The 228,206-nt window shown below is 45.9% G+C and overlaps 9 protein-coding genes and 4 non-coding genes across 26 annotated transcripts; 8 read left to right on the top strand and 5 right to left on the bottom strand.

The window, feature by feature from the left end:
- Positions 1-2,248: 2,248 nt before the first annotated feature.
- On the bottom strand, positions 2,249-22,089 carry PSPH (phosphoserine phosphatase). Of its 6 annotated transcripts, none has more exons than XM_059717411.1 (8): positions 21,995-22,089; positions 19,344-19,534; positions 15,447-15,500; positions 9,066-9,224; positions 8,244-8,378; positions 5,903-6,048; positions 4,398-4,546; positions 2,249-2,443 (listed from the first exon to the last, which is right to left on the bottom strand). In XM_059717411.1, the coding sequence occupies exons 2-8, from the start codon at positions 19,370-19,372 to the stop codon at positions 2,333-2,335; spliced, it is 783 nt and encodes a 260-aa protein (XP_059573394.1). In that variant the 5' UTR covers positions 19,373-19,534; positions 21,995-22,089; the 3' UTR covers positions 2,249-2,332. The 6 variants fall into 6 exon arrangements, with proteins under 6 accessions (XP_059573394.1, XP_019349030.1, XP_014463632.1 ...); XM_019493485.2 differs by lacking the exons at positions 19,344-19,534; positions 21,995-22,089 and adding exons at positions 13,353-13,446; positions 15,643-15,701; XM_014608146.3 differs by lacking the exon at positions 15,447-15,500.
- Positions 22,090-27,341: 5,252 nt separating this feature from the next.
- CCT6A (chaperonin containing TCP1 subunit 6A) lies at positions 27,342-36,317 on the top strand. The gene is made up of 14 exons (XM_006260190.3): positions 27,342-27,507; positions 27,637-27,700; positions 28,105-28,239; positions 28,790-28,963; positions 29,159-29,262; positions 30,308-30,418; positions 30,923-31,082; positions 31,324-31,406; positions 32,244-32,340; positions 32,903-33,050; positions 34,589-34,722; positions 34,859-34,961; positions 35,474-35,546; positions 35,956-36,317. Exons 1-14 carry the CDS (start codon positions 27,371-27,373, stop codon positions 36,026-36,028), a joined length of 1,596 nt encoding a protein of 531 aa, XP_006260252.1. The 5' UTR covers positions 27,342-27,370; the 3' UTR covers positions 36,029-36,317.
- On the top strand, positions 28,471-28,602 carry LOC132245280 (small nucleolar RNA SNORA22). Its single transcript, XR_009457104.1, has one exon. It is a non-coding gene; the product is annotated as a small nucleolar RNA SNORA22 (small nucleolar RNA).
- On the top strand, positions 30,037-30,168 carry LOC132245279 (small nucleolar RNA SNORA15). Its single transcript, XR_009457103.1, has one exon. It is a non-coding gene; the product is annotated as a small nucleolar RNA SNORA15 (small nucleolar RNA).
- Positions 33,153-33,285, top strand: LOC132245278 (small nucleolar RNA SNORA15). The gene has a single exon (XR_009457102.1). It is a non-coding gene; the product is annotated as a small nucleolar RNA SNORA15 (small nucleolar RNA).
- A 1,545-nt stretch (positions 36,318-37,862) lies between the features above and the next one.
- On the top strand, positions 37,863-46,472 carry SUMF2 (sulfatase modifying factor 2). The gene is made up of 9 exons (XM_019493458.2): positions 37,863-38,049; positions 39,699-39,855; positions 40,317-40,431; positions 41,581-41,625; positions 42,467-42,617; positions 43,082-43,137; positions 44,225-44,309; positions 44,901-45,066; positions 45,990-46,472. The coding sequence occupies exons 1-9, from the start codon at positions 37,965-37,967 to the stop codon at positions 46,093-46,095; spliced, it is 966 nt and encodes a 321-aa protein (XP_019349003.2). The 5' UTR covers positions 37,863-37,964; the 3' UTR covers positions 46,096-46,472.
- A 1,680-nt stretch (positions 46,473-48,152) lies between these two features.
- On the bottom strand, positions 48,153-66,753 carry PHKG1 (phosphorylase kinase catalytic subunit gamma 1). Of its 2 annotated transcripts, none has more exons than XM_014608128.3 (10): positions 63,984-66,753; positions 61,898-62,032; positions 59,816-59,991; positions 57,873-57,927; positions 55,475-55,540; positions 53,167-53,330; positions 52,580-52,670; positions 51,365-51,518; positions 50,812-50,937; positions 48,153-49,427 (listed from the first exon to the last, which is right to left on the bottom strand). In XM_014608128.3, the coding sequence occupies exons 2-10, from the start codon at positions 61,978-61,980 to the stop codon at positions 49,176-49,178; spliced, it is 1,167 nt and encodes a 388-aa protein (XP_014463614.1). In that variant the 5' UTR covers positions 61,981-62,032; positions 63,984-66,753; the 3' UTR covers positions 48,153-49,175. The 2 variants fall into 2 exon arrangements, with proteins under 2 accessions (XP_014463614.1, XP_006260255.1); XM_006260193.4 differs by lacking the exon at positions 63,984-66,753 and adding an exon at positions 63,845-63,974.
- A 102-nt stretch (positions 66,754-66,855) lies between these two features.
- On the bottom strand, positions 66,856-69,963 carry CHCHD2 (coiled-coil-helix-coiled-coil-helix domain containing 2). Its single transcript, XM_006260200.4, has 4 exons — positions 69,843-69,963; positions 69,504-69,756; positions 67,966-68,125; positions 66,856-67,216 (listed from the first exon to the last, which is right to left on the bottom strand). The coding sequence occupies exons 1-4, from the start codon at positions 69,890-69,892 to the stop codon at positions 67,206-67,208; spliced, it is 474 nt and encodes a 157-aa protein (XP_006260262.2). The 5' UTR covers positions 69,893-69,963; the 3' UTR covers positions 66,856-67,205.
- A 4,292-nt stretch (positions 69,964-74,255) lies between these two features.
- Positions 74,256-99,204, top strand: VKORC1L1 (vitamin K epoxide reductase complex subunit 1 like 1). Its single transcript, XM_006260195.4, has 3 exons — positions 74,256-74,479; positions 93,410-93,519; positions 94,220-99,204. Exons 1-3 carry the CDS (start codon positions 74,286-74,288, stop codon positions 94,444-94,446), a joined length of 531 nt encoding a protein of 176 aa, XP_006260257.1. The 5' UTR covers positions 74,256-74,285; the 3' UTR covers positions 94,447-99,204.
- Positions 99,205-100,113: 909 nt separating this feature from the next.
- On the bottom strand, positions 100,114-117,249 carry GUSB (glucuronidase beta). Its single transcript, XM_014608134.3, has 12 exons — positions 117,015-117,249; positions 114,484-114,672; positions 113,750-113,931; positions 113,053-113,195; positions 111,828-112,015; positions 110,592-110,744; positions 108,840-109,018; positions 107,895-108,041; positions 106,573-106,657; positions 104,839-105,015; positions 103,063-103,198; positions 100,114-100,311 (listed from the first exon to the last, which is right to left on the bottom strand). The coding sequence occupies exons 1-12, from the start codon at positions 117,219-117,221 to the stop codon at positions 100,163-100,165; spliced, it is 1,935 nt and encodes a 644-aa protein (XP_014463620.2). The 5' UTR covers positions 117,222-117,249; the 3' UTR covers positions 100,114-100,162.
- A 2,256-nt stretch (positions 117,250-119,505) lies between these two features.
- Positions 119,506-134,795, bottom strand: ASL (argininosuccinate lyase). Of its 2 annotated transcripts, none has more exons than XM_006260196.4 (17): positions 134,704-134,795; positions 134,240-134,299; positions 130,940-131,134; positions 130,441-130,524; positions 129,797-129,853; positions 128,948-129,045; positions 127,981-128,058; positions 127,246-127,323; positions 126,379-126,431; positions 125,836-125,898; positions 125,316-125,430; positions 123,678-123,762; positions 122,643-122,702; positions 121,666-121,749; positions 121,139-121,219; positions 120,531-120,637; positions 119,506-119,743 (listed from the first exon to the last, which is right to left on the bottom strand). In XM_006260196.4, the coding sequence occupies exons 1-17, from the start codon at positions 134,707-134,709 to the stop codon at positions 119,593-119,595; spliced, it is 1,455 nt and encodes a 484-aa protein (XP_006260258.2). In that variant the 5' UTR covers positions 134,710-134,795; the 3' UTR covers positions 119,506-119,592. The 2 variants fall into 2 exon arrangements, with proteins under 2 accessions (XP_006260258.2, XP_019349024.1); XM_019493479.2 differs by lacking the exon at positions 134,704-134,795 and adding an exon at positions 134,623-134,687.
- Positions 134,796-139,604: 4,809 nt separating this feature from the next.
- Positions 139,605-139,675, top strand: TRNAG-GCC (transfer RNA glycine (anticodon GCC)). The gene has a single exon. It is a non-coding gene; the product is annotated as a tRNA-Gly (tRNA).
- A 90-nt stretch (positions 139,676-139,765) lies between these two features.
- Positions 139,766-185,034, top strand: CRCP (CGRP receptor component). Of its 7 annotated transcripts, XM_059717392.1 has the most exons (7): positions 140,456-142,838; positions 144,041-144,077; positions 153,175-153,273; positions 157,760-157,854; positions 173,495-173,552; positions 174,117-174,184; positions 174,305-174,992. In XM_059717392.1, exons 1-6 carry the CDS (start codon positions 142,636-142,638, stop codon positions 174,180-174,182), a joined length of 558 nt encoding a protein of 185 aa, XP_059573375.1. In that variant the 5' UTR covers positions 140,456-142,635; the 3' UTR covers positions 174,183-174,184; positions 174,305-174,992. The 7 variants fall into 7 exon arrangements, 4 of the variants coding, with proteins under 4 accessions (XP_006260259.2, XP_059573375.1, XP_059573376.1 ...); XM_006260197.4 differs by lacking the exons at positions 140,456-142,838; positions 174,117-174,184; positions 174,305-174,992 and adding exons at positions 139,766-139,825; positions 184,678-185,034; XM_059717393.1 differs by lacking the exons at positions 174,117-174,184; positions 174,305-174,992 and adding an exon at positions 184,678-185,034 and having other exon boundaries at positions 140,470-141,342.
- The last annotated feature ends 43,172 nt before the right edge of the window (positions 185,035-228,206 follow it).

Here is a 228,206-nt window from a genome sequence, read left to right as displayed (position 1 = left end):
TAGGACCTGAAGGGTTCTAGTGTGAACAGCCTGCCCCATTGCCTGCTGCTAGAGCATACTTGCACATTTATTAAGCTGAGCTGACCTTGCCCTCCCTAATAAGGTCTGTTCAGAGGGAATTTTTTTTTACTAAATCAGCTGATGCATTTGGTTATTCTTTTTGGTGTGAAATAAATACTGAATTAAGCAGGCAAAAAATGGATATACCCTTTATTTCTACAATAAATAATATATGAAACTCCTGTCCAGACTGATTTTCATGTAGCCTTTTGGAATTATTTACAGAAAATAATACATTCCTGTTCTTTACACCATTCTGCTGAACTTCTAGTATGATTGCCAACAAATAGTGAGAGGCCTTGTTATCTAATCACTAGAACAGCAGACTGGGCCTTGGGAGACCCTGTGGCCTGCTGGATCTTACTGGGCCAGTTGCCTTTCCCCTGTGTGCCTCTTACCTATCTCTTAAACCAGAATAGTGATACTTACTTCATTTGTAAAGCACTTTGAGGTCTATGGATGAAAAGTACTTACAAGAACTAAGTAGAAGTATTTACCATAGTCCAGCAGTTGCACAGTGAGGTTCAATCACAGAATCTGTCTTGCAACAGCCCCCTTTAAACTACCTACACACTGCACAATAATTGTGTCAAGCCTCTTCTGGGATTTTGAGACTGGACTATGCCTTCCAGCAAATTGTCCCTGTTTATTTTTCATATTCCAAAACAGCTTTCCAGCTGACTGCAGCATCACTGTCTCCACAAAGTCCTCATTTTACAATCAAAGAGATGGAACAAGGTTCTCCATCCTGACCTGGCTCCTTTAAACCACTCAAGCCAGCAGAGAATTCCATCAGCAGCAAGAGTTCATTCTTAGCTGATGTAAAGCCAGCATAAGTGCAGAGGCATGCAACAGACAGTGCCCTGGAGGTGTGAGAGAACAAAGGGCACTTGTGCATGACTAATTTGCAACTGGCATTTGGTCCCTTAAGGGACCAGAGCCAACTGGCAGCATTCTAGCTAGTGCAGATCAAACCCAGAGGCCTTGGGACTGATGGCAGAGGCAGTGGTCCCAGCTTCCAATCATGCCTCCTCTCTGAGTTGGCACTCAGGGATGGTGCCCTGCTTACCCAACCCGTTATACTACTGATCAGACCATAATCAAGACATCATCTCTTTTCCTTCCCTGTCATACCCCAAGCAGATCTTTGACAGTAATGAATCTATGCCTGATGCTCCAAAATATATTCTCAATTTCTTTTGAACTAGCTTCATACAGGTTAGAGAAATGCCTTCTACTCAAGAAGTGCTTCCCTAACCTACTTGTTAGGCTTCTTGTTTTGTTTAATGACTATAGTTCAAGGTCCATCCTGTGAGCAAGTACAATCAATACATCATATGACAGCTGCAGTATATCTAGTATTCATCTGTGTGTTTCAGTGTCCAGTGTCTCAAAAGGTTTGTGCATTGGCTTTTTAACCTTTTCACTTCCTCAGCATTTTAACAGCTCTTATTTTGTTAGAACTAAAAGAAAAGAAAGTTCTGTCTACACCTACCAAAAATATTAAATGGAATTAAGTAATGGTAAACACTACTTATTGCCTTCTATAGCTTTGCTAAAAGCCTGCACTGAAAGTTAATAGGAGTTAGGCTTCTAAATGCCTATGTCTCTTCTGAAAACAAGACTTAAGCAAAGTCATTAAGGCATTTTGAAAATGTTACCTTTGATGGATTTTCATGGTCCCCAAAGGGTAAGGTTAATTACCCTGGCTCTAATCAAACACTGACATTCATATCAAACCCCTTCCTCATCCCGTTTTGAGACTCCTGAGTAAAATACATGTACTGTTTCTAGGCTATAGTCAGTATTTATCCCATATGAACACCTGTACAATAATGTGCTACTCCAGACAAGTAAAAAGGTACTAGACTCAAGCCTTTAATGATGTGAAGAAATGTGTTGTATAAGTTAATCGGAGACCAATAAGTTGATGTGTTACAAGCTTATCAATACACTCTTAACTAAGGTCTTCATGTGGGAAAGGCTTGTGAGTGGAACCAAATAACTTTTCCACCTTGAAAAAGTTTTATCAAATAAAAATATCCTTAAACTCTAATTATAAAATGTTTGGGTAGCATTTGGGAATGTTACCATGTGCAATAGCTACTTCAAGAGAGAGTGGGAACATCCAGGTACTGACTCATCAACTGAAAGCATCACATTCACAAATAAAAAATCCAGTACACACTTTTGCAAACAAAAATATGTTTAATTGTATAGTTTATATCAATCTACAATACTGTTAATAAAATATACTAGTTTACTGCATAACTTATCGCTCTTCCAGTTCTTTAAGCAGTTCATCAAAGTGAGTGATGTACCACTTGGCTTTCTCCTTTACTTGTTTCCTGATTACATTTCCTCCAAATCCAATGAAACAGTCCTAGCAAAACAGAAATTAATAGGTATATATTAGCATAGCTGCCCACATGAGAAAAGGGGCTTTTCATGTAAATAAGTTACATTTTTTTAATATAATTTTCTAAAATACAGCAAGAAAAAATTCTCTACTCCCCAAAATCAGATTTCTTTTCATGTTTATTACCAGGATGGAGTGCATTAAAGGTTGATTTTGCACCACTGAAGTTTAATGGGAGTTTTGCCACTGACCAGTGAGAGCAGGGCCATCCTCTAACACCTTCTGTTATCAAGGTTGTTACTGCAATATGCGATCCTCCTGAAAAATATTTCACAACCTTGTACTCTTAATAAGCAAGAAGGCATTCACATCCCAAAATTATATCTATGCTATTTATTTTAGCTCTGTTTATCTCATTTGATAGATACCAAAATCAAACTTTAACCAATGGCTCAAATGATTAACCAAGAACAATCATAATTTCTAGATCCCAGAAAATCTAGTACACTGAAGGTGCAATGTGTAAATTTCCATTGCTTGCTTTTATCCTTAGATATAAGCCCTAAACAAATATTAAACTGCTGGTACTGGCAATGCACTTGCTTGCTGTCCAGGCACCTGTGCTGTTAGTTTTAGAAAGTACAGGTTTCCCTTGATTTATGCTGTACATGTGTTCCCAGAGAATGGCGCATAAATCGAATTTGCATAAAGCGAGTCCACTTTACAATGTAAGAAATAGGAATAGGTTCCTAAGACCATGAGGAAGGGGGAAGTGAGGCTGAGACAAGGGAAGGGGTGCCGCTACTGGGGCTGCACAAGGCAGCAAAGCAGAGAGAACAGAGCAGCACTCACCTCAGCCCTGGCTGCAGCGGCCCTGGGAACAGTCAGCGCCAGCTGCCTGCAGCCACTGGGCTCCACCGTGCTCTGCCTGTCCCCACTCACCTCTGCTCCTGGGCTGCGCCGTGCCCTGGTACAGGCAGCTGGTGTCGGCTGCTCCCAGGGCCGCTGCAGCCATGGCTGGGGTGAGTGGGGCCACAGCCCTTTCCCCTCACCCCACAGACTTACCTGCTTGGGCGGGAGAGCATCTATGCTCATTGCATAAGAGCGAATTTACCTCACATATAACAAATTATAGGTCTAAATATGCTCATTGCATAAGAGTGAATTTGCATATAAAGAACCCACATAAATCAAGGGAAACCTGTAACAGAATCCCCGTGCACTCTCCTTGTACAGCCATGCTGATTTTATAGAACTTATCGATCACACACACATACACCCACACTCTGGTTCTCATTAAGGTATGTGTTCCACTATCCTAGCAGAACAAGCATTGGTATTATAGGAAGATACTAGATTATAAAGCTGGAATGGATTTAGACCCCTACCTCCCAGAGTATGCCATTTTATTTTTAAGAACCTTAATCTTCAGTTAGTTTTTAGATTATTTCTATTTTGTGAGAGCTACCATATTTGCAATTGTGTTACTATTGCTTCATCCCTTTGGAAAACTACCACTGATGCAAAAGAGATGATTGCCCGAGACAGGTCAGGCAATGTGTACACCAGAAAGGTGTTGGAGCATGCTTCCTAAACACCACAGATTAGTCATTAAGGTTGGTATCTTAGCACTTTAAGTTGTGTGGGCTGAACCACCTTGATGCTAACACTGAAAGGTGAAATCATAGTGCTGCTTTGACAATAAATATGGCTTTATTACTACTTTCTGACTATGTATACAATCTGGTATGCACGTGCTGTGCTTGATAAAATCTCAACTGTAAGAGGAAAACATTCTCAACCTAGAGATACTGGCAGTAGTAAAAGGCAAACAATTCTCATAGTGCTGTTTCAGGTTAAGAAACAACTAGGAATATTAAAAATCATCCTTAAGCAAAGTAAAATATTCAAATAGGTGGTTTCTTGTTGCTTTAAAAAAGAATTTTTTAAGGCAGAACACCAGTTCTTTAGTACTTACAGCAGGGGGACACGCTTCCATATCTGTCGCTCCGTCTCCAATCATAACTACATTCTTAAAGCTAAACTGTTCCTTCAGATGAGCAATAACCTTTCCTTTCCCACCTGATTCAGCTGTTAGTTGTGTCTCATCAAACCCTGCATATTCTCCTGAAAACATATTGGGAAAAGGTATTAGACACTAGGATTTGTAGTTGCTTCAGTGAGTTATGGAAAACCGTATCAAGGAATGACACTAGTGAACTTTTTAATAATCAAAAGAGATTCATACATTTTCTATTACCTTTTCATCAGGAAATAACTAATGTGGCCCCGAACATGATAGCTTCATGCACACAAAACTCCCACTGAATTAAATGGAAGTTAAGATTGTGTTCAGAACTACAGGATTTGGCTTATAAACCTTATAGCTAGGACCAATGCAAAAAATACCTCACAAATTTATAAATATAGTGGGCCAGATTCTAGTCTCAATTACGCTGATATCAGTCAGAAGTGATTCTGTTCAAGTATGTGATGTAAACATAGTATGAGTAAGAAGAAAATTAGCTAAACACAATTCCGCTTAGGTACACTGATATAAAAACTACAACAATTCCACTAAGGTCAAGTCCACTTCACTCACTACAGTTTCTCTGGATTTACCCCAAAACCACTGAAAAAATAATTTGTCCCTAAAGCTATGTCATTAATAGGACAAAATCTTGAAACTTTGAAATGGCATTTTATTAAGCCACAGAAAAAGAATAAGAGAACATGATTCTTTGAGCTCAAGCTGCTGAGTTATACACCTTTAATATTTCTTTTTCTTGACAGATCCCATGGTTTAAAAATTATTTTAAAACTGCTTGATTTGTTTTTCTAGACACATAATAAACTGAACCAAATACCATTATCAGAATATCTCCCAATGCTTTTTTCTTTAGCTTGTCATACTGTGCTGTCACATCGAAAGCTACGCCTTCTGATTCAGCTATATTTCATTTGTCTGGAAAGTGATTTGAACCCTTGTGTTTTTGCATTCACAGTCTCCCTGCCAGGTGCTGAGCATGAACTGGCACTGAGACTACACCATTAGGACACAGCCTGGACTCTAGCTGAGCAGCCTAATGTAACCCAAAATAATTGTATTTATAGTGTTTACTATTTCTTATATTATTATAACTTTTAAAATGTCTGTAAATGCACCAGTGGCCCCTAACTCTACCTGCTCCTATGGAAGTCTGGGCAGTTCACTTTCCACATTCCTTCTTAGGCTGCTCTGCTAAGTCTTTTGAGAGGTACTGTGCTATTTGAAGTGACAGTATTTGCAATGCGGAAACTCAGTAATTAGTATCTGGCCTGTGAACAATCAAAATCAGTCCACAGATAAGAAATAACCATGTTTCAATATGTTAATTTTTCTTTCAATTTTAATCTATGGTAGGTCGCTCACTATCCTACTTCAGGCTGAGCTGAAAAGATGACACTAATAAATTGAAAAAGAAGATACCAGTGGACTCTTACCATTAAAGTAAAACTTCAGCCTATTGGCAAACACGTTTGCTGTTGGAATGTTTAACTGCGAAGCAACATGCTCGACAATGCTCTGGAACCCTCCGGATATTAAGAAAACCTGGACACCTCGCTGATGAAGCCTGCTTACCAGCTCCCTTAAAAGAAAAGAGAAAAACCACCAATGTGAATTTCTATCAGGATCAAGGAACAGAAGAGAGGCAACTGTTCATGAACAAAGCTGCCTACATTTTACGTTATCCCTGCTTAGTCAGGATGTGTGCAGCATTTCAATTCCATGCCGTAGTGCTGTCTTATACTTTCCCATTCTCTTCTGCAAACTTGTGCATAGACTCTGCGTGAAAAGAGCTGTACAAAACTATATCATGGTGAGAGACAGACTAGCAAATAATTGCTCAGAGAAACAGTTGGATCAGAGAACTGTTTGTTTGCATTTTCCTGATTATGTCAATCTCCCTGAATAAATTAAAACTGATCCAGCCCAAAAATACTCCTTGATATAGGGGCAAGATCAGCAAGAAGAAATCAACAATGCAGCATGAGCTTGAATTTTAGGAGGCAGTGAGGCCCCAGGCTACACAGGAAATGTGCTGAAATTTGTGTAATGCACTAGTTTGTCTAGTGGGTTCACAGATTCTATTGCTGGACACCATCTATAGAAAAAGATGGTAACTATAGGAAAGGACTCAGCAGAAACAGAAGCAGAGGTGTAAGAATTTCAGATCCAGTTCTTGAGATCTAACATCTTGCAGATTCTGGCCTCTGGGTAAAAGACCACCAAATGGAAAAAAAGCAAAGGAGCAGAGCTAGTAGCAACAGCAGCAATGCTGAAATCCATATAGAAGTCACAGATTTTAAAGCAGAGAAGCTGTACAAAGAAAACCAAGAAAAGAGGGAGTGAAAAGAGAAGGATCATGTGATTCCAAACAAGAAACAATGTACTGTTTGTAATCACAGCCAGCAATATCCTCACAGAGATGAAAATGTGTTTCAGCTCAAGAAGGAAAATGCAGATGCAACATCTTCTAAAAACAATGTTTATGTATTAAGAGTATTAGAGCCTTACTAGATCTGTGGACTGGAGGACAGTTTTATAATAAAGTACCTATTTTCAGTCATTTACTGATTTTTGACAAAAATACAAATTTTCATTTAAAATAGGTTACTGCAATGGTAGGCAACCTTTTGCAGCTGCAGGCCAAGTAGCCACTGCTGCCCTCACTTGGTGCTTCTCCCCACAGCAGCACGGGGAGAATGCCTGCAGCCAGTCCTACCCCATCACCAAAGCCCCACATCCACATGCTGGATCCAATGGCTCCATAGGCCAGTTCTGGCTTGTGGGCCTATGGTTGCCAACTCCTGGATTACGGGACCACAGAATCATAGGGTTGAAAGAGACTTCAAGGGTCATTTAATTCAACTCCCTCACCCCCCTGCAAAGCGCAAAAATGCATTTTGCAGGGGGGGGGGGAGGGGAGTGATCCAAATATATAAGTATACACATCTATAAATGCATAAATATACATTCTTAAAATATTTATTGATGTTAGCATTGAAGAATGGCAGCCTCTACATGGGCCCAATCCTGAGATTTGAGTGCCAAGAGCCCTTCAAAGGACTGGACATGAACACTACCTCCAGAAAACACATGCCTAGGGCAACAACAATGCAAGTTTCCCCATTAACATGCCACACACCTTACCTAGAAGAATCACTTCTAGATGTTACAGCATAGATGTCTGTCAACATGGATGCCAATTAACACTAACCATGATGGCTTTTTTCTGAAATGGATAACTGTCCATCTGAAATTAACTCAGCCCATTGTAACATTCAAATACAAACTTCATATCAAGTCAAGTTAGTCCCAAGGCTGCTGTTACCATCGGGGCACCTTAGATGCTGTAATAACCCTCCTAGGTTAGTTGATCTGCTTTGCATCATTGCTGTTTCTTCGGGCAGAGTGACCTGGAGGCGCCCATCTTCTCTCTAGGTATGGATGGTCATTGGCTCACAAGGAGCTCATCTGTTCTTTGACAGGCCTTGTTTTTAGTCCTGCTGTGTGTCTACACACTCTCCTCACTCAGTGGGGGTACTGGTTTAGTCTCTGGCAACCCAACCATAGAACAGGCTGTACTGGTTTACATGGTACCAGATGGCAGACCAAGAGAGGCCTGGTCTGACAAGGGAACTTCATATATGATATATAAATCAATCAGGAAAATATTCTGTGCCAGATCCTCAGGTGGTCTTATTCAATTGACTTCTATGAGCTCAGACCTTCTTTGGTTTTGGAAGGCTTTTTAATTAGTTAATTTAAAGTTCATCTTACCTTATTCCTGGTGTTAGATGGGGTGGATGATCCGATATTAATTTTTGTACTTGTTCCCAAGAAGGGCGTATAAGTCCTAGTCGTGCCGTTAAAGCTGCTTTGAATGTCACAGAACCTCCCATTGCTCTGCGGGTCCTAATTAGTGATCCAAATCATGAAAGTCAGTTATAGTATCTAGGAGATAAGTAGCTAGGAGATATGAGTTTCACTTCAACTCATAAGGATTATTAGTTGAAGTGAAATACCTGGGAATTACTCCTGAATGTATTAGTTCTAGATTATGTTATCTGGACATTTCAATGCAGCATAGCCTGATGAGCTGAGAAGTTTGCACAATATTTAGAAATTGCTGCTAAATGCTTACAGAGACAAGTCTGAGCTGAAAATTTTAGATCCAGTTCTCAAATCTTCCTCAAAGTTTTATGTAGAGGTTTAGACTCCAATGTTATCCCTCTTAGACCCCCCAAAATTGCCAAAGACTTGTTTTTCCTCCAAAAAGATGAACCAAGGTGTACTACTGCTTCGCAGAGTTTAAACAGCCCTTGGGGCCTGATCCAAAAAACTGAATTAAGTTAATTGAAGGATTCTCACTGGCTTCAATAATCTTTGGATTGGACTGCGTATCTCCAAAATGTAAATTATTCTGATATTCATTAATACTATTTATTAGAATTATGATCTTCTTTGAACTATCGCAATCATAAACAAAACACCAGGGTAAATTCATCCTTGAAATACTTGCATAGTCCAGAAGTAAATCTGGTCCTTTTTTATTCCCGACTACAATAATTCTGAAATTAATAGCAAAAGAAGTATACTTACATTTCTGCCACAGCATCCCCAACTCCACAGAACTTTGCCAGTTCATCAATGCCTTCTTCTTTGATGACTGTACTATCCACATCAAAGCACACTGCATCTGCATTGCAGAAGATTTCCTTTATCTCCATGAGGGAGGCCATCCTTTTAGGAAACTTTCTACTGTAAGAGAGGATAAGTTCCCTCTGTGAGTCACTACACTGTACTCTGTTTTGAGCCATCTAGGCAACTGATCTGTCACCTGCTGCTGACAGGGAACAGAGCTATGCAGCCAGCCTTTATAAACAGAAGTGGGCAGTGGTGGGGATTTGGCTTAGTTGCTGATTTGCTGTCTTCTGTGGCCGCCTGCTGATGTCCAGTCTGCATTCAAGGTTGGAGGTGAGCAATTGAGGTTTGGCTTAGTTCCTGATTTGCTCTCTGCAACAGCTGCCCACTGACATTCAGCCAGAGATCAAGGTTGTAGCTCTGGCTTCTATAGAACCAGCCATTGGAATCCCAACTACAACGGAGGGCTGGGTTTGTGACTCTATATTTCATCTCAACCTCACAGGTCTGAAGGAATATGACTACATACAAAAGATTTGTAAAAGAGACTTAGGATAAGACCCATGATTCAGAGGACAGTACAAGAAACCCCGTCATAGTCAATCAAGAATTACCCTGCTCATGGTAGAACTTTCTGTCTAATCCGCTTAAGGTTTATATTGGTTGATTTATACTCTGCACCACAAGGGTTTAGATCCCTTATTATATCCTGGTCAATGGAACTGTTGATATCCTTACCATTTACATGAACACCTAAACCTTTTCTAAATCCTACTGATTCCTAATCGGCAAGTTTTGGTTAATCTGATTTAATGGATCAAGATGTAACAATATCATGACATAGCGATTTTTCCAAGAGTACTAAATTTAACAATAGGAAAGTGTAACTCAGCTAAATCAGAGGGAAGATGCAGAATTACTACTAAAACAATGTTTTCTTTCCTTTTGTATCTGTTCACTTGGCTGTGCAGAGTATATCTTGTTCTGCAAATCAGAAACACAATGTTTATAAATGGCTATTAAAAACATAAAAATATTTTCCTATCCTCACCCTAAGCATCCCATGCTTTTCTCTTCATAAGTAAATCCAATGTGTAATTTAGCAACCTGTCTTTATATAGGAAAGAGACTCAGTGCTACGGCTTTCTACCAAGTGCATTTCCAGATTGCTGCTGGAATTTATTTGGCTGGTTTGGTTTAATCACCTATGCTATTTTCTGCGTATCTCCACATATAATTAACCTAAGTAGCAGGTTCCCTCTTCTTTTTTGTTTCAGGAGAAATGTTTTGTCACTTTGCATGATGCTATCCAGCTTCATCTTTTATTTTCTTCCCACTAACCTGTATGTAGATTTGTCTGCTTCCCATGTATTCAACTGTACATAGATGGTAAAAGACCCTACAATGGCCTACTTCCCAGAGGGTATCTATTTCTTTCTCTTTTAAAACAGATCCTTAAACTATTTTGGGGCAAAGACCCTGTCTCATAAAGTTTTTTGTGATACACAACCTATGTTTATGGGTCTGTGTAAATAATATATAAAATAATCATATTATCTGAGAATGGAACATAAAAGAAACCTGGCACTATGAAATAGTCATAAGCATAAAACAAAAACTTCTTTGTACAAACTATAGCTTGGTACTAAGCTAAAACCTGCCAGTGGGTGGATGTGTGAAAGTTGCAAGTTTACTTGTTATCAGCCTCAACTATACTGACTCCAGAGCTGTCTGGTCATGCTTGCGCTGGAAAGTTTTGCTGTGCCAGATAAGGGGCCTTTGACTTCAGGGCATGGCTGGAACACCATATGCTCTAATGTGATTGCATAACAGAATTAAAAAAATAATAATGCACTGACATTTTTGGAGTAGCATGCTGTTAAAATTTTTCCAGTCTACTAGGAAACCATGAAGTCCGCAAAACATTCAGACCTGGGTATAGTTGCCAGTATTAAAGATTTGTCCTACTGGCCAGATGTCATTAGCATGACATTTGCGTCATGATGTTCCAGCATTGATCTATCATTATGCAAAAGTATCACATTGCATGTTAGCAATCTGAGGTTGCATTGCAACATCACCACATAATGATGCAATATTATCATACAGTGACACGACACTGCCATGTGATGACTGTGCGATAGTCTAAAATATATTTAAAGATATGCTTCCATAAATCTTACCTATTCTGAAAAAAGTGGGTTCAATGGAAACTCTAATTATGGGTGCCCATCTTATTCTGATTCATTCTAGGATTTCTTTTTCTGAATCTTTCTTGCAGCAGTGGGACCATTTCTGCTGATTCCATTTTGATGGGCAAACTTATAGGGTAAGGAAAAAAACCCCACAGATGCCAACTATGAAACCACGTTATTACACGCAATATTTTTTCCAATGTGTTTTCAAGCTATGCTTCACAGAAACATGAATAAGGTGTCCCAAAAGGACATGTTGGTATGGAAGAATCAGGAGAAACTAGAAGACGCAGGAGTTGGTGCATAAAATAAAGCTGTAGTTCCCGAACAACAAAATGAGTGAAAAATCATCTTTCAACTCATAACATCTGGGATTTGAGTCCTGAAGAATATTTTGGCCGTTTTTGGCTGATGATCAAAAAACGTAGTTGTGGAAGATTGGGAAGCTAATATTGCAGGAGTAAAGGAAGAAAGGAGGGGAAAGGAGATGAGTGCTATTTGGAGGCGTTCTTCAGTAAATAGGATACAGTTTTGTGGCATGGCTGGGGGCAGATGCACCTGCACTTGAGCTAAATGTGAGCTCTTTCCCCTTCAACCTCCTGCTTGCAAAACTCTAGGTGCTGCCCTCAGCTGTGTTAGGATATTTAATTTCAAGGGGCTGAAGAACTGCTTTCACAAACTCTTAAACCATTTCCCCAGCCCTCATTGTGGATTGGAGATTAAACTGTCCTGTGATTGGGAATGCACAGTAGCAGTAGAGTATCAACACCACCACCAAAAAAAAAAGAGTGAGTTGCTTCTTCCCTCCCACGCCCAAACACCACTGGACCCAACTCACCCAGTGATTTTGCAGTACCTGCTTGGAAACTTGCTTCTGGGCCATGCTTTATCAGTTAAATTATTGTTAAAATAGAGCATTAATATTTATGGGGGACATGCAGACAAAGAAGTAGATAGAGTTGAGCCCTCTTCTTATTTTTCTATAATCGCAATTTCCTAAGATTGATTTCCTATACTTGTGGGATTATGAGCCCAACCTGCACAAAGAAGGACTTGCTGGACTGGTTACCCACATGAGGTGTGGTCTGGGAACAGATGAGCATAAACACCTGGAAGTTTTATAAAAACTCTTCTGCATGGAAAACCTCAAAAGGATGTGGAAAAAGAGCAGAAAACTATCGAACTGTCCAGGAGAAGATGCTGAGGTGTCTGACTTGATGCCAAGGCTAGGGACAGAAGTTACACATTAACTGGTTTAAGTGATCAGAAACTGATTTAAACCTGTAACAGAACAGAAGTCCAGTGCACATAAACCAGCTTCAAAAGAGCTGAAAACAGTTTGAGATAAACCTGGTTGAATGCAGTATCAGACTTAACTGGTAGTTGGGATTCCTCCCTCCATCCCCTGGGGAAACCCAGCCGGGGTTTGCCTGGCCTGGGGCCCAATGGTGGAGGCACTGGCAGACCCCAGCTGTGGTCCCCCAGGGGGAGAGGGAAAGGAAGGGGGAACAAACCCCCTCCCTGTCCCCTTCACTTCAGGGGGCCATGCCAGCTGGCATCTGGCCACACCCCTGCCTCTGCCACTGCAGCAGTGAGGGGGAAGCAACCGTGACATGGGCTGCTCTGCCCTGGCCAGGCAAACTCCAGCTCAGGTCCCGTCAGTGGGACAGGGGATGGAAGGGAGAATTAAACCCCCATCTCTGCTAGCTTTATGCTGCTGCTGGGGCTGGCCACATCCCCTGCTGTTCTAGCGGAGAGGGGAGGGATGGGAAATTCCTGGCAAGGGCCGCTTCCCCCTCCAGGCACACCCCAGCTGGGGTCCCTGCAGATCAGGGTTGGGGTTTAAACACCTCCCCAATCATACTCAGCCTGCCCAGGCCTGGCCATGCCCCTTCTCAGCACAGCTTCCCTACAACCAAGAGCTCACTCCAGTGCCCCCCAGCTTCTAGCCTGAGCCACTGCAGGCACATGCCTGCATTTCTGAAATCAAAAGTGAATATGGTTATCTATTCACTTGCAAATTGGTTCAGCCCACATAGGTTAGACTGACCTGCAAAGATTGAATCAATTCAGGCTCAGACTTTTTTAATGTCTGTACTTAGCCCAAGGTCCCAGGACCCAGGTGGTTGTGCATTCTTCTTAATCTGAAAAAGATTAGTTGTTTTCAGCTAAAAAGAATATAGAAATGTAGATGCATTGAGGTTGTGTGCGCTGATCAGGAACAAAATCCCCACAACTAAGATTAATTAGTATTATCTTCATGTGGAATACATAGATAACCCTAACTGAAGAGTCTCATGCCACTTCCCTACCACTTGTCATCAGGAAAGAGGAAAGGTGTCCTATTATGTTATTTCAGCTCTGGAAAGACTCAGTGTAACATGTTTGATAAATAAATGGAAGGTTATTTATTGTAAGATGAAAAGTAGAAAATGTGAAAGAGGAAAAGTAAAGGGAAAAGGGAATCAAAGAAGACAAGAGAAGAGAATAAGGGAGAAGAGAATGAGAAATGTGAGCAAAAAGGAGCAGAGGTAGAGATAAGGAAAGCTAAAGATAGAGAAAAGAGAGGAGAAAAAGGAAATGTTAAGTATGAGAAAAACGTGGGGGAGGGAAACATATTTTCCCAAAACAAAACTTTTCTATATCTGGATTAGGGAGCGTGTTCATTGGGCCATCCAGAAAAAAGCCCTGGCAATTTATAAATGGGTTGTGTTTCATAACAGAGAGGGTTGGAGCCAGAGGATTAAGACTAGCAGTTATGCAAAGCCATGTGCTCGAAGAAAATAAGTGAATTACTTCAGCTTCGTTGGCTCTTCAAGGAAGAGCTCTTTTTACATGATTAAAACCAGTAACATCTGCAAAATACGAAAAATACAACTCCAAGTGAAAAATGACAATGATGTTTAGAAGCCATATAATTCTGTGGCTGTGTTTATTTCAACCAACATGTCATTGATTTGGCTAGTGAGATCTGCAACTCTCCACAGTCTCACTTTATGTCTTATCATGTGTCAGTTTTCAGAAGCACTCTTTCCACACTCACATTTTCACTTTGTTATTGTCAGTTATTGTCATAAAAAATGACATTTTTCATCAACCTTGATGAAACAGTGACTTAAAATACCTCTTTGTAAAAGATCATTTAAGGATGCATAACACATTATAAACTGTTTTCTACTCTAGCCCCGGTTTTAATGAAAAGAGACTGAAAGCACTTAATTGATAGTAATGGACTGCATAAAATGACTACTTTTAATCTCTTTCCACTGAATTTATCCTGGTGGAATTTTACTGGATTAGTGATTTACACCAGTGTACATTAGAGTGGAATCAGTCCTGAAATGTTACATAAGAGCCATATTCAGGTGGCAGAAACTGAACCCCAGTTTTGCTTCGATATGTGAAGTTAACTGGATTGAATATTGTGAGTCTGACCCTATTCCAACTGTAGTTAATGGGGGTCTTTCCAATGCCTTTTGCGGGAGTTGTATTTGTCCCCACAGTGAATTAAATTACATTTCACAAGGATGTTGTGAAACATATTTCATGATGCTAGTAGGTAGCAGGGGCTATAGTATATTATTATAGTTTTTACATGAAATGCCCAATTCTGCAGTGTTTGGTGGTTAATTAAATATTTCAGTCTATGAGAACCAGAAAATCCAGGGACAGTGTTGCTACTAGGTCTACTTCAACCTGTTAAAGTTTTAAAGGCAGCAGTGTAAACAAACTATTACATCGAGAATAAAGGGAGGGATCATTTGCAATTATTGGTTGACATTTCACAGTCATACATAGGTGCAAGCTTCTTTAACGACGTCTAAAAATGGGTGAGAAGGAAGAGAGGGAGCCAAGTGATATAATATAAGCACAAGAGCCCTCTAGCCCCCTGGGAAATGTTTGCCTCCTCTGATGATGCTTCCCCTCTCTAGGATTGCATCATTCATTCAGGTTCCTGTTCTAAAACAGGCACCGTGCTCTCACCGCACCTTGTAGGGGAATGCAGTGGTGCCACTGACAGAAATAAAAGCCAACTGATCTCTTACTTTCTGCACTAGAAAAACATACTGGTGAGCAAGATGAATCTGAGCTTTCTGAATGCCCACCCCTTCCAAAAAGACAAAAACCAGTCCTGGTGACTTACAGTATTGTACTCCCCGTGGTGGTTGTTTCTCCTGCTGCAAAACTCCTGGGTGTACTGGGAAAGAAAAAATCAGCTGAAACCTTCAGTCACATCAGTAGAAAAGCACTGAGTGGACTGAAAGATATCTGCATTTTGTAAATAGCTCTTTATAATCTGCTGAGTAAACTCGACTGATATTTTTTTAATAGTTACATACATGAAACTAGAGAAGTCCAGCTAACAGGCTTAGGAAAGAGAGATGTAGCCCTGCCTTCTTAAGGGGAGGAGTTCCCATCTAGAGGCTCCCTAGTTGGCTAGGGATAAACCGGCAGAGAGAAGGAGGTGGAGAGTTTGCTAATTTATAAGACACACTATGCCACAGACATAAGAACCAAGAGGGGGGTCTGGAGCCCCCGCAAAACGAATGAAAAGAACTTGGCACAGTCTCGCAGAGGGGAGGGCCCAGGGGGAGCCGAGAGCTAAGGACAGGTTGCTAAGTGCAATGCTCAAGAATTATTTTTCCGAACAACGCAAAGGCAAGAGATAGTGTTGTTAACAGTGTTTAGCTTAACTGAACTAAGGGAAACTTACACAACACTTTCCAGAGACGAGCCTATGAACTCTGTTTCATCAACCTCCTGGATACTAGAGATCATGGACTGAATATAGACATTGGATTTTGGACACATTATAATCTCCCTGGCAACTGACTCCCCAGCCCAGCCTCTGGCTTCCTTACTTTTTGTTCCATCCAGGAAGAGCACACACCAACTGCTGAAACTTCCTTAGCCTGACGAAGGGTTTTTGAACCTGAAAGCTTGCTTAATAACTATTCTCCAGCTATTTGGGTTGGTCTAATAAAAAATATCAAATTCACCCAAGGAACCTTGTTAGGTTAACTAAATGCTTTTGAAATTATTTGTAACAAAAGTTAACCAAGACATTTATGTTAGCCTGGCCAATTCAAGTGTTGAAACTAATTTTCTTTAAACAAGGGTTTGGTAAACCAGTATAATTTATCTAATACATTAAATTAAATCAAATCTAATAATCTATCTAATGCTTTAACATGGAGACATAAAAAATATTTTTGAGATATCAGTGAATTAAGGGCAAATTCCCAGCAGATGTAAATGGATGTAGTTACACTGAAATCTAGCTCATTGTGTCAGACCTTCTGCAAGAGAAAATTCCTCATGCTTTTTTTCTTGACTGGTAAATCTAGATCTGTAGGATCTAGACCTATGAAAAAGGGATACCTTTTAAGTAAAAGAAAGCAGAGTTGAGAGATGAAGAACTATAGTCAATGTACTTCTGGGTACTCGCATACCCAGAATCACAGGAAGCAGGCTGTTGTCTAAGAAAGCGCATGCCTCGCTGAACCAGTTACCATATTTCACAGTGTATAGGTCAACCCAGGTTTTCTGACATGAAAAGTTAGAATTTTCATAGATAGACTTAGACTGTATAAGTCAACCCACACTTTATTCAGAAACAAGACCAAACAGTCGCCAGCATGATTAGCACAATCAGCACTGATCTCATCACCATGAGTTACACACAGTTAGCAATCAGCACAAATCAGGAGCGATCAATCAAATTATCGCCATTATTAGCACCATCAGCAGCACTGGTTGCCACAGCTTGCACTCAATCAACATTTAAAAATCCCCCTTTAAATAATCCCTCTTAATAAAAACATTTAAAAATCCCTCGTTTCAATAATGTAAACATTTTAAGAATACTAAAAATTAACAATGTAAAAATCCCTCATTCGCTTTCATCATCATAGCTGTCAGCCCCAAACAATTCCTCCCAATCTAAATGGTTAGTAATCTGATCATTTTATGGATCTTCGGCATCGGATGCTTTGGTGTCTTTATCCTTTGTTTGATCTTCATCACGCCAGAATATCATCCTCCTCACCATCCATAGAATTACTGATCCTGCATTTTTTGATTGAATGTGAAATGGTTTGTGGTTTAATGTTCCTCAAAGCTGTAAGAATCCGTTGGCACGCAGTTGCTAAGGAGGCCGCTTGTATGTTTCCAGTTTTTGTAAACGAATATTGGCTGCTCATCAACCAGCCCACCACTCTTTTCTCATGGCCCATAGTCTTCATCAGTACAGTTTTAGTTCCAGTGACATCCATAGTTCGGCTTGTTGGCATATCAAAGCACATGGGTGTTTTGTCCATATTCTCGATTTGCCTGAGATCATAATTGTTTTTCTTTTGGAGGTTCAACACATAGCTCTGGAACTGGGTTATCTTGTCTTTGAGGTTGGTTGGTAATCTCTGCAATTTCTTCATTATGTGGCGCAAAGAGAAAGAGAATTCATTTTAATAAACTGGGAACACCAGGTTGGGTTGCCAGTAAAGTCTTTCAATCTTTTCTCCATAGCCCGCATCTTGTCTTGCAGTAGGATGATGTTTCTTATTATGATTCTGCCAGACTGTTGCTGATCGTTGACCCATTTGGCAAGGTCTCTTTCTAAATCTGGCTACCTGCATTGCTTTTCACGGCCGCAGGATCTTCTTTATGTTGTTGATGATTTTTTGCCAGCCACAAACCACTTGTTCATTTGCACCAAGCTGATGGGCTGCAGAACTGTTGTTAGTATCGAGAGCAAAGTTGACGACTTGCATCTTGAACTTTGCATTGTACTTCATTCGTTCTGGTGGCATCCTGAATACCATGTGGTATTTGCAGTACCCAGTGCCATAGCAACGAAGCTTGGTGCCCTGGGCAAAGCCTGCAGGAGCAGAGACTGCCCTTGCCCCAAGCACAGATCTGGGGGGCAACCCCCCCCCCCCCCATGCTTGCTCAGGAGTGCACGCAGCAGCGGGAGCCATCCTTCCCCAATCCCTGCACCCCGCCAAATAAACCGCTCACAGCTCCATCCTGCACCCCGCCCCAGCTGGGCAGTTCCTGTTAGCACCTCTTCACTTCAGCGCCCAAGGCAGATGCCCCACTCACCCCCCCCTCCCTCCCCTTGCTTGCTATAGCACTGGCAGTACCTGTAATTAAGTTAATTCAGTCTTTGCTAAAATAGTGCCAGTTTAATTAGTGCGACCATGCCTCCTGTAATTAGTGAGACCACTCCTCCTGCAATTAGTGCAGTTAATGCGATCATGCCTTGTGCATTCACTGAACTTGCAGTTTGTCGGCAATGATTTTATGTGACATGGTGTATAAGTCAAGGTTGCATTTTCAGAGGCCAAAACTGGGCTTCAAAACCCAACTTATACATTGTGAAATACGGTACTCTCTAAGGTGCCACCCTACATCATCTAATATCTCACACATCTCAAGTTAAGTATGTGCCTAAGTGTTTTTTGGACAAAAGCAGTTTCATGACCAATACACCAGTATTAATCTTGGGTGAACCTGTTTCAATCAGTGCAGTCATTCCAGATTTATTATAAATTAAAACAGAACCTACACATGGACTTTCATATTGATATCCCTGTAGGTTTTCTCCCAGGGTCTGAAAGAATAGTAATTTAAAGGTTAGAGAATGGGTTTCTTTATGTAAAAGACCTGGGCTGTTAATATATCTGTGTTGGAACTGAAATTTCCATTTCATAGGAAATTCCACAAATTCAACATATCTTTTATTCTGAATTAATTTATAATTTGACTGTGAAAAAAGATTATTAAAAATTCCCATCTTGGCTCAATCAAAACATAGCATTTAGGTACAACTGAAACATCTGATTGATTTTTATACATTATGCTTTCTTTTTAGATTATTTGGTAATGCATAACAACAACAATATATTTCAAAACAAAACATAATTTTAAAATTAATAATTGGGACAGTCCATTCTGATTATGCAGAATATGGTTTGTATTGTTTTCCAGAAATAAATGTCAAAACTAACTCAGTCCTCCAGAATATTTAGTTTCAACATACCAGTATTTTCCTGTAGAAAATCCTTCCATGAACAGATTTTCAATCAGCTCCAGCTATTACCATTAGTTGGGGAGTTTCAGGCCACCAACCAGAGGCTCTAGTCTCTCATATCAAGTTGGCTTCTTGGTTCAAAGCTAAGAATGCTGTTTTTGCTGAAGAAGCTGCTTGGTAGTCTTGTGACTGGTAACCCTCTGGAATGAATGTCACGAGCCAATCAGTGTGGCAGTCACATTTTATGCATGGTTTTGTTTGCAATTCAGGCAGCTTTAGGCCTCAATATGCGTGAATTAATTGAACTCCCCATATGACATCCTTTCCCATTATTTCACATGTTAATAACAAATGATTAATCACAGGTCAATATGCACATCTATTTGTGCCTCTTGTGTCACACTATTCCTACAGCAGGGTCCTTTGCTATAGTGATATTGATGCAGTCCAGTGTCTATTTTGTCCCTGTTTACTAATTTTATCAGTGTTAGGACACTTTTTTATAACAGGTTTTAGAAATACTTTGTGGACATGTGTTTCCACAGTTTGCTACTGGGGAAATTGAATTAAAGCAAGATAAAAGAAAACTATTTCCACTTAGAAACCCAGTGGGGATTTTGCTTGAATAAGGACTATGCGATTTCGATAAAAGGATTCAGACTTCATGAAGAAATATTCCCTTTGGTTTCAATAGATTTGTTTTGGTTTAACAATCTAGTTGTCATCTGATTAAACCCTATGGGGCAGATCCCCAACTGATGTAAATTGTCACTGGCTTATCCTAATGGATTATCTTCCCTTATTGTACAATAAATATAAATATGCAAAATAGTTCAGCACTTAAAATTAGAATGAACTATAAACTGAAGGGAGGTTTGCGTTGATCTCTAAAGAACTGATGCAAAACCGAAGTTATATTATTGTAAAACCACAAATTAGTAATAAGAATTCCTGTACTCTAAAACAGCAATCTTCAATGTGTGATTTAGGGAAGAGGCACCAAGTTATTCATCTGGGATTTTCAAAGGAGTCTTGGGGTTAGCTATCCATATCCCACTGATGTATGATTGTCAATGAGAATTTGACCAGCAATATCTTTAGAAAACCTCACTTCTGAAAACCCAACTATTTGTGTGAGAAATGTAGATAACAACCTAAGATGAACACTTATAATTCATTGCTGAACAACAAGAAAGATTTCTACACCTCCTTGCCTTTCTGCCATCTGATACCACCAGGGAAGGAATCCTGCCTTATCTGCACACCAAAGAGCAACTCGCAAAGACTCACATGAGCCCAGAGGAACAGACTTCCACCTTCAGCTTCCTCTGTAAAAAATGAAGTTTATTGCCTACCTTTGGGGACTTTTTACCATCTTTAATTTTCCCTGAGCCTGAGGAAAGGTGTGTGTGCCTGGAAGCTTGCAGAAAAAGATACTTTTTTTTTTTTTTTTTTTTGGTGCAATTTCTTAGTTGGTCTAATGAAAGGTATCATCTCTGAACCAAGAGTTCTAGAGTTCTGCATTTCTTTTTGTCTTAGACCAACGTGGCTATCAAATACGTCCCTAAGTTGAACACTGGTTATTTTCCCAAAGTTGTTTTTTTTTAAATAAAACATGTCAAAATCCATTACTTCTTCCTCTCAAAAAGAATATATTATATTCCTGTATAAATAAAAAGAGTCTCTGAAATACCTTAGGGTGTTTGAATGAACGAGCACCAGACTTGAGGAACAGTCAAACCAGAATGCCTTACAGCTTCCTCAGCTGTGACCTAGATGCACAGGCAGTAACCTTTCCTATTCCCTTTACTATATGCAGGCAATAAAACTGCCCCCTTGCCAATGACTATCATATAAACAAGGCACAGGCCTGCAACTGGTGTCATATATTCCTGGGATAGCATGTGTGATTATGTGTGCCTTCATGTGCATATTGCCCTCTACTGGCTAGTTGCAGGATGGAAAGCTTATTACTCACAACTAGTTAAGGATGCATGAGCTTGCAATATTGATGTTTATCAAGAAATCCATTTGAAAATATCTGAGACCACCCAAGAGCTGCAGAACACCCAGATGGTGGGACTGAGCCCCCTCTGCTTGATACCACCTGGGTTCAGGCCACGTGCAAGGATGCACATCAAAATGTTTGGTTGTGATCATTTGGTGGTGGAATCTCATGGAGAACTCAAATATGTGTGAAGGATTCAGGAGCTCTGAACCCTTCTCACAGGAGCTCTGTAGCTAGCCAAACAAAAGCATGAAGTAGATGAATAAAGTGAGAGTTCCAAATTAGAGTTCAGGAGCTACATTTTGAAATGCCAGGTACAATTTCCTGTATTTTACAATATTATTTAACAAATGCAATGACAAAAAGCCAACCATGTTGTTGTTTTTTTGGAGGTTGGGGTGGGGGACTCTGCAGTAGAATAACTTACAATAGGCATCTCTTGATCAGTAGAGCCACAGGACTCCCCACTTGCTGAAGTATTTCCCACAATAACTCTATCTAAAATATTTAACCTCAATAACACATGCAAAACAAGCTATCACTTGCCCTCTGTACATGGAGTCCCTTACCTATTTCCACCTTTTTCACAGCCAGTTTTCCCAAGAATCATTTGTCCTACAGAATCACGTCCATCTGAATACATAGTGCTTACCGTTAAAGTAGGTTCAGTAGGGGTCTAGTGTCACTAATCCCACCACACGACCCATCTTCCCACAGCGGAGATCAGTCATGGATGGCTTTAACACAGGCTTTGTGAATAAAACAGTCAAAATCTGTCCCCTGCTTCCCACCACATTCTCATGAGGGGTGGGGGTAGGGAGTGGGGGAGGAAAATATCCTAAAGCAGCCTGGCACCTGGCACGGTACGCATTCCTTTGCGGTGCTAGCATGCTGGGGTGGAGTGGATAGGATAATAGAACTAGGACTCTGTGTCTTCCCGTCAACATGTACTGGGGAATTCTGAAGTTTGCAGCTGCTGCTCCCACCAACACATATATTCACGGTTCATATAGACAGTAAAGAGGAGTATGGAACTGCTACAGAACTGCCTAAAATATGGTCTCTAAGTAAGCTCTTTGGGTGCATCTACACAAGATGCTTTACTGTGCAGTAGACTAATCTACTGTGCAGGAAAGCACTACTGTCTACACGTGTGCAGCATTTACTGCACAGTAAATTAGTCTCATGTGTGCTAGTAGATTTAATGCACAGTAGATACTGAGCAGTACTGCATGTGTAGAAAGCTGACCAGGAGCAAATTGCTTCCAGGCAGCCCAGGCAGCAGGAGGCAGGAGAACTGTCCCCTCCCTGAGGCAGGTGCCTGCTTCCCAGCCCCCAGTCTGATCTTGGAGCTGAGGCTGGGACATCATCCCCAAGCAGCTGCCCCGGGCAGGGGACAATGTCCCAGCCTCTGCTCTGGGGCCTTGCAGGAGGCAGCTGCTGGGCAGATGATGGCCCGGCCTCTGCTTTGAGATTAGAGTGGGGGCCCAGCAGCAGGCAGCTGCCGGGGGCAAAGGATGATGTCCCAGCCCCCACTCTGAGATCAGAGCAGGGGTCCAGCAGGAGGCAGCTGCCACGGGGCAGGGCTAGAAGGCAGCTGCTCTAGACACAGGACAGCTCCACCCCCCCCACTGCCCCCAGGCCTGAACCCTGTGTCCCCTGCCAGTCTGAGGCAGGCACCCAGGGGAGCCTAGAGCAACCCCTGGCTGCTGTAGGGGAGCAGAGCAGGGCAGGAGTAGCCCTACACTGAACTGCTGCCTTTGGGAGCAAATTAATTCCCTACAGGTGCACATGTAGATGCACTCCCAGGGAAAGGTAAGCTTTCAATGCATTAATAGCATATGTAGATGTGCCCACTGATGACACAGTACTTAAAGACGTCAGTAGATCCATGAGGCTGTTTGCTTACTTCTGCGAAAAGTTCCATTCCAAATAATGCACTTAGTCTAACTTGTCTCACAGATTCATATATTAAAAACTATGCAAGCACCTAGAAAAGTGCCTAGCACCTAACTCACAAAGTTGATTTCAATTAGTGTTAGGTTCTTAACTCCCTTAGGCTCAGGATGGTCTGTATGTGAGCACCCTAGGGAGCAGGGATAGCCAAACTGGGGCACATGTGCTACAAGTAGCAAGGGCAACCTCTGTGTGTGGCACATAGCAGATCAGAGAGCGGACAGCAGCAGAGTGGGAGGCAGGACAAGGAGCAGAAAGCAGAGCAGCAGATTGGGCAGGAGTCACAAGGCAGAGAGCAGAAAGCAGAGCAACACACTGGGCAGGGGAAAGGGATCAGAATGGCACTTGGGGAGGGCCTGGGGCTAATTTATGGCACACCTGCCAAAAATGGTTGGCCCCCATTGCCACAGAGCAGTGTTTTTCAACCTGTGGGTCCCGACCCGAAAGTGGGTTGCAAGAATATATGAAAGAGTCATGAACAAACTTTAAAAATGGACCAACAAACTTTAAAAATGTTAAAAATCTTTAAATGAGAAAAATGTGGGAAACTGTGGCTGAGTTCCAGCCTGGAAGGGGCTGCTTGGGGTCCTCTGTGAAGAGTTGAGAAAAGCCCTTTTCAATACTTCAGTGGTAGAGGGAAGAGACTTACCTGCCTCACCAGAGATGGCAGCAATGGCGGATGTGCAACTGCAACAGGAGCCCAGTTTTACTAGCTGCTGCTCCTTCCAGATTGGACCTCCGCATGGCCAGAAACGGCTGCCGCCAACACTGGAAGGAGTGGAGCATGGATGGCAAGAGGGAGCACAACCCCTGGATTGTGGGGGTGCCAGAGCTAAACTCTGGGAGATGGAGAGAGGACTGCTCCTCAGCCTGGGAGCTCGGAGGTGCTCTGATAATCCCAGATGCTGACACTGAGCTGGCAGTGGCGATAGCTGCGGGGAGAGCTGGTAGGAAGCCGCACCATAAGGACAAGATGGATGCGGAAGAGCTGTCAACATGTGGAACAAGGTCTTTGTTTTAGTTCCTACTTACTTTCATTTTGAATGGTGGGGAGCCTGTTAGGCTGAGTTCTAGTCACCTTGGAGAAGAGGAAAAGCCAGCAACACCGTGGGACAGAGGGGTGCTGGTGGAGGGATCGGACTCCCTCCACCAGAACAGAACCGAATCAACAAGGGCTGGTAAGACGGCTTGCCCCAATATGAAGAATTGACATGTCCAGTAGGAGCACTGGGGGTTGACGCGGAGACATCTAAGGTTGATACAAGTGCCCAAGTTTGTAGGCAAAATTGACTGACGACTCTCCTGTATTTCTCTTTAGTTACATTTGTCTGATAGGGCCGGGCCTTGGAAAAATAGCGCACAGCCCTCAGGCTGTTGGTGGAGGCTGCAGCCAGTGGCCATAACTGAGAGACTTACCTGGGTTCCAGTCTTCTTGCTTTGTGTTATTCTTCATTTCTCTTTCATTTACCAAGCCTCGACAGAACTCCTTCGAGGCTAGCTTAGCCGCTGTATCCTCAAGTCAGGCTCAAGACAACCGTGAGCCTAAAAAGATTGGGGAAAAAAAAGGAGAATGCCCAATTGATGCTTTAACAACTGGATGGCATTTGGACTGGGTGTAAGGGGAGGTAGGAGCCCCAAAGAAGAAGCGGACCCAGCCAGGCCCCATGGCCCTATCCTGTGCCGCGGTGAAACGCCCCCGCCATGCCCCACATACACCCTACCCTACCCCACCCCACACACTGGCCGGGACTGGCCAGTGATGTTTACAGATGAGTCCTGCTACAAAAAACATTGAGAACCACTGCCATAGAGGATAAGTTGTGCTACCATTTCTGGAGCATTTATCACAATTACTGCAATAAGTGGTGCTTTTCTTCAGCGGCATAACTATCTGGGGCAACTGGGACAGCTGCCCCAGGGACCAATTTGCAGAGAGATGGGAGTGAAGAACAGAAAAAATGGCTGCCGCCAGAGTCACATGATGTCTTGGGAAGCTGCCACTGCCCCTGTGTGTGGCAGCTGCCCCAGGTGCCCGGCTACGTTGTTACACCTCTGCTTTTCTTACATCTGCAGCTCCTGAGGGCCTGTCCTCATGTGTATCTGCGCTCACAGCCCTCCATTTCCAGCCCTCCTCCTTACACGGCAATAGCAGGAAACGTGAATCCTAAAGGTTCAAAATGCAAAAGGCAGCAAAAACTCCAGCAATGTATTAACTTTGAGGGATCTGTTGCCACCCGGCCTGCGACTTCATGGGCTGGGATGAGCTTGGCTCTGAGGTGGGCCCAGGTCCTGGGGGGAATTCACAGCCAGCAGCTGGTTGCGACCAGGAGCAAATCTTGCATTAACCTGGCCGCTTTACATTTTAATGGGGATGCATTCTTATCCCACCTGGGCCCACCTGGGTCAAATATGCATTATGTGGATCTCATATGAGCTATCCCAGTTTAAATGTGAATTTCCTTTTTAACCAGGTTCATTTCAGTCAAATGCATTTTTTGCTTGCAGGGATGTAGGTTGTAGCCATATTGGTCTATGGACATAAGTAGACAAGGTTCTTTGGGTAAATCTGATATCTTTTATTATTATTTTGTGTGTATTATATTATATTTTACTATTTTATTATTAAAATAATAAATACTTTTATTATTAATTATTATTTTATTTTTTTGCTCGCAGTGAGAGAGGGACTAGAGTCGCTGAGCCCTCAACCTATTTGCATCACAATTCTTCTTATTATCTTGCCTCATTATGCTAATATATTACTAATTTAATTTTCATGTAGCTATGCACAGGCGTATAGCGGGATACTTGGCACATATTAAGGATGTTGGATTTGCATACAGACACCCACAGGCCAATATTTGTAGATATTAATAAAGTTTAATTTGCATGAGGCCAACCATACGCTAATAGGGCAACCGTGCATATTAATGAAGTTCAATTTGCATATAAATGCCCACAGGAGCATGGCAATGAGGTTAATTTGCATATAGGTACCCGTACGCCTGGAGCAGGATTGTACATTTGTGTTTTTAATTAAGTTCATTTGCATATAGGTACTAATATGCAGGATTGTACATTTGTGTTTTAATTAGGTTCATTTGCATATAGGTACCACTATGCAGGATTGTACGTTTGTTTTTTTTAATTAAGTTCATTTGCATATAGGTACTAATATGCAGGATTGTACATTTGTGTTTTTAATTAGGTTAATTTGCATATAGGTACCAATATGCAGGATTGTACATTTGTGTTTTTAATTAGGTTAATTTGCATATGGGTACTAATATGCAGGATTGTATATTTGTGTTTTTAATTAGGTTCATTTACATAGGCACCAATATGCAGGATTGTACGTTTGTTTTTTTTTAATTAGGCTCATTTGCATATGGGTACCACTATGTAGGATTGTACATTTGTGTTTTTAATTAGGCTAATTTGCATATAGGTACCACTATGCAGGATTGTACATTTGTGTTTTTAATTGGGTTCATTTGCATACAGGTACTAATATGCAGGATTGTACATTTGTGTTTTTGATTAGGTTCATTTGCATATATGTTCATTTGCGTATATTTGTGTTGGTTTTTTTTAATGAGAAACAGATCAAATAGACGTAAAAGCAGAACCGCGCCTCGCACCCGCGTGACGCCCGCCACAAGGATCAGGAAACTCAGAAGACGCTGAATATTCACCTCAGAAGACCTCCCCTGTGGTTCCCCTTGGAGGAAAGCAACGGGACCGCTCGCCCGTCTCCATGACGACGTTTGCCAATCAAGCTAATGACCCTGTGTTCATAGGCCCGCGTTCATTTACATATTAATGAGGAGCGACGGCGTGCCGATTTGCATATGCATGAGGCGCTTTGCATATCAACCGCTCCCACCGGCCTTCTCCCGCGGGGCGGGTCCCTCGGAGGGGAGCGACAGGGCGGCTGGCCAATGGGACGGCAGGCAGCGCCGCGCAGCCAATGGCGGGGCGGCGGAGTGTTCTAGAAGGGGCGTGCCCCGCGCGCCTTATCCCGCCGTCCCTTGCGCGCGGGGCTGGGCTCGGGCAGTGCGGCGGCTGCATCATGGCGGCGGTGAAGTCGCTGAACCCCAAGGCCGAGGTGGCGCGGGCGCAGGCGGCGCTGGCCGTGAACATCAGCGCGGCGCGGGGGCTGCAGGACGTGCTCCGCACCAACCTGGGGCCCAAGGGCACCATGAAGATGTGAGCGCGGGGCCGGGCGGGGGGCGCACGTGGCGGGGAGGCCGTGGTGGGGGGAGGGGCTGGGCCCGGCCCTTGCGGTGACCGCCTCTCCTCCCCTCCCCTCCCCTCCCCTCTCCCTCCCCCTCGCAGGCTCGTGTCTGGCTCCGGAGACATCAAGCTCACCAAAGATGGCAACGTGCTGCTGCATGAGATGGTGAGTGCGCCTTGCCCCCCTTTGTCTCCTCGTCCGTTTTGGTGCGTGGCCAAAACTTGCCTCCTCCTCGCATCCGCTCGCTGGAGAACAGGCCCCCGATTCACCCCCCCCCAACTCCCTCGTGGCGTCCCTCGCATCTGTAGCTTTACCGCCGCTCCCTCGCCCGCAGAAATTAGCCAAAAACGAGAATCTTAGCAGACTCGTTCAGTGTTAATGTAATGTATCGTTTGAGACACTTCTAACATACCTCTAAGTGACAAGTGTTGCTTTTAAATCGACAAAAAATAACTACGAAGATGTATAGTGTGTCCCAGCAAGACAAAATACATCGATGTGAGTTTCCTGCTAGTTAAACCTTGCTGCGTTATTGTAGGAATATCGCTCAGCTGCTTCTTTTTGTTTAGCAAATCCAACACCCAACCGCCTCCTTAATAGCCAAAGTAGCAACGGCGCAAGATGACATCACTGGAGACGGGACCACTTCAAATGTCCTGATCATCGGAGAGCTGCTGAAGCAGGCAGATCTCTATATTTCCGAGGTACGGATGGGGTCTTGGTTTTTGTAAGGGAATGAGTAAACGTCATCCTTTAATGCTTTCGAGTTTTGACTTTGCTGTTAATATGTCTTGTACCTGTTGTGTTTTTTTTCTTTCGCTCTTTTGGTGGGCTTTAAAGCTTTTGTCATAATTGCGTGCCACTAAATAGCGTTTTACTCGAGTAAAGAATCATCTTCATGTTAGAAAACTTGACTTGATACCGATTAATTCCTGCTGCACAGTGAACACCCAAGTGTGCTTCATAAGTTCCCTTGGTCTTAATTCTGTGCTAGAATAAGCTGTGCTTTTCCTCTGCATTAGAAGGAGCATCTTCCTTTTACATGTATTCAAAAGGACAGTACATTTTGTCTTCATTGTATCATGTGAAGTCTAAATCGCTTTAGTGTTTATCATCAAGGTCATTGTTTGGGTAGCACAAATTTTAAAGGTCTGAGTAATATAGATTTGAAAATAAATAAGAATGCCAGTTGGAAACCTGTTGCCTTGTTTTGTTGATTAATAGCATTTTATATTTTTTTTTAATGAACAATAGGGCTTGCACCCAAGAATAGTTGCAGAAGGATTTGAAGCAGCAAAGGCAAAGGCACTTGAAGTTTTGGAGCAGGTCAAAGTATCCAAGGATATGGACAGAGAGACACTTATAGATGTTGCCAGAACATCTCTGCGTACTAAAGTTCATGCTGAGCTGGCTGATGTCTTAACAGAGGTAAGTGTACATGTTTTTTATTTTTTCTTTGAACTGTACTTTCATTCTCAGATGAGGAACTCCTAATTATCTGACACATTAGATAATTAATTAGGGGAAGAGAGGGAGCATAGAAAAATGGGGGGGAAATGCCTATCTATTTGCTTCTGTTTGATAGCTGAGCTTGTTGTATGATGGTGTTCTCTTCTATTTCAGGCTGTAGTAGATTCCATTTTGGCAATCAGAAAACCAGATGAACCTATTGATCTCTACATGGTTGAGATAATGGAGATGAAGCACAAATCAGAAACGGATACAGCGTACGTAGTTATACAAACAATAAAAAAACAAAAACAAACCCTGCTGGGGTGGGTAATGGTAAGGCGAACCTCAGTTGCTTTTATAAAGTGAAAAGCTTGAGGTCCTGTCACAAGGAGTTTGCTTAACTTTTTTTTTTTTCAACTTGCTGTTGCTTTTTTTCATGCATCTTAAAATGGCCTTTCTTACCTTTTTATGTTGGGGGGGAAAAAACTGACCACACGAGAAACTACAAAACAGGAACATTGCAAAGTACATTTGAAAAAAAGCTCTTCCTATAACTTCCTGCAGTTTTACTCATCTTCAGTGGGAGCTCTTAACTAGAGCTTCTTAACAAGAGGAGACAGAAGTAAGATGAAACTGTTCCTCTCAAGAGTTTAAACTCCCTCCATTTTTAAACTTGACAGTCTGACAAATATGCCTGCAGCTGGTTGGTCATGGCTGTATTAACTTCCAACATAGGACAGGTGCATTGGTGTAATATACACATGCCTTTTTCTCAGACAGTCTGAAAATACTAAGAAGTATAATGCTGTGTCTGAAAGACATTGGTCCTTTTACACTAATTGAGCTCTAAGCTCTAAATCCATTTCTAGTGGAGAGAAACCTGGAATACAAAGTGAACAGAGTTTTAACCCTTTTATCATTCTTAATGTCAGAGGGCTGAATCTCACTGACATGGAGAGAATTTATAATACTATTATAATTGCCTTTTAACTAGGTAAATTGGGACCACAATAGTTCAAAAGCCTTCATAAGGACAAGCTTAATCAGCAGCATGGAAGAATTCTGCGTTGGCTTTTTCAGTAGCTAATGCAGTCAGACACTATGCTAGAGTATATTTCCTTATTACAGCCCTAACAGCCTGCTTTACACAGAGTAGGCATGTCCATGGAAGTGGGATACATTATCCAAATTATTTTTATACCTATAGGCATGTAATTAATGTTTAATATGCTTTGCTATGAATTTTGTTCAACTGCCTATCATGAAAACCCAAATAAGGAAGAAGAATTTCTTACAGGTCATCTAACTGATTCTTTACAGGCTTATTAAAGGACTTGTTTTGGATCATGGCGCTCGTCATCCAGATATGAAAAAAAGAGTGGAAGATGCTTATATACTTACTTGCAACGTATCTCTAGAATATGAAAAAACGTAAGTGTAAGCCAGAGACTAAAAGAAAGCGGAGAATAAGTATTCCAGAATATCTACTTAAGATAAGCTCAGCTGTGTAAAAGAGGAAATAAAAGCAAACAGCACAGAATCTTATCCAGATTTATGAAGCTGGTAAGGGGCCAGTAAGCTTCTGGAGTAGGTTATTTGTTTTTCGAGGTGTTTGTCATATCACTGACTGACAACTTTTTAAAGTCAATAATGTCTGTGTGTTCGGTATACATTGATAGTGAGCATCTCCAAGTGTATGTTAGACATGGGTGTTTTGATATGTGACTACTAAAATACTATTTTACTCCTGTACTGAAAGATGTCATTTTTGTTTTGCATGTATTCAGAAGTACAACATATATTTTGTGCTGCTGTACTATGCAATGCGACTCTGTTAAACTGTACCTTTATTTAAGATACCTTCTGACTAAATTTACATGTTCTTTCCTGTGAGTAGATGATTGTCATGTCTTTTCCTTCAACCTCTAATTTTAGAGAGGTGAGCTCTGGATTCTTTTATAAGAGTGCAGAAGAAAGAGAGAAGCTAGTAAAAGCAGAAAGAAAATTCATTGAAGACAGAGTGAACAAAATTATTGACTTGAAAAAGAGAGTCTGTGGTGATTCAGATAAAGGATTTATCGTAATCAATCAGAAGGTAAGACGAACAAGTATGGGAAATAACTGGAAAAATTACTTCTAACACCTTGGCACTTTTGGCAGGCTCGATGCCTTGGTGTCCATTAACTGTGTGACTCTCACACAAGCCTTAATAAGGGGTAGAGATATTTTGCTTTCAGATATTCACATAGGTCTTTGCTAAGAGGAAGAATTGGCCCTTTGCACTGGTCTGTGAATTTGTTTTTACACTTCCTTAATAGGCGCTTTTCTCTTGTTAGGGAATTGACCCATTTTCGTTGGATAGCTTGGCAAAAGAAGGAATAGTAGCTTTGCGCAGAGCAAAAAGGAGGAACATGGAGAGGTAAGTTCTTGAAAAGAAGACTTACTTGCTTTTCCAGTGTTTGTTTGACTTGATGTATGTATGTAACCTTTTTCTTTTTAAGTAAAGCTTGAGTAAAATCTACCCATACATCTGACTTGTCTAGTTCTTAAGCAGCAATGACTGGCAGTTAATAGAAGCTTACGTATTTTGATGCATTTAAAAAATCCTTTTTCATGTAATAGTGATGTTGCCAATAAATTCCGAATTCAGAACAATTAGCCCTCTTCTGCACTATTCTGAAATGATTCACAAAGTACATCCACATACAGTAAAAGCTTTGTTGTCCGTCACCCATGGTGGGGGGGTGCTAGATAACAAAATATACCGGTTAATTGAGAGGCCTGAACAAGTGTCTCTGCCTGTTTGGGCCGTCACTTCTCACCGCGTCCGGGGCATTGCCGACTCTCCCGTAGGCTCTGAGGGACAGGGAGGCGGGCCCCATGCAGCCTGCTATGCCCCAGACCATGAGGGCTTGGCAGCACAGGCTGCTTTGCGTTGGACTGTGGGGGTTTGGAGAAACCGGAAGTGCCACGGTGGGCGCTTCCCATTTCACTTTACCTTACAACCCAGCATGCCGGTTAATAGAATGTGCTGGCTTGTAAGGTGCCAATTGACAGTGCTTTTACTGTACTTCACATAGCTTGAAAGAAATGAAACTAAGTGGCCCTGCTTATATTAAATAGCTCATGGTGGATGTGCTGTGATATTCTTAACTCTTCAGTTTGGTATGAACAAAGATTCCAACTTCACATTAAGTTATTAATTTTATATTTAGTTACGTATGTAACATGACCGACTTGTCTTATCTTCTTTCAGACTGACGCTTGCCTGTGGTGGTATGGCCATGAATTCTTTGGAGGACCTCACGCCTGAGTGTCTGGGACATGCTGGGCTTGTTTATGAGTATACATTAGTATGTATGACCTTGAGTTTGAACTTAACAGGTCAAGGTACACTGTTGGCTCCTTTTCGGTGTCTGTATCGTTTGCTTTATTTCAGGTTTTGCTGTTAATGCTTAGCACTCTTAAACACAGGGAGTTCTGTGAAGGCATTTAGACACCCATGATGATCCAGTTATGATTTTGAAAGTAATATGGGAAGTCTCATAAAAGTCACTGCCACACACTAATTGCCAGAAAAATACATGAAGTACACTGTGGGGTGATGATGGAAAAACAAAAACCTGAGGGGCGGGGGGAACAAAGAATAAATGTATTCTTCATTGAAAGTAGAGCTAGGATGACAACCTGCATAATTTATAAGGGTAAAGAGAAAAATTTCTACTATTCCCCTTTTCAGAAGTTAGTGTGAAAGTTAATTATCCCTCTGACTATACATGGATCTAAAAATGTACCCATGTTGCTCATTTATTTTGTTTTTTTACATAGATATGCTGTGATTGATTGATTGATTTTGCTGCTTTTTTGTTCTTGAGCAAAACTCTTACATGAACACATAGTAATATTGTTCTACAGGGTGAAGAGAAATACACCTTTATTGAGAAGTGTGACAATCCTCGTTCCGTTACCCTGTTGATTAGGGGACCCAATAAGCATACACTCACGCAAATCAAGGATGCAGTAAGAGATGGACTACGTGCTGTAAAAAATGCCATTGAAGATGGTAAGTGTAGTCCATAGTAATTTTTTGGTGTAGTAAGATTCAGAGGACCTGCTGACATCTGTGAACTGTTCATTTCCTACATATGTACTTTTCTGCCAAGAAGCATGGATGAATTCTGTGTTAGCTTTATCAATAGTTTATGCAGTCAGACACCATGCTAAAGTATTTCCACTTTAACTATTTCTAATGTCATGCTGTATGCCAAGCTGACATGTTTTAAAAAGTGGATACACATAGTGGATCAGATTTGATTTCAGTTGCACATGGTCTTTCTCCAGGGTCTTGTTAGTATTCTGTTAAATATTAATGAATGTGCTTTTAAAATGCTGGAAGACAACAATTTAAGACAAAAGGCTCTGAGGGCAACACAGCAAATTTGAATACTTTAGATCTGGTTAAATACTGGTTCAGTAAGAGCAGAGAGATGAGGAGGAAAAAAGCATGCTTTGCAACTGAAAAACTTGCTTTCAGCTCACTATCTTTCATCAGTTTAGCAGGCCTGCCAGAAAGGATTACTGAAATAGTTATTTGGGATGGTGGTAATAATGTTTTTTTTTAAATATCTTGAATCACTGCTTACAGCAAGCAGTGTTGCTCAACCTGTCCAGTTACATAGGCTAGATAAATGGCACCGAGTTGGTCTGTAGGCCAGATCCAGCATATAAGAGTCAGTCCATAGGCACAGTCCGGTGCACAGATGTGACTTCACGTGCAGGATCCTGTTGGGGTGCAACTCCACGTGCCAGATGTGGCTGTGGCTTGAACTGGCTTGCAGGGCTGCATCATCTGGATGACGGGGTTCCCCCATGGGTACTTATCAGGGGAGCAGCAGTAGTGTTAACTGCTGAAGCTCTTGGAGTGGTTAACCTCACTACTGCTTATACTGCCACCAAATTTCCAGACCTGTGGGGAGCTCCGCAGGCTAGATGAGACAGCTCTGTGGGCTGGAATCTGGGCTGTGGGCCAGAGGTTGAGCACTACTACAGTAAGATATTAAAGGTAGCAAAATTGCTGCTTCTCCTCCATGCAACATCTCTTTTCAGAAGGGAAGGTTTTTTTTAATCAAAGTCTCGCCTTTTGACATGCAAGAATTGCAGATTTGTTAACGTAAAAGCTAACAGGTGTACTTTGGATAATTGTTTTCCTGTAAATGTTCTCTATCACGCCTTCTGATTCTTCTGCTCTTTCTGCTGAAACTAGTTCAGCTGGACTACAGCAACTACTATCTAAGCTTTAAATAAGGGACGAGGAGACTCTGAGTAAAAGGCTATTCTTGCTGTGTCTGGCCATGAGTTACGGTGAGCATGATAGAAACCTAAATACATAAGTCGGTTTCATTTCTCACCTTTCTCAAAAAGAGTTTTGATTGTGTTTTGAAGAGCACCTGTCGTGGTGGATGCTATTTTAGAGGCAAAAGCCTCTTGAGTTTCATGAATGTTCTGTACTGATGTACATCCATTAACATGAACCATGTGGTCTCATTGCTTTGTTTGATATCGCTGTGTAATGGCTCTGCTTATTATCTTCCTTACATACAGGCTGTGTAGTTCCAGGGGCTGGTGCAGTAGAAGTGGCAATTGCTCAAGCTCTCGTTAAATATAAGCCCACCATAAAAGGAAGAGCCCAGCTTGGAGTCCAGGCTTTTGCTGATGCTCTGCTCGTTATTCCTAAGGTATAAAGGAGCTCTTGACTGGAGAAGTAGATTGCAAGCAGTTAGTTTAAGCTAATAGAAAATTATCATTAAGGTGGGTTACTGTTGCAACAACTACTTATTTTTACATAATCTATCTCATCCTCTTTTTTAAAAGGTGCTTGCTCAGAATTCTGGCTATGATCCCCAAGAAACTTTAGTGAAAGTTCAGACAGAACATGCAGAATCAGGGCAGCTTATTGGAGTTGATCTGAACACTGGTAAGAACCTCCTCTAAAAAACCCGTATTGAGACACTTGTGAATAGAATAAATTGACCTTTGTCTAGTCAGCAGTATAGTGGTTTTTTTGAGAGAAATTAAAACTTATTATTCTTTATGGCAAGTCTGTTGCACGTTAGCTTCCTGAAGATTTTGCAGGGTTGGGAGTGTTGTTTTAAGATTTCCTGGAAGTTTTATTTAACAACAGCTTTTCTTGATGGTAAATAGAGTACTTGTCGCCTGCTAAACAACTCAAGGCTATGTTAGAGTTAAGTAATATGAAGTTTGTAATGTGATATCCACACATGTAAATGTGACTACATGCAAAGACTAGATGTTGGTGGGTTTTTGTATGAAGATGTTTTGCCTTTGGGGGCAGTAGCAGCATGCTTCACAGATGACAAAAACCTGCTAATCCCTTATCACTTTTTTCGTAACTCAGAACTGTAACATTTCATTCAGGTGTTCTCAGCCTTATCTTTTGCCTTATTTTGTACTTATTTTTATTTCCAGGTGAACCAATGGTGGCTGCAGTAGCTGGAATTTGGGACAACTATAATGTCAAAAAGCAACTGCTCCATTCATGGTAATTTTTTTTTTAATGGGTTAACTTTTAAATTGTATAAACACTCATTTTGCTATCCAAAATCGATTAAGTAATTTGAGATTTGTTTATTAAGTGAAAGGCTTTGGTTTTTATCCTCCATTTTGCAATGTACAAGAAAAGGGAAGTAGTTGTTTTACACTGTCATACTCATCCTAAAGTATGTCTCCTCTCCAATTGGAAAGAAAGAAAGCTTGATCTTAATTGGCTATTAGTATTAGTGTTTTTTAAGTGGCTGAGTCTAGTATAAAACTTTATAATCTGTTGGGGCTTTGGCTGGGGTGCGGACTCCTGAGGAGAGAAGTGAAGATAATGCCCTTGTTTGAATGAATTGTAACATAATACAGCACTTTTAACAGGTTTGTTTGTTTTTTTCATTTGATCTTTCCAGCACGGTGATCGCCAGCAACATTCTTTTGGTTGATGAAATTATGCGAGCTGGAATGTCATCTCTCAAAGGTTGAACTGAATCTCTTCTCATCCTGTGATAGTCATCATGAGTAGGGAATTGCCTTTTTGAAATAACTTTAAAAAAAAAATCCAACTAAAGGCATTTTCGTCCCCAGCCTCCAGTGGATTTTCACAGTAACAGAAGTAGCTGTCCTTTTTGATGCAGTAAACATGGCCACTCGCAAAGATTAGTACCTGTTCAAATATTAGGTTCTAAAATCAATCAGTTATTTATTTTTAATTGCACTGAAATGTACAATTAAAGTTACAGCCTTTCTACCCAATAAACATTTCTGTTCTGTGCTTTGTTTGTAGCAGTGTCACTTATTTAACTTGCATTTTAGTTGAAATAATGTTACTGGATGAAGATGATGGTACAGCAATATAGTTTTCCATGACATGTCATTACTTCCAGAACGTGTCATCTGTGCATCACTTTTCTGAATACTGCTGAACTACCCGTGGTGTAACTTGCTTATGTTTCTACATATGAGATTACATGCAGCTCCCTGTAATCCCCAAAATTTCCCCTGGGATGGGGGAGCCTAATTTAAGAATTTTATAGAAGATCCTTTCCAAATGCGTGGAGTGCTGGACTGGGGCGGGGGAAAGAGGTCAAACCTGGATTCTGTTTCTAGGCATGGTATTGAACTAGGTAGTTGTTTCCTGTCCCTGCATCAGTTTCCTGTCTTTCAGAATGGGGATGGTAACATTTTACAATGGCTTAGACCTGTGTCGAAAGATGATTATTCATAGGCTATTGCCTATCCTAACAACAAATGCATATTTATATTTTGAAGTACACTCTAATAGTATGCATTTTAGCCTAAGGATTTTTCCAGGCTGCTTTTAACATGAATTCACTAATGCAGCATAGGCTGCTATGGCACTAGTTTAAAGACCTGGGAGATGGAAGTTGTTGAAAACATAGACCCTGCTACAATGCTATCAAAATAACAGCAAGTATTCAAACAGCTTGATTTTGTTTTAGTTTTCCGATACTACAACCTTCTAATAGGCCTGTATGTATGTTCTTTGCTTAGCCCAGCAAAGCTAGCTCTAGTTTTGTATAGCTTTTGTAGAGACTTAAAAGATGTTAGTTCTTTGCAATTTTAGTGGTATTTGCTAGTCATTTAAATCTTTGGACTGTTCCAATGTTGCTTTTCAACATGGATATGAGTCTGATTGCATCTTCTGCTGCTTTCCAAAATGTGAATGGGTGAGCAAAAAAGCAAAACTGTTTCCTTACATCAACCTACTAGAGAAATTGTCCATATGAAGCTTCTTCATTTAAGGAGGCAAAGGGGAAGGAGTCCAGCACCTGTAACCCCAGGATTATGTATTTTGAAGTTTTGTTTTAAAAGAAAGAAAATACTATCACCCCCCTGCCAAAGATTAAAAACAGCCATGAAAGCAAATGGGACAGCTACCTGCACACATACCGTACACCAGCAGAGGCAATAACCCTTTTGGCAGGGGTGCCGCAAATTGGCTTTGTGCCTTTCTGAGTTGCTGTCCTGATTCTCCTCCGTCTGCCCTGCTGTCTACTCCCTAACCTGTTTGCTACTGTACAGTTTGTTTTTGCAGTGGGACTCGACTAATGTTGATGTAAATAGTTCTCAGGAAAAACTTGACTTTTAGAAACATCTGCAAAACTAGACTTGTTTATGCACGAATGTGTGGACTGTACAAAGCCATCCTCGCTCCCCCACTGGCTGAGACGATTTTTTTTTTTTTTTTCACTTCTCTCCTTCCTGTACATGCTCTCTGCTGCCTCCTTCCCCTGCACAGCCCAGACAGGAGGAGGCGGGGACTTGTGCTGCAAGAGAGTCGGCTGCAGTCTCCTCCAGAGTGAGATCCGGAAACACTTCCCCCTGTGCTGAGCCCTTCTGGGTTGCAGTTCCTCAGTTCTTTCCCAATTCACCTCCCTTTGCCAAGTGCCTGGCTCCGATGCTGTCCTTCCCCCCTCCCAAGAGCGTGCAGCTGGCTCTCTTGCTTTGCTGCTATCTGCTAGGGAGCAGCCATGCTCTGCAAGGTAAGTTAAGGCACCCATACATACGTCTTTCTGCACCCCCCCCCCCCAGTCCACTGCTCTTTGCCTTCTACCTCCCTGTAAGGAAGCCTTATAAGCAGCTTTCCCCTACTCACTGCTTTCCTTTGCTGCCCAAAGCTGTTACACTGCGCTCTGCTCAAGGAAGCACCTGAATCGCACCAAGCCTCAAATCATTCCTTTAACCACAGGGAAGCTCGAGGGGCTAACTCGAGATGAAACCTCACCAGCAGGCAGCTCTGAAAATAATGGTGAACGTTACGTGTGTTAGAGCAAAGCTCAAAGGACTATGCTTATTCCAATGGAGCAGGTACAGAGAGACCTGCACCCCTGCCTTGCACTGTAAAAGTAGGGTGTGGGTTTCACCCTTTTTACTGTCTTAGAGTACGAGCTGGATCCAAAACCTGAGTCTGTTTAAGGGTCTTGTGCCTGGTCAGTCAGACCAGTGTTTCTCAACCTTTTAAGTAGGAAGTGCCCCCTAACTTCTGGAAATTTTAATAAGTACCCCAACAGTCAATTTTTCCAGAGGATTTTATATTTACAGACTAATGTGTGCCATATGTTGGAAGAAGGGTTGTGTATATAAGGCCAGATATGACAGATGTCTGATCTGCTGTGGGTAGGGTTGCCACCTTTTACACCAGGGGTGTACAACTCAAGTATGGACTTGGGCTAGAGGTGATGAAGGCCAAAGCTAGGAGGGCTGAACCCAGTGCTTTTTATACGGGGAATTTAAAGCACTGCGCAATGTGGTGCACCAGATTTTTTGCCATGGTTTTGAGAGGAAAAGAGGGCGAGAGAGAGAAAGAGGAAAAGGAGATGAGAGAGAGTGTTGGGGTACCCGTGTACACCCTGCCTGTGTCTCGTGTACCCCCAGGGGTACGTGTACCACAGGTTGAGAAACTGAGTCAGACTAAAACCCAATTTCCCTGTGATGATACAGAAGCTCAAGGAATTTCCCTTCTCTTCTCACTCTCTCTAGCTGGTAGTCTCAGCCCCCGTGTATTTATTTTTCTCTATGTTTCTGCACCAGGTTTTGTTTCTATTTCTATTACAACAGTATTTATGCTGGCTAGTCTATGTGGAGGTGGGGAGTGGTGTCAGAAGGTGGGGAGCCACTCCATTTCTCTGTTAAATCCTGGGTCACTTTATGCAACTAAAGGTGGCAGAGCTGGATCACTTGCAAAGGAGGTTCTCTTAGTGGCTAGATACCCTGTACCCTGCATGTAAAACCTGCAGAGAAAGACCCAAGTGAATTTCACTGACATCCCAAAACAATATCCTGCAATGCCCCCTGCTGTATAAACCGACATCAAACAGCAGTGACTGATCTAAACCGGCAGCATTGGCCCGGTGTACTATAAGTCATCTGAAGTATCAAGTCTACATTTATCTCTGGGATATATCCATGGGTTTCAGCAGAGTCACACCCGCGATGTTTGGTCTACTCTCTGTGAAGTGCTATCAAAGAACACAAGGTAGTATAAATGCCAGGGACAATGATTAGCCACTTGTCAACCTCCTTCCTTGGGGACGAATGGGTCACTAACAAGGTGCATACAATGCTGGTGCCTCAAAATGTCAAGATGCTGGTGTTTCCAATTAATCTTCTTATGTTGGCTTATGTCGCACAGCTTCTGAAAAGGATGGGAGCATGGTTCAGTTGCCTGGCGGGAAGTTCCAGATGGGGACAAATTCACCCGATGGTCGAAATGAAGAAGGGCCTGTCAGGGAGGTGATAGTGAAGGCATTTGCTATTGACAAATATCCCATCACAAATAGGAATTTCAGGTAAGGGCAATATTTTGCATTTGCTTTGTTCATTGGGACTGGATGGAGTTACTAATGGAATCTGGAGACTTTCACGTATCAGGGCAAACTGGTAGTGGCTAAAATTGGTACTTGAATTATTTCAGTTAATTTTCTAGTGGAAAGGTCAAAAATCATATTTTTGGCAGCCTCAGCAGAGAGACTAGTGCATGATCAGAGAAATTTAACTAATCCATCACCTTTACAGGGGATCCCTCCAGATCAGGGCTGAGCAGTAAGTGTTCTTGTTTTCTCTCAAGGCTGTACCTACTTTGGGGGATTCAAGAAAAACTTTAATTTGCAAGTCTGACAGCCTCACAGTATTGATTTTTGCTAGAAATTCACAGTTGTTTTTCTTCTGGAATATTAGGAAATTCAATTTTAGATCTACTGTATTGCTATGGGGCGATTGTATAATACAAAGTGTGTCATATTTCCTCCAGGGAATTTGTCAGAGAAAAGAAATACAAGACAGAAGCAGAAACATTTGGCTGGAGCTTTGTCTTTGAGGATTTTGTATCTGAAGAGCTGAAAAAGAAAGTGACCCAGAAACTGGAGGTAATATTCATGTGGATCTTGAGGGGTGTTATGAAGTGACATCGACAATACAAAGTGGGATCTATTTGAAACAGTCAAAAAAGCTGATTGTGGAGCTTGTCGTCTGAGTTCAGGGCAATGTGAGGATAGTGGAATAAATAGAAACAGATCTGCTCTTGAAAGCTCTGCAGTTAAACGTTGTGGCCCCACGTGGCAAAAGGCGTTAATGTCTCAGCTTGTCTAGTGCAGAGGAAAAGGCACAAGTCTTTGGAAAGTGTAGGGATTAGAAATGGACTGGAGACTCATTGGGGAGTTTTCCTGTCTTATTTCTTATCATATTATATCATTTCACTTTGTTGCTATACACTCAAAAACTTCAGGGGAAGACCTTGATAGACATTTTTACTTCTGGATAATACCACCAGCTTCTGTACCCATTGGAGTCAATGGGCGTTTTGCTGTCTGTGGGTGTCTACATGAGACACTTCACTGTGGAGCAGACTAATTTGCTGCATAGTAAAGCATCACTGTCTACACATGTGCGGCAATTAGGGCGCAGTAGACTAATTTATTGCACTGGTGAATAGTCCTATCAGATACAAGTGGTACCCAGCAGTGCAGTAAATTACTGCACTTAAATACACACGTAGATGGTGATGTTGGGATTGGTTTACTCCGGCTCAAATTGAACTGGAGTATATTCAGTCACATTAATTGCATGTGTAGATGCACCCAGTTTCAATGAGAGAAGGACTGGATTGGCTCTTACATAATTTAAGACCCCAGTCTGTTGAATTCCACTTTGAACAATTTGTCGGGAGGAGGTCAGGTATGACCTCTTGATGGGCAGGAAGAAAACACATTTGTTTTGCAGTATTTATTCATCAGAGTTTGAAGCGGAAAGCCTGAAAGTTATTATGGATTTACAGAAATCCCAAGTTTTATTTTTCAAGTCAGATGTCTCTATACTGTACTGATAACCACTATACACATGTTTGTGAAATGACCCAGTTGATCAGACTGAGCTGCAAAATCTGTTTCCAGACTCAGAAATACTGTTGTTACTTGCTCTACATGCTGCCAAACGTGAGCGGCATGTGTTGTGCCGTCCATTAGGGGGATCATTAGTTAGCGGGATTGTCTTTAATATGGTTCTGTTTCTTTTCTCAGTCTGCCCCCTGGTGGTTGCCAGTTGACAAGGCGTACTGGCGACAGGTGAGTGAGTGTTTCTTTTAATTGCAAAGGAGGCAGGCTGGGCATTTTCACAGGAAGCTGGGTGCTTAAATCATCTATTGAAGTTCAATAGGATGTGGGGGCCTCATTCCCAAAGGCTCCTCTGAAAATCTGAGCCACAGTAATTGCAAAAGCAGAAGATAACCCGAAGGGCTGATGACCTGGCAGACTAGGGCACATGGCACCCTTCCGAGCTGTTCTTCTTCATTTTGCCTAGCTGTAATACAGTTAGGGGCTCTGTGATGGGAGCAGCCCTGCCTGTTTGGGAGTGATCACAGGTGATCTGGAGACTATAGTCTTGGGTGTGAATCCCATTAATACCCATAGCCTTTCTAGTTGAAATGGTCCCTGCATAACAAAAGTGAAGGTTTTGTCCCTGTTCCTACCCCAGCTGGGTGCATGATGAACTTCTACCAAGTAATCAAAGACAAGGTGGCCTGCATCATGTACAAGAAGGGTGCATTACCAAGTCATTTAGCAGTCCAGAGTATGGACATGTAGCTTCATGTGATGGAAGATGGATCAGTGGTGATGGCACCGTTCAATCTGTTATTCTGTCACAGATGATTAGTGTAATATTTATCATCATTGCCATTTCTCCCCTTTGATAAAGTAGTGTTTAAAAGGGTGCACCCAAATTTGTCTTCCTATATGCATTTTAGCAGACTAGTTATTGAAACACACAAGTCTTCCATGCAGAAATAGTACAGGATTCTGATACATTTCAGTGCCTTCCTGACAGGCAGAAGCAAGTGGGTGGGGATGATCCTGGTGGCATAGTGCAGCTGATGGATCTCATTTTAAACTGACCATTTCTATTCAGCCATCAGGTCCAGGATCCAGTATAAAAGACAGGCTGGATTACCCTGCGTTACATGTCAGCTGGAACGATGCCCAGGCATTTTGCAAGTGGAAAGGCAAAAGACTTCCTACGGAGGAGGAGTGGGAATTTGCTGCAAGGGGAGGACTAGAGAGTATGTAAGAGAAACTCTTTGATCTCTTTCTAAAACCAAACTGATCCTTCAAGAAGTGTCATTCCTACTGCTTTCTCAATCAGGCACACATTTCTTCCTCACTTTGCTGCAGTCTGGCCTCACTCCAGGGAGAACTGCATTTTGGTGGAGGATGAAGTGATCTGTGTGATTGTTCATATTATAGTAAAGAATAAGGGGATGCCTTGGGATGAAAATAAGCTGTGATAAAGAACCATTGTGTCCTTTGTTTTGTACATTCTTCAACATTTTTTTTCAAAGTTAAAATATTAATTTTTTTAATTAATGGTTTCTTAATCAGGGATATGGGCAAAAGGGTAAAGCCAACAATTCTTGCCAGTGTCCCAAGCAGGAAAGGACAATCAAGGAAAATTGTTAAAAAGAGGTAAATGAAGAAAACGGACTAAGCTTTAGGAACTAATTGGTCTTTTTTCCCTTTTGGACAGGTAGAATATATCCTTGGGGAAACAAGTTTCAAGTAAATCGCACGAATCTGTGGCAGGTAGGGTCCAAAAACCACCCTGTCTGTTGTGAGTTGTGCTGACGGTTTGTTGATTTAGAAAAATGTCCTTAAGTGACCCTAGAAGGTATTTAGGCAGTAAGTGATACGGACTTTTCTTTAGGATATTGAAAATCAGCTAACGGCTGTTGTCGAACTTGTCATAATTTTATTAACTTCCTCCATGGCTAGAAAATAGGCAATCACCCCACCCACAAATGGGGGAATTCAGATACCTCAACATTTCAAACTGTTCAGATCAAGAATTTTGTTGAGAAGGGGAGGGAGGGAAATCACGGATGCTGACAAAAGGGACATTTGTCATGCAACTGGCCCCCTGAAACCATGCTACAGCCATGCCCTGACAGAAGTGCACGGCTGCAGATTATTTTAAAAGTGGCCGATTGCATGACAAATTAACCCTCGTGTAATGAGGGATCAGATAAAGGTGCTTCAAACCAGAGTGCCTTCATCTAGCTTCTGTCAGTCCCTTCGTGTGACCAGGACTGGGCTGATGTGTCTAGCCCTGCCCCTGGTGCTATCTGCAGGAAGGGAGAGGGAATGAGGGAGGGGGAGCACTCTGTGGGCTGGGGTTTACCCAGCCTTAGCTGGGGGGAGGGAGGGGGAGTAGACTGAAGCCCCCTGCACCTTGCAGCCCCTTCCAGCTCAGGCTGGGCAAACCCCAGCCTGCAATGCACTCCCCTCCCTCATCCCCACTCCCTTCCTGCAGACAGCACGGGCATTGGGGGGCTGGGGGAGAGGTCTAGGGGAGAGGGGCTGCAGGCAGGCAGCTCCTCCCCTGGATCAGCTTCAAAGTAGAGCTCGATTTCCACCCCCCAAACAGTGAACATCTAACTCATGGCACTTTCTGTGAAATGCCATGAGTTATTTGTCAGTATCCCATGTCTCCCTCTTGGATTGACTGATCTACTGGTTTATCCCATGAAAGTATCTTTGTCTGTGATTTACATCTGTAAAGCTATTTCCATTGTTTTAAGTTACATGAGGTTCTATTGGAGGTCATTTTCTTTTGCTTCTTTCTGTGTTGCTGGTTATTCATTCTTCAGAGTGAAACCTTCTCTTCACACAGGGAAATTTCCCAAAGGTTGATATGGCAGAAGATGGTTACCATGGTGTTTCCCCAGTGAAAGCATTCCCTCCTCAGAACAGTTACGGTACAGAACCTACACCTTTGTCTTCCTTGAAAGTTCATCCATTTGTTAATTTCCATTTAGAAATAATAAAATGAGATATTGTGATGGAAGCTGGACTAATCCATTTCTTGGCATCCTGATATGATGATGCTGAGCATGTCAAAAAACTGTCACGGTTTTTAATGTTGTTTAAATTGGCTGCTGTAGGCCTGATATTTTAATGCAAGAAGCCAGCATTCCCTGCAGTGATTAATTTATAAAAACAATCCATTACTTTGTTTTTTTTATAATGGGTCTCAAAGCACCTTGTTAATATTAACTAATTGAAGCTTTTGAGGATCCTTTTGAGGATAAGCAAGCAGTATTGCTGCATTACACAGATGGGAGACCTGACACACAGTCCAGATAAGAGACTTGCCCAAGAATGAATGAGAAAGCAGGAAATAAAATCAAGAGTTTCTGACTTCTAGTCTCCTACTATAGCTATTACACCATCCTTACAATGGTAGCTTGAACATCATAACTCTGAGTGCACCAAAGTGCTTTCAGGAGGTCCATATATTAAAAGCACAGCTGTTCTATGGATATTCATGACCAATGTTTTTATCTCAGGGCTCTATGACCTGTTAGGGAACACTTGGGAATGGACTGCCTCAGAGTATTTACCTCCTGCAGCTTCATCAAGACAACGTGCTCAGAAAATGCATGTCCTGCGGGGCGCATCTTGGATTGACACAATAGATGGATCAGCCAATCATAAAGCTCGTGTTACCACAAGGTAAATGAATTTACTGCAGTGCCCCAGTATTGTTTTGTGCTACTATTAGGGTTCCACGATAACTCACACTTATTTCCATTTAGTAAATTATTTCTGAGTTACTTTCTTTTTATTATCTAGCAGTAATAATTTAATTTCTTCTAGTACCAAGAACACTCTATTAATACCTTGTATTTATTGGAAAATGCTTTTCCAAGCCAAGCCATCTCTGGAGTGAAGTGCAGCCAGCTGGTGAAAAGCACCCTGCACAATAGGATGGGAGGGAATATAAATGAACTCCTGCTGAGAGTGATAATAATGGAAATTAGGACTAATATGCAGTATAATTAATGGCAGGGATTTCATCTGTTTTAACTGTACAGACAGTCTCTGACAAAAGAAGTGAGATTATGTAGAATTTCTACATTATTCATGAGTAAATGATTAATTGCAGATATTACTGACATCCTTTTGCTTTTCTTCTCAGTGCTAATTATTGTTGGCCTAAAGGAAATATTTTTTAAAGCTCTGAAGAGAAACTGCATCACTGCTGAGCTCCCTGGAGGCAGTTCTGAACATTACAGGGCAGATTTTCTAAATACTCCATTCCTGTTTAGACACCTAGTTTAAGCATAATTTAAAAAAATCGCAATATATTAGATATTTAGTTCTTTAGAAGATGTAACCACCTACTTGGGAACCTAACTGGAAACTGAGCTCTTTGAAAACATGCCTGTAGCTATCACTTTTAAAGTACCTGAACACCAGAAGTCCTTCCATCACAGATTGTGTTTCAGTTACACACAAGGTAACTGGGATTCATGCAGAAGTGACTAGGTGGCATTGCATGAGTTGTGCTCTATAGGATGTCAGGCAAGGTATTGTAATGGTCAGTTCTGGCATAGTAAATTGATTCACTTTGATTTTTGTTTTTTTTTGCCTAGAATGGGAAACACACCAGATTCAGCCTCTGATAACTTGGGTTTTCGCTGCGTTGCTGATATCAACAATCTCACAACTATGAAAACCGGGAGGAAAACAGAGCTGTGAATAAGTCCCTTAGTGAAAATAACCTCAGACATTTTCTCCTGTGGAGATGAACTGTAATTCCCTGTGGCTGGGTTTGATCCAAATTTAGCAAGTTTTAAAAATTTGCAACTAAATCTTCATTTTTGCAAAGGCAGGTTTCAGGCATTGTCTTTTTTTGGTCTAATTAATTCCTTAATTCCCTGTTGGCTTTTGTAAATGCTGCTGCTCTACTTTCAGCTAACCTCATCAGCAGCCCCAGTGGACACAGTTCTGCAAGCACTTCATGGAAACAGTTCCACGGAAATCCAGAGAAATACTCATGAGCAACCTCTTGCCATCTCAAGGGTATTTAAGTGCCAAACACGCAATGATTTAAATTAAAACATGATTGAAATCAATCTCTGCCTCAGTTTTCCCACCTGAAAATCAGGCATCGTAAAACTTACCTACCTCACAAGACTGTTGGGAGAATGGATTATTTCAAGGTTCCACGGGTAGAGCTAGGATTTTGAACAGGGGTTGTGCAGATGGTATGGCACATTGTCACATATGACACAATACATACTTTTCTCCAGTTAAAGAGAAACCAGATGCATTACTAATATGCTGTGGGCGAGGGTCACGCCACACAAAAACAATTATTGGAATGGGCACTAATTTGCTAGATTATGTGTAAAGTTTAAAAAACCACAACTGACTAGGCAAAAAATAGTTAAAATGGTCAAAAGACACTGCTTCATTAGTCCTGTAGTCATTATAGTTAAACATATGTCTCTTATTCAGATCCATAAAACAAAATCTAGCCTTCTTGACTGCCTTGACAGTGCCTCCAAAACTTCACTCTCAGTTGTTTCTGCATCTGATTTAATATGATCGCACTTAAGGCTTTTAGATAGAACTAAAAACAGTCTGCAAAGCTGTGAAATAGGAACTAACAGAAAGGAAAATTGCAGAAGAAAGGATAGTTTCAATAGTGGAACATCAAGACCATTCAAAAGGAGAGAGGGCATGTGGAGTGGAGAGAAATTAGTGGGAATCGGGGAGATGATAATGAGCCACGAAGTCAACTGAATCAGTATTGTCTGATAAATGTGGTTGCCCCTCCCAGGCAATTGGTTTTCAAATTTGTGTGGAGCAGGAATGAAAGCACCGCTGCACCGCCCTGGATCCATCCCTGCAAAGTTCTATAGCACTTCGAAGATAAATGCTTAAGTATTATGGCTGGGACTACAAAAGCATGGCTACGAGGGCTGGGCCGCTAACTCCCATTGAAAGTCAATGGGGTTTGGTCATGTTAACTCCTTAAATTTCTTTACTATCCATTCTTAATATTATTACATTGCTTTATATTAAGAATTAAAAGTGCTGTATCTTAACAATTGCCCAGCACACCAGCTAAGTAAAATGAAGCACATTTATTGACATTTAAACAGTTAAATTTAAAGTTACAAAACCATATATATTTATTTCTGAATGCACAGATAAAATAAATAGAAATAAATAGAGCAAACCCACTGGATGTTTTGAGCAATGTAAGTTCTATGTACTAGCCACGTACCTTTTAAAACTTCTCAATGAATATGCAATGCATGGGTCAATGTTAGCTGCAGTGTACATTTTCCTTCATTCAACAGGCGTTTAAAAGCCTAAATCACAGCTGTATAAAGTGAATTGTTGCTCTTTAACCTAAAGCATTAAAATCTTGGCGCAAAACTGTCTCCCATGCTTAAAGAGTGCTTAGATATTTACTGCTGTAGCTGAAGCGAGCAGTGCTAATGGCATAATAGCATTTACTGACTAAAAGCAGTGCCCACTTCACAATACTGCCCATCACTGAAAGAAAGGAAAGAGTGAGCTGAGTCCATTAATATTAAGGTTCTGAATGCTGTTTCTAGAAAAATGATTGAATTACGGAAAATGCAAAAAATGTTGTTTTGGTTGACTTGATATAAATGAACAGAAAAAAACAACAAAAAAAAACCCCACTGAGGGTCAAGCAAAAACTGCTTCATTTTGGGAGGTTTTTTTACCTTCTAAAATTTGTTGTAGGTGAACTGCTAAATGAAAAACTTGAGAAATGCAAAATCCAAAATTTTACTTTGAAAATGTTCCAAAACAATTAGTCAAATGTGATCCTAATGCATTAATCATTTCAGCTGGCCGAAATCTGCACTTTTCATGAGAAACTAATTGTAACTAGAAATCTCAAGTTAGCCTCAGCCAGACACGCAGGCCCCAATCCTATCAGCTTTTTTTCAAACTTCATTCCCTGCACCCACGCTGATTGCAACAGTGTGGGCAAACAGCTCCCAAATTCTGAGGATGTTTGTAGCAAATGATAACGACAGAAACAACATAGTGCACCTTACTTCGGAGGCTTCTGCATGGCTGAAAAGTAGTTAATTAAATTCTTTCCTTACCGGATCTGAAGGGAGCATGCCCCTGTGTTCTGCCTGTGAGTGGGCAAGGTGATGATCTGAGTAGCACTAATGTTCCCTATCATCCTTTCTTTTTTGGTTGCTTTTCTCTAAAATAGAGACCAGAGCTGCAGAATTCAGACTTTGAGCTGGATCCAAACTTCAGAGCTGGGATTTTGCTTTGGGCTTTTCTGTTTGGTGAGCTGCATTTTAAAGGCTGCTTCTTCCTTCCCTGCACTTTTGTGCTCAAAAGTCATGCCAAGCCAAAAAAGAATTGTGTACAAAAAATTGTGTCCAATTAATTTTGGGCATAGCTTGTGGTGCTTAGGATGTCCATCTGCCTCTGCTGAGAGTCTTTTGTACCTGAAGTTACTTACAGTTGCAAAATTAGAGGCCACTTCTTAAATATGTCCTGAATCAGTATAATATGCAGATACCTGATGTAGACAACTCATTGGAGTTCAATGGGTCCATGCAGGGGCTGTATACATGGGTAACTCGAAGGACTGAAGCAAAGAAAGGATATCATTATTTGACCCACACAGTGTTGACATTGTTATCAATTGAGATTTTCCTTAGGAAACCATGAAGGAGACTGCTGTTAGTTTCCAAAGGTTTTACTTGCTTAAACTCTTAGCAAACTCTTAAGCTTACTCGGTGTGGGTGCAGCTTTAGTCAGGTAAATCAATATAGCTCTTCCTCTGCTGCTATGCTCATCAAAACTGCCTTGGCGGTGTTCTCAAACAGGGCGGCTCTGTTCTGTGCTTCTCCCTTCTTCACCCAATGTCCATAGATTCTGAACGCACAGGCATCGATCAGTTTGCGAATGGGTTTCAATGCGTAGGGGTTCTGCGTTACCAACTCTTTGGTAACCGGCTTCACATTCCGATAGGTATAGTATATGCGGACGGATGCCAGAACCGTCAAGCAGATGACCTGAAATGCAATTGGAAATTTCACGGATGCTGAACCCTCCTTCCAGGCACCTTGGCAAAATGAATCTAATCAATAGCTCATCAGTGTAAACTGATTCAGTCTCTCAGACAGTGTGAAGGAGGGAAGAGGGGCGGGGGGGTGCACACCTAGGAAGCCTTCTGCTTAGAAAGAAGATGGCAATAACATTATTATTAATAAAGGCGGCCTAACTTTCAGGCCAGAATTTTTACTTCATGATCAGTGTATGGGATGGCATCAACTTACCTATTCTACTTCTTTCTTTAAATGCTTAACCTAATGTTATTATAATACCTAATATTTCTATAACTGTATATATTAGAGAAGGAGAAATTATGTCTCCATATTTTCCACTTAGCATGGAGGGAGATTCACTTCTGTCTCCCATGTACTAATTATTTCCTATGGTTTGTGGGAGCATTTTTTTTTTTTTTTGGAATCTCTTCCTGCTCAGCCAAAAGAAAAATAAGTTACCCTTTCCTTGGTCATAGAAACAGAGGGCTAGAAGGGACCTCCAGAAATCATCTAGTTCAGCCCCCTGCCTGAGGCAAGATCATCCCTATCCATCCCATACAAACTATAACCTAAACTCTACATAAGACTACCATCAAAACCCCTCCTTGTAACACACTTCATCCATTAATGCTTTCAGAAAAAAAAAAAACACTAGGGAAGGGGTGGCCAACCTGTGGCACATGTACTACAAATGACATATGACAGACCTGGGAGAGGACTGGCAGCACAGCAGTAGATATAGGGCAAGGAGCAGAAAGCAGAGCAGTAGATTGGGGGGAACACAGAGCAGGAAACAAAGCAGAGCAGCAGATCAGGTGGGGAGCACAGGGCAGGGAGCAGAAAGCACAGCAACAGATCAGTTAGAGCAAGGAGATTAAAGTGGCACTTGGGGAGGATACAGAGCAAATTTGTGGTACACCTGCCAAAAAGCAAATGTACCCCCTGCAGTAGGATAGGTCAGATAATGAAGATAATGAATAAAATGGTCTCTGCTATCATGCTGGCTTGCAGCCAGTCATTGCTGGCATATCCAGTATTTGCACTGTGGTTCTATCTCCAAATCATTAATATATAATGGGTAAGCCCGTTTTGACTAGCTCCTATTATTTTCTTCCATATTATTAGAGATGAGTTTGGATCCCTATCTAAGGACCTGATTCTACTCTACTTTAGCCTGGGGGAGCCAGTGTCAGAGCCTACATGTTGGGAAGGGACTATATCTGCTGACTCAAGTAAATATTTAATAAGCAGAGTGAAATGTTTATATGGTCTCATGTCCAATATACTTGAAGCATCTTCCATTTAAACAGTTGTCATCAGGATAGAAAGATCTCAAAAGAATCATACTTACCCTGAATTTCCTGAAAGGGCTGAAGCTCCGCACTTCTTCCACGATGTACTGCTGAAAGAATGGATGAGCCAAAGCTTCGCTGGCTGTGTAACGCTTCTGAGGATTCACCACCAGGAAGTGAGAAATCTGCAGGAAAAACACAGGCAGGTGGATCTTCACTCTCTGGCAGGCCCATCTCTTCTCATTGTTCCCCAGAAGCATTCTGTCAGTCAGTAATGCAGGATACTAATCTGTCTTTATTTCCCCAAGACTAGAGACAGCACAATGATAGCATTGCCTGGAAACGGCCCTCTGGTTATTTGCATTACGCTCAAGCCCTAATCTGGCAATATACCAGCGCACGGTTGGAGACAGTCCCAGCCCTAAACAATCTAAACACAAGACATTAAAAGGCCGAGAGAGATTACAGTAAGTAACTTGCTCAAGGTCACTCAGTGTCAGTGACAGAACCCAGGTCCTGACTCCTGCCACTGCCTGTCCATCAGATCACACTGTTTAACATAGGAGGTGCCCTCCCCTTCTCCTATTCCTTTGGCAGCAGGTGAGCACTTACCAGATCTTTGACTGTGTCCGACCGATCGTCCCACTCTGGAGACCCAAACTGGTAATTTCCGCTCATGATCATCCGCAACATCACCATCTGCTTCCGGTGCCAGAAGGGTGGGGAGCCAGCTAGCAGCGTGTACATGATCACGCCAGTACTCCACCTGCAAACAGCAATGCCAGGCAGTAGCAGTATGCACCAGTATCCACCATGCTGCATGGTGACAGTCCAGTAGAGACAGGAATAGGCTGCAAAATCCTCATCCAGCCCTGGGCTTCAACTGTCCTCAAGGTCTAGGAGTTTCACCTTGACAATGCCAGAAGGCCCAGTTACAAAGCTGGATTCAGGCCTGCATGGGCCATACTGTACCTCATGCTAAATCAAGCTGGAAGGGGCTAGCAAGGGGATCTTGTACAGCAAATGTGCTTTGCACCTATGAGACTAATCAGGGTCCAGTTTAATGTAGGCTAAAAAGAGAGGGGCAACTGTGACAAGGATCGAGTAGGTCAAGTTTTTTTTGCCTGCTCACAGCTGCTCATCTCCACAGCAGCTGCCTCTATTCAAGTCTGTGGCAAAACTACGGACTGCTCTCTTAGTGGGTGTAAAGCAAACTTCACACTTTACTATAGAGAAGTGAGAAGCCGTAAGACCATACTGGACACCCAGGCAGATGTAGATCATTTATTACTGTTAGTGGTACTTTAGTGGTATTCAGCGTTACTCTGGCAAAGCAGCACCACTGAAGCAGGTCATCAAGTGCTGTTATCTGAAGTGTAGCGACAACTGTTGATAACAATCATGGGTTCTCCACTTCAGACTGCTTTAGTGAAATGAATTCTCATCATACCTCTGCAAAACAGGTGAAGGATAGCAAAGAATCAGAGGCAAAAAGCATTGGTCAGAACTGGTATTAGAAGGTTGCCATTCTTGTCTCTGACCCCTGTGTGCAGACTAGTAGCCCATTTCATTAGGCCACCAGTACAATTACAAGATGGCATCTGCTTGATGCACTATTTAATATGAGACTGTTCATCGGTTCCAGGCAGTGGCTGTTGCTATTCAGATCTTGTGCTTGGTGATTCATTTGTACTAGCAAGCTCGTCTTGCACATCCCCTCAACCTAGGCCATGATAAGTTCTGCAGTAAACCTCAGACTAGTGCCATGAGAAGGTAGTTCCAAAGGTAGTAGGGAATTTTTTCGGTATGTAGAAATGTTCTACTTACATGTCAACTTCCTTTCCATACCCTAAATGTTCTTCATCCATGGAACATTCTAATATTTCAGGTGCCAGATAGCCAGGAGTGCCACAGATTTCTGCAAGAGAAGGATAGGATTTTTCATCTCAGAAAAATGGGTGCTCCTAGATGGAATGTTTCTAGCAACAACACAAGTGTGTTATATAACAGCAATGCATGGGGATCTTGATATTATATTCCTCTGATAAGCTATACCTTATTATGTGAACAGTGACAAAAGCAAAGGGAGTTAGGTGCCTCACAGCCACCTGTGCCTCTGAAAACTGGGAAACGAGTGTGAACACTCAGGAAGGGGAAAGCTAACAGATAACAGTTTGAAAGAGTGCAGCTACAGTCCACCAGAGAGCGAGCGAGAAAGCGGGGAAAAAGGAAATTGAAGATGAACTTCCTGACAAAAAGCCTGCTTAACTGTCTCCCAGACTTGACAACTGAGACTGCACAAGATTGGAGAACAGATTGAAGAAGAAATCCTGACCTGCCAAGAAGCTGGCCTGGAGAATCCAGTAGGTCATTTCCATCCATTTGATTCCTCTGGCATCAAGCTGTCATCTTACCTTTGAGCTTTGCATCCTTATTCAACTGACAGGAGAAGCCAAAGTCAGTTAGTTTGATGTTCATGTCATCATCCAGGAGAATGTTTTCAGGCTTCAGGTCTCTGTGGACAATGTTCAAGGAATGGAGATATCCAATCACTTCCAACAGAGGACGCATGACCTTCCTAAAAACGGGGTGACAATGGAAGAAATCCACCTTTCAGCCATATAGTTCCTCCAAAAGACAAATCCCATTTCCCTCCCATACCCTCCCACCAGTCAGGCCCAAAATGTGGCAGATGCACGTAGTATGTCCTGCTTCCAAGTGGTCAGATGAGTATGGTATAGCTTTTAACCTTAGCATCTGATACAGTTGGCAGTGGTGGAGATCCCTCACAGTCAAGGATGATCACTCCTTCAAGTAGTAGGGAAATTTCTGATCACTCTCTAAAGGGTTGTAGATGAATCCTAGTGCCACAGACTCTCTGGCAAATGCCACAGGTAGTGGTTAGAGGGAGGGTCAGATCACAGTTTTCTCAGTCTTGTTTTATTTCCTTCCATTTCTGTCATGTTTCTGCCTCCAGGGTGAGACAATTTTCTTCAAAGTAAGATGTGCCATCTCTCACAAAGCATTGGCATGTAGCCCCTGTCCCAGGCTAGTTTTTCCCAATTTGTGGTGTCAATGCCACACTTCTTAATGTTTGCCTTGAGGGTGTCCTTGAAGCATTTCCTCTGGCCCTCACATGTCCTCTGTCCTTGGCTGAGTAGAGCAGTTGTTTTGGTAAGCATACATCAGACATGCGCACACAATGCCTTGTCCACCGCAACTGATGCTGAATAGTCAATGGTGCCATACTAGCAGTGTTAGCATTGGTGAGGACACTGGCATTTGTACAACGATCCTCACACTTTATGCCAAGGATCTTCTAGAGGTAGAGCTGGTGATGGCATTCCAGGCTTTTCAGGTGGTCCCTTTAGGTCACCCAAGCTTCACAACCATAGAGAAGAGTTGGGCTTACCACAGCCTTATATAGTAGGAGCCGTGTTTGAGTCCTGATGTCATGATCATTGAACACGCAATGATTCAGTCTTCCAAAGGCAGAGCTGGCACATCAGATCTGGTACTGAATCTTCTCGTCGATATTGGCCTTCTTTGAGAGCTGGCTGCCAAGGTATGCAAAGTGTTCAACATTTTCTAGTTCCTGTCTGTCAATGAGGATTTTTGTTGGGGGGGTAGGAGTTGATTGTCCCAGAGCAGGCTGGTGAAGCACCTTTGTTTTTCTGATGTTAAGGGTCAGTCCCAGGTACTGGTATGCTTGAGAGAAGCAGTTAAGGCCCATTTGTAGGTCCTCCTCAGTATGTGCAGCAACAGCACAATTGTCAGTGAACTGAAGTTCCAAAATTAAAGGCAAAGTAACTCGGGTTTTGGCATGGAGGTGGGAGAGATTGGAAAGGTTCCATCCATCCTGTACTCAGTGCCGATGCCATGTGGCAGATGGTCACAGATGAGCATCTTGATGACTGCAAGAAAGATGACCAGGGGGTGGGGAGAGAGAGGGAGATTCCCTCATGGCCAATCAGGCAGACCTGAAAGTAGCAGTGGGTCAGTGCAATAGGCCACGGGGGGACCCCCACCCCCACTAGGGGGGCAAGTCCCCTTGCCCCCCTCTGACTCAGGAGGCACCAGTTGCCCATGCTTGGGAGAGAAAACACCTGTGTTCAGCAGCAAGGGGTCCAAGACAACTGGGGTTACTCCTCCACTGCAGCCTTCATCCACCTTTGAAACCACTGAGAAGTGTGCCTTCTGCATCCACCTGCTCCACTATTGAGGTCTTTATGTTGTGTTGGACTGCTCTTCATTTGATACCTCCTTTGACCTTACCTTTGACCTTACCACCTTTGACCTTACCACCATAGGTGACCCTACCAGGAGTACTAGACTCCCGATGGTGTTGCGCTTAGGGTTCTTGGTACATGCAAGCCTCTCCACCTCATCAAGGTGGCAGTCCATGGAGAGGCTGACAGAGTATCCAGATATCTAACTCTGCTCTATAACACCAGCTGAATAGATGCCAGCTATTCTTATGTTTCACTGAAGGTAAGCATAGAGCAAAAGGTGCCAGAAATTGTGTTAGTTGCCCTCCCTACTGAGCTGCCAATGGAGAGCAGCATTTTTAGGCAACTGGAAGCTGAAAGCTGATTTGTGAGAAACTGCTTCTGACTTAGCAATCTCTTTTCAGGGGGAGTTTGCTACCAAGGAGGTCAAAGCTGCCTCTTTGACCAGACAGAAGCAAGAACAATCACTAGGCTCGACTAGGTCTCGACTTACCTGGTTTCCTTCTCACTTAAGGTGACTTTCTCTGTGAGGTAATCAAAGAGCTCCCCTCTCTTCATTCTATGTTTAAGAAGAAAAGAGACGAAGATGCATGGCTGAGTCATAGCCTGGCTACAAATGGTATACAATGGCAACAAAACCTTTCAGAAACAATGCCTAAGACACAACACACATTTCAGCAACTGGGCTTAACTGAGAGCAATTCTAGAAGGGCACTTCAGTGGGAGTTTCCTACGTATAAAGTCCAGCTGGTTTAGCTCAAGTACTGCAATTCTTTGGGTGTCTACAGGGCACAAGGAAATGCCTGACAGAGGTATCTGGACTAGACCAGAATGAGCTGCCTTAAGAACCAAACACAGTATAGTGTGATAACATAATACTGTGGCACTTTGCCCAGCTTCTCAGGGCTAATTACCCAAGGGTGTCTCTACACAGCAGTGCCCTTTGTATGCAGACTAGGCCTAAGCACCAAAGCAAACCCTTTTCACAGTCCACTTGGTTAATTTCTAAAGGGCTGGGTAAAATAATCAGCTGACTGACTGATGAGAAATCAGTGTTACACAAGCTGTGGACACTTGTGTGGATGCAGGCAGAGCCGAGTGTATAAATAGACTCCTGGGAGCTATGACAGACTTCAGCAAAGGTTACAGGGAAACCTGAGCAAGCCCACTTGTTCCTGCAGAGAGGAGGGAGGGCTGCTTGACAAATGACGGCCACTGGGACAGGTGCAACCGTCCCTCTGAGAGCTGGAGAAGCTACTGCTGCAGTAGGGGAGATAACATGTAGGGTCAACACTGAGTACTGGCACAGTGGGATACGTTAAAATGCACTGCTGGGCGCTAGGTGTTTTTTTGGGCCTGTGTGCAATTCCATTCATAAATCCCCTTTTGCAGTGGTGAAGTGCACTCTAGCCTGGTCTGTTCTCTGCTGACAAAAGATTTATTCTTAGATCTCATTTAAGCAGCCAGCTCCTTGGGCGTTCATGAAAATCACTACTAATGCCAAAGCCTCTGGACGGAAGGGGAGCAGAACAGCATCTCGGAATACGGCACCTGAACCAGGGTGATAGCAAGGCAGGCTTTTTTTCCACTCTGCACCTTCAGTGAGGTTTGGCCATTCCCTTCCTGGCTACAGTTGTCCTCTCAGTTCCACCCAAGGCCAGGAAGGAGGGTACCTTTCTAAAAAGGTGCTGCCCATCTCACCCAGGCTGGCCTGAGTCTCCATTGTGGCAGTCAGACAAACTCAAAGGAAGTGTTATCCCTAATCTTTGCCAAGGGATTGCCCACCAATGTGGAGTTATCAGCTACAGCCCTGCCCAAGGGTTAGAGGGTAAAGGGTTAGAGCATGGGGCTAGGAACTAGGACTTCTGGGCTCTTTTTTTCATCTCCACTACTGACTTGCTTCATGAACTTGGATGGGCCATTTACCCCATTCCCTGAGCTATAAAAGGAGGGTGGCAGCATCTCCTTGCCCCACTGAACTATTGAGGCTCATTGAACACTCCTTTGTAAAGTGCTTTAAGAATCTCACAGGGAAGATGCTGTGGAAGTGCAAAGTGCTGCTGCTGTTTCTCCCCATCACTAACATCCCCTCCCTACTTTGCCACTCACCTCCTCCCACCTGTCACTCTGGTGATTGATTTACTGGTGGGTGGGAACATCCATCTGCACTGTGTCCATTCTTGACCTAACATTGCCTGGCACAGGTGATGTGGCTGAACAACATTCCCTCTGCTAGTCAAGCTGGTGCGTGTGCAAAGAGAATACAGCTCCTGAGAAGGCTGAAGGTGTCTAAGACAGTAACATCGCTCTTTTTTTGACTGCTTCCTTTGCTTTTGCTTATGTAGCTACATCCAAGCCAGAACCCCACTCTGAACACTGCCCAAGAGACAGATGCAGATCAGTGACTCAGGTCCCTCTCTCCCCTGAGATACAGACATAAAAGTACACAGTTGATTTTAAGAGATAAACTTCTCCTTTGCCCAACCAAAACCCTTCAAAACGTTTACAGAGGCAGATAATTGGCTGAGTCATGCTACATGCATCCATACTCCAGATATACTGTGTCTACATCTGAATTGTGCTCTGTACGTAATTTCACTGCCTGAGGAAAGTATGATGCCAGGAACTGCTTGGAATGACAGCCCATCATTTGACCTGCTTACATTTAATGCCAGCATTTGATCTAGCTCAGGAAGCTCTGTTGCCAGTGCAAACCACATTCCCTTACATTATCAGCTTTAATTTTGGACTGTGATAGCAATAAACCCAGATACTGTTCCCAGGCATATCAATATAAATGCCATCAACTTCAGTCAGATTTACCCAGACGTAAGAATCTGTCCCACTGATCATCCTGCAAGCCCTGAGATAATAATCAAAATGGTACTTACAGGTCAAACACTAAGAAGAAAAAGGTGCTGGATACATAACTGTCCTTCAGCTGAACTGCAAAAAATCATGATATTGAAAATCATTAGATGCAGTGCTGTGACCTTGCCCTGGGCTGTGTGCGTGTGTAGAAAAAAAGCTATACTCCCTTCTCCAATGAGATAACTGTTCCCTGACCTCCAGAAGCAGGTGAGGGACTTCACAGTGGGTGCCTCTTTTTAAGTGGGTTTAGCCTAAAATCACAATTTTTAAATCACATTAAGAACACGTCTAAAAATGGTGATTTAAGGCTAGGTGAGCCTAAATTTGATACCTGCAGAAAGCAGATTTCAAATTTAGGCGCAAATAACTAAGTCACATTAGTGAATGTATAGACATGCTAATGTGCATTAATGCGGTGTGTGTCAATGGACACACACCACATTAATGTGCATTAGCGCATCTGCACATGCAACGCGTGTTAAGCAAAGGTGCATTAAGTTTAGGTGCATATCAATACATGTGTAGACATGCCCAGTGAGACCATTTTGAGCTCCCATGTTAAAACACAGACTTGTAAGTTGCTTAGATACTTTTTCTGTCTTCACTGAGGTCAGTGGGAGCTCAGCACATGTGAGGAGGCACCTGGAGAAAATCCTGAATGGTGTTGATGTTGGTTAGGGCCTGGCTAGGAGACCCACAAGGACACTTCAAGTGCTGCAAGAAGTGTAGATAAGAGATGCAGCAAATTACCTGCTCCTTTCTGAATCAGAATCGGCTCTGTCATGGCATTAGGGACTACATGGCTGCAAGAGGCCTCTTCATTCAGAAGAGATGGAAGCCCAGAGTCCTGACTACCTGTGTTTGGTTAACTTATGTCATTGCAGTGGGCAAAACATATCTTGGGATACTGTCTCCTTATGGAAATCCAACACAGCTTGTTCTTCTTCCCCAAAAAGGGGGAGAATATGAGGCTGGTGGGGATTTTTGCTGTTAGCGTTGTTTCCCAGGACTCTGCAGTGGAGGAGGTTTCTGCCCTGCAGGCAGATTGATTTGAGTGACACCCTGTCCTTCCCCTGCCAGGGCGTTTTTCCTGTTCCATCTTCCAAGGGCACCTCCATGAAAGGGACTTCCTGGAATCATTTAAAGAGAAGCTAGCTGATCCCTGGAACTAGCAATGCAACCTTTCTCAGAAAGCCTGCACCAGGCAGCTGGAACTGGAAAGCTGTTCCTGAAGTGCTGCCCTCCTTGTATCACAGGCTGTGCCTTTTGCAAAAGCTGAGTCATGAACAAATGAAACGTAGGACTACTGGGGCATCGAGGGCCGAGTTTTAGGCTGTTGGAGCCAGGGTCCAGAGGAATTGAGTATGACAACAGCAGGCTCTGGAGAAGTCTTTTGCCTGCTGTTGATTTGCTGTTTCAGCAGCACACTGATCATATCAATTTCCTGCACACCCACACACAGAGTCCTTTATAGATACTAACCCCCAGTGCAGTGATTCTCTCTGAGTCCACTGAAGTCAATGGAAGCCATTTCCATTGATTTCAGTGACTTTTATGTCTGGCCATAATCCCTCTTCTCATCTATCCTCCCAAGCTGCAGATTTCAGTAGAATGTTTTGATCCTGATTTTAGCAGTTGCTGTCTGTGCCACTGTGCCATGTCCAGCAATGCTGACTGAATAGCAATGAATCTGAGGGGAAGCAGTGAGTAGCAGGAGGACTCTCTGTCACTCTGCCCATTTAGGACTTGATCCAACTCCTATTGGCTGCTTGCAAGCTGGTGCCATCGGACACCACCAGGTGGGCATCCACAAACGGCCAAGATACCTTCTCTGTAGGGGTTTCAGTTCAAGGAACCAAAGGTTTTAATCCAAATCTGAAATCTTTTGGGAATACCTGGCACAGAGACTGAGAATACCGATCAGGGAATATGCTGGGGTCCAACCAAAGAAGTTTGGACTTACTGACATGGGGATGTCCCGAGACCTTCTGAAGAATGTCAATCTCCTTGATAGTGGCTTCCCGCAGCTCCTGCACTTCCTCTGGGGACATACTACCACCTGTGATGTCTATAATCTTAACTGCGTACTCCCGCCTGGTTGTCTTGTGAATACACCGACGGACCACACTGCTCACTCCTCTGCCAGAACCAAAACAAAGACAAGGTCAAGAGAGTCAGACAGTTTCTGGTTAGTTTAATTCCTTGGTTCTCCTGCCCCAGCACAGTACTGTAACGGTTGGATGCAAAAGCTGCTTCTTTGGAAATTGTTTGTTGTGGGCCTGATCCTTGTTGGTAGGAAGTGATTCCTGGGGGATTCTGAGAGGCCTCACTTCCTGTTGACATCAGCAAGAGCCCAAATTTTTTAATAATTTCCCTTAATGATTTATATAATCTATATTTCTATTGGGCCAAATTGCAGGCCTCTTAAACCCTCATAATCCTGTTAGCTTCAGATGTAGCTAATGATGCTCTACAATGTGCTGGCATGACTCTACCTCCTGTAATTGTCATATCTTCTTCTTATTTTCCTGTGATCATTCCACAGGTTTTCCCAGTTCATAGGGCTGGAATCTGAATTACTGTTGATCTATAAAGGTGCCACACTGGCCTGCCATCTGCTTCAAGTGTCTTCTGAGTTCTTGGACTGCTCTTGGCTAATTGTTCACAGCTGCATTCCAGCAAGCACTTCACAGGGCTGTACAATGTCAGGCTGAGGTTTATAAGCAGAACAGTACTTACCAAATGACCTTTAGGAATGAATACTACGGACTCGACCCACTCTTCCTATTTGATAGTGGGAAGGTGGAGAGGAACCAGCATGGTCCAACCTGCAGCCAGCCCAAGGGAATTCTGAGCATCTCTAGTAGCACTGTCTGTGTAACAGTTAGCCACTTCTGAGACTTCAGTGCGTGATGGCTATGCAAAATAGATCTGAAGTAAAATAAAGCCCCAGATCCAAATGCCTCTGAATTGTGAGTTTCAAGATCTGAATCTTGAGCCTGTCCTTGCTATGGAGGAACAATATCTTTAATCCTGCAGTGATTACTCTCCTCTCATGCTGTTTCAACCCTCTGGCCTGATTCAAAAGCTGTCACTCAATAATAATTTATTATTCTTTTACTGGAGAAGTGTGTCTTCCCTTAGATGTTTTGCTTTCATGGAAATGTACTGCAGTTCTGTAGCAGTAACTTTACTCCAATAACTTCCAATAACTTTACTCACAGTTGCTGACTGACTTCAGCATTCCTGAAAGTTGAAATTCTCCCATCTGGGTGCCTAAATATAAATTTATCAGCCTACCAAGCCTGAAAAATCTGACCTAAGCAATAGAGATGTTCTCAGTCTTTTCCAACACTGTAGGTGACATGTCTACTAGCGCCCAGGTGTTTTAGCAACAAAAGTGCCATTTGGAAAAAAAGCACTCAGCAGCCTAAGCCATGTTTAATTTTCATAAGACCTAGGCTCTTAAGTTACTTGGATACTTTGGGAAAATGTTACTCCAGGTGTGAAAATCCCAGGTCACTACATGCCTATGGAATAGTTTAAATTCTTCAGAGTGGCACAGCCCAGCACTATGAATGAAGATCAGTCCTTTGCAAGTTGAAGTGTATATGTGAGGGAGAGGAGCTAGTTTTATTGTTGTTTTTTCAGCCAAACTCCTTTACTATCCAGAAATATCCACACTCATGCCTGTCTGCTGACTTATCACTAAATCCAAAAACAGTACCTGTTACAAACACATGAAAGAAATCATGCCTGAAGACAATTTGTCAGACAGGTCTTTTCTTCACTGTTAGGGAGCTATCATAGTGTGCCCCCACTTCCTCCCCCCAAAAGTAGTCACATCTTACTAGTCTTGGGCACCTTTGTCAAACCCTTTAGGATCAAAAATTGCATCAATATTATGCATGTAGCACAGAGAGGGCTAGAGTCTTTCTTAGAGATGATTAAATTCTAAGCTAGGGGGACCCTTGCAAGAACGGTATGGATAGGCTTGCCCCATACTCTACAGAACATTGGTCTAGAGGAGAAAGTCACACTTTACCTGCCCAGAATTTCCTTGGGCTCATAGTTCTCATAAAATTCCTTGGATGTGTGAAAGTCTGGTAACTCTTCGTCTTTAGTCATGTTTGGATCCTTACTGGTGCCACTCTAGGGGTCTGCTTCAGGGTACAAATTGCTAAAACAAGAAAACAGCAACTGAGTAGTGCAATGACTGGTTCCTCCCAACCAGTTAATCCTGAATTGCTAAATGTGAACCTCAACATCTGTATTCTTTGACTCCATTTGCTTTAATTGTAATCTGATGTCTCTTAGATCTGAGAACTAGAGACTAAACCCAACTAAACCCTGCAATCAGCACCTCATAGACCAGGCCCATAAATTCTGTGGTGCATAACATTACTAATGATGTAAATATTATCCTCATTTTACAGATGGAGAAAAGTGTCGAATGATGTGTTCAAGTTCATGCAATGTCTGGACTTCCGGATTTGGTCTCCGCTCTCAGAGCTGTGGCTCAGACCACTACTATTCTAACTACAAATTACACTGTTTCAAAACGACTAGTCACTGTACAAAATTTTGACCTACGTGTCATAAGCGTCCTGAAACAGGATTATAGCACATCAGTGACACTACCAGAGACTAGTTAATACTGTGGAATGGTCAGACTTTTAAGTAAATCAGTAAGCATGACGTTTTCTCAAGTGGTTTTGGAGTCAATTTTTAAAATGAAACAATATTTCAGAGGAAAACAAACCGAATCACAATCACAGATCTGGAAGACATCTGAGCTGCAGCTTGCACTAGGAAGATATTCTGCTGACTAGCATAAACTTCAGTTACAGTGAGACACTGAGACTTGTGCAGCTCCCATAAGTCTCCCGTAAGCAATGTTTATAGCAGATGGGTTATGTTAGATCAGGGTTCAGATAACGAGCTCTCAGTTTTTTATAACTTTCAAATACAAAGCAAATTTCCTAGTATTTTCAAAGCAAATTTTCAAGTAGTTTGAAGCTATATTCTAGGGTATAATCGAAGTAGATGCCCAGCACCAGATGTGGTGGCAGTGGGAGCTAAGGATGCTAGATTCCTCCTTGGAGACCCTCAGAACCTTGTAAGACCAGACTTGTTACGTGCCTGGTTTAGTGGAGAGAAGAGCTCCTCTTTTACCCATAAACTTCAATAGGTGCAGCAAACATGTACCCAACAAAGCTGGTTTAAAATGCCCTGGCCAATTTATGGGCATCTGTTATAGAAGAGCAGGACAATTCAGTAGTAGTGTTTGTGCTATTAAGAATCCCCTTTGTCTAAGCAACATTACTATTTAGCAGGAAAAGTTCCATTGGAACTGATAGAGAAACACTTCCCAAGGCTGTATCTTGCATTCTCCCACATCCCTATATTAAGAAACTTTATAAGCCTGAAACAGGAGCAGGATTTCTCTGAACTGTTAAGTCAGTCTCAGTTCTTGATTAAACACCTTTCAAATACTATAAATATACTTTTACCAGTAACATACTGGCAAAGGAATAACTCTCATTAGCTAAAACTAATAGGGCAAATTCTACTTTTAAACCTGTGCAGTAAATGGAGTCACTCTGTATGACAGCAGACTAGGTAAATCTATTCCAAAGGCAGAATCAATCCACACTAAACAAAATACTTCGGCATCAGAAATCTTGCTGGTTTTAGCATGCAAATGTAGGTTTAAAAAAGGTTTTCAATTCCAGCAAGATGACTATTTTTATAGCATCAAAAGGGTCTTCATGCTTCCTGGACAAGAATGAATATAAGGTAGGTACTATGTTTTACAATTTAATATTGAAGATGACTTTTTGCAGTGAGATGTTATCAAAAACATCAGGACAAAATGTATTCTGAAGATTTGTGACCCTCCTGTTGCTTCACAGATCACCTCCTTTCCTGCTCATAATGCCTGTCTGCTTTTAAAGAGATCTGTTTCTAGATGCAGTAGGTTGCTACTTACCATTACCTCCCTGCAGAATTTCTGTCTTCTACTGTTAAGTCAAATCTTCCTGGCTCATTGATCAGGAATCAAATGAGAACCACACAGTAAAAAAAAAGCTTCTAAGTAACAGACAACTTCGAGTTTAAGAATAACATACCAGCCTTCAGTTGTGCTGCTAACTCATCGCGGGTCAGCTTCTGTGTGAGTGCTGTAAAGCCAAAAATAAATTGCAATGCAACTTGGAAGCAATGCCAGACTCAGACACGTACATACGTTGCTACAGCTTTAATTTAATTTCAGTTTAAGAGAGGAGGGCAGGGAGAGAGTGGGAGTGACCTGACTTGGAGGTGAACAGAAACCATTCAGTCCATAGCAGTGCTTAAGTTGGTCTCTTGCGTGGTCCCCAGCAAGTTGAGTAGTCTCTCTAAAGGAATCAGTGTTCTCTCCAAACAGTTCAAATAGTGTTGTCTGTTTACAACAACTACTAATCAGAAGGCTGATAAATTTATACAAAGTGTAGAAACTATTTAACCTTGGCATAAGCATTAACAAAATTTAGCCAGGAGTTGGATAATCATGCAGAAGCCAATGAAGCTGGGGCAGTAAGAAACTGAGAAGGCAGGAGCCTCAGCAACCACACTCCAATTGTACTGCACGCTCTTCCTCATTTTCCAACTGTCATTGTAACGTAAAAATCAGTGGTGTTGAAAGACAAGGTTCCTTGGGTGAATTTGATATCTTTTATTAGACCAACCCAAATAGTTGGAGAATAGTTATTAAGCAAGCTTTCGTGTTCAAAAACCGTACATCAGGCTAAGGAAGTTTCAGCAGTTGGTGTGTGCTCTTCCTGGATGGAATGAAAAGTAAAGAAGCCAGAGGCTGGGCTGGGTTGGTGTTGAAAGGGGCATTTGAAACCATCTTCTCAGTCTCGGAAATGTTAACCATCACTATTCCTACATATAGCCAACAAGTCTTTGCAACTATTGGCTGAATCAGGTGTGTCAAACACAGTTTGGGTGTCAAACAGGCTGGCTCTAGCCTGTGGAGCTGTCATCTGGCCCACATTTCCTAGCAGGACTGGAAGTTGGGGAGCTGAGGTGGTGCCTACTGCTAGATTTTGGGGTTTGGAACTCCTTTTGTGATTGTTTCAGCAAGGGTGCATGAAGCTCTGCAGCTCTCGGCCAACACAGTGACTTGCACTCACTGTGGTTAATCCTGCTGCAGGAGGTGGGTCTAGTTTTAACCCGCAATTAGCCCTGTGGGCCAGTCTTAAGGGCCTGAGTTGGCACCCACCATGAGCACATCCCCCACAAGCATGCATGTGTATTTCCCTAGGGACAAATAGCAGCACATAATTGTGCCACTGCTACTTGTCCTTGGGGAACACCCCTGCAAGCACAATCTGGTACACAGTAAGTTGCCCTGGGTGGACTAGGGAAAGCTGGTGCCAGCACCTGGGTTGCCCCAGCAGCCTTACCTGGGATCATGACAGCCTCCCAGGGCTAGTGGTGGCAATCTGGGTGCACAGAGCCTGCCTGGCAGCCAGAGTGCAGCTTTGACTGCCCAGGCTCCAGTTTCAGGCAGCACACTCTGCAGCCATGTGCACTGCCCTAGTTAAAAAAAAAAAAAAAAAAACAAAAAAAAAAAAAAAACAAAAAAAAAAAAAAACAAAAAAAAAAAACTTAAGTATTGGGATTTCTCAGTATCTAGTTTTAGTTCTCTGCACTGCAAATATGGAGCCTAGAGAACCTTTTCACACGTGCTATGTGCGTGTTTTGGCACCTCAAAAGCGTTTGAGGTACTACAAAGCGCATGTTCCCAGTGGTGGAGACATGACCCATTAGCTCAGCCCATGGGTATCTTATGTTAAGATGCACTGCCTTCAGCTTCTTCACCACAGGTTGTATCTGGTGTATATCCTGGAAAAATAGCCAAAGAATACCAAGCAAAGCGTTTTGTTGCATTTAAACCTTGATGAGTCCTGCCACAAGCTTGTGTTGTAAGTGGTGCACAGTCCATGAATGAAAGCTTGTAGCTTGAGAAAGCACTGTTCTGCAAATTGTTTTCTGTTGGTTCCCCTTTGATAGCAGGTGATTACAGTGACTGGTTTAGTGAATAAAGGAAGGAGCAATAAATGGTATCTTCATTAGAGTAAGGCTTTTGAGGCTTCCACCTGTCATTTTTATAAGCAAGCTAATTAAATATGGTCTATATTACGAGGTGGATATACAACTGGTTAAAAACAGCACTCAAAAGTAGTTGCAAGTGGGTTACTGTCATACCTTGAGGGCACCTCAAGTGATAGCCCACAGGGCTCTGTGCTGGGTCTAGTTCTTTGCCATGTTTTCATTAACAATTTAGACAATGGAAACGCTTACAAAACTTGTGGTTCATGGCAAGCCCAGAGGGGATGGAAACACTTTGACGGACAGGATTAGAATTTAAAGTGATCCTGATAATTTGGGGTTGGTGGGAGAAGTCTGAAAATAACAAGGTAACACTTAATAAGGACAAGCTTGAAGTGTTGTACTCGAGAAGAAATCAAATGCTCATCATCAGGAGCTAGGCAACATACAAATAAAGACCTGGCAACCAAAATTAGATATTCTTCATGATATGACAGGATTAGAGCGTTTTAGCTTTAAAACGCAAATGGAAGAAAACATCACTTGTTCTCAATGGTGAGGATCAGATAGTTTGGCACAGTAGTTGCCTACACGAGGCTCCCAAGTGATCTTGCCCTGGAGTGCTCAATAACCATGTTCCAAGATTTTCTAGCTAAGAACAAAGGCAATTGTTGTGCTAGTTTTAGTTTTCTAATAAAAAGCTTGAAGGTCACTGTGGTAAGAGACTGAAGTCTACATATATGAAATGAGCTCTTTTGACAGTATAGCCAGCTCTTCCCCCCATGGAGAGGGCCCCCATATCTTTTCCCATCACAGCAATACTACTGGCAATAAAGAAACTTTAATAAAGATCTACTTGCAGCTCCTATTCCAGAAACAGAAAAATTGACTTCAAGTTCTCAGTGAGACTCATTAGAGATATTTATTTAGTTTGTCACATACATACATTGAAGCCACGTAAATCAGAACAGACCATTTAGATTTGGCCTACCTTGATGAAGTCTATCCTTTGCATCTTATATTAGTCCTTTCATGGACTTCTAGAATCATTTTGTTCCAATCATTCATGTTTGTTACTAAACAGAAGGAGAGACTAGAGGGCCCTCTAGTGTTCTGTCATAGGACACATGGTTAATAAATGAACTAACAAGATGGTTGTCAGATAGCTTTAAAACTTTAGTAAAGAAGCAATTTTCATTTTAACTAGAACTTCTGAATGTTGATTTTTAGCTTCTTTGCCCCATGGAATTCAGTTACGCTAAACCTGTACAAGACAAAAAAAAAGCGACAAGATTAATATAACAAGCTGGATTTTGATCTGAACAAGACCTTAATCTACAGGCGGATCTGCATTTTTTTTTTTTAAATCAAATAAGGTGCACACTGCAGATTTGTGAAGACTAGTTCTGTGGAATGACACTAGCCATTTTTAAGGCAAGTCTATTTTCACAACTGGCAATTTCTCTTCCAAAAGTAGCCCCAATCAGTGGCAACACAACATTGGTACATGACAATTGTAGTTGTGCTTTACACACCTTTAAAAAGAACTAGAATACATTTCAGTTACCACCCCCACTTCTCATTTCAGACAGACGTGCAACAGCAGAGGAGGCAAGTGAAAAATGTGTGCAAGTCCCTTGTTCCCATGCCTACAATGGATTCAGACAAGCCAGGAGGGATATTATTACATTGGTTGTGGTCCACTTCTGGATTAGAGGCCAGGTATTTAGCACAAGTATCAAAACTTGAAGTCACAAATAAATAGGAGCAGCAGCTACCAAGCTAAGGACTGCAAACCCCATTTCCATGCAGGAGCTTAGTTCATGAAGTCAGGACTATACCAGAAATGGGGTTGTGGATTACTGGACTAGAATTAAACCCCTGCATCTTTCTGGTATCCAAGAGATCAAATAAAGGCCATAGAATTATATGACCATAATAATTAACTGCAGTGACTAAATACCTAGTAAAGGAAGTGTATGACAAACTATATAACTAAATAAAATTACTTACCATTAGCAAACCTGCATTGCTTCAGCACTTCACTGAAGCCCTCGCACAGTTTGAGGTCAGCCTGGTTCTGAGCACACTCCAGGAACTGCTTCATCTCATACAGACAAGGGCCATTTTGCGATTGCTGCTGCTGGTAAGCAGGCTGGGCTGCTTGAGGCTCCTGAAAGAAACCACAGCAGCAGAGTCAAGGTTTTAGAAATGCAGTATCAGTGGGAATTAGTGCAGACTTGCACTCCCTACTGGTTTCAGAGGAAAAATAAGCTACTGTTGGAGTGGACAGCATTTAGTTCTCAAATTAGATGCATCTAAACACAAGGTGTGAGAATCCAGAATCCTACTGAGGTAGGAGCTCTGCAATTGACAAGAAAATCCAGTCTCTTTTCAAATTAATTGACAGACTCTCACTGAAATCCATGAAGCTAGGATTGTATCTATAGCATTCAACCTGAATATAAATTCAGATGCTTTCCACATGGATTTCTGTTCCCTCCCATTGAGAGGATTCAGATTCAGTGAAGCTATATGGAACTTTTATTCCCCTTCTATTTATGATCCTAGTTGATAAATCAGCTAGTATTTTTGGCCTGTAGAAGTAGCAGTTTACACAAAGAAGTATTTCAGTAGTGATGCTAACCATTTAAAAGCTCATTTTTAAAACCATTTAAAGCTCATTTTTTACTCCTCACACAGCTGATTTCAGAAGAGCAAGGAGGTTTTGTTTGTAACATCATCATTTTATTCTCATTTCAAACAACTGCTGGAATCTGAGCCTCGCTTGAAGTTAAACTGGATAACTAGATACTATTTCTGACTAGAAGGCAACAGATAGAAACTCTCGTGTGCAAGTCCACCAGCCAAGGACTTGGAATCTTTATCTTGGGGAATAAGGTTTTAAAGACGTCAAACCCGTAGCATCTCCACCATGAACATCAAGTTACTCTGGGTGAGCTACCAGCCCAGGCAGAAGGGTATTCAGTTTTTGCGACAGACGAGACATGCATTCTCAGTTTTAACCACTAGGCACAGCAGACGTCTTGCCTTCCTTCTTACTCAGCCAGCGTCCCCACCGCTTACAAAACACTGCTGCAAACTGGATTTGCCAGAAGTGCATTTCAGAAACAGCAAAATAAATACACGCTGCAAAACAAATATCTGAGGAAAGCACGGATATGTTTCCATCGACTATCTGTGCAGCAGAACATCACCATTAGGGGCTCCCGTAGACACACGGGGAGCCGGCTCAGACACACTGGAAACCCAGCATGTCGGAGCAGACTCGATTAACTGTGCTTGCTGGAGCGTGGAAGTTACCGTGCTTAAGCAGCCTCCAGCGTCACGTGCACTGAAAAATGGCGGCAGGACGGGGGGATGTAAGGGACGGCATTTTTTTCAGTGTGGGGGATACCAATACACAGGGACGCGGCTCCCTAATGTGTGTAAACACGCCCTGGGGCATCTATGCAGTGCAGAGGCCCACCCCCCGGCCACCTCTGCGGCCCCTCAGCGGCATGCGTTAGTCAGGCTCGCAGCCCAGTCACCTGGTAAGTAATGTCGGGCCTTGCAGCCTCAGAGCCGCTTCCTCCTCCAAACCCTCCCGTAATGGCGTGCCCCAGCGTGTGGCCTACAGCGGAGCCCACGGCCACGCCCGCGGCCGTGGTAGCCATCTGCGCCATCAGGCCGGGCTGCTTCGGGGCGGCAGCGGGAGAAGCCACGGCGGAGGCCGGGGCGGGGGCCGGCACGGCGGCGCGCGCTGCAGGCGGCGGCGGGGCCGCTCTCCTCATGGGCGCACGGCTGGGAAGGAGAGAAGAAGCCACAAGTCACAACGTGCACGGATACGACACAACACGACCCCTCACCCCGGGCCGGGCCCCACTCACCTGGCGGGAGGCGCCATGCGGGACGTGCGGCTGCGGCTACCCCGAGGCATGATGGCGGCGACGCGGCTGCAGCAGCGAGCGGATGAGACTACCTCCTTCCCTCACCAAGCCCAGCGCAAGACTGCCGCTTCCGTTTCCGTTTCCGTCCTCTTGAAGGTCACCCGAAGCCCGGCGGCGCGTGGTGACGTCACCGTCGCTCGCTAATGACGAGAGCCGAGGAGGGGCGGGACCAGGGTTCCAAGCTGTGGCTGCGCGCGCCGCTTTGTGCAGCGCTCTGTTGCTTGGGGGAGGGTGGTCACAGCTACACGTGTGCTAAACTCCCTGCACAAAGGGCGGGGTGCGGGAGCCTGGCCCTCGTCTCCAGCCCTGAGGAGGGTTGCCTCTGAACCTCCTCCAGCTGGTGTGTGCTGTGCTCTTGTTAATATTGCGGGATAGGAAACATCCCAGTAAACAGCTACCTTTATTTCATGTCGTTGCATTGATTGAAAGATGTCTCTGTGGCAGTATGCGGCATTGCAGAGGGATCCCAGGCAGTATGTGTGTGTGTCTTCTGTATCACAGGAAAGACCTCCCTTCAGCTGAGGGAGAAAACGAGAAATACTGCAATACTGAGCAGTAAAACCATGATTAATCTGGTAGCCAAAGTGCTGCTAAAGAGAAAAGCCGCTCAGTTTGTAAAGGAAGACAAAGTTTTATTTTCATAGCTTCATGGATGTAGCAAATATCAAAGCTGTGCTACGTACAGTTCACCAGTATACATAAACGGTCATTTATAAACTTCCCAATGCCGATACCCATCATATCCAGGATAACACCACTTAACAAGACTTTAAAAAGTGTGCAGTCAACTAATAAGAGATGCATCTTGCTGTCATTACATTTAAGATCACAAAGAACTAAAAGAATGTAATATCTTGGAAATGCTGGAAATCTTCAAGAGGAGACACCCCACCCGTCTTTCCTGCTTGGTGCAGGGGGCTGGACCTGATGATCTGCGGTCCCTTCCAGCCTCGCAGTCTATGAAAGTATATTCATTCCATTTATTTTATGCATTTGTTCGCTCTTTTGCAGTTTCCCTTGTGTCCAAAATCTTTGTCCTCCAAACCCTCACGCACATAACTTTAGGTTTCTGAGCAGTTCTACCAAGTGACTAAACATGTGCATAATGTTAATCACATGCTTGTTACACCCGTAAAATAAAACAGGCCCCCTGGGTGCTAATGCAATTTAAAATAAATGAGGTCCCGGTCATACAAAAAACTTTGGCAAGTAGTTAGCTTTGAGCACTCAGTGGGACTTTTCACTTCAGTAAATGAAGCAGGACTGGCATTTTTGTTTCATGTTTGCAAGAGTCTTTCATACGGCATGAAGAGGACAGAGATACTGAACAGGAAAGCAACATGCACAACTGTAAGACATCTCTCCTTTTTTAAGAAAATAGCTTTATTGCAGGCTTACAGTGCATCTTGTAAGCACCCTGGCTGAGATCTTCAGCGGGGCCTATGACCTAAATGTGGACCCTTTAGAAAAATCCCAGCTGCCCTTTAAACCCTGAACTTGCTGCTCACATCTAGAGGTGGAGCCCAGACTCATTTACTGTCTTCAGTGGGAGTCTGCAGGATGGCAGGGACCCGAGGGAGGTTGTAAAACCAAGCTCATAACAGCCATAGCTGAGATTCGAGGTTCCCAGCAAATCTGAGAAGTGTTAGTATTGCCCACAGGGGGAGGAGGGCCAGGACTGGGTGCCCTAAGTGCGGCAGTGGGCACTGGACACGAACAGATCATGATTTGCAGGAGAGGCTTGAAATGTGCAAAGTCTTCCAGACGAAGCCCCAGGCGTTGGACCTGCGCAGGAGGCGCTGCTCACTCCCTGAGTGGACTGAGTGCAGGCTCCAGCAGACGCCCCCCTGGCCCTGGTCTTGCTGACAAGCATCACTTGCTGGTCTTACAAGACTGAGTGCTGGAGCAGCGGAAAGGGCAGCCCTGCCAGACCCCCCCTGCACCGCTGAGCCCAAGAAGGTGTTCCTTGTGTGGGCACTGACACCCTGCGGCAGCTGTGGCCCCTTCACTGCACCTGCAAGAGCAGGACACAGAACCTCCACTCCCAGCACACAACAGTGAGGGCCTCTCGTTGCCACCCCTGCAGCAGGCAAGAGCCCCCCCCCCGGCTCCATCAGACTCCTGGTGAAGGTCAGAGGGGACCTGGTGAGTCTTCAGGGTCAAGTGAAAGGCAACTCATGTCAATTTTCCCAACTATTTTAGGTGGTCTAATAAAAGATTTACCCCCCAAAACCTTGTGTATGCGTATCTGTGATACATTAGTTTCTTCCACAAAGTGCAAATCGCTCTGGAAACCTGAAGGGAGATACCAGGCTCAGCAGGATTTTAGAAAAGGGGTCTGTTATTTATACGGAGCCACGGTTACATTACGTACTGCCCGTGGAAAGAGCAACAAAGGCACTACAGCCTAAGTACAATTACACTGGGGATAATTTGATCCCACTGAAACCCAGATCCCTGCGTTATTCAATCAAAGTAGCAAGGGCTGGTTGTTCTGCTGAGCCTGATCTAACCTCTTTGTAATTCGGGGAAGGGCTTATGGGCTAGTGGATGTTCAGTTGGGCCTGGTGTATGAATTTCTTTTTAAGTTGGTGCAGAGATTCAGCCACAAGGAAAATCTCATACTGCTCAATTTGTCAGTGCGGGCAGGTATACCTCCTATTATTTGTGTTGTACACAGGTGGACACAAGCTTTGCATTATTACATATTGCTACCATGTGAAATTCAAGCCTCTATGAGCAGGTGTAATACACGTGTTATTTTCAAGAGAGAAAATGCAGCATTCCCTTTTCATCAGGTTTTTGCTATTGTGGAAGAATAAAATCCCATGCTTTTAGGAAACAGCTTCAACAGGGGTGATTGGTGCCTCCTGAGTCTGGCAGGAGCACAATTTGTGGGCAGGCTTGGGGGTGGGCCAAGAGCCCCATATCCACTCCATCAGCTATCCAGTTTGTAGCCATATTGGTCTAGAGGAAAAGGCAATCAGGACTCCATATATCTACTTCTATACTTCCGTGCTGTGGCTTACTGCCCCCACTCCAACACGCTGCTGACTTGCATGACAAAACAACTGCCCCATCCTGAGCGGTGTCAAGTCGGGGGCCAATCTCAGGGGGGGCATGTGCCCCCCCTACCAGCCGCCTGTGAGCTTCAGCAATCTGTTATGTATTTTTAAGTATTAACTTAGCTGCCCTTCCCAACACAGGCTCAGGATGTAACTGTATGTAGGATGTAACTGTTGTCTGACTGGTGAAATCACCCATATCACTTTATAACATGCAAAGCATTAGTAGTCTGAAGTACAGCTTGAATCAGAAAAGTATTATCTGTTCCTGCTGGGGGGTATTAAAGATGAGACACTGCTTACACTGCTACAACAAAGCATGTTTTGAAACCCAGGCAGGTAACCCAGCCATTGAATGTGCTGTACAATACAAATAAACTCCCTCTGCAGACAGATGTGCTGTCTCTCACACCACCAGGAAAGAGCCTAGACAGCGACGGTCTTTTGAACATGAACCCTGGCTAGAGATCAAAGGCACTTGTATTTTCTCTTCCATCTCCCCAAAGCACCTCGCCTGCCTCTCGTCCTTCCTCTCACAGACCCAGAGGAACACACTTCCACCTTTCGCTTCGTCTGTGCCAAAACAAAGTTTATTGACTTTTAGGACTTTTAACCATCTTGAACTGAGCCTGAGGAAGGGCACGTGAGCCTGAAACCTGGCAGACAAATCCTTTTTGTCGTTGTTGCAATTTCTCGGTCTAATAAACGGTATCCTCTCCGAACCAAGAGTTTTACATTCCTTATCCCGAATGTGTTTCATTTCAATGAAGGGTTCTTGTGCCTGAAATCTCGCTAGAAAGAATTTTTCCAATGAGATCGGATTCACCCAAAGACCCTGCCCCTGCCACACCTCCTCCAGCTCTTCCCTTGGCTGCAGCCAGAGCAGAGAAGGTGCTCAGGGGCACCAGTCCCAGGCCGGCTTGGAGGGGTGCAGGAGTTGCACTGCCCCACGATGCTGGGGGGGGGTGCAAAGAGAAGGAGGAGCTGCTCCACTTGTCTGCCAGGGCACTTGTGCGCTCAGGCACCTGTCCCAGGCAGGCTTGGAGGGGCTGCATTTCCCCGCGATGCTGCGGGGCTGCAAAGGGAGCTGCAGAGGCACCTGCTCCACTTGTTCTCCCGGCGTCCCCCCAGCCCCTAGGGGGCGCTGCGGCGGCAGCCCCGCCCCCTGGACGTGGCGCCGGCCCGCACCCTGCGTCGCGGAACGCCACGTCGAGCCGGGGGGCGGGGCCTGTCGGCGCGGCCAATGAGCGGCGGGTGCGCATGCGCCGCGGCAGCGGGCCGGGTTGGCGCGGGGGGCGCGGCGGAGGGAGGGGGCAAGATGGCGGCGCCCGTCCTGCTGCGAGTGTCGGTGCCGCGCTGGGAGCGGGTGGCCCGCTCGGCGGTGTGCGCGGCCGGCATCCTGCTCTCGCTCTACGCCTGGCACCTGGAGCGCGAGAAGGGCCGCGACGCCCGCTACCAGGCGCTGTGCGACCTCGGCGAGCGCGTCCGCTGCTCCGCCGCCATCGCCTCCAGGTGAGCCGGGGGCCGGGGGGCGCCGCACCCGCCCCGCCCGCGTCAGGGGTCAACCCTGGTGCGACCCAACGTAGCCAAAGGGCTCAAAACGCTCGCTAATCTGAGAGGCGACAGCCCCCGCATCGCTTTCGGCTGACTTTTCGGCTGGTGGGCAGCGCTTCCTTAATGCTGCCCGGCCTCCTAACGTAAGAAGTGCCTCCGCTGGCACGACCCGTCCTCGCCCGCCGCTGGCGACTTGCAGCGGGCGATCAGTAAACACGAGGAGCGGAGTCGGGGCTCTTTGCGTATTTACGCGGTGGTTTGGCGGGTGTTTTTAGCGAGCGCGATCGTTTCGAGCTTCCCCCTACGATCGTTTCGTGTTTAAGACGTGCGCGTAGGTCGGGAGGGGCCTCGGGAGATGGTCGGGGCCAGCGCCCTGCGTGGAGCGGGAAAGGTAACGGGGGGCCAGGTGACCCCAGCGCGGTGACCGTCCAGTCTCCTCATGAAGATGTCCAGGGTCAGCGATTGCACCACCTCTGCCGGGAGCTTTTTGCACAGTCTGGACACCCTCACTGTGAAGGAGTTTTTCTAGTGTTGAACCTGAATCAATCGTGTAGGAGACTGTGGCCATTACTCCTGGGTTTCCCCTCGGGCACCCTGGTGAACAGTTGCTCACCGAGCCCTTGATGTCCTCCCCTGCTGCAGCGGTAAGCTGCTACCAGGTCCCTGCTCGGCCTTCTTTTCTTCAGGCTGAAGAGTCGCAGGTCCCTCGGCCTTTCCGTGTGTGACTTGCTGTGTAGGACTGTGATCTGGACTCTCTCAAGCTTGACCACGTCCTTGTTAAATGATGGTGTGCTTGCCTCGTCGGGAGAAGCTAGGGTCTACAGACGCCTCCAAATGTGAAGATCTTGGCTGCACAATTGATGGCGATTGGGGTTGCTTTCGGCCTCTCCCTTTAGCTTGCTCCTGTAGCCTTTTGGCTTGGGGCAAGCAAGACTGTGAACCCTGAGTCCTCCAGGCTCAGGGCATGCACGTAGGAGGCCTGCCATGGATTTGGGGGTGTCTGAAGCTCCATGCTGATGAGTCTGGGAGGGAGGACACTTGCCAGAGGTAGGACTGCTTCAGTTGAGCTCTACTTAGTTGATAGAATTTGGAAACGATTTGGTCTGACGCACAAAATTTCAACTTCCGCCCCCCTCCCAAAACAGTGCCTTGAGACGAAAGAGATTTGCATGCTGCCGCCTCTTCTAAATCTCTGTCCTCTTACTGTCCATTATTGCAGCAACTGCTTTGGAGCAGTCTCGTGCTGTAGGGTGCATTGCGGGAAACTGGTCAAGTCCAACTTGTGTGTTGTTAGCCTGACCGCCGTCGGCTGACAGCTACGTTCCTGAACCTATGTGACGCAGAGTTCTGCCTTCCTTGTTTTTATACTGCTGGTATTCTGACTTCACTGCTTGTTATTCAGCACTTACACAGAAACCATCCACTACAGTAAGGCATATAGGTTTCTTTTTAACAGAGCATCCTAAAGCAGGCTAGTGTTTTAGCCTGAAGAAACAAGGATTGGCTTAGCATGGTTTGTTAGGTATCCATCTTAACACTTTTTGAAAAGAAGAATGGAACTGGTGGGGTTTGGTTCTTCACGTGTATAAAGCGAGCTGTCCAGATGGCATTCTTATTGAAAAGTTATTTCTTGTTGCTTTTTGGGCACAATCTGATTTGTTACTTTGGGCAAATAATGTTGAATGTAATTTAGAGCGTGCAGAAAGTGCTCAGATAGGGATTTTAAGCATTAAAATGTTCAAACCTCTTATTGTTGTATAAGGCAATAATTATAGGAAAACAGTCTGGTAATACGTCAGGGATGCATGGCACATGTTAACTTCTTTCTTCAAATGCAGTCTAACTGCTTAACATTGAGCTCACTCTCATTAAAGCTAAAATTAGTTCTGTTGTGACTGAAACTAGCGTTGTATCATATTTCATTGATGTGTGCATGTACAGATATGTGAAAGGCAGTTCCTATTGGGGCTGGGTGGGGACCCCATCTTTTGCTTTTCTGTTGATTATCAGATATTGTTTAGCTTATGGTGAGACTTGAGAATCTTTTTTTTTCTCCCTTTCAGATGCAACTTGAAATCAGATGTCTGAATCTAGAGGGGGAAGACTTAGATACGATGATCAAAGCATGCAGTTAAAACTACATCAAGGCTACCTGTGTTATGTCACTGAAGTATAATTAATATAATTAACAAAGCTGTAGGACAATAATCAGACATTTGATCTTGGGTATTTTGCTTGTGTAAGTGGGGCTTTCAGCATAACTAGTTTCTCCAAACGAGATCAGACTGGCATGGACCATGTCTCTTTTTTTTTATTTGCCCTTTGTAGCATGCAGCACAGTCCTAATCCAAGGGCAGAGATTATCACCTGGGGTGCCTTGGTCCTTTAAAATGTGCCACACAGTGTTAACACTGTTAGGTGTGCAAACATAATTCAATAAGATAAACTTGGGGATATCAGATAGGAATCTGTAGTGACCTGTTGTCTTTCTGAGTTCTTTGCAACATGACTTTTTCTGTAATCAAAAAAAAACTTGTAAAAACTAAAAGCCAACATTTTCTGTAGGATGTCTCAAGTCTAACAAGGGGTGCCTTAAATCTATTGAGGGGTGCCTTGAGTTTAAAAGGTTGAGAAACACTGTCCTGGGGCCTTTAGAACATGCATTAACTATTTCCTTGTTGTGTTAGCAGTACTCGCATCTACCCTGCTTTTATCTCTAACATGTTATAGGGTATTCTTGGTGATTCAGTTATTGTGCCTTGAGTGCAAGGTTTGGATCTGATATTATGGGGATTCTTTGAGTTAAGGATTGCCTGCAGATGCAGGGACTGAACTTGATAGCCCAGGAGGTCCCTCCCAATCCTGTATTCCCATGTCAGTTGATTTTTTTTTTTCTTTCTCTTTCTTTTTTTGTTTAAAGGAAGGTTAGCAAGAGCACTAGCACCTAATGTGTTCCTGCATCTGAAGAATTAAGGAAATAGCTAACACTTTCAGTTAACGGTGACATCAGTTGTTTTAATAACTTAATTATTCATGAGCGTAAATAGCCAGTGAACTTTTTATTTATGAAGAAATCTGTTGAAGAGTTTAGGAACTGCTGTTACTAATCAAACTAGAAAAGGTTTATCCCAGAAGAGTTGTAGATGTTCCATAAATAAGCTTGCAAACAATATCACTTTGTGTCCCTCTGATATTTAGGAGAGAAACCTTGCATCCTCTTGCACAGTGCGGTGCACTGCTTTTAGAACTTTGGCAGTGACTTTCGGGTGGTATCGGGTTAATTTTAAGTATATTTTGGAATGGAGCAGGTTCCTGAGTGGCTATGAAGTGCAAGCAGCCACTTCCCCTGGCATGTCGGATGTGTAGGTAGTAGCCCTGAGACAGACTTCTGGGGGTTAGTGTGAATGGCCATGAGGGCTGATTTTGTTGTAGATCTTGAGCAATATTTGCACCTTTCATCAAGCTACGTATATGAGGATGGTTTGGAAACAGTCAATATTGATCTAGCTTGGCACCTTCAATTGACTTATCAGAGAAGTCCTAGAATACAGGTAAGTCCAGTAGCTTTTAAGAATTGACATTAATTTAGGGGTGTAGCTCTCCAGATAAGCTGTATTAGGAATTTTCTATTCAAAAGTTATTTAATAAGTCAAGTTATGGGTTTTCCCATCCCCTTAGCCTTTGTAACCCACTCTGAAGCTACTGTTCTGAAAAACTGTGGCCTGAAAAAGGAAGATACTTCAACTTAACTTGGCAGTTTTGCTAAATAAGCTGCCAGATAATTCTACTTGCATTAAGGACAAGTTCATGGAGCTCTGACTAGATTTGTTGAGCATGGCTATGTAACTTGTAACTCTTCTTTCTGTCCTGGTAGCTCTTCTCTAGTTTTTGTTAGTACTGTTAATGTGACCTAAGGCTTGTCTGAATATCAAAATTATACTACTTGACTGTGTACCATATCTATTCTGATATAGATTATCCCTGCGCAGCACAGGAATAAGGTGTACTTGTATAACTGCATTCACAAGAGAACTGTTTATTAGTACAAATATTTTGATTTAAAAAAAAAACAAATGCCCTGCAAATTCCCATGCACCTTGCACTTAAAAATCAAGTTCATAAAAACCTGTTATCTACACAAATGGGACATGGATCCAAGCTGCTTTGACCTCACACTTAACCTGATGTTTATATTGCAGGTTTCCATTCAGTTCTGTTATGGGGCAGTTGCTGTAAACTTGATGTCTGTCAAGTTTTGCTTGATTCCAGGTTAAGAACATTTTATAGCAGTTTTCTTTGACTTTAATGGTAAGTTCACTGACACACTAGCCCTTTACTTATTGCTGTAGTTGCAAGAGAATAACCAAATACTTCTAACCCTGACTGCTGCATCTGTTGTTGATTGATGTAAGGTAAGAAACAAATAATGGCAGTTCTAGCTTGAAAGCTGAAAAGCTTGTCTAGCTACTTTTGGTCTACTACATGCAGATCAGGCTTGTTTAGCATTTTAAAGTTTTGCAGTGGCTTTTGACTGGTACTTGCTTGTCAGTAGTGAAACTTTAATATGTATTATTTTTCAGTTGATTTCCTGCGACTTCAGTGAGATGGAGTGCAAGTTTAGTATTTTTGTTGAGCATCTTTGATTCAGTGAAGCAAAAATGAAGTTTCATTGTTAGATCTTTCTTGAAGGACAGTAGTGTAGGGAGGTCGGATGTTATTTAGCAGTACCTAGAATATTTAAACTGCTGAGGTAGCTGTGGCATGGAAACGGGTCTGGTTGTAAATGTTTTGGAGGGGTTTAATTTGGTTGCTGTAGTTTCTTTCAAGCTGCAGACCTATAGACTTGTTTTTCTGAGGAGTCAGAGAGCAAGAATACAAAGATAATTTTGCAGTTAGTCTGTAGCATTTTCTGTGGCTTGCTTTCTGAAGAAAGTTGTTTTGAAAATCACTGGTAATAATAGCTGTTTTCAGATTTTTTCCAACATTGGCCACAGGAAATTAAAAAGTTAAAAAAGAGTTGGACAGGGAGGTTGAATTACAATGGTAGCCACAACACAAGTTGTTCAGCATTGTTGCCAATGGGCTGCTGGAGGTTAGGGACCATATCGTTAAATTGGAACATGTATTTTTGCTACCTAGTGGAGGCTCAACAAGCTTGCGGTGCCCTTCAGAAATATATGCACTTCTCCATGTATGGCAGTGTTTTACTTCCAGTGATCTAAGCAGTAACATGGACAGTTAGTCTTAAAATATTTTTTCTGTCCTTTAATACTCTTGAGATTTACTTTGTATGATATAGCAGAAATTTTAACCAAGTAATTTCAAGCTTGTGTTACCTCACTTTTTTCACCCTGGCTGTAAGCTCTGCTTTCTTAAGTTAGAGTGAATATATTGGTGGCAAGTTTCAGTTTGAATAATCAATGCTTTCTGATGTAAAATTGCCATTACCTTGTGATTCTGCTGACTTTAAACTTGACATTCTTTTGTTTGTACCCTTACTACTATGTAATTTGGAAACAGTTTATAGAATAAAACTAATATTGGTTGTTAAGCCTTTTAGTAGTATTTAATATTAAGCATGAAGGTATATCTACTGTATTCTTGAGCATTTTTGGCACAGTCCCAGGGTGGAGTTTTCAGTGTTTCCCCATGTTGGCTTTTAATAAGAGCTTCAATTAGAAGTGGTAGTGACCCAAGTGACCATATAGATATGAATTAGGTTGTGTCCAAAACCTCTAAAGAATGCTTAGCAATGATAAGAACTTAAAAGGCTTTCTAGATTCTTTGATCTTTACATCAGTTTTTGGTAAAAGGCATCGCATGAGTAAAGGTTAGCTTTACTCACCTTATTAGAACTTGCATTCTGAATTGAACCTGTGTGCATAGTGCAAGCTACCCACTTGAATGCCAGCTCTCGGTTTTAAATTTCTTTTATTGTGCTTGGCAAGCTTGGAATTCCTTCTAGTTTCAGCTGACAGCGGCAGGTCTTAAATCAGTGTGAAACCTGGGAGCTGTTTACTTGATAATTTTAATGTGGAAGATGCTCTGGGAAGTCCTGTTTGTTGTCTGTGTGGTGGTAGTTTGGGTTCCTCGCTAACTGGTAGCGGAGCAGTCACTTTTTAAAGTGCACGTTCTTTGTTGTTTTGGAACACTAATATAATTGACAAGTGTGCAAAGAGCTGATGACTAACAATTTCTCACTGCATTGTCATCTTTTGGATCAAATCACATCTGTGCCTTCTATCAACAAGTATTAAACATATAAGTATTGCTTTAGAATAATTAAAAATTACCCTAAGTGCACAAGTGCATCTCTTTGAGAGTTTCAACAACCTTGCTTGAATTATTTGCAGCAATGGCAGCTGGGTTTTAAAGAGCTGAGTCTTGGGAAGATCCTCTTCATTTTTGTAAGAGACTTAGCTAAAGAAAGCTGGCACAAATGGTCTAGACTAGTGTATGTAGTTTACTACTATAACTAAGATTTTAAACACTGCAACCAATTCTTTTCACACTGTATATGAACTTCTTTAAAAAAACAACCAACCAAACAAAAAAGATTGACAAGCCAAATAAGGGGGGAAAAGTGATATTGTTGAAGTTCTCATTGATTTGAACAGTAGCATCTTTCGTAAAGGCAGTTTCTTTTAAACGGGCCTCTCGGACTGATGCGAACCGCCTTTACTCTAAATCAGTGGTGTCAAACATACAGCCCATGGAGCCATACGATCCAACCTGTGGGCTCTCTCAGGGACCTGATGGGCAGGATCCCCTGGCAGGCCAGTCTGAGGGGGGGAAAGGAGTCCAGGAGAGCTGGTTGTATTTTAAAGAAACCTTACTGAGGGTTCAGGAACAAACCATCCCGATGTGCAGGAAGAATAGCAACTTTGGCAAACAACCAGCTTGGTTTAGCAGAGCACTCTTCAATGAGCTTAAACACAAAAAGGAAGCTTGCAAGAAATGGAAGCTTGGACAGACAGCTTGGGAGGGAGTATAAGAATATTGCTCGGGCATGCGGGGATGAAGTTAGGAAAGCCAAAGCACAGTTGGAGTTGCAGCTAGCATGGGACGTGAAGGGTAACAGGAAGGGTTTCTGTAACTATGTCAGCAAAAAGGAAAGTCAGGGAAAGTGTCAATCCCTTACTGAATGGGGGAGGCAACCTTGTGACAGGATGTAGAAAAGGCTGAAGTGCTCAATGCCTTTTTTTGCCTCAATCTTCACAGGCAAGGGCAGCTCCCAGACTACTGCACCAGGAACCACAGTTTGGGGAGGAGGTGAGCAGCCAATAGTGGCAGAAGAACAGGTTAGGGACTAGTTAGAAAAGCGGAACATATACAAGTCCATGGAGCTGAATGGGATGCACCTGAAGGTGCTGAGGGAGTTGGCTGATGAGATTTCAGAGCCACTGGCAATCATCTTTGAAAACTCACGGCAGTCAGGAGAGGTCCCAGATGATTGGAAAAGGGCAAACATAGTGCCCATCTTTAAGAAAGGGAAGAAGGAGGATCCAGGGAACTACAGACCAGTCAGCCTCACCTCAGTCCCTGGAAAAATCATGTAGCAGATCCTCAAAGAATCCATTTCTAAGCACTTGGAGGAAAAGAAGGTGATTAGGAACAGTCAGCATGGATTCACTAGGGTCAAGTCATGCCTGACCAACCTGATTGCCTTCTATGATGAGATGATTGGCTCTGGATGAGGGTAAAATAGTAGACATGATATACCTTGACTTTAGCAGGGCTTTTGATACCGTCTTCCACAGCATTCTTGCAGCAAGCTGAGGAAATATGGGTTGGATGAATGGATTATAAGGTCAATAGAAAGCTGGCAGGATTGTCAGGCTCAACAAGTAGTAATCAATGTCTAGCTGGCAGCCAGCATCATGTGGAGTGCCCCAGGGGTCGGTTCTAGAGCTGGTTTTGTTCAATATCTTCATTAACGATCTGGAAGATGGGGTGGAGTGCACCCTTAGCAAGCTCGCGGATGACGCCAAGCCGGGGGGGAGGGGGGATATAGTAGATATGCTGGGGGGTAGGACTAGGATTCAGAGTGACCTAGATAAATTGGAGGATTGGGCCAAAAGGCATCTCATGAGGTTCAACAAGGACAAGTGCAAAGTCCTGCACTTCGGACAGAACAATCCCACGCACCGATACAGGCTGGGGGTTGACTGGCTGGGCAGCAGCTCTGCAGAAAAGGACCTTGGAGTCACAGTGGACAGTAAGCTGGATGTGAGTCAGCAATGTGCCCTTGTTGCCAGGAAGGCTAACAACATACTGGGCTGCATTAGTTGGAGCGTTGCTAGCAGACTGAGGGAAGTTATTTTTCCCCTCTGTTCTGCACAGGTAAGGCCACTTCTGGAGTATTGTGTTCAGTTTTGCGCCCCTCTCCTCCCACTACAGAAAGGATGTGGACAAGTTGGAGAGAGTCCAGTGGAGAGCAACGAAAATGGCTTGGGGGCTGGGGTACATGACTTATGAGGAGATGCTGAGGGACCTGGGCATATTTAGTTTGGAGAAGAGAAGACTGAGGGGGGATTTAATAGCAACCTTCAAGTACCTGAAGGGGGATTCAGAAGAGGATGGAGCTGGCCTGTTCTCAGTGGTGGGAGATGACAGAACAAGAAGCAATGGTTTCAAGTTGCAGCAAGGGAAGTTTAGGTTGGATATTAGGAAAAAACTTGCTTGCTAGGAGGGTGGTAAAGCACTGAAACAGGTTACCCAGAGAGGTGGTGGAATCTCCATCCTTGGAGGTTTTTAAGGCCCCGCTTGGCAAAGCCTTGGTTGGGATGATCTATTTGGGGCTCGTCCTGCTTTGAGCAGGGGTTGGACTAGATGACCTCCTGAGGTCCCTCCCAACCCTAACTTTTGTTTTTAATGATTCTGTGACCCCATGCTTTGGTCCCAGGCTGCAGGCAATACAAGGGGTTGATCCAGGGAGCCACATACAGCCTGTGCCCTGGACCACGTGCTGTGTGCAGCACTGGGTCCAGCCTGCATGCCATGGCCAGCACACACCCTGTGGCTGGCTCCAGGGGCCACATGCGCAGGCAAGCATCAGAGCTGGCATGGGCTGCGTGTAGGGATGGACCAGCTGTGTGTGCTGCATGCAGCACAGAACCAGCACAGGGTGCACACTGCATGCAGTATCCTGCCAGACTGGTCTTGCACACAGGCTTTGGGGCTGGTCCAGTGGGGCACTGCCTGCAGCATATTTCCGATGCTGCTCATGCGGGCCCCAGGGCTCATTCTGTATGTGGCTCCTGGGGCCGGCAGAGAGAGTATGTGGGCTGGACCCAGCGCTGCACAAGGGATCTGGGCACAGGCTGTATGATATGCCCCAGACTGACGCCTTTGCTGCCTGCAACTCTGCATCCAGCCTGCACACTGCAGGCAGCATGCGTCCCATGCCAGCTCCAGTGGCTAGCGCCTGCTGTGTGCAGGCTGGACCCAGTGCTGCAGGCACTTTACAGGGGGTTGATCAGACTGGCCTAGTGACACTCATCTAGCCCACAGGGCTGAATGAGTTTGACACCCTTTCTCTAAATGAGGGAGACTGGGATGGGGCATAAGGAGACTTGCAAAGAATGTGTTTCTGTGTGGCACTGAATCATGCAGAGCGATTTCATCAGCATTACTTTCACAACTAAGCACTTGACTAGTCTGGGAGCGGGCAGTCAGAAGTCAGTAAAGGAAAGGAATTGATAATGTCATGTGCATTTTTTTTCTGTAGCTTTGTTGGGGTTTTTTTGTTTGTTTGCTTTTTTGAGTGTACCACATAAGCCGCTCCTTTAACAATTGCACTTAATTGAATTTCCTTTTTGGCACAAATTGTTAGCTCCCTGATCAGACTAATTTAATTTAATGTTGATGCTAGTGTATAAAACATTTTCCCTGTTTTATACTCGGAGAACATTGAGAGAGCAGCGAAGCCAACATACCAGCACTGTTCAGCAAAGCAAGACTGGAATTACAGCTTAAGGATTCCTTGACCTCGTATGCGGAGAGACCCAATAATGTGTGACACTAATTGCATTGGAAGTGATGGTTATTAGAACAGCTAAAATAGATAGAGTAGTTTCTGTAGCCTGTGGAAGACCAACTGTTGAACCTCTTGGAGGTCAGGATGAAATATTTGCAACCATAAATTCTGAAGATGTGTTTCTTTACTGGATATTACATGAAAACTAGAAAGATAACTGCAGCAATTGCACTTTAATATGAACCTACTTGGACTTTCCAAAGAAGCCAAATTGCATAGGGAAAAATCAAAAGCATCATAACCCAGATTATTTAAAAACTTGCATTGTAAGGCCATGTTTAGTGAAATTAAATATGCATTTAAGGATCTTGAAGCCTACCGTGTTCCAGTATGATTCAGATCTCTGATAGATTGTGTCATGGATAGAGCACTCTGAGAACATGGTGGGCTGGATTCAGTCTGGGTAACAATCCAAAAAAAAGCATGGCAGTATCCCCAAAGCAGGGGAGGGGACCGCAGAGATGAATCTGGCCTTCTTGGGACAGTGCGGGCAGAATTTAAATTTTTTGAATAACTGTTCAGGAACCTAGTAGTGACAGCTTTATCAGTGCTTGTGGAATGGAAACCTCCCCTGATACTTCTGCTTATGATAAATGGGTAAACTGAATCAACATTAATATCCACGTTTCAATGCCACTTTGATCCTGGACTTCTTTATGGTCCAAGTGTCTGGGGTCTGGAACAGACTTCCCCCAGAGGTGGTGCAAGCACCTACTCTGGATTCATTCAAATGGCATTTGGATGCTTATCTTGCAGGGGTCATTTGACCCCAAAAGGCTTCCTGCGTATGGCAGGGGGGTTGGACTTGATCTTACAAGGTCCCTTCCAGCCCCTAATGTCTATAAATCTATGCATTAAAGGAAAAATCAAGCAACATGAATTTAATTCATTGCTTACTAATCTGTTAATCTGGGAATTGTAAGTTTGGATCAGACCTGTACTCTTTGTTGTCCTGTATGTTACCTTGGGCAATGACATGGGCCCACAGCTGAAAAGAAAGATTATAAGACTGATATTCATGTCCTAGAAAGCCCTAAAAAGATGGATTAAATCCTGGCTTATGAAGCAAATTTAGCTGCAAATAGTACCTTTAACTGAAAAACTAGAATGAAGTCCTTTTCTGTCTCCCACTGCATTTAATAAGACTTTACGTAGTCTGTTCCACTTACGGTCAACTGCATATCAATGTTTCGTACATCATCTGACAGTCAGGCACTACTCTGGGAACAGCAGCAAAGTTGAAATTGAGTCAGAAGTATACACAGTGGGGAAGCAAAGGAGGAGGTGATCCTGAGCGTTGCTTTTGCAAAAACTCAAAGGATTTTTAATAGCATAGCAGCAAAGGAGCAGGAATTTTTGCTTTGTGCTCTTAAAAAAAGCAATTTGCTGAAAGTTTAGAGGGCTAGTTTTGTTTTTGTTTTGTTTTTTAAATGTAGTGTCCTCTTTAAAAAGTAGAATCTAATAAGTAGAGGTGCACCAATACGTTAGTCTGATATCAGATTGGCATGGATCTATAAAAAAATAAAATTGTCTGTTTTGGAAATTGGCCTGTGCATGTGTGGGCTGGGGCCAGGGCTGTGCCAAGCTCTTCCCAGTGGGGAAGGTGGTGGCGGCACTGTGAGAAGGGTTGAGGGGGGCTACGGCAAATTTTGGGGTGGCTGCAGCCTCCTTCCCCCATAGTTCCCTCCCAGCCCCACCCTGCTGGAAAGAGCCTGCCCTGTGCAGATCTGGGGGCACATGCCCCCCCAAGCCCTCCCAGACGAGTGGTGGGAGCAGCGGCAGGAGCTTCTGGACAAGTGGGTGAGTGCCGGTTGAGTTGCTGGACCAGCGGTTCCCACATAAACGGCACACAGTGGTGGGAACCCCTCCCCCCCCCGCCCCATGAGCCACAACTCAATCCCATTGCCCCAGCCCCACTTCTCCCTCACTACAGAGGCCTCGATCTGCTCCTCCCCGTGCCCCTTCTTTCCTCCCTCCCCTTCCACCCCACAAGACTTACCAGCAGGACTCAGCTCTTCAAGCTGCTGACTGGTATCTGAAATCAGATCAGTATCAGCCTATATGCCTCCTTAAAAATCAGCTATTGGTAACAGCCCCAAAAATTTGTATTGGTGCACCCCTGCTCATAAGAGCATAAAATGTAAACCTGTGCATAGATTTTTAACAGCAGTCAGGGTGGCAGTTTAGCTAAGCTTGTTAAAATGGTTAGCTTTGTATTGTAGTAGTCAGGTTAATGTATTGACAAGTTCTTGTATCCCGATTGGCATTAAATTTAGATCGTGCTGGTGACTCCTACATTATAAGGCATTTCATACTCTTCCCCTGTTCAGGTCCAGTGAACACAACAGCCTTGTTCATGGTTCCTAAATGTTCTTCCTAAATTTTTGATATTCAGACAAAAAACTTGCAGGGAGGGGACTTCTGATAGCTAAGTAAGGGATGTTTAGGGCTTTTGGTCTCATGCAATCATACAGCATATAAGATTTCTGACACCAAGTGGTGCATTTTCCCTTGGGGTGAATGTGGTTTAATACAGAGACTCCCCTGGCCTCTTTTCCACATTTACAAAAGGCTTGCTGAGGTAGAGGGTAGGCAACAGCCTAACCACTGCATGTAACAATCAAGAAAACAAATTCTGTTTCTTCTAGATGACTAGCCATGAAATAATTATTTTTGTCAAAATTATCCTCACTAGTTTCCAGGGTGCTGTATTCTTCTTTAAACTAGTGGGATGGTTTATGCCTTGAAAGCTCACTTTTCACTTTGTTTGCAGATGGGGATATATGGCTATATATTGTATCAATATTGTAAGGGTTGACTCAATCATAAGGCCAAAAAGGGTAGGTGAATCATTTCAGTAGTAACTGGTAACTTTGCAGGTCTGACTAAAAAACCTTAGATTCCTGTTCAGCTTTTAAAAAATAACTTGCCTTATCAACCCTTTTTAAATGCGTTCCAAGTCAAATACTAGTCAGTCACTTTTAAAAAGCTTATTACAAATGAGAACAGATGGTCTTGGATTGCAGCAAGGGAAGTTTAGGTTAGATAATAGGAAGAATTTTCCCATTGAGCGGGTAGTAAAACATGGGAACAGGTTACCCAGAGAGGTGGTGGAAGGTCTTGGAGGTTTTAAAGACCTGGCTAGACAAAGCCTTGGCTGAGATGATCTAGTTGGGGACAGATCCTGCTTTGAGCAGGGGGTTGGACTAGATCACCTGTTCTCACCCTTTTGCACCTTACTTCCCACCAGCTATTTTGTCAAAAAACCCTGGTCCCACCACAATAAAAACAAAACCCCACAGAATTGCACTGTTCGAGATATCTGTGGGTTCATCTATTTGAAGTACAAACAACTTATTTTTTTTCAATCGGGCAATGAGTTGAAGTCCCACCTACATGACCTTTGAGTCCCACCAGTGGGACACGTCCCACTGGTTGGGAAACACTGGATTTAGATGACCTCCTGCGATCCCTTCCAACCCTCACTTTCTATGATTCTATTTTCTATGATTACAGATTTCTAAGGTAAACTGAAAGGAACGTTATGCAGCAGGCTACACTGCTGCACTTTGCTATTTCATACGCATAAGCCTTAGATTAAATTTGTGTATCTTTCCCTTGCTGTGGGAGCAGTGGCAAGGGGAAATGGAAGAAGTGAATCTCTATTTAGTCAGCTGTCTAGATTTAAAAGGTTGGAATTTTAAGCATTTGGTAATTAACTATCAAGAGGAGGAAGAATGCTAGAATAGCATCATGAAGAAATGCTAGACATGGATGATAAAAGAATGGGGCTTGGAGGCAGCTTCTCATGCCTTTTACTTTACTGCATTAGTTATAAACCAGTTTTTCAACTTTGGACATGCATGGGACAATTCTGTGACTTCCAAGGTAGAGAAACTAGGAGCAAAGTTTGTTTTTAACTTCATTTGCATTTTGGATACTTGCGGTATGTGCGACTTGCTGAATGGTTTGGCAGGTTATTAGAGTCCTAGTCTAAAGGAGTGTGGCTTTATAACCACAGTTCTGGAAAATTCAGCTGAGGGTTGATGACAGGATAGGGTCTTGCGTACTCTGTGTCAGTAGCTTTTGGTATTTTAAAGTAGCTTTGGGATCTATAAGAGCAAACAGCTTATGAAGTTATCTGCAGTAGATTGACACTACTCCTATGTTCTTCTGGAGGCTACCTCTTTTTCGTGTAGGTTTTTTTGTTTTGCATTCATAACTCATCAGCAATCCCTGGCAGTTGAGGATGATCGTTTTATCTGTAGGTCCGAAGATGGCTGACAAGGCCAATCCAGGATCAACAGGTTCTGTTGCAACTTGGGCGTGTTTCTGTGTGGGGTGGGTGGCTCTGATTCTTTGTTCAGTCCATGACATGCTGTTTCTGCCGCTCCTGTTTTTCCATCTCCTGTTGTCATCATGAGGCTTCGAAGTACTGAGATCCTTGTAGCAGACTCTTCCTCCATTTGGGGTGGTCCCGGGCGATAGTCTCTTATGAGTTAATGTCAGTGTTGCATTTTTTCAAGTTGGCCTTGAGGATGTCCTTGTAATGCTTTTTCTGCCCTCCTCTTGAGCATATATGCATTGATTTACAATTACAACTTGCTTCTGGAGTCTAACATCCAGATGACATGGCCAGCCCAGCAAGTTGTTGTTGAAAGATCATTGTCTTGTTGCTCGTGGTTTTTGCTTGTGAAAGGATGCTAATGTTGGCACATCTGTCTTCCCACTGGATTCCAAGGATCTTCTGCAGGTAGCATTGATGGTATTTCAGCAACTTGAAGTGTCTCCTGTACAGTGTCCACATCTCAGCTCGGTACAGCAAGTTAGGGATCATGACTGCTTGATTAAACCATGAGCTTTGTTTTCAATCTGATGTTGCAATCTTTGAACACCCATTTCCTCAGGCATCCAAAGGCTGTGCTTGTGTGTTTGAGGTGATGTTGGATTTCTTTGTCAATGTTGGCCTTCTGCAAGAGATGGCTTCTGAGGCATGGAAGATACTCGGTGTTCTCCAGAGTCTCACCATAAATCTGAATTACCAGAGCTGGGGATTGCTTGTTGATGGGGGACCTTAGTCTTGTGAATGTTAAGCATCAGTCCCATTTTCTTGTATGCCTCAGTAAAGATGTTGATGATTGCTTCAAGGTCTGCTTCTGAGTGAGCACACACTACAGCATAATCAGCATACCTGAGCTTGATGATTGAGGTCAGTGTTTTCTTGGTTTTGGCTCAGAATCCACTGAGATGAAACAGCTTACCATCCATTTGGTAGTTTTGCTCCCCTCCGACTGGAAGCTTGTTGGTGGTCAGATGTAGCAGTAAGGAATATCAAGAAGAGCATTGGAACAACGATGCAACCTTGATTAGCTCCTGTCTTCACCTCAAAGGGATCTGCAACAGATCCATTTCAGAGAAGAGCTGCTCATACTGTCAGGGAGCAAGCAAAGAGTGGTGACACAATTTGGTGGGCATCTGTACTCAGAAAGATCCTCTACAGCGCTTCTTGGTTGACCAGAGTCACAGGACTTTGAGGTAAAAGAAGGCCATATAGAGAGGTTAATGTTGTTTTTGGCACTTTTTCTGCTGCTGTTGAGCAGTGAAGGTCATGTCGGTTGTGCCTCTTGATGCCCTAAATCCATACTGAGGTTCCGGGAAGACCCCTTCAGCAAATGGAAGGAGATGGTTCAGGAGGGTTCTTGTAATGATCTTTCCTGTTGCAGACAGCAGGGCGATCCCTCTGACTTCCAGAGTCAGACTTGTTTTCTTTCTTGAAGATCGTCACAATCATGGTGTCTTCGAGGCCAGCTGGGATTTCCTCATTCCAGAACCTGAGGATGAGGGCGTGGAGCTATGACGTAAGTCCGCCTCCCACCTGCTTGAAGATTTCGGCAGGGATTTCATCTGCTCCAGATGTCTTGTCATTTTTTATCTGCTTGATGGCTCTCCTAATCTTGTCAAGGGTTGGAGGGATTCTGAGATCATCTCTGACTGGGTGTTGCAGGATGGAATTGCGAACACTGTCATCAACACCAGTTTTGATTTGGGAAGGCCTTCAAAATGCTCCTTTTAGCAGGTGTGGATGGTTCTCCTTTCCTTGATCCAGGTCTCCTTCATCCTTAGGTCTTAAGGGGGTTGGTTCCTGAGTAGTTGGACTATAAGTGGCTTTGGTGGTACTAAAGAAACTGCTCATCTTGTGGATGCCATCAAGACATTGAATCTCCTTTGCTTTGTCTTCCCACCATCTGTTCTTCATATTGTGGGCCCTCCTTTGGACCTCTGCCATGGCTTTTTGGAGGTTCAGTTTCTTTTGCTTGGAGTTGGTGTTGTTCTGCCAAGCACAAAAGGCCATGTGCCGTTGGTTGATCAACTCTTGGATCTCTTGGTCATTTTCATCAAACCAGTCTTGTTGTTTCCTGGTAGAGAATTAGACAGCAGGCGCTAGTGATGGTGGACTTGACAGCATCCCAAGTGCTGCCGCCATTCTCTTGTTGTTGTCGATTGGAATTTGCCAGTTTTTCGTTGCGGTGCTGGTGGAAGAGGTCTCGCTTCATTGGGTCCTTAAGTCCTTCAGCAGTGACGTTCTGTCAGCATTGCGTGTGGTGCAGCCGTCATTTGTGAGCCAGTCCAAGATAACAGCTCAGATAAGTGGGTGAGTTGGTGATCTTCATAATTATGTCGGTGATATTCATAACTATATAGTATCTGGTGGCCTATCCATAATGCATTGGGTAATGATATGGCTCCTCTCCTTTTTTCACCCCATGGAAGAAAGATGTATAGCTGAACCTAGTGTTTTAATTTTTCTGTTTGTTTTCTTAAATAAACCAGTACATATTGCTTTGTATTAGTTAGTGTAGGCAAGGCCAAAGAAATGGGCGTTGAACACAAGGTAGAGAGTGATAAGGTTTGAGGTGGTTCCTCATTCTTTGGGGTGTCCACTTCACAATCCTGGACCAGCCGACATGAAATGTCAGTCTCAGTTAATTGCTGATGATGGAGTATTGTGCTATCAACATAAACGGGGTTGGAGGGGGTGAGGCAGGAGAGAAGAATTCCATCTCTACTCCAGAAAGCACTTTCATACATATTTGGACAGTATTTGACCAACTTCTCGTGGGATAGTGCCACAGTTCACAAGATGACCTACCCATTCCCACAGAGAAACTGCCCATACATAAAAATACACATCCCAAATCTAAATGGAATCCTAAACATTTTGGCACAAAAGCGTGTTTGTGTTTCAGACCTTATAACACTGAAAGAAACTTATTTTTCTTTGGCTACTGGCATCTCCGATTGATTGATTATAGCTGAGGACGTGGAATAAGGAAGAAGGTTAGAATAGTCTGAAACTTCGCAGCTTTTCGGGCCACAGCAACAAGATATTTAACAGTTGCAAGCTGAAAATGCTTCTACCACACTGGCCTTTTTACAGTTATTGCAGCTATGTACAGATTGCTAAAGGGGGTGAGTATGTTGGCAGTGTTTTCAGATCGGTTGTGACAGCCTTATTCAGTTAACGCTTTAGACTAGACCTTTTTAATTTAATATTTATTTGAAATGTGATTGGGAAGTCTTTGTTCCAGCAAGATCCTTCTGAACTTTAGTGGCACTTTATAAGAGAAGATGGATTGGTAGCACTTCCAAAATGGCAATTCACATTCTTGATAAATGGGGAAAGCTAACATGGGTTTACCGTTTTTTGGTTTTTGTTTTTTTTCAGGTTATTTGCTTTCTAGGAATTGGTGTGTAATCTCCAGTGTGGTGGGGGAGGAAGAAGAGAGAAAGTGCATAATAGTTGAATTAATGAACACACTTTCTTGAAGGGGGCTGGTTTATTTTAACTCTTACAAAACATCCTCAAGAGATTGAACAAATGTTGATCAAGGGGCCTTAGCAGCCTGCAAAGTGTTTTGGAGATAAAGGGCAAAATGGAACCATTGGCATTGAGATGCTAAGATAGTGCAAGGAGGCTGGGCTCTAATCACACAAGTATACTACACAAGTGGTATGAAATTTCAACTAAAGTATATCAGCAGAGTGCTCCCTCCCTTCCTCAGCCAATGAACTCCCCTACTTAAACAGTCTTGGTGGCTAAAATGCATCTCCCACAGAAGCTTTTGCTGGGCCAGCGCTGTATGTTGGGACTGTTCCTACTTCACACCTTTGACTGACATAGTCTGTAATGTACACATAGCATGCAGCTTAAGAAGATTTTGGTTTGATGCTCGAATGAAATACTGATACCTTATTTTTAATAGTAATCTTGCAAATGGTGTTCTGCCATTAGAGCTGCTTTTGAAATTGGTCAGTTCACTATTCGTCTCGTCGGGAGGCCCTCTTCTGTTTGCTGCTTTGCGCTGACCATCAGCTGTTCTTAAAAACATTCTGTTTGAGAGGTGGAACAATTTGTTCTTAGCTAAAATACACACTTGCCGATTTAAAAAAAATCACACGGCTAAATGTTGTAGCCTGCCCAGTTTTTGAGATAATAAATTAGTCGCATTCCATGCTGTAGTTGAGTGAACCTTTTGCTAGTTATCTTCCGTGAAAGAAATGTTTTATCTTTGGCAAACTAGTAACTTCTAGGGGGGGACTTCATACCCAGTTACTGGGCTATTATGCATTTCTTCTGGGAATCCTTGCTCTGATGTACTGAACCAGAATGTCCAGCAGGAATGCATAGGGCGTCTTTTTATCTAGCAAGTGCAGACTGAGCGACCTAAACTGTGTACTGGGAAAGCTCTGGTCCTACCAGATCTACCTTTTGTGCTGACGAACTGAAATTTGAGGTGTGAAAAAGCAAGTGCTCAAATATGAGATTATTGGTTTTTGTTATCTTGCAGATGGGGTCGAGGATTTGGTCTTTTGGGTTCCATCTTTGGAAAGGACAGTGCAATAAATCAGCCAAACAGTGTCTATGGACTTTTATTTTATATACTACAATTGTTACTTGGTAAGTATTTACTTTGGTTACACCCTAAAGTGCATGAGATGGTGCCACTCTGTGTTAGCAAAATATGGCATTGTTTTTGGCAGCAGTAAACCTGAAAGAAAGCTAAGCTTGCGCTGGTTCAGATTCGTTTAATGCCAGTGTAGTGATTCAGCTACATGCATAGCCAAAGAGTTGCCTTTCTCACTTTTAGCACTCTGGCTATTCCATTGACTGTGTAAGCATTGGGAACAGTGGCTGCATTTGGGCTTTCACTTATTCTCTTCTAAGATTGGGTTACTCTCTACAAAGCAGAGAATCAAAACTGGATTTGTGAGAGTTGCGTAGAATACTATAGCTAACAGGCAAACAAGTAGGTGGGATTTAATTGTGTGACTAGTGAAATAGGCCAGTTGAGCTAACTGAACCCTATAATCTGCTATAAAACCATTGAGACTGTTCATAGACTTTACTTGGCTCAACCTTTCAGGTATACTCACGATGGTGGAAATCCTATATGCACGCCTTATCAAAAGAGGACTGTTCATACACAGCTTTGTCAGCCAGCTTGGACTTGTGTGGCATTTTAAAAAGAGCTGTATTGTTAATACAAGCTTTCCAAATGGAATGGAGTTAAGTTAGGATCCTTCTCCAGTTTGTCTGTTTTTGATTATGCAATGAGGGCATTACAATAGCAATAGTAACTTTTTCTCTCTTGTTTCAGGTATGACAGCAAGTGCAGTAGCAGCTCTAATCCTCATGACATCCTCCATAGTGTCTGTAGTAGGGTCTTTATACTTGGCATACATTCTGTACTTCGTTCTGAAGGAATTTTGCATTGTCTGCGTCATCACATATTTGCTGAACTTCATTCTCTTTATCATCAACTACAAACGACTAGTTTACTTGAATGAGGCCTGGAAACGGCAACTCCAACCTAAACAGGAATAACACTTGTTTGAACTTTTGACTGACAGTCTGAAGACCTGACTTCCATTAAGTTTATTTTGCAGTAATTTTTTATTCATATCAGACACTTCCCCCTCCCCACCACAGAATCATAACTGAGTTTTTTAATTACTGTAAATTGGAAGGGGCCCTAGATAATTTCTGTGCTAATCTTCAATTTAAAGATGGTTGCAAAACACGAAAGCTCAAATACAATCAAAGACAAGCTTTAACTTTACTTTGAGGAAGTTTCTTAGCCACAAAATGTAGATTTTCCACCCCCTCCACTTGTAAAGTGGGTTACACTTGGTAGAAGAATATCCTTTGTGTATAAATTCAGTTTCAGATATAACAAGATGTGATCATGACACTTAAATATTCTAGAATAGAGGTACTGTATTTAATGTTGCCATGTTTACAGTATGTGCATTATTACATTTTTAGCTGATGGACTTGACACAGACATTTGACTAGAACAATTGTACTGTAAATAAAACTAGAAATATTGGAACCATCCCTGCAAAACTGTCATTGTACAGTCAGGTTTGTTAGCATAGCAACTTGGAGAATATTCAACTTTATAGTTGATTGGAATAATGGAAGGATTAAGCCAATGTAGAAAACATCTTATGAGAAATGGTAGTAGTAGTGAGTGCAGCAACAGAAGTGGACATTCAGTTTTTTGGTCCCTTTTTTGGTTCCCATTAGTGAAAATGGAGTTGTGATGGCTATTATGCATGCTCTATAATAACCTGCCGTTGGATATTAATGCAAGGGGGTGGGAGGGGTGAGATGCTGAAATTGGAGGGATCTCTTAAAATAGTTGAATTTTTATTCTGATCTGCATTTTAGTTTTAAACAAGTGTTAAAGCCAAACAGTGTTACCAATATTAATCTGGCATTATGCCGAGAGCTGCATAATGAAATTGCAATTTGTAGTGGACTGGTGACCTACTGGATTAGCCAAGTAATACTCTGAACAAGCAGACACTTGGTTGATCTTGTCCAGGATCTTTGGTTTGTGCTATATTTAGAAATGAACTTTAGGACTGACACGTATTGCCCTTCTAAAGGGCCTTATCTGTAAAGTGGGGTAAGTAGGTAAATGTGCTCTTGAGACTGAAATGGCTCTTTTAAAAACAAAACAAAACACAAACATTTTAATTTTTTAAACTGCAAATCTGAACCGACGGAAACAAAATCGCAAAAGATGTTTCTACACTCGCTATCCTAGAATGAAATGATAAAAGTGCCTTCTGTCTTAAAATATTAAACCAAATAGTTTGTGTGTTAAACTTGGCAGGCAGAAGTGTCCTTGCTTTTTAAGAAAAAAAAAAAAGAACGAAAACCTCCCACAAACCTTATGGTATGTGAAAGAATATTTAACGGTCTATTTTAGCCCTTAGACTGAGAAGTGGTAGCAATATTATTGGTTCCTGTTCGCTTAAGTTGATGTGTTACAATGTTGGGGGAAGTAATCTGATTTTTTTTTTTTTAACTGCAAGTTAAGTTAAAAATGCTGAAATTTCTAACTTTATCTCCAAAACCTGGAGATTGGGGATCTAGTCAAATTAATGTTGTGCTTTTGCTGCCCTGATGTCAAACAGCTTCTATATCTGAACAATTTAAACGCCTGATTCCTTCCTTAAGAGATTTGGGTCAATCCAAGTTTACTTTATGGGACACTTTTGTATGTAGAACTGCAAACATGGATTATAAACACTAAGAAGCTGAAAAAGGCGATAAATTTGGTGTGAAACTTCTGGTTTTAATAGTGACAGTAGAAATCTGGGATAAATTCACGCAGAACTTAAAACTACTACTGAGTTAACTTTCTATGCAGGATGTAGGTGGAAATTCCTTGTGTACAGAGCTCTGTGCTATGAGTAACGTCTCTTGCTGATAACACTAAAAAGCAAAAACCTTGTCCCTTTTGTCTAACAATTCTGAATGACTGTTTATTAAATGTGTTTAGTATCGACCAGAGTACAGTTAAAGCTTGTCTTGATGTTAAGTTCTCTCTCAAATGCCTTGAACTTTGATGTGAGGGGATGTGATCAATGTTAAATTGGGTCCCTCGAGGCTTTACCCTCTCTGTGCTCAAGCCTGGGGGTAGCACCACTGTCTAATGTATTGTATAGATTTATTTTGATACATTCCTATGATCTACTATAGTAAGGCATCTTTTCATCCAGGGAAGAGGTGAACATGTGCTGCCTGAAATGGTTAGTCACAGTGCTAATATCTCAGAAAAAGCAGCAGTGGAGACAAGTATAATCAATGATTATTTGGTCTGATTGCAGGCTTAATTAAAAAACAAATGACTGAAAGTATAGGTGTTGACTAACTTCACTGTGTCTTGTGCTTGTCTGTGTGGGCATAGTCTGTTACTTCAAAGTTTGTTTAGCAAAATAGTCTAGGGCCAGATTTTCAAAAGTCACACCTGTAGCTTGTGTGTGCACACGTAGGGAACCAAATGCAAATCCGGTTTGGTCTCCGGAAACTTGCAGCTAGAAATCTTGTGCCTGCTTTTGCAAATCTGACCCTAAATTGTAAACCCTCTCTCTTGTCTTGTGTCTCTCTGTGTTACTTTATATTTCAGACCAGAATGGGAGTGACTTTTGCAAGAAATGACCCCTCTTCTTGTTTCCCTTTTGCTCTAGAGAATATGCATTTTGTGTGAACAAAGGGCAAAATAATTAGGTTAGTGGTAGAAATTTGGACCCTTTTGCTTCCAATACTTGACCTCTCTCCTCACTGCTGTCAGTGTAGAAATGGCAGTTTTCTACTGGTAAAACAGCTCAGGTTAATTAGCAATGTGCCAGAAATCTTACTACTTCATGTAGGCCCACCCCAAGCAGAAGGAGCATGTCATGCCAAATGTACTAAGGGGTGCTAATTTGACCTTTCTTAAAGGAAATGTAGCTTCTGGTGAGCTATCCTGAAAACCTTGGGGTATAATAAAGGCTGTGCGCCAGTAAAGAGCATCCCGTCCTGGAGGGAGTGGGAAGGGGCCTGGATCTGAACTGTGGCTTCAGCACTTGTGAAGCTTTAAATTAAAAGCTTTGTTTCCAAAGCACGCAGAAAAAGGTCCAAAATTTGGACTTCTGCCACTTCAAGTTTTGAGGTGAGGAGTGGTTTTAATAAGGGAGAGAGTCAAATCCAAGACTTGTTCAGGAAATGAACATTCCTAAGAACTTCTTACTGTAAGATATTTGCTACTCTGAGGCCAATGAAACATTCCCCACCTTGGATATGGGAGGTGAGAAACTTCCATGTGCTGTCGTACTCGTCTTCTGCTGTAAAGTTTCTGATAAGGTCTTGATTGGTCAAAAAAAAGGCTGGTTAGGTGCTTCAGGCAGCACTTGTGGCTTTTAATTTGTATGGACTAAACAAGTACAAATCTGATAAAACTTCAGTTCAGCCAATGTTGTTTAAATATGACCTAGACAAAGCTGGTCCAGAAAAGGTGAAGTATTCTGTTACCGTAAACCTGTGTTAAGCATGGCCTAAATATTAGGTGTTCGTTCTGTATAGTATGTTTCATCATATTTATTACTAGTGCTTTCAACTCCAGAGTAAACATCCATTTTAAAGTGGAGTCCTTGGGCAGATGTTCCTTTTATCAGTATAGGGTGAGAATTCTACATCCGAGGTTTAGGAAACAATTTTGCTAACAGGTAAAAACCAATGTAAATATGTAAGAATGTTTATTTGTTGCACATAACTTTTTGGTATAAAAAAATAAATGTAGAAATTACCTGTGGACGTCTTGCTGCGATCATTCTTACGCTGCAGTAGTGCAGTTCAAAGAGCTTGAATGAACCCAATCAGAGGCCTTTTTGGACTCAGTCTGAGCCTTAGAAACTGTTTTTAAAGCCTGTTCTGTAATCTTGTTTCTAGAAATGTACTAAGTTGCGATTTTTTTTTTTCTTTTCAAAAGAAAAATGTATGTTAGCAGTAGATGGGTTGAAGCACTGAGTCCCCAGAGATACTAATTCATACAGTTTCTGCAGCTTCATTGTGTATTGCTGAATGTTGTGTGCACCTGGGTGTATAAAGGTGGAGCAGCATTGACCTGAGGCTTTACTGTTTACAATTCTTCAAGCAACATGCAAAAATGTTCCTAGCCATGTTACTTTGGTCACTTCCTGCTTTTCTTAGGCTTTTAGACCTGCTTTTACTCCACTCTGACAACATCACAGTATTCTTAACATGCTGAATGTTTTCTTTTTTGGTTAAAATTGCACTGAGCTGCTAAGAACTTAAGCAGGAACTAAGACTCTCCTTGAAAATGCGTGCTTACCATACAAATGGATATTAAACTTTTGCATCCGTCTTGTTGGACTGAACAAAAGTGTAGCTTTCTCGACTGAAATTGCAAGTCCTGTGCATATTTGTAGGGATTGGAGTCCTAGTGTGTAATGCGTTAACCATGTCAAATTTGTATCTGTTATCTTGATGTGGCAGCTGTTGGTATGTCATTCTGTCAGTGTTGAAATGGGGAAGGAAACGTTCAAATTAAAGTTTAGAAAGCGTGAAGATTAAATGACTTTCAAACTCTGGTAATGGGATTAAATATGGTATTTGCTGATGTACCAGATAACACTTGAGTGTTTGCTTTTTAACATGGGTAAACGTTTTATATTCTGGGGTTTTAGTTAACTAGGAAATCTGTAACCTTAATACAATGTAAAGAAGAATTATCAAGTTTTCTTTTTCTTCTTTTCCTGTTGGAAACTAAAGGACAATTGTTCTCAAGTCTGTAGTAAGTGTACATTTCCTTTATTATGTCCCCTGGCATAGGAGACTTCCCCTTGGCTTCTAATGTCACGACCTAGTGGAAACAGCTCTTGCCACCACATGTGATTATGGTGGCCCCTTTCTTTTACAGGGAGAAAACTTGCTTTTTCTCAGGGAATGAGCAGAAGAAAAGGTTGCAGACAAAAGGATTGTAGTTAGTACCGTGTTTCGTTCTGGTCTGATGGCAGTGTGTATTGCAGTTCGTGGCCATCTGTGTCCCTATACATCACCTACCATCTGACACCCAGCTTATGAACATGGGGCTGGCAAAAGTGGTGCTGTGTAGTCTGTTTGGGTGTTTGCCATTATCCACTGTACTAGCTTTGATGTATGTAGACTATCAAATAACTTAATCCCAGACTTGCCCTCATCTCTGGCTTCCTCAGGAACTGGCTTGGTACCTGTCCAGTAAGGCTCCTTATGATTCTAAATCATGATGCTAGAAGGTAATCTGTGCATGCAATTTCAACCACTGTAGAGGGAGCTATGGCCTTTGCATTTCAGGTTGGTGTTAACAGAGCGCTGAGGTCGCTAATAAATTAATGCTGGGAAGACTAAATTGAGCTCCATGCTCTGCTCCTAAGCATATTTGCAAACAGAACTCTAGTTTACAGACAGCATGCCTGGCGCAAAAGATAACCCACTTCTGTGGATTATGCCACCATGTTACATCCTCTTAAGAGTATAACTACCTAAAGATGATGCCCTTTGGACGGGGGATGAGTGCATTCATCTGGAGTCTTAAGTATTAGCTCTTCAGAATTCTAAAATGCAAGGTACTTACCTCCCGTTAGATAAGAACAGAAAATAAGTGTCCCTGTTCTGCCTTGTTTTGTATTTTGTTGAAGAAACAAGTAGAAACAGCAGTATAATGTAACTATTATTTATTGAAAATGTTGAGCTGTACTCCCAAATATCATACATTATAATACTGCACTGTACGAGGAAGACAACTTGATTCATTTGCAAGCTTCCAGTATCTGTCTCTGAGAACAAACGCAGCTGGCTTAGGTTGCCGTTGACGAGTAAATATCCCTTTCTTGTTCCCCAAAACGCGTGTCACAGCTGCAGAAAAGAGGTCATAAAATAGTGTGGAAAGGAAACAGCAGGTGTCTCACTTTCTACTACTACAATAATTAATTTACAGCTTAATCCAGTTAGATGGAAGAGCCCCCCCTGCATGTAAATCCATCTATACAGCCCCCTTTTTAGGCACACCTCCACCCAGTTAAGTATGCCCATCTGTGTACATCAGTGATTCTCAACTAGGGTGCTAGAAAGGGTGAGGAGAATGGCAGACAAGGCCAGGCCACATCTGCCTGTCTCCCACCCATACTGCCCAGTCCCTCTGCAAGGTGGAGGCAGTAAGCATTGTAATCTATAAATTTAGTTTTTGAAATCTAATACTGCACATTTCACAAGCTATAGAGGAGCGCTGTGTCCCAAAAAGGTCGAGAGCCACTGATGCAGACTATCTTGCTGTGAACTAAAGGTTATTAGGTTAAGTCTCTAATGTCCTGGTGTGAGAACTGTGTAACCTGAAGTAGCTGGCTTTTCTCCCACTGCTGTTTCACAGTTCGATTTCACCGAGAAAACATTTTATGTTCCTGTTCTAAGGAATGTTTGAGTCACCCTTGCTGTTAACCTGCATCTTCCTTGACTGACTGTTCATGCCCTTTTGTACTGAAAACCAGCAGCCATGATGTAAACATAATTTTAAAATTAGCTGTTTAAACTCTCCTAATTATATTGATTAACAATTTAACTGACAACATGCCTACAGAGCCGCCAGCACTCACCCTGCTTGCCACAGGACAAGACATGCAGGTGGCAGGCAGCAAGTGGTGTTCCTGCTGCTGGCCACTGTGCCCTGCCCTACCTCCCTTTCTCCTCCTCTGGGAAGAAGGCTGGCTCTGCTTGGCTCCACTACTGCCTCCTACCCCAGCCCTAGTTACATGTGCAAACTGCTAGTGGAAGGGGCAGGCAGATATGGAAAGACCGATTAGGTTGCCTTTGGGAAGGGTATTCTGAAGAAGTAGTATGGGTAAACCATGTAATAATTCATACAATGTAGTCCATTTTAAATATTAACTGTAATGCACCAACAGTGTAAATATAATTATAGTTTAACCTTACACATCCCTATCAGGTCCCTGTTGTCTTCTGTCACAGAGTGAAGCTGTATCCTCTCTCTCTCTCTCTCTCTCTCTCTCTCTACAGGCTGCAAGGGCATTATTTTTAATTTCCTGTCCATTTTCCCTGAACAGTTCCCTCCCCCTTATGCCTGCATTTGTGGTTTCTGCTATTGAGAAATTGCTCAGTAGTATTTGAAACTGTCAGTTAAGGAGAATGAGTAGACAGCATGTTCATTTCCTGGCTACTACCACCCTGGAGACAGCATAAGTGTAACTGGTCCCTTTATAATACTGCATGCTTTCTTTATCAGTCACAACTTAAGTCTTGCTGATATGCCACACTGTGGATCAAATAATGGTTGCACACCTATGCCAGATCTTGCCTTGCTTTATCCCCCACCACCAGTCCTAGCAGCATACAGCAGCCAACTATTTTTACCCTTGTTCCACATTGCCATACTGGGTACTGCTGCTATTAGAGCTGGATACAGGATGGAAATGCCAGGGTAGTCACAGATTGAAATCCAGCTGTGCATGTCCTCAGCAGACAAGATGTTGAGGGTAGTCAGGCTTTCTCGGGGAGGAGGCAGTAATAAATGCTAGACCTCTTTTTCCCCCTTGATTCATTTGTGTGTGACGGGAAGTGCCACTGTGAACCGGACATGTTACTTCAGCATGATCGTGTCACAGAGAAGTGATTGCACCCCAGCCTGCTCTGCATATTACTCTGCACCCGTCCCACTGCAACAGCAGAAACAAACTAACGCTTCATCAAGTCACTTCCACGGAGCAGCAGCAAAAACTGGTTTTGTTTCTCTGCACACTAACTGCTTGGCTCCGGTTTAAAGCATGGGAGCCTGCAGGCATGTACGTAGTTCTAATTCCAAGGCGTGAGGCTGTTGTCCTCAAGCACTGAGCTCTGCCCTACTGTTAACATTCACGCGCTGTCACTGGACACATCAGGAGACCAAGATGTGGGAGTTGGCTACACAGAAGACATTCAGAAGTTCTTTGGGACCTGCACAGAGTCCTCTGCAAGCCACAGAAGGCAACTTTAAACAATGCTGTTTAGCTGACTGAATTAAAATTACTTAAAGGACACTCTTGTCTGGATCCACTGAAGCAAGCAGAAAAAAAGTCTGATTGTTTGCATTTAAGTACTTGCTGCAGCATGTTCTTCCACACCCCCTGTTCCCAGCACAATTTTAGCCAAGCTGGTTATAGCAGTTGGTCCTATTTTGTAGCACAGCAGCAACCCTCTCCAGCACAGTTTGATCGGTGTACAAAGTGAACAATGAAACTGAGACCAAGAGAGCAAGCTGCTTGTGGACCCTGCATGCTCTTCAAAACAACTTTGGAGAGTTCCTGGAGGAGCTGGATGATAAAACGAGAAGGAAGCTCTAGGGATGAATGGCTGTTCTGGCCAGCTTTGCTTCCCTCTGGACTCGAACCTTAACATTCAAGCATCTACCTCTTCCTTCACCCCACCTGCTCCCCCAGTAAAGAGAGTTTCACAAAGGAAGCAACAAGGAAACTTCTAAGTGAAGTACTTCAGTGTTACCTAAGCCAGCTAGGTGGTCTACGTAACTTGGCGGCACTTAGTTTGTCTACACCTGTCCAAAGTGGGAAGGCTGTGATGTTAGGGGATGGAAGCTCTTGTGCCATGCTGCGGTTGGCTTACCTTGGTCCGTCATGAAATCAGCAAAGTTCCAAATGAGCTCCCCGATCACATACACCTTCCTCTTCTTGTCCAAGACAGCATGGTATTGCTTCAGCACTGCTACCTGGTACTCCTCGCTGAACATCAGTGGTGGATCCTACAGTCCAGGGGGGAAGAGGAGTCTTTAAAATGCAGGCCACTGCCAATTCTAGCATGGGACTCTCTGCGGTAACTTTACTGACGACCTTTACGGTTGCTCACGCACTCCATCTACCATGCAGTTGTGGCCAGGTCCAAGAGAGGAAACAGCAGCTGCTTCAGAGGGACCAGGAATGGCAAAAAAGAGTGGGTAACTGAATGGGTACACAGGTGCTCTGTACCCCAACTCAAGCTAGCTAGCTCTGCCTTCTACAAGAGATTCTCACAGTTGTCCCAGAACAAAGCAGCTTTTCTCCCTAATGCCCGCTTGATATTCTCCCCAAATAAAACCCAGAATATTTCTGAATCTGTTCTCTGGAGATTGGGCCACTGAGATATGAATCAGCAATTAGCTGTGGCCTGCCTGTCAGAATTAGTCCTAAAAAGGAAAACTATGACATAGCGTAAGAGCATAACTTATTAAACAGGCTTATTTTAAGCAGTGGCTTGAACAATTCCAAGCAGGGTCAGCTTGTAAATCTGACAGGTCTATAATGGAAATGCTACAGCAGGCAAGTGACAACTCCAATGGAGAAGGTGTAGCTAAGTTTTATACATCTCTTCTGCAGCCACAGACAAAATGAAAAGGAAAACTTATTAACAGCCTGCAGCAGTTCTTTTACTGGAAGTGGAGACCTCTTCCCTCTCACCCTCCCTAGGATGGAATCCTTTCCCTTTTGAAGCCAATGGCCCAAAACTCACTGACTTAAGTGAGACCAGGATTTCAACACTTGCATCAGTATGGCATCTGGGGACTCTTGCGTATAATGGAAAATGTCTCAACAGTAAGGGGCAAGTCTTCAGCCATTTGAAGGCTGCTGTAAAGAAGAGGGAGAGGACCTTTTCTCTTTTGCTGCAGAGAGCAGGACATGGACTAGTGGCTTGAAGTTGCAGTAAAGCAGTTACAGATTGGGGATCAGGAAAAATGTGTTAGAAGAGTGAAAAATTGGAATAGACTGCCTAGGGAAGTTGCAGAATCTCCATTGTTGGGGGTGTTCAGGAAGAGGCTGGATAAAAATTGGTCAGCTCTAGCAGCAATGGATATTGGCTGCACCCACGGCTGGGGACTTTGTCTGGGGGTCTATGCTCCTACTGGGACAAGAACCTAAAGGTTTCTAGCTAAAGAATCTAGCCCCTCTGTTCAGGGTTGGACTGATCCCAACATTTGGGGTCAGGACAAAATTTAACATGGCTAGACTGATACGGACTGGAAGAGAGGTTGCCTTCCTTTGCAGCAGGGAGTATAGCTCTCTATACCTTGGCGCTCTCGGGCATATTTTAATTCCTGTAGCAAAAGGGCACTAACCACCATTGTCCCCCTGCTTTACCTGTGGCAGGTTAGGGTGCTGTATCTTATAGTTGTGTGACAGAGTTAATCCGTGCAGTTTTAGTAGTAGGTTAGACGAGGATTTGTATGGGACGGTTTGGATAGTCATCTAGTAAGTCTTCTAGTCCAACCCCTCAGGCACAGGGTTGGACTAGATGACTTAACCAAGTCCTTTCCAGCCCTACTTCTCTACACTTCTATGAAGCAGTGTTAAGTTTGAGTAAGACCTTATTTAAAATAAGTGTTTCCACAAAAAAACCCCCAAAACTTACACTGTGCAGCCCAGATACAGCATCTGCTCCATATTCACTCTGGATAATGGGTTTGTGGTAGGTTTCATACCAGTTCTCAAACTGTGTATTGAGTTGCAGCTGAATAACCTCCAGGTGGCCAGAGTCGTGGTACCAGGAGAAGTAGCTATTTACGCAAATTACATCAACATAAGGAGCCTGGGGAAATAATAAATAGAAGCATCTGTAATGAAACCTAAAGTCTCCTACATAGATTAACGAAGCCAAATTGTCCTCTGGGAGAGCTCCATTTAGTTACAGGGAGGATGAATGACCTCTTGTAAAGAGGCTGCCCCAACCCCCCCTCTCGGAAAATGCAGGAAGCAATTTAACCAGTCAGTAATAATTTTTCTTACAGACTTAGGCAAACAGAAGCCAGTCTAACTTAGCCCTACAATTGTTAGTACTCCTGGAATTTCCAAGATGTCTGGCAATATATTCAAGTGTGGATTTTTTTTAGCATGAGCTAATGCGATCATCAACTTAGTGGTTATTACTTTGAATTAAATGCATCAGCAGGGCAATTTAAGACTAAGTGTTCAAGTTATATACCATTTCTACTACATGGACAGCATGATAAAGGGTGTCAGCCTGCTGGAGCAAAGCGGCAATGCTGTATGTTACTTGCCTAATGTTCTTCTAATGTGTTTGTATTAAAGGTGCTAATATGAGAACTTGCGTATGAAATTAGTTCTTTCCATCCCCTGTGCGTCTCCCTGAACTACTGGAATAAGCATGTTCCCACAGGAGGCAAAATGCCACTGTAGCCAGAGCAGTGTTTGCATTGCAACTAGGGATGGGTGGGATGTTACCTCAAATCAACAGCAGCTCCCACCCAGTCCCCTAAAACTAACTCCACCAATTCTAATTCTGCTTGGGGAAGGGGGAAGAGTTGCAGTCTTTCAGAGTTTTGGGCCACATATTAGCTGTCAGACTGCCCAATCTGCACGGAAAAGGAAAGATAACCTCAAGCAGGTATGTGTGTTATATACACACACCTGGCCACATGCACATTCACTTTCTAAGAACAGAGCAGTTACAGAGACGTGTTAGAGTGAAACCACCGCAAATCCTTGTGTGTGGCATCTGGCTTCCAATGTAGTTGTTACCTATGGAGACACAAGCACTTCAAGGCTTTAGGCTGTAGCCCATGAAGATGCTTAGGAACCGCTCTCAGAGTGGAGGCGCCTAGTTCAGAAGCTCCAGCTATGAAGCTGAATTCCTACTGGAGGGGTTTGGAGGTTATGGGAAGTTAACAGGTGGCTGCTAAAGGTGATCAAGAGCCATTTAAACCCAAAGTTAAGGCAAAGCATTCTTTACTCAACCTCGCTGAGGACAGTTAAGTTTTAGGGAAGTTTGCAGCGGTGGGTTAAAAAACAGCTTTCTGCAAGGGTGAGATTCAGGCATAGATCAGCAGGCAACAGAACTACAAAGCATCTGTGAGAGCATTATATTTTTGCCTAGTGGGGCAGATTCTGCACACCTTCCCCTCCAGAAACGCAACCCCGGCAACCTTTGTCCGAGAGATTTGAGGGCTGGGCCCTATGTGTTTTGCCTCTAAACTCAGCAGAACAAACCTCTCCTGCCCTCCCCGGCTTCTAAGCATCTGTTATAGGAAGGGAGAGAAGTGGAGCTAAGGACCATCAGACATCCCCCATCTCCAGTTTTATTCAGAAAACCAAAGAAAAAACGATCTAGAAAATAAATTAAACTTACACCGTGATCACGAGCGTAATTAGCATTTGACACAAAGGTTACAGGTCTGGTGGGATCAATGGCTTTAGTATGAGCTATCACTGTCCTGTTTACAAACAGTAAAACACAAGCGTCCATCACCAAGGAGAAAGCCTCACAAACCTCAAGAACTCCCCCGCCCCCTCACATATGGAGCAGTTTAATGGAATATTTTTAAGGTCAAAAGTGCAAGCCACAGGGTGGTGTTCATCTCTCTTAGTGTGCAGATAATCTTGGGAGTTAGGAGGTTGGGAGGGAAAGCAATGGACTTGCTCAGGTGAAGGTTACACAGTGAAAAGATCAGTGGAGGCTGCTGAAAGCCAGAGAAATCACAGCAGGAACTCAAAGTATGCGGAAGTGGTTTATCTACCTCTCCCTCAAACCAGCAGCACTGAGCTGTGGAAAGGGGCTGTGGCCCTTTTCCTGTTGTTAATCAAAGAAGGTGACAGCAAACATCAAAGCAGCTTGCTAAAACTGTCCCTATGCAGATCCTAAGCCGTCACATAAACCTCAGCCACCACTGGTACTAGCTGGCCAGCACTGATTAACGACTTATAGTGAGTTTTCACCCTCAGGATAAACCCACCAAGTCAGTGGTGGGAGGGAAGAGCTCCGAGAGCTACTCTTAATGCAACAAATACCGTGTCCCATGGATGACCAGGAAGACAACTCCAGCACTTTTTACTAAATCATGTTTCACTTGGAGTTTTTGGGGGTGTTGGGTTTTTTTTTCTTTTTTAAAGAAGATGAGTAGTGTGGATCTGTTCAGCCTTTAAGAAAGACAGTCCCAAGAGGACAGTCACCAGCTTCCTGCAGATCAAAATAAGCAGCCAAGTACTGCAACTTCCTCAGCCGACGGCTTCCCCTATGCACTGACTGAGCTCCACTGCAGTCCAAAATTTAAGCCAGAAGTGACTCTGACCCCTGGTTCCCTGCAGTAAGGAGAAACCCAACCATGTTCTGCTTTTGCTGAACCTTAGTCTCAAAAAGGGCACCTCCTCCTAAATGGGTTCCCAATAATTTTTAACAGTTCCTTAGCCTGAAGAAGGAGCAGGACAAAGTGCCACTGTGGGGGATTGGACTCACCGTGCAAACGTGCATGTGCACCAGGCAAAGACCCAGCAAGCACAGAAAAGACTGAAACAAGTTTTACAGACTTTACAAGGACTCCTAAACAGAGTATGGGAGTTTACTGCTCGGTAGAGAAGGATGCCTGTCTTCCCAATTCAACTCCTTGCTGTCTGCAACATCACACAGCCCATTCCTCATAATCAATCAAGCCATGTGCAAGAATCTACACTTACTTGAAGTAGTTAGCTGCTGGAGGCAGCTCTGAGGCAGGCTCATTGGCTACAGACCACATCACGACCGATGGCCTGTTTTTATCCCTGCGGATCAGCTCCTCCATCACCACCAGATGATGTGCCAAGGATTGGTTCCCGAAGTTCTCACTCAAAGACACAAGGAAGCAAAAGTAAGTCACGCAGCTGCCGAGTAAATCCATTTTTGTGCTAACAATAATCACCAAGGACTTTGCAGCAGAAAGGCCTAAATTAAACCTTGACAGGAGCCCCTTCACAGAGATGGAGCTGACCCTGTGTCCCTGGATAGGGAGTTGCTACTTGCACAATGGTAATTGGCTTGAGAAGTGCCGGCAAAATATGCAACCTCCCTTCCACCACACATGCTCCTTCCCAAAACTGGTTCCTGGCTGCAACACCTCCTCCTCTTCCTCCAGAAAACACAACGCTGCCCAATCCTGTCAGAGACCCCTGCAGCACCCCCAGGATTTCTTCCGTCACCAGTGCAGCTTGTATGCCTGAAGTGAAAATGAACCAAAACCAGAGCCTTTCATCAACCTCCTCTCACTCATCGCGAGTGGTCTGGCTAGACTGAGGTTTGCTGAAACAGGACAAGGCCACATTGGTTCAGATGAACTGGGTCTTTTCTGTACTGATTTAAAGCCACCAGGTTTAAAGCAGCTCCAGTGACAGCTCAGGAGCCTACAGTGTGAACAGGCACAGCTCAGGCCTGCAATACAGATGGGGATAGACCCAATTAGCTCAACACTGTGTAGTTTAGGAACAGAGTTTGGTCCTACCTCCACTGTAAGACTGCATTTTGCTGTGCAGTGACTATAGGGAGAAGCTGTGCTCTTGCTGTCTGAGCTATCACGACTGGTGCTCAGCAAATACTCATTTTAAGCAGCCCGGGTAAAAAGCAGAAAGGACTTTCCACCAGTCGCTTACATGTCTTTCATCCCCACTCCAGGACACTCATCAATAACCACAATGCCATACGCGTCGCACAGATCCATGATCTCCTCTGCATACGGATAGTGGCTCGTGCGGAAGGAATTAGCTCCAAGCCACTTCAGCAAGTTGAAGTCCTTGGCGATCAGGGACCAGTCCAGTCCTTTACCACGGATCTGAGGGAAAAGCAGACAAAAAAAATCCATTATGAATAAGGGACGAACAATACTTTGCACCGCACCAAGCTAAATCATGCAACCTGCCACGAAGTCTAAGCGCATCTCTTCCTCAAAGGGCTCTGCCTGTGTTCCTGGTGCCCTGTCATAGCCAAACCTAAAGTAACCATGTTTTCATGATCTGCTTTTATTCAGGTCTTACCTTCTCAGGGGTGACAGGTAGATCAAACCCAGCCCCAGAGTCTGGAGGACCAAATGCCCAGCTTTGGGGTCTGCTAGCCCTTGGCCCTATTGCCTGTCAGGTGAGATGGGGTATAGTGGACTCGGCTCCCCTCGCCCAGGGACACTGTTAAGTAGCTCAGGCGTGTTTCTTACAGTCCCTTCCTTCATGTCACAGCAGTCTCTCCTGCCACAACTCCCCCTTCAGCTTCTACCAGGTTCTTGTAGCTCAGCTGCCTCACCACAGTGATGCCACTCAGCAGCCCCCTTCCCTGACTTGCTGCCCCGTTCTGCTTCAGCCGCTGTTATTTGTAGCAGCAGTTTCTAACCAGCTCTTTCATCACAGTGTGTTTTACCCATTAACCCAGGGAGGGGCAAAGTATGGCCTACGGGCCAGATCCAGCTCGTGGAGGGACTTTGTCCAGCCTGCAGCAGGTCCCTTGGTCCCACCTGGGCCAGGTGCCATCCTGTCCATGGTACATCCCACTGCCCTCTGGCATGCAGCAGGGTTGGGGCGGCTCCACAGTTGGACTGCATTTCTAGGCAGCCCTGGCAGTGGCAGCTCCTTCTGGCTGCCACGATTGCTAGCCCCACAGAGTCTGGCAGGGACCTATATGCACAGCCCCGGCCCTACACCCACTCTGGACTTGCCCTAGCCAGAGTAGACCAGCTCTGGACCAACCAGGACCTACACACACAGCTCCAACCCTTGGCCACCCTGCACCTGCTTCAGACAGCCCACCCACGATAAGCAGCAGTGGCAGCAGCTGGACAGGGTGCAGGCTCCAGGTGACTGCAGCAAGAAGGGCCCAGCAGCAGCAAGGGGGAGGCGGTCACTCTTCCCCCATGCCCAACAGCAGCTTCTGCCCAACTACCACTTCTGCCACTACTCATCATGGGTGGTGGTCCAAAGCAGGTGCAGGGTGGCCCAGGGCTGGTCCCAAGCTGGTCCGCTCTGGCTGGGGCAAGTCCAGAGTGGCTGCAGGGTGGGCTGGGGCCGTGCGGGCTCCAGACTATTGCGGGGAGCATGCCGATTGGTCTATGACAACTCCCCAAAACTGCCTCTTTGGCCTGCAGGCCCAAATAATTGCCCACCCCTTCATTAATCCCTTCTAGGCTACTGTTGTGCAAAGTCTATGTATAGTACAATGGAGTGCACATGCAACAAGCAACTAGCACTACAGGGCCTAAACCACTCCAACAGAAATCCCTCAGCAGCCCAGTTCATCACTGGCACGCATCTAAAGCTGACTAGGAGTTCCTGGCAGTCCCATGCATGAATCCAGAGTAGGTGGAGGGGAAGGGAGCGGACAGGAGCACTTCAGCAGTTTGATGCCCTGCTCTAGGCACTTACGTCAGCATCTTCATGCTTGTTGACCCCGTGGAAGTAGAAGGGTTTCCCATTGATGAGGAACTGGCTGCTGGTCACATGTACAGTGCGGATCCCGACAGGGACTGTGTACACATCCTCAGTCAGGCCCTCGTCCACCTGGGCTGACAATTTAACCTGGAAACACAACACAAGCCAACACCCATGTCAACGCAGAGCACAAAGGGCAAGACACTCACTGCTCCTCTCATCAGACAGCCCCATGCCATGGGACCAAGCGCCTTGTGCTCCCCAACCATTTTACAGCTGTATCTCAGCTTTCTGTCCTGGTCTGACCTACCTCTCATCTAACCATGTAGCCAGAGGCCAGGGTCAACTCCTGGCAGAAGGAGAAGGGGGGAGTCCAGGTTTGGGTGCAAGGAGGAGAAGGAAGGCAGGCAGGCTGTCTAGCTTTAGACCGACTTCTCTAAAGGGCTCGGAGCCGATTCCCGCTCCTGACAGCCAGTACTATCCCGCTGGGGCATGACTCCGTAGCACACCACCTCCCAGTTACCACCTAAAGACTGAAACTCAGCCTGCTCCCAAGAGACATGCACCTGGGGCTTTGGAGACTATCTGTGGGCTGACTGATCCAACCACCATTCGATTCCAATTCACGCAGAGGAGATAAAGGCAGGTAGGGACTCTAGTCTCCAGGATTTGGTGCTATATTCTGAAAACAAAGCTATACCAGCGTATTGTACTAGGGAAGAATGCTCCTTGCATTTGTAGAGCGAGAGAAATATGTTAGCAATCCATCCCAGTTAATCTCCGCCTGCCCATATGATCACTCTCGCCTACTTGGTCAGGGGTCTAATCCAGCTCTCATTGAAGTCCCTGGAAGCACTCTTCTTCACCTTCAGTAAGAGCTGGATTGGGCCTGGGGACAAGACAGCGGTACTGATCACAAGTACCGGGTAAGATTTTGAATCTAGCAGCCTCCCAATCCTCTCCCCCACACCCAGTCCTTTTCCCTCAGCATTTCAGCTTCACTTTAGCAAAGCATAAAGCCGACAAGGTTTGATAAGCATTATGGAATGAATAAAGATATCATACAGGGCAGGAAGCAAAAGCAGGTAGCCGGCTGCTTTCAAAAGGCATGTTGAGGAATGTCTCAGCCTATCCATGCACTCCCTTCAGTTTACTGGGGGAACAGTGAGATGAATGGGCTCATTACCTCTAAATAGTAAAGGTAGCCAGGGTTTTCATGTTCCACATTACCTCTAAATAGTAAAGGTAGCCAGGGTTTTCATGCATCAGATAAGGCCACCAAAGTTTGGGATCCACCACTTTCAATTCCCCCACAGCTTCCTGGCCTGTGGCAACCACTTTTCCCTCTTTCTCACGTAAATTCAGTGACAAGGAGTATTGTGAGCTGCCAATCACCGATACCTCATATCGCACCACACCTGGCCCAAAGGAAAACACAGAGCAAGTTAGAGACCCATCTTCCATCACACACTCAAAGAAGCAGTGGGTGCATCTCCTGGTGACTCCAGTGATGGAAGTCACTGCCTTACAGTCCTCTCCCAGTCAGCACCTCACTGACGTGTTGCCCACTGGGCAGCAGGCTCCTGAGACATATCACTCCCAGTTCAATGGAGTGTTTCTCCTCTATTTGTAAACTTTGATTTAGAAGCTATGCACTAGTCAAGATTTAAAAAAAAACCCAATTGCTTATCTGAATGTCATGTTATAAAGGTTTGTGGGGACTGCTTGGCTTGTCATATTGGTAACAGAGTAGAAGCCTTCCAGCTTTAGTGTGCTGGTTCAAATCCAGTCCAAGACCTCAGAGGCACGAGACCAAGTCATGACTGACCTACAAAGGGCTAGTTTGGTGGACACATGTCCACAACCCCAGTGACCACTGCTACTGCTTCCAGAGACAGATCAGCCAGGAGTGAATGTGCTACGGAGAATCCCCTCTTAAGAGTACAAGTGCAGGACTCGGTCTGTAAACATGGTGTCCTGCAATGCCCCTGCCAAACTTCTGGCAAGAGAGGACTTCATCTCCCTGGATGTGTTTGTCAAAGCTGCCTATCATGGACAATAACACCAGCTGTTTGTCCAGCTCTACAAACATGTACAGCACCATACACCCACCTGTGCTGACCAGTCACCATACTCCTGCTTCTCCATGTGGCTAGGAGCCCACAGAGAAGTGAAGGGGAGGTGGGGTTCACAGCTGGGTTGTGCCACAGGACAGGAGAACCAACAGATATTAGGGGACAAGCTGGCAAAGCTGCCCCAAACACAGCCAGCAGAATGAGAAGGCAGGAATGGGTGGCTTGATGAAGGGAGTTGTAAGGGACCAAAGAGATGACAAGCGCAGGGAAGGACAGGGCTAGGAGGCCAGGCACTTACACAGCCAAAGGAAGGGGTAACCCTTTCATTGCCCCCTTTCACCTCGCAGGAAATGGGTTGCTGCAATTGCCTGGGCACGTACCGATGTTCCCTGAGAAGGCAGTAGTCACAGTGATGTCGTCTATGTAGGCAACAGGGGTTGTGTACACCACAACCGGGCGGTGAATTCCGGCATAGTTGAAAAAATCAAACTTGGTGTTCTGTACAAAGTAGCCCTTGGGATACCTGTGTGTGAGCAAGTAAAGGAGAGGGGAACAGGTCACAGGCCAGCCCACAGGAGCAAAAACAGAGAAAGAATGAGTGGCACACTATGAATCCCTTGCTTGCAGTTAGGGCTTGTCACTAACACTGCAGCAATGATAGCAACCCCCCCATCAGTAAGTGAACAACAGACGGGCGACGGAGGTGGGACTTTGAGGGGCAGGGAAGCCCAGATTGCCCTTAAAGACACAAGTGTTGGGGTCCATTCCCATCTCTGCCACTGCCCCTCTACCTGCTCTTGGGTAAATCACTTACACTTGGTTTTCCATCTGGAAAACAGGTGCAGTAATACAGTCTAGCTCCTGCACAGCACCGGGGAGTAATGGGCAAAATTCACCTCTGCTGCAAAACTGCCATGCATCATCAGTCAGGGCTGAAGACAGTCCACGTGTTCAAAGATTACTTGGAGATCTTTGAGAACAAGTGGCTAAAATAGCTTCCCATCAAGTTATTCTTACTGAGGACAGTCCTGGCGGAGAATTTCTATCCCCAACATTTTAGCAATTCTGTGCACTCACTTAGACTCATCCTTCAGGTACTGAATCGTCCCAGGAGGCAGAGTGTATGGCGACAGCGTGTTGTTGACTGCAATGGTGATGCGGCATGGATCTCCAGGGCTGGCTTGAACAATGGTGCTTATGTCAGCTTCAAAGGGGAGGTGGCCCCCTTCATGCTCCACAACCTGCACTCCATTGACCCACTGCAATGGGAAGAAGTAGAAGGCTCAGTGTCACCATTAGCTCTGTATGATGGCGATGAGGAAGGTAACATGACTGCCAAAAATGCTGAAGCAAAGGTTTGAGTTAGTCTCCCCAGGGCTAATCCTCTGGCACATGCAGGCAACCTGACTGCCCCAGTGAAGTCACACACACAGCACAGATCCCCTTGATGGGAGCCTAGTCTCAGGGCACTCTCTTTAGCACTCCCACCGTTTACCAAGGGAACCCTTCAGTCATTGGCTCTGGTGTCGGAGGAGCTGGAAGACCATCACTGGGACTTTGCATAAAACCTCCTGCCCCTTGGAGGGAGTTGGGCTCAGATCCAGTTTTCACTTCCAGAAGCTGCAGTTGGTCACACAAAGGGGAAAACTGCAGAGTGCTGAGATGTTAGCAGCACGCCGCCATGTCTCAGGTACAGGACCCACCATTTCCCATTACACAGGAAGCACGAACCACCAGGCAGGTTAGTGCTGATGCTCTGGGAGCCCTTCTGGCTTGAACACACACAAAATGACCCCTGGCTCCCAACTTACCACTATGGCATAGTAATGGGCACTGCCCACCCGAAGCACCACCCGGGTCTTGAAGGTGTCCTGAAGCCAGTGCTTGGGAAGCAGCACCTCCTTCTCATACCACACCCAGCCAATGAATCGCCGCAGGCTGGGATCCTGAGTGATGTCGTTGAAGCTGGCAGGTACTGGCATGTCAATCACAGGTCCACTCTGAATGGGTCAAACCAGATAGGGTGAATTTAAAAATAAGAAGCATGAACCTTTTAAAAAAGGAAGCAGCTGTGTGGGCCACAGAGCAAGAGGCTTCACTGGCATATCCACGATGGGCCGGATGCTGCTTTATAATCGACCAGCCTTAGTTCAGCGGGTTCACGTCCCTTCACTTCACTCTTTCATATCAGAAGAGTGAGAACAGTCGGAGCAGCGTGACTTCTAGGCACAACCATCCCTGACAGGTGTCATATTCTTTTTAGATTTAGACTGAAGTTGAGAAGCCCCATGTAATTTCTATCCACCATCCTATCAGCCCCAGAATGACCAGGCCCCCACCTCATCACAGGAGCCTGGTTTGAGCTTGGGCATCCCCTCAAGTTGCACAGCACTAGCTACAGTATTTGGGATTTCACAGAGCTACACCAGTCAACCAGCAGAGGATGCTGATGGATAACAAGCCTTTCATTAACAGAGAAAATAGTGGGATCATACAACTTTCACACACATTTCCATGGGGTTATTACACTCTCCTTAGTAAACAATGGGCAACACCATACACGAGTTTTAAATATTAACCTGATGAAGGGTGTTTGAACCCAAAAGCTTGCTTAATAACTATTCTCCAACCATTTGGGCTGGTCTAATAAAAGATATCAAATTCACCCAAGGAACCTTGTCTGCCTATGTCCTTAGACCAACACAGCTAAAACCTACACCCCTGCAAATATTAACCTGTGCATCCAGCTAAAAGTTGAGTTTCTACTCCATCAGTTCCAGTCCTCAGTTACCTTTTCAAAGTCCACATGCACTCGTCTGCCACAGCCAGAGCACCAAAATGCCCATTATCTGATGAGGTGGCATATGCCTGTCCTGCCAAGCCAAGCTACTTCACTGGCGGTACCTGGCATCAAGTCTTCTACTCAGGGAACACGTGCTGGTGGCTGTTTCTACAGCTCAAGAGCAGTGCAGACCCTGAGTGGGCACCATACTATGAATATTTAACATTCAAAAAAACAGACAAACGTTCAAAAAACCACTGCACACTTTAAAGTTTGATCAAGGTGGCTTTTCTTTAACGCTTTTCCACCACAAAGAACGTAGGGACTCCCTGATGCTGTTCTAGATAGAATGTGCTCTTCTCAAGTAACGTTACAAAATAAGCTGCTCCGTATGAATGTCGACGGCTGTTATACACCATGTGTTTGATTTTGTTGACGAGCACTTGGAAAGCATCTTGAAGAACATACATTAGCAGGTGCAAGACGAACAGGTCTAAGGAGGTGATACTTCCCCTCTATGGGACTTCCCCTCAGGGGCACTGGTGAGGCTGCAGCTGGAGTACTGCGTCCAGTACTAAGTGCCGCACTTCAAGAGGGATGTGGACAACCTTGAGAGGGTTCAGACGCGGGCTACTCGCATGGTTAGGGGCCTGCAGGCAAAGCCCTATGAGGAGAGATTAGGGGCCCTGGATCTCTTCAACCTCCATAAGACAAGGCTGAGGGGGGGAATCTAGTGGTCCCTACAAATTAATCGGGGGGTGGAGCAAGGAATAGGAGATGCTCTGTTTCCCAGGGCACCCCATGGAGTAACTAGGAACAACGGCCACAAAGTGACAGAGAGCAGATTTGGTTTGGACATCAGGAAGAACTTCTTCACGGCGAGGGCTGCCAAAATCTGGAACGGGCTCCCAAGGGAGGGGGTGCTCTCCCCGACAACGGGCTCCCAAGGGAGGGGGTGCTCTCCCCGACAACGGGCTCCCAAGGGAGGGGGTGCTCTCCCCGACCCTGGGGGTCTTTAAGAGGAGGCTGGACAAGCACCGGGCTGGGGTCATCTGACCCCACTGCTCTTCCCTGCCCAGGCAGGGGGTCGGACTCGATGACCTACCGAGGTCCCTTCCGACCCTAACATCTATGAATCTACGAACACAAGAATGGCCATTTACTGGGTCAGACCCAGGCCTTGCCCGGTCTCCTTCAGGGGACTCCTTCCGCGCCTCTGACCTTCGCTCCGTCCCCGTTTCCTCTTTAATCCCCTGACGTGTCCCTCCTGCAGGCCCGCACCCACCACCCGCCACCTCACAAGGCAGCTCCCTGCTTTTAAACCTCGCGCGCGCCCCCTTGCCCCTTTGTACGGGGGCGCTTCTCATCGCTTACGGTTATTTTTATATTTTTTGGTGGATTTTATTCCCCGCCCCATGCACCGGCTCACATTAAAAGCTGTCCTTCAAAACCCCACGACTGCCCGCAAGTATCCTCCACCCCCCGGACTTGCTGGGGGGCTTCAGAGACGAGCCTGGCTGCAGGGGAGGCGCGGAGGACGTGCCCACCCCCGCCCCGCACCTGCTCCAGCGGCCGGCGGTACCAGCGCTGCGCGAAGCCTTGGTCCCGCCGCTCCGACGTGTCGGCCCGGAAGCGCCAGAGGCCGCCGAGCTCCTTGAGGTCGCGCGAGGGGGTGTCCCGCGGGCAGAGCGGCCCCGCGCCCGCCCGGCCCCGCAGCAGCACTAGCGGCGGCAGCAGCAGCAGACACGCGAGGCGCAGAGCCGCCATGCTGGGCTTCACGTGACAGCCCCGCGGTCACATGACTCGCGGAGTGAGGCGCCGGCGGCCATCTTGCTGAGGGGCTTGCCCGGCGCAGTGCGTCACACAAGGGCGAGAGCCAATGGCAAGCGGCGCAGGTGTGAGGGCGGGGCCTTTTCTTGAAGAGGGCCTGTTGTGGCTACACGTACATTTATCAATGGGGGGCAGCAAGGAGGGGGAGGCTTTGCTCACCCCTTGGAGTAACTAGGAACAGTGGCTGCTAGGAGAGTGAAAAGGCGTCTGGTTTCGTACCAATAGGGGACAGAGGGCACCTGGGCTGTCCTCTGTGATGGCCGCCCTACCTGCCGGAGTCCGAGGGGACCAGCCGACCTCGCCTGCTCTGCCCCCGAAACGCCCGCCGCCGTGCAAGGCCCTGCAACACCAAACCCGCGGAGCCCCTGACTTGTGCCCACAGAGCGAGCCGTGAAGGCCCGGCTTGCAGGGTTGGGGAAGCTCCCCAGGCCTGGAAAAAGGAGCCAAGACTTAACAGAGGGGCAGTGAAAGCACACGGCCTCTGCCCTGGCGAAGAGAGACTGCCCCGAACGGCTCTGCAGCCTCCCGGTTCAGCGTGGCGGGCGTAGCCACGCTCCAGGCTGGGCCGTCGTGTGCCCCTGCGCTCTCCTCTGCCCCCTTCGTTACCCAGCGTGTGCTCATGTTCCACCCCAGAGGTGGCTGCATCGTTTGGAGGGAGCACATCCTAGCAGTGCCCTTCTAAACGTTTCCATTGCTTTCTACAAGAGCTCGGTGACATGAAGCGCTCCGTCCCACGTCAGTGGAATATCCCGTGACCTTCAGCTGCCCCCGTTCCCGGGTGTTTGGAAAGTTCCTGGTTTTTGTTGGGGGGGAGGTAAATGATTAGTCGAATCCGACCACGAGTGAGTGTATTTGAGCGTCCTGCTAGGGATGCAGTAGGAGTCTGAGTCACCAGAAGGAACAGATTGGCCTTTGCACCGTAGAAATCGGTGTGGGACTGTGTTACTAGAGGCGACTGACATGCCAGGTCCAAATACTGACCATGGCACAAGTGCAGTAGAGCAAAGAAATGTTCACTCTAGATGGGATTGGGGATTTCTTTGCACTGTTTAAACCCTGTTGCCACCAAGAGGCTGATGAGAGGTTTGGGAAATGCGTAGCCTTCCCCCTCAGCTTCTAAGAAGGATGCGAAGCCAAGGCTGTGAGTGAAGTGGAGCAAAGCAGAGGTCTTCCCATATTAATAGGAGTTGTGATCTGACATCTCCTGAATATGCTGCATAGCCCTTCAACAGTGTTAGAGCCAACCTGGTGGTGTGCCTGCTACCACTGCATTTGTAGGTCTCTGTATTGCTCGTGAGGTTCAACAAGGACAAGTGCAAAGTCCTGCACTAAGGACAGAACACTCCCATGCACCGGTGCAGGCCGGGGGCTGACTGGCTGGGCAGCAGCTCTGCAGAAAAGGACCTGGGGGTTACAGCAGACAATAAACTGAATGTGAGCCAGTAGTGTGCCCTTGTTGCAAAAAAAGCTAACGGCATCCTGGGCTACATTGGTAGAAGTGTTGCCAGCAGATCAAGGGAAGTGATTATTTCCTTCTATTCAGCACTGGTGAGGCCACATTTGGAGTACTGTGTCCAGTTTTGGGCCTCCCATTACAGAAGGGATGTGGACAAATTGGAGAGGGTCCAGCAGAGGGCAACAAAAATGGTGAGGAGGTTGGGGGACATGACTTGTAAGGAAAGACCAGGGGAACTGGGCTTATTTAGTCTAGAGAAAAGGAAACTGAGAGGGGATTTAATAGCAGCCTTCAGCTACCTGAAGTGGTAGCTTCTCAGTAGTGACATGACATGACAGAAGAAGGAGCAATGGTCTCAAGTGGCTGCAAGAGAAGTTTCCGTTAGATATTAGGAAACATTTTCTCACTAGGAGGGTAGTAAACTACTGGAACAGGCTACTCAGAGAGGTGGTGGAAGCTCATCCTTGGAAGTTTTCAAGACCTGACTAGACAAAGCTTTGGCTGGGATGATCTAGATGGGGTGGTCCTGCTTTGAGCAGGGGTTGGATTAGATGTGTCCTTTCCAACCCCTGTTTTCTATGATTCTGTGATTGCTATTAAGAATCCTGCTGCTTTTGTTCTGAGTAGCCTTCTAGAGCCCAATCACTCAGCTTCCAGGCTTTACTCAGGTCAATGTGGCCTTGTGGGATTGTGTCCTAGTTATTCATATCTCTTGGACAATTGGTGTTTGCGGTAGCTGAAGAAACAAGTGACAAGCGTACAGGGTTTTGGTGAATTTGCAAAGCATCACTGTTTATTAATTTAGAATGAATGCAACAAGCACAAAGCCTACACAGCATAATTTCCAGACATTCAGAACGGTTCCTTTTGGGCCTCCATCATCTCCCTCAGCTTCTCGATCTGTGCATTCACGCTGCTCTTGGCAGTGCCACCAGGGGCAGTGTACTGCTCCACGCTGTTGACATAGTCCCACACCTGGGACACGTCGCTTGCAAACAGGGGGCTGGGGAGGCAAAGCAGAGGTGAGCACAGCCCTGAAGCCTGCACTGCATGCAGGATTGCCTTGGCTTTGCATCTTGCCTGCATTCTTGAGCCTAATCCTCCTCCCACTGAAGTCAAATCATTGCCCTGCACAAAGCTACCAGGTCAGGACAGAAGTGTTTTACAGCTGCTTTGCACAGGTGCCAGTGCGTGCTGCAAGCCAGGGAAGAATCAGGCCCTTTCTGTTTAGAAGTGCCACACAAGGCAGCATCAAAAGTGTCTACGTCTGGAAGATGAGTAGGGGCTAGGCCAAAGAGCTATGCTGTCAGTGGGGAGCCTCCTGCCAGCTCACCATGCTTCAGGGAAGAACTGCATAGTTAGAAGCCATTTAAGCACAGATGGTAATTGCACTCCTGACCTATCTGTGGTTGGCATTAACAGCAGTGAGAAGCTTGTGATGAATAAAAATCATTTTCTGTTTACTCCCTTCAACCGCCCCAGGGAAATTCCATGTTTAGATCCTGTTTGGGATCTAGGCTCTAGGGCTACGGGACAGGAGACTTGCTGCAGAGTCTAATCTATGCTTTGCAACTTGTGTGGCTCCAGTGGAAAGGCTGTTCCCTGTGGGTAAGGGAGTTGTCCCCTTTTTCACGGTGTCATTAGTTTGGGGACCAAGGTAATTCCTCCAAATAGCACTTGGTGTGAAGTCCTGGCCAGGTTTTGCAACAGAGGTTGTTCTCTGATCTGTGCAGCAAGGGGAGAGGTGTTAAGGAGATGTAGGTCATGCCCTTTGAAAGCTGGATACCCACCTAATGCTCTTCATGTCCTCAAGAGTGAGAAGACTGAGGGAGATGGCCTTACTCTCAGCCAAGTGGACGACCTTTCCCGATGTCATGTGAGCCTGTCTGAACGGCATCTGCAGTACCAAGCATAGGCAACAGTTAATGAATATGCAGGTGGGATCAGGAATCAAAGGCTTTGGGGCTACTCAAGTGACCCATACACCTTGTTTAACAGAGCAGCATTTTCCATGGAATCAGAAGTTGGATGTCCTCAGGTGTGCTATAAAAGCATAGTGTTAGCTTCTAAGGGCCTCAGGTCCACTCTGTAGCACTTAGACTACCTGGGATACATGTAAAGGGGTTTTCAATCCTTGGTGACCATCAGCTGAGGATAGAAAATGTAGCACTCTTCAGTGACAGAATACTGCACAATTAGGTGCTTTTCAGGCAGGAAAGGAGAAGATTGTACCTTCCTCTGAGATAACCAGCATTTGTCACAAGAAAGACTAGAGTTTACTATTAGGAGCAGCCCAAAAGTTACCCCAGTGTCCTCAACCCTGAACACATCCCTGAGGGGACACTGTAGTTTCACAATCCTCCATCACATTTTCCATTGGGATTCTCTTGATACTTACCCCTTTACGAACCAAGTAGTAAGCAAGATCAGTAGCCAGCATGTCAGGGCTCAAGGCTTTCTCCATGTTCTCTTTGTGGATCTACAAAAACAAGAGTTATGGACAACAGCTACTTTTCATTGACATGTTAGCAATCGCAGAAGGAACAGAGTTCAGACAGGAAAGGTACTGCCTTGGCAGCAAGGCCTTCCAAATCAATGAGCCAGATCAAGAAGTGAATTTCTCCCCCTTTCATCTTGCTACAGTCAGTGATCCAGCTATTCCATTTTAAAGTAATCGGAGGTGTAAGCATCTTAGCAACATACTCTTCCTCTCCTAATGAAATCCAGTAAACACCTGTTATTAAGCACTGGAGTGGTCATTATCAATGAATGACCTGCAACATATTTCAGCCATGTACCCTAATTCATATTTCACATTTTACCAGTGTAAGTCTGTCTGTTGGTTATGGAGTTACTCCTAAGCTACACTGGTGTGAAGCAAGAGCAGGACCCAATAAATTTAGTAGTAAATGGCTCAAATCTTACCTGGAGAGTAGAAATTACTCCAGTTGCCACCTGAAGCACAGCGTTCAGAGTATCCAGAACATCAAAGACTGCCTCCTTGTCTTCCTGTAGGTTAACAAAAGGGAAAAATCAAAGTAGGTTAAACCTAATGCAGCTGACAAACCAAACAGCACAAATAGCTTGGCCATGGATCACGGCAGAAGCTTTCTCAGTTCATCTGATGTGTAAGCACTAGGAGGAACATACCCATCTGGAAGAATGGCCATCCCAGTGAGCTCCCTGCATAAAGGCATCTGGGCTAAGTCTCCCCTTGCAGACTAATATTCAGATGAGAGACCGTTCTCACCACAGGAACTCTATTTGGACAATGCAGCCTGCATCTGAGCAGGAAGCTATTTGATTAGTGTTTCTGAATGGTGTGATCCATCATTTACAAACTTAAATGAATGCTTGCACTGGTGAAAACTACTGGAGACACTGATGCCCTCTCTGCAACATTGACCCTACTTCCCGTCGCTGTGCTCTGCAGTGGTTGCTGCTAGGGGGTTCAGGGTAGCTTATTCCCCACAACCACTCAACGCTAGGCTGGAGACACCCCGGCAAGGTCCCTCCAGCAAGACATGGACAGAGCCCCCACTTACTCCTCTAAGGTAGTTAATCACTGTCGTTTTGAATAGAAACAGGGAGTTAAAAGCTGCTGTACCCATTATTGACCCCACAAACCATTCAGTCCTTGGGACAGATCCTCAGCTGGCATCCACTAACAGAGCTGCACTGATTTCACCTGAAAACAGTCAGTCATTTTTTGTTCCATAATGGATACTAGGGTTGTGATGCCTCTTGAGGTCTTACACCCTCCCTGTCTCTGACTCAGTGCTGCTACATACAAAACACAGTGTGTGCAGGTATTAATAGTGGCTGTCATTCCTACCACAGTAAGTTTTCGGTTATGTTTATGCAGAGAAATGGAATAGGAAAAAAAACCCTCCATGCTTTACCTGGAGGTCCTTGTTGTAGGTGTTTGGAAGTCCTTTGAGGATCATAAGAATGCTTGTGCACTGCAGAGGAGAGGGAGGAAAGTTAGGGTGCTGAGGGCAAGTTAGAAGAATGATCTAATTTTATCCAGCAGGGCTCAAAGTCTGGACTGCATCATCTGGCCGGGTTTCTGTGCATTACAGTCACTGCCTCATTTAATTACCGAACTGCTTTTGTTTGAGGTAGAAAAGCTACAGGCAGATGGACAAGAAAGAGGGTCAGTTCTCAGAGCTCCCTTGGGGCAGCAGCATTCTCTAGTTGTCAGTTAAATGTATAGCAGGAATGCAGTGTCTCAGCTGTCATTCAGAGCAGCTGCATCTTCTCTGCCAGTCACCTGCAGTCATATGCTACATCTCTTCCTAGGAATAGTATTCTACGCCAGCAGTTCCCAATCTGTGGTATACAGATAACCTGTCAGTAGTATGCGTTAACAGATTGATTATAATTACTTTATATGTAAAAAAAAATTGCTGATGGTACCAATGGTTGAACTGAAAACATTGCTGGCGGTGCTTAAGTCTGTATCATTTTAAATTGGCGGTGTGCAACCTGTCAGAGTTTGGGAACCGCTGTTCTACACCGTCTTGCAGCTGATCTGGGACGCTGTCACAGCAAACTGTATTTGGCTTTACACAGTACGTCTCAGAGCACTGTGCACAGGTGTGTATTCCCCTATTGGACAACTGGGGAAACAGATTAGACAGGGTTACCAGGGCCAAGTTTTTTCAGAAGTGGTCTATGACTTGCAGAGCCTACTTTAAGCTGTTTTGAGCTCAGTTTCACCCACAGTTCCTGCCGACTTCAACATCTCTACAGAGTCAGACACAGGGAGTCATGCTGGGTCCTAATGGGAGGGTTCCTGCTGTTCAGATGACTTGCCTAGTGGCAGATGGAGGAAGAGACCCAGAGTCTGGTAGGAAGGATTCCTTTTCTTCCCCAATTGGGGTAATGGGGAAAGTGCCCTGAAAAACCTGCTTCTCCTCCCTTTGCAGGCTTACCCTTCCAAACACACGTCCAGCCTTGCTGCGGATTATCTCCAGGCTATCAGGGTTCTTCTTCTGAGGCATCAGGCTACTGCCGGTGCTGAAAATAAAACACTTGGAGCATGAGACTACAGAGACCTAATCTGCAGAGAGCAAGGCTGGAAAGATAGCACAGCCTATTGCACTGACAGCATGAAGTACTTTCTTGGTACCTTTTGCTGCTGGGTATTCTCTTGCTTGTGGATGAGAGATTTCCAGTGCTCACCACACATAACAATAATGGGTCTCATTTCCCAAGGTTTCAGAAGCTGAATCTTCATTTCAGTAACTTGGGTTTTGCTTTCACACTCCTGTTCTTGACTCTGTTTGAAAGCTTAGCTTCCTTGGGTAGAAAGATCTCAGCTTCCTCATTCAAGGAACAACTGTTACATCAGCTCTACCCATGAACTTAGGAAAGTCCAGCCTAAGGGTGTGGTGTCTCTTACCAGGATATACTGACAAAATTGGGTGTGAGGATTCTGCCACATTAGGCATTTAGGGCACTACAGAGCATGAAAGAAGCCTGTAACAGGAAATCTGGAACGATTACAAAACATGCCTGTTAAAGGCTCCTTTTACAGGAACTCCCAGCTCGCAGCAGGAAACAGAGTTATTTTCTTTCTTTTTTTTTTTTGTTAGTGCAGGCTCATTTACAGCCTGATTCTAGAAGCATTTACTTGGGCAAAATGCCCAGTGAACACAACAGAGGCCTTGCTGGAATAAGGGCTACTGGAATGAGAGTTTGAAAAAAAAAATATGTGCGCATAAGGCTCCTTTCATTTGACAAGCTCAAAGGCTTAGCAAATATTAGTCCAGAGTGAAACCACTATCATCCCCGTCTTACAGATGGGCAGATCGTGGCAAAGAGGTGGAGTGACCTGTTCATAGTCATACAGTGGGTCAGTAGCAAGGCAGGAACAGACCTTAGGTCTCCTGGTCCCTTTCTCTAGCTACTAAATACTTCTCTCCTAGCAGCAATTTGCTTCAAAAATGGAAAGAAAAAAACCTTGTTAATAGGTCTGAGCATGTACATAACTGGATTAGGCAAGATGTATCATTACTGGGCATCTGTCAGGATCTTTGTAAGCAGGAAGGCATTGTAGCTCGTTCCTACCCACCACTCCTGGCCTAAACACCCAGGCTCTATGCCAGCACTGCTAGGATGCGGGTGCCTGATTACCATGTTGTATCAGTCACTGGGGAGCCAGTATTAATAGGATGCTGAAAGGAGCGGGGTAAAGCCTTCAGTACCAAGAAGCTTTGAGATGCTTTCATATTCCAATGGGCTTGGAAGTGGCCACCTGAAGGGTCTAGTGGCAACAAGTCTGATACTGCAAACCTATCAACCTGCCCATATTTTAGGAGGTGGCTCTGCAGGGTCATCTTTATTCTCAATACCTAATTTCTGAGGTTGCCTTGCCCCAGTCACAGCAACCCACTCACTAACTGAGGAGAGTTACAGCTGATCTCTCTCCTGATTCCAGTACAGGGTCACAGCTATGCCAGTTTACTGTTTGGGCCCTTCTTGTCCTGGGTATTTCTAAAAAGGGAATAAAATACATTTTGTATTAGCTCTTTTTATTTTAAAATTTGTAGCAAGAAGTAGAGCGTTACCTGTAGGCATCAGACAGGGTCACAAAGCCAAACTCCTTTGTACTGTAGAGGATGAGATCTTCAGCCATCTTGCTCAGGTGAGTCATCACAAGGGAGGCAAAGAAGAGGAACTCCACTGTAGGGAAGGATGGAAGTTAAATATATATATATATATATATATATATATATATATATGAAAGTCTTATTACGGCTGCAATTGCTTGCAGTTGGGCTGCAGGAAAAATTAGGTTGTAGACAGGCTACAGCATTTGTTGAAGAGAAGTCAGAGATTTTTCAGATGATTTTGGTCATTAGAAGTCTTATTCTAGTGTTCCAATTTTACCCGTCATAGATCAAAAATTCAAATGTAGCATTAACATTCAGCTAAAAGACTGATCCCTCCTTGCAGAGTTGCTGCTAAAAATGGCCGTATCTGAGCTCTTCCCCCTCTCAAAAAATTTATCAAAATCAGGTTTCTAGATAGTCAGCAGTGACAGAAAGACAACAATGATAAAGGTAACAGTGATAAATTTGCACCTACCCACAAAGTCACGTTCACTGACAGCATCCATGCTGTTCAGGCTGATTTGGGCAAAATCAAGTTCTGCAATTTAAAGAGCATACATGGTGATGATGTAAACTTGAGCATTACCTGAGCTTTCTAAGGCCTTGATTCAGGAGAAGTCAGGGGTATTGCTGGTTTCCAAGTGCATGGACCAGCCCCTGACTAACCATATCCCATGTCAGACAGATGCAAAGATCTGAGTGTGTGTGTGTGTGTGTGTGTGTGTGTGTGGTGTTGGAGGGGGGTGATTCTGTAGCAAAAGCCCCAACTACCAGGGCTTTTCTTGACAGCATCAGGGAAGGGCAAAGGATGGGGAATCCATCTCAAGTAGTAAAACAAAAGGAACTGGGGTTGGGTTATGAAAAGGATAAATAGAGGGCTGAGAGGAATGTACAAGGGGGATCTCTAGATTATGATGCAGCAGACAGTCTGTTAGTCCTTCTCCCTCATGTCCATTAGGGCTAGGTTTAGGCCACTCACTTGCTCAGTTGTAGTGAAGGGTAGCTGACAACAACTTACCCTTACGCAGGAACTCTCTATCAATACTGAGTGGGTTGCCGGCCACAGCACCACTGTACAGGGAGAAGGGAAAGCCATGCATGACACACCGCACTGACACTAACAAACCCACTTCTGTGTCCTCTGCACAAACCAAGTCACAGAGAGCGATACCACAAGCTCTGACTGCATGCTGCTTTTCTAGTGCACTGCTTGTCCCATACTATGTGTACAACTATACTGACTCCTATAAGGTAATTTCTAGCCAAAGGCAGCCAGGAGTTTCTTATTCTGTGAAGGTGACTTGGTGTCTTTCAAGCCTTTAGAGCAGGATCCTACGAAGGCAGAGTCAATGGCAAAAGTCTCACTGACTTTAGTGGATACAGAAGTATGATTTTAATGAGAGAAGAGCTGTTCATAGCAGAGATCTTGACCTCTACTATCTGCCCATTTCCAAGGCAAAACCTTGACAGGGCAGCAGGACTAATAATGTGAACACACATAGTCTAACGCACCACTTCACCAATAGGCCTCTCTAGTGGAGACAGACTTTTGGTGATGGAGAACAATGTTCAGAATAGGAAGTGTGTTAAACATTTTCTAGTATCCAGGGTTGGAAATACAGGCAAGTCCCCTTCTATCTATGCTGTTTACAAATGAGAGCTCTGTCTTCTGCGCCACCAGAAAACACAATCTGCCTTTGTTATGCAGGAGGCATAAATGTTAACAGGTGTTTCCATGGCAGACCAGAAAGGCTGAGGCTGCCAGCATTATCTCAAGCATGAACCATGGTCACGCACATTTTGCTTGACTGTACAGTATTCCTATGTGCAGGTGACCAGAGGGATTGCTCCTGACATTGGAAGTCAAGAGAGGCGAGTGATTTACCTTCCCAAAGGCAGAATGTTGATCCTTTTCTTGATTTCTCTCAGACGTTCAGAATCCCGGAGCAGAGCAACAGCATGACTGTGGGAAGACAAGGTGATAGAAGAAGAGAGTGAAATAACCAGGTTTAGCATTTGCCTCCCTAACAAAGTGGCTTTTAGCTGGTGTGAGTAGTACCAAAACCTTACTTATCAACAGAACTCGCACACAATGAAAGCCAGAGGCCATGGCAATGGGTACCTTGTCAGCAGAGATGGAGCAGCCAGGAGCAAGATGAGCTTCCCCCAGGCTACCACCCTCCAGTGAAGCAAAGCTCTGCTCTAGTGGCAGCCCTTCTGATAATGTCCCCAGTCTTTAGGTCCTTTGCAATGTTTACTCAGATGGGAAGATCAGACCCTGGTAAACTAAGTGCAAGTGAAACTTATCCTAAGTTCTGTGTGGCAAACCCTATTAGGAAGTAGAGAACTAGTTCCCAAGTTTGGCTCTATCACCCTGGTGCAGGCATGCTTTGGATTTGACCCATTCACACAGTTGTTTTCTTAAGTCACCCACAACCCAGGAGATGCATGAAGATGGGCTGATTCCACAATGGAGCATCAGCTTCCACATGAGCCTTGGAGGCTGCTGTGGCATCGCCGCATGCTGATGGTACTTTGTGTTACAACTGCACTTCTGGGTGTCACAAGGAGTTGGTCCCCAAGGACACACTCTCACAGCAGAGCCTACGAAGGATGGTACCTGAGCAAGAAGTGGCTCCATCTGATTGGCTGAGCTCTTTGCATGTGGGTATAGCCAGGGAAGATGACATCGGTTTCTCTGCAATATAAAAGGAGAGATGAGGCAAACAGCCAGCTGACAGTCCAACAGCCTGAATGAAGATACAGACTAAACAGAGAACCATCTAAGACTGAGGAAAGGGAGGCCAGAGCTCCAAGAGAAATTCTGGGCTTCAGGAAGAAGTTACTGTGCAAGGTTCCTTGGCCTGTGTTATGCAGGTCAGTCTAGAGGATCATAGCATCCCCGTGCCCTGACATCTAGGAACTGTCGGAGCCAGTGTTACAATTCGGGAGTTCCCAGACTAACGCTTAGCACACAAGACGCTTTGGTACAATCACCCTGTATTACCGATTTATGATCGTACCCAACCTTTGCTTTACAAATCCTTATTTATGATCACCATTGTCACTGTCATGTACAAAAAGAACGGAACAATTAAAGATCCCCTCTAGACAAAGATTTGGGCGGCACCCAAACTTGCATTCAGATATCTTGATAAGTGAGTGTTCTGGCTCACTGCAATTTAATCAGGAGTTAAAATGATTACGATTTCTACCAGGTCCCAATTCAGAATGTCTGGAAATGTCCAGCTGCTTAAATTTGGTTTTTTCTGCTTTAAATTAAATTCTAACCTTGCCATCTGACTTCTGTTGCCAGGATACAGTTGGGATAAGAGGAAGTCTCCACGCAGCAGGCCAGAGAATTAGGGCTACTGGCATTATCTCCAGCATCAGCCACACATGCTTTGCTTGAATGCATACTATCCATGTATGCACCTGACCAGAGGAACTATTCCTGACATCAGAAGAGCTCTGATGATTTACACCGGATCAGGAGCCAGCCCAGGATTTCTAACATGGCAGCACAGAAGCCAAGAGAAGCAAGAGATTTTTACTTGAATGTGGGATTTAAAAAAAAAAGGACTTACACGGCAGCTCGCTCCACCAGAGCCCTAATGAGCTGCAGCAGGTGAGCAGACAGCACAGAGTAGAAATTCCTCATGAACATTCTCAAGTCAGTCACAACCTGTAAGAGAAAACCGAGTGCAATGTACCTTGTGATGAAATAAACTTCACTATATTCCATATTATATGGGTCAAAGAAGGCAAAGAAGTGGAAAGAGGCGTACAGGTCATTAATGAAGCGTGGAACATTTTTTGCCTTTCTCTGCACTCCTAACCACCTTACTGGAATATGCACATGCACAAGGGCAAAATTAGATCCCCAAATCTTCAGTGCCCTCCCACAGAGAGCTTATGGTGCTGTGCCCATGAGTACTGCTTCTTCTGCAGAACAGTACAGCAAACCTTCTTCATGTCAAATGCACAGCATAGACCCCACTACTCCTAGAGTAGCAGCTGTCTCAGGTTCATAGGAAGCACTGTGTTCTCAGCAGAAGGCCCTGTGCTCTCTCCTCAGTCCATGCAGACATGCTATTCGATACAGGTAGCACTCGTGAAGTCTGACATGAACCTGCTGCAATACTTTGCAAGAAAGTTGTGAAGTGACTCCGGTTTATTTCCCCCCTTTGATACAGAGCTCTCACTGCATCCAGCAGGAGACAAATTCAAGGTACAATACTGCTGCCAAGGGAAATGAGTTCAGTTCACATTCTTATAAGGCAACACTGCTCAGCAATTGTGCTCAGCTGTTACCACCGTGCCACTAAATTAAGTTGCATGATTGCCGTGACTTTGTGGGTGGCATTTAAGAAACACTGAAGCACATCAAAGGAAATCTGATGATAGAGATGATAGAGATGATAGAGTCTCCTTACCTGATCATTTCTGCTTCGTCCAGTGTGGAGTTTTCCAGCCACCTCTCCAATCAGCTCCTGTGGGCAAGAGAAGCATTTCCATCAGCATTAGCTTAGTGGAAACAGAAGGACTTAAGTGAAACCTGACATCTCTGCTGCTTAAAAACTCAATCTAGGATCCTGCACACATGCATGAACGTAGGACATGGAAGCCACAATCTCTTCCGGGCAGGGACTGTTACTTGTCGGATGCATGTCCAGTGCCTAGGCCACAGCAAGGTCCTGATTAGGGAGCCCTCAGCACCCCTGTTTTGTAAACAGCTCTCCCAATGAGAGCCGTAAGGTGCTACTTTAGTAATTAATGATGTTAAATACTCAGTGTGCATGGAGCTAGCCAGGTGCACACGTGTGTGTAATATCAGGATCTACCACTGATGCAGTAGGTTGGCCAGAGTCTGTTTTCAGGGATGGAAAACAGTGGGGAATATCTGCTTACTGAATGCATCCATGAGGCTGGTCACTGCAGAAGTATTTGATTCTCTCAATAGGAACACAACCAAAAATAGGAAACAGTTCAAGCATGCAAAGGGAGAAGCGAATGTTACAGTTCCCAGAATGATCAGAGATGTGCACAGGAAGTTATGAAGAAATTAACTGAACTGCACCTTCAGTCTGCGCTCGTTGGCAGTGTGGATATCCTCATCATTTGGGTTCAGCACAAAGAGTCCTTTGGACCATTCCTCAGAGATCTACAAATGTCAGCAAAAGACAGCGGTCAGGGATTATTATTTCCCCACTTTAGGTGGCTCTTGGGAGGCTCAATTCCTATAAGTTTGTAAAACACTTTGGTCACCCTGGAGCTAGAACTGTCCCCTTCTCCCTCCAAGTCTGATCTCACACTGGTGAGATTTTGTTGGAGTTACACAATAGTAGGAGAAAACCAGATCACTGCAGCTGAAAGACATCACTACGACTCCTGCCATGCCACACATATGTGAGACTCTGAGAGTGCATTTGGCACTACTCATTTACAGAGCACTCCAGAAACAAGTTGGGGATAACAGCACTGTTATCTCAATAGCAGTGGCTAAAGTTTCCTGTATCTGTACTTGTCCTTATGCTTGGCACCCTTGCATCATACCATCTACTTCAGCTGATAAATACCTTTTCCAGTCCATTCAGGATCTTCTCCACCTCAGGTTTGGTTAGAATTCCAGTCTTTTCCAAGGCCTTGGCATAAGCCATGCTCCCTTGGATGTCAACTTCTGACAATCTCTGGTCATAATCAATGGAAGAGTTGAGCCTCTCCATGATGGGATCCAGGCCTCCTACAAATCTTCCCCCCCAAAGTTTATCCCCCTGTGCAAAAGGAAGTGGGAAAAGAAAGCAGACAGATCAATCATTTTGGACACCCAAAGAAACACAATCCTTCAGATTAGCGCTGATTTTAAAAACAGGACGGTGGGACAGTCCCCTGCCACTCTGCAGCGTTAGCATATAACAGAGCATATGGGATCAAATTCAGACCTGGTGTAAGCAAATGCTGCACCCCTGCCAAAGGATCTGGACTAAGTCAACAGGCTGGATTTGGAAGTGGTGTAAATAGTGCTGGAACTGACCTCTAGAGGGATCAGAATAAGATGAGTGCTTTACATTTACAAATTTACAAGCTCCTGTTGGCAGCATTGACCCTCTTTCTCTTCCCACATTGAACGAGCTACACTCCCTTACGCAGCTGGTAATCTGCAATAGCCTGCAAAGAAGCATAACCGTTGGGCTGCCCATGTACTGAGGCCATTCCCTGTCTCATTTCCTTGGGCTTCCCCCCTACATCATCCCCTATCAGCCAGTGGGTCCGGTCCTCTGTAAGCTCTTTGAGTTAAGGACCAGCCTTTTCCTTCTGGGAAAATGAGGGCTCCAGGGTGATGCCACAATACAAAAAATAATAATGTGAACATCAGTCCTGACCTTGACTCAGTGGAGTCTTAGCATCTCCAGCTTCCAAGCCAGCAGCTCTGACACGATAGGTCTAATAGCATAATGTTTTCAGTAAGTAGTTTAAAAGGACACTGTTACACAAACACAAATGAGAGTTTCCTCCTTGGTTTTTTATCAGCCATACCTTGGGAAGACAAAACAGCTATAAAATGTCTCAGGCTCTGCAATTTTGAAGGGTTTTTTTACACATCCATTCATCTAGTATATTCATTATTTGTGTGTGGCCTTGTGGTGTTTGTTTTAGAAGGGTGCCTCGGAAGGAAGGGAAGTTTAGGTTAGATATTAGGAAGAACTTTCTCACTAGGACGGTAGTAAAACCCTGGACCGGGTTACCCAGAGAGGTGGTGGAAGCTCCATCCTTGGAGGTTCCTAAGACCCGGCTGAACAAAGCCCTGGCTGGGATGATCGAGGTGGGGATGATCTTGTTTTGAGCAGGGGGTTGGACTAGATGTGACCTCCTGAGGTCCCTTCTAATGCTAATTTTCTATGATTCTCTGAATCTAAGTCACCCTTCAAGCTAGTCAAAATGCAAGGCCCATCTCACCCTGGATTTGTACAAGCATCTGCTTCAGCAGCCAAGAAGATGTGTTGTTTGGTCACAAGTCACTTGCTTACCCAAGTGGGACACATAGATTCATAGATGTTAGGGTCAGAAGGGACCTCAATAGATCTTCGAGTCCGACCCCCTGCATAGGCAGGAAAGAGTGCTGGGTCTAGATGACCCCAGCTAGATACTCGTCTAACCTCCTCTTGAAGACCCCCAGGGTAGGGGAGAGCACCACCTCCCTTGGGAGCCCGTTCCAGACCTTGGCCACTCAAACCGTGAAGAAGTTCTTCCTAATGTCCAATCTCAATCTGCTCTCTGCTAGCTTGTGGCCATTGTTTCTTGTAACCCCCGGGGCGCCTTGGTGAATAAATACTCACCAATTCCCTTCTGTGCCCCCGTGATGAACTTAAAGGCAGCCACAAGGTCGCCTCTCAACCTTCTCTTGCGGAGGCTGAAAAGGTCCAGTTTAGCTAGTCTCTCCTCGTAGGGCTTGGTCTGCAAGCCCTTAACCATACGGGTGGCCCTTCTCTGGACCCTCTCCAGGTTATCCACATCCCTCTTGAAGTGCGGTGCCCAGAATTGCACGCAGTACTCCAACTGCGGTCTGACCAGCGCCCGATGCTGAAGCCCTTACTCAGGCCAAATTTCCACTGGACTCAAATGGGAGCTCTGCTTATGTATGGACTCCAGGATTGATCCAAATGGATTTTAAAAGCAAATTTCCAGAGCAGATACTAGCAGGCAAAGAGAAGCATTTGGGGAGCATTTACGGAAACTTCCTGCCGCAGAGCCTGAATTGCAATGTGGATACTTTGGCCCATCTGCCTTATATCTTACACATTTCTGCCTCTCCCTTTTCACATCCAAACCACCCTCCATGGCAGCTGACTGGATAGGACCCTGTCTCAAGATAATCAGTACCATTATTTTATCAGCTAAAGGGGTTACTGGTGAGTAACTCTGGGAAACTTTCCCCCCAGAGACTGTCTCCACCTATTAAACCAATTCCTGCTGAACCAATATCTTTTATGGGCCCTATCATTGTGTCCCTGTAAAGAAAAGTACATCCTTGTGAAATTTGCCTTTTTAGAACCATAAAATTAGGCCCTTTGTGTTTAAAGATTTGATTTCAGGGCTGTTTTAAGCATATGCCCATTTTTAATTCTAACTTTGTCCACAGTCAAATTTTGCAGGGCCTCAGCTACAATACTGATTAGACATTGCCCTTCTATTAGTTTCCTCTGCTGGTTCACAGGAACAATGCTAAAAATGAGTGACCCACAGGAACAATGCTAAAAATGAGTGACCAAACCTAGGTAAAGAGGTGGAAAATGGACAGATTCGCAGTTACATTTATTTGGGATTTTCTCACCCTGAATTCAGACATGGAAAATTGAGGTAACCAAGCTCACCTTGCAACTGATAGTATGTTCATAACTAGACTTTTTTTTCCCAGACTCTCTCATTTAACTTTTGGCAGTCACAGTATTTCACCATAAGTTTTGTGGGGACTTGTCTCTCAGTTGAAATTGCTACCTGTCAAACTAATCAGGGCAGCGATGAGGGTAGAAGAGGTGGAGGATGCTTGTCAAAATGCAGTAGCATTAGATGGGAGAGGAGGCAGACCAGTTTGGTTCAGAGGCTGCTAGTTTGGGGCAGATACTGAAAATGCAGCCTTGGTACAGACAGATACTGCTGGTGAGTGGTTGTACAAGTAGCTGTCTAAATAGTACTTAACTGCAAAGTGATCTTCACCTAAAATAAGTGATCTCATGTGAAAAAGAGCTCTGATAAAATGTTGCTCTCTGATATTTTTAATCAAGCTTCTCAAGAGTTTAGTTTGCAGCTGGAGCAGCTCCCATCCTAAGCACAGGAGAGTGGGTGACAACTACTACTAAGAAATCAAAGCTCACACTCACCTCAGCCGTCATGTCTGAAGGCTGCCTGTTTCCTCTGGAGACTTCAGCAACTTGTGCAGTCTGCAAGAAGAACACAGCACAGATGTTTTCCCCTCTCAGACAGGCAGTTCAGCGTGCACCTTTTGGACAAACCGCTCCAGACCGCCCCGCAGGAAAGTACCGCCACCCCACAGCTTTGGCCAAACCGCTCCAGACCGCCCCGCAAGAAAGTACCGCCACCCCACCGCTTTGTACAACCCGCTGTTTGCAAAAATCCTGCCCGGGGGTAAAGAAAACATGATTAATCATCCATCATCAGCTCCAGCAGGACAGGATTTATTGCACAAGAGGCAAAGCAGTTGCGTTGCACTGTATATTGGCAACGCAGCGAGGTCTCCTGCAACCTGAAATGTGAGCGCAGAGGGTCGGAAAGTGCACTCCAGCCCCCTCTGGTTCGCGTCCCAGCTGGGTTCAGCTTAACTCACCTGCATGCAGGGAAGCACTGGCTGATCTCTGCTGGGTCTGGCTCAGAGGGCTGCTTTTAGGCACAGCCAGCTGATGTCATAGCCCCGCCTCCACAGGGGGGGGCTGAACAGATCTGGAATTTCCCTGGAGTTCCCTCCCACATCTAGTCCCACCCTGTCCGGTCCTGCTGTGCTCCAATATTGCAATGCTAGCAAATTATAATGATTTATTCAGATGGTCTGAGCTCAGAGCATATAAGCCCCCTGAGCCTATTTAGCTTGCAAAGAGCATACATTATGGGGGCAGAAGGAGAGAATGGGATGGAGGGGAGAGACTCCCTAATGTTTTCTGTTGGAGAAAACCTCCATGCCTGGAGTGTATTGTTCTGGGAAACGAGAGTTTGCCTATGTGCATCTGAATTCAAAAGCTCAACTTATTATTTAGTAGCTGTTTAAAACCTCTGGAGTTCAAAATATTGTCTCAACTTGAAACACACCTCTGTAAGCCATGCAGAAAACTATGCTGGGAGTCAATAGGAGTTGATCCTCGACTTTTCCCCATCACGTACCACTGCTAGGAGGTTGGGATGGATTACAAGAACATTGGTGACGCGTAGCGGGTGCACACGGGTGCAGAGATCAGCCATGCACCCCCTTGGCGCCAGCCGCGAAACCCGAAGTGCCGGCAGAAGTGCACTTCCAGTTTCGCCGGTTTTGCTGCTGGTTCGGTGATCGCCCGCTGGGGGATCTGGTGCCCTCCCAGACTCGGGAGGCACCAGTCACCCATGGATTAGAACAGCGGCTCTCAACCTTTTTTGTACCAGAGCCCATTTGTCACATCGATAGCCAGTCCTGACCCAGTGCCCCTCACCCCCAGGCCCTAGCCCCCCAATGTGTGGGGCAAGGGGTGGGTGTGTGTGGGGCTTGGAGGGACCTCAGGCAGCCCCTTGCAGGCTGGAACTGGCGCAAGGGAAAAGCCATGGTTTCCCATGTTTTTCTCCTTTAAAGGATAATCCACTTGCAATCCTTTCATATATTCTTGCGACCCACTTTTGGGCCGCAACCCACGGGTTGAGAAACATTGGATTAGAGCGGGGTGCTCAACCCCCAGTTTGCAGACCACATGCAGCCCCTGGCACTGTGTCATCTGGCCTGCAGGATTCCCCATGAGTCTTTCCTGTTTCCACCTCTGCATGTGTAAAACCTATTTTGGGGGGATATTGCCACAGTAGCTGTGGGCTTTTACATTTTCGCCAGTTGAGGGAGTCGTTATCAACGAGTGACTCTTGTTAGCTTTCAACTTTTGTAGACTGATTGTGGCAGAACAGAATAGCCTTTTCAAGTTCCTCATTGTGCAGGTTGATACACTGGTTGTTGATTCACTGCTAGCTAATTCATAATGGACTAGATGGGACCTTCTGGGTTGTTGAGTCTAGTCCCTGTTATTGCAGGGAGCCACTATTTTAATAAAATCCCTTCGTCAACTGATCCAACTCCAAGGACTGAACAACGATACAGGTAGGGGAGATCCCAGAAAACAGACCCCAACCCAGCATTTGTTCCTTGGCTCTAAATACTCAGTCACTCCCCAGCAAGGAAATGCTTTTTCCTTCTTCCACACTCCTAATGATGTATTTTTTTTACTTTTGTTGCTATTACTTTTATTATTATTATTATTCACACTGTTTGTTAACTATATTACAGTGCACTACTTATTCCAGTCTTCAGTATCCAGGCCTTTGAGGAGCTCTAGGAATGGTACAAATTAAATTTCAGGTGAATTTGTCATCAAAATCCCCAGCAGAACATGTGCAATCATTTCTCCACTCCCTGTATCTCCCCCCCTGCAATCATTTCTTTACCCCCTGCATTTCTTGTATTGTCTTTCTCTTGCCATGTCCCTTGTTCCCATTTGAAGTCTTTTTCTCCTTACCTGTGGCTTGTCCTCTCCATCCACTCAACCCTTCTTGTCTCAGTCCCACCACTTCATCTCCTTTCCACCACTGGCGTCTAGATGCTCACAGCAATGATTATTTGGGGGAATTTGCTGAATGTATTTACTTACCTGCCTACAGGAGATGGTTAATTCTTTTCTACTGTTCTGAATGGAACGTCACAGTTACAGTCCTTTTGCTAGTGATGAACAGCATGGAAAGTGTGAATAACAGAAATTAAACTGGAAATCAGAACAGACGTTCCAGGTATGGGGATAGCAGTAAACAAGGCAGCAGGATATTTTAACAGGGTGATTTTGAGCTAGAGAGTAATAGTACCTTTGTGCCAATTAAGGATTGTAAAATGGGCCTCAAATAAATGCTTCTTTCTCTTTTTTCCCGTTTTTAATTTCCTCCCACTTTCTGCTTTATCATTTTGCTTTTTTACTTGCTTCTATGAAGCCCCTGATGAAATGGCACTATGTACTTCAGATCATTTCTCCTGGGGACAGGGAATGGAGCACAGTCCCATTTCTGATCTTTTTCTTTTCCAAGCTGATGTACCACACATACTGGGGTGCTCTGGAGGGGAATATGGCACATTCAACTGCAAAGAAACATTGAACTTTATTTTACTACATTTCGTTGTTCCAAAAAATTAGAGATTCGTGCCTTAACCGCACTTGCTTCTTGGGGACTAGTTACAGCATTACCGATTTCTTTTAATTTTTCCTTTATTACAGGAGTTTTTAATAATCATGTTCAGTCCTTTCAGTGCTTTATATAGTGATTTGCAGGAATATACTCTTTGTATTAGGCCTAACGCTAGAAATGAATTGACTCACATAACCTTTGCCCTAAAGTCATCCTATAGACTCGGTCTGCTGGTCAGTGAAATGCACTGTTAGCTGGGTTGGTGTGGAGCAGTGCTGACATGTTTTATAAAAAGAATTGTTTAATGAATTTTGAATGTAAAAAAGATGCAAAATGCTGAATACAGAAAACATCTTTCATGACAAAGAATAGATACATTGCAGATCTGCTTTCCATAGCAGTTACTATGTCCCCTGCTTTCAGTAGTTAATACCAAGGCTCCTCTCTCATTGAGCCTTAGTGGTAACAATCACAATCCTATGCTTGAAATGTTTATACGTTGCACATTTAGAAAATTCCATGTCTGCATTCCCTATGGATACTCGAATGTACACATCCCAAGCCGCTGAGTCCAATCAGAAGTACAGAAATTAAAAACCGAGATACCTGGGCTAATCACTACTTTTGCATCTTCTCTTTGGAAAGTAGTTTGTGTGGAGCACAGTGATAATTTTGGTTGTGCATGAACTCCAGAGCCCAGTGGCTGAAGTGCATAGCAGGGCTCAGGAACGAAGCCCTAGGAAAGATATCAAATAAGATGCAGATAATTACCTGGTGTTGGAAGACAGAAATGAGATGCTAAGCATAAAAAAGCAGGTGCACGTGGTATCGTATAGCACCCGGCAGAGCTGTCGCAGGACTTTGCTCTGCTGGTTTTGGCCATATTGTGCCAGGGTCAGTAAATCACATGAACAAACAAAGGCGACTCTAGCTCTCTCTGGAGTCTGTCTGTTGATCTGGGTGTTTGTTCATTGCTGTCACTGTGCAACGACTGTGGTGGTTCCAGGGGTATGACCGTGGTGGTTCATATTTCAGTCCTTTCATTGATGAAAGAGGCTGACTCTTCTAGAGAAGATACCATTTTGGGTCACCTCCCTGGGTCATTAGGGCTCGATGGCTATTTGCTGGATCCCAAGTAATAGCATGGCCCTAAACTCAGAGGACACAAGGAGTTTCTTGTATTGCGCAGGCCTGTCCTATGGTCACGGGCAAGGCCGTTGTTTTGCGTGCTGTATCCAAAGCAATTCTCAGCTGTGTCCGGAGAAGAGCGGAGCTCGCTTTCTCTGGGTTGAAACGGGGTTGATGCAAACTGTAATACAATATATTGAGGTTATAACCAGTGGGAGGGCGGTGAAGAAGGTGGAATATTGGTGTGTCAGCTGATGAGACCCATAAAAGCACTTTAGGAAGAAATGCCTGATGGCACCCAGGAGAGGATTTCCTATAAGGTATCATGTTGTTCACACAGGTGATGGCGACATGCTGTGCGTGCAAGGCCCGGAGTTCATTTTCTGGACGGACAAAAATGATTTGATTCACTCTTCCCCTTTTATTATCACAGCCGAAGCTGGCTGGGACACACACAACTCAAACTGGTGAATTCTGGGGTGTTTCTGCCTGTGCCAAGCCTTGTGCCAGCAGTGGGCCTTTCTTTTTGTGGGCAGGTGAAACCTCTCCCTTCACCGTCAGGAGAAAGGGCAAGAAGCAACCAAAGCAGCGGGCGCGCCTGCACATCACCCTATGGCGACATAGTGACGCATGGCACGCTACGGCGACGTATCGCTAGCTACGTCGCAGTAGTGGCGCGCTCCCCGCTTACGGTGCCCTGCTCTGGAGACACAGCGAGAAAATTTAAACACGTGGTGCCCATTTGGCACCGTCCAGGCGGTTACCACACCATGTTTTAGTACTTCCAAAAGCACAGCGCAGTCACACCGTTCCCGTATGGCGATGTGTAGATGCACCTAGTGTAGGGCAAAGCTGCAGAGACCCACAACCAAAGTGTTCGGTGCAGGGCAGACCCACAACCAGGACAGGGCACACCTGCATGGACCCACAATTGGTGCAGGGCAGACTTGCATGGACCCCAAAGCAGGGCAGGGCAGGGCACACCTGCATGGACCCACAATTGGTGCAGGGCAGACTTTCATGGACCCCAAAGCAGGGCAGGGCACACCTGCATGGACCCACAATTGGTGCAGGGCACACCTGCATGGACCCACAAGCAGGGTGCTGCAGGGCAGACCCGAAGGGACCCACAATTAGTGCAGGGCAGCCCGTGCAGGGCGTTGCGGCGCGGGAGGAGCGAGCGGGGCAGCCGCACCGCGTGCGTCCGCATTGGTGGTTCAGTGGTAGAATTCTCGCCTGCCACGCGGGAGGCCCGGGTTCGATTCCCGGCCAATGCAAGTGTAACCTTTTTTTGCCGCTTCCGACGTTCTTTTTCCCGGCGGCCCCCGCGCTGCGCTGCGCTGCGCTGCGCTTCGCCCCGCCCCGCCCCGCCCCGCCCCCTCGTCCTTCTCCTTGCCCCCGGGACGCAGCACGGGCGCCATGGACGTGTAAGGGCCGCGCGGGGGGAAGAGGCCGCGGGTGCGGGGAGAGGACTGGGAGAGTCGTGGTTTGTTTTCTCCCAGAGCAAAAATGTCCCCGGGTGGGGAGTGATTCACCCCCGGGCCGTTCCCCCTCCCAAAAACGCTATTTTCTTAACCCCGGGGAGAAAAGGCCTGGCCGTGCGCATGCTCCTGGCCGCGCAGTAGATTTGCAAGCGTGGGCCGCGCAGATGGCAACATGAAGGCCTCTGAAGAAACCCCGGGCGTCTCCGAGCCTCGCTTGACGGCGGTGACACGGGGGGGGACCAGGGGCGACGGCCACTTACTGAGTTTTGGACATTGGGGAAAATTTTCTCACTAGGAGGGCGGTGAAGCGCCGCAGCAGGTCACCCGGACGTGGGGGAGGCTGCATTCTTGGAGGTTTTTAAGGCCTGGATAGAGGGGGAGGAGGATGAGCTGTTTGGTTTAGAAATGGATCATTTTTGTTTAATTTCCTATAGGAGCGTACCATGGCAATTGTATTCTAAAGTATATCTTAAAAGAGTGGCTCTTATGGACTAAGATGAGACGAATCTGTAGTACATGAGGATGATCTTAGTAATTTAGGTTAAAAAAATACTTTTTTTTCCCAAAGGAATCTAAAATATATTTACGGAAGAGGTTTCAAATTAAGTCATTTTTTTTTTTCCTTTTCCATGTACAGGTTACTCCTAAGTGCGCTATGTAGATAACTGATGTAAAATCCCCAAATTAGAATTGCTATAAAAATAAACTGCATGCTGATATATTGCATGCATACTTTTTGGTTGTTCAGACGTTCATACGACGGTGCAGACTGACATAAAAACTGAAGTCTGTTTCTGCTTTGCCAATTTTTTTTGTAATGATACAAATCAACCTGAATAAGCACGCTGGCCATAATGTTTGCTATATTATTTCATTTAAAATCCTCGTAGCTTGACAAAGTACTGAACAGCAAGAGGACTTTGTAGCTATAATAAATTTGTATCTCCCCATACCCTTAGCAATAATCAATCCCGCTAGTAAAAACTTAATTTTTTAAGTAACAGCTTGACAACTGGATGGGTTTCTGTTTGCTGTTAATTGGTACAAAAGAAGTTTAAGTGCTTGTGGTCCCAAAAGGTTTACCATTTTAAAAACAAACCCACGCTTGATTTAAACAGTATAAAATCGCAGTTAAACGAACTGCTGATTCATTCTGTGCTTGCCTGTTGAATATACAGTCCAGGATCTTCTCAGTTTTTTTAATGGAAAGAATCTGTATGTAATTCTTCCATGGCGCTATTATTTCCAGAAACAAAGAACATCCTCCGTGCATAGGGATTTCTGCGGAGATAGGCTGAATGCAGATTTCAAAGAATTGTGTTTACCTAAGAACAAAACTACAAAAGCTATATGGCTTGTAAAACATGAATGGAAACTGATGCGTGTGTGAGCTCACTTGCTGAAGTTTCACTAGAATCAGCTAATTGGAATTTTAAGTTCATCTCAGCGTATTTTACAAGGTCCCTTTCATTTAAAAACAATGATAGAACCTGTGGACGTTTGGAAGGCATTCACATGTTTGACTGTGATGAATGTGACAGTGCTATTCAGAGAGTTGATGGTGCTTGACAATGCATTTTGCTTTTTTTTATGTGCTGTCGCAGACCTGAGAAAAGCCCTTTTTTTTCCCCTTTGTATGGTAACTGTCTGGTGACTCAGCAGAATGCATTGTTCTCAGGATATATGGCTAGCTCCTCGCTGCTTGTCCTACAGAAGTTGTATTTACTTGAAAATATGAAATTACAATATTTTCTAGTCTAATTAATGGGAGCATGCTCAATTCAGAAATACACTTTACTCAGATTGTTCGATCCAGCAATAATATGTAAGAGCGATTCTTGCATAATTGGATCAGCCCCGGGACTGTGGGGAGCAGCCCAGGCTGTGGCATGTGCGGCTGGTCCTGCTGCCCCCAGGGTGCAAAGCAGGCTAGGGGCAGCTCCTTCTGACTGCCACTGCCACTGGACCCAGCCTCACTGCCAGGAGTCCCACCCATGTGGGCAGGGTGGGCGGCCAGGTGGAGGGGATGGGGCTGGGGAGCGGTGTCCAGGAGCAGCGCGGGTGGGGAAGGCCAGGGCCAGGCTGGAGCCAGGATCACAGGGCAGTAAAAGGGCCTGGGGCAGAGCCTTGATCCGCTGCCCACGCATCCCTGCAGTGGGCACTGTTTCCGCAGGCAGAGGTGTGTGGGGAGCAGATTGCAGTTCTGCATCAGTTCCTGGCCTCACACTATCACTGCCCCAAGATCCTGGATCCGGCTCCTCTTGCATGTCCAGCTCCTGGATGCTGCTCCCCACCCACCTGCGGCCCCATCCCATCCACCTGGCCACACTACCTGCCCAGGATTGTGGGGCAGTGGCAGTGCAGGGCTGGGGCCCAGGGCAGAGCTGCGATCTGCTCCCCCCAGGCCCCTGCCCGCAGAACCAGCACCCATTGCAGGGGTGTGTGGGGAGCAGATCATTGCTCTGTCCATATTGTCACATCCCCCCCGGTTCCAGCCCTGGACCTGCCCACCTGTCCTGCTCATGGATGCCGCTTTCTGCCTGCCCCGCAGCTCTATCTCAGCTGCTGGCTCATCATGGAGTCACTTAGGGAGCTTTGGTGAGCTGTTGATGGTGGGGGTGATTGCTGACCTGGCCCACAACAGCTCACCAAAACTCTGTAAGCGGCCCTCCAGCCCAAATAATGCCCACCCATGCTATAGAGTATGTGTGTGTGCATAGTTACAGATACATATATAGACCTCACTTACCTGTATGTGTGTTTGTATACATTATCTATTGTGGCAGGGCACTGTGTGCGCCTGCCACTTTAAGGGCCTGGAGCTGGCAGCCACCAGGTGCCTGACGAGGGCAGCCATTTTAGAGGCAAGGGCTGCCTATATAAACAGGGCAGTTTGGCTGCTGGAGGCCAGGCAGCAACATCGCCTGGCTGGAGAGCTGCCGAAAACAACCTGGAGGTAAGGGAGGAGCTGAAGGGGATGGTAAGGAGGCTCCTGGTCCTGGGCATGACCTCAAACTGCCCCCTGCCGGGAGTGGGTGGCCTGGTGGGGCTCTCAGTGGCGCGGGAGCCCCCAGGAAATGCCAGGCCGGTTACCACCCCGGTGAAAGGCAGGTCGGGGCGCCTTAACCCCTTGCCCCCACCAGCGGGGGGGTAACCCCAGTGTTTGTAAAGGGCCTAGAGGGCGGACCCTGGGAGAAAGTGAGGGGCTTGAGACCCGACCCGGACGAGGGAGTCCCCTCGACTGGCCCATGCTGGGGCCAGGACCAGGAGGGTCTAAAGGGCGAGGGATGCCCAAGAGCCAGGGGCCTGGGGTCCCGACTGGCCTGGAGGTGGGCCAGGGCTAGTGGCCGAAGGTCCCGGGGGGACCACACCCGAGAGGGGAAAATGGCTTTGTGGGGGGCTAGGTAGCCCAGATGAAGGCGGAGAGGCCGCCTGATCAGAGGGATCGGGGAGGGGTCCTGTTTGGAAGATTCAGGGGCCCAGCGTGGGGGCCGGTGAGGAGATGAACACCTAGATGCCATCTGCGAGGCTTGGGCTGCGGTATTGGGGAGGATAGGAGCCACAGAGAGCACCCCCTGGCATTGGGGCACTAAAATGGGTAGCTTCCCGCTTATGTGACATCTATTAATGAATCAATTAACGCCAAGGCGTGGCAGGTGAGATAGCGGGCGGTTGGCCCAAGGACAGGTGGGCAGGCCATGGAGATCGGCCCTGAGGAAGCCCCCTGTTACATCTCAATATCTGTATCTACCCACTCGGTAGATTTCTGTTATTGTTTTGTGCGTCACTTTATCCAGACAAAACTTTAAGGAGCAAGGAATAACTGAATGGGCTGTTAATTGAAATGGTAGTAGGCTGTCCCAATTCAGAGGATTTTGCTGAGCAAGTTAAACACTACTTTGTGGATCAATTGAGCCAAATATTCTTGTCTAATAGTAATAAGCATAATTAGGTTGTGTAAAATATTCGTGACTGCCATAGGTAGCAACAGCCAGGAACAGTGGAGGAATTAACAAAATTGTGATCCTGAGAATTTTATTGGAAAGAATTCCTGAATTTAACGATTTCTACTTTTTAGTGTTAGTAGAGAGGAAGATGGTGATTTTTAAATTTTTTTTATACAAAATATTCTGAAACATGTTTTATTCCTTTTTCTAGAAAAGATGCCAATGCTGCATTGCTGAGTAACTTTGAGGTAAGTTTACTCGTACCCTAATTTTCAGTAGAGTTTAATGCCGTGATCAGCAGCTTTTTAAGACTGCAGGTCATATTGACACAGTTCAAGTCAGAGGCAGATGGACAAAGGGAGGTCCCATGGCAGGCACAGGAAAAACACACACCACTGCTGCTTCCCCTCGTGCTGGCGTGGGAAGAGTGCCTGCCACGGCCACTTTTCCCTGTACTTGGTCCCACTGCTTTTTTCCTTGCATGGGCACAAGGAAAGCATTCACCTCTGGTGTGGGCAAAGCACTTGCCACAGCCTTTTCTCCCCGCATTGACACAGGAAAAGTGCCTGCTGCTGGCACAGGGAATGCATCTGCTGCTGCTGCTTCCTATGCCAGCACCAGAAAAGTGCCCGCCACTGGCTTAGGGAAAGTGCCCACTACTGCTGCTTTTTCCTATGCTGGCACAGGAAAAGTGATTGCTACTAGAGGTGCACCAATACATGGGTCCCATATCAGATTGGCACCGATATAAGGAAAACTGACTATCAGATATTGGCTTTTTTTGGCTGATGTGGCCAGTAATTCCCCATGCATCCGCCCAGCCGCAGTGCAGCACACAGGCGGCAGGAGCTCAGCCCAGCAGCATGGAAAGCAGCTGGGTCTGGCTGGTAAGTCTGTTGTGAGGAAACGGGCATGGGGACGCAGATCGAGACCCCTGTGGTGAGGGAGGAAGTGGGGCTAGGCAGGGGTTGGGGCAGGTGCTGCACAGCTGGCGTGGAGCGGGGGACAGAGCCACAAGCGACTTGTCCGGAGGGTGCGGGGAGAGGGTGGCAGCTCTCACTGCTGCATGCACCCCAGGGGGGCATGGCAGGTGTGTGCCCCTGGATCTGCGCACAGGGCGAGGACAGGCTGTTGCTGTGGGCTGGGGCCGGGGCTGCGCGGAGCTCTTCCTGGTGGGGGGGCTTGGGCTGGGGCTGCGCTCGGGACAGGCAGCGGTTCTGGGAGAGAGGTTGTGGGGGCTACAGTGAATTTTGGGGTGGCTGTAGCCTCCCCATATACCCCTCTCAGTGCTACCACTGCCTGTCCCGAGTGTAGCTCTACCCAGCCTCCTGCTGGGAAGAGCCTGGTGCCCACCCTCGCCTTGTGTGCAGATCTGGGGCACACGCCCCCCCATGCCCTCTGGGAGCTACCACCCCCTCCCCATGCCACCTGGACAAGCCACTAGTGGCTCTGTCCCTCACTCCGCCCTGGCCGTGCAGTGCCTGCCCCTACCCCTGCCCCATCCCCACTCTCTCCTTTATAGCAGGGGCCTCAATCCCCTTCCCCCGCAACAGACTTACCAGCCAGTCGCCCCTTTCCATTGTGCCTGGCTGCATATCAGAATCGGATCAGTATCGGCTGATATGGCCCATTAAAAATCAGCCATCAGCCCCAAAATTTTCTATTGGTGCACCCCTAACTGCTACCAAAGTCCCCTGCCATGGAACAGCACCAAAGCCCTATGTCCGTGGGCCAGATCAAAAGGCTTCTCAGGCTGGATCTGGCTGCAGGTTGCCAACCCCTAGTTTCATCTTACAGCAAGTCCTGGTGATCTGGTCTTGAAGGCAGTGAGATGGTTTGGCTCAAACTCAGTTCATGACTCTCCTGAGAATCGCAGACCTATTCATGTTCGTTCTTTTCTTTCTCTTTTTTTTTTTTTTTTTTTTGTCTCTTTCTAAATGGCCGCCGACAGCTATGTTCCCTCTGTCCTCTGGGAGCTTGTGCCTATTCTGTGACAGTCTGATCCCTTCCTCACCATAGTCCTGTGCCTTTATTTACTTTTTCTTGCCTTTTTTCATCGTTTTCAGCCCTTTCTCTTGCCATAACCCCCCCTTTCATTTTGTTTCTCCTCTCCTCTTGCTGTGGCTGCTCTGTTGCTTTCTTCTTTTCCGTTTCCCCTCCTGATATATCCCGTACCTTTCTCCTCTCCTCTCTTGTTTCTTTGTTTTTTTCCAGTTTCTTTGTTCCTTGTTGGTTATATGACCACCCATCCCTGACCCCTCTGGTTCCTTGCATAGTTAACCCTTTTCTTGCTGGAATGGCTGAAGGCAGCTCCCAGTCGTCTGTTGCTGAGGCTTCTGCCCCTTTGGACTTGAGTTTTGGAGTCCGGCTTCATGCCCCTTCCTTCATCGGGGTGGAGGAGTGCGCCTCTGCTGTGGGTGCACTAGTAGGCTTCAGAAACGTCCTTTATGCTGACCGAGTGAGTTCGGACCCTGTCATTTTCCTCAGCTCGCCTGCTTTGGCGCGTGAAGTTGTGTTAACAGGTGTGACTGTCAGGGGTGTGTTTTGTGTCGCAACACCCTTAGACGCAGAGCCATTCAGGTGGTAGCCTCTAATGTTCCTCTCCTCCATTTCTCTCGGACGATGAGCTCACCAACCGCCTGCGCCCCTATGGCATGGTCACAGGGCCTGTCTGTAGACTGTCACTTGGCAGCGGCGGTCCTGTGCTCCAGCATGTCCTGTCCTTTAAAAGGCAGATGTTCATGCTTCTTGTCCGGGAGGCTTGGGGTTTACCCCACTCCCTGTCTTTCACGATTGACGGGCAGTGTTAGGAGGCTTACCTTACTGTTGGGGACATCTCGTGCTTTTGCTGTGGCTGCCCAGTGCCCAAGGAAGAAGCCGGTTGCAGCGGAGCCACCTGTGGCTGCGCCCGACGGTTCGTCCGCCTCTGGTGCGGATGCCTCGTTGGGTGGTGGGGATGTGCCTACCTTCCAGCCGCTCCCCAGTTCGTCAGAGACAGGTGGCTCCGCGAGGGTGGATTTGGGGCTCCTCCTTGCTTCCCCCCCAGGAGAGGCTTTGGTTCCTTCTGCTGAGGAGCAGACCTCCCAGCAACAGAAGGAGTCTTACAAGAAGGCCTTGTCAACCCCTTAAGACCTCCCCACCACTTCAGGGGGAGCTGGGGTTAGCGAGCAGGATTCACCCTATCTGCCTGCCTCCTCGGCACCCCCCTAGGCCTGGGAGCGAGGTGGGGTCCAATGGCCCTCCCCTCGCTTCTCAGCTCCCTGAGCCTGATTATGTCAAAATGGGCCCTCTGGGAGCCACCGGTGTTACCAAGAGAGAGATTCCAGCCCAGGAGAGTGCCCCCCTAATTGTTCAGGGACTAATGCACCCTCAGAGCCCTTTAGAGGATGCCACCACCATAGGGCCTGATGCTGGGAGTCCTGGTGAGGGGACACATACCCCCCCCCAGGCCTCGGCAACTCTCTGTGCATAACGTGTGCCTCTCTTCCTCCTTGAGGTCAGATTTTGATTCAAGTTGAGGGAAGTCCTGCCTCAAGGAGTGGCGTCCCCGACTCAGCTAAAGTCCCCCCCACATAATCTACATCCCGGTGGCGGAGCCTGCTCCTGCCTCTGAGGAACCTCCCTGTTGGTTACCCCGTTGAGCGCCTCATTGAGTCTCTTAACCAGACCAAGCATCACTGGAAAGTTGCCCAGTGTATTCGTAAATGGTTCCCGGAACCTGAGACATTTGTGCTTTCTGCTAAGGCCGCAGTAGCGATGCTGCACTCCACCCTGGGGATGCAGCATTATAGCTTTCACCTAAGCAAGCTCGCGGACGATGTTGGGTGCCTGTTGCAGGAAGCTTTGGCTAGCAATCTGTAGGCCCATTTTTTTTCTTGTCCTGCGTGCTTCCTCCTCTCTGGTACTTCTGTCTGCTCTTTTGGCTTTGCCTGTCCTCCTTTCTACACCCTTTATGCATGGCTGCTACGGCTTTTAGTTGTCTCAGTGTCAGCAGCTGCAGAGATCCTGGGAAGCAGACGGCTCTTTGATTTCCTGCATCAGAAACGTCTGGATGTAGCTTTCCTGCAGGAAACCCATACTGATGCTGCCAATCAGGCTGACTGGCATGTTGCCTGGAGAGGCCACATGTTCCTGAGTCCTGGCACCTCCCTCAGCGCAGAGATTGCAGTCGTCTTCTTGCTGCAGCTGATGCCTGACATTGCGGTAGTCCAAGAGGTCATCCCTGGCTGCCTGCTAACTGTTTGCCTCTCTTTGGCACAACGTCGTCTCCTCTTCTACGCACCCACAATGTGGCCGTCCTCCTCGGTACCCAGGGTGATGTCCGGTCATTGGTTGACTGTCAGCGTGCTTATGACTGCGCTTCTTCAGCTTGCATCGACTGCATCAACAGTGAAACCCTACTTCTCGGTGCTTGGGCCGACCTCTTTCACCCTGGACCTGCCCAGAGGTCTCTCCTGGCGTCTCAAGGGCCTTAAGGCCCTAGGGGCGTTCCTCCGACCATCTGTCTTCCCTCACTAGAATTGGGAGGGCCTCAGCAATGAGGTGGAGGCATGTCTGCGGCAATGGCACTGGTGTCTGCCTGGCCTCTTCTACCACCGACGGGTCCTCATTGTGAACGACTTAGCAGCCACAACATTATGGCACTGATGTGCCGTGTTGGACCCCCGCCGCCAGACTGACTTGACATGCTGCAGAGACTGTTTGTGGATTTTTTCTGGGATGGATGCCATTGGCTCCTCTGAGCTGTTCTCTAGCTGCTGATGGCCAAGGGAGGCCAGGGCTTGGTTGACTTGGCAGGCAGGATAGCTGCTTTCCTCCTGCAGGCCCTCCAGAGACTACTGTGAGGAGTCCCCTGCACCTCTTCCCCCTGGCAACAGCTGGCCTATGTGTTTCTGTGATGGGTGGGGGACCTCGGGTTCGACCGAGAGCTCTTTCTCTTGGATCCTGCCCTCTTGGACTGGGGTATCCTCCAGCCCTACTGCAGCCTGGCGCAGGCCTGGCAGGCCACCTTCTGCCTCCAGCCCTGAGCTAGGCACCTGTGGCTTCCAGAGTTGCTGCAGGAGCTCCTTGTCTACAACCCGGCCCTGCGGCACAGGCTGCTGAGTCTTGGCTCTGATAGCCTTGCTGACTCGCATCTGATTGCATACTCTCCAGCTGGGCCACCTTTTTGACGTGACCTGGTCAGATTGGCTGTAGGCTGAGGCTCTGGCTGCCTGCTCGGGCATGTGCTCGGTTTGCTGTGCCACCTGCCTCCTGGGGGACATGCGGGCCACCCTCGCAGCAGAGGCAGCGGGTGCCAAAACCACCTCTCAATATAGTGGGTAATCCCTGCCGGGGATGTCCCAGGTGAACCCTTTCCACTGCTGCCTGTTGTCCCAGCCATGGATAGTGACCGGGGTGGTAGGCCTGGCATTTTACTGGCTCCTCCCATGCCTCTGATGGCGATGCTGGGGTTCGCTTTAACACGCTTCATCAAAAAGCCCTGTACACTTGGTTGATTTGTGTCTGCTACTCCCACGTCCTTGCCAGTTGTCTTGACGCTACATGGTGGTGGCTAGTGGCACCGGCACTCACGCCAGCCCGCCCCACATAGCGCACATTTTATATGCTGCCCTTTGCCAAAAGGACCGGTGACCTCCAGTGGCGGTTGCTGCATGGGATGCTGGCCACCGGCACGCTCATCTGCCACGTGGATCCGAGTGTGTCAGAGACCTGCCCCTTGTGTCCGGGGGGAGGTAGAGGCAGATCTGTTCCACGCCTTCCTTGGGTGCCCCTGACTGCTGTTGCTCTTTGCTACCTTTGGCACTTTGTTCGAGGTGCTGGACTTGGACCGCTCAGAGGCTACTTTTTTGTTTTCCCTTTCATACCTGGCAGGGGGGAGGGGGATGTCATCTGCCTGACTAACTTTCTGCTTGGCCAGGCCAAGATGGCCATCCTCAAGAGCTGCAGGAACTGGCTTGCTGGGACCAATTCTGATGATGCCTTATGGCTCTTTCGGTTCATGGTCCATGCATGCTTGTCACTGCAATTCGAGCATGCGGTCCTCCAGCAGACAGTACCAGCCTTCCAGGCACCACTGGGGCATTCAGGAGATGCTCTGCAGCGTTGAGGGTGGCTGTTTGGTCCTTGTTCTGTGATACTGCTTGCCCCTTCCCAGGGTACTGGAAGGGGTCTTAGTAGGTTGATGTTGTACCGGGTGTTTTTGTTTGTAGACTGTGAGGGCAGGCCTTGCGGGCCATAGCCCCAGGCTCTTTCTGTTGTACCTGGGCCCCTGTGTGGGCTGTCCTTTGTTGTACTGCTACTTTTGTTCCTTTAAACGTTTATAAAATTCTTTTAGTACTGCTTTCGTGGTAAAGATGAACAGGATTCAATCCCAGACACACAAAATCAAATGATAGTGTGTGTGTGTGCGTGCATGCACATGCACATCTAAATGTAAGAGAGCCAGCATCCAGACCATCAGCCATTTTAAAGCTGCTCTTCTCTGCTTTCTCTCTGTCACTTTTTAAACTGATTTGCCAGATTCTGTCTTTAAGTGTAGTGTTAATGAGGGGCCTCATTTCACGCTCTTTTATGCCAGCTTTAAGCCTGGGCTAGTGCCCTTGTTTGTTAGCAATCGCACTGTTCATACATCAGACTCCATATCCTTCAGTTTGCCAGTTTTGTTGCAGTGAAAAGTAGAATCAAATTAATGCATTTTTAAATCACATGTAAGATGGAAACTAATAGATAGCCAACAGCACTGGTGCTCAACCTTTTGTTTGACCCTGTGAGCTAGACGAGTGGTATGGGCCAGATGGAGCCTCATGCTGCCTCTGCCTAGCCCTGTGTGTTGGGATCAGGCTCCGTGCTGCCCTGAGTGGCCCTGTGCTACGTGCTGCCTGGATCAGCCTCGTGCCACCCTGCATGCCCAGTGTAGTGTGCAGGGCCATGTTGTTTGGCTCAAGGGGCTGCCCCCCAGTCCAGAAATTTGGCAGCAAGGAAGGGGCTTTACTTGCCACCCTGTCACCAGATTTTTAGACCCCTGGTGAGTCCCGCAGGCTAGATGATCTGGCTTCATGGGGTATACCTGGCCAAAAACATTAGACAGCATATGCTGGATCCTCTTTAATGTTCCAGAGAGATATGAATTGAAACAGTAGGAGTACTTTGCAAACGATTCCAGGTGTTTTCTCAAATGGCTGCTGACAGCAGTGCTGTTACTTCATATGTAATTTTATGTACACGAATACAGTATCAGCCTGGAGCCCAGGACTTGCTGAAATGCTTAAATAAATTGAAGACTGCTACTAAAAATAAATAAGCTTCTAAGTCCTTTAAGTCTCTGCAGTGTTTTTAACAGCCTTTGGTGTCTCTTTTTTCACACTAAGGAAAAATGTATTTTCTCAGCATACAGTAAATTTATGATGAAGGCAAGGCAGCGTGTAGTTCTGAAATGTGATGGCAAGTCATAGTAAGTCCTTCGAGAGAGCAACAAGTTCCTGTCTGCTAATGCAGGGACTGTGACTGCTAATGTGGTTAGAAAACAGCTTGTGAAGACAAAGCCATACTGAGCCACCTTTTCAGCCTTCTAAGAGAAGATGCCTTTTTGGAAATGAGAGGAGAAGAGCATGCCATTTTCTTAGGTGCCCCAGGTTATATGAGGTTATGTGAGGACTTGATTCTTTAGTTAGGAATTTAACTGAATTTAATGCCTTTACAAACCATAAATATTTCTTCAAGATTATTTCCTTGCTGAAGTTCCAGACTTATACAGCCTTTCTACCCTGGTTCCAAACTAAGTTTTGATGTCCTCTGAGCCACGTATGTTTGAATAGAGCAAAGTACACCATATGGCAGACTTTAGAAGAACTTAATGAGATACCTAGTAGGAACAGTTTTGTTCAAGAAACAGACTAACCTTATTTAATCAGAGCTATATGTTTTTCTTAGGGCTGACATCTTTTCTTTAAATCTACTATTTCAGTACAGAAAGTAGCAGCTAGTGAAGTAATGGTATCTTGAAAAATCCAATCTTTCCACTACTACTTTGTGTTCCTTTTCAACATGCAGGAATATTGAGGAGAAAATAGGGTATGGGACGTATTTGTTGTATTGAGACCTTCTTGAGGTCTTTGTTAAAGATTTAGCCACCCCAAAGTAAGAGCCTGGTCCACTTTGCAGAATTGGGCTTGTGATTCTATACATTAGAGATCATTTGTATACCTTAAAGATTCATTGGGCACCTGTACATGAGCGCGGAGGCTGCTCGGACGCATTGAAACGCCACCGCGTCAGAGTAGACTCGATTAATGAAGTCTGCTGGAGTGTGGCAATTGCTGTGCTCCAGCTGCCTCCTGTATCTCATGTATCAGCGTCCCCACGCTTAAAAATGACAGCAGGGGTGCTTGAACTAAAGCTCTTCGGAGGAGCTTTAGTTCAAGCGCCTCCGCTGCCATTTTTAAACACGGGGATGCTGATACAAGGAGACGTGGCAGTGCTTTAGAGTGACTCTTGGAGCTACTTTGGCTAAAGAGCCACCCCCAGAGGACGTGCAAAAATGCCCTTTGTCTCTTCCTCCATCTTCGTTGTCTTCACTCGAGCCCCGTTATCTTTTCGTAGTTCCAAATGTACCCACACGTGCTGAGTGAGAAAAGAAGTGGAAAATGGAGTTACTGATGAGACTGCTCATTCCCCGTTTCCCTTTCTCAGCATAGTTCTCTCGGCCCATACAGCTTTTTAATTCTTTACAGGAAGGGATTAGCAATAGCTGCAGCTGTAGGCATTTTGAGCACGTCTGTAGCTCTCTTCCATATGCGCACTCTTCTAAAACTAGGATTTTATTTTCCTTTCCGTAGTTTTTGCTCCATCTTTCCCTCCTGTTGCATGTTGATGGAAGTGTCTTACCCTGTCACTGTCAAGCTAATATTTTGCAATAAAAATGATCCGTGAGTAAGGAGACTTGGGTTCGGTTCCTGCTATCGTGAAAGATTTCCTTTGTGATCGTGGACAAATCACTTAATTTTCATCATCAGTAAATTGTACAGTTTCCACGAGTGCTGATAGTCCATTAAAACATACGTAGAGTGTGGTCCAATAATTCCTACATCTTTTTTTCAATATCATTTAGTACTAGTTACCTGAATTTGGAATGATTATGTGCAAGGAATAACACTGACAAAGTTTTCCATTACCCTTTTAATCAAGTCCATCAATAAAGGGGTAACATAATCTCTGTTACTTAGCTGATAGTAATTGAAAAATGTCATAATATTACCGTAGAAAATACTGATAATATTTTGAAAAAAAATAGAAAATAATGAAAACTACTTTGGAGTAACTCAGTAAAACATGCCTTTTGTTTAGGTGTTCCAGTTGCTTACTGATCTGAAACAACAACGCAAAGAAAGTGGAAAAAGCAAACAGAGCTCTGGCCAGCAAAATCTGAACACTATCATGTATGAAGTGAGTAGAGCTACACAGTTATTTTGCACTTCAGTGTAAAGTGGCAGGCGTTTACACGTGCAGAGTTTATCTAGGAATTTGGCCTCTGCTTAATAGAACTTCAGTAAATATTTCTTGCATATAATACGAGTTTTCTTCCCTAAACATTTCAAATTGCTGAAAAGTAGCCATCTCTGAGCTAGGAAGCGCCAGCTAACTTCTGCTCATCATGAGAAAGGAGATAAATAATTTTGACCAAGGACACTAGGCCAAATGCCTCCACAGGATTTTTAATGTTTGGAGCCAACACTGTGGCTCTGGTGTGTAAGGAGCTGTTCAAAAGGTCTTAGTACAGCAAGCTTCACAATCTCTTTAAGGCTGAAAGTACACTTTGTTGGCTTTGAACCTGTACTTCCACAATAGTTGGCTTATTTAAAACCTGAGCTGTAGAGCAAATAATTTGTAGCTTTAGCTTTTAACATGACCATGCCTGCGCCATTGGCTGGGGTCAGGGCCAGGGCAGGCAGGCTGCCTCATCCTGCCGTGGCTTGGGCTGTGGCTGGGTCTGGGGGTACTGGCCAGCTGGGGTGACAGTGGCTTGGTGCGGGAGGGAGGGCGTGTGTACCCTTGGGACAGGGTTGAGGGTGCTGCCCAGCCGGGGTGGTGACAGCAGCTCCCAACGGCAGCAGTGCAGGGTTCTCAATGATGGCAGCAGCACCAAGGCTGCCAGTTCAGTCAGGCTGCAGCCCTATGCCCTGCATCCCACAGAAATCTGGGGAGCCGTGTGCCCTTCCACCTCCCCCTGATGTATTACCAGTGGGTGTGCCAGACTACCCCCATGCCATGAGGTTGCTCCCTAATGGTGCAGGCTGGTTCAGGCTCTACAGAGTTTGGCCCCTGATGGCCCAAACCAGCCCTACACCAAGCTTGGTGCATGGCCCTGATGGTGTGATTCTCTTTCTATATGTCTATATATATATATAGAGAGAGAGAGAGAGAGAGAGAGAGAGGGAGGTATTTCATTTTAATTGTGGAAAAATGCAGACTTTGGGGGTTTTTTTAGAGAATTTTGGATAGTTTATCAGAGAATTTTGGATTTTTTAAACAGAAAACCAGGATCCTTGATGATTCAATTACTTAAAAGACACATAGTTGGACCACTAGTGGACCATGGTTAATATTGCATTAAATCTAGTTTGTTTTGCTTCCATGAGTAGTCCCCATTGACTGTAGTGGAACCACTTAGGCACATATGGTTTGGTCCTGGCTTTCTGAGTTTTAGTTCTGTCTTTGTTTGAAAAGACAAAGTTAGAAAATGCAGCTTCAGTAAAACATTTTCCAAATCCTGGTCAAATCTTTAGTAAGATTTGTAGTCTCTTTGTCAGTTGTTTCAAGTAAATAGGAGAGTCAGGCAAAAGGGAAATGTTAATTCTAAGTGTACTTGCTAAATATATGAATATTAAGCAAGTATGACCGTATCATATATCAGTATTGATATAATGGGATTGTTTCTGTTTGTTGTGAATACATATTAATAAGCCTTGTACATAGGTGTACCTGCGATATTACAGTAGTTGGAACTAGTTTATTTAAATGGTGCCTGCATTTAGATATGACCATAATATGATGATGGGCACTTTTAGTTGGTTTAAAATTACTATATTTCACCGTGTATAGGTCGACTCTGGATTTTCGATGCAAAAAGATAGGATTTTCATAGGCACAGCGTATAAGCAGGGGCTGAGTGCTGAGCCCAGCACTTGGCAGCACAGCTCGCAGCCAACAGGGCCAGGCTCAGCGCTCACCTGGCATAGCCCCATCCCCTGTAAGCCATCTCAGGGGATGGGGCTGAGCCAGCCAAGCCCAGCCCTGGCTCCATCCTTGTCCCCATCTCCTGCGAGCAGTATGTCACCAGCCAAGTGCCAAGCTTGGCACTGCTCGCAGGAGCCAGAGATGGGCATGGCGCTGGGCTTGGTGCTTGGCTGGTGCAGTCCCATCCCCTGCAAATGGCACTGGTGCAGCCAGGGACCGCGCCAGCTGAGCACCAAGCTCATCTGAGCCCAACCCTGTCCGTGTCCCCTGCAAGTGACACTAGTGAGGCCCTATCCCCTGTGAGTGGCACTGCTGAGCACTGAACCCAGCCCTGACTCCTGCGAGTGGCTCCAGGCTTGGCTGCTCACAGCAGACAGGGCCAGGTGCTTGGCTGGCATGGTCTCACCCCCTGTGAGCGGTGCTCCCTTGCTGTGCCAGCGAAGTGCTGAGTCCGGCGCCGCTCACAGGAGATCGTGCTACAGTGCATAAATCAAAATTGATTTTTTAAGACACAAAAATTGGGCTCCAAAACCCGACTTGTACACCCTGAAATATGGTACATAAATAGCTGAGTTTGGAAAATAAATGTCTAAAGTTAAATAGCCATGGCTTCTACTATAGAATATAGTATTTTAATAGGCAATCAGTAAATTTCTCCTCTACTGCAATCAGTCATGGTTTACAAGTAAAAACAAATCATCATAATACTTTGAGAAAATAGTTGCTCAGTGTATTACTCCATTAAAATATTGCTCAAATCCCCCTAAGATAATCATTAGGAACACAAGCAATTAATATTTTATAATTTCAGTAGAGAGGAAGAAGGCCAAATCTTTCTATGTTGATAAAATCAAGTTTTAGTTAGGTTGCTTTTAATAGATTTATTTTATAATGTCATATACTTGTATTATTTGTCATATCCTAAAGAATCTTGGAAACAACATTTCTTCCCTACCAGTTATATTCTGCTGGCTAAACAGTGCCTCATTTCTTTCTTTTCTGCCCTTTTTATTATAGATTTTTGTTTTAAAGAATTTCTAAGACAAAAATGCCTATATAAAAGGATACTTATTTAGTTATGCTCATGGCACAGTTCACAAGTAATGCATAGGCTCCTCAGGAGAAGAAATCCATGTTTGCTGTACAGCACGATGCGCACACATGCTATGCACCCAGGGTGGGCTGGTTCATCATATTTGAAATCCTATTAATGCGTGGAGCATCTGTCAGTCGTAGTCTCAGGGAGAAAACAGGAATTTCCTGTAATTTCTTAGTGATCCTCTTTACTCCTTATTTTGGGGTTAGTTCAGACGACATCCAGAAAGATTCTTGTGGTTTTTTTCAAGTTAAAAGGGTGACTAAACTACAATCTGATTGGGTTTCTTTAAAAATAAAAGTAAAGCCATTTGATCAACTTTTCCTTATAGTCAGGAGTCTGGGCTCACACGAAGTTGCAAAATGGTGTTCTGTCTTCTTGAATCCTCATTTTTTAAATAAAAAAGCAAATGTTTTGCAAAGATTAGTTGAGGTTAATTAGTGTTAGTGCAAAAGACAAACAGCAGGAAAATTAATTATCTAACAGAACTAGAAAGTGAACATTTCTGAATAATGACTACAAAATTCTTGCTAGGTTTTTTAACGGTAATATGCATAGATTCTGGGGTTTTAGAAAACGGTGCCAAATATGCAGACTGAAGTACACGTCCAGCTGTAAAGAATGAAAACCTCTTTATATTGGAAGGCTTTGTCACTGCAGTGGAATTTAAATTAGTTATTCATGAGTTGGAAATGACCTTGGCACTGAATTCTGGAAAATCTTGGAAAAAATAACACAGTTTTAGGGATGACTAGAATAAGGCTCTTCAATCCTGTTTTAAGAAAGCAATCTGGTCCTTTTTTTTAACAAGGGCTTGAGATGCTCTATACTAGTGGTTCTCAATCAGGGTGCCCCTCTCCCCACAGGGTATGTGTGTTTACCAGACTACAAGTCTTTCCTGCTGCAGTTATGATCTGGGGAGTGTTATGATCTTTGGACAGATCCTAAAGATATTTAATTTCTCACTTAATTTCCCCACTGTGAGAAATGTCCTTTCTTAAAATAAGCTGGTCCCAGATGATATTCAAGCTAGGGTCTTTCCTTTTAAAATTAAATTTGGCATTATCTGGAAGGGCCTGTGGTCAAGTGTCTTGGACCACATTGGCAAGCGTCTCTGTCTTTTTGACACACCCATGTTGGATGCTAACTTTCTAAATTTACTTTTCTTCAGCCATTTAGGCTTTGAGTCCCTCCCAGGTGTGAAAGAAACTCATTGTTTAGCAAGTGACACCTTGCAACCCTTATCATACTGTGTGATTCGGGCCCTGTGATGGCATACGAGAAATACATTTTATATCAAATGCCACAGTGCCTAGAAACATAAGGATTATATGCTTGAATGCAGCCTAATACCACCAATAGGTGTTATACTGTATCACTCACATGCCTTATCAGTAAAACAAAGCTCAAGAAAAAACATGCATGATGTCCCATGAACACCTCAAGATATTGTGGCGTTCATGACCAAGGTCACTATTCACACTTCTTTCAGTAGATTTGAAGAGGCTTTTCAGCAAATAATTCTCTGCATAGATATTTGATACTCCACATTTATTTTTTCTTTACAAATGGTAACATATTTTTTCTTACCCTCTACAGACATTAAAATACATATCCAAAACACCATGCAGATACCAAAGTCCTGAAATTGTAAGAGATTTCCTCACAGCAATGAAAGGTCATAAACTAACAAAGTAAGTAAAGATTCCCTTTTGAGTATACGGATGAGTGCACAAGAATATTCAAAAATGGCCCTTGGTAAAAGGAATTTATGAGGGGTGCACTGATAAAGATTTTCTTGACTGATACCAATAGCTGATTATTAAGCAGGCATATCGGTTGATACTGATCCAATAACCGATTTACAGGAATGCAACCTGGCAGTGTGGAGAGCAGCTCTCTGCAGGTAAGTCTGGGGTGGGGGTTGTGAGAGAGGGAAGGGCCACGGCGGTGCAGATCCATGGTGAGGGAGGGAGTAGGGCAGGGGCTGGGGGTGCTGCCCAGCTAGGGTGGTGAATGACATCTGGGGCCAGAGCAGGGAGTGGGACAGAGGGGATCAGTGTCCTGAAGCTTAATAATAGTGGTGGGGCACTTGAGCTAAAGCTTGGTGAATAAGCTTTAGTTCAGGCACTGCTGCCACCATTTTTAAGCGTGGGGGTGCTTTTAGCTGGAGCCGAGCAAGGCAAGGGCAGATGTGGGCTGCTTGTTGTGGGCCCAGGGCTCTGCCCTGCTGCCTTTCCATCGGGAGCCATCCCCTGCCCACCCAGCAGCGGGAGCCACAACTTGCTCCCTCCACTGCTGGGTGGGCAGGGGGCATGCAGCTGTGCAGGGCCCCCGAGGAAAAGGCAGCAGAGCAGAGAGCCCCAAGCCCACAGTGGGCAGCCTGCATCTGCCCCGCGCACAAATATGGGTGGGCACATGTCCCCCCAAGGGGTGCGTGCTATGGCAGGGAGCTGCCCTTCCCTTCCCCGTGCCCCCTGCACAAGCTGATAGCAGCTGTCCCACTCCCGCTCTGGCCTCAGGTCCCATTCACTGCCCTGGCTGGGCAGTGCCCCCAGCCCCTGCCCCACTCCCTCCATCACAGTGGGGGCCCTGATCTGCCCCCCCCCTCCCCTTCCCTACCCTATGGCCCTTCCCCTCTGTGATGGGGGGCCATGTTGGGGCCATGTCCATCACTAGCCTGCCGCCTGTCTAGTGCAGGCTGCCTTGCACTCACCTGCCATGCCTTGATGTAAATTAAAATAATATAAAATGCAGAAGGCTTCCCATTTGCAGCCCTGGTATTCTGGGCCAATTACACATCTTTGATCTTCTTTAATACCGTGTCCCATGCCTTGCAGATGTCCTCCAAACAACTGACATTCACTTAGCCCTCTCCAGAGCTGGACTCTGTCCCTATGTTAGGCTTCCTACACATGTCTCATAACTGGGTTTCACTCATGCTGCCCTTTTCTCTGGGTCACACTTATTCTCACCCCACCACAGGCCACGTGCACTCTGACCTACTCTGTATGGCCCTTCAGGCTCCCTTTGGCCCTACTCCATACAGCCCTTCAGTTTTCTTCTCTCTCCGGCTTCGTCCTGACCTGTCGCAGACTGTCAGGTCTCCCAATTCAGGCCCTACTCTATGACGGGGTGTCAGGCCTATCGCCCCACACTGGGCTGATTCCAACCCCTGGCCCACTCAGACCTCATTCTTATTCAGGCGAATTCCCACCAGCCTTGGACCTCGGGTCCTCCCGGCCCCCGTGGTCTTGCTCGCAAGCCCCACTCTCTCTCTCAGGCATTGGGCCTTGGGCCCTCCTGGCCTCTGTGTTGTCGCCCAACCCTGTGGCTTTTCTGTTGGTGTGTGCACTCCCTTAGTCTGTCCCCTCCATGGGCACCCACAAGGCAGTGGAGGCTGAGGCTTTACAGGGCCCCATCCTCACCTTTCACTGGGGAGACACAGGTGTGGCATTTCCTGGAGACTGCCCTGCCACTGACAGCCCCAGCACACCATCCAGCCCCAGCTGGGTATAGGTTCAGGTCTTACCCAGGATCAGAAGGAACCTCCTTCACCCCATAGTTTCTGTCCTAACCTCCAGGTGTTCCAGGAGCAGCAATCCTTAGGCCAGGTGATGTTCATCCTTCAGCTCCCAGATGCAACTGGTCTTACAACCTGGGTCTGGTTTTATACCCTGGCTGCCTAGCCCTCCTCCAATCAGGCGGCCTCCTAGCCATCAGGTGACTGCCTAACTGGGCCTGAACCCACCTGCTGGCTGCTCCACATCTTGTTGGCTCCTCTTAAAGTGGCAGGCACCACTTGCGCCCGGCCACACCCTCCACAGGCTTTCCTGCAGGGCACTGCTCTCCACGTTGCCTAGCTGCATTCCTGGCCACGTGCATGTGTGCAGCTGCACACATGCATGCGGCATCTGGGGGCCCCCACCAGAAGGCATATTATATTTATTGGTTAACATTATCGGCTACAGCAGCCAAAAAAGCCGATAATGATAATGTTAATTTTCCTTTTATCAGTGCCGATCTGATATGGCACCGATATATTGGTGCACCTCTAGAATTTATAACCTGGTTGCTTTTGCTGAACACTTTTTAAGCATTTTCTGTCAAAATTAAAATCCTTGCCTAACCACCTTTTCCTTCTTTTCTGTGAATGCCTACATGCATATATGTTTATTCACATGGATGTTAAATTTGCTACAGTTTTCTGCCAGATTGATTCTGGGTGGTATGCATTTTCTATGAAATAAATAGGAAGGTGAAAAAAAATCGTTTTGAGTCACTCAAAATGAGCTCACTCATTTTTATGCTGTCCTCAGCAAAAATAAATTATTCAAAAAAAATACTGATAGCTTTATTTCAGAGAATAGGCATAAATAATGAGGCTGTATATAAATTAGGTCCCCAAGCAGATCTTGGGAAAGTATAAGCTTCAGCAGATTATTCTTGCCTGAATTTTTGAGTCATGGATGTAACTATTTCTTGTATTTAGTATTCAGTAGAATAATATTTTCATTCTTCCCCTCTGGGGTCTTTGTTCAATAAAATGCGCAGTTTCTATGATTTTCAGGAGCTTTATTTTGAGTTGATTGAGTCAACACCTGGAGAACAGACTGAGTCTCTTATAAATTCTGGAAAGCTCAGCAGGGACTTCAGAGTGGAAGGCGTGACCAGTCTCCTTCATGCTTACAAAACCTTTAAGGCAGTTTCTTTTGTTTGATATTGGTATGGATGGATATTTGCCATTCCTGAAATGTCTTGGTCTCCTGTACCACAGCCCCTCTGCAGCCCAATGCTGGAGCTTGGGGATGACCCCCGTACCTGCTGCCAGCCCAGGCATGCTCTGCCCCAACTCAAATTGCTGCTGTCCTGGGTGCACGTTTGGATGCTGCGCCCAGGAGCAGTTTACTCTGTCTCAAAGTGCTGTGGAGTGTATTTCTTCACCTTAATTGCACATATAGGTGCACCCACTGTTTTGTCGGTCTTTTTATCAACAAGAGCACACCATTGGGTCATATTCAGCTTGTGATCTACTGTAACCCCCAGGTTTACAGTAGCTTTTCTTTGGTTTTGTTGTTGTTTGGTTGATTTTTTTTCCTTCCTATTTCAAATGAAACTTTTGTCAAATGATTGCTTACTTCTAAGCACTTCCTCTTCACTCCAAAGGAAACAAATTAGTCTGGGTGAATTCTTAGATGCATGCATTCCCTAAAGAAATCTTACTTTTCCTAACTTGGTCCCATGTGACATGGCACTTGGTGCTTGTGTTAGTGTAAGAGAGAGCGGCTGCCTGAGAAGCAGCCTGCAGGTGCGGCAGGGGCCAACTGGGGAGTCTGCCCCTGAGTGCCAGTGAAAGAGGAGCTCCTGGCAGCAGGGCTCCTGATAACTGCTGAGCTGGGCTAAGCAGCACCAAGCCCAGGAACAGACCAGGCCTGGGAACAGGAGTGGGTGAGCCCATAGCCTGGAGAAGGGTGACCGAGAGCAGAGGTCCAGGATGCCTGAAGCCCAGCTAGCGAGTAGACCAGAGCCCAAAAGGAGCAAAGCAGACCTTCGAACCGAGAGGTCAGGGAACAGGGCCTGAGAGGGGTGAAGCAGGTCTTGGAACAGATAGGCCTGGGGACAGAAGCAATAGCCCAAGTGGGCTGTTGATGAATGATTTGGTGGTTGTGGAAGGGACTGAGGCAGAGTATTGGAGGTCCCAATTGGCCCAGAGAGAGATGGGCAAGTAAAGGCGGTGAGGACCTCTAGAGTAAAAGCTGGGGCAGGAATTGTGTGGCATTGCGATGCCCCTGGGACCCGAATCTCTTGCATCCTGGCATAAAAGGAACTTGCATCTCTGACACACATGAGAAGTGCCATTGTCTCTACTTCCAGCTGGTAGCAGTCATCTGATCTTGTGCGCAGTGTATTCTAGTGTTCCTGTCTGAGTCGGAACTGGACCAAAACTTCAGGATTAACACTGATTCTCTTCTGCTTTGTAAGTCAGGGGAGCTCTGTGAACCTTAAATCTTAAATTCCAGTGCTGTACAGCTCATTCAAAGGGTAGCTTCTGCCATGTAACACCATATTGGGCCAGCAGGTCTATGCAGAAGGAGAGGGAAGTGCTGCTCATTGAGTCCACTTAATAGGGATTCCAAAATTCTTCTGGCATGCCATGCCTGCTCTTTTTCCTGTGGCTAGGATACCATAAGATAGACCAGAATGATATTCCCATTCATTTACTTCTCTGGGAGGGAGTGAGGAAGGAAGGAAATGCCTAAATACTTCTGCAACCCAAATAGACTTAGGCAAAGAGGTCAGTTAAGAGTCTTTGAAAACTTTCCCCTTAGTTACTTAGTTAATATCCTTGTTGCCTTGTAAAAAAGTGACCGGCTCTGTTTGTACCAGTGTGAGGGATGTTTGCCATACAATTTACAAAATATGAAATAGACTTTTTTTTGCAATGGTCTTGGCATATTTATTTCCTCTAATCTGTTCCAGAGTCCAGACCAGATTTACCCAAGCCCATCTGGCAGCCACTTCTTCCCTTTTCACCAAGACCAGGAAAGCATATCGTTAGCAATTACCAAGTAATACATTTTATGTTAAAATGATTAAAACACTAATACCTCCAAGGAAATCTGGAGCTACCCTCTGGGCTCTCAGCCAAGACAATTTCAACTCCATGCTATTGCTTTGAGCTAAGAGTATGGGAAACCTACCAGCTTTAATCATTCACCTTCTTTGGGGGGACCTTACATTACATTTTATTTTTGTTCTTACAAAAGAAACATGTTTGAAACGTATTCTAGCTGATGCCCCAAATACTTGACCTTCCTTTCAAGAGGAAAAGAGCATTAACATTTGCTTTCAAGATCTTGGACTTTTCCTGTTGTGCCATTTTCCTGTTGTGATGACCTTTCCTTCCTGGGAGAGAAGAGGGGCAGGGAGGGTTGAGCTCCGGACTCTCTCTTCTCTTTCCTCACTGAGTAGTAGAAGAGGAAGGAGAGTCTCTCTTTAGCCACCTGTTTTCTGTCTCAGATTTAACCCTGGAAGAGGACAGTTGGTTTTGTAAATAAGATCATTAATATTGGCCTTTTATTTGAGTTCAAAGGTAGAGTCCATTTAGTATTTGAAATATCCTCTTACTGGGGCTGATGCTGTGCCTTCAGGAGAATGGACTGAGTTTGATGGCTCTTAACTTGAAAAACCCTGTCAGTTAAGGAAGAATAATACATTTGTTACTCTTTTTTTTTTTTGTTTCATTTTGTAAGGAATGCATTGGTCTCCAATCATGTCACTATAGAGTTTCTTAGCTTAAATAAAGTGAGCAACTAAGGCTCCTTTAGCAGCAATTCCTCTTTAAGGTCTGAAGATGTGATGGTTTGTACTTAACCTCTGACTGCATACCCCATCAGCTGCACCACTTCCTTTTCTAGTAAGGATGTGCTTTCCTTCATAGTTAAGTCTGACACCAACCCAAGAAGGAGAGTCATTAAAGAGTGTGTGGCTGTCAGATTTACCCAGAAGACCAATTTAAAGCTACTTATTTGGCTCAGAAGCTACATAAGCTTTGGGAAAAATGTTTATCATTTTAGGGCCTATAACATTAGTACAATTTAAATCTGCGTATAGGACCCAGCAGAGTTAAGTGAGAACAAAAAACTGACATTTCCGATTTAAGTTACTGCACCTCTTGATCGCTAGGTGGAGCCAATGTATGCTGGAATTGGTTGATGGCTTTGTAGGATAAGAGACTGTAGAGACCCACCCAACCGATTCACTGAGACAGCATCATATGAAGATTTGAGCCCGTAGTCGAGTGAAATATTGCTTTTATTCTGTCTTCCCTCCATAGGCAACACATTTGAGCAATGAAGAGCACTCATTGCTCTTCTTGCAACCATGATATTCTAATACGATCTAGCTGTAGTTCTGCAGTTCAGAGCATTGTAATACTGGTACATTGCTTAATCACAATAAAATTGCCACTGGCAGTCAGGAAGCTGGGTTTTCATAGACATTAGGGCTGGAAGGGACCTCAGAAGATCATCGAGTCCAGCCCCCCGCCCAAAGGGCAGGAAGTCAGCTCGGGTCATAGGATCCCAGCAAGATAAGCATCCAGATGGACTTGATCTGGCATAAATGTTTCATTGATGGCGCTAGATTCAATGGTGCTAATAGATACACACTTATTAAATAGTAACAATCTCTAGATTGTGTTTTTGTTGACCTAGGAAGTTAAAGAACATAGCTTCCATAGATATTAGTGTATTTTTCAATTCTCTCGTAAGATAGATACTAAAATAGCAAAGTCACATCTTAAAACTAGCCACTGATATATCGGTTGGCTATTGGATTGGTACCGATTAAAAGGATAAATAATGTTATTAGCTATCGGCTTTGTTTGGTCCTTATGTAAACACTTTTTCCTAAAGTGTAAGCCTGCTTCCACATAGAGGGAGGAAATTCTGATGTTGTAGCTCAGCATGGCAGATCTGGGCACAATAGTTTAATGTTCCCCCCTACATGCACTCTGCTCACATAGGGACAAGAGCTATCATAGCTAGGACCTGCTGTGCAAATAGCAACGTGAATTTATTCCAGGGAATCTGTCTATTCTTTTTCTGCCTTAAGGAAAAAAGCACGTTCTAGAGCTTTTCAGTATTTAACATGTCTATATTAAAGTTGTTTTTTTTTAATGGGTTCAAAATGTACATGCTACAAAATGTATTTTGGTCACTGTTGACTGAGGCTGACATTCCTACCTTAATTTATATCATAGCCCTTAAATATTTTTATTTGTTATTACTATTGTAGAATCCACAGCAGCACTTTAAGTCTGGCACGTCATGATGGTGGTTCATTATTAGTTATCTTAATTGCTTATAATGTATGTGCATAATGTAGGTTTGCTAGTATAGATGGTAAAAAAGAGATTAACTTGAATTTTGGAGTTCCCAGCGTGTGCTTGGTATAATTAAACGTGAGCTACATTCAGGTTCTTGAAGTCTTTGTTGTGTTCATACAGTATTGTTACAAAAGCAGCACTAATGCAAGATCACACGTGGATTGGCTATGTATACACCCTGTGAAGAATATTTATGATGGATTTCAGAATAATCAGTGTCTGTTGCAGATGTGCATAGGTGCTGCACTTACTTAAATCCCAGACAAGGTTTTTTCCCCATTTAACATGGGGGAAAACAGCCCCTTGTCCTGGTTTTGAGTACAAGTAGGGGTGGCAGGTAGCTGCTGCGGCTCTGACTTCAGCCCCAATCCAGGCTCAGAGCTGGAACCGCAGCCACGTTCTGTACATGGAAGATTATAACAAATGTATACATTTTCTATGTATAGAATATAATTATTGGGGGGGGGTGCTTCTTAAGTTCACGTTCTTCTTGGACTTGGGTAAATATGGTATTTGTCAGCAAGAGAATCTGTATGTGCAGGAGGTCTGATGCTGGTCATATTGCCATGGGATTTGCTGTCGATTTAAAGGAAAACCAGGAGCAATGGTCATAAACCCCTAGAATAAGGTTTCAGACTGGATACAAGGAAAAGCTTCTGGAGTTGTTTGACCCCAGCAGTCTTTCCTGCCCAGAGCAGGGGGGCTGGGTGCCCCCAGGGTACCCGATGATCTCACGAGCTCCCTTCCAGCCCTAAACTTCTGTGAATCTGTGAAAAACAGACTTGCAGGACAACTGCTCAGCCACTGCTGAGACAGGTCATCTGTTCCCAGTGCCGTGTGGCTGGGTTTTCTAGTTCCTCTATGGCAAGGTTGAATGATTAATTTTTCTGCATTCCCTTCCCCTGCAGCAGCATGCAGAGGGAGAAGAGACTCCTTTTTCTGTCTGCTCCACTTATTTGGGAACATGAAAGGTCAGGGACTTCTGTATAGGCAGAAGAGAGAGGAGCTAGGACAAAGCTGCCACTTTTAAACCCCTGTGCTAGTCTGGCAGCTCGCACTTGCAGTACATCTGGGTTCCAGGCAGCCACCAGGAGGAGCTGCTACCGTGGACTCTCTTGTACCTAGATGCAGCTATATCTACCACACATTTGCATACCAGTTATTTCTTACACACATCTCTGCCTCTAGATATTTCCCAAGCACATCATGGTAAGAAAAAAAATGGTTGTTTTCCATCCAGCAATCTAGAAAATAACTATTGATACTAATGTCAGTGCACTTGGCACAGACAACCTCGTTTTATAGTCAATCATGCCATTATCACCTGGAGATGTTTTGCCAAAAGAAGATAAATACTATTCTGATAATCAGAACAGTAAGTTAAGTTGCTCAGCAAACAACTTACAAATAAAATAGAAGCTACAGTGGGTACTGTCTTGCAAACAGTGACCGGTATCTCCATGTTGAAGCCTTTTTATGTATATTTTTAATGAAGCGCTTATAATCGTAAATACACTGTCTATGAAAGGCATTAACATTCCTGCCTGAAGCATCTATTTTAATGTGTAGATTGGTATTTACACTTATAAACCTGCTAGAACTTGTTCAGGCATCTGAAGATGAAAAAAGATATATGCACTGTTTGTGTGATTTTTAATTTTGCACCCTGCTGTTAATATCTTTTTGATGTTCTTACTATTATTTTTCCACTTGGGAGCAACAAGGATCAAAAGCTGCTTGGATAACACATTTTAATGACTTCCTTCCTGCTTGTAAATTATCCCCTCATTTTTCTTCAGATCATTTTGAAAATGGTAAATAGCTGAATGATATCATCTTTGCTGAAGCAATTCTCATTGAGATTAGATTATATAGCCTAGTCCTACCAAAAACTGCCTGGTAGTTTATAATGGTTTCTGTTGATGACATTTCAGCCAAAATACCTTTTGAGGGAAAAAGTCATCTCTTCCTCTTACAGCCCATATTGCTTGTCTCAAAATATGACAAATATGTCTGTTTAGCCGTCGCTTTGTGTCCAACTCCCCCAATCCTCTTGGGTCAGATCCAGACCAAAGGGCTCCTCGTAGGCTGGAACTGGACCGAAAGGAGCCTCTCCGGCTGAATCTAAATTCATCCCAGCAGTGGAGCAAGTAGGAGCAGTAGGGGGAAAAAGTACTGCATCAGCTCAGGAAACCATAGGGATTAACAGAGCCATTGCTCACCCCAGTGGGGCTCTGCATCCCAGACTTTAGTAGCAATTTCCACCTTTGTTCACCCTGCCTCTGAATTCTTGGCCCTGCCAGCAGGATGAAACAGCTCTGCAGGTCAGATCCTGCCCGCAGGCTGGATCTCTAACACCCCGCTTTAGACTCTTCCAGTTCATAGAATCATAGAAAATTAGGGTCGGAAGGGATCTCAGGAGATCATCTAGTCCAGCCCTCTGCTCAAAGCAGGGCCATCCCCAACTAGATCATCCCAGCCAAGGCTTTATCTACCTGGGTCTAAAAACCTTCAAGGATGAAGATTCTGCAGCTTCTCTGGATGGCTTGTTCCAGTGCTTTACTACCCTGCCAGTGAGAGAGTTTTTCCTAATACCTAACCTAAACTTCCCTTGAAACCATTTCTCCTTTGTTCTGTCATCTGCCACCGCTGAGAACAGGCCAGCTCCATTCTCTTTGCAGCCAGGACCGGTCCAACCATTAGGTGAACCAGGAGGCCGCCCTTCAACCCCAGGTCCTTTTCTGCAGAGCTGCTGCTCAACCAGTCAGCCCTCAGCCTGTCCCAGTGCATGGGATTGTTCCACCCTAAGTGCAGCACTTGGCACGTGTTTTTATTGAGCCTCTTGAGATTTCTTTGGTCCACTCCTCGAACTTGTTGAGGAGTCGCTGAATCCTAGTCCTGCCCTCCAGCTTGTAACTGGGGGGGACTAGTAAATGTGTCATCTGCAAACTTGCTGAGGGTGCACTCCATCCCATCTTCCAGGTCGTTGATGAAAATATTGAAGAAAATTAGCCCCAAGCCTGACCACTGGGGCACCTAGTGTGCCCCTCAGGCACTGCTATGGCTCCTTTCCTCCCCTGTCAGCCACCCCCAGTCCTTCGGTACAAACTAGAACAAAAATTCAAGTAACTGCTTTAAATTCAAAGTCCTGCTCTGGTCATCATAGCACAGATAGACTGCTCTGGCTCTCCCCAACCCTGGGAGTACTTGCCATGGCCTGCAGCTCCCACTTCCCACCAGCCTGAACTGGCAGGAGCTCCTCTCCCTGCAAGCTGCACTGTCCCTCTGCCTCGGGACCCCAGGCTTGTATCCCCTGGGATCCTCCTCCTTCCAGTTAGGTGTTCTCCAGACTGGCTGCAAGTGTGTTCCCTCGCCTTAATGGGCAGCTTACTGTCTAGGCTGCAGTGATTTCCTTGCTGCCTTCCCTCCTGTAGCTAACCCCATGTTCATCTGCTTGTGACTCTTTCTGCTGCAGTCATTCCCTTCAAGCAGCTGGAGCCCCGGGCTCCCTGTTACAGATCAGTATTCAGTTTTACATTCTGTCACTTTAACTGCACAGAGCATTAAAACACCAGCAGTAATGCATACTTTATCTTTCAGACAACACAGGAGTCACCAGTGGTGACCTCAGTTCAGTGCTCAATTCAGCTATCCTCCAAATAACCCTGCGTTGTTATAAACCACAAGTTGACCATTATTGGTGAAGAAATGTGTATAAATGGCTAGTGGGGAGAACAACGAAGGTACAGTTCTCAGACAATAGAAGCATATGGGACCGCTATTCTTGACTCTACCCAACCAAAGCCAAAATAAAACATACAGAAAGCAAGTCTAATAATGACTCCTTTGTGTCCTTCATAAAGTATTCTTCTTTTTCTTGTGTGATCACAGTTTTGCTTCAGAATTAAAGAGGTTAAATGTGCTGCAGAAAGAATCGTTGATGGAAAGAAAAGTACTCTGTGGCAGAAAAGAGAGAAGTCAGTCTCTGCCGTTTCAAAGCAAACTATCTGCTTTGAAATAGTTTGGTTTAGACTGTGGTCGGTTCCACACCAAGTAAGGAACCTTTTCCTTGCCACCCCCATGCAGAGGCTTGCCACCTGTATTAACTTCTCACTTCATATAAGGTTCACATAAGGAGGGTTAGACCTTTATAATGGTACTCAAAAACCACAAAGAAGGGTGAGCTGGGCTGTACTTGGGCCTTGATTTTACTGTCCCTTTTCTGTATTTGCTCAGTGGAACTCTTAGGAGTATTTAAGAGCGACTATGCTATGTCCTGTCCTAGAGGCACTATACCTGTTTCAGGCACAAAAGTCCTGGTAGTTGCTGCTGAAGTCTTGCACTTCTGCAGACTCCAACTTGCAGGACTGTGAGCTAAAAAACTTTAGTAGAAGCCTCGATCTTGCTGCTTAAATGAATAGATTTGTTAGCAGTTGCATTTCTAACCTGACATGTGCTATTAATCTAGCCTGTATAGCCTTTTTAACAAACACAGATCCTGGCAGGAAATCTGCAAGATCGATCTTCCTCTGTGTGCCCAGTATATCTGATGCCTGTCCATGAGAAGGAAGCTATGTTTTTGTTATTTTTTAAATCTTCAGAGTGCACAGATGGACATTTCCCTACTTGAGGCATTTGTCACTCAGTAACTCTGTGCCTCCGATTTCCTATCTCAGAAATCAAAATAATGATACTTATCAACTTTGTAAAACCTTTTGAGAACTACAGATAAGCATCTCTGTAAAAGTAGTCAAATATCTTGTAAATACAGTCAGAATTGAAACTTAGGTGATTGAAACATCTTCCGGTATCTTATAAAAATGAGCGACTCAGTGGCAAAGTACAGACAGTTAAAAACCCTGAGGCTGAATCGATTCAGTCTTTGCAGGTTAGTCTAAACTGCAGAGATTAAATTGAAACAAGTGAACAGACATTTATACCTTTGATTCAGGAAATGCAGCCACATGCCTGTAGTGTATCAGGCAAGAAGCTGGGGGGTGCTAGAGCACAGCATTCTGGCTGTGTGTTCGCTTCCTCTTCCTGCTGCCCCTGAAGTCTCTGAGATTTGCAGTCCAGACTTACAGCAACAGGACTCTGCAGGGTTGCTCATCACCTCCTCTTCCAGATGCCTCTGGGATTTGTTGTCTGCAGTCGCAGCAAGCACTAAGTTTGAGGGGGGGGTTGCTTAACCTCCTTCCCTGGCCCCAGATCCCAGCTGGGGTTTGCCTGGGGGGGGGGAGCAGTCATCCCCCTGCCTGCAGACTGGTTTGCATCCTCAGCTGGGCTTGCCCTCCAGCCCCCTTTGTCAGTCAGCCTTCACTGCTCCAGCTAGGGAGCAGAGGGGTGGGCCAGCCCTGCTCTCTGGAGCAGACAGTACAGCCCAGGGCTGCAAAATGCCATGCCCCCCCATAGCTCAGCACTGTGCAAGGAAAGGTAGGGCTGCTGTAGCCCTCCCCCCCGGCTTGTAGCCTGAGCCACTGCAGTCATGTGCCTGAATTTCCTCAGTCCAGAGAGAATGTCTGTCTGGTTCAAACCTGTTCAGCCTAGCCAGGTTAGACTAACCTGCAAAGATTGAATCAATTGAGGTTCAGGCTTTTTGGATGTCTGCCCCTAGCCCTATTCTATTACAGGTTTAAACCAGTTTCTGATCCCTTAAACTGGTTTATGTGTAATTTCTGTCCTTAGCCAGTGAGTTGAGTAAAATAGGTTAGCATCTTTCTCCTTTAGGACTTTGTTTTGGTTGTCAACAATTCATAGAATTATAGAATCGGAGTTGGAAAGGACCTCAGGAGTTGCTTGGTTTTCACAGGACAAGCTGTTCTTAAACCTGCCTATCCAGCCTTTCCTTGAAAATATGAACTGAGGGAGCTTCCCTGGGCAGTTTGGTCCATTGTCCTACTGTTCTTACACTTAGGAAGTTTTACAGTTAATCCAAATCTGCTTTGCTGATTCAGGCCAGATTTGGAAATAGCAATCAACGTGTCATTGCTTTGGAGATCGTCTCCGTTCTTAATGGATACGCACCACATCATAAACCCTACCTTATAATTAACTCAATTGTTTCAGTTTCAGCAGGGAGGTCCAGCCTTCAGCGAACCACATTGGCTCCCATAAGGCTCTTCTATCTATATAATCATGCTGAATCCTAGACAATAGAGATGAAGGTTTTTGTTGGGTCATCCAGGCTTTAGTAATACAGAATTTTTTATTCAGGTCAACATGGAGATTTATTTCTAGAGGAGCTGGAAAAAGTTTGCATTGCTGATGCTTTTCCTTGTTCTACTGATAAATGGAGGGCTTCATTCCCTAGGGATATCACTCGTGCTTTTCATGAGTATTAAATTCGCTCTCTGTAGGTGCACGCACACAGACGAGAGCAATGCATCACTTGTCACTGGCTTCTCTTGGGGATTGTAAATACCTTGGCCTTTGAACCTTAACTAGCGTGCATACAGGAATGATAAGGCATTGAAGCGTCTTGCAGTAATATAAACCGTTAGTCTCCCAGATTTCAAAGTCTGTCAATTTTAGAAGATCATTTAAAGCTGAAATGGTATCTAGAGAGCACAGGCATGCAGACAATGACGTGGCAGTTGTTGAAGGCTTGAAAATGTGAGAACAGTTTTCTGTGAATTTTGGCATCTGTTTCCCCTTGAAAAATGTTGAGGTTTCCTCTTTCTTTAAACCTCCTCCCCCTATTCCAAGAAACTAGTGAGAAGCTATTTGGACTCACTTTAAATATACATTAAATTGCTCTTTGGAACTGTGTTTGATAACCTGAGGAAAGCTTTTAGTACTTTAAAATAGGAGTTTACTACTAGATGGGGAACCTGAAAAGAATAATAAGCAGTTCTTTTTAATTGTATTCAGTAATGCTTGTAATAAAGAAATGGGGAATCACAGGTAACTATTTAGAGAAAGAACTTCTCATTTTAAAACTTAGCTTTAATTTTTTGTTTTCAATTCTTTTGTTTCAAGAGAGGGGATTTTAATTTTCATAGATTTCATAGACATTAGGGCTGGAAGGGACCTCGGAAGATCATTGAGTCCAGCACCCTAAAAACCTTTTCTCGATGTATCCAAACTTACCCTTTTGCAATGGCTTGTATTTCATGATAGGAAGATTTAATTTTTGCTGCAGATTCTTTCCTGGATAGTGCCAGATACATCTCTAATGGTGTGATGTTCCTGTGCTGTTCTCTCCTAAGCCACTAAGGTATGCTCAGATCACTAGTTGCTTTCAAATTGTGACCTGATCAACAAGACCAGAATGTTAAAATTACACCTTCAGAGACCAGTGAGATAAAAAAATTGGATTAGGACAGCACCTTCGGGCTTCGCTATTGAGTGGATGCATATTTAACTAGGATAAAAAATAAATATTATCACTTATAGATCTATAACTGGAGTATTTTGTTTTGAATTCTTTGAGGATACTTGCCTATATCCACAAAAAAAGTGTTCTTTAGTAAAGCTCTTAAAAAGGGCAAATGTTGTAACGTCCTTTTTGGATCTGTAGATCAGTGAGTAGCACCACTAGGCTTAGTGAATCCAAGTGTATGGTTAGGCCACGTGGGCATGTAATCCTTACTCCATGGAAGTTAATAAGAATTTTAACTTAAATTTAACCTGAAATATTTCAACGTATGCATATTCTTTAAACAGTCTTTTCCTGGACATAAAGAATGGCTAGGGAATAGTTAAAAATCTAGATGCAATGTTAAATGAATTTAGCTTTTCATTTAGCTGCTCTGTGTCAGCTTTTGAGCTGGGCAGCCTGCATAACAGCATTTGCCTAGCTCTGATGACTGTTGAGGATTCGTTCATCAATGTTTATATATAAAGTGTTTTAAAATCCTCAGAAGGGCAAACTATTATTATTTATACTTAATAACAAAGGCAGAAACCAAGAATAGGCAGACAAGATTCTTTGGGTGAATCTGATAGCTTTTATCAGACCAACTTAAATAGTTGGAAAACAATTATTAAGCAAGCTTTCAGGTTCAAAAAGCTTGCTTAATAATTGTTTTCCAACTGTTTAAGTTGGTCTAATAAAAGAGATCAGATTCATCCAAAGAACCTTTTCTACTTATGACTTTAGACCAACATGGCTACAACCTATACCCCTGAAACCAAGAATAGAAATTTTAGTCCAGAAGATGAAAATTGGTATGTAGAAATTAAGAATTGTGATGGAATTTTGTTATTACCTTGGTCCAGTAAATAAAAACATGACAAGAAATAATTATAGTCATAGGATACTTAATATGTTATGGTGTTCAGGGTCTTACGTTGCTACAGATCCAGTAAGAATCACCCATGGAAATGAGTTTCAAGTTTAAATTACCAGGGAAGTGTTTGCATTTGACCATTTATTTATTTGAAATCCCCAAATGATACGGTATTGTAAAATATTTTGTTGGTTTTTTTTTGCCTTGAAACAGAGCAGAAAAGCTACAGTTGCTTAACCACAGGCCTGTGACTGCCGTGGAGATCCAGCTGGTAAGTCACAATGCTCCCAGCCTTTCAGAGCTTTTGAATGAATGTTGCTTTCACCTTGAAGGTCAGTTCAGTAATCACTTTCTCATGGCCACCTGCTGATTAGCGGCAGGGTTTAACTTGTCTGGGCCCCAGGCAGAGTTTCAGTTTCAGGTCCCTACTCTTTCTAGACAGCTAGAGTGGAAAATTAAATGGATTTGCAACCCGAATGCAGTGGGGCCACACTGAGCCCGGGGCCCTGCATGCTTCGCACTACTCTAAAGGTTCTGCTAGAATTGACCCTTTTTCATATATTTTTATACCTTCATATTTTCTAATCCTCTGTGAGACCTTCCTACAAAACTGCCCCTTTTCCTATCAGACCTACCTTCCACTGTTCGTTCTGTTTGATTCAGTGCCATACCTTAAAAATAGCTATCACAGTTATTAAAAGGGCAGTTATAATCTCATGTTCAAGAATATATTTACCTACCTTTACTCAATTATATATAGGTCTGTGTATAAATTTACTCGACTGTACTCTGAATAGCTCTAGTAAATGAATATTTAATTTTGTTATCCTTTTAGTTTCATGGCTTTCCTGTTCCAGCTTGTATGCCTCCTTCCATTTGGTACCATGCAAGAAATAAATGAGGGTAACTAGAATTTGTCTAAAAGGCAGGTTTCTGTGGGGAGGTACCTTGTGTTTTAATTAAGGTCATTTTTCTTCCTTCTGGTATAAATTGTTGCTCCTTGTTTATATTTGTCTTCTCCAGACCGTGTCCTGGGATTGAGTTTCAAACGAGAACAAAAGGAGCATGAAATTCTAATCCCTATCCCACTGAGTAAAAGTACTGTACACAGAACAACTCTCTCAACCTCCAAATTTAATCTTAAGCATATGTTATTCCTAGCTCAGCAGCTTGCAAAAAAAAAAAGCAAGACAGTGGTGTTGATCTAACCATGACACCAGGCCAGGCTTTACTTGATTTTTAACAATGATAGGTTAGGATGAGGATCGTCTCCTGAATGAATAAATTACTTTGCATCTCTCTCTGTGGAGCAGTAGGTTTTAATTTAGTCTATTTTAAAACTCATAGACCAAGGATTTATTGCCTCGTGCCTTCTACTTTTGGCAGACAGGCTGGCAGGCTGTTATTGTCGACAAACAAAATATTAATTTCACATGTTCCTCTGCAAAATGCAAGATGACGGGGGGCTGAAATGTTTTATTTTCTCAGTAATACACGTTCCTGCCCACCCTGCATACTTGTCTAATAACCTCTCAGAACGAGATGAATCCAACCACATTCAGGCTTTTGCTATATTTATTGTCTGTCTGAGCTGCGTGTCACCAATGAACATTTTGGAAATATGCTTCATATGTGGAAACTGCAGGTATCTCCTTGCATACAGTGTGCATCTCTTTCATAAGAACAAAAGTGCATTGTATTCTGCTTGGTAGCTTTAAGAGCAACAAGAATGCACCTTTCTTTTTTTATTACATCGTATTGCTTTTTAGATTTAATAAAGTCTTAAAATAATTGTCCACAGAAAAGGATAGTCAAGCTCACAGGCTGTTCTGTTCACCAGCCCAAGTCATGTTATCACATCAGAAACGGTTTACCTCAATGCACATTATTTCAGACTTCTTTGGTGGGTCCTTACATAATTCATTCTCCGGTATTTGCTGTCTGCCCATTATTCTTCTGGGATTTAGATAAGATAAACATTGATTTAAAATCTTAACTGTTGGACAAAAGGAATGGAAAAAAGACGCCCAATATGCTTCTGTGCAAGCAGCAGCAGCAGAATATGTCCATAGCAAACAATAGTCGAGCTTCAAGGCGTGCCTGCATGAAGTCCAGTGGGACTGCTCTTTGCAGATTAACTTCTGGAGAAATATTTGTAGAATAAAGGCCACATAGGATGCATACAATAGCTTGTGTGGGTGCACAGCTGTGTACATACAAATTTTCTTCTTTATTTCATTAATAACGTTTTATTGATATTCCATTAAATTATCTTAATAGTTCAGTTAATACAGAGCAGTGTTTTTCAACCCTTTTTCATTTGTGGACCCCTAAAAATTTTTGAATGGAGGCACAGACCCCTTTGAATTGTAAGTGTAGTTATTCACATACTTTTGAATCATAGTCATCTTTTGTGGTCTGCTTAGACAAAGGGGGTCCGCAGACCACAGGTTGAAAACCACTGATATAGAGAGTTTCTCATTGTCAGGTGTCTGATTTATTTTTTCCTTGCTAATTTAAAACTTTTGAAAGCTTTTGCTAATTAACATTTTTAATGAGACTTTATCAGGGCCTCATTACTGTTCCATGCCGTTCTGGTACTGAATCTCCTTTGGTAATGATGGGTATTTTGACTCTGAGAAGTTTGGATTTATAGTCCAATTAAAAAAAAAAGAAACTGCTCTTAAAAGTGCAGCTGGAAAGGGCTGCATGGTACCTAATTATTCCACACACACATTTATTTAATAAGTACAGGTTTGGTTCCCAGTAGTGGTTATTACTGAACATGGCAGCATCTTCTATTTAATTCTACAGTTGATGAGCAATTTGTCTTTTCATTTTGCTGTAGCAGGAACATTGTGTGCATGTTTTCTGGGTTTTTTATATTGGAAGGTCCACGCTTTGGCAATGAAGAAACAAAAAATAACAGCACACGTGACCAAATATTAAATGAGTAAATACTTCACTTAGGTGCCTCAAGGCAGAGTACTCAAATCAACCCACTTCAGCATTTCCTGTGCTTTTTGGGCTCATTTAAACTGGAGTAAAGTCGTGCGGATCACTATCATTTTTATTTAGTAATAGCTTACGCTCACTCTGCATTGGTGTAAATGGCTGCATTAATTCAGCAAGACACTAAACAGGTGCCTAAAATTAAGCCTCAGAGTATCCCCTCAAGGTCAGCAAGACTGCTCACATGCTTAAATTTAATACGGATTTAGACACCAAACTTAGACATCCAGGCTATAAAAAAGGAAACGGCTCTCTTTCAGCTGAAGGTATTTTATGCCAATCATATTCAAGAACAATGTTTGCTACCTTTTTTCCTAACTCCTGCATTAACCTTAGAGACCATTTAAGAGCACCAGCAGGATGGTGGAATAACCCTTTTGCTCCTAATGTGTCACATGGGGAATTTAATTACTGGTGATCATTTGTCCACATCAGATAGAAGGCATAATTGGCATGTAGTTTGTCAATACATTGATTTTAAGAGCCACACAATTGTATTTCTTCTGGCATACAAGATGTTGTTATGAATGACATCAATATGCTGCTGCAGCTGTTACAGAGAGATTTTACAGTGATTTCTGGGTAGTAAAGAGGTGAATGCTGAAATATTGTAGTATCTTTGGAAAGATTTATCAGAACAAGGAACATAGACAGTCTGGTTAATTGGCTTTCTTCCCCATTGATTTTAAGGATGTCTCTTTTTCCAAGGCTAGAGAATAACGTACAACTCTGGTTGTATTTTGGAGAGTACTTAACATGTACATTTTGTTACTGTAATTAAATGCCAGCTACTTCCCACTAGTCGTATACAGCTTTTTGGAGACCACCTGTATCTCCAAATACAGTTTAAGCAAGGAGAGCTTAATTATTGCTGGTACCCAATCCAGTTGAAACCTTGGCTAACTCTGCCATACTGTGTGCATATAGCTTGACCTGTGGAAGTGATCTCTGGTTGTTAATGTAGTTTATATTTGAGTAAGACAGTTGTTAGAAGAACTGATTTGTTGATGGAACTTTTATGACGACAGACACGAGTTAAGGGGTTGCTTTGTTTCCTTCCTTTTGTATTTTTTCTTCTGTCATTTTAGGATAATCCAGTGTTATTACTGTGATAAGAAGCCGGCAATTTTTTTTATCTGAAATTGCAAATCAAAAGACTTTGGGCTCAAATCTGATGTACCTGGAATGAGCTACGAAAATCAGCTTTTATTTCCTTTGTTTGATGTTTTCATTTTCATCATTTCTTGCTTGTCTCTCTAGGTGCATTTCTTCATGCTTAATCTTTATTTCTTGGTTTTTATCGTGCTGCTTTGCTGTTCTCTAATTGCCTAGTAAGTTTCCATAATAAGTCATTGCACTTGGCCTTTCTTTGAAGAAAAAAATCCTTAGCTCATTCTTTTGATCTTTTGAACTCTTTAAAGTGATTATGCTGCACTGCAGAAACACGAGCATTTATAGCCAGCCAGTTCAGCCAGACATAAAAGACTTTGTCTATCAGTCATTGCAGTATATCGAATCATAGAATCACAGAAAATTAGGGTTGGAAGGGACCTCAGGAAGTCATCTAGTCCAGCCCCTCGCTCAAAGCTGGACAATCCCCATCTACATTGTCGCAGGCAAGGCTGTATCTAGCCAGGTCTTAAAAACCACCAAGGACAGAGATTCCAGAACTGGAGGTACACTTATATATCAGTCCATATCAGATCAGCGGTGATAAAAGGAAAAATTAACATTATTGGCAGTCGGTCGCACAGCCGCACGCATGCACACGACCAGGAATGCAGCCTGGGAGCTCAGAGAGCAGCATCCGGCCAATAAGTATTTGGGGAAGGGAAGGAGCATGGTGGGGAGGGCAGATAGAGACCGCACTGGTGAGGGTGGAGGTGAGGCAGGGGCAAGCACTGCTTAGCCAGAGCAGCGATTGTGACCCTGCTGAGAGCAGGAGGGGCAGAGGGGGGACAGCTCCCTGCTGCTGCATGCACCTCTGGGGGAGGCATGGGGGGCATGTGCCCCCCCCGAATTTGTGCGCGGGATTCAAGCAGGCTGCCCACTGTGGGTGCAGGGCCAGGGGCTGCGTCAGCATCTTCCCAGTGGGGGGGCTGGGCCAGGGCTGCACTCAGGGCAGGGGGGTGCACTCAGGGCAGTGGCGCAGCTACAGGGTGGGCTATAGCCACTTCAAAAGTCCACGTAGCCCCCCTCCCAGTGCTGCCGCTGCCACCCTGCACAACCTCAGCCCAGCCCCACTGCTGGGAAGAAGTTGGCACAGCCCCTAGTCCCAAATCTGCAGCAGGCAGCCCACTCTCGCCCTATGCACAAATTGGTGGGGGGGCACATGCCCCCCATGCCTCCCCCAGAGGTGTGTGCAGTGGTGGGGAGCTTCCCCCCCCAGCACCGCCATGGACGAGCCACCCATGCCTCCATCCTGCGCCCCCCCCTTGGCTGGGCAGCCCCTGCCCCACTCCCACCCTCACTGTGGGGGCTTTGGTCTGCCCCTCCTCCCCACTCCCTCAGGGTTTCCTACTGGCAGGAAGCTGCTCTCCATGCTGCTGGGCTGCATTTCAGCTGTTGGATTGGTATCAGCAGATATGGCTGGTTCATAGCTGACTATCAGTATCGGCCAAAAAAATCTTTATCGGTGCACCCGTATCTGCAGCCTCTCTGGGTAACCTGTTCCAGTGCTTTACTGCCCTCTGAGCGAGAGGTTTTTTTCCTAATATCTAACTTAAACCTCCCTTGCTGCAACTTGAGACAGTTGCTCCTTGTCCTGTCATTTGCCACCACTGAGAACAATCCAGCTCCATCCTCTTTGTAACCACCTTCAGGTAGTTGAAGGCTGCTGTTAAATCCCCCCTCAATCTTCTCTCCCAACTAAATAAACCCAGTTCCCTCAGCCTTTTCTCAGAAGTCATGTCCCCCAGCCCCCTAATCATTGTCATTGCCCTCTGCTGGACTCTCTACAGTTTATCCACATCCTTTCTGTAGTGGGGGCCCAAAACCGAACGCAGTACTCCAGATATGGCCTCATCAGTGCCGAATAGAGGGGAATAATCACTTCCCTTGGTCTGCTGACAACTTTCCTTCAGTCCAGTATGCTGTTAGCCTTCTTTGCAACATAGGGACACTGCTGGCTCACATCCAGCTTATTGTCCACTGTGACCCCCCCAGGTCCTTTTCTGCAGAGCTGCTGCTTAGCCAATCAGCCCCCAGCCTGTATCGGTGCATGGGATTGCTCTGTCCTAAGTGCAGGACTTTGCACTTGTCCTTGTTGAACCTTATGAGATTTCTGTTGGTCCACTCCTCGGATTTGTCAAGATATCTCTGAATCCTAGCCCTCCGGTGTATCTACTTCTCCCAACAGCTTCGTGTCATCTGCAGACTTGCTGAGGGTGCACTGCATCCCATCTTCTAGGTCGTTGATGAAAATACTGAACAAAAAGCGTTGTGGACGATGGTATCAAAAGCCTTGCTAACTGGTAAAAGAGAATGAGGGTGCACATTGCTCTCTGTAATCAACCAGTCCTCTAATGCTTCCTCATTCGAGTAATGCTATTAGCAACAGCAGGACTGTTCACATCAGGAGTTGAGACAGCCTTACAGATTTCAGTGGCATTTGATTTAAGAAGCCATTATTATGCATTAATACATGTATGTCCTACAGTCAAGCTTATGAAAATATTAGAGTAGAAAAGCTGCACGTGACCTTCAAATTGATTTTGTGTTACCTGCTTTAAAAATAGTGGTAAAATTTTCGAGTGTCTCACCTGGAGGAGACTCCCACGTTCTGAATGACCCAGGAGAAGATATTTGAAGAGGAAGGGGAGAAAAGAAATATAGGGGAGGACAGAGTTAAAATCAGCAAGAGGAGCAGACTGCACACGACCAGATATATCAGCTTAAAATGAGGCAAGGTGCCAGTTCAGTGAAAACGTGAAAGCAACTTCTTAGCACATGGCTCAAATTCTGGCCATTTAATTCTCTGCCATTAACTTGGAGAAATAAATCATTAGGTCTTAATTAACATTGACTCTGCAAGGGGCAAGAACTGTCTCTTTTTGTTAGATGTTTATATAGTTCCCAGCACATCGGGGTCCAGGCCTTTAGGCTCAATCCTAATACTTATTAATTACTTGTAATGTTGTAACATGGGCTAGAACAAGGCTGACCTCACTTGTGGAGCTGGCCTGTTAGTATTAAGATGACAAGCCTGTGATTGTATGCAGTGGCATAGCTAGCATAGGGCAAGGGGGGCATTTGCTCCACATGCCATGATGGGGCGCTAATAACCTCCCTGCAGGAGTCTTTGCCACGGCAGGCGAAGCTCTGTGCTGCCCCTGCCCTGCCCAGCCGGAGGAGCCTGGCAGCACAGCACTGCACCAAACCGTGTACCTGGGGGATGAACGGGGCAGGTGGACTGGTGCTCTCCCTGCCCTCCCCCTGCCATGGTCAGTGCACCCTCGCCCACCAAACAGCTCAATGATCTCACTCGCCCCTGATTGTGCACAAGCCCTGTCAGTCAGTTTAGTAAGGGAAGCTGCATTAAAACACATGAGACAACATCATTGCACTTATTTTATAAGAATGGGACTACTTTACAGTTCGGGCTGCCAGGCTCTGGAACGGGCTCCCAAGTGAGGTGGTACTCTCTCCTACCTTGGGGGTCTTCAAGAGGAGGCTGGACAGATATTTGGCCGGGGTGATACGACCCCAGCACCCGTTCCTGCCCAGGGCAGGGGGTTGGACCTGATGATCTGTTTAGGTCCCTTTCGACCCTAAGCACTATGATACTATGATTCTGTAGCTTACCTTAGTGATCAGTGATGCAGGGTCATCAGTAGGGATGCAGCTGGGTGCCCGGGGCATAGTGGCAACAGGGTCTTCCAGTTGCCGCTGTGATTGCAGTTGTTCAGCAGCTGCCTCTTTTTGTCACCCCCCTCCCTGCCAAGTTGGCACCTGGGACAGGAGCTCCATTCTCCCTGCCGTAGTTACGCCACCTTTAGTGATCCTTTGGGGTGGTCATATCTGTTACAGAGCATGATGTTCAGGGATGGGTGATGCAGGTACCTTTCAAGGTACTTCCTTCTGTAGCCCAGGATAGCAGCGGCAGTCCCCCCTCGCAGTGCTAACTGGAATGACTGCATGAAGAAGCTCCCAGAAATTAATGCTCGTCATCACTTTCATATTTTGTATTATACATGATTGAAAGAAGTTCTCATGCCATCGCTCTTAGGACTGTCAACACCGTGTGACACTCCTGATTGTTTGGCTCAGCTTTATTATGGAAGGTGAGGGGGGAGCCCTCTGATAAAACTAGTGTATAAATTGCCTTGAGAGTGTGACCTGCAATTTTAAGCCTCCTGAGACAGACCAATTCTCAGAAAAGATAAAGCTGGGGATTGTCTCGTTTGAAGAAGAGAAGTGACATGGCTTATGAGCATTTTGTCTCAATAAGACGTGATCCCCCTCGCCCCCTGTTGATCTTATTCTCTAATATCAAATCCAGAATCCAGTGGTTGTGATCACTTGAAAGATCTGGTGAGGTGACCTTGAATCAAGCCTTCCAACATTGCATAGTGAAGACTCTTTCTAAAGGGATTTTATTGTGGGCAGCTCCCTTCCTATTCAGCATCTCTGAGGTTTCTATGGAAAAGTATTGGGGAAGTAGTTAAGGTAGTGTAGGAGCGATGATGTAGCTGACATGATCCAGAAATTATGTGAGTGGCAAGGATTTCTAAGAGTGCTACTTTTTATTGGACCAGGTATGTAGTTATTGGACAAGCTCTACCCCTGGGAATTTCTCCCACCCGCTCCCCCTGCTGTTCTTTGCTATGCCATGCCTGGCTCTTTGCGATCAGACCCAAGGAAGAATGCCTTACATCCAGAAGCTTGCCTAATTCTATCCCCACTGCATAGTTGGTGCAATTAAAGATATTACCCTAAGAAATCCTTGTCTCTCAAAAGTAGTGAAAGACTATTGAGCTTCTTTTAATGTAGTTATAAAAGCAGGTATCAGCAAGAGAGAAAAAAATGCCAGTTTAATAGCAGATGCTGTGCAGACCTCCTTCAGTTCATGGACCTGTCGTATTTTGAGAGCCACCGCTCTGACAGTTGTGTACTGTTCATCAGGCAAGAGGAAGCCACGGATATAATTGTGCATCCTTTCGGCTGATGGTTAGGGTCTCCCTTTTGTCTGTTCCATAAGCAGATTCCAGTTGGGTTATTTTCCCTCCTCCAGGATCTGTGCTAATGGCTGGTGAAATCTGAGCAGATTGTATAAAGACGTGGCTTGTAGGACAAAAAGCTATTTGGTTTAATTGGGCATGCCACTTCAGGGTTTGGAAAGCAAGATGTACCTGGATAGCTGCCAACTTAACTAGAACCGATTAGACCTGCCTCGACTTGGAACCATAATTAATGCAAATCACAGCTCTACAAAGGACATTTGGAAAAAAATCCCCCCAGCTTTGTATACAAAAAAAGAAACTCTTAATTGGTTTCATTTGTTTTCGAAGTTTCCATTCTGCTTGCTTTCTGGTCCCTGACAAGTTCTTTCTTTTAACAGCTGGCTACAAATCAGGACAGTTGTTTTTCACAGGTAACGGCGTTGCCGTGAGATTTTTGCAATCTAAAAAGCGGTTAGGTCCATAATTAATCTTACAGAACATTATTTATTGTCCGCCTGTAATGGCATGCTTCATGCTGCATGGGCAAGGGACAGGCAGTTGAGGCTAGAGTCCAACTAGATTTTTTTTAATACAATGACTGTTGTAATGGGAAATGGGGTGGCCTTTCAATGGGGAAATATTTAGTCCCATTTGTATCTAAAGAGTGAAGGATTTGAGGCCAGGGATCAAGTGATAACTTGCAGGTTACTTGGCCAGTAAGTGGCTCAGTTAGGGGAAGGAGATCTGTGGGGAGGAAGAAGGTTCCCACAGGAGACTGTCCCAGGAAGGAGGCTCTGCACCTGGCTAAATGGAAGACCTAAGTAGAGAAACCAGCTGTGTGAAGTGGCTCAGAAAGCTCTGAAGAAGAAGTTTTTTGGAGGCGCTAAGGAACAAGGACTGTTTTTCCTGTTATGATTTGAAACATAAACCTGCCCTCGGAGAAAGAATTAAAACTCCACCTAAACTTTTGCTACGGCTTTACAAGCGACCCTCGTCTTTCTCCTTTGCACGGCGCCAAGCAGGCTGTGTCTACACTTAACAAAGACGAATGGCACGCAACATGTCTGCTGTAGCTTCTGCAGAATAGGATCTACTACACACAAAAAGCAACCCCTTGAAAGTCTGGAAGCGAGCAGTGGAGATGCAGCCATTTTCTTTGTCATATATTGCTCTGATCCTCCTAGCAGTCCGTGTAAGCTGCATCTTCCCATCCTGCTTATTCCCTTTTGTTATGTGCTGAAGTAATAAATGGTTGGATAGGGACAGGGAGAATGAATGCATTTTGATGCTTTTTAGGAGCTGACAGTTTCAGAACGAGCAGAGTCCCGTGGGTTCCTTTGCATATGGCAGGGCTCGGCGTTTTTTGCTAGTGCGCTGTTATATGAACAATAAAATGGTTTTATGAATTAAAAAAACCAACCCACCCAACGAGTGCGATTTTCACAAGCCTTCAGGGTTAGCCCTTACTGTTCCCATTATAGTTTGGTAGAAACTCCCCTTTACTACTTCACTGGGAGCGTAGGCAAGGGCTGAGTGGTTTGTTTTTTTTTTAAATCCTGCTCCAAATGTTTCTGCATATTAACTTCCCTCTTTAAACTTCCACCCACACACAGTGCTAAAAGGATTTCTTCTTCCGAGTGAGGACAACCAAATACACTGGCGTCCCCCCAGATAGAGCTGGAGTCTCTAGACAAAGGGTGGCATCCTCCACAGTTCCTGGAATCTGGCTTCCAAAGTTGATTTAGGCACTTACAAGCTTCACTCACACTGATTTTTAGATGAGATTTATGCTCAAACATGTTAAGTGGTTTGAAAATGGGATTTAGACTTCTGAGTCATGCAGATGATTTGGAAAACTTTAAGCCAAGTGTTTCTAGAATTTGGAACGGTTTTGACTCGTAATAAAAGGGCCAAACCCCGCTCCCCCGCCCCATTAATTTTTTTTGAAATGCCGTACTTGGCACTAAAACCGTATTCTGGGGTGGTCTATGGCATGCATCTTAGAAAGCAGATTTTTCAACTCTGGCTCAGAGTGGGGAACAACTATTTATTTCATCGTAATGTTGTTAAAGATTTGACTTTTGCAAGCAAAAGTTTGCCTGCGATCTCAGATAATGTGCAATGTCCAGTTAATGTAGTATGCAGCTTTTCCTTCTGGAGCCAGTAGAGGAAGTGTGGATTTTACAATTACAATAGACTGTTTTTATTTTTTTCTATTTGCAGATGGTGGAGGAAAGTGAAGAAAGACTGACAGAAGAGCAGATTGAGTCACTCATTCAGACAGTGACAAGTGTTCTTCCAGGGGACCCAGAGGAAGAGAAGCAGACCCAGTCAGCTGTGCCAATGGAAGATGATTGTGACTAAAAGACATCTGGACCAAAGCATTTTCAAGCTGAACAGAAAAAAAATAGCTAACTCTTTTTTTCGTTGCAATGTGCATGTCTGGGGGGGTTTTAGGTTTGGTTATGTTTCTTTATTCCTGGCTTGATCTTTTGTGATATCACCATACGGTATGCTCATGTTTTGTTATAAAGCACCAGTTGTTTACAAAAAGCATAAATAAAGATTCGTGCATCTGCATTTTATTATTTTTGAAAAAAGGCGATTACAGGTTTCATAAAGAAGCAGCGAGAGGAGTGGAGGGGAGGGCGTGGGAAATGCTGAACGTCCGTGTTCTTTTCCATTATCCTTACAGCGGCTATACTCTTCCTCGTATGGTTATACACAGCTGGCTATCATAGCAATACTTTATAATTGTTTTCATATGCTTTTGAATTGCCCAAACTGCTTTTCAGAATGCAGCCGATGACACTGTGCAATTCTGCAGCTGTTGTGAAAGGGGCAATTTCAGGGTAAGGGAAAAGAAGTGCAAAAGTTGCTTAATAATCTCATAAGATCAACTTTAATATATCCCTGCCTCTTATATCATGAAAGTGAGAGGAATGCAGAGACTGTGCAGGTACGTTATCTAGGGTCAAGGGTACCTTTGATGCAACCTTTTGCCTATATTAGCCGTAGAGCCAGATCCACAAATAGAGTAAATTGACATTGCTTCACTGAAGTCAGGTGTTATACTGATGTGTACCACCTAAGAGGCTGGCTCATAATATTCAGGTTCTCTGTAATACAGACAAATGGAAGTGTAGAAGTCATGCTGATATTTTTCTTTTGGTTCAACCTGCTCCCTAGGTCTTGCATGTAAAATGGTGAACGATCTTGCATTCCACACGAGCTGTACTATACAGCTGGGTGATTTAGGAAAGATATGACAGCCCTAGCTATGAGTCTCTGCTTTCCTATGAAGCAGATGGAAACACCTGCTGTACAGGGAAGTTATGATGATACACAGTTCAGTAACATGTGTAAGATGCTTTGAGGCTGTGAGATGGAGGGTGCGACTGAAGTAGAGATTACTGTTATATTCAGGAGATAGTAACTGCACGTCGAGTTAGTGAGTTCGACGGTTGTTGATGGCTGACACATCAACCCAAGGTGCAGTGGCAATGGTATAAAAATTAAATGCCCCAAGATAATTTTTTTTAATACACAGAAGTTGGATAGATTGCCAGATGGTTAACAGGTACTTTTCAATTTGTTTCTTAAATGAACTCTTTAGCTCTCAATGGCCTTTAATGGTTCTCAACATCTTGGAATGGGCTGTGTCTTTTTTTGGTTATTATTTATTTATCATCTTTGTATGAGCCAGGTGATTAGGTGCTGTTTTGAAGCCGTGAAGAGGAAGCAGAAGCAGATCATAAGTTTCTTTACCCTACTAGAAACTATTTTGCCTCTTCTCTGAATTGGATGTTCTAAGCTCAGGAATTGTTGATTTGCTATCATTATATACTTTTGCCAGCATCAGTGTTGTTTTGTGATGCTTGTATTGTGTGAGTTACTAAGCAACTGCCCGTCTACTACATTATTTAATTGATTTAACAAATCGCTTCCAGATGAATAAATATTTTTTTACCAGTAAATGTGTACAAATACAAAAATGGCTTGCTTTATCTCGGTTACGATACATAAAACATTCACTTTCTTGAAAGCAGGTTGCCAAATGACATGTTTACAAGGAAATGATAGATTTTAGTATTTGATTACACTAAAGAAGTGGTTTTTAGCCTGTTATCTGTCTTCTCTGAATGCACAAACATGGCTGAGGAGTGCTGGAATTATGAACAGCTTTCACTTTGTATTTGCTTGCACTCGGGCTACTTTTAACCATGCTCCTGATGCAGAAGTGGGTTTGTGGAAAGCAAGTGTGCAGGTGTGTGATGACATCTTCTAGTGCAGGGGTCAGCAGTCCCTGGCACATGTGCCAGAGCATGGCACGTGAAGCTATTTTGCTCGACACGCCACAGCTGTCCTATCCTGTGAACACTACACATGTAGATCAGGGACAGGCAATTATTTCAGGCGGAGAGCTGCTTACCAAGTGTTGGCAAGCCATTGAGAGCTGCATGGGTACCCCGTGCCCTGGAGGCAGAAGGATGCCATGTGCTTTCATTAACTGTTAACAGGTAGCATCAATCAGTGGTAAGCCGTGAAGACCTGGGGATCAGGAGACTTGGAGTCTAATTCTTGACTCAGTTGCCCACCTACGGTGTGACTTCTGCTTGCCCATTTCCGTTGTGCTCAGTCCACTGAAGACAATGGGAACAAGATTCAGCTCTCAGTTTAGTGAGGCAGGCTGAACCTGTTCACGACTGCGCACGTTCTGGGCACTGGGTTTGAAATGCATACATTATTCTGTATTGAATTTTCCCTGACAGAGTATTCTCTTTTTATTGCCTGTGTCTCCCTGGGGTGATCTCTCTTTGCCATGGAAACTGTCAGAATTGCACGTCCAGGAGATGTTTCACGTTGTTCACTTGGAGTATGTAACCCTTTACTTAGACACATGCTTTTCATGATTAAGTTTAGGTGGGAACTACTATCATTTCAATGACATTTTGAAATACTGTGGATAACACTCGTATGCCTCAACAGATTCAATTCTAACCTTTAGAGGTTTTTTTCCCCTTTAAAAGCAGGCGATGTGGTTTAGGGTTCAAGCAGTAGGCTATGCAGGAGGGAGGGGCCTGGGTTTTGGGGATGCAGTAACCGAGCCTCTTTGCTGCTTTGGGCACATCTGTCCATCTCACGGGCCTTTGATCCTCCTCAGCAATATAATAAATCACAGGCAGGTTGTGAGGCTTAATTAGTTGGAGTGTTTTGAGCTCCTCAGATGAAAGTCACTACAGGAGAAATAGTATTTTCGCTGTAGGTTATAAATCAGGTCTATCTGGAGCTGTTTGCTCGTTTTAACTTGATGGAGTATTTCAGTAGGGGGAGGCGATCTTATCGAACGACATAAGGGCAATGTTGTTTGCTAAAGCGGAGATTCTCGACCTTTCGTAATTGTAACCCCAAATTTCCTGCCATTGCAAGCGTCCCCGTCTCCCCTGCTCTCGGCATTGTAGGGTTTTTTTGTTTTGGTCCAAGGGTGTTTTGTGGTCATGGTGTCTAGGCGGGGTCGGAGTTGGGTGATTTAGTAGGTCCTTTGGAGAAAGAATTGGGAGTGCAGGCACTGGGCTCAGTGGGAGGCCCTTTCCAGTCCTGTGTCCCAGTCCATCCCAGTCTGGGGAGCTTTTCTTGCAGCAGCAAGCCCTGGGTTATATCAGGCTTCAAACCAGGCACCATAGAAATAAAGCCCTCATACATGGAGCACAGTCGGCCTGCGGTGACAAGTTTGCACCCCTCCTTTTAGACATGTGCATCCTGTTGGCTCAATTCCATCTTTGTTGCTGATGTACAATGGTGCTGTGTGCTTTGGTCTTCAGCTTGCTCTAGGATGAAGATGAGAACGGGTTGCCGTTGCCCACATCACCATTGTCCTTTTGACTGGTAAATGATGTAAGAATATTCTCAGCTACAGCAAATAAATTTGACTGAGAATTAAATGAGCAAGGAGTGTTTAGTCGGAGCTAACAGGCCTTTGGCCAAGTTGTCAATGAACTGTTCTTAGAAGACGCTGGTAAATCCTGAAGACCTTTGCACACCATAAGCAACCGAATCTAAGCATATTGGTAAAATTAAGGATCTTTATTTGATTAATTTTATTGTTTTATAAAGCAACCATCAAAGCTATCTGCATTGCTGTATGAAGTTTTTAAGAAGAATTGAAAACAAGCTGTCCCAGGACCCAGCTGGGGGCAGGAGGGGAGGACATCTGAAAGGAAAGGGGAAGTCATCAGTCAGTGAGAAACTAATGCAAATAGCAAGGACTTGAAGATAGCTTTCAGGATGGACAGAGAGGGGACACAGGGAGACATGCAGAGGGTTGTGATTCCGCATGTGGCTAAGTCCCAGCAACAGAGTTGAGCCTCTTGGGCAGAAGACATGGAGCCAGTGTCACCACGAAGAACCAGGAGAACATGTGGGTGGATGGCCTGTGGAATAAAGCCTGGATACCCGCACCGGGCCTGGGATCAGTAGCATGCTTGATGCTGATTTCCTGAGCAAGTGGATGGAGTCCTGACCACCCTCTGCTTTGGATAGCTGTGAAGAGGGAGAATGCATCCACCAATGCTGCTCCAGGATGAGGGAAGAACCCAGCTTCTCCTCTGAATGCATCTACATGAGACGTTTACTGCCGAGTTAACTCTAGGGCCAACATGTGCAGGGCAATTAGGTTCGAGCAAACAAATTAACTCTGCAACAGGAGAGTATTTGTGTTTACAATGCAATAACATTTCTAAGTACTATCCTGCTGCAGAGTTTTTTTATTCTGCAGTAGTGCATGCTGATGTGGCTGGCTTGGGCACAAGGTTGCTTCAGGGGGAGGCTGCCTACCAGCTAGCCCCAACCAGCCCCTTTGCAGCACATCAAGCTTGGGGAGAGCAGCCCTGGCTTTCCGGGCTGACTCCCGGGACCCTCTTCCAGCCAGGGGTGCTCTGACCCAGCTCAGTGTGCTGCAGTCCCAGGCGCAAGTTCAAAGGGTGCACTTAGGAGCAATAAACTCCAGAGTTTATTGCTTCACATTAATTGCATGCGTAGATGCTTCCTGTGAGAGCAACTAGGAAGATTTGAAACCCTGGCTACTGCTTGGGCGGCTGGGTGGAGGTGACCCTGTACTCTTTTCTTCTGAGGGATGGAGTTGGGCTGGCCCCATCTCATGCATTTAAGGGGTCAGGGTTTTGGCTGTTGCCATTGTTAGGGCAGACTGGGAGGGGAGTAGCCACACTGGCCCCTGGGACAGAAACCCACAGAAAAGGTGCTGAGGTGAACAGAGAGCCCTGCCAAACCCTGGCGTGCAATGACTAACCACTAGCCACTTTGCTGTGGCATCCCCCATTTCTTGCCATGCTGCCTGGCTTTTGCTCATCTCCAACACCAAGAGCCATCCCATCCCCACAAGTGACTTTTCCCCAGACTGAACCCCGCCATGCCATGGTTGTAGGTGTTTCCACCGTGCTTGAGACCCAGTTGCTTTGCTGTGCTCTGCAGGCCAGTGTGGGACACAACCCTTGTTTAGCAGTTCCCTGGCCAGTGCCTTGCTTGAAAAGACAACTGGATTGCAGCTCCAGTGGGTGCAATCCGTGACCTGGTTGAGCTGGGCTTTGCGCTTTCTTCTCTGTGTCCTGCAGTGCTGCAGACTTGCTGGAAAGAAGCTGGCACAAATAAGACCAGCCCTACAGGGCCACATTGCAGTCTCATTGTTCATAAAAACAGAAACTCCCTGCAGTAGGAAACAAAGACATTTTCCCTCTGGCCCCCAGATAAATTCCTATCACAGGATCCTCAGAGGGGACTGAAGGGGGAGGCTGATGTGAGTGGAAGCCACTCGAGGCCCTCAACAAGAATGAGACCCTGAGTGTGTCTCCGTTGCCCAAGAGTTGCTGCCATCACTCCCACCGAGGGTTGAGTTCAAGCAGGTAATGCAAGTTAAAATAACATTTACCTTGTCTTCACTACTGTTGTAACCTGAAGTAACCAGCTGGATTAAGAACTGGGAACAGATTTATTTTCTGCAGTCTAAATGTAACCTTACCTATTCTGCTTTCTGGTTGTGCTGCTTATACACCAAGAGCCTTTTTTCCCCCTGCAGATGACCCTGAGTTTTGCAGTAAAACTCAGATCAGACTTTCCTCCTGAGGGTCTGGACACTTGCTACCATCTTTGGAAGTGTTTTCTATTTGCTACTACTGCTGTTTAGGAAACAGCCTATTGCTGCAGGGCCCAATCCTGTAGGGGTTGGAGTCTAACCACATGAGGAATTAAAGTTATATGCTTAAACATCCTGATCCACTGTATAGGTCTGATCTCATACTGAATGGACCTAGAAGTGGTGTGTGACCAGACAGCTCATCGTCACTAATTCTGGGGGAGGAGAGGGAGAAATGCTTGATGTGCTTGAAAGCATAAGGCTGTTCCAAGCCTAGAGAAATGTGGCGATGTGCATCTTGCATATGCAGGTGCTGAGCCCACCTGAAAGCTCTGGTCATGCAGATGGTCGCATGCGTGCTTTGGAAGGAAATTGCACAGCACGCTCTGCTAAGTGTATTGTTTCATGTGACTGGGAAGAAGTGATAGTCCTTAATTGCATCCTTCTGTCGTTTTAAATGATATGAGTCCAGTCTTACACCGTCTTAATTTTCCAGGTGGATAAAATGATCACTTGATACTTTTGAAACCCAAACATTCCTTCTTTGCTTTTTTTTTAACCCAAATCTTAAATGTTTTCCCTGGGACATAAGCCAGCTATGCTTTTGGCTCAAGGCTTGATTGTTCTGCAGTGCTGAGTGCTAACAGTGCCCGAGTCCTTCAGGATCTCTCCGAGATGGGGGCTTGCAGGATAAATCCCTTTTGTTATTCATGAGACGCTGTCAAAGAGAAACCAGCCAAATATAGAAAGCCTGCGCTGTTAAAGTAACCCAGCTATGTGCAGAATGCTGCGGGCGTGCACTCACCCTTCTTCCCTGCTTGATTTTACACATATATGACTCAAAGTGTTTGGATTAAATGCCTGGTGACACGTTTAAGCCTTAAAAAGACTATTGTACTTGAGTCAGTTTTCTTTCTTTTAAGCGTCTTTTTGCTTCTTGTGTAAGCTGGTTTTGTTCTCGTTGCAAGCGGCAGCTCGTACACTCTGGAGACTGAGAGGTGCAGAGTTTTAGAGGAGGGATGGAAATATGAAGTCAAGCCTACTTCTGAAGGAGAAGGGTTTCAGTGAAAACGTGTTGCCTTTATAGTGCTTTAGTTCTTGTTCCCAGTCTCCTATTAGTCTTGCTGCTAGGGTCTTGCACCTCTGCAGCCAAGACAGCTTTGAGATCAGCTTTTGTATCTGACCTAGAGCTAAGCGCTAACATGGCTTTGTATTTTCTGTTTCTGTCTTTATAGGAAATCTTGGCAGGGAAGCCACCTGAGAGGTGTGTGGACATCAAGGGGATGGGGAATCTGCATGCCTTGCCCTGCACTGAGAGCGGAGCAGAGGTAAAACTTCACACCTGGTTTTTTAACACCTCACAGCAACCTACACGTCCTCCGCCTCCTCATACAATACACTTGGTTTCCATGCAGTTCTGGGTGCAATTCAATTATTTTGGGTGGAGGGCTGCTCACCAATGACAAGTTTTGGCAAGCCATTGAGGGCTGCATGGGTACCCCGTGCCCTGGTCGTGATCTTGGGACTGGAAATCCTGCCCCCTAACCCCTGACTTTTGCCACCAAAAGTCCCTCCTCTTGACCCTCGGAATTACACCTTTCAGCAAGAGGTTTCGCCATCTCTGAACCAGAAAAATACCAAATTATATCCTAAAAATCAAACATACTGCAACACTCATTCATTTTGTTTAAAAAAATACTTTTGTCTTGCTTGACATGTGTTTGTGTAGTATACATAGAGATGATGGTATAATAGATTAAAATGACGTCTTACTCTTGTATACGGGGGGGCTGTGGGTGGGAGGGTGGGTATAGGTTTGCAGGTGTGTGGGGGGATTGGTGGGGGGGTGGATAGGTGTGGCTTTTGTGGGGGGGCGGGTGGCTGGGGAGGGTAGTAGCTTGTGGAGGGGGAGGGTTTGCCCACAGCCCACCCCGCAGCAGGCAGAGCCCCTCCAGCACTCTTGCAAGCCCAGGCTTTGCACTCCCATCACTCCTGGCTCCGGGGCACTGCCGCAGGCCTTGTGCTCTCGATCGCTGCCTCTTCCCCCCACCTGCTGCAGTCATTTCCCCGCTCGCTTGCCCGCCTGCCCGCTGGCACCACGTGGCTCCCCGCTGCGGGAGCCCCCGGCCAGCCCTGAGGACTGGGGCGATCGTCCACGCTCCTCCCCTGGCTCCCCACCCGCGGCACCCTTATCATCTGTGTCTCCCTCGGTGTGGGGAGACAGGATCAGCCACAGGCCAGAAGCCTCCAGAAGTCCCTGATCCCAAACCACAATCACACTTGACGTCTGTAATCAAATTCTATGTACAAAGCAGCTAGTCGTCCACAGTGTTCAACGTAGTCCAGCTCTGCTTTAATAAAGCAAAACCAGGAGGTTTAGATGTGGGGTCCATGATAAGAAATGTGTTAACGAGGTCAATTGTCTTGCATCACTGGGTCCGTGTTCTTTGATACCAAACCTTTCATGATTCAGTTCTTTTCCCGCACTTGAAATGGCCTTCTTCGACAGGAGCCTCGGCCTATGGGGTCATCAATTTCCTCAAAAATTAGTAGGGAATTGAATATAGGCAGTTTTTTTAGACTCTTTCTTTAGCCTCTTGATGTTGAAGATGAAGAGGAGGGGTATGAGATGGAAGAGACAGCCAAGAAACATGCGGTTATCTGCAAGTACCTGACATAAGTGTGAACAGTTCATTCGGTTGCTTTGTGATGATATTGCGCACGCATGTTCAGGAAAAGAAATCCATGCAGCTCTGGGCACAAGCGCTGGCCTTCAATCCAGGTGGGCGCTGTTCGTGCTGTGCACCGTGGTGCGGAGAGTCCAGGTTGCAAACCTCAGCACTGGACTTGGACGGTGACTTAACACGGGCTGTTTAAGGTGCCTTTTCTCGTGCCCTCCACACACAGGAGAGCAGAGTTCATCTCAAACAGGCCTGTTCGGTCATAACTGCAGCTGCCGAGTCACACAGCTGTCCCGGTTCCAGGTACAAACTAACCATCCTACAGTCATCGTCTCTGTACGAGCAGGTCCGTGACTAGGGTTAGGGCCGTGACTATGGGCTTCTGCTAATTGCTGGTGTCTGCTCTCCACTTTGCCAACACGGCTGACCCTAGGAGAAGTACAGAACCGCAGACAGCATCGCTCTCGATGTCAACGATAGCAGACAGCCTCTCCATCACATCGCAGTTGTCCTCCTTGACAGGGTCCCCTGGGAGGACAGACCTATGCCTAGAACAAGACAAATAAAGCAGAAGAAAAAGCCTGCATGAGTGAAATCCCCGGTGATTTCCACACCAGGACAATGAAGACCCTTGTGCAAGGCACTTGGGTGGGCTAGTTCTGTGCAGCTTTCCTCACGTAACCACCGGTAGCGGCCAGCGTCTTGCAGGCTACATGCACACAGACACTTTGCCCATCACTCTAAGCCTTGGGAAAGGATCTTGTGGGGTTGGGGCTAGCAGGAGGAGAGGCCAGCCCTGGAGCAGGACACTCAGCAAAAGAGAAACAGAAAAGCACAAGCTCCTCTCCCACTCCAGCCACAGCCTTCCCAATGTAAGCTTTGGTCACTGCCTAAACCGTGTCCCAGTGTCCCTCCCCAGCCCCCTCGAGGGAGGAATGCCCGCCCCTCTGCGGGGAGGAAATGGCAGCGGCAGGGCTACCTTTCCCCGCCAAGGTTTTGGGGCTTGAGCTGAGACACTGGACAACACTCCCTCTCTCCCAGCAGATCCTGTCCTCCACGATCAGGGGCCTGTTAATGTGTCTGCCTAGGAAGTACAGTGTTTTCCTAAATACAGCATACCGCCTTTCCACTCATTCTGTATGTAAGCCTCTGAGAATGAAAAGACCAGTGAAAACACAAACCAGGGGTATTTTTTGGAAAGCCTAACTGGCCACACTGAGACAGCAGCAAAAAGCACCCCTGACTGATGTCAGGCAGCCTCAAGGCGTTCTCCTACAATGCAAGGAACACAGCAGGGGTTTCCTGAGGACTTACCGTGACAGCTTGCTCGTTGGCCCTGGCAAACAGGGCAGCTCTGGATGCAGTGGGAAGTCGGGCAATGGGCGGCGTCAGGCATCCCGCTATGCCTAGGCCAGCTGCACGGGGAGTCTGCAGTGCTGCAGCTTCCTCCCCGCTTTGCAGTTCTCCACCAGGATCCCACTGCCAACACCAGGCCTCGCTGCAATCGTCCCCTGCTTGACCTATTGTCAGAAAGGGGTAGGACAAATTGATGGAAGAGACTTGTACTGCAGGGGAGAGGGTTTGCGATGGGCTCCAGCCAGACGCAGGTACGTCCCACCCCACTGGGTCACGCCACACCGCAGCGTTATAGTTTCCACTGGGGGAAGCTTCACTTGCCTGGAGGTGGTGATTGCCGTGACTGCGCTGGCACGACTTCTTTGGCGTTCCTCCTCCTCTACCGCCCAACCCTTTCTACCGGGGTGTTGTCATTACCCTGGTGACATGTCGGCATGACAATGTCTTTTCTTCTACGCTAGGTGTCTGATGACCATTGAGAATTCAAGGATTCTGCTTCTGCCTTTTATGTCCAAAATCACAGCTCAACAGGTAATGGAAGTTAACTGGCTCATACTGGGCAGACAACTAGGGCAACGCTGCCGCCATGCCGAGCAATCACTTTCTGGGGCATGGGTTGGTCTGGTGCCTGGTGCACCCCTCATCACCCACCATTGCACCCCTTTACCTCCAAGCGCATTGCATTTTTCACATGAGTTCACCTCACCTTGGCGCTAGGCCAGGTATGGTACAGTCTTGTGGCAGCCACTTCCGCCCCAGTGTGGGACTCATATTACAACCGGCCTACTACTGGGGTGCTCCAAGCCTGCAGGCGTGCCGGCTGGGTACGTGGTGTTGGGAAGCCTCCTTGCTGGATTTCTCCATCTGTGTCCCACTATACATCACCCTGGGCAGCCCTCTCCCTGCCCCACCTGAGCTGGATGCTTTAGCTCAGGCTTCTGTGTGTGTTTTGGGGTCCTGCTATGTCTTAGCTGAGGTCTCACTGACTCCATTGGGAGGGAGAGCATCCGCCTGGGTCCCCGATGCTCCAGCGGGCAGGATAGCGTGCGGTGTTTCTCTGGGTGTTTTGGCCTCCAGCGGGACCTTCCAGTGGCAAGTTGAGCTTCTTGGTTTTCTTCCAGATGCTACAGATGCAAGATGGGTGTCCAGTACTTCCCATAGTGTGCTGGCCTTGGGGATAACCACTGGATCCCTTCCGGCTGCAAGGAGAGCATCCAAACAAGTTGACAGCACCCCAGTGCAAACCCCTGAGGTGCCTCCATCTCCAGGCCCACTTTTCAGCCATTGAAGCCAAGCCCTTGGCCACGGGGCGAGTCTCTGCTGTTTGCCGCTGCTCTGGACCCTTGAACGTAGCTGGGCCACCTGGGTGACAGTGCTGCGGTGAGTCGGGCAGGGGCCTGTGACAAGGTGACATGAGAGTGAGGGGCAATCTCAACACTAGGACTCACGAGGTCAGTGTGTTGGAGTGCATGGGCCGAGGACAAGGGGACAAGAGAAATGGCTGCAGAAACCTGCAGGAAAGAGAAACCACTTACATGCTCAGACAGGCAGAGGCACCAACGCTGCGGTCCCGTGGGTCCATCCCAGGTCAGGCAGGGGCGATGGAGGGAGAGAGGGGATGACAAGGTTACACATGGAGTGGGGAGGAGTGCAGGGCTTCACCTCCGCGTGGCGAAGCAGCAGGGGAGCAGCCAGGCGAGCTGGAACCTGCGGGAGAAGGGCAGAGTCAGGGAACAACCGCGGGGTAAAGGAGCGTGTCCCCAGCAGGGAGCAGGACGTGGCTCTCACACGTGGCCCAGCGGGGTGTCTGTCCCAGCAGGCCTGGCCTGGGCCAGAAGCGCTGAGCTCAAACCCTGGGGCCCAGAGGTGGGCAATGAGGGGCCAGCCCAGGACACAGCCGGTCCGTCCAGGGCACTAGGGCCCTGGCAGAGGCAGGATGGGTCATCCTGAGCGGCCTGGAGGCAGGGTGCACCCGGTCATCATGTGGGCTGGCGGAGGGGCAGCCCCTCAGGCCTGGGGCAGGCTGGGGTGCAGAGGGACACTCACCTTAAGGCTCGTATCGACGTTCCCGCTGAATGTCTTATGCTGCAGACAAGACCTTCTTTCCGGGTCCAGGGGAGCCCTGGGAAGCAGCACATTCATCTACTATAGCTTTGCTATTGCTCTGCCTTACACCAAGGCTAAGGAAAGCACCTGCATGGCTCCATGATACATTGAACAGAGTAAGAGAGGAAACGAGACTCGGGCTGCCTGCCTTCTCTAGCACAAATCCGATTGAATATTTTAGGGCTGGGGCCTGTCTATATTTGGACCGTTCCACGGCACCTTGGCTCCCTGCCCAGGGCTAATCTAGGATGTAGATGCGGTCCATGTCTTTACAGAGCAGAAAGAGCCCAACAAAAATGGCAGGAAGCCTTTAGCATCAGAGGAGCCATTGCAGCGCTGGCTAACTGTGGCAAAAAGCCATGAAAGCAAAACGGCTTTAGCAGTCTTTGAGGCACATTTTATTTTCAAAAGAAATGTTCATGTTCCCAGGCAAATCAGCCAAATGAAGTCCAAATCCAAGAGGCAGTCCAGACCCACAAGTGGCCCTAAAACGGCAAACATCCTCCACCCCTGCCAAGGGCTTCAGATATTTCCAAAGTCTTTCGGCAGCTCTCCTATACGCAGGCCCAAGCCCAGAGGCTTGGGGTTTGGATACCGCAATGTTTTACCAGCCCTAAGCCATATCTGGGGCTGCAGAAGCAAGCTAGGGAGGAGCTGCCCATTTCCATACAGTGGGCTTCAAGCCCCAACACCTCGGCAGGTATTAAACCACGCCAGAAGAACAGTTATCCCCAGAAATGCTTAAGGAGAACTGCCTTCATGGACCCAGACACATGGTGAATCCCCTGCCAGGAGCAGCCTCCCGCCAGCCTGCAGCAGCACGCCATGTGCTCCCCCTTCCTGGGATCTCTGCCTGTCTCAGGCCGGGGAGCTGGACCTCGGAGGGAAAGCTCCCACATGGACCGTACCTGCACAGAAAGAGGAACGGGGTCTGCCTTCTGAAACCTGAGCCTCTTCCAGGCTGAGGAAGGGCTCAGCCTCCTCGGGCAAGCAGAGGGGGGAAAGCGCTCAGGGAAAATGGACAGCAAAGACCAGGTGTACGGGAAGAAGGATGTGCTAAACCGAACCAGAGCAGCTTCTTTCCAGTGAACCCTTATGTGCGTGGACAGCAAATTTCAGAAGGATTTGCAGCATGAATAACTTCTCCATTTTATTACATGCTACACATTACACACCTATTCAGCGGTGGCTTTTTGTAACACACCCATAGGCAAGCATGTCCCAATCATTCTCACTGAACCAGTCCTGAGGTTTCTTTGTGGCGAAGCCTCGAGATTTTTGGCACGCCTCACGGATGCCGTTCTTGCAGCTCTCGCTCTTCCTCGACCGGTCAGCGGTGTCAAGGGCATCGGGGCAGTTGGCACGATTCTCTCGGAGGCGCTGCTGGAGGGGATGTCTCTTAGCAGGGCTTGACAGCACTTTGAGATTGACCCTCTGCTTTGGTGGTTTCTTTTGTTGACATGGTTTTGTGGCCGTACGGATGGAGACGATGGAACGGATCAAACAAGGGTCTATCCAGCACCTTTGGGGCTGGTCTTCTCCTCGTCTTCTTCTCCTGGCCCGCCTGAGAGAGCGGATGACAGGCATTCAGCAGAGTCTGAGGGTTGCTCGAACCTGAGCGGGCCGCGACGGGAGCGCTTCTCTTGCGGCCGTGCTGGCACTTGGGGTCCTGCACTGCCCTGGTCGCAGCTGTGCTGAGGTGGACATTGCAACGCACCGTGATACAGTCAGTTGGGTGCCAGGCCTGCACTATGATATAGTCCATCAGGAGCCAGGGTTTGAGCAGAGGTGCTTGCACAATGGCTTCCACTTGTTGCTTGGGATTTATTCAGATGGATACAGCAAGTGAAGAGCAGAACAAGCTCTAAGCAACCTCTAAGCAATGGCACTAAGGGGGAAGTCTAGAGTGGCAGTTTTAGGTACGATATCCCTGGCAAGTCATCGTCAGCAGCCAGGCGCATGTCTTCTATACAGTCATTCAAAGGATAAATAGGACATTCCTGCAGGATCTGTGCTACAGTTTGCATCTCAGCGCACTCACACTTGGCGTCTTTAATCAAATGCTCTTTACAAAGCAGCTAGTTTCGGAGTTTCAGAGTAGCTAGGGTGAGGAGGGACTGGAACAGATCATCTAGCCTGACCCCCTGCCACAGGCAGGAATGAATGCTGGGATCACAAGACCCCAGACAGGTGATCATCCAACCTCCTCTTGAATTTGCCCAAGGTAGGGGCGAGGACCACTTCCCTGGGAAGCTGGTTCCAGATTTTGGCCACCCTAACTAAAATATTGCCTTCTGATCTCTAACGAAAACCTATTCATAGATTCATAGATGTTAGGGTCGGAAGGGACCTCAACAGATCATCGAGTCCGACCCCCTGCATAGGCAGGAAAGAGTGCTGGATCTAGATGACCCCAGCTAGATGCCCATCTAACTTCCTCTTGAAGACCCCCAGAGTAGGGGAGAGCACCACCTCCCTTGGGAGCCCGTTCCAGACCTCGGCCACTCGAACCCTAACCTTGGCCACTCTATTCTCCATCAGCTTCTGACCATTGTTCCTTGTCACCCTGGGTGGTGCTGGGCAGAAAAGGGCTCTGCCTATTTGCTGTTGATCCCCCCTGATGAGCTTGTAGGCAGCCACCAGGTCCCCCCTCAGCCTGCTCTTGCTGAGGCTGGACAGGTTCAGGTCCCCCAGGCTCTCCTCGTAGGGCCTGTCCTGCTCCCTCTCACCAAGCGGGTGGCCCTCCTCTGAACCCTCTCCAGGCTGGCCACATCCCTTTGAAGTGCGGCGCCCAGTATTGGACTCAGTGCTCCAACTGCGGCCTGACCAAAGTCGCACAGAGGGGGAGGATCACCTCTCTGGACCGGCTTGAGATGCACCTTTGGATCCACGACAAGGTCCGGCTGGCCTTGCTGGCTGTCTAAACCTAATTGCAGCCTCTCTCTCCCTTCAAGTGTGTCCACCTCGCCCCACATCTTAGTGTCATCAGCAAACTTGGACAGCGTGCTTTCCACCCCTTCGTCCAAGTCGCTGATGAAGATGTTAAACAGTGAGGCCCCAAGGACCGAGCCCTGGGGGACCACACTGGTCACATGTCGCCAGGTTGAGTACAACCCGTCCACCACACGTGTGACCTTGGCCACACAGTCAGAGTGGCCAAGGTCTGGAACGTGCTCCCAAGGGAGGTGGTGCTCTCCCCTACCCTGGGGGTCTTCAAGAGGAGGTTAGACGAGTATCTAGCTGGGGCCATCTAGACCCAGCACTCTTTCCTGCCTACGCAGGGGGTCGGACTCGATGATCTATTGAGGTCCCTTCCGACCCTAACATCAATGAATCTATGAACCACTACTTTCTGGGTGCGCCCCATCAGCCAATGTTTTACCCATCCAACTGTGCAGGCATCAATGCCACAGTCGCTTTATTTATTGAGGAGGACTGGCTGAAAGACAGTGTCAAAGGACTTCGTACAGTCCAGAAAGACTACGTCCATGGTGACACCATCATCCAAGGATTTAGGTACGTGGCCAGAAAAGGCAGTCAGGTTGGGCAGGCAGGACCTGCCTTAGTTGTCCACCTCCTTCAAGGTAGTCCAGCTCTGCCTTGGTAAAGCAAAGCCAGGAGGTTTAGATGTGGCATCCATGATAAGAAATGTGTTAACAAGGTCAGTTGTCTTGCATCACCGGGTCCCTTTTCCTTGATATCAAAGCTTTCGGGAAGGGAAAGCCAAGGAACATGCCGATATCTGCAAGTACCTGTCATAAGTGTGAACAGTTCATTCAGTTGCTTTGTGGTGATATTGTGTACGCATGTTCAGGAAAAGAAATCCATGCAGCTCTGGGCACAAGCGCTGGCCTTCAATCCAGGTGGGCGCTGTTCGTGCTGTGCACCGTGGTGCGGACAGTCCAGGTTGCAAACCTCAGCACTGGACTTGGACGGTGACTTAACACGGGCTGTTTCAGGTGCCTTTTCTCGTGCCCTCCACACACAGGAGAGCAGAGTTCATCTCAAACAGGCCTGTTCGGTCATAACTGCAGCTGCCGAGTCACACAGCTGTCCCGGTTCCACGTACAAAATAACCATCCTACAGTCATCGTCTCTGTACGAGCAGGTCCGTGACTAGGGTTAGGGCCATGACTATGGGCTTCTTCTAATCGCTGGTGTCTGCTCTGCACTTTGCCAACACGGAGAAGTACAGAGCTGCAGACAGCATCGCTCTCGATGTCACCGATAGCAGACAGCCTCTCCATCACATCGCAGTTGCCCTCCTTGACAGCCTGCCCTGGGAGGACAAGCCTATGCCTAGAGTGAGACAAATAAAACAGAAGAAAAAGCCTGCATGAGTGAAATCCCCGGTGATTTCCACACCAGGACAATGAAGACCCTTGTGCAAGGCACTTGGGTGGGCTAGTTCTGTGCAGCTTTCTTCACGTAACCACCGGTAGCGGTCAGCGTCTTGCAGGCTACATGCACACAGACACTTTGCCCATCACTCTAAGCCTTGGGAAAGGATCTTGTGGGGTTGGGGCTAGCAGGAGGAGAGGCCAGCCCTGGAGCAGGACACTCAGCAAAAGAGAAACAGAAAAGCACAAGCTCCTCTCCCACTCCAGCCACAGCCTTCCCAATGTAAGCTTTGGTCACTGCCTAAACCGTGTCCCAGTGTCCCTCCCCAGCCCCCTCGAGGGAGGAATGCCCGCCCCTCTGCGGGGAGGGAATGGCAGCGGCAGGGCTACCTGCCCCCGCCAAGGTTTTGGGGCTTGAGCTGAGACACTGGACAACACTCCCTCTCTCCCAGCAGATCCTGTCCTCCACGATCAAGGGCCTGTTAATGTGTCAGCCTAGGAAGTACTGTGTTTTTCTAAATACAGCATACCGCCTTTCCAAGAAAAACACACTTCTGGAAATCCCACTCTTCATTGCACACAAGACATAAGGTGAGAATGGTTTCTACCAAAAGCAAAAGTGAAATCTTCATGTTTTCTACAGGGCGCAGAGCAATGAGCATGCTCAGGTTCCTTGCTGCTGCTAGTTAAGTGAAGTGCTGCAAGACATGATCTTTTTCTCCTTATTCAGACTTGCAAGAACAAGGTGTATATTATAATTTGGCACATGCTGTATGGGGGGGAGCTATGCTAGGTGCCTTCTATCCGCACCATTACTGCCCCATTTCAATATCACTCCTTCTGTACGTGAACCGTTGAGACTGAAAAGACCAGTGCAAACACAAACCAAGGGTATTTTTTGGAAAGCCTAACCTGCCACATTGGGACAGCAGCAAAAGGCACCCCGCACCTATGTCAGGCAGCCTCAAGGCGTTCTCCTACAATTCAAGGAACACGGCAAGGTTTTCCTGAGGACTTACCGTGACAGCTTGCTCGTTGGCCCTGGCAAACAGGGCAGCTCTGGATGCAGCGGGAAGTCAGGCAATGGGCGGCGTCAGGCATCCCGCTATGCCTAGGCCAGCTGCACGGGGAGTCTGCAGTGCTGCGGCATCCTCCCCGCTTTGCAGTTCTCCACCAGGATCCCACTGCCAACACCAGGCCTCGCTGCAATCGTCCCCTGCTTGACCTATTGTCAGAAAGGGGTAGGACAAATTGATGGAAGAGACTTGTACTGAAGGCGGGAGGGTTTGCGATGGGCTCCAGCCAGACGCAGGTACGTCCCACCCCACTGGGTCACGCCACACCGCAGCGTTATAGTTTCCACTGGGGGAAGCTTCACTTGCCTGGAGGTGGTGATTGCCGTGACTGCGCTGGCACGACTTCTTTGGCGTTCCTCCTCCTCTACCGCCCAACCTTTTCTACCGGGGTGTTGTCATTACCCTGGTGACATGTCGGCATGACGATCTTGCCATTTCTCCTGTCCTTGGTGTCTGGCGAGAATTGAGACTGCAGCCATTCTGTCTCTGCCTTTTGTCCCAAATCCAAACTCAACAGGTCCCATCTGGCAGTTTGAAGAGCATCTAGACAAGTTTACAGCATCCCAGCGCAAGCCCCCGGGGTGCCTCCATGTCCAGGCCCACTTTTCAGCCATTGAAGCCAAGCCCTTGGCCACGGGGCGAGTCTCCGCTGTTCGCCGCGGCTCTGGACCCTTGAATGTAGCCGGGCCACCTGGGTGGCACTGCCACGGTGACTTGGGCGTGGGCCTGTGACAAGGTGACATGAGAGTGAGGGGCAGTCTCAACACTAGGACTCACGAGGCCCCTCTGTTGCAGTGCATGGGCCCAGGACAACAGGACAAGAGAAATGGCTGCAGAAACCCGCAGGAAAGAGAAACCACTTACATGCTCAGACTGGCAGAGGCACCAACGCTGCGATCCCGTGGGTCCATCCCGGGTCGGGCAGGGAGGACGGAGGGAGGGGACAACAGGGGTGGACGGGCAGGGGAGGAGTGCGGGGCTTCACCTCCGCACGGCGAAGCAGCAGGGGAGCAGCCAGGCGAGCTGGAACCTGCGGGAGAAGGGCAGAGTCAGGGAACAACCGCGGGGTAAAGGAGCGTGTCCCCAGCAGGGAGCAGGACGTGGCTCTCACACGTGGCTCAGCGAGGTGTCTGTCCCAGCAGGCCTGGCCTGGGCCAGAAGCGCTGAGCTCACACCCTGGGGCCCAGAGGTGGGCAATAAGGGGCCAGCCCAGGACACAGCCGGTCCGTCCAGGGCACTAGGGCCCTGGCAGAGGCAGGACGGGTCATCCTGAGTGGCCTGGAGGCAGGGCGCACCCAGTCATCATGTGGGCTGGCAGAGGGGCAGCCCCTCAGGCCTGGGACGGGATGGGGTGCAGGGGGACACTCACCGTCTGGCTCCCCCTGACCTCTTCTTCTTCCCCTCCGCCGCAGTGTCAGCCCTGGGGCTGGGAGGCACAGACACTGGTCACCTCCCATCCACCCCACAGCCCCAGGCTCCGGCCACTGCCGCCACCCCATGCCCAGGCCTCCCCTCTCTCCATCACTGCCTCCGCACCAGGGACCGGCCCTGGGCGTCCTGCCAGACCCATCTCCCTTCCTCCCTCTGCTGCCTGCGCCGAGCCCTGGTTCCTGCCTCCCGGCTGCATGCACACACCTGGACTAACTCATGGATCTGGCTCATTTGGCTTGCGACAGGAAACAGTTTTTACAAAAACAAAATGAACTAAGGAAAGCATCCTACCTTTCATGATGTCCTGCGTTTTTTGGCCCCTGAAATATTATTGTCTTTACCGACAAGTGCTGCGGCGGGTCACAGCCTACATCTACCAGGCAGAGGGCCCTAGTCTGGGAGGAGGTGTCCTCGTGTCTAGGGCCCTCTGCCTGGGTGCTGGCCTCCGCCGAGGAGGGAAGAGGAGCAGTCTGTGCCGCCACCTCCACGGTCTGGGAGGGGCGTTTCCGCCTGATTGCACAAGAAGCAACTGGTCAGAGATGGATCAGGGACCGAATTCAAAGCCAACAGGCCCTTGGACGGAAGACCTCCCCGACTGCAAACACCCCTGCTCCCAGCCCCGCCAGCCTGCCCTGCAGCGGGAACGCTGCGCAAGACACCCCCAGTGCCCCCACACCCTGACAGCACGAAACCACCATACCTCTCCCTGTGTCCCCCCGGATTGCGGCAGCGGAGAGCCTCCGTCTGTGTGCCCACATCACCCAGGCAGACGGCCCCGGTTTGTGTGCTGGCGTGCACCAGGCGGGGGACCTCTGCCTGGGTGCTGGCCTCTGGTCTCAGGGGCAGGATGGTCTGGGTCCCAGTGTGCGCCTGGGACCCTGCCCCCTTGTCCTGGCGGGCAGTAACGCTCCTGACGGCACAGAAAGGAACGGGTCAGAAACGGGTCCTGGACTGAATTCATCCCCTCCAGCACCCGGGAAGGACCAAGTCCCCAGGCTGCGAGAAGCACCACTGGCAGCACCCCAGAGCCTGCCCCACAGCCCACGAGCTCCCCAGGAGGGCCCCGCACCTCGCTCTCCCCTCCCTGTGCCCCACTTACGCCCCGCAGGCTGGGCAGCACGCCTCCGCTGTCCCCTGCACGGGAGGCTGTTGCAAAGGACAAAGCAAACAGCAATGAGGACAAAATGCAAGCCCCGGGCCCAAACCTGGCACCTGGCAGAGTATGGGGAGTGGCTGGGGCAGGGGACAGCCATCCACGAAGCAGGGCAGGTTGGTGCAGCACACACCTGTCACCCCACCGGTCCCACAGTGTCACACCCACAAGGCTCACGTGGGGCCCAGCACCGCACACACAAGCCCTCCACCCACAGAGCCTCGAGTGCAGGCCTGGCACAGCGGGGCACAGCCTTGCCCTGGGCGCACACAGGCACACACACACACTCCCCTCTCCCTGGGCAGGGGCATGCAGAGCGGCTCACCTCCGTGGGACGGTCCTCCATGGCGTGGCCCTGCTCCCTCTGTGCCTGGAGGGCCAGCACCAGGGCACGGTTCTCCCTCCTAAGGTCCTCCATCTGAGTCTGCACCACAATCGCCCCAGCCCGTCAGACCGTGCCCACGGCTGCACCGAGAGCATCGGGCCTCGGCATCCAGCAGCGGCACCGCCCGAGGTGCCCGCCAGGCCCCACCTGTCCCCACATGCAAGGTGCCAGGACTCTGTTCCCCCTTTCACGTCCTCTGGGATTTACCCAGCTGGCCAAGCTCGGCCTCAGCCTGCTCCCTCCCCTGCCCCACGGCCCTGCCGGCCTCGCCCCCCAAACTCACCAGGAGCTCCTCTTCCCTTTGCCGAGCACTGCGGAGACAAAACACATGTTCGGGCTCAGGGAGACTGCCGGCGCCGTCCCCCAAAACAGATTTCCCCGAGGAGAGACTCGCACAGCAGCAGGGACGGGCCCTGGCTTCAGCCCCGAGCCCTGCGCTGCACCCCGGGAACAGCCCGGTCCCCCCAGCCCCACACCTACCGGGACAGGAGGACCGCCGCGTCCTACTCCTGGGCCGCCAGGTGGGCCCGCAGCACCTTCAGCTCCAGCTGCAGCAAAGGAGACCGTGCGGGTTAGAGACACCTCACGCCACTGCCCGTCTGTCTGCGACGGAGCCACCTCTTGCCCCATCTGGCCCTGCCTTCGCCCTCCACCCCCAGCCCCAGGCTTGTCCCTCTGGTCCACCCCGCCATGCAGCCAGCACCCAGCCCACGGGGTCTCCTCACAGCCCCCCGCCCCGCTGGGACCCGCTCACCTGCTGGTGCCGGTACCTGCGGAGGCCTTTCAGCTCCTGGGGAAAGAACGAGCGTCTGTGGCGATGGGCTCCCTTGGGCAGCGAGGTCCCAGCTCCCCAGGGTGCAGGGCTGGCGGCCCCCCGAGCCCCGGGGCCGGGCAGGGCTCCTAGAGCTGGGCCCTGGGGATCCCAGGGGTTGGTTGCTCCCCCTGTCCCAGGCGAGTCCCCACCTCCCAGCTCCGGGTCCCAGGTCCCCCCAGACACTGGGATAGGGGAAGGACTGTCCCTGTGATCGGGGGATGAGCCCACGACCCTTCTCCTTGGAGGGCCCCTGGAGGTGGCAGGAGACAGAGACTGTCCGCGGGGTGCCGTGTGCTGCGTGGGGCTGGGAGGGGCGCGGGGCACCTGGGGGAGACCCCCGCCCCACACCCCCCGTCCCACTCCCCGCGCACGGGAAAGACTCACGGCAGCGGGGGGTGCGGCCAGGTCTGGCCCCTCGCGCTGCTGCCCGCGCTTGCCCCCGGCACTGCTCCCGGCCCTGCGGGGAGACAAGGGGCCGCGCGTCAGCCGGGGCGCAGGCCCACCAGCCCCTCTGCGACGCAATGCGTGGGGGCACCTGCCAGGAGTCCTGCGTGCTGCAAGGGCAGGGCCCGCTGAGTGGTTTCTCTTTCCTGCGGGTTTCTGCAGCCATTTCTCTTGTCCTGTTGTCCTGGGCCCATGCACTCCAACAGAGGGGCCCCGTGAGTCCTAGTGTTGAGATTGCCCCTCACTCTCATGTCACCTTGTCACAGGCCCACGCCCGAGTCACCGTGGCACTGCCACCCAGGTGGCCCGGCTACATTCAAGGGTCCAGAGCCGCGGTGAACAGCGGAGACTCGCCCCTTGGCCAAGGGCTTGGCTTCAATGGCTGAAAAGTGGGCCTGGAGATGGAGGCACCCCGGGGGCTTGCGCTGGGATGCTGTAAACTTGTCTAGATGCTCTTCAAACTGACAGATGGGACCTGTTGAGTTTGGATTTGGGATAAAAGGCAGAGACAGAATGGCTGCGGTCTCAATTCTCGCCAGACACCAAGGACAGGAGAAATGGCAAGATCGTCATGCCGACATGTCACCAGGGTAATGACAACACCCCGGTAGAAAGGGTTGGGCGGTAAAGGAGGAGGAACGCCAAAGAAGTTGTGCCAGCGCAGTCACGGCAATCACCACCTCCAGGCAAGTGAAGCTTCCCCCAGTGGAAACTATAACGCTGCGGTGTGGCGTGACCCAGTGGGGTGGGACGTACCTGCGTCTGGCTGGAGCCCATCGCAAACCCTCTCCCCTGCAGTACAAGTCTCTTCCATCAATTTGTCCTACCCCTTTCTGACAATAGGTCAAGCAGGGGACGATTGCAGCGAGGCCTGGTGTTGGCAGTGGGATCCTGGTGGAGAACTGCAAAGCGGGGAGGATGCCGCAGCACTGCAGACTCCCCGTGCAGCTGGCATAGGCATAGCGGGATGCCTGACGCCGCCCATTGCCCGACTTCCCGCTGCATCCAGAGCTGCCCTGTTTGCCAGGGCCAACGAGCAAGCTGTCACGGTAAGTCCTCAGGAAAACCTTGCCGTGTTCCTTGAATTGTAGGAGAACGCCTTGAGGCTGCCTGACATAGGTGCGGGGTGCCTTTTGCTGCTGTCCCAATGTGGCAGGTTAGGCTTTCCAAAAAATACCCTTGGTTTGTGTTTGCACTGGTCTTTTCAGTCTCAACGGTTCACGTACAGAAGGAGTGATATTGAAATGGGGCAGTAATGGTGCGGATAGAAGGCACCTAGCATAGCTCCCCCCCATACAGCATGTGCCAAATTATAATATACACCTTGTTCTTGCAAGTCTGAATAAGGAGAAAAAGATCATGTCTTGCAGCACTTCACTTAACTAGCAGCAGCAAGGAACCTGAGCGTGCTCATTGCTCTGCGCCCTGTAGAAAACATGAAGATTTCACTTTTGCTTTTGGTAGAAACCATTCTCACCTTATGTCTTGTGTGCAATGAAGAGTGGGATTTCCAGAAGTGTGTTTTTCTTGGAAAGGCGGTATGCTGTATTTAGGAAAACACTGTACTTCCTAGGCGGACACATTAACAGGCCCCTGATCGTGGAGGACAGGATCTGCTGGGAGAGAGGGAGTGTTGTCCAGTGTCTCAGCTCAAGCCCCAAAACCTTGGCGGGGGCAGGTAGCCCTGCCGCTGCCATTCCCTCCCTGCAGAGGGGAGGGCATTCCTCCCTCGAGGGGGCTGGGGAGGGACACTGGGACACGGTTTAGGCAGTGACCAAAGCTTACATTGGGAAGGCTGTGGCTGGAGTGGGAGAGGAGCTTGTGCTTTTCTGTTTCTCTTTTGCTGAGTGTCCTGCTCCAGGGCTGGCCTCTCCTCCTGCTAGCCCCAACCCCACAAGATCCTTTCCCAAGGCTTAGAGTGATGGGCAAAGTGTCTGTGTGCATGTAGCCTGCAAGACGCTGACTGCTACCGGTGGTTACGTGAAAAAAGCTGCAGAGAACTAGCCCAGCCAAGTGCCTTGCACAAGGGTCTTCATTGTCCTGGTGTGGAAATCACCGGGGATTTCACTCATGCAGGCTTTTTCTTCTGTTTTATTTGTCTCACTCTAGGCATAGGCTTGTCCTCCCAGGGCAGGCTGTCAAGGAGGGCAACTGTGATGTGATGGAGAGGCTGTCTGCTATCGGTGACATCGAGAGCGATGCTGTCTGCAACTCTGTACTTCTCCTAGGGTCATCCGTGTTGGCAAAGTGCAGAGCAGACAACAGCGATTAGAAGAAGCCCATAGTCATGGCCCTAACCCTAGTCATGGACCTGCTCGTACAGAGACGATGACTGTAGGATGGTTATTTTGTACGTGGAACCGGGACAGCTGTGTGACTCGGCAGCTGCAGTTATGACCGAACAGGCCTGTTTGAGATGAACTCTGCTCTCCTGTGTGTGGAGGGCACGAGAAAAGGCACCTGAAACAGCCCGTGTTAAGTCACCGTCCAAGTCCAGTGCTGAGGTTTGCAACCTGGACTCTCCGCACCACGGTGCACAGCACGAACAGCGCCCACCTGGATTGAAGGCCAGCGCTTGTGCCCAGAGCTGCATGGATTTCTTTTCCTGAACATGCGTGCGCAATATCATCACAAAGCAACCGAATGAACTGTTCACACTTATGACAGGTACTTGCAGATATCGGCATGTTCTTTGGCTTTCCCTTCCTGAAAGCTTTGATATCAAGGAAAAGGGACCCGGCGATGCAAGACAACTGACCTTGTTAACACATTTCTTATCATGGATGCCACCTCTAAACCTCCTGGCTTTGCTTTACCAAGGCAGAGCTGGACTACCTTGAAGGAGGTGGACAACTAAGGCAGGTCCTGCGTGCCCAACCTGACTGCCTTTTCTGGCCACGTACCTAAATCCTTGGATGATGGTGTCACCATGGACGTAGTCTTTCTGGACTTTAAGGCCTTTGACACTGTCTTTCAGCCAATCCTCCTTAATACATAAAGCGACTGTGGCATTGATGCCTGCACAGTTGGATGGGTAAAACATTGGCTGATGGGGCGCACCCAGAAAGTACTGGTTCATAGATTCATAGATGTTAGGGTCGGAAGGGACCTCAATAGATCATCGAGTCCGACCCCCTGCATAGGCAGGAAAGAGTGCTGGGTCTAGATGACCCCAGCTAGATACTCATCTAACCTCCTCTTGAAGACCCCCAGGGTAGGGGAGAGCACCACCTCCCTTGGGAGCCCGTTCCAGACCTTGGTCTCTCTAACTGTGTGGCCAAGGTCACACGTGTGGTGGACGGGTTGTACTCAACCTGGCGAGATGTGAGCAGTGGGGTCCCCCAGGGCTCGGTCCTTGGGGCCGCACTGTTTAACATCTTCATCAGCGACTTGGACGAAGGGGTGGAAAGCACGCTGTCCAAGTTTGCTGATGACACTAAGATGTGGGGCGAGGTGGACACACTTGAAGGGAGAGAGAGGCTGCAACTAGGTTTAGACAGCCAGCAAGGCCAGCCGGACCTTGTCGTGCATCTCCAGCCGGTCCAGAGAGGTGATCCTTCCCCTCTGTGCGACTTTGGTCAGGCCGCAGTTGGAGCACTGCGTCCAGTACTGGGCACCGCACTTCAAAGGGATGTGGCCAGCCTGGAGAGGGTTCAGAGGAGGGCCACCCGCTTGGTGAGAGGGAGCAGGACAGGCCCTACGAGGAGAGCCTGAGGGACCTGAACCTGTCCAGCCTCAGCAAGAGCAGGCTGAGGGGGGACCTGGTGGCTGCCTACAAGCTCATCAGGGGGGATCAACAGCAAATAGGCAGAGCCCTTTTCTGCCCAGCACCACCCGGGGTGACAAGGAACAACGGTCAGAAGCTGATGGAGAATAGAGTGGCCAAGGTTAGAGTTCGAGTGGCCGAGGTCTGGAACGGGCTCCCAAGGGAGGTGGTGCTCTCCCCAAACCTGGGGGTCTTCAAGAGGAGGTTAGATAGGCATCTAGCTGGGGTCATCTAGACCCAGCACTCTTTCCTGCCTATGCAGGGGGTCGGACTCGATGATCTATTGAGGTCCCTTCCGACCGTAACATCTATGAATCTATGAATAGTCATGGCCCTAACCCTAGTCATGGACTTGCTCGTAGAGAGACGATGACTGTAGGATGGTTATTTTGTACCTGGAACCGGGACAGCTGTGTGACTCGGCAGCTGCAGTTATGACCCAACAGGCCTGTTTGAGATGAACTCTGCTCTCCTGTGTGTGGAGGGCACGAGAAAAGGCACCTTAAACAGCCCGTGTTAAGTCACCGTCCAAGTCCAGTGCTGAGGTTTGCAACCTGGACTCTCCGCACCACGGTGCACAGCACGAACAGCGCCCACCTGGATTGAAGGCCAGCGCTTGTGCCCAGAGCTGCATGGATTTCTTTTCCTGAACACGCGTGCACAATATCATCACAAAGCAACTGAATGAACCGTTCACAGTAATGTCAGGTACTTGCAGATACCGGCATGTTCCTTGGCTTTCCCTTCACGAAAGCTTCGATATCAAGGAAAAGGGACCCGGCAATGCAAGACAACTGACCTTGTTAACACATTTCTTATCATGGATGCCACATCTAAACCTCCTGGCTTTGCTTTACCAAGGCAGAGCTGAACTACTTTGGAGGAGGTGGACAACTAAGGCAGGTCCTGCCTGCCCAACCTGACTGCCTTTTCTGGCCATGTACCTAAATCCTTGGATGATGGTGTCACCATGGACGTAGTCTTTCTGGACTATACGAAGTCCTTTGACACTGTCTTTCAGCCAATCCTCCTTAATACATAAAGCGACTGTGGCATTGATGCCTGCACAGTTGGATGGGTAAAACATTGGCTGATGGGGCGCACCCAGAAAGTACTGGTTCATAGATTCATAGATGCTAGGGTCAGAAGGGACCTCAATAGATCATCGAGTCCGACCCCTTGTGTAGGCAGGAAAGAGTGCTGGGTTTAGATGACCCCAGCTAGATGCCCATCTAACCTCCTCTTGAAGACCCCCAGGGTAGGGGAGAGCACCACCTCCCTTGGGAGCCCGTTCCAGACCTTGGCCACTCTGACTGTGTGGCCAAAGTCACACGTGTGGTGGACGGGTTGTACTCAACCTGGTGAGATGTGAGCAGTGGGGTCCCCCAGGGCTCGGTCCTTGGGGCCGCACTGTTTAACATCTTCATCAGCGACTTGGACAAAGGGGTGGAAAGCACACTGTCCAAGTTTGCTGATGACACTAAGATGTGGGGCGAGGTGGACACACTTGAAGGGAGAGAGAGGCTGCAACTAGGTTTAGACAGCCAGCAAGGCCAGCCGGACCTTGTCGTGGAACCAAAGGTGCATCTCAAGCCGGTCCAGAGAGGTGATCCTCCCCCTCTGTGCGACTTTGGTCAGGCCGCAGTTGGAGCACTGCGTCCAATACTGGGCGCCGCACTTCAAAGGGATGTGGCCAGCCTGGAGAGGGTTCAGAGGAGGGCCACCCGCTTGGTGAGAGGGAGCAGGACAGGCCCTACGAGGAGAGCCTGAGGGACCTGAACCTGTCCAGCCTCAGCAAGAGCAGGCTGAGGGGGGACCTGGTGGCTGCCTACAAGCTCATCAGGGGGGATCAACAGCAGATAGGCAGAGCTCTTTTCTCCCCAGCACCACCCGGGGTGACAAGGAACAATGGTCAGAAGCTGATGGAGAATAGAGTGGCCAAGGTTAGGGTTCGAGTGGCCAAGGTCTGGAACGGGCTCCCAAGGGAGGTGGTGCTCTCCCCAACCCTGGGGGTCTTCAAGAGGAGGTTAGATGGGCATCTAGCTGGGGTCGTCTAGATCCAGCACTCTTTCCTGCCTATGCAGGGGGTCAGACTCGATGATCTGTTGAGGTCCCTTCCAACCCTAACTTCTATGAATCTATGAATAGGTTTTCGTTAGAGATCAGAAGGCAATGTTTTAGTTAGGGTGGCCAAAATCTGGAATCAGCTTCCCAGGGAAGTGGTCCTCGCCCCTACCTTGGGCAAATTCAAGAGGAGGTTGGATGATCACCTGTCTGGGGTCTTGTGATCCCAGCATTCATTCCTACCTGTGGCAGGGGGTCAGGCTAGACGATCTGTTCCAGTCCCTCCTCACCCTAGCTACTCTGAAACTCCGAAACTAGCTGCTTTGTAAAGAGCATTTGATTAAAGACGCCAAGTGTGAGTGCGCTGAGATGCAAACTGTAGCACAGATCCTGCAGGAATGTCCTCTTTATCCTTTGAATGACTGTATAGAAGACATGCGCCTGGCTGCTGACGATGACTTGCCAGGGATATCGTACCTAAAACTGCCACTCTAGACTTCCCCCTTAGTGCCATTGCTTAGAGGTTGCTTAGAGCTTGTTCTGCTCTTCACTTGCTGTATCCATCTGAATAAATCCCAAGCAACAAGTGGAAGCCATTGTGCAAGCACCTCTGCTCAAACCCTGGCTCCTGATGGACTATATCATAGTGCAGGCCTGGCACCCAACTGACTGTATCACGGTGCATTGCAAAGTCCACCTCAGCACAGCCACGACCAGGGCAGTGCAGGACCCCAAGTGCCAGCACAGCCGCAAGAGAAGCGCTCCCGTCACGGCCCGCTCAGGTTCGAGCAACCCTCAGACTCTGCTGAATGCCTGTCGTCCGCTGTCTCAGGCGGGCCAGGAGAAGAAGACGAGGAGAAGACCAGCCCCAAAGGTGCTGGATAGACCCTTGTTTGATCCGTTCCATCGTCTCCATCCGTACGGCCACAAAACCACGTCAACAAAAGAAACCACCAAAGCAGAGGGTCAATCTCAAAGTGCTGTCAAACCCTGCTAGGAGACATCCCCTCCAGCAGCGCCTCCGAGAGAATCGTGCCAACTGCCCCGATGCCCTTGACACCGCTGACCGGTCGAGGAAGAGCGAGAGCTGCAAGAACGGCATCCGTGAGGCGTGCCAAAAATCTCGAGGCTTCGCCACAAAGAAACCTCAGGACTGGTTCAGTGAGAATGATTGGGACATGCTTGCCTATGGGTGTGTTACAAAAAGCCACCGCTGAATAGGTGTGTAATGTGTAGCATGTAATAAAATGGAGAAGTTATTCATGCTGCAAATCCTTCTGAAATTTGCTGTCCACGCACATAAGGGTTCACTGCTCCCCTGCTGCTTTGCCATAAGGAGGTGAAGCCCTGCACTCCTTCCCTCCGTGTCCAACCTTGTCATCCCCTCTCTCCCTCCATTGTCCCCTGCCCGATCTGAGATGGGCCCATCCGGACTGCCTGACATGTGGAAGAGAGACATATTGGTTCTGTGACATCATTCTCTTCTCCTGATGCCAAGAGAAACCCCTCTCTAGGTAATCTCTGGATTGCTGGGTCTGGCCCAAGACTAGGAGGAGATAGCTGCTCTCCACAGTATGCTCTCCCTGCACAATAGGCAGGGCGAGGAACTGGAGTCTCCAGTAACTTGCATAGGGTGTCTCACTGCACCAGGGCAGCTTTGGCTCTCATAAGAAGCCTTGAAGTTCCAGTCATCAGTTGGGATGCCTTTGTCCCTGCCGATAGCCCTTGAGATTCAGAGCGCTTTTGAAGCCAAGCCCCAAGCATCTTCCACGTGAGAAAGATGCAAAATCGCCCCAAGCCTTCCAACAGATGAATGAGTATGAAAATCTTATCTGAAACATGGGTGTTGCACTTCCATGGTACTTGAAAGATCCTAGAAAGACCAGCAATGAAGTACCTGAAGCACACCACAAGTACCTGAAGACTGGGGTTGTGAAGGGAGCAAGAAAATGGCAGGTTTTGTGACATGCACAAGGGAGAACCCAGATGTGCTTTTCTTGCCTAGTGTGCTGGTGTGGGAAATATGCTAAGATGCGTGCCAGCTGTGGGGTTACTTCCTGGGGAGCTACTTTTCCTTCAGGAGCCTCTGCAAAACACCAGCCTGCCGAGAGCCAGGCTACCCAGCTAATCTGTTGTTACGGCGGTGCCAAACTGAACGCAGATGCGTGCGAGTAGTTCCCGTCACTTGTCTGCAGTTGTGATCTAGTCATCTTTCCCATTTATAGCTGTTTCCACTTTTTGCAGATGCCTGTTTTCTTGCTGGGCTTGCCAGTTTTTGGTGGATGGCCTGCAGCTCTACCCCATTTGTCTGATGGTGTTGTGCCATAAAATCAGTACATCAGGCCAAATTTAGTGCTGCTGTGCAAGACCACCATCACATCCCAAGACAGGTGTGCCTGGGAGACATTCTTTGGCCCTGAAATCGTTCTGCAGTTGGTAAAATCCTCAGGGCTGTTCAGAACAGGACAAACAAGCCTCTGTTTTCATAATCCTTGTGTGCTTCTGGCATCCCTTGGGTATAGCCTGGAAGTCTGTAGAGCTCCTTAGCTCAAGTGTCTTCTCACAGATACAATCCACCTCTGTTTGTCTCTCACCTGAGATGCCAGTCGAAAGGTGATATCATTATTCATAAGGGTCTGTCATAGTTTAAGTCACAAGTGCTTGCTGTACTATCAATTATTATCTGATCTGTACATGCTAGTTGTAGAGATGGATGCACCACATTACACCAGATATATTCTAAACCTATATTTCTATTGAGCGAGATGCCTGCATCTTGTGCTGCGATTTGTGTCAGGCCTTGTGAGCTGAGCGGTCACTTTTTGGGTAGGAGCTCAAGGATGCCTATGCACCGTAGGAAGCAGTCTTGGTAATTCAGCCGGTGGCAGTCCTAGTAAGCAGGGTTGACCTAGATTCCCTCCATGGTGCCTGGGGGCATTGAGCTGCTGTTGTGAATCGTGGAGCTGAGCTACCACCTGTGTAGCCGAGCTACCACCTGTGTAGCCATTAAAGAGCTTTTGCCGGTTTACGTGAGAGTAACCCCCATGCCATGGCCAAGCTCTGCTTTGGGTAACTACAGTCTGAAACCTGGGTCCCCCAGGAGTTCCAGTTTGATGCAACATCCTTTTTCCCTTATTGTCCCTTGTCGCTGAGCTTTGTAGCATTGCAGTTGGCTGCATCCACAAAGGCAATGGTAGCTTGCCGGTAGGTGATGCAATTCATGTCTGAAGTTGGTGAGCCCATATAATCCTGAAAATGATTTGGGATGAACAACAGCTGTTTCATTGTAAAGCTCTGCCCAGTGCCCTGAGTTTTCAGGATGATTTCCTCTGGGATTCGTGCACAGAACCCACATCTCAACTCCGAGACAAAACTGCAGGCCTATAATGATTTATGCTTTATAGTTCTCAGCTCAGTTATATGTATGAAAAGATCCAGGCAAGCCGTGTGTCTTTCTACCACAGATAACTGTTCCCTGAGTCAGGGAATGCGTCACACACTCAGCTGAAAAAAAAGAGTACTGTTTAAAATGATATCCAGTAGATTTGTATTAGAAAAGTAGATTTGTACTAGAAAACCCAGTAGATTTTTATTAGAAAAAGGCACCCCAGAAAGTTAACTTGTTTTTCCTCTTTTTTTATGCTTTCAAAAATGCAAGACATTTTTCAGGAAGGAATTGCTATTGAAATGGAGCTTTGGCATCTGATGTAAAAAAATTGAGAGCACAGCATGTTTCCTGTTAAATTTTGCTGGCCACGCTGATTCATGTTGTTTGTCTCGTGTTGTAGTGCTTCCAAGCTGATGTTGCATTAAGTTAGCTTTAGGAAAGAAATCAAATGCAGGCGCTGGCAGCGGCTTTTGCATTCATAAGGGTTGATCACACTTTTTAAGCCATTGAAGTAAAAATACTGCATTTGTCTCTCCCATGTTTGACAAGGCAAAAATATGCATTGAATAAAATAAAGGCACATGTGGTGCTGTCGAGGGGATGTGGTGGGGCAGTTGTTTTTATTTCAGTCGACTGCAGTCCTGCCTCAGACCCTGCCCGTCATTGCCTCTCCCAGCTCTTGGGACAAGGGCAAAGTCAGTGAAGTGTATAGGAGTGTATCCTGGTCCCCCTAGCCGCTATGGGAATTTTTCTGTTGACTCTGTAAAAACATGACCTTTGGGTTTGTCCTCAAACAAAATCAGTCCCTTCTCCAGCTCCTGCCCAGGATTGTCCCTGAACCTTTCTGCAGATAACCTGGGCCTTCCTGCGCTGTTGCATGTGAGGGCGGGCTGGGCAGCTTGCTGGGAAAACCTGCAAGGCCAGACACTGGGCACAGTGCAGGTAAGCGATGGAAGAATTGCTGTTCTGGATCAGCATGTGAGAGCTCAGGTAGCTCTGCTTGTATGTGCTGGGCCGATATACCGCACATCTGGTCCTCCTGAGCTGGTTGATATGATCACTGCACATCTACCATAATAAACTCCTGCAAGTGTGTGCAGCCACGTCATTTGCACCCATGTCGTTTTATTGGCTGGTGGAGGGCCTGGGGCAGAAATAGACTGTAGACGCCCATTCTCGAGTGGATAAATGATGTTCCTGCCTCCCTCCCCCAGTACTTTGCTCCCTTTACCTTCTCCTCCAGCTGCTCTTCTTGACCCCCCATTTCTCTCCCTGAATCTGTAGCTCTCCCTGTCCTCCTCTCTTCCCCTTTATGCCCTCTTGCTGCCTACCCCCTTTTTCTCCTTCCTGCCCCTTTTGGCTTCCCATTGCTTGTCCACATCTTTTCTGTAGTGGATGGGGAGGGCAAAACTGAATACAGCACTCCAGGTGTGGCCTCAGCAGTGCTGAAGAGAGGGGAATAATTGCTTCCCTGATTCTGCTGGCAACGCTCCTACGAAGGCAGCCCAATACACCATTAGCTTTCTTTGTAATGAGGACACACTGTTGGCTCACATTCAGCTTAATATCCACTGTCGTTTTTTTGCAGAGCTGCTGCCCAGCCAGTCAGTCCCCAGCCTATACATGGGATTGTTCCATCCTAAGTGCAGGACTTTGCACTTGTCCTTGAACTTTGTGACTTCATCCAGATAAGCACAGCCATGTGGTATGTGGTACCGCAGACATGTCTGTGCTCCACTGTCAGCCAGGCTCCATGCGGCAGGATTGCCGCTGCTGCAGCCCCAGGAGGTACCCAGGACCCTAGGGTAAAGCTGCCAGGGGCAGTCCAGTGCTGGCCCCAGACTCCCCTACCCCACTCAGGGTAAATTGCACATGTGGCACCAGTGTTCCCTGGGCCAACTAGCAGCAGCACAAGGTGAGCCGCTGCTAGTTGTCCCCGGGGAACCAAACATCTGCACACTTCTGGACACAGCCTATAAGATATCTTTTGGTCCAATCCTCCAATTTGTCTAGGTCTCTCTGAATCCTAGCCCTACCTTCCAGCTCATCTACTACACCCCCCAGCTAGGTGTCATCTGCAAACTCATTTAGGGCATACTCCATCCCATCTTCCTGGTCGTTCATGAAGATACTGAACAAAACCAGCCCCAGGACTGACCCCTAGGGCACTCCATTTGATCTCAGCTGCCAACTAGACATCAAGTCATTGATGACTACCTTTGAACCCAATGCTCCAGACTGTTTTCTATTCACCTTACAGTCCATTCATCCAGCCCATACTTCCTTAGCTTGATGGACAGCATGTTGTGGAAGAGTAGAAGTGAGTATTTGCGCACATGCACAAGCATGCCACATCATTTGCACACAGAAAGCAATGACCTACTAAGCATGTGGAATATAACATTACCCTGCTTTGAAATTCCCATGGCAAGTACTGACACAAGCTGCATTTGAAACTCATCCAAGTGCAGAAATGCATATACATGTTCATCATACAACGCCTCCAAAACCCGACGTGATTTATTGGTTAAACCAGGAGATATGTATACTGTGTAAGAGTCTTGATGCAAAATGTAATGGCATGCTCTATTCCCTTCCCCAAGTCACTTAAGCAAAGAGGCATAATGAAATCTTTCAGCGCCTGGCGGCAAATCAATCCCCGTGTCAAGGCCAAGCTGTGGAAATGGTTGCCATATTGTCCCGCTCATCCTTTTTTGTTTGCGGTCTCAGTGATTTTCGTACAGTAAACATCGCATGGGTCATGGAATAATTCGTCTCGCTTGCATCAGTCTTGAGCAACGGCGTGGGCTGCTGCTGCTGACTGCTGCCAGAGCTCCATAAAGAACTGACTGCTTTCTATCAGTCCGGCTGTCTTTAGCAATGTGAGAGAAGGCGGCAAAGCGAAGCAGTGATCTCTGCCCAAACCAGTCCAAAGAGCTTGGAAATAAAAAGCCTGAGCTAAGGACAAAGGCTTCTCACAAGCCACATTATAACTGAAGGTTATTGATTCCTGTTTGTGAGAGTCCAGCACATTGGCTTGGAATTGTTTCTACTTTTTTTTAAAGCTATTTCTTCTCTTACTGGGTTCCTTAAATAGAATTTAATAATAGGGAAAAAACCCGACAGGAATCCATAGGCTGTGGTAGAAATTTCCATCAACCACATACCAAACAGAAAAACTTCAACTTTTGGCAGAATTTTTACAACAGCTCCTCAAGTTTTACCAGGGCTCAGGGTACCGGAGTCATTCAGCTTCAGGTCCCTTCCTAGCTTTGCCACTAAACTGTGTGATCTTGGGCAAATCATTTCACTTGTTGGTGCCTCAGTCTTCCAGCCTGTAAAACGGATCCTCTCATTAGCGTAGCCTTCCTACCTGCATAAGAGCTATAAGAGGCTGTTTTATTGAGCACTCCTGCTTATAAAATGCTGTTGGTTGATTAACAATTCCTACAGAAAGAACAAACTCTTCATTAAATTCCATAGGATTTTCCTGTATGGAGCTAGGAATTGAGTTGCTCAGTTCTTGATGGTATTTCTACTTGGCTTTTTTTTTTTACCTTACAGACTGATTTATATTCAAGAGGTTAAGGTTGGGGATTGGAAAAAAATGGATCTGGGTTTCATATTTACTTTGCCGTTGACTTACTAGATAACCTTGGAAAAACCAATGAGGGCAAGTAAAATCCCACTTTTGCAGGTATAAATTGCAGGTACTTCTGTGTGTCAAAAGATGTCACGAGGATCTGATTAGATGATGCCCAGTGATTGACTAAGCAATTCCCCTTGTACCTGAGTCCAGGCTAAAAATGCCTCCTGGCTCATACCACCTAACAAAGTACACTTATCCCATCACCAAGCCCTTTCTTGTGTCAAATTTGGCCAACAGAGAAGATTCGAGTATATGGAAAAACACAGAAGCAGCACCTGAATTTCAGAGAGTCGCAATGAAATACATGGTCACATGAAAGCAGAACAGCAGGGAGGAAATGTGACAAAAATGTGTCCCTCCTCCTCTCCCTCTCCCAGATTCTGACCTAGACGCTAGTACTGTACCGATTTCAGACCTGAAAACCACCAATTTGAAAATACAAGTGAGACTAAATTAAAATCCAGATAGGTAATGCCTAGAAATTAATTTGCTTACTCCACTGTGAACTGGTTCCTGGAGAAAGTCCTGCTGGCCTGGAGCCACTGTTCCCAGTCTTGATCCACTAAGTGCATCTCTTTCTAAGATGATTGCAAGGGGCCATAGTGTTACCCTCATCACATCACACCAGCAAGCATGTGGTTTTTGCAATACCTGTGCTTGCCATCATCAGTCCATGAAGCAGGAAGACAAGAATGCTGATGCTCCAGAAATGAGACCAAAGATGTGATTTTGGTTCTTTTATTTAACAGCCAAGAGCATCGAAAAAGAGAAGGAGATTAGTCCCCCAAATTGTTTAAATATGGATGCTACGTTGTGGGGACAAATACATTTTGAATCCATCAGCATGTGATGTTATGGTGCTAATTATAACAGAGCACAGGAGCCAGAAACTAGCCCTACATATATGAACACTGTTTTTCCTAGCAACACGAATGTTGCTCTTTCTTCTTTTCAACCGTTCATACTTTTTTCTGTTCCTTGAAAACTAGGAGCTACAAAGACGGAGAATGACTCACAGGACGTGCATTGTACAGTGACTGCTTCCAAAGGAATGCCTGTGTCTCACAACTGAGCTGGAGGCCAGCCTAATTACATGACAGGACACTGCTTTCAAATATGCCTGAGTGGCAGCAGCAAAGCGATCGTCTCTTGATTTGACGCTGGCAGCGGTTTGTCACGTAGAATGCATTAAGCCGTTCCACAAAGTGCAGCAAGAGAAAAGATGTGCACGAACGTTTCACTGCCATGCTCATAAACCGAGCGCCGGTGAAATACCTTTACGTTGATGCAAACAGCATTCCAGGTGTTCGGCACCGTGTTTGGAGAGCTCCAGAGCTGAGCCGTGCCCCACTTAGAGCCCCTTGCATCAGTCCCCAGACACAGATGAGCTCATTTCTTACTGGCATTATAATTAAACTAATGGATACTTAGCTCATTAAGTGGCTGTTGCATGCATTGTAGCTCTCTCGTCATTTTATATAGTCAGTGTGTGATCCTGCTGGGGCTGAACTGTTCCACAGAACCCAAAGGGAACTGAGGGCACTCAGTTATCTGGCAGGATCATCAGACTCTTAGACAGCCTGGAAGCCATTTCACCTTGGAAAAGAGCACAGTGTGCTCATACCGCTGTCCCCTGTGCTTAGTGCTATTGATTAACACATGAAAGACCTGGATCTTGTCTCCTGGCTAATGGACCAGCTGCTTCTGGGGACCTCTTTAGAGAAAGCCTTTGAAGAAGGGAGCACCGTACATTGCAGCAGCACTGACGAGCCACTAAAAGGCTTGCAGCCCAGACAGTCCCTGTGATGTGTAGGGTCTTTATGGAGAAAGAATATAGAAGGGAAAGAAATAGGACAAAGTGTTCTTCAGAAGGGGCCAAATGTTGTGTAGTCTGCACACGTCCACCATGCCACATAGGCAGTCATTTGCAAGCCAGGAACACCGAAAGATGCCTATAAAAGCAAAGAAGGAGAGATTTCCCTTACATTTTTTGCTGACTGGAAAAAACAGCTACTTCTATATTTATTGAATAGCTAGGCTGCCCAAAGGCTGGAAAAACCCACAGTTTTTTACATCTGACAGCACCATACAGATGGAGGAAAAATCTCCTTATGCAATATATTTGATGCCTAAGAGCTCCTTGCCAGCTAGAGCAGAGATGCAAGCTGCACAAAACTATTCAGAGCGCCATAATTATTTTTCCAGGTTGAAAATGCTATAGAGGACATGAAAAAGCTCATTTTTAGCTGTTGCATTTAGAAAGGGACTGGCACAAGATCTAAGACATGGGAATGGGGGGGCTGTCATCCACGTGAGAGCTTGAGTTTGGTGGTCTTGTCTCAGTCTAGTTCAGGTTGAACAGTTGGTTGCCTTAGGAAAATCACTATGACAGCTGGCACTAAATTGCAGTGCTGTTTGGGAGTGTGATTGGTGAGACCAAGGACTACATAGTGGGTGTGGGTGTGGGTGTGTTCTCATCAAACAAGTCAGAGTGGTCAGGTTGGTGAGAGCAGGGGAAGTTGCGTCGATGCTCCTTCCGCCCTGTAGATTAAGCCTATTGTGAATTAAGCCAACTAGTCTGTGAGCTATCTGCAGACAGGAGCCAAACAGCCCATTTATTCTATACTCGTTTGGCACTGGAGTAAGCAACTACATAATGTGGAGGTCCGTAGAGTATGGGGCCCAGGGCTCCTTTCCCCAGGGCTGTCAGGCTGATACCTAGCACCACTGCTAAACTCGTTAAATGTGATAGAGGAAGCGGGGGTGGTATGTGAAAAGCAATCTGACTAACTGAGTATCTGCATCTCTGCCAGCACAGCAGGCGACCCCTCACAGATCTCTCTCCTGATGTGAGGACTGTGCAATGGCAGGTGGGGTGTGTGTGGCTAGCAGAGGTAGTTCGATATGCTGGGAAATGAGGCTTTTGGATTCAGGTTGTTGAAAATGCCATCTTTTATGAATTGTTCTCATGGTTACTCCCCTCAATTTTGTTGCATTTTATTTTTACTACCAGGATCAAATTTAGTAGCTCCAGCCATTCCCAATGCTGCTGTTAGTAGTGAGCTTGTTATTCAATGTTCCCTGCCTATTGGCATTCAATCTATTTTATACAGTGCTTGGAGCTCACCCCCTCTCTGCTCTACATACTGCAAACTGTCAGACGCCCTAAGGGAGCAGAGCAGCGCAAACACCTCTTTACATCATCCGTGAGGATTTCCCATAGCTTAGCAAGATGCGCACAAGCTGCATTTTGTATCTATCCCTTGTGCCAGCAGCAGGAACTGTGCCCATGCTATATGGCTTCTCTGAAGCTTTACAGGTCACGGGACCTGAGACAGTTCACCACTGCTGATCCAAACTGGGGTGTCAAGGTGAATGCCGCAAGTTGCACAGAAAATATCGTCAATACACAAAGCAGTCAGGCCTGGAAAATAAAATGGGCAGTGGTGGTAGGTCAAAAAAGTTATCGTGCCCCTGGGAAAAAAAATGATATGATCATTGATCCAAGTTAAACAGCGTTCCTGATGGTTTAGCAGCTTGACAGGTTTATTCTGTTAATAAGATAGACTCTTAAGCATACAGCACTGACAGATTTAGCAGAAGCATTAAGTATTTCTTTTTCTGTAAGGGATAGGTGTAGAGGAGTGATCTCAAATTAATGCCTCAGTAGTGTCTGCTATCCTTGAGATCCCAAATGTAGCCTGATTTTCCCTCCTTGAGTCTTTCCATCAATGCCAGTGGGCTTTGGATCCTCTTTGCCTTATATGTTAAAGATGATCCAGAGATCCAGTCTCCATGCTGAGACCCAGCCATCTACTGCTTGCTTCCCTGTGCTCTTGAACAAGTTGGGAGGCTTGGGATGCTCCAAAAGCTGGTGCTTGCCTTATCGTGTGATTCTGGGGTCTGGAGCAACTCCCAGGCCATGGCAAAGGTAGTACCTGCACAAAGGCATGGCAAGCAAGCAACAGCCGTGCACCTGGCTCCTCTGTAGAATGGGACTCCCTAATAAACATGAAGGTCCCAAAACAGCTCAGGCACTTACAGGTTTGCTTAGTTTAAAGCATGTCCCTGTGTTTACACCTATGTAGGAAAGCACCTAAATGTAGGGCTTAAAGTTAAGTACATGCTTAAGGGCTGATTCCACCAAGAATTTAAAACAAGGTTACAGCAGAGGTGTGAGGGTGACCAATTAAGTGTCAGTAGCTCAAGTACTAGTCTAGGCACAAAATGTCTGTATCTTGCTATGTGTTCTTGTTTGCATCCCACTGCTCCAACTTGCCTTGCATCTTATGGGCAAACAAATTCCCTAGGCTAAGAAGAAACTCAATTCAGTAACAAAGATACCCTCCACCAAATTGTGCATCACTTCGGGTTCTTTTCAACCATCCTTTCAGCAAACACATTCTTTTACTAGCTGATTTTGGAACTGCAAGTTATGCTTAACACAGTAGATCATGAAGGAAATTTTCAAAGGCAGAAAATTGGAGCCAGGAGCCTAACTCCCATTGATTTTCAGTGTCTCTCAGTGGGCATTAGGTGCCTCCCCATAATATGTGCCTTTGCAGATCTCCTTAGTGTGCATCAAGGCTGAAGACAGAAAACCACAAACATCAACTCTCACTTGAGCTGCAGCAAAATAACAATTTCCTGGAGACATGTTTGTGCAGTCAGTATTTCAGATGTTCTAGGAAAAAGGCTAATATTTAACAGCTCTGGCAAGAACAGAGCTAGTATGAGCAAAAATCCTTGCTTTATACACAAAAGACAGTAAGCTATACAGAGAAAAAGGGGAATTCTTTGCAAATGTTTGTGTTCTTAACTGGGTGAGGTGGGGAGGATTGAGAGACAATACCCATCAGATTAGTGTTAGGCATGTCTTGCACAACAATCTTTTATTATATTCTGTTAAAAAATGTTACAGGGGTAACGCTGGAGTGGATCCGATCTCTGGAAAAGCACAGAGGGTTGACAATCCAGAAAATGGAATCTCCTATTCCTTCCTTACATGGGCCAGATCCTTGGCTGGGGTAAATCGGAGTTGCATTATTGATGCTAGTGAATCTGTTGAAGGATCTGACTCACATATGTAGCAGCAGTACAAGCTTGGTGACTATTGTCCTAAGTTCTCTGGTGTCAACGGACCTATGACAGGTTGCAAGAGCTGGGATCTGGCCCCTGCTGCTTCAGTGTGCATCACCCCTGGCCTTTGTGTACCACTTTCATGTATGAGGGAGATGGAGCTCAGTCTCCACGGGCCATTCATTCAAGTTGTAGGCCTCTCTGCTGAATTGGCATCATAGGTTCCACCTGTATCATTTTGTGCATGTTTTTTGTCCATTAGGAACTAGACCAGGGGTCGGCAATGTTTTTGGCAGAGGACCAAAAACACCCGCAACCTTGACTTGTAAGATGTTGATGTGCCAGGGACGGACAGCAGGGGACCTGCGAGAGGTCCAATCCTTGTCGTTGCAGCACAGCCCTGACCCCTTCTCCGAGGCACGAGTGCCAACCAAAATGCCTTTGTGTGCTCTGGCACCTGTGCTGGGGGTTGCCTACCCCTGAACTAGACTGAAGTTGCCTAAGACTGGACTTCATATCGGCCTCTGAACAGATTGTAGAGGCAAAATGCTTTTAGGACTCAGTTCCCCAAAGCACCCTATCAAAACCTGGGTGCGGGATGCAGTGGAAAGGGTGAGGGCTAACTGGCACTCAAACCCAGTTCCTGGATGGCACTGCTGGGCACTCAAGTAACTTCAAATTTGAGGGGAAAACTTTAAGTTATACTGCTGTAAGAAAGACCTTCCACCCACAAATAATCAGGAGTCTTGCTCTGCCAAGACCCCTTTCATTTTGTCCCAGTCTTCAGCAAAACTAGGGACTCACCCTAAAGCTATGTCTAATCTCAGAATCGCAGAACACAGTCCTTTGCTTTGGCTACAAGACAGCGCTTCCGCTTTGTTCTCATAGTGTCTGTGTGTCCCGCTGGTGAAAGCCAGAGAAGCTGTAGGCTGGAGGAACTACTTTCCTCTTCAGCGGGAGGCAAGAATGAATGAGTTACTCACCAAAGATGATTGGTTTCACTGTTGAATAGTAAGTAGTTAATGCCATCACTTAATGCAGCAGTTTTACGCTGGCATCAGCCGCTACCATGCCAAGCATTAGTGTGTCTGCCTCTCTGATTAGGCAATCAAGACTTTGTGTGTACATTGTGTGATGAAATGTTTAACAGGCTGTGTGAACTATGGCTCCACTTTGACTACAAGTGTTCATTAAGAACGGGATCAGCCTTATACATCAGCCATATACAGTAGCTTCTTTATTTGCCTCTTTTTCTGGGAGTTGGGTTTTTTTCCTGCTTGCTTGCTGCAAACAAGTAGCCTTTACAAGGGACCGTACATGTGAATCACAGAGAAAACCATTTAAAAAACCTCAATAAAACAATAAAGTCATGTGAAAAGTGCTGTTTAATGGCTCAAAGTGAACTGTCTGGCTCAGAGAATTGGAAATAGGATACAGAGTGTTTCATCTCTAAATCACCAGTTCAGACCTACCAGCAGATGGTAGCAAGTAACATTTATTACCCTTTGATAGCTCCCTGGGAAAGGAAATTTGAAAGGCATGTCTCCCATGTGAAAGGAATTTCTGGGCTCTGTCCAATTGTTCATGGAGATGTTTCTGTAACTCAGATACCACAGCCACAATTGGTACCTTTATAGGCAGACTCTGCAGGTGCAGCTTGGAAAATGACAAAGATTCGTCTTTGTGTTAGCGATGGCTCTTCTTGTCACCATTATGCAGCTGAAGAGGGAAACACTATGGGGACAGAGAGACAGTAATTTTGTCATTATAAACTCAATAACCAAGCTAGAAGTTGTTTTTTTTTAAACGGGAGCCAGATATTAAAAAGAGTTCAGTACCCAATAGGCCCATTGTAGACACCTAACTATCTACTTTGGTTAGTCTTTAAGGTGCAAGTCTGCTCTGCCTTCTACCTTATTCAGACAGAAGACCAGAGCCAGAGATTCAATAGCACTTGACTTCCATTTATCATTTAATTTTTGTACTGCAGCAGCACCGCACGCTAGGACCTTGTTATGCCAAACACCCCCACAGATCCACAGCAGAAAGATCCTTACTAAGAAGGTGCCTAAGTGAAGTGGTCAGATTTTAAAAAGTGCTCTACTTTCAGCAGTGCTCTGAGCTCTTGGAAAAATCTGGCCCCAAATGTTAGGTGCTGAGCACTTTTGAAAACTGACCCTTATGAAACTGAGCTTTTCCTAATGGGAAAATATCGTGTTGCTAAAATGCCTCATTTCTCCAGTATGTAAATATTTACTGCTGGCTGTCAGCCTTGATTCAATTCCTTACAACAGAAAATAAAATATGCAGTCAATGTGTATCATCCTAGTCATGGCAAGGACCCTAAGAACAGCTCTCTCAATGGGCAGCCATGTTAACTGTCTTAGCACATACTAATCAGCACAAAATAATCTCTTACAAGCAGTTCAGTCCAGTAAATATCAATGCGGCAAACATTGCCACCTGTGATAAGAGGGAAAATAGGCCTGCCTTCTTAAAAATCAATGAAGAGTATTGGCAGCAAGTTCTGGCTTTTTGTTGTGGATAGTATGTTCTGCCACGCTCATAAAAGTTTTATGATGTGTAATCATCAAGCTACACAAAATGAGATAATGTCTTACTAATTATTTCATTTTATCCTTAATAGTATTTCAGTTGATTCAGTCATTAGTTTCCTACCAGCACATGAGTATCAGCTGCTGATAAAACATATTGCTGTCTGTCAAGTCTCTCAGGAGTCTGCAACATTGCACTGGGAAATTCAGAGCAGTGCTTCTGAAACTATTTTAGGGTATTTGCTATTGCAATAGTTTATATGATTTCCTCCTGAAGATGAATAGTTGTCTTTCAAATAAATGCTTAAGTCCCTAACTCAGAGACCACAATTCACAGATCAGATTTTCTGGTCATGCTTCATTTTGGGAAAGAATTCTTTTAAAACCCTCCAACCAATTCTTGGATGGTTGCAAACTCTCCATCACAAGCCTCAGACAGCCTACACACACTTTTTTATATATTCTCTTAGAAGCCTGTAGCATCAGTGACTCTTTTGAGTGATGTATCTGTCAATGCATGATGGATGTCTCCCAAGTCAGAGAGAGTAGAAGTGCAGAGAAGAAAATGAACGAGCCAGATTCCAATTTCACTTTTCTCCTTTGGTGTAGCTGGTTTTGTGCCATAAGGTAGCAGCGGGAAAGTTGTCATCAGTATGTTCCGCACATGATGAACATACCCTAATTCTGCATCTCCATGGCCACGTACCTATAGTCAGTGAATACCTAACGGTTGATTTATAATGGAACGAAGCTCTCTGCTCCCTGCTGCGGCTGCTGCCAGGTTTCCAAGAAAGTTTAAGCTTGTTCCTGTTTAATTTCATCCACCCACTCTTGCACTATGCCTGGGAGTGAATTGCTCAGAGTAACTGTGTGAAGACCTTTTCATGCTGATCTGTACATTGCCTGTTGAATATTCAGAAGGGAAGTATTCATCAATGCCTTTTGTAAGGTTTCTTATTTCCAGGATATCCATGCAATGATATTCTAGGCAGCTGAGGTTTTTTTTTTTACCTGCAGCATTGTTTCTCTGTCCCTGTAATGCTTAATTTGACTGGCAATATCTGAACCAGGCAGGTGGTAGAGTCAGATTATAGCTCCTGTAGTTGTTGTCCCTGTGCTTTCCTTTACAAGATGCCTGTTGTTCAAGCACGCATTGTAACTTCCTTTTACCAATGTGGCCATATGCATTTGTAGAGTTTGTCAGTATATTTAGACTTAGTGAAAGCCCTTGTTGTACTTTTTGCTACTTTAATGGAGCAGTGCAATTCAGATCACTGTTCTGGACCTCAGAGAAACAGACACTGTCTCTACTTTACTTT

The sequence above is a fragment of the Alligator mississippiensis genome, chromosome 14 (genome assembly GCF_030867095.1).
Source record: "Alligator mississippiensis isolate rAllMis1 chromosome 14, rAllMis1, whole genome shotgun sequence".
In the NCBI taxonomy this organism is placed as follows: domain Eukaryota; kingdom Metazoa; phylum Chordata; order Crocodylia; family Alligatoridae; genus Alligator; species Alligator mississippiensis.
Note: the sequence above shows the minus strand (reverse complement) of the source record. Positions and strands in the feature narration are given on the sequence as shown.

Excerpts from the sequence above, each read along its gene's own strand:
- PSPH (XM_059717411.1), bottom strand. The coding sequence starts at position 19,372 with ATGGAAGGATTTTCTACAGGAAAATACTG. Across the intron at positions 15,501-19,343 it reads TTTTCTACAGGAAAATACTG|TACACCCAGGAGTTTTGCAG; the intron begins GTATGTTGAAAC and ends TTTCTTTCCCAG. Across the intron at positions 2,444-4,397 it reads TGGAAGCGTGTCCCCCTGCT|GACTGTTTCATTGGATTTGG; the intron begins GTAAGTACTAAA and ends CTGTTTTGCTAG.
- CCT6A (XM_006260190.3), top strand. The coding sequence starts at position 27,371 with ATGGCGGCGGTGAAGTCGCTGAACCCCAAGGCCGAGGTGGCGCGGGCG. Across the intron at positions 27,701-28,104 it reads ACGTGCTGCTGCATGAGATG|CAAATCCAACACCCAACCGC; the intron begins GTGAGTGCGCCT and ends CTTTTTGTTTAG. Across the intron at positions 31,407-32,243 it reads AAAAGGAGGAACATGGAGAG|ACTGACGCTTGCCTGTGGTG; the intron begins GTAAGTTCTTGA and ends ATCTTCTTTCAG.
- SUMF2 (XM_019493458.2), top strand. The coding sequence starts at position 37,965 with ATGCTGTCCTTCCCCCCTCCCAAGAGCGTGCAGCTGGCTCTCTTGCTT. Across the intron at positions 38,050-39,698 it reads GAGCAGCCATGCTCTGCAAG|CTTCTGAAAAGGATGGGAGC; the intron begins GTAAGTTAAGGC and ends TATGTCGCACAG. Across the intron at positions 39,856-40,316 it reads ATCACAAATAGGAATTTCAG|GGAATTTGTCAGAGAAAAGA; the intron begins GTAAGGGCAATA and ends TATTTCCTCCAG.
- PHKG1 (XM_014608128.3), bottom strand. The coding sequence starts at position 61,980 with ATGACTAAAGACGAAGAGTTACCAGACTTTCACACATCCAAGGAATTT. Across the intron at positions 57,928-59,815 it reads CTCGGGACATCCCCATGTCA|TTCAGCTGAAGGACAGTTAT; the intron begins GTAAGTCCAAAC and ends GATTTTTTGCAG. Across the intron at positions 50,938-51,364 it reads CGGACACAGTCAAAGATCTG|ATTTCTCACTTCCTGGTGGT; the intron begins GTAAGTGCTCAC and ends TTTTTCCTGCAG.
- CHCHD2 (XM_006260200.4), bottom strand. The coding sequence starts at position 69,892 with ATGCCTCGGGGTAGCCGCAGCCGCACGTCCCGCATGGCGCCTCCCGCC. Across the intron at positions 69,757-69,842 it reads CGCATGGCGCCTCCCGCCAG|CCGTGCGCCCATGAGGAGAG; the intron begins GTGAGTGGGGCC and ends TCTCCTTCCCAG. Across the intron at positions 68,126-69,503 it reads GGCCCGACATTACTTACCAG|GAGCCTCAAGCAGCCCAGCC; the intron begins GTGACTGGGCTG and ends GGTTTCTTTCAG.
- VKORC1L1 (XM_006260195.4), top strand. The coding sequence starts at position 74,286 with ATGGCGGCGCCCGTCCTGCTGCGAGTGTCGGTGCCGCGCTGGGAGCGG. Across the intron at positions 74,480-93,409 it reads TCCGCCGCCATCGCCTCCAG|ATGGGGTCGAGGATTTGGTC; the intron begins GTGAGCCGGGGG and ends GTTATCTTGCAG. Across the intron at positions 93,520-94,219 it reads TATACTACAATTGTTACTTG|GTATGACAGCAAGTGCAGTA; the intron begins GTAAGTATTTAC and ends CTCTTGTTTCAG.
- GUSB (XM_014608134.3), bottom strand. The coding sequence starts at position 117,221 with ATGGCGGCTCTGCGCCTCGCGTGTCTGCTGCTGCTGCCGCCGCTAGTG. Across the intron at positions 114,673-117,014 it reads ACCGCCGGCCGCTGGAGCAG|AGTGGACCTGTGATTGACAT; the intron begins GTGCGGGGCGGG and ends TGACCCATTCAG. Across the intron at positions 110,745-111,827 it reads GCTACCTTTACTATTTAGAG|GTTAAATTGTCAGCCCAGGT; the intron begins GTAATGTGGAAC and ends TTGTGTTTCCAG.
- ASL (XM_006260196.4), bottom strand. Across the intron at positions 130,525-130,939 it reads TCCTGAATGGACTGGAAAAG|ATCTCTGAGGAATGGTCCAA; the intron begins GTATTTATCAGC and ends TGACATTTGTAG. Across the intron at positions 129,854-130,440 it reads CCAACGAGCGCAGACTGAAG|GAGCTGATTGGAGAGGTGGC; the intron begins GTGCAGTTCAGT and ends TCTTGCCCACAG.
- CRCP (XM_059717391.1), top strand. The coding sequence starts at position 142,636 with ATGTGTGTTTGTATACATTATCTATTGTGGCAGGGCACTGTGTGCGCC. Across the intron at positions 142,839-144,040 it reads CTGCCGAAAACAACCTGGAG|AAAAGATGCCAATGCTGCAT; the intron begins GTAAGGGAGGAG and ends TCCTTTTTCTAG. Across the intron at positions 153,274-157,759 it reads TGAACACTATCATGTATGAA|ACATTAAAATACATATCCAA; the intron begins GTGAGTAGAGCT and ends TACCCTCTACAG.